At 37.4% G+C, this 288,358-nt stretch overlaps 1 protein-coding gene across 1 annotated transcript; it reads left to right on the top strand.

Annotated features, from left to right (window-relative positions):
• Positions 1 to 46,595: 46,595 nt before the first annotated feature.
• On the top strand, positions 46,596 to 270,597 carry FBN2 (fibrillin 2). Its single transcript, XM_057541239.1, has 65 exons — positions 46,596 to 47,565; positions 48,399 to 48,481; positions 54,010 to 54,108; positions 57,037 to 57,132; positions 65,322 to 65,417; positions 110,295 to 110,492; positions 118,964 to 119,089; positions 152,357 to 152,482; positions 163,152 to 163,304; positions 164,799 to 165,032; positions 165,966 to 166,103; positions 169,937 to 170,056; positions 171,366 to 171,491; positions 172,335 to 172,457; positions 174,118 to 174,240; positions 179,503 to 179,655; positions 182,067 to 182,120; positions 183,718 to 183,843; positions 185,802 to 185,927; positions 190,771 to 190,890; positions 196,568 to 196,705; positions 197,299 to 197,349; positions 197,825 to 197,950; positions 200,610 to 200,837; positions 201,669 to 201,794; positions 206,206 to 206,334; positions 207,110 to 207,235; positions 209,311 to 209,436; positions 209,903 to 210,025; positions 210,183 to 210,308; positions 210,635 to 210,760; positions 211,853 to 211,975; positions 214,277 to 214,399; positions 216,069 to 216,194; positions 221,687 to 221,809; positions 222,672 to 222,794; positions 225,147 to 225,308; positions 226,036 to 226,104; positions 226,558 to 226,683; positions 227,874 to 227,999; positions 228,607 to 228,759; positions 232,723 to 232,791; positions 233,691 to 233,816; positions 233,998 to 234,123; positions 235,751 to 235,876; positions 237,706 to 237,822; positions 239,335 to 239,463; positions 239,885 to 240,004; positions 242,773 to 242,898; positions 243,561 to 243,713; positions 244,519 to 244,584; positions 244,899 to 245,024; positions 245,605 to 245,724; positions 246,628 to 246,750; positions 247,184 to 247,315; positions 252,255 to 252,380; positions 253,698 to 253,904; positions 254,855 to 254,980; positions 256,575 to 256,697; positions 258,040 to 258,156; positions 258,777 to 258,905; positions 260,619 to 260,738; positions 265,223 to 265,454; positions 266,680 to 266,851; positions 268,713 to 270,597. The coding sequence occupies exons 1-65, from the start codon at positions 47,312 to 47,314 to the stop codon at positions 269,085 to 269,087; spliced, it is 8,739 nt and encodes a 2,912-aa protein (XP_057397222.1). The 5' UTR covers positions 46,596 to 47,311; the 3' UTR covers positions 269,088 to 270,597.
• Positions 270,598 to 288,358: the final 17,761 nt, after the last annotated feature.

Raw genomic sequence — 288,358 nt, 5'->3', positions numbered from 1 at the left:
GCTGATAACAATATTAATATAGTCAAAGGAATGTAGACATTCAGTATTGATTTAACCAAAAATTATGCTATAATTACACTGGAAGTGATAGATAGTATCTATAACTGAAAAATCAAGAAAATTCCAAATTACTTAAATAAGCAGATCATTTAGAAATACAGCAGAAGAAAGAGCTAATAGCTGATAATCCTCATCCCTGAAAGCAGAAATGGGGGAAAGCTGCTGTCTATTGTCATAAGCTTTACTTTCTTCCTTGGCTTTTGGAAGTGTGTACATGCACTTGCTTTTATAAAATTTATAATTTAATTTAAAAGTTTTTCTATCTAGTGCAACTACAGGTATAGTGAGGATTTATTTTTCCATATCCTATCCGTTGAAATACCAGACATTCCTTGGTATGTCAAAAAGGAAGGAATGCAAATACTTCAGAAAATAGGAAGACCATAGTGGATTTACCATGTGTGAACTAATTCACTCTCTACATTCCCTGAGAGGGCCCAGAACTCACTTTTTTCACCAAGAAGATATACATTAGTGACAATAGCACCAGAATTTTGGAAAGGTATTTTCATAATAGTTCTCTTGGGGATGCTACTGGGAGAAATGCCCAATGAATCAGTTTCCTTGGTTTTAGTAAGATGTCCATTAAGTGGCATTTAATCCTCAGAGAGAAAAAAGGTATAGTTACTATAGCAGTCAGAACATTCCAACCTAGGTAGTTTTGGCAATGATAAATCAACCATGGGGTTTCTGGAGTTGAAATAGAAGGACAACCCACTAAAGTCTTACTTGAATTATATAATTGAAAAACCTTTGGGGTCTGGTAAAAAAGACTACCAATATAGAGATTAAATTCTTGACCACTCTCCTAATTCCTAGAACAAGGTAATTTAACAGGCCCAAGCCTCTATTAATAAAGAAGGGCCTAGTGATCTTGAAGGATAATAAAATTGTAAGTAACATATTTCAGAGAAGAGATACATTGCATAGAGATAAGAGCTTGTATTTGGGCGTCAGTCTACCTGAATTCAAATTCTGGCTCCACCATTTACTAACTGCATGACTTTTGGCATTTACCAAGTTAACTGTGTCATAGGGAAGGAAAAAATTCACATATTTAGAGAAATATAAGATACTGTCTGAGAGCCAACACTAATTCCTGAGAACCTAGGATTCTAGTGCTATCCACCACTACCCATAGAATAAAAACTAATGGGCATTTGTCCACATCAAGGTAAACCAGGTCTTGGCCTCCTAAACAACACTGCTTCTGACCAAGGCATTTACTTTACATTAAACAAGATCACTGGATACATTGGTTTTATCATGTGCCCAACATCTAGAGTCAAAAAGAGGTGGAATAGGCTAGTGTAGACTGATTTAAGTCATCATGTAGGAGAAATACCTTGAAAATTCATGGTGTGGTTCTGTAGATGCGGTAACTATTCTGAACCAGCAAGCAGTAAGTGATCCTGCTTTCCCCAAAGCCAAGTTGTATCAGTCCAGGAACCAAGGGCTGGAAAGATGGTGCTACTCACAATTACCTACTAATTACAATTCACAAAATTTTTCCTTCCATTCCATCATCTCCAGGCTCTGCTACTGGTGTGGAGATAACAGAAAATAGAGGAATGCTTTCAGCATTTAATGGAGGTGAGACTTCAACTGGGCCATTTCATACTCCTTATGTCATTATGAAGGCAGGCAAAAAGAGAGAGAGAGAGAATTTTAGCCTGGTTTGATTGATTCTAATTCTCAAGGAAAAATAGGATTGCTGTTATACAATGTAAGCAGGGAGGTGAATAAACAGAACACCTTCTCATATTACGAAGTCCAGGGCTTGACGTTAATCAAAGACTCTGGCAATCTATTCAGGCAGAACCACCAAAAGCTTAGATCCCTCAGGAATGAAGGTTTGAGTGACCCCACTGGGTAAAGAATCCCAGCCAGCTGAGGTGCTAGCAGAGTACAAAGCAAACAGAAAGGCTTGGTGGAGGAAGAAAGTTATAAATACCAGCTACTGCCTCAAGGCCAGTTGCAGAAACAAAGACAAACGCCTCTACCTATTTTTTTTCTTCCCTGTAGAGTCATGGCTTTATCTACACATTTTAATAAAGTTTCCTTTTCTTGAGGTTTGTTGGGAGTAATTAATGATGTAATGCCTGTCACTAGTGGCAGAATTCTGAAGTGGGATTGTACAAAACTAGAGAAAATAGACATCACCCAGAGATTCTGGATTTGGAGCCTGAGTCACTTTGGGCTTCCTCCCATTGCAGAAGGAAGAAACACATTTTAAGTTGTATGTGGAATAGTTACATTATGTTGGGTGAAGGTATTTTGTAATGTAAATATGTGCGGAAGAACAAATGGAGGTAGCCAAAAGAATAAACTGTAATGAATATTTGTCATTTGTTGGCTACACAAACCCCTGCCAGTTAGGAGGGATGCTCATTGCATAAGCCCTGGAGAGAGACATGGCCCACCTCCTGATACACAGGAAGCCAAGTATGCCCTCGTCTTGCCTCAGTAGCAACCATAGGTACATGTGCCTAGTCTCAGGTGCTGAGCTCTTTTCCCCAGCTTTTGTACCTCCAGTGAGTGACGCAGAGATGAACTTTATGGTGCAGTGTCAGTGGCAGGGATGGGTAGTGGTAATGGCCTTACTGTCAGTACACTGTCAACAGTGGACACAGGGCCGGTGGCAGTGCCCTAACCAGAGCATTTCAGAGGCGAGACCCTGCCTGTGTTCCCACTTCCTGGCCTCTCCTTGTCTCCTACCTTATATCCTTCTAATAAATTCCTTCTCCTTAAATTAGACGGAATTATTTTCCATTACCTGCAATCACGAGCCAAGTGAGACAAAATTGCTTCACTACTTTAGAAGAGACAGCCGCTTCATCAGCGCTAGCCCGTCTGAAAGCAGGAAGGGAAGAATATATGGCTTTGTTAAAAGAGACCCTTTCTGCCTGCAGCCAGGAACCAAATACGTCAGAAAGTCAGATAATATTGAGCCAAAATCTCTGCCTCAAGCTAATATAAATGAGAGAAAAGAGAAAGGAGGCAACATCGCAGGATTTACAACTGAGACCTGGAAAAGCCTGACCCCATGCCTGTCCAAGCACCAACTCTAGTGCACTCTCTGTTTGACAAACGTGTCAACTACCCATGCACAAGCTTTGTATATAATTTCAGGGATTCATGGGTCCCAAAGGACCTTCCCTGTCTTAGATGCCCCAAAACAAATAGAGTCATTCAACAGATAGTAAGTAATTAAGTGCAGGGATGCTGCCACTAATGGAATCCCCAAATTAGGTACGACTAATTAAACTACTGATTAATTTTTGAAAACAGCACAGAATTGAGAATTACATTTAGCAAGACAATGGAGGAAAAGAAGTCTACAAAGTGAACTTTTGTAAGTCAAGGCACAAACTCAAAAAATGTGTAAACTGTCCACATAAATAACTTTTCTTTACAATTTAACGACTATACATAAAACAGAGTTTTGCTACAGAGTGTAATACTTGTATTAACTCCTCTTTACGTAGACAATTTTGAAATATCTTCTTTCCTTTTACAATATCCAAATGAAGTTTTTGTCTTTTCCTCTTCCAGCTTTTTTGTTCCAAATGGACTAGTGCCCAACATTGCTGAAGGGAGAATTTCTCCTCTGGAGTCAGTGGCTTCACAGAGGCCAATAATTCAACGTTCCTCTGTTAGTCTAAGTCTAGCAACGGAAATAAAGCTTTGGGCCTGGCCAGCTATTCCCTCAGCTAGATTCAGCTGAATTCATTTGAATGTACAGCAAGACAGCGTGGTGCCCAAATGCGATCTCTATTTCAGACATACCTTGTGAGCCCCAGCCTTCCCCTGCACTCCCTCTCTCAATTCTATCAGCCACGTCCCCCAAAACAAATAAATGGAATTGACTTAGATACCTACCTCTCCCCTCCTCACCAGTCCTCTCAAAGCTGTCCACTTCTCTCCATTCCCTTGAGCAGACCCTCATGATATCACACATGAATTGCAAGCAGTAGCCCCTCAAGCCCTCTGGAACATCAACCCCCCTCTGCTCCGCCCTCAACAGTATACCTGTTGACTCTACAGCACACAGAAATGACTTTCTTAAAACAGATCATTCTTCTGCTTAAAATTATTCAATGGCTACCCACTGCCTTAGGAAGAAGTCCATGTACCTTAGCATATCCTCAAGGCCATACAGAACGTAGTCCTCTACTGCCAATGGAGTGTCATTTTTGACACTTGTTGCCTTGCAGTTCCACCTGCATTTCCCCAAACTATCCTGCTTCCTTGTGCCTGAGGCTTTGCCTGGGGGAGAGGAGGGACTGTGCTTTGAATGTCTTTTTCTCCATACAATTATTCCCCTAGCTAAATTTGCTCCTCCTTCTAACTGCAGCTCAGATATCACCTCCGCCAGAAGCCTCGATCACTCAAACCTTAGCACTGTGTCCGAAGCTCTGAAAAGACTATTGTCCAGTTGTAATTGCCTGTTTGTCAGTATCCCCAAGGCAGTAGACTGTATGCCCTTCAATGTCAGCCTATCTAGTACCCAGTAAGCAATAAAAAACCTCTGAATGAATGAATGATTCGTAAGTTTGGGTGCTTTTCTATTATTATTTTCCACTCCATAGGTAGACACATTTTGTAGGCAATAAGATATTCTTCAGTTTTGTTTTCTAGAGTCTCATTCCTGGCCCCAAGACCTTCAAGTTCTACTACTATACTAAAGCAATACTTTTTATTTATTTATTTATTTATTTATTTATTTATTTATTTATTTATTTATTATGTTAAGCCAGAAGTAGCCTAGCAGGCTGATGAGGATAAAACATTTTGGAATATGGAAGATAGGTTTACTACATTTTGAAATTGCACTTTGTCATTTGATATTAAATAAATAAGAATCTACCACCTTTGAAAAGAATGGAGCTTCCTTGACCCTTCTGCCACACCCAGGGGTTATAAACAGTAAACTTTATATACAAACATTCAGCCTAATTTTTCTCAGGAAAATCCCTTGTTTTCTTTTGGTTTTCTGGAAACCTGAAATTCACATTTGCCAGCCCCTGGTTGACCACACATTTCATCTTTTCATTCTAATGCTTTTTTTGTTGTTTAAAATTGAGGCCTGACCGCGACAGTGAGAGGCCCGCGCACCACGATGAAGACTGGCCCCTGCTTGCCACAACTAGAGAAAGCCCGCACACAGCAACGAAGACCCAACACAGCCAAAAATAAATAAATAAATAAAAAATTTTAAAATAAATAAAAAATAAAATAAAATAAAATTGAGGCCTGAAATCATACACTATTTCAGAAGAGAAATGCACATTTGTACTGAAAATGCAAAGACCTCCAAAGTTGTCTTCTCTGAGAATTCTTCTGCACTTCAAGTAGAAATGAAAGTTTTAGTGGATATTGTATGTTTTCTCTGAAGCCTAAGTAGGAAAATTACTGTGCAAGTGACAAACGTGAAACATTTGTGAATATGTCACCAAATTCCATTTTACAAGATAGCTACTTTCACTGGCAACCCCAATAACATATCTTAGAATCAAGTATATCATCAATATATCTAATTTGGGAAAATATTTATAGAATTGTCAATTCTTCAGTATGCTTTAGCTTAAAAGATATGGAAGAGAAAGGATACAAATGGTGTTGGGTTAATTCATTCTTAAAATAGATGTGGTGGAAGTTATAGATGAGATAAGACTGTTGAAATTCTGGAATCATTTCATTTATTAAAAAGATGAGATATGAAGGTTTTGAAGTTCCCTTTTAGGATTGTTATAAAAACACTATAGCAACAGAAATTCTACTAGTATGTATATTTTTAAAATAACAATTTTCTCTCTTCTGCATTTTGTGAACTGTGAGGAAATACGTGAAAACTTTGTCTGGAAGACTGTGTATCTGTATGACCCTTCCAAGTCTGACATTTTAATTTTGTAAAATTTTTAGCAACTAAGATATGTTCTTAGGAAAAGTATAGGGTATTAATTTTTCCATTTTAATACAAAATATTGATGGAAGTTATGAAATTATGAATGAAAGCATTTGAACCACAATATTGGGAAGGCTTTTTTATGGTCAAATCTCATAGCTGGAACTTTGCATTAAAAAAAAGAAAAAAAAAAGTTGTTTAAAGGTTCCATTTGTCTTTCTAAGTCCAGTAGTTGCATAACTTTCCATGAGTGTTAATATGAGTTAAGAGCAGATCCTGAAAAGAAGTTTCCTAAAGTATTTTTATTATTTATATTTCGTTTGAGACTAGAGGGAAAGTAATATTCCCTGTGAGCCAATGAGCAATGGTTAAAGTGTTTAATGGGATATGGGAAATCCATCAGTCGTTAATACGGGGGAGTCCTAAATTCTAATTTTTGCCTTATCTCTTTGTTATGATCCTATTATTCAAACCTGGGAAGAGGGGTTTGATTGAAAGAAGCCTTTATGAAATTGTCAAGCAGTAGTAAGCTGGATGTGAGGATATGCTATAATTTCCCTCGTGCCCTGCATTATAATTCATTATTAAAATACCAGATTGGTATCAAATGTGAGAGTGCAGTTGCATTTGATGTTTATGCATTTTGATACCATTAGTGCATTAAAAGACACTGTGGTTTGCCCCATCTGAGGGAAGTTAACAATTCACACAGAAGTTTCATATTACGCATCTTCAGTTGATCACTCTTAGGGGACTCAGTAAGTGCTGGAGTTTTTATAGAAGATCTGAGCTGCCTGGAGTTGAACATAAAGGGACTTTTCAAAGACTACTACCATATTTGGTCCTTTTTAAAAGAAAAGACAATGATAATCACTCAGATTTCATTGTTCTGTCCAGCCTAACTGGAAAAAAAAAATAGTTGATTCTCTATTTCAGGTATTGTCTCAACAAAGGAGTGAGGGTTGTTAATCTTGTGTGAAGTAATATTGTATGACAGTTTCACATTCCCACACAGAGTGACAAAACTGTCATGCCAATGATAAGACACTGAGTCTTCACAGTGTTTGTTCTACAACATTGTAAAACTGGTGTTTTAACCGTAGAAAAATTTCAATACCAGAAAAACAAATCCTTTTACCTTTCCTTTGAGTATCCGATAAGTTATGCCATTTCTTTCACTCTTGTGTAGCACTAAAGAAAAACACACAGGATCTATGATTTTTCATGTTGTATTGGTACACGCTACTCACTCTGATATCTAAGGAAGGCTTCTACTACATTTTACTTTCAGTACTGCAGCCCCTGGGCATTAGCCACAATCTCACCATTTTCCCTGATTACTCAGAACTGGAATATCAATGAAAAAGAATATTTATTCAAAGTCCACCATTGTAAATCCATCGTAATATCTGGAGCAAACATCATTTTATTGACTACATAAGTCCAGACTGATGTAATGAGCTGTGAAACCCATGGCAGGCAACATGGTACAGCAGAAGGAGCAAAACCTCACGGTACTTTGGCTTCAATTCTATTCAAGATCATTCTTTTTTTTTTTTAAGATTTTTTTATGTGGACCATTTTTAAAGTCTTTATTGAGTTTGTTACAATATTGCTTCTGTTTTATGTTTTGGTTTTTTAGCCATGAGGCATGTGGGATCTTAGCTCCCTGACCAGGGATCGAACCCGTACCTCCTGCATTGGAAGGTGAAGTCTTAAACACTGGACTGCCAAGCAAGTCCCCAAGATCATTATTTCTTAGCTGTGTGAAAAAGGAAAGTTATTGCCGATTGGTAGTCATTTTACCCATCCATTGTATTTCCAGTTTCCCAAAGCTAAGGGTAAAGTTTCAACCATTTATCACTATCCTCAAGCTCATCATTCTTCCCCCACTTTTTGACTCTCAACACATTACAAAGTCCTTAATAACTGAAAAAAAAAAAATAGATGCACTAGGAATGACCTTAAAACATTTTTAGTGAGCCTCCAATTGTGCCTGTATCTTTTCTGTATGCATCTCATAGTAGGGTATATGTGTACATGGAGGTAAGTGGCAGAGTACTGGGTTCAGAGCTTCCTGGAATATTAGTTTTTACTGAAATGTTTAGAGAAAAAAAGATCTGAATTATTGAACTTGTAAAAGTTGCACAAACACATGTAAGTAATATCAGCAAAGTGTGGCTTTTCCATGGTGGCCAATCTTATATTTCTTTCTGGGAACGTGAAGAGTAGAAAGTTTTCATTAGTAGCATTTAATTAAATAATCTGGTTTATAATATTTAATAAAATTTAAATTATTGTAATTGATACAATTTTTTACGTTTAAAACCATGTGAGAAATGTAATTTAATTTTTCTATAATATATATCCTCTGAGATAAACATATCATCCCAACTAGTCCTCAACCATCATAATTGGGTTTTTGATAAAAATAGGAATGGGAAGATCTCTGGGCTGCCAAGTTCGGATAGTGGCTGAAGTACAGTATACATCTTTATCATCAGGGGTAAACTCAAAATAGTTAATGACCAATAGAGCACAGGCACCAAAAATCAAAATGGATACTGGCCACTACAAAGTTCGGGTGTGTACTAGTGGAATGTCATCCCTGGTTTTCATATCAAAAACAGTCAACATGGTCATGCTAGTTCCAAGAATGCCAGACCCACAGAGACCTCTAGCTGAAGTGGGTCAATCATGGAACCATAGAAGTAATAGGTAGTAAGATTTTACTACATCTGTATAATCAAAAATATTCTAGAGACCTACTTGAGCTATCCACACTACAGAGTCATGGCCTTTGAGTCCATTTTCCAAACTTAGAGGCCCTTGAATAAGGTCAAAATCACACATGTTAAGGAAGGATTTACTGTAACACCATACATAGGTTCTCTAGTCCTTCCTCCAGGTCTTCCCCAAAGAAACTTAAGATACTCTGCACTGTGAAAAAGCAAGGAAGGGAATCACCAAAACCTTTTAGGTAGTATTGGATACTGAGCTAAACTTAGTTCCAGAAACCCATTAAATCATCATGGTCTGACAGTCAGAGTAAGGCTAATAGGGTAAGTGCCAAAATGGAGTACTTGCCCAAGGCCAGTGGAACAACAAACCCATCCAATGATTATTTTCTTAGCTTATTGGTGTATATTTGAATGGACATCCTTGGCCACTGGCAGAATCCCTATACTAGCTCACTGACCCACAGGGTAAAAGTTTATAGTAGGAAGAGACAAATGCAAGACATCAGTGTTCCTCAATCCAGGGTCTAATATACTAATTTCCATAATACATGCAAATTTCAGGCATTTAACCCAATAGCAGTGGATTTCTTGCTCATTTGACAGTCAAGCATGGGTGTTCTTGGATGGTGGCATTCATTCACATAGTGACTCAGAGATTCAGCACTTTTGCCTTTTAAATCTCTGCCATTCCCTACAACATTGTTATGATCTCTGCATCTACATGATAGCAGAGAAGATGTAAGACTGCAAAAGAAGCACAAGATTTCTTAAATACCTTCCCCTGAAAATGGTATTGATAGCTTACATTTCATTAGCTAGATCACAGTCACATGATCACACCTAACTAACGACAAAGGAAGCTGCTAGACATAACCTGGAAATAATTCCAGGAAGAATAAAAGAATAATTATTTCGGTGAATAGCAAGTAGTCTGCCATATGGGAGAATTTCAGAGATTTCTATCATGTCAAACATTTCAAAGATGAACTTCTTCCTAAACCCGTATCAATAGATTTCTTGGCAATTCCTTTTGATTGGATGACTGAGGATGAAATCTGGTTTGGTTTTCAGCTAGTTCTCCAAGCTTTTCTCCAACAGCTAATATAATCTTCAATTGAATTATGGTCCTACTTACTTGTGGCCCTGGAAGACAGTGGAGAAAGACAATCCTTCCAATGGGCAGTCTTTTGAATTGCACCTCTTCTTATCTCTTTTTTTTTTTTAAAGAAAGATAACATAAGAAGAGTTTCTACACTGATGCATAGACACTGGCCAATAGTTTGCCTGAATGGAGCTCTCAGAATAGACCAGGGCTAATAATATTTATGTCCCATGTGACTGTTCACCAGAAGGTCACCACTGTTTAAAAGGTGGTTAGAAAAACAACAACGCATACAAAGGGTTGCGAAGGGAAGACATAAATAGCTGGTAAAGCCTTATGACTAGCTGCAGAAACAAGGATGATCGATAATCCAGAGATTCCAGACTTGAACCTGAATGCACTAAATGGTTATCATTTGGTTAGTCTGCTCTACAGTGCTGAGAGCGTTTTCTGTTGGAAATAGATTCATTATGTCAGCTGAAGGGATTTTTAAATATTTACATGCGGAGGAAAATATGTCCGTGTGTGTGTGTCTGTGTACACGTACTGGTAGGGTATTGATAAAATCTGGTGGGCATCTGTTGTTTTTCCCATATCAAGCACTTTCCTCATTTTTATAGTTAAAAAACCTACTTTGGGAAACTGTCTCCCATTCAAAGTAGTCACTGAAGTATAGGAATAAACCAGTCCATGGCAATTAGATATCTCTCCTTGGAATTTGAATCTGATGCAGAGATAGACAAGAATTAAGCAGACAAGAACAGCCGGACAAATAAAAAGATGGTCCTGGATTGCTGGCTACTGGGACGCCCAGCAGCGCTCACCGTTACCCTCTCAGACTGGTTGTTTAGAACATTCTTTGATGAAATAACTGAAACAATTTTTGTTTCCAATAAATTATCTGTTTTTGCTTCAGTGGTTAGAATTGAATTATTTTCTTGCAATCAGATATAACAGGCATAATCTTGTCAACCTATAGAAGTAGATTGCAATTTTTTTTAATTAGTTGTGCTCTCACAAATGAGGTCTTATGTGAAATCCAAATGCACCTAGTCCTCCTGTAATGGCCTTAACTTATTCCTAAAAATAATGCTACTAAGTGAAAAGTTGTTAAATATAAAAACATGCAATGTCCATACCAATCTAATATATCCAACATTTTTCTCAGACAGATAATATATCAATTGAATAATAAAAACATGTTTATAAAAATAATGAATTTAACAGTGAATAAATACTGTTTGTACATATAAAGTAATGTAATGAGTTTTATTATATTCTCCAAGGAGGAAGACTGATGATGGCTGAGGAAGAGGGGTGAAATATCATCCTTCAAAAGGTAGAGGAAAGTCACTTGTTTGAATATTGGGCAAGCATTTAGTATTAGCATCATATGAACTTGACAATTCTCTTTCCTGCGAGACTTTAACCCTAAAATAACTACCTTATATGAAAGGCTTTGACGTAAATGGAAAAGACGGGAATCTTTGGGTACAAAAATATGCACTTCCAAACATGAGGAAATCATATACATGCACAAGAATGAAGAGTAGCAGAAGAGGACACATCTGAATTCCTCTTACTTGGCATCCATAGGCAAAGCACAACATTAAGGTTCATCCAAATGTAGCATGCATTTCAAATTCGTTCCAAGTAATATTCTTTAACTAGAAACTGTTGTATAAAATAAATGTGTAAGTGTGCCTTTGTTTGAAATAATAATGCTGAAATATAACTTTGCATAGTATGTTTATTTAGTGGATTTTAGGGGAAAAAGTCATTATACTGGAAAAAAAAGGAGTCATTATCTAAAAAGTGGTATAAGTTTTCAAGAGCTGTTAAGGGAAAAAGTGATATGTGAAGTTAAACTGCATACAGAACCAATAAAAGCTGAATTGGGAAGGTGGTAGTGAGCTATGACCCTTTCTCTCTCTCCTCTCAGTTGCCACATCCAGGCAACCACTTCCAAAGTTTTGACCAACTTACCTTCTCAGTCATATAATCTGTAAATTCTTTCCCAATTCCCATCATCCACCATCTGAACTACCCTATTTGCTGATTCATGAATATGCTATGAATGTTCAGGCCTTCAAGCAATTGTTTATGTTCCTCCCTTTCAGTAAACACCTTCACTTTCTTCTCAAAGTTTAAAAAAATCCTACTTCTTTTTGAATTCCCGGCATATATGTCACTGTCCCTAAGCCCCACCTAAAGCAAAAAGAAATGCTTTATTATGTATATTCTCATAGCATATGATTATACTTCCATTCCAGTATTTATCAAATTTCATTATAATTAGTTGTTTATGTGGCTAATTCCTTTCTAAGTTCTTCAGAGCAAGGAATTCTGCCTAATTTGTTTTTGTTTGCCCTGTATCTAGCACAGTGTCTTGTTCATCAGAAGATGATCAATAAAGACATGTTGAATCCTTGGTAAGTAGAACAAAGGGAGAGAGTTTTAAGAAATATTTGGTGGTTATACCCATTCAAAAAATAGGCAGAAGAACTAAATAGACATTTTGCCAAAGAAGATATACAGATGACCAAAAAGCACATGAAAAGATGCTTAACATTACTAATTATTAGAGAAATGCAAATCAAAACTACAATGAGGTACAGACTCACACCAGTCAGAATGCCATCATGAAAAAGTCTACAAATAACAAATGTTGGAGAGGATGTGGAGAAAAGGGAACTCTCCCATACTGTTGGTGGGAATGTAAATTGGTGTAGCCACTATGGAGAACAGTATGGAGGTTCTTCAAAAAACTCAAAATAGAATTGCCATATGATCCAACAGTCCCACTCCTGGGCATATATCCAGAGAAAACTCTAACTTGAAAAGATACATGCACCCCAATGTTCATAGTGGCACCATTTACAAGAGTCTAGACATGGAACAACCTAAATGCCCATCTAGGACATGTCTAGATGAATGGATAAAAAAGATGTGGTACAGATATACACTGGAATACTACTCAGCCATAAAAAAGAATGAAATAATGCCATTTGCAGCAACATGGATGGACCTAGAGATTATCATACTAAGTGAAGTAAGTCAGAAAGAGAAAGACAAATACCATATGATCTCACTTATATGTGGAATCTAAAATATGCCACAAATGAACTTATCTGTGAAACAGAAACAGACTCACAGACATAGAGAACAGACTTATGGTTGGCAAGGGGGGGTGTGGGAGGAATGGACTGGGAGTTTGGGGTTAGCACATGCAAACCAGTACATATAGAATGCATAAACAACACGGTCCTACTGTATAGCACAGGGAACTATATTCAATATCCTAAACCATAATGGAAAAGAATATAAAAAAGAATGTGTATATATATGTATAACTAAATCACTTTGCTGTACAGCAGAAATTAACACAACATTGTAAATCAACTCTACTTCAATAAAATAAATTTTTTCTAAGAAAAGAAATATTGGTGGCTATAGTGAAAGATGAATAGAATTGAAGGTCCAAGTAGTGCTAAAGTTCATGGTTTGAGAATGCTCTCTACTCAAAGTTGTAACAGTTAAGATTACCTATAAAAGAGAAAAATTTGAAAGATAGCCATTTTCAAAAAAGTATAATAGAACCAAAATAAAACAAAACAAAACTTGATGTGGTAAGTGTAGCTGAAGACATAGACCTCCTGGGCTTCGAGTGATCAACAAGTACTGACGACCAACAAGTACTGACGACCAATTCAGATCATGCAGAGTAGCTCCCCTTCACACGAGGAGAGGACCGGGGCCTAAAACACGCATTTAGTGATGGTGTAAATATAAACTGGTACAGTAACTCTAAAAATAGTAAAATGCTCCTACCTTGTAATCCAGCAGTTTCATTTCTGTGTTTGTAACCTAGAAAACCTTGCACACATGCAGAGACTTTTCCAAGGCAGTTAAATGTACATGTTCGGGATCAAGACTTTTGGGCTCAAATTCCGCCTCTGTTGCCTTTAGTTATGTACCATGGACAATTACTTAACCTTTCTGTACCCGGATTTTCTCATCTCAGAAATAGAAATAATAAAAAATACCCACCTCTTGGGGATTGTTGTGAGGATAAAAATGTGTTAAACACTTGTATAACTCTTAGAATAATGCCTAGCACATAGTAAGGACACAAATCTTAGCCGTAATCTTAAGTATGGCAGTTTTAGTTCTGTTTAAAAAAAAAGACAACAGGCCCCAAATGCAGTCACTTATGCTAAGCTCCACATCACCAAACCAAGACTTAGTTATAGTTTCAGCTCTCTCAGAAACGGAATCTTAAACCAGTCCATCAGGAACACCTGATCAGCCCTAGGTAGGTAATCTGCCTGATAGGCCCCTGCCATCCCCTAAGGAAAGTAACTATGCAATTAACCAGCCTGCTTTTTTTTGCTTCATATAACTTCCAAGTTCCTGCTCCCTTCTGCCTATAAAAGTCTTTCAGTTTGTACATCTCTTCAGAGCGCCTATTTATATCTGTTAGATTGGATGCTGCTAGACTCAAACTGATTTTTGCTCAAATAAACTCTTAAAAAGTTTTGGGTACCTCAGTTTCTCTTTTAACGGTTTGGGTGTCAGAAGAGGGAACCGAAGGAGACCCCGCCCCCAGGAGCACCGAGCAAACAGAGGTACCTGTTGAGCCCCTTGAACTCGCTGCTTTCTCGCAGACTCCGGAGGTCATGTGGAAGTCCTTCTCGGATTCTAGCTTCGCAGCCTTGTGTTATTTTATGAGCTTTCAGACTTCGAGTATTTCTTTTTCCAGACTAGGTCCAGAAACCAGCTTGAGTCCGACTGGGTCTGACTTAGAAAGCAGACTGGGTCTGGGGATGGACTGGGTCTTGCTTGGAAATCGGACCAGGTGTGGGAACAGATTGGGCCCGACTTAAGCTGAACTGGGTCCAGCTGTTAGGCCTCAGGTGAATAAACTTTTGTTTTTAAGCTGAATAAGCAGGTTAACCTTACCAAAGATAATCTTGAATTACAGTGGCCACAGTGGAGAACTTTTTCTCGAAGGTACCACACAAATGGATAAGGTTATCTAGGTTAAAAGTTCTCCACTGTGGCCACTATAATTCGACACTCACCATAAAGTGTGGAGGGAAAATTATTCTTCCTCCTCTTCAGTTTCTGGTGACCAGGATGAGGCCCACTGCGATACTCTGCTCACTCCAGAGCCGGCAGATGGGATCCTGGGAAAACTGGTGGAGGCTGGAAAAAGGTGAGAATTCTTATCAAAGACAGCTCTCCCAGATCTCTGTCTGTGGTGCCCGGTCAAAAGAGGAAGGTAAAATTTCACATTGTCCCTTCCTTTCAAATTTGCAGGCAAAAAAAAATTTGTAAGAATTAGATCTTTGAATTGTGAATTTGCTATTGGTACCCGTTTATTGTCGATCTCCGTGTTGTCTAATCTCCAAATATTTGGGGGCCTTCCAGCTAATTTTTTCATACTGAATTTAATATAATTCTATTGCAATCTGAAAAACAGCTCGGAATAATTTCTATTCTTTTAAATTTGTTAAGGTATGTTTTATGACCCAGAATATGGTCTATCTTGATGAGTGTTCTATGCAAGATTGAGAAAAGTGTGTATTTTGTTGTTGGGTGATGTGTTCTATAAATGTCAGTCAGATCCAGTCAATAAATGACACTTTTTAGTTCAACTGCATCCTTCCTGATTTTTTAGTTGCTGGAAAGAAAAAGTGTGTGGAAATCTCCAACTACAATGTGGATTTATCTGTATCTCCTTGCAGTTCTGTCAGTCTTGCCTGTTTTGATTCTCTGGGGCCCTTGTAACATGACAGTAAGATGTGGGAAATTGAAGTGTTCTATAATCTTATGATAATATCTCATTCCTTGAATGGGTATAAGTCCTTGGGTTGTGATCTTCAAAAATTTTTCATAGCCTTTTTTTTTCTTTTTCCCATGAGATAAAACAGGAGAAGTAGAGGGAGCTGGTTTGGCTAACTGCCCTTCCCCAGGTCAGTTAAGATCTGATAAAGTCCTTTCCTGTGGATAGTAGGCCTTTGCTACAGAGAACACTGTGGGCATATTTCCAAATGGCTACTTTTCTTCTCCTCCTGCCAGAAACATGAGAGGATTTTTCTGAGCTCTTCACCTTGAGAACAGGGTAGGGTCCCTGGAGGTAATAACCACAAAAGTATTGGGTCCCCCCCCAAGACTGGGTCCTCCTGAGTTTCTCTCTCTCAAGCTAGTTCATACTTGGCCTCCACCAATTCATCAAAATGTTCCATGCAAGTCTGAGGAAAATGTGAATTGTGCTGTTGTTGGGTGATGTATCTATAAAGGTCAGTTAGATTAAGATGCATTACCACTTGAGTGTTCCTACCAGTTTATGGCTCCAGTGGCGTCTGCTCCAGATAATAAGCTGATTGTTACTGTGAATTTCTGTATTCACCTTGACTCTCCAGATTTCCCAGTGGCAGTGTGTCCTGTGACCCCAATTTTCCGATGGATCTAAGTCATTGGTTTTCACTTTGTTCAGCATTTTTCTTCTTTGAGAATAGGAGTACCAGCTTCCAAGCTCTTTATATGTCAGAGCTGAAATGCATTGCCTCTATGTATTTTTTAAAACCAAGTCAATTACTTTGAGGTGAACTCACCTGTGACTCAGTCAGATTATTGAGGATTGTCTTCTATTTTCTCTGGGTACAATGGACTTGTGCAAATGATGGGGTAGACCTGAGGCCTTGAGTCCCTCAGTCAGAAGGACCTGGTGGAGTTGTTGGTTTTTTAAGCTGGGTGGTTAAGAAAAATTGGTGAAAATGAAAATATGGGATGATGTTTTAGGGATGAGAGCCCTCACAGGTGGGTCCAAGGAGATACTTCACATAAGGTCTGATGAGATCTGAAGAAAATTCGTACATTAGTGAACGCATGATTGTTATCACCCAGAGGCTATGATCTCCCAAGAAATATACTTTGTTGCCCTTGAGGAGATGAACAAGTGATCAAAACTACCCAGTTGCAGCTGCCTCTTCGTGTTCTAAGGACTTCCCTAAAGGAAACCTACACTTTGTGAAACAGATTTAATGGGCTTCCTAGTCTCCTGAGTAGCTCTCCTTAATGTCCTGTCCTATCCTGCTTCTCCTTGACCCTCATAATGCGAAAATGGGAAGTAAGGGACCCCCGGGCACACTAAGAAGATTTCCCTGTGAACTTTCTGGTTTGGAAAATGAACCACCTGGAAAGAAACATAAAGAGGAGCTAGACTAGGTTGGGAACCTACCCTGCATATTTCCCACACTTTTGATCAGCACCCAAAGTGTGCTGTTTATGCCTCCCCACCTCTCACAGTTCCTCCCCCAAATTCTGAGTTTATAGATAATCAGAGATGGTGGCTTTTTTAAACTCACACCTGCTCACAGAAGGAGAGACTAAATAAGGGGAGGTGTCAGAAAGAAACACTCTCCCAGGACTCATGTGAGGCATCTGCAAAACAAGAACCAGATGCGTGAGTGTCAGTTATTCTCACGACAAAATAGCAAATAATACCACACTGGATCTCCTGAACCTCAACAGTTGTTGATTATACTGACAGGAGGAAAGAGAAGGGAAGACAAGCACTGCAAAGTTTTACACCATCACTCAAAAATTAGAATACCCAGGTACATATTACAGTATGTTTTATGCAATAAAAAAAAAGTACAGAATAACACATTTTCTTGAGTCTAAGATGTAACAACCAATTTAAAAACAACCTTTATGGGAAAAAAACCAAACTCTAGAGCCCCTACCCTATTAACCACACATATCTACTGTGGAATGCCTCCTGGCACTAAAAATGTTAAAATGTTTAAATCTAAGCATCTTATGTTTGTGGAAACACAATATTTTATGGACTCTACTAAGTTACATCATTCTGAAATAAAACATAACAATGAGGGTCTCAACTTCCTTTGATGTAAATGGATCAGCTTAATGAAATTGAAAAATATTTATACAAACGAAATTTTGACTTATCCATTACCCTAACATTAATAATTCATTAAAAAGTTCTCTGAAAGTAAGTTACAACATTGCACATGAAAAGAGTATAGATGCTTCTAGAGATGAACTTACGAACACTAACAGGTATTAAGGCAGTAAGTATAGGAGATACCAAAAAAACACAATTAATAACATCATCTGGTAAATCAGTCTCGGGAACAATGCACTCTGGACATACTTGAAAAATTAGTCCTTAGACAAAGACATACAAAATCTTCACGGTTCATGGGGAAAAGGGTAAGGACGTTTATAAATTGAACATGTTCACCTAGGTTGATTTATTGTTTTGTAAAGCATTTGACACATGTACAACAGGAGAATGAATTCTTAAGTATTTAGACTAGTTTTTCACACACAATCAAATAAATTGGCAAAAATAAGGAGACATCTGTATTGATGATGAAAAAGCAATGGCAGGAAGGAACACAGGAGCAGTGGAGAAGCTGTTGCCATAGCATGTGCAAAGACTCACTGTGTTTCATCGACAAGCACTGGGTTGTTAAGAAAATGTAACATCATTGGAAATAGTTGTAAATAATAAGGGTAGACTGTCAATATACTCAGATACAGTATCTGTGTAACAGAATTTTCAGAGTGTAGTATCATGATGACATAGGTAGTAAAATCAGACTCAATGACAAAGTCTTTACGAAGCGTCCTCCTTTGCTGTCCACCCCAGTATACAGTGAAATGGCTCCCTCCTTTAAAGCGCATCGTGGGTTTGCAAGGGCGCCGTTTTTCTGCAGTAGGGTGGTAGGTGGCTAGGTTCTTAGTGCAGCTAGGAAGGAAAGCCACACAGCCTTCCCAGCAATGAGACACCTTTCCTTGGACTTTAGTCCATGCAGTTTCAGCAGGGCTACCCCTCCCCTGTCTGTTTCTGGCTGGCGTTGTGGCATCTGAGCACCACAGGCCTCCAGGCCTGCTCAACTCTCCTGTCTCCACATGGTGAACACGAAACTCAGGAAGGAAAAATCAAAAGAAAGGAACTGGTTTGCTTCTGGAAAGGGGCATATTATCAATACTTCCCCTGGCTTCTCCTGTCAGAAGCAGGCACTAGTTTGAATCAAGAACCTCTCAATCGATTTATTCATTCATGCATTTGTTTATTTCAGGCCCAAAAATTGGGTGCCTATTTTGAGCAATGCACTATTTTAGGTACTGAGAGGCATCTGTGAAAGCACCCTAATCACAAGCTCAAGAACCTCTACAGCCCATGAGCCCCAACTTAATGCTTTGACTTAATTTTACCAGTAATAGGAAAAGAGTTCCAGAATTTCTTATTATATTTTCTTTAAGTCAAAATTGAGAACAATTCACTGTTATTTCTTAAGAAAAACACTGCTGGCTAAATATCTCTCAAATATGAGTAACCAAATTCAGCTGAACTTTGTTAGCTAAACCTCATGTGGGACCTGACTTAACCTCATAAAACCCTTCATCAAACACACACACCTAATTCCATGAAGCACTGGTAAGTAAGGTTGATTTTTACTCACATTTTCATGGGGAGATAGGGTAGTGGTTTAAATCCCACACCATATAGCAAGGCTTTCTAAACATCCTCTTCAAAGATCAGTTCTGAATGCCTTCCATTTCCCCTTCAGATTCTATCTCCACCTTTCTCCACCCTGTTCTGTGCCTTAGAAGGTGGACCTGTGTTGACTACATCATTGGGCTTCCTTGCCCTGCGGCCAATGGGGAGTTCCAGCAAGAAGTAAGAACCGAGTAAGAGACTGAGATCCCCCAGTCTGGATGTTGTCTTTATCCCACATCCTAAGATGGAAGGTTTTACACCTTGATAGGCAGCCATTTTATCATGGGGCTCACAGCCTCCAGGTTCTGATAATTGGTACTTCCCTTCGGATCTGGGAATAATAATGTCTTTTTTTTTTTTAATTAATGCAGGGATTCTCCACTGTCCCTTATGGTTTTCCTACATACTGCATACATCTCAATCAATAGTCCCTTAAGGGCTTCCCTGGTGGCGCAGTGGTTGAGAATCTGCCTGCCAATGCAGGGGACACGGGTTCGAGCCCTGGTCTGGGAAGATCCCACATGCTGCGGAGCAGCTGGGCCCATGAGCCACAATTACTGAGCCTGCGCGTCTGGAGCCTGTGCTCCGCAACAAGAGAGGCCGCGATAGTGAGAGGCCCGCACACCGCGATGAAGAGTGGCCCCTGCTTGTCGCAACTAGAGAAAGCCCTCGCACAGAAACGAAGACCGAACACAGCCATAAATAAATAAATTAAATTAAAAAAAAAGTCCCTTAATTAAACTCGCTTCAAATTACCCTAATTTGAATGTGCCATCCGTTTTCTGCCAGTACCACCGGCCAATCCAATATCCCCATTTCCCCCAAAGCTCTACTGTCTAAGGTACATGTCACGTGTCTGTATCTTTCTCAGCCTCTCTCATTCCTCCCTGATACATCTTCCTCCAGACAGTGCTCCACATGCTGAGCCCGTTCTGCACTCATACACAAAATGCTCATCTAGAAGTTTTAGCAAAATGAAATCTGGTTATTAGCTTAAACAACAACCATTTTCTCTACCTCAAAACCTGTTCTGGGAAGATCCACTGTATTTTACTACAGTTTCCTGCTGGTTAGAAGGACTGCAATATTTCCTTGTGGCACCTAGAGTCACCCACTCATGGTCCATTCACCCACCAATCCCCCCCGTTCTTTTATGGGGTAGAGTGTAGGACTATTTCTGAATCTCTCTTTACTCTGCTGGGTTCACCAAGGCATTTAGAAATATAAAACCGGGGCAAGTACTACACCTGCAACGCAGATACATTCAATAGCATCCATATTCAAGGAGGAGGAGGAAAGCAGAGTTTTGAGTCAGGTTCCCTTCTCCATTTCTCCTACATGAAGCCTCCCCTATGTTTCCAACTCACATCTATAGGCAGCATCAAGGGAACCCCTTCCAACTCCTGTAAATGTAGAAGACTTGTGCACTCTGCCATAAAATGTATTACACTCTCTCTCTAACTTTTTGAAATGTTAGAACATTTCAAACTCCCAAATTCCAGAGAAGACTTCAGTTTGATTGTGAACATGTCCTATTCATATGAGGCTCTTCTAGATATATCAGTTTATGCTTCAAGGGCTCAACAATAGCAAATCAGGGGTGTGATCTCTGGCATGGGCCATGGACTGGCTGCGAGGAGCCAACCAGGCCAAGTTTTGGGCCAGCATCTTGCTCCTCATGAGGTTCAGATGCTGAGTCATACACCTAGGGACTCCGGCTTCCCTGAGTCAGCCAAGCAGCTACTGACAAAATTGTGTTGGCTGGCAAGGTCTATCTGGGGTTTAAAAGCAGGGTTTAGACACCAGTGGCCCCCGCACTAACCTGCTCTAGCTGATGAGTTTTGGAACTGTGTTGCCCACCATGTTTTTACAAGGCTTGTTGTCAGTGTCTCTCAAATTTAAACGTAAGTGCCGAGCAACTTTGTTTCCTGTTGACGAGCTCTCACAGACTAAGCAACAGAATCAAGTCTCTCTCCCAGGCCTTGCTGAATTATCTTTAGACATTATGGTACAAGCACAGTCCCTAATGTGGGTCCTAAAACAGGACCCTGTAAAGTTCCATTCAGTTCTCCTCTTACAAGACTTGCTATCTACATGTCCCTGAAATGTTTTAACCTTGACTCAGAGTCATCTGCCCTCCCTGGCTCTACACTCCTTGAAAACTCTTCTAGTAACTAATTGCAAGAGGCTTCTATTCTTCTATTCATGGTTCCATAGCTAGCCTGATGGTTTTCCCCATAGCAGAGTATTTTAACAGAGGCTGCCTGGTCTCAGTTGCCTTTAGATATTTGTTGATTAATGAATGATTATTAGGAAATCGCCATATCTTTTCACCAGAGAACTATTGGAATATAAGTCTTCAAGGTTAAATTCAGAGACTCAGGTGCTATTCTGGCCACCTACTAGCCAAGTGATTTCTAACCAGTCTTTCTGAGCCTCGGTTTACTCTTCAGAAAATTAGAGCACTGGACTAAATCACGGAAGATAAACAGTTTTCCTCCCGTGTGCCAACTTCTGTTTGAATAGTAATGGCTCACCATAGTGCTGTATTGAAAAAGATTCAATAGTCAAGTTCAGGCTCTGTGGGAAAGAAGGTTATGAGAGGTGAAGGGTCAGGACTCATACTATGTATTTGCCTCTCCTGGACTGGATGATTTCTAATTCCCCTATTCAAAGCAAAATCATGACAGACATTAAAGATTTCTTCAGTGCCTGACCAGGAGCCACTGGTCCATCTGTAGATGGGCCTATTAGCTAATAAGCCATTTTGGATGCATTGGCCTGGAGAATATAGAAATGCCAGTCAAGGATTCCAGGTAATGCAGTGAGTGCTATCTTAGTCACTGTGTAATTCCTTCTGGGAGGTCTATATCCCTGTTAATATCGTGAAGTATAATCATATCAATTCTCCAAAGGTAAACATGTCCACATGACAACTATATTATTTGTCATGTTAGAAATGGATATGAATTTTCTCAATAAACTGTTTCCCTCAATCACTCTTTAAAAATACAAATTATACTTTTATATGCTGAAATATGGGGGCTGATATCTGCAAAAGAATTCTGTGTAGGTTTTAAATAAAATTAATTTCCAAAATATACAAACAGCTTATACAGCTCAATATCAAAAAAACAAACAACCAAATAAAACATGGGCAGAAGACCTAAATAGATATTTCTCCAAAGAAGATATACAGGTAACCAGCAGGCACATGAAAAGATGCTCAACATCACTATTTATTAGAGAAATGCAAATCAAAACCACAATGAGGTATCATTGCACACCGGTCAGAATGGCCATCATCAAAAGGTCTATAAATAATAAATGTTGGAGAGGATGTGGAGAAAAGGGAACCCTCCTACACTGTTGGTGGGAATGTAAATTGATGTTGCCACTATGGAGAACAGTATGGAGGTTTCTTAAAAAGACTAAAAATAGAGCTACCATATGATCCTGCAATCCCACTCCTGGGCATATATCCAGAGAAAACTCTAACTCGAAAAGATACATGCACCCCAGTGTTCATAGCAGCACTATTTACAATAGCCAAGACATGGAAGCAACCTAAGTGTCCATGGACAGATGAATGGATAAAGAAGATATATATGTAGAGGAATATTACTCAGTCATAAAAAAGAATGAAATAATGACATTTGCAGTGACATGAATGGACCTAGAGATTATCATACTAAGTGAAGTAAGTCAAAGACAAATATCATATGATGTCACTTATGTATAGAATCTAAAAACAATGATATAAATGAACTTATTTAGAAAACAGAAATAAACTCACAGACATAGAAAACCAACTTATGGTTACCAAAGGGGAAAGGGGGTGAAGGAGGGGTAAATTAGGAGTTTGGGATTAATAGATACATACTACAGTATATAAAATAAGTAAACAACAAGGACCTACTGTATAGCACAGGGAACTATTTTCAATATCTTGTAATAACCATTAATGGAAAAGAATCTGAAAAAGAATATATATATATGTATAACTGAATCACTAAAAAAAATACAAATTCCACTTTTATACTTTGAAATATGAGGACTGATATCCACAAAAGAATTGTATGTAGGTTTTAAACACACTTGTTCTTTTATGTTTACAGTAAAATGTTAAGCCCAAAGTGACTACTTCTTAATTTTGGTCTTTTTATTTTTTCTGTTAGTAAAGCATATGTACAATATGCGAAATATTTTACCCTAGGCTGTAAAGGGGAAGGGTGTAACTAACATTTCCTTTTCAGTCTGAAAATTTACAGGAATGCGCTAGCACATCTGTATGGAATTAGCAGAGCTGATTCTATAGATTCATGTGACCCACCAGTTCTAGTTTCCGTGCTTCTGAGATCAGCCTTTTTTTTTTTTTCTCCCTTTTAATAAAAATATGACTTGTCTATATTATGGGTAACATAATTAAACTAGGATAATACAAAGTTGCTTAAATATAAACTCCAAACCATCAAGTTGCTTCATATGTTTGCACTCACTTGTAAAATATGGTCTCCTGAGATATCTTTCATTGGGCTAAACACCAAAACAAGCAAATGGAAAAACTGAAAAATAAAAAGACAGCATTATGGGATTTCAAGGTTGACAAATTAAGCGTTCCTATGTAATAAAATGATTTCATCTTGGAATCTTCTTTTGCTATTTAATTTATGGACTCTGTGTGATCCAAGATTACATTTCACAAAAGTGTAAATACATTTAAGACAGAGTACACGTGCTTCATTAATCATGCTATCAGACATTCAGTCCTAAACCGTAGGCATTCTTTATGTGGCTCCACTGGGAAGTCACTCATGGTGTTAATATTTTTGACTCCTAAGGGCTTGTTTACTTCAATTTTTTACTTTTTTTTAAAATTAGAGTTCCAATTTATTAGAGAAGCTTATTTGTCTATATAAGCCATTGAAAAGACATACAACTTAGAAACAGTGACAGAATATAGTGCATAATATCAGAAGCCTTGAGAAAGATGCTCGATTGTTTTTTAATACCAAGCCATAGGCCCAAAATGACAGGAGAGCTCTCTTTCACCGACTAAAAACATACGATTATATAAGCACACATATAAGAAGCAAACTACAAGCCAGTACAAACTAATTACAGTTCTGTGGAAGGGTTTCATGTCTAAGTCTTTAGAGTAGTCAAAAATATTTTCTAGAGGAATTAGTAAAGGTAGTGTAGAGCGGATACATTTTAAAATGCAGTTTGTTAGAGATGAAAGAAAAGTTATATTCTATGTAAAGTGACACATGCAGAAGTTTGGAGACAACACCATAAGTGTAAAGATCCATGTTAGTAATCACTGATGATGATAATAACTATGATTGCACAATAACATGTAGGACTAGAGAGAAACCTCACTTATTTCACAGAAGTAGAAAATCCAGGCCAAGGGTATTACCAAGTATGAGATAGGGTAGTTGATATCTTGGAATACACTAAGAAGTTAGGATTTTATTTTAGAAGCTGTAAAGAGGGGGGATATTGTGTCTGAGCTGGGAGTGAGGAAGATGACTTGTTCAGTCTGGTTCTGTATAAAAATGTGTCTACATAAAGAGGGATTTACTATGGCATGATGGTTGCTAAGAAGGCTAAGTAGTATCTAGTTTGGGGGGAAAGTGAGTTTGAAACAAGGTCATAAAAATGGAGTGTTAAGAAACTGGAAACTCTGCAAAGCAAAATTCAGGCTGGAGAGAGAAAAAGTAGAGAAACACTAAGATGGCAACCCTAGGAAAACCCATAATGGTCTGCTGTTATGTCAATTCCAAGGTCATCTTAAAAAAATCATTACATGAAAGAAGGTAAAAATATTTCAATACCACTTTTGAATGAAAAAAATAAATCTAGTGTAACACCAAAGGTAGCCAAGTCTATGTTGTTCTTTTGAAACACTAAGAGAATTAAACTTTAAAAAGTCTTCAGTAAAACTTTAAAAATATCATCTTAGTGATAAAGTCACTAAAAAGATATTAATACAAATATAAGGAAAATTATAGGAAAAAATTTTACTTGCTTTATATATTGAGAAAGGGATTTAAAGTGAACTTTTGAGAAGTATCTTAAGAATGAACATCCTGGGCTTCCCTGGTGGCGCAGTGGTTGAGAATCTGCCTGCTAATGCAGGAGACACGGGTTCGAGCCCTGGTCTGGGAAGATCCCACATGCCACGGAGCAGCTGGGCCCGTGAGCCACAATTGCTGAGCCTGCGCGTCTGGAGCCTGTGCCCCGCGACGGGAGGGGCCGCGATAGAGAAAGGCCCGCGCACCGCGATGAAGAGCGGTCCCCGCACCGCGATGAAGAGTGGCCCCCGCTTGCCGCAACTGGAGAAAGCCCTCGCACGAACCGAAGACCCAACACAGCCAAAAATAAAATAAATAAATAAATAAAATCAAGTAAAAACTTAAAAAAAAAAAAAAAAGAATGAACATCCTTTAACATAGTAGCTTAAATTACTCTTCATATGATCAGGGAGCCATTCTGTATTTGAACAGGAAAATCTTATTTATAAAGGGTTTCCTCATCCAAGAACCTTAAATGTGCTATTTCAATTGGCTTCAAAAATTCACTCCATGAATTGCCTAATATAGTTTAAAGATGGGAAATTTGAAACTGCCAGACTCTACTTTCATAAGAAACTTTCACTATTCCAGAGGGATGAAGGGAAGGAGGACAGAAGTAAAAGAAAATGGGAGTGTGTAAAAGAAATTCAGACAAATCCATAATTAATTCAAAAATTTTAAAAATTAAACATGTAAGTCTATTAGCAACTTAATATCACTTGCATCTATTTTCACTTTTCCTAGGGAAATACTCTTAATTGAATTAAGAAATTCCTTTGGTTGATGGGGCGGGAAAAGCAAAAACTTGCTTATTCACTGTTCTTTTTAAGTGGATAATAGAGTTTTTATTGACTATATTTACATGGTTTCAGAAAAAATTAAATCAATTTCCTGCATACTGTGCCAATATAATAGCCAAAAACGATTTTGGAAAAGGCATACAAAAGTAAAAGTAATATAAAAGTGAGTGCAGTAATTTAAAGTTTTTGTTTAGATAAATGGTTTGGTTTCTTAAATAAATTAGATGACTTAGAAAGTGGAAAATGAGCATTTTCAAGATGAATATTTCAGTAATATAAGTTAAAGCCAATATATGCCAATATTAACGTATCCCTAAGAATCTTATCCTTGTTTCTACACCAGGAAGAGTCTCAAACAGAGATTTCATGTGTTCCCTTTTAAAGTTTTAAAAATAAAAATTCAATGGGTAAATATTTAGAGAGTAATAACAATGACTAGATTTAATGAAAGGATTTAAATTCTGGTTGGAAGGTTATTGCATATTAGGAAGTCTCTTCGTATAATATTTATCAAACTGATAAAATTTAAAATATTATGTCTTTTGATTCACTGATTGCAGCTTATTTTAAAAGTACTCAATAAAAAATAGAAATCTTTCTTTAACATAATAAAGAACATCAGCCAATTTTAATATTTTATTTAATGGTGAAAAAATAGAAGTAATCTTATTAAACTTAATTTTGTATTAGTATCACTAAATAAATAGCAAAACTTTGATAGCTGATATATATCATTCTTGTGATTAATACCATTTTAATAATGTATGAAAGAAAAAATTTGTAATTTATTTTTTAGAAATAAAAGCACAGTATTACTTTTTTGGCAATATCAACAGAAACTAAATGTAAATTTTATTCTACAATGCCAGGATTTTTTGTCAATAATTAGGATTTATAAAATTACTTATATGTAATTTAGAATGATTTCATTTAATATACACAAATTGATAATATACATATCAAAAAGAAAATATTTTTAGAAGTTGTTTTCACAATAACACCAAAATAAAAACTAAAGTAGTGCCCCTTATCCACAGGGGATACATTCCAAGACACCCTGTAGATGCCTGAAACCTCAGATAGCGTCAATCCTATACATACTATTGTTTTTTCCTATACATACATACCAATGATAAAGTTTAGGCACAGTAAGATACTAACAACAATAATAAAATAGAACAATTATAACAATACACTAATAAAAGTTATGTGCTCTCTCTCAAAATATCTTACTGTACTGTAACTCACCCTTCTTCTTGCGATGATGTGAGATGATAAAATGCCTACGTGATGAGATGAAGTGAAGTGAATGACGTAAGCATCGTGACAGCGTTAGGCTTGTACTTACCTTCTGTTGTCAAGGAAGGAAGATCATCTGCTTCCAGCGATTTCTTTTTCCTTCTTCAGAATTGCATGGATAGAAAACTCTTTCTTACCAGAGATCTTAGCAACCTCAGCATACGAAGCTTTTTCTTTTCTTATTAAGTCGAGAACTTTCACCTTTTCACTTCAAGGAAGCACTTTACGATTTTTCCTTGGCATAGTGGAATTGCCGGCATCACTACTCTTGCACTTTGGGGCCGTTATTAAGTGAAATAAGGGTTACTTGAACACAAGCACGGCAATACTAAGTAGATCTGATGACCGCGTGGGCAGTTAAGTGACCAATGGGTGGGATACGCTGGCGGAAGGGATAGTTCTCATCCGGGGCGGAACAGAGCAGGATGGCGTGAGATTTCATCACGCCGCTCAGAACAGCACGAAATATAAAACTTATAAATCGTTTGTTTCCGGAATTTTCCATTTACTATTTTCGACCGAGGTTGCCTGCAGGTAAATGAAACTGAATCCACGGATAAGGAGGACTACTGTACATGGCAAAAAATCTTGCAAGAAAGTACATGTGAAAGATATTATAAACCTTTTATGAGCAATAAAGAATAACAACGAGTAAAGACATATCCCTCATTCTTGAATGAGAAGAATAAATTTTATAAAGATGTCCCTTCTTCTAAAATTATTTACTGGATTAATACAATTTCTATAGAAGTCAATGCAGTTCTCAAGTTCATCTAGAATGATAATTAGATAGAGCGAATGCAAACGGATGTTTACTCTGTGGAGTCACCCAGCATTCATTTCCTCCTTATCGTGTTCTTGTGTTCACTTCTTGCACAAATGGCCTATGTCCTCAAGGGAAGCTCACCTCACTCAAGCCAGTGATGGCCCAAGATTGGCTTAAACCAATCAGCTACTCCCACTTGCTCACCAGACACAGTGTATCAAGAAAGGTCCTATGACCTAGTTTAGAAGGATGCATATTTTACTGGAAGCGTCAGAGAAAAAAACTGCTTCTCTTAATTAGAAGTTACTTGAGACACTCTCACTTCACTCCCTGTTAGGCAGAGGCCATCCCCTAGAACTGCCTGACACCAACTTGACTTTCAAAAAGTTAACTTGCTAATTAGAACACTGCAGCCCTCCTAGTGAAACTGCACGGGGGGGAGAAAAAGTGACACACAGAGGAGGGCAAAACCAAGAAAAATAATAAAGAAGTGAAAAATCTTTGTAAGCAATGCCTTTCAGCGCTCCATGGTGGATGTCTGTCATTTGTGACTGCCCAATATATTTTGAACTCCTTCTCTAGATTTTAATAGTTTCCTACATTGTGAGTCTTGCCTTGCCAATGGAGAAACCACCATCTGTCTCAATTTCCTTTGCCTCAGTCATTAAGAACCATGACTTCACCTCTGTAACCAAACATACCCAAAGGAGGACTGAAGAGGAAAAGAACTGCATGAGGAAATGGGCGGAGGGTGGAGGCATCTCTCAGTGGCTGGCAGCAGAAGTAGTGTGTTCGGTGGCCAAGGTGATCAGGGCAGGAGAACAGCAGAAGAAGCATGGTTCCGAAGGGGACAGTGGTGGTGGCAGTAGCAGAAAAACAAAACACAAACAAACACAGCTCTAGAGAATGATTCTGGGCATTCTTCCTGGAGCCTCAGCCTCTTCCTCCAGTTCTTCCAATGATTTTGTATGCTTTCTCATATTCTTTAATAAGCATCTTATTGATAAAACAAGCACAGTGAATTCTGTTGTCTACCGCTAAGAGCCATTACCAACACACAGCCTTACTTCTGTGTACTCTTATTTTTTAATCTGCTTTGGGTTGGAATTTCTACTAGTCACAACTTAATTCATTCCAAGGTAGCAATGACAACTTGGAAAAACGAAGATTAAGGAAAACTAGAATTAGTTCTGGGATATTAAACATATTCTTAGTATATGAAGATAACACCTAGGGAGGGAATGTATTCAGAGAAAGTCAATTGCCAGGTCTGTTTAGAGGCCTGGTACCGGGACTGAAATTAGTAACTGGTAAGGTGGGAGGACATGGAGAATGCAGTGTTATAGGATAAAAGTAAGGAGCAGTTTTCAAGAAAGAGGGAGTGATCAATTATTTCAAAGGCTGGGATTGAGTAAAGTAAAATTATTAAATGAGTAGGAGTAAAATGAACACAGAATCATACCCACTGGATTTGGTAACTTAGTATTCATTTGGCAACACTGAAAAGGAGTAGTTTCTATACAATGGTACCAAAAAAAAAAAAAAACCCTTAATTGGCCTGGGTTTAGGAACTAACAGGGTGCCCCTGATGTAGCTGTAGCTTCAGCAAAGCTCAAGTCCCATCCCCTCCTCCTGACTTACCACAGTTCCCTCTGCTGAGGAACAAGTGGATTAGGAAGCAGCACTGCAGCTGTGACTTCTAAGGAAAGACACTTGTGGAACCAAATTAAAATTACCCTAACCAACAGCAACGTAAAATCCCCGGAGAAACTCTGTGCTGACTTGTTTCGATATGCAAAGGAAAACGACCTCAAAATTAAGAGACCAGATGGGATGCCTACCAACACTCAGGATAACTACAAGAAAAATTCCTTGTGGTGAAACGTTCTAAGGGTTGGGATTCTTTTCCAGATCACAGTTCTCAAGTGACTCACTGACTTGAACAGTCCTTCAGAGACCTCCATCTGTATTGAGTCAAGAGTAGAGATTGAGGTCACCGTTGCAGATGCTTAAATCAACTATTTTAATAAATTGGTTATCAGTTGCTAAATAAATACGTAGAGATGAGGAAGCAGGGACAGCAGTGAAGAATAGGAAAGAAATATAATATCTAGAATGAGGCGCAGAGACAAAGCAGCCTTTTTTTTTAAGATGAGGGATAACTTAAGAATGGTGGAATGCTGGTGCTGAACAGAGGGACAAGCTAGAAGAGTGAAGTTTTTTGTGGGCCTGGAGGAGAAAAGTTCCAAAGCATTAAGTGGAGGAGTTGGCCTCTGAGTGAAAAATGGACACTTTTTCCAGTAGAGGTAGAAGTGAGGCAAAGAAGTTCAGATGCAGTTAGCTGAGGAGATTTGGTAGTGAGAAAATGAAGGGGTTCTCATCTTATTTGTTTTATCACCTCAGTGAAGCATAAGTGAGATCATCAGCTGATAGAGGGAGAAATGTGGAGAGGTGCAGAAGGTTTAAGAGAGTGGAGAAAGCATTAAATATTTGTATTGAAAGTAGGAAAATGAACTTACATAGATATAAAACATTTTCATCATTGCAGATAGTTCTCTTGTATTACACTATTTCAGAGAAGTATTCCATTCTTTGGAAGCCGATACAAGATGTAGAGTTTAATCAAGATTAAGTTTTTGCTAGGTTAGAGGCAAAGGAGTTGAGGGTATTTGCGTGGAAGATCCATGGAATGTAAACTGGCTAAGGAAAGAAGTGAAATAAAAGAGAGTACAGAGAAAAGTAAAAAGGGGGGATAACGGATCAGTAATTTCAATGATGTTGAACTGATGCATTGGGGCATTACAGTAAGCGAACTGGCATAGCAAGTGAAGATAAGAGAATAATAGCAAGTTTAAAACAGTTATTTCAACGATGGTATAGTTACTGGTAATATTGTTTAATGTGTGACCATGGGACTGAGTACCTGAGGTTGGATGTAATGTTCATTGAAAATAAGGAAGTCCAGAACCTGGGAGACTAGAGTATTGAATATGTTATTGACATGGATGTTGTTCCATGAGAATTATGACAGTAGTAGAACAGGACAAGAAGAGATTAATCTAGGAGTTCAAGACTTCAGTAAACGACAAGGAATGATGAAGAATTGGAAGAGGACAATGAGGAGGAGCAGGGGAAGATAAGGTCCCATGGTAAGAGCATCAAAGGAACTGGGGACTCTGAAAATAGAAGGAGAGATGTTTTGATAGCAGCAGCGAGGAACAAGGAGGGCATTTACTTGCATACTGCCCCTTTTTTTCACGAGGTTTGAAAAAAAATTATCTTCCTCTAAAGAAGGTTGCAAGGGAACTGGTGTCAGTGAGAGCCCCCAGGCTTCTGATAAAGCTAAAGGAATTAAAACAGTGTAGTATTGTTATAAAAGTAGACAGGGTAATGAGACAGAATACATAAAAGGAAGTAGGCCCTAATACATATAAAAATATATTATAAAACACCACAAATCATTAAGAAGGGGTGTTGTATTTAATAATTAGTGCTGGGCATTCAGCTCACCAAATATCAGAAAATATAAGAAAATCAAAACAATAATCAAATTTCTTTTTTTTTTTTTTTCAAATTTCTATTTAGGGAAGTGCTTTCTAAGTTTTGAAGACTGTGTGGCAGAAAAAAATTTTAATTGACAGATTTTAAAACTTTTGTAAATAAAAAAGAAAACACAATTATAAAGTAAAAGATAACAGTCAAACAGGGAAAATGTTTTCAACAAATACTGAACAAGGAAAGGGATTATCATTATTGCATAGACACCTTCTTTACAGGAAGATCAAAAATAAGAATTTGCTCTCATCCCTCCCTTGACCTGACTGAAAAAAAATGCAAAAAGGAATAAACTCACAACAGTGAAAAGAACAGGAAGAGAAGCTTACCCATGGAGGAGAGCTTTTGATAAATTTAAATAGAGAATCTCCAGAAGGTACAATGTTTGACTACTAGGTATTTCAGAAAAGGGGAACAGAAAAGATGGAGGAAGTAAATAAGCAAATAACTGAAGAATACCATCATTCTCGAGGTCAAAGGGGTCCATGATATACTCACCATAATGAATGAAAAAAAGACCCCTCCTGTAAAGTTTTTGAACCTCAAATAAGAATAAAGATTACCACATTTTCTAGAAAGAAAGGAACAACAAAAATCCAATTCACTTGCAAAGGCAGGAGAATCGGACTGACATTAATCCTTTTCAGCACCCTGACTGACAGAAAACAATGGAGCAGTAAAAATGAGGGGAAGACTTACGGGCCAACAAACAAATGAGACATCTTGCCAAGAAATAATACCAACAAATTATAGGTCAGAATAAATATGTTTTCAGGACTTCAGGACAACTTGTTATTTAAATCTGTGTGTGGTTGTTTTCTTTTGGCTGAATATTATTCAACCTACGTCACTTGGGGGGAGTATTCCCTATTGTGTGCAATATTGGTGGGGCACAGTTCTATGCCTTCAACTGCAAAAGACAAATAGGTATGTCTTCCCCCAGAGGCCATGTGGGCCAGTGCTTAAACTGAGCCACTGGACACTCATTTCCAGAACTCTGAATCAGAAGTGAATGATGTAAAGATGAAGGGGATGATATAAATCCTTAAGGGTAGCTGCAATAATATCTAGTGGTGACCGTAGGCCTATTCCTGCTAAAATATAGTGGTTATACTTCCTTCTTGAGTCTGCTTGTATCTTGAGCCTCACTGAATAATTCTTATCAAATTTGTGAGCTATCCAAGTTCCTTCTAAAAGATTCCTTCCTGCTTAGGATGACTAAGAATTTTAGCTTATTTTCTATTTTACCAGTTTCCAGGTAACAGATCATCAGGAATCAGTAGGGAAATTTGGCCCAGCGGGAGCTGAAGGCAAATAGCTAATCATCATATTGCTCATTTGTTATCTACTACCACTTGAGGTCAAGGCTTTGGTGAAACTCATTACCAGTGCAAATGAACAGTATAAAGAGCATGAGGAATTCAAAGATTACTAAATGGTGTGGCTACTTCTGAAGGCCTCAAATGTATTAAAGGAGGGAATATGTACATCAAATCCCTAAGTTCTCAGTCAAAACCAAAAGTGAAAGCTAAGAAGTGTCTATAATTTTGCTAAAATAATCTTATTTCTTAAAGCCAAAGAACTATCAAACCCAAAGACCAAACTTGAGATCTGACCATGAAGATTGCTGATACACAATGTCAATTAAATTCATCACCTAGTTATGTCTTGATAAAGATACATGTTCTATAGACATTGAATTCAGTCTTCAATTTTGAGGGGATAGGTATGGTTCTAATTGCTTGCTGTGCTGGTAAACAAAGATATGGACTCTCAACAGTGGTCCTCGCTAAATAAAATTGAAATGCCAGAAATTCCTTGGTATAACAGAAAGGAAAGAATTCAGACTTCAAGATACAGGAGAGCTAATGTGTATTTATCAAGTGTGTCCTGCCCACCCCACACTATGTCCCCTGAAAGATCCCAGAAAGTACTCCCTTTACCAAAGGCATGTGTCCTGTTAGGTGAGAAGAACGCCACCACCTAAGGAATGAAGAAATGGTAAATATTTGAGTCAGTACTCAAAAATCATCTTTATTGCTATATGCTAAATGTCTCAGAGTCAGGGTTTCACCAGAGAAACATAATCAGTAGGATAGAGATATATTGTAAGGAACTGGCTTAGGTGATTGTAGGGGCTGGCTAGTTACATCTGAAACTCTCAGGGAAATCTGTTAGGAAGGGTAAACTGGAAACTCTTGGGCAGAAGTTGAAGATGCAACCCACAGATGGAATTTCTTCCTCCTTAGAGAAACCTCAATTCTGCTCCTCAGGCCTTTAAATTGATTGGATCAGGCCAATCCAGATTATCAAGGATAATCTTTAAACTGATTATAGATGTTAATTAAGTCTACAAAATATCAATATAATACCTTCACAGCAACATATGGATTAGTGTTTGATTGAATAACTGAGTACTATAGCCTAGCCAAATTGACACATAAAACTGGAAAATTATATTACTATGAGAAATTAATGAAGAACCAAATAAATAGATGTTCCATGCCCATGGAGTGTTTGTTAGACTCAGTAAAAACTCAATATTGATGAAATTCCATTCTCCAAACTTGATCTACAAATTCAGTGCAATCTCAATCAAAATCTAAGCAGACTTTTCTGTAGAACTTGACAAACTGATTTAGCTTGGGTTAGGTAATGATTTCTTAGCTAGTTGTCACTCTCCATGAAATAAAAAAGAAAAGATAGACATATTTCATCAAAATATAAGTATTCTGCTCATCGAAAGACACCATTAATAAAACATACCTGAGCCTCAGTCTGGGAGAAAGTATTTGCAATACCTATATCTGATAAAGCACTTGTATCTAGAATATATAAACAATTCCTACAACTCAATAATAAAAAGAAAAACAAAGAATAAAAAATCAGCAAAAACTTGAACAGGCATTTCATGGAGGAAGAAATAAAAATGGTTAATAAGCACATGAAAAAGTGCTTAACATCAATCATTAGTCACCTGGGAAATGCAAATTAAGATCACAGTGGTATATACCGCAAAATCATTAAAACGGCAAAGGTGATAAAACCAGTAACACCAAATGCTGTTGAGCATATGGAGTAGTCAAAACTTTCATATATTGCTGGAGGCAGTGTAGAATGGTATAACCAGTTTAGAAATTGTTCTAGTAGTTTCTCATAAAGTTAAAAGTACACCTACTCTAAGACCCAGAAACTCCATGTTAGTCCTTTACTCAAGAGAAATGAAAACATGTAGACATAGGAAGATGTGTACGATAATGTCTGTAGCAGGTTTTTTTGTAGTAACTCCAAACTGGAAACAACCTAAGTGCCCATCGTCAGCAGAATGGATAAACAAATCGGAATATAAACAGACAATGGAGTACTCTTCACTAATAAAAGGGAACAAACCACTGAAACATGTTACAACACGGAAAATCTTCAAAAATTTTATGCTGAGTTGAAAGAAGCCAGATATAAATGAGTACCTACTGTATGATTCAATATATATGAAGTTCTACAGTAGGCAGACTAACCTATGGTGAAACAAAACCCATACAGTAATTGCCTCTGGGATGGAGGAGTGAGGTGGGGATTAACTGCAAAATTGCAAAAGGAATCTTTCTTGGGTGATAAAAATGTTCTATATTTTAATAGAGGGGGTCACAGGGTATGTGCACAGGGTATTGTCACAACTCATCAGACTTTACACTTAAAATGTGTGCATTTCACAGTATGTAAGAAAAAGAAAAAAGTGCCTCTGTAGAGTAAGGTTTGTGTAAAGCCACAGTGGAGCTGAGTTCAGTTGTTTCTTATCACAATATTTTTGCATGATTTGATTTGTGACCATTTGTTTACATTACTTTGATTAAAATTTATTTAAAGTACTCATACAGATTTTCAAGTTAAGATGGTAGAATGAAAATGTCTAAAACTCTCCTTTTCCCTAAAACTAGTGATATAATAACAAATTAGGAGCAAACCAGCCAAAATACCTCCATATCAATCAAAAGAAAGGACTGAGCTTCATGCCATACAATCCAGAATGAGCGACCCAAAATGTTGGGGGAGGAGGGAGAGAAAGAGAGAGAGAAAAGAAAGAGGTTTACTTCAATCCTTTTGGTTCATTGTAGTAAAACAAATTACTGTAACTAGCCTGAAACAACCAACACACGCACTAATACACACAGTAGGCAAGAAATGTTAATGAAAAGCTGCTTTTTAAAAAATTATACTAAAACCCTCATACGTAGAGAAAGGTGAACCAACACACAAAACTTGTACCTGCACAAGTTAAAATATGGGAAGATTTAAGTGTCCTCGTGGGGGTAGGAAACTAAGAAGAAATGCATCAACTGCCTCTAGCTGTGAGTCTTGGAAATGTTGCCTTTTAGCTGGGTACATTACTGCCTTGAATAAAATGAGTGGTCTGGAAATAAGAAAATAGGGAAGGACGGATACTGAGTAGGCTACTACTAACCTATGCCACAGACAACAATCTTATCTAGACAAAAGCAAAATTGAAGAAATAGAAAAAATTTCCCTAGAAAGGTTTTGTGTTGAGGAAGAACGTAATGAAAATATGAAACTTGATAGAAGCAGAGAACCTTAGAGATGACAAACAAAAGCTGAAGGAAAATGAAAACTGCAGACCTAAGAAATAAATACCGAAGCAAAACCAAACTAAACAGAAAAAAAAAATGACTAAATTTAACAAATTAGACTTGGCCTATAACCAAATTACTAACAAAGAAAAAAGGTTTGAGATAACCACGATGAACATAGAGGAAAAGAAGGAGATTAAAGTAAGTGGACAGCAAGGCAGAGGACCTGAATAGACATTTTTTTCCAAAAAAGACATGCAGATGGCCAACAGATACATGGAAAGATGCTCAATATCACTAATCATCAGGGAAATACAAATCAAAACCACAGTGAGATGCCTCCTCACACCTATCAGAATGGCTAACACCAAAAAGACATCAAACAACAAGTGTTGGCAAGGATATGGAAAAAAGGGAACCCTTGTACACTGTTGGTGGGATTGTAAACTATTAAAGGGAACCCTTGTTCACTGTTGGTGGGACTGTAAACTAGTGCAGCCACTATGGAAAGCAGTACAGAAGTTCCTCAAAAAATTAAAAATTGAACTGTCATATGATCCAGCAATTTCACTTCCAGGTATTGACCCAAAGAAAACAAAAATACTAATTCAAAAAGATATGTGCATCCCAATGTTCATTGCAGCATTTTTTTTAGAATAGCCAAGATATGGAAGCAACCTAAGTGTACATCAATGGAAGAATGGATAAAGAAGATGTGGTATACATACATACACACATACATACATACATAATGGAATATTACTCAGCCATTAAAAAATGAATTCTTGCCATTTGTGACAACATGGATGGACCTAAAGGGTATTATGCTAAGTGAAATAAGTGAGACACAGAAAGACAAACACCATATGATTTCACTTATAGTGGAATCTAAAAAGCAAAACAAACAAAACAAAACAAAAACAGACTCATAGATACATAGAACAAATGGGTGGTTGCCAGGGGGGTCGGGGGTGGGAGGGTGGGCAGTATAGGTGAAGGGGATTAAGAGCTGCAAACCTCCAGTTATAAAATAAATAAGCCAAGGGGATGTAATATACAGCATAAGGGATATGGTCAATAAAGAAAAATCAGGCTGAATGTGAGGTGGAAGTGGGAGGGGAGGATCAGGCTGGCCACATACTGATCCAAAACCAGATTAAATGCCATTAAAAAATGCATCAATAATCTACAAAGAGCTAATGAAAGGGTTACGTGACACCAAAATGTTATGCTTTATGCCAAGCTGAGTAATTATCCAAATATAAAGTCAATAGGTAGACATTCTCAGACAGTAGGCAGATAGCTTTAAAACCAAGCAAACAAATCATGAAATATATATTTGTGAATCTTGAAAAAAAAATGACAACATCAAAATATTCTACCCAAGTAAGAAATGATAGGAGAAATCATAGCAAATATGTGATTAATTTAAATATATAACAATGACTAGGGAGTTCCCTGGCAGTCCAGTGGTTAGGACTCAGTGCTTTCACTGCCATGGCCCAGGTTCGATCCCTGATCGGGGAACTAAGATCCCATAAGCCACGTTATGCAGGCAAAAAAAAAAAAAAAGGACTATTATAGGACGCATGATTGGGGAGAGAAAGGTTAAATTGGCATAAGTTGTGAAAATAATAAAACTGGGGGAAAGAAAATGTAACCATTTCTCATCCTTCTTGGTCATAAATCAATAAACATAGCAAAGTGAACAAATTGACAAGTAGTGGTGTAAGTATATTATTTATATGTTATAAAGGGAATCACCAGAACTAAAATAACAGTACAATTGACAAAAGCAGAAAGTGAGAAAGAGAAAAGAGTTAGGAGAAAGTGCAGTGTGCTAATTATCTAAAATTTCACAGGGAACATCAACAAATGCTGTCTAAAGTTGCTATATCAAGAGGTAGTGGTTAGATAAAATATATAAACTTACAAATGTTTCACTGGCAGTATCTAAAAAGAGGATATAATCCTTCCAAATTATGACAAGGAAAGTACACACTGCATACATTTAACCCAAGTAACAGAAAGAAAGTCCATGCACAAGAAGGCAAAAGACAAAGGAAGCATTTGAAACAAAAATAAAACATAAAATTAGATGAAAAAATTAAAACAAAATATATTTGTTTTGACATCGAATGTAAAAGGGATATATTCACACAAAGATGATCAGATTTGATTTTTAAAAATACCAAACAATCTGTTGAATACACAAGAAGCATCCAGAGCTAAAAGATTCAGATTATATGGGAAAACAAGACACGATAGGCAAATATGTAGTAACAAAAAAAATCTTCATTGAAAATATCAGTATCACCAAGACTAAATCCAAAACAAATGTTAAATAAGGTAGAGGTCCATTTTATAGGTATGAGGTATACAGTTTACAATGAGAATAGAGTTGCCATAAATGTGTACATTTATAATAAGAGATGAAGACACAAACTGCAGGAAAACAAGAAGTGGATAGAAACACAGTATTAGCAGCAGATTTTAACTTGCTTCTGTAGGCTTATGACAGGCTTATGTACACATCAAAATAAGCATACAGAGAATTTTAGTAGTATAATTATACTCCAACTAACAGATATGCCTCAAACTCTACAACATGTAAGATATATACCTTCTTTTCATGGAAAATTTAACATTTCTTTCCATGGAAAATTTACAAAACCAGTGCTACATAAAAAACACAGATCATTTCCAAATATAAACACAAATACATGAAGAAGAGACCATAATCCATGAATACACTACAATAAAACTAGAAATTAATAATCATAAATAGAAAAAATCAAGACACAGAAAAGTATGTGCCTTTCTCTTAAATACTTCAAATTCAGAATGAAAAATGAAGAAAATTTATAAAATACAGATAATGAATACATCCTATATCAAAAAATTTAGGGATTATCTGAAGTTGAGCACTCATAGTTTTACACATTTAAGCAATTAAAAAAGAATCTAAACAAATAAATTAAGCATTGGACTAATAAATCTGAACAAAAACTACAAAATTAAATCATGCATTTTTTTCAAGGAAAACATAAGGAATAAGATAGTAATGATTAAAGCAGAAATTTCTTATTTAAGAAACAGAAAATCAGGAAAACTGATAAAACCTAGAGTGTAAATAAAATTTTGGTTATTAGGGGAAGGGAGAAAACAGAGAGAAAAGGGCAGTTGAAAAAAGCTCTTAGGAACAAGTATGTAGCATTAAAAAAAATCTTTTCATTATGAAGACCTTCAAATATACACAAAATTAGAGACAGAAACAGAATAAACACCCATGTATCCAATAACCACACCATCTTGATTACTGTAGCTTTTATAGTAAGTCTTGAAGTTGGGTAGTGTCAATCCTCTGACTATTCTTCAATATTGTGTGGGATATTATGGGTATTTTGCTTCTTCATATAATCTTTAGAATCAGTTTGTCAATATCTACAAAATAACTTGCTGGTATTTTAATTGGCATTGTGTTGAACCTGTAAGTCAAGTCGAGAAGAACTGACATCTTAACAATATTGAGTCTTTTTATCCATGAACAAGGAATACCTCTCCACTTATTTAAATCTTCTTTTCTTTCTTCAGAGTTGTGTAGTTTCCCTCATATAGATCTTGTACATATTTTGTTAGATGTATATCTAATTTTTTTACCAATAATTTATTGATATACAGGAAAGCAACCAACTTGTCTATATTGACCTTGTATCCTGCAAACTTACTATAACTATGTAGTAGTTCCAGGAGTTTTTTGTTGATTCTTTGGAATTTTCTAGATAGACAATTATGTCATCTGCAAATAAGGACAGTTTTATTTCTTCCTTCCCAATTTGTATAACTTTTATTTCCTTCTCTTCTCTTATTCCAGTACAATATTGAACAGGAGTGGTGAGAGGGGACATCCCCTCTCTGCTGGAGACAAGTCCTTTTTGTTTCCTTCATCTGACATCTTGATTTCCCTTTCTTTCCTGAAAAATATTGTCACTGGGGATAGAACTCTGAATTGACAATTCTTTTCTTTCAGCACTCGAGAAATGTGTGCCACTTCCTTCTGGCCTCCATGGTTTCTGATGAGAAATTTGCTGTCATTTGAATTGTTTTCCCCTACCAGTAAGGCGTCATTTCTCTTGCTGCTTTCTTTGTCTTTGATTTTCATGAGTCTGACTATGAGAAATCTTGATGTGGATTCCTTTGTGTTTATACTGTTCGAGATTTATTCAGCTTCTTGAATCTGTATGTTTATATCTTTTGCTAAGGTTGGCAAATATTCAGCCATTATTTCTTCAAGTAGTTTCTTAGCAGCTCTACACTCCTCTTCCAGATTCTGATGACAAAATGTTAAATATTTTTGTTATAATCTTACAGGTCCCCGAAACTCTGGTTGTTTGCTTTTTCAATCTAGTTTCTCTTTTTGTTCAGTTTGGGTAATTTCTATTATTCCACCTTCAAGTTCATTGATTCTTTCCTCTGTCCTCTCCATTTTGCTGTTAAACCCATTTATTAAGCTTTTAAATTTTAATTATTGAATTTTTCACTTATAAAATTTCCATTTAGTTCTTCATTATATCTTCTATTTCTTTGTTGAGGCTTTCTTTTTTTTTTTTCTTTTTCTTTTGTTTCAAGCATGTTCACAAATGCTCTTTGAAACATTTTTATCATGTCTGCTTTAAAGCCATGGTTGGAAAATTCTAACATGTGCGTCATCTCAGCATTGGTGAGTATTACTTTTCTTTTCTCATTTACATTGAGATTTTCCTGGTTCTTGGTATGAGGAGTAATTTTCAATTGAATCCTGGACATTTTGGGTGTTATGATACTTTGGATCTTATTTAAGTCATCTGTTTTATCAGCCTTTTCTGATACTGCACGGGGTTGGGGGTGAAGAGAGAAGGGTGCTGCCTCATTACTGTTAGATGGCAGGAGAAGTCCATGTTCTGCCTCTGTTGACGCAATTGAGGTGTGAGGAGCACTTTGTTATTGCTGGGCAGGGGTGGGAGTACTAGCTCCCCACTAAATTTCTGCTATACCACCCTGGCTGGGAGGGAGAGACATGCTTTATTATTGCACCCCACGTGGCTCTCCTTGGCTTCCCATGGGGATGGGCAATGATAAAGAGTCCTGACTCTCTACTAGGACTCCTCTGATACCATCCCAGCAGACAGGGGCACTTCATTACTGTTAGGTGGGAGTGGAAGTCCAGGTTCTCCACTGGCACCGTGGGGGCAGCAGGGGGATGGAGTGGCCCATTATTTGGCCTTCTCTGACACTACTCTGGGGAAGGACACCTTGTTACAGCCTGGCAAGGATGAACGTTTAAAGTCTTCACTTGGCCTTTGCTGGTTGGGGGTGACCATATTTTTTTTTTCTGTGATGTTTGGCTGGTTATAGAGCAGTTATCATCTACAAGTTTTCTGTCTGGCTAGTATGCCCCTTTCCTGTCCTTTGGGTAGAGAATTCAGGGTTTTCTTGGAGGCTTTTTTTTGGTCTGTGCCAGTTGGCATTTCCAGGTTGTCACCTACTCCAGCACCCAGTCCACAATGTATGAAGCAAAAAAACAAAAACAAAAAACAAAAAAACCCAAGGAATTCACTTCCATGTTGTGACTCAGGTCCCTGGCCAGTCTTCCATCTTCTCTCCACTGATCAGCGTCTTCTTACTCTTTTTTTCTATACATAATGTCCAGGATGTTCAGCTAAGTATACTTAGTAAGAGGAATAGAGGAAAGTACATCTACTCCATCTTTTTAGAACCCTGCCGGTGTTTTTCCTGTGGTATTTTATGTCAAATCCCAGGCATCATATCATTTCACCCATAAAGAATTTAGTCAGTATTAGAAAATATTATTAAAAAATATAGCCACGATACCATTTTCACACTCCCTAAAATTGAAAATAAATCTTTACTAGCTAATAATCAGCTTTCACCCCCAACCCCGCATACTGCCTCAAAATTTTGTTTTACACCTGTGTTCAAATAACAATCTCAGATAAGGTACAAACATTGCATGTGATTGTTGGATCAAAAGAGCTCCCCTCCCTTTTCTATACTCACGTCATTTATTTGAAAAACTTTGGTCCTGTGGTACTTCCCACATTCTAGATCTGGTTGACTGTATTCTTGAGGTATCATTTAATGTGTTTTACTACCCTCCATAGTTCCTAGAAACTGAAAATTTATATTATTAAATATAAAGTTATGATTACATTTAGGTTCAAATTTTTTTTGACAAAGATATTTCACAGGCAGTTCTGTGTGCCTCTAGTTGTACCACTTAAGCAGACACATAATGTCTGATTATCCTATTTTTCAGAAGTTAGCAATAATCACTAGGTTCTGGGGGTTACAGCTTGAATCATTCATTAAATAGTTCCCCACTGACTGTTCACCTAATGCAAGGGTTCTCAAATAAATTGCTATTTTGGACCAGATAATACTTTGTTATGGGGGACTGTCCTATGCATTGTAGGATATTTAGTAGGATCCCTGGTACCCTCAACACTCTTGCCCCATACACACCATCTTATTGTGACAATAAAAAATGTCTCTAGATGTTGCCAAATGTCCTCCAGAGAGAAGATGGCCCCCAATCGAGAATCCTTGACTTTACAGTTTTAACAACCATTAATAACTCTTGCCTGGATCCATTATTTCATTAGAGTTTGCAAAGTTGTGATTTTTTAAAATTCTATCATTCCTGTGTTTACAACTGTAATTTTTTAAAGAAATACTTTCTCTGAGTCTACCCAGCAAAGGCAAAATAAGTGTTTGATTATTTTATTTATCAATGTTTCTAGAATAAGCTGTGCCCTAACAATCTCCAAAGTGACCAATTAATTTTTGTTTAAAGTATCATACGTAATTCTTGAATATTTACACATTTCATATATTTCAGTCCTTTGCAGTCATTTTTCTTTGTGATGTTCGGGTTTTCCCATCTTTCGTCAGTGGAATCTTTTTCAAGTTAGGTCCTGTTTCCTTTTGACATGACCCTAAATTGTTTGATAATTTCCTTGCTTTCAAATATGACAAAATAGATAATCCAGACTCATTTTACATAGTTCCTGCCCAAGACCTGAAATCAGCCACCTACCTAAAGGAGCCCTCATTCCTTTTACTGGGAAATGGTATTTAGGGACCACAATCTGAGCACAATGGGTGTTTATTGCTATTGGGTTGTCACTACTTTCAGGTCTTTTCAACGCGTAGGACCAGGAAATACATATTTTTTAATGATAAATGTAAGTTCTGATTACATCTTGGCATTTTAATTCAATTTAACTTGCAGTGTTTTTACTTTCATTTTATATTTAATCTCTTTTCTCTTATGCTGAAATCATGATTTCTAATATCTATCTCCCTCTTTCTCTCTCCCCCTTCCCAATCTCTCTCTCTCACATTACCACCATGGAATGCAATTTCAGACTTCTTTGTTGTTCATTTCATCCTTAGGTTACATCCTACTAAAGATGTACAGTCCAAATATTGTGTTTAAATGTCACTTTAAATAATAATTCTCTCCATTTATGCCACTAATGTGATAAACAGGTTCATTTGTTTTAGTTTCTTTTCAATTTTTAGGCATAGCTCTTTTAAATTTAATTTTGTTTTTAACTATATAAGATATACTCATGGCTCCAAAGTTAGAACTATAAAACAAGGCATATTTGGAAAGGTAGAGGTTCCATGATTATCTATTCCTTCACATCCTCTTCCTTCTCTAAGATAACTATTTTTATTAGATATGGTTTATACTTCTATTTTTTAAAAGTGCACACACACACACACACATGCATGTGCACATTTGCCCCCTCAAAGGTAGCATACCGTATACAATATCCTGCACCTTACATTAAAATTTTTATTGTTGTAAAATATACACAACATGAAGCTTATCATTTTAGCCATATTTAAGTATACAATTCAGTGGCATTAAGTACATTCAAAATATTGTGCAATCATTATCACATTAATTTTCAGAACATTTTCATCATCTTAAATGGAAACTCTATACCATTTGAGGGATTCCTCATTCCCTTCTCCCACCTTAGCCCTTGGTAACCTTTATTCTTCTTTCTGTCTCAGTAGATTTACCTAGTCTATCTGCAGTTTGTTTTTTTTGTTTGTTTTTCTTTTTCATTGAATTGTATATTCTAGAGATCACTCATAGGAGTATAGAGAGATCCTCATTCATTTTTTACAGCTGTATAGTATTCTACCAAATGGATTAAACCATATTCAACCAGTTTCTTGTGGATGGGAACTTTGTATTTCTAATCTTTTGCCATTGTAAACAGTGCTGCAATGAACAGACTACAGCATTCATCATTTCACTTTTTGCCTGTTTTATCTTTTAAATACATTTCTAAATGTGGAATTGGTGAGTCTAAGGATAAATGCCTATGTAATTTTAGAGCATTTGGATTTGATACGATAGACAGAAATGAACCACAAAACTATTTAAGTATTCAATAAAAACCCATTTAATGGGGCTAAATGTTTAAAAAGTATAATTAAAACACTGCTTTAACCCAGGGGATACTTTATTTAGCTCTTTTAATTAAAATGATTTTGAAGGACAAGGCATGACAAATACCTCTCTTGCTGTCTTTAGTTTCTTTGGATTTGAACAGATTGGTGTCCCACATGAAATTATGTTGCTCCTACTTTTCCTTATGAGAATACTGTAAGAAGGAATACTACCTTAAAAGTCTTTGCCTAACTACATTGGGGAAAAAAGGAGGGAGCTATGCCAATTCTCAGAGAATTTTGGCTGCCAAATAGCACATCTGGGCAATTTGGGTCAGGAAAAAATCTTTAGGTATATAAATCTTTAAAGTAAGTTTCTCTAGGCCTGAATAATCCAGACATTGGTCTCTCATACTATATCCTAAACCATGACTGGATGTCCAGTCCCAGTTTTCAGGGGTGTTAGATTTTTTATTATGAAATGCTGAGAGACAACTAGGGCTTCACAGAAATCTCATGAAATCAGGGCCACAAAGGAAGACCCCAAAGTCGGGTGAGCACAGAGGCTACTCTACGGATCCAGAGGGCAAGTGGCCAGCCAGTGGATGCACCAATTGCTAGCGTTTAACCATTAATCAGAAGTCTAAGACAGGAACCAGGGATATGCCCCAAGATCCATTTACCCACCATGCGCGTCCCCCACAAACACACTTCTGGGGATCTAACTCTTCTCTGGCTGCGAACTCATGCAGAGTCCTGGCAGGGCTCACCCCGAAGCACATCCCCTGTACGGACTCCCCAGGACCGCGCCGCCTGCAAGCTGCCAAGGCTCCCCGCGGCTACGTGAGCTCGGTCTTCGAGGTGGAGGGCGCATTTCAATCCGGAAACGCCCAGCCCCTCTGCGGGTTCCGCAGACTGACGCCGCTCCCGATGGGGAGGTGGGGGTAGGAGGGCGATGGGGAGGGCCCGGCCTCCTCGGATGGAGGTTGCAGCCAACTCCCGCGGGAGTCTCTAGTGCTGCTTGACTGAGAATCTCCCAACCCCGGGTCTGGGTCTGGGTCCCTGCAGGAGGACCCGTTCTCATCCTCAACCTTGTGGCCTCTGCCCGGTGGGGAAGTTCAGCTGCGGGTCTAGCCAAGCCAGGCGCGTTTAGCGACCCTCGTCCCTGGTCCGTGGCCCAGCGAGGGCAGAGGGGGAGGGGAAGGGGCTGCAGCCTCCTTTCCCAAATCCGGTCCCTAACTGCCCCCTCCCCCGTCGTCTGCTCGCTTTGTACAGACAGTCAAAACAGAGCTAGCGGCCAACTGAGGGGGACGGGAAGCAAAGTCGACTAGCGCCTCGCCCCCTCCTCCAGGCCCCCCCGCCCTCCCTCCCCTTTCCCACTTCTCTCCTCGCCCTAACCTCTCCCCCATCCCCCGCTCATTTCCTCTCGTACCCAAGCTCGCCAATCCCTCTTTCCAAACCCCTTTTCCAAACCCTGGCCTTCCTCTCTGCATCGCCCCCCTTCTCCCCAATCTGAGTCCTTTCCCCTCCCTTCACCCTACCCCTTTCCTTCCTCTTCCCCTCCCCCAGCCCCTGGCTCCCCTTGTTCCTCCCCACGCCATCGCCCCCTTACTCTGTCTCCGCCCACTCTGCGCCGGCCCCTCGGTCAGGGCTGCGCCCCACGTGTGGACGGCTGCGCTCCAGCCCCCACTGACAGCCGCCGCCCGCCGGCCCGCCCAGCGCCCCGCCGGGCCTCAAAACCCCCGCGCCGCGCCCTCGCCCGCCGCATCTTCCCCGGCGTCCAGCCTCCCGCCCTCCCTCTCACCGGCGGCTCGCCCCGGTCCCGCGCACCTCCGCCCGGCTCTTCGGCCGCCGCCGGCGCGTCGCTGCCCAGTAGAACTCCGGGCGCCGGGAGAAGACCCTCCTTTTCTTTGGGGGGCGACTTTTGTTTGCTTTCCGGCTTCTTTCTGGTGACTTTTGCAGCTTTCCAAGATCTGTGACCGGAGCGCACGGGAATCCGCCGAGTCGCTGCGTGCAGGCCCTTTTTTTTCTTTTGAGGTCCGCTTTCTTTGTAACTTTACGCCGCGGCTGCTCGGGTTACTTTTGTAATTTCCCGCCCCCGCCTGCTGGCGGTCCTGGAGTCGCTCGGGGCAGCGGCCCGGGGGATGCAACGTGGACCGCGCGGGGCTGCCGGCCGCTCCGCCGCCGCGCCTCGCCGCCCGCTGCGCTAGAGCTCGCGCCCCGCCGGCAGTCAGGGGGCCGGCGCTCGGTCCGGGGCTCCCACTAGAGCAGGGAGCCCGAGCTCAAGGGAGTCTCCGGAGCCGACGAAGGGCTTGTTAGACCTGACTTTTTTCGGGCCGCGTAGATTTTGTCTTTGAGCGCTTCCTCTCCGCGGACCACGGTCCGCGCGCTCTCAGCGCGCGCGATGGGGAGACGGCGGCGGCTGTGTCTCCAGCCCTACTTCGTGTGGCTGGGCTGCGTGGCGCTCTGGGCGCAGGGCACGGCCGGCCAGCCCCAGCCCCCGCCGCCCAAGCCGCCCCGGCCCCAGTCGCCGCCGCAACAGGTCAGGCCCGCAGCGGCGGGCTCTGAAGGCGGGTTCGCAGTGCCCGAGTACCGGGAGGAGGGCGTCGCGGCGGCCAGCCGCGTCCGCAGGCGAGGACAGCAGGACGTGCTCCGAGGGTAGGTGGGCAGGCGGCACGGGGGGAAACCTCGGCTTGGCAGCTTTCCATCCCACCCCCTCCCAAAACCCAGCTCTGGCGGCTAGAGCCGGGGCCCCTTCCACCAGTAGACCCCGAAGACTCCCAGAAGCGCCTCCCCCTTTTCCTCCGCAGTTCGGCCGGCAAAAAAAAAAACCCCCAAAAAACAAAAAAAAAAACCCTCCCTCGGGGGGTTGGGCAGCGGGTGGGTCGGAGGCCCCCGGGTGCGGATCGCGGAGCGCCTGCCGAGCCCGCCGTGCGGGAACAAGTTCCTGGCGGAAGGCGCGCTTGAGGCCGCCCCGCGCCGCGCTGGGGCTGGTCGAGCCTGCCTGCTCCCCACCGTCGGGGGCGCAACTCCCGAGCCTTTTGTTTGAGGACGTGTGCGGGGCTTACAGCTCACTCTAATCATCAAGCCGAGCGCTCCACCTTCCGACTCGCCATCCTTGACATGTCGGGGCCAAAGTAACAGTTGATCAAGGAGGGATGGATTTGGGGACGAGGGCAAGGATTTTTGAAACGGAGTGTTCCCTTTGTTCTCTGCATCCGGAGGCTAGAATAGTAGCAAATTATACGTTTCCCTGTTTCTTTTCGCTCTTTAAAAAGGTAGCAACGAAGGGCGGATGAAAGGCAATATTTAGACATTTCTGACCCTCCTCATTCCAGTGTCTAGCTCGTTTACTTCCACGTCTGAGCCCCAAGCCCCAAGAATTTGACGTGTAGTTTTTGTCTGTTGGTTGTCCCATAAATGTTAAGAAAACTGCTAATGTATTACCGCACCCCTCTCTAAGTGTGCGTTACTTCACTTGTCTATCGTAGGCCCAACGTATGCGGATCCAGGTTCCACTCCTACTGCTGCCCGGGATGGAAGACGCTCCCTGGAGGAAACCAATGCATTGTCCGTGAGTGCTTGGCTGGGATCGCAGTTTGGGGCAGCGCGCTCGGCCCCATCTCAGGGCCGACCTCTTGCAGTCGTTCGGGCACACATTTGCGTTTAGAATCCGGTGGCCACATAGCAGTAATAATTAGGACACGCGGCCCCATTTGAATGGTGGGGAAGAAGCAGCCAGTTTGCCTCGGTTTAGACTTCACTTGTAGACTCTGTTGAAGGGCAATAATAATAAAGGTTTCAAAGATACTTGGAAGTTTTATCTTTCTATGTCTATTAATACAACCTGAAGGGGGAGTACAGCAATTCCCCAGATAACCCACACCACTTTTTCCTGAAGGAGAGCAGATAAGACCACAATGTGATTATCTAAATTATCTGCCTTTTGACTCTGCAGGAGGTTTACGCCTTCTGAAGATCAAGCTTTCTTAGGCCTCCGTACAAAACCGCTTTATTATCTCTGGCTTCATCTCAACAGTCACCTAACGTAGATATGAAAGGAGCACTCTCAGAGATTTAGAGTTGATCCAGGTTAACAAAAATTGTAAAAGAGAGAACTCTTCCAAATGGCTTGACTTTTTTTTTTTTTAATTTTTGGAAGACATTTAGGAAATTTAGGATTTCCAGACCCCAGATCTCATAGTGTACAGTAGATTTCCAAAGTGTGAGTCTTAGAACTTCAAAAGTTTTGCATATCTGACCTTAAAAGTTTTGATTATTTTATTCAGTTTCCAAAGTGTATACCCAGCTCTCCAAGTTTTAATTGGAGAAGTCATTAGTTATCATTATCAGCCTCACAGTGGTGGACTATGGGGTGTCTTACTTCACATGCCTGTGAATTTGTGAGTTGAAGTGTGATTGGCCTTTTCTTGTGTATTTATATAGCACAGCCACATTTGCCTTGTTGGGAGGACAGCCAGGTGTCATAGCACATTTATTTAGAGACAATCTTGACTTTAGATTGACCTCGATATTCTCCAGGGAAAAGATAATTATGCCACAGGAAGAGAGAAAAAGGGCAAGCCACACTAGCCAAGGGATAATAAGGATGTAGTGGCATCTCTGACTCTATATTTATTGGTTTTGTGGGTTTGAGATAGACACTTGATGTTATTTCTGTGCAGTTTTTAAAAAGGCATGATATCTCAAGTGTTGTGAATACTAGCTTCTTGTTTTTTCTACCCTAAAAATCCCACAATATCCAGTAATGAGGCAAAAACAGGAAGCAACAACTGTGTTCTTTAGGGTGATTCATAAATATTTTAAATAAACCTTCTGATTATAAGCCTTTACTTTTATTAAAAAGAATGGAAGGGTATTGGATTCTTTTCCCTCCAGCACATAAGTCATATACGTGAGGCATTTGTAGAGGGTGCATTTACTTTTTCAGACCAGTAGGGTGTTACTGTGCCCGCTTTAAACTTACATGGTTCCTAGAATTCTGAAACAGCTAAGTCACTCACCACACACCTGCCATACTAGCCAGGAGTGACTTAGGCACTGCGGAAAGTCTGACTCACTAAATGTAATGAATGTGACTGCCATTATTGAGTTGGAGAGTAGCCGAGGAGAAGGGATTGGTTTATGGTACATGTTGAAAATCTGTAAAGTCAGATTTTATTGGATCAGTGTGGAATGGGAATTCCAGAGAACAGAGCCTTCCAGAATATTTGCAGTAGGAAAAAAAATGTATATGTATATATACGGCCCTCTGAGTGTCAGCTTTAAATATATTTTTGGTCTTTGAGTTACATTGTGCCCTTTACATGTTTAGAAAATCAGCTTTGGAAATCTCAAAGTAACAGTGAATATTGTAGCCCGCATTTCTGATACTCCAAGTATTTGGGTGCTTATGAAATACACTGGAATGTACATGTATCATAAATCTATAAAAAGCATAAACTTTGAAATGATCTTTATATCTCCAAGAAACATTTACAGTACTTGTGTCAAGAGATATCTACAAAAATATTTATTAGCACATTTAAAAGGTAATTCAAATACCCAAGACTATAAAATAGTGCACAAAAGAGAGGGAGACTGTAATGCGTTTATATTCCCTTGCATGGGTCTCATCTAAATTTTACCTTAATATTTTGCATTAAATCCACTTGTTCAATTAGTTTGACATTTAAAACTGTAGTATATGGAGGTAATAACTAAATTGAAACCATCATAAAGTCAAAATTAAGAATTTTCATTCCATGAAATTCTGCCATTTGCAGCAATGTGGATGGACCTAGAGAAAATTATGCTTAGTGAAATAAGTCAGACAGAGAAAGACAAAAAATGTATGATATCACTTATATGTGGAATCTAAAAAATAATACAAATGAATGTATGTGCAAAACAGAAACAGACTCATAGATACAGAAAACTAGTGGTTACAAAGGGGAGAAGTGGGGAAGGGACAAATTAGGGGTATGGGATTAACAGATACAAACTACTATGTGTAAAATAGATAAGCAACAAGGATATATTGTATAGCACAGGGAATTTTAACCATTATATTGTAATAACATAATGGAGTATAATCTGCAAAAATGCTGAATCACTGTGCTATACACCTGAAACTAATATTGTAAATCAACTAGACTTCAATAAAAAAAGAATTTTCATTCCATGACTTTCTTATGATAACAAATTATTTATTATATTTATTGAATTTCCATCATTTAGCAAAAGAAAAGCTCTGAGGAAACTTACAAAAAGAGAATAAGTGAAATACAAATAGAAAAGGAGGACCAAAGATTAATTTCCTTATACATTTATACATCAACATTTTTTCTTTATAGAAAGATATTAAAATGATCAACTCCTAGAATTTTAATCTGGTTGGCCTTGACCGGGCTTCATGAGAAGATATTAAAATAAAAATATATTTCTCAAACTACTGGAAACTTAATGCATTTCGATTTGAGTCTGCGTCTTGTTGTTATTGTTCTTAATTGTGGCCTGCAAAAACCACTGAAGTACTTCCAAACTTCCAAATATTTGTTTCCAAAAGGATGAAATTGACTTTCTCACTTTCCATTTGTTTTTTTTAAATCTTGTTAGAACATGAAGCAATGGAAAAGTTTGCTTATTAATTTTTTTGTTGTGAAATTATACTATGAAGAGCATTTTGATCAGTGGAATAACAGTGGGAAGGGGTTGGCCCAGAATCGTAGCATTTGAGACCCAAAGAGACATCAGAACATTCCAGTATAATCATTTTGTTTTATTTTACCAATGAGAAAACTAAACCCAGAGAAGCTGTGGGTTTTTTTCCGAGCTTGCAGTGGGTCAATGGCAGAGCGGGAACTCAACCTCAGACCTCTTGCATACCATTCATTTACCCTCCACTGTGCCATGCATCTTCTCCCAGCATCACTGAAATCCCAACACCCAGGTCCTCTCTCCTTTCCCCTCTGGTATTTCTGGGTCTCATCGTTTTTGTAATTGTGGGAGGGACAGATATTTAGATGAGATGTACTATAGTTTGAGATGAGTGTGAAGAGAAAGAGCCTAAGCATTCTTGCTTCTCATGGGTTCATGGATATACAGGGTACACCTGTGGCCATGACAGGGATCTGTCTGAGGATGAGTAGTCTCCAGCCCATCAGACCTTCTTTGGGTTTAGGACCTGGGAAGGGGCACTTTGTATATAATGTAAGCCTAGACTAAATGTCTACCTGCTGAGGGTAAGGGGGCTTTGAGATAAAACAATGTTTTAGTAAACATTTGTCATTGGAAAGTTATTGGTGATCGGAAAATCTAGCACATTTTAAGAATTGATAGTCAACTCCATGGCAGAAGCCATGTTCTTGCCTAAAATTTTTTTTTATATTCACACTATAATTTATGACATTTTCGTTTATACGGAGTGCTAATAGAGATGCTGGCCATATTATGTGGGTGTCAAAAGGCAATCCGGAGAAGAAAAACATTTATTGAGTTAGTTCATTTCTATAGAACACACCCTTTACATTACGTATTGAGGGGCTCAGATCTCTTTGAAAGTTGTGAGACCCCCCTCCCTAGCGAAAGATACATACACACATTTACATACATATTTACAGCTAGTTTCAGGGCATTCCCAGACTCTCCTCTTCCTGTCTTCATGCATCCTCTCATGGAGCATTAAAGCACTTGCCTGTGTGCACACAGAGAATTCACTTGTGGGTATAGAGATAAATCTCTCAGCTCCTAAATGAACTGACTCTAAATATGGGAGAGACTTCCCATTTGAAGGCACTGGGCTACCGATTTTGAGGATCTGTGGTATGTGCTGTGTCAGTGAGCCTAACATTCTTTGCTCTGATGACCCTCATACCTTGGAGGTCATAGCTGCAGGAGGCTTTGACTCTCCCTCCATCAAAATGTCGCAGCAGCTTTTCTGAGCAGCAGGAATAGGCTAGGTTGTGGAGGTAAAATGGGAGAAGAAAGGCTTGAGGAAGGAGAGAGAGAATTATTAAGGGGAACAAAGATTGATGATGGGGCAGGTCAGATACCAGCCGGGAAGGAATGTGCATGGAACCCCTGGGGCTTGGCCAAGTCGTTAGAGCGTGGAGTCTCCAGCTCAGCCAATTTCACATTCTCTGTCTCCTGTGAAGGTCCTTTACAGAGTTGGCTGTGTTTTCTGAAGGTATGCAGGACCTCTAGGTTTCCTCAACCCTCCCAGCTTCCTAGGACCAAGACTGTCTTCTCACGGTGAATTCTGAGTATAAACTCTTTCCTTTGAATGGAAAAGATGACCTGTATTGATAGGAGTTGAATGATTAGGATTATGGAACTTGAAGTAGCTTCATTTGTGTGCACATTATCATAAGGATACTTAAGAGACTTATTCACTTGTCTACAATGGGTAATTTTGTTGTATATCTGAAATTAGGCATTATAGAACACATTTAAAAACTTTTTTTAACATCTTTATTAGAGTATAATAGCTTTACAATGTTGTGTTAGTTTCTGCTGTATAACAAAGTGAATCAGCTATACGTATACATATATCCCCATATCCCCTCCCTCTTGCATCTCCCTCCCACCCTCCCTATCCCACCTCTCTAGGTGGTCACAAAGCACGGAGCTGATCTCCCTGTGCTATGCGGCTGCTTCCCACTAGCTATCTAGTAGCTATACATTTGGTAGTGTATATATGTCCATGCCACCCTCTCACTTCATCCCAGCTTAACCTTCCCCCTCCTCGTGTCCTCAAGTTCATTCTCTACGTCTGCATCTTATTCCTGTCCTGTCCCTAGGTTCGTTAGAACCTTTTTTTTTTTTTTTAGATTCCATATGTACGTGTTAGCATACGGTATTTGTCTTTCTCTTTCTGACTTACTTCACTCTGTATGACAGACTCTAGGTCCATCCACCTCACTACAAATAACTCAATTTCATTTCTTTTTATGGCTGAGTAATATTCCATTGTATATAATATATCACATATTTTATATCTTAGTTTTTCAGGTTTATTGTTTTTAACTATAGTTTTCTTATTTTGTAAACTATGGTTTATTACCTAATTGTTTGTTCGCTTCCCTGTTGTGCTTTCTGCAGCAATTTGTAGAAATAGTTGTGGAGATGGATTTTGTTCCCGTCCTAACATGTGTACTTGTTCCAGCGGCCAAATATCACCAACCTGTGGATCAAAATCAAGTACGTTTTTAATATGTGACCTTATTTACTGCATTATCTGTAAGCTTTTGAGTAAATACTAAATGTCCTTTTCAATGAGGATATAGACCCATGATAATTTTCCTCACTAACTAGGTCAGTACTAATCTTTGGAGTAAAAATCTTTGGTGGCTTAGTTGTTGCCACCAACAACTAAGGGGTAATGGGGGGGTGATTTTCATTAAGAAAAATGATTTCATTACTGGTCCAGAGCTATGTGTCTATTCAGTAAAAGAGCTTGGATTTAGTGGAGAAGTAATTCTTTGCGAGTAATAGCTATAACTTACTGGGTTTTTACCGTGTTGCAGGTACTGTTTTAAGTGTTTAACTATATCATTTTATTTAATTCCCACATGAATATTATGATATACTATTATCACCCTATTGACAGAGAAGGAGAATGAGGCACATAAGTTTAACTCGCCCAAAGTAACATAGATTTGAAGCCAGGGATTCTGATGCCTAAGCCTGTAGTCTCAAACGCTCAGCTCTGTTTATTGCCTTTGCTTAACTCCTGTGGCTCATATCCTGTTTCGTGGGTTAACTAAAGGGGAAGGATAAGAGGATTGAGATGACAACAAATATTTATTGTGTACTGACCAGATGTTTTACATATATTAGCTATTTTGCTTTACACATACTGACTCCCAACAGCTCTGTAAGATCACAATAACAGTGGGCTAAGATTGTGTTTTTCATGACCTAAGTAGAAATTGTTGGGTCTTTAAGGTCCAAGATTAATCTTTTAGGCCAGTGTTTAAGGTAATATTTTATAGCAAGGTGGAAGCAGATATTATTTATTTAATTGCTCAATAATTAAATAAATCTTTGTCTGCCTCAAACTAGTGTGAAGTTGTTATATTTTTAACACTTCTCTCTACAAATTTTCCCTAAGAAAAGGTAATAGATAATCTATCTGATTGAGGAATATAAGATTCAAGATTCATATAACAAATGTCATTGTCTGATGATGAAACTTCTGATTAATGCTCTAGTTTTCGTTCTCTGTGAAAAGAATCTGTCATTTTCCCGACCTTTGAAAACCTGTTATTTAGAATTCATCGAGACTTTCTTGACCACCCTGATGAGCAAATTTCTTCCACTACTTTCCTGAACCTTCCTTGTCTGACCGCCTGGACGATACCATTCCCCATATCTTCATTATCCTGTTCTCTTAGTTTTCTCAAATACACCCTCAGCAAAAAACCCAAACCTGGAGAAATTTTTTACAGTTCAGTTTCTTAATTCCTCTACCTGGACAGCTGAACAATCACTGGCTGACCCTCAGTTTATGGTACGTAATTTAATAGGGGATCCCTGAGTTCATTTGGCCTTGAGTAATACGGGCTGCCTTTCCATCAGGAACTTTTCTCTCCTTTCCAGTCCTCACGATGCTCCAGCTCCACAAAGCATTTAGCACCATTAATCACGATCTTCTTGAAATGCTCTCTTTTCCCTTCACTTGTAAAATGATAATGGCTCACAATGCTCCTTTTCTTGATTATTATTTCTTAGTCTCCTTTCTGTATCTTCTTTATTAGCCTTACAGTCACAGTTAGGTATTCCCAAGAGTTCTGTCCTCCCTGGGTGAACTTGTTTACATATATGTCTTCAGTTACTACCAATGTGTTGCTAACTCATAATGATTATCTCTAGAGTAGATCCCTCCACTGAGCTTCATATTCGCATGTTCCATTTCCTGTTGGACATCTCCGCGTGAATGGATAGTAGGCATCTGACACTGTGGCATGAAACTCTTGATTCATCGTTGACCGCAGTCTACTTCTTCCACAGTTTCCTTGGCCCCAGCAAATGGCAATGAGCTCAGTGCCCTGCTGTCATAATGGACTTGGCATCCACTGTCATGGAGCTTACATCTCTGTAGGAAGACAGACAAAACACAAGTACACAAACACCACAAAGTCATTATAGATAGTGGTAAGTTCTCGGAAGGAGACGTCGCTGTGAAGGAGAACAGCCTGGAGCCAAGGAGGAACCTAGAAACAGGAGCCAGACAAGACCACTCTGATGAGATGTGACATTGAAGCTGAGTTCTGAAGGACGAGAATGAGCCAGGCATGAGAACAGCCAAGGAGGGACCCTCACAGGGAGAGGAAGTAGCAAAGCAAAAGACCTTTCCTCCACTTGAGAAACTGTGAAAGGTTCATGTGATTACAAAGAGGAAGATTGGGAAGAGAAGATCTTAGAGAAGCAGGCACATCCAGGGAGATAATACACGGCCTCCTTGGTCATGGAAGGGTTGCATTATATCCCAAATGCAACAGGGAGTCATTGAAAGGGTTTCAATAAGAAAATGAAGCAATGCCATTTATATTATTAAAAGATTACTGTAGCTGCTCTGCAGAGAAAGAATTTGAAGAGGGTGAGAGTAGAAGGTAGGGAACCTATCAGGAGGTTACTGCAACAGTCCGGGTGAGAGATGAGGGTAGCTGAACCACACAGTATCAATGGCGACAGAAGGGAGAAGATGGATTTGAGATATATCTTCCAGTGGAACCTGCAGACCTTGTTAAAACACTTGATGTGAGAGAAAGAGAAGCAGTTGCTTAAGCACTGGGTGATGGCAGTGCCAGGCCTCAGCCACTGCATTCTGAATGGATACATGAGTGCTTCCTGCATCCTAGAACTGACACTTCTAGTCACCTTATATTTCCTTCTTTTAACATTGAAAGTGTAATAGATTTTAAATATATACTAAATAACATATGTTGTAACAGATATGCTCGTGTGCATACTTCCTACAAATAAATAAAGGTATGCTTGGGTCATAACATTTACTTCCGTAGAATACATTTGTCATTAATTGGGTATTTAGTATAGTTTTATAACTCTCACAGATACTATAATTCTGGTGATTGATAATTTTATGTTTTTTGTTGTTCTTTGCAGTTCAGCAGTGCAGCGTTAGGTGCATGAACGGTGGGACCTGTGCAGATGACCATTGCCAGTGCCAGAAAGGATATATTGGAACTTATTGTGGACAACGTAAGCAACATTGGGATAGACTCGATTTATTAGAAATAATTTGATTGAGTGGGCATTTGATACTGAGTCATAACTTAAGGTCTTGTAAAGGATCTTAAAATCCTTTAAAAATGTTTTGATGTAGAAAAGACATACCTTATAGCTGAATACCTAATTTTTTCCAGTTCTTTAAAAATTTTTGTTTTAGAGTATTGATGTTGTTGAATATTACTAGTGCTTTATCAAATTTGACATATATCACAAGTAAATATTTACTTGATTTTCTTTTATCTAGTTCCATAAAGCATGGATACCTTTCTGACAAAAATGGTGACGTTCACTGTGATCTCTCTCTCTTTTTAGGATATCCCAAATTTAACCCTAGCAGAGCCAATCTTATAAATTGTCCTTTGCTCAAATATATTTTATTATTTAATACCACAGTACAGGGCTGTGAAGTGATTTTTTAAAAATCATGTCATTGTGAAAGAGGGAGCTTTAATCCAGCAAAGCTCTTCACTCACTGGAGAATATCCTATTATAATCAAAAACAACATTTTAGCAAGAAGGTAAGGATGATAACTCTTGTATTTTGACTTATCACTGGGGAATACTTTAGGTTAGTGTTTCCCAAATTGTCGGACTCTTACAGGAATCCCCATATTTTTAAGTGTGGATGAGTAGAAGGACATGATATTAACAAAAGTTGAATCATAAATAGTAAGAAAGTCCCTTTTCACTCCGTTTGCATTTCATCAGGTGCAGAGTCTAGGTTTGCTGCTAATCATCAAGACCTCCCTAAGAATTGTTCATTAACCATTTTAACATAGCAAGACCATGTCTTAGATGTGCAAGAATATCTAGCTTGTTTTAAACTAACCTTATTCTGTTTTTGTTGCAGTTTAAAAAACTTCTAAAATTATTGTAAAATATATATAATATAAAATTTACCATTTTAACTATTAAGTGTATGTTCAGTGGCGTTAAGTACATTCACATTGTTGTGCAACTATCGCCACCATCCATCCACAGAACATTTTTTGTGTTGCAAGACTGAAACTCTGTACCTATTAAATGCTATCTCCCCATTTCCCCTCACCCCACCTCCTGGCAAGCGCCATTCTACTTTCTGTCTCGGTGAATTTGACAACTCTAGGTACCACATATAAGTGGAATCATATAGTATTTGTCCTTTTGTGGCTGGCTTCTTTCACTTAGCATAATGTGTTTGTGGTTCATCTATGTTGTAGCTTGTGTCAGAATTTTCTTCCTTTTTAAGGCTGAATAATATTCCATTTTGTGTATATATCATATTTTGCTTTTATCTATTTGTCCATTGATGGGCACTTGAGATACTTCCACCTTTGGTTACGAATAACACTGTGGTGAACCTGGGTGGATAAACATCCATTCAAGTCCGTGCTTCAGGTCTTTTGGATATATACCCACAAGTGGAATCGAGGGATCATATGGTAATTCTGTTTTACGTTTTTTGAAGAGCTGCCCTTCATACTGATTTCAATAGTGGCTACACTGTTTTATATTTTACTACAGGTGGGAACCAGCAGTGCACAAGGGTTCCAATTTCTTCACATCCTCACCAACAGTTGTTATTTCTGTTTTCTTGATGGTAGCAATCCTAATGGATACAAAGTGGTATCTCCTTGTGAATGTTGATGTTATTTTTGAGGTTGCCTTCAGGTTTGGGTAATTTTAGCTTTCCATTTATAAGCACTATAAAGTTTTCTTTTAAAATAATTTAAAATAAACAGGTGACTTGATTTAAAGAAAAATATTCTCTTAAGGTCAGGGGTCGACAAACATTTTCTGTAAAGGCCAGATAGTAAATATTTTACACTTTGTGATCCGTGTCACTATTCAACTCTGCCATTGTAGTGCAAAAGCAACCATATGCAAATAAAAAAGCTTCGCTGTGTTTCAGCAAAACTTTCTGGACACTGAAATTTGAATTTCATATAATTTCCACGTGTCACAAAAATATTATTCTTCTTTTGATTTTTCAACCACATAAAATTGTAAAAACCCTTCTTAACTCATGGACAGCACAGAAACTGGCAGTGAGCCAGATCTGTCCTGTGGCCCATAGTTTGCAGACCCCTTGGGTAGGTGGTTCTCAGGTATGGGAAAAGCTGTTAAGCTAGCCTGAGATTGAGTCTGGGAAATGGAATCTTAAGGAATTTGAGAGAAAACACCATGCACTGAGGCCAGTTTTTTGCAAGAATAGAAGATGCCAATGTAATAACTTTTTTTAGGCTAGGGTTGACCAGATGAGAGCAGGAAACAGCTGGACGACAGTGGATCAGAGATTGTAACAAAATTTCTTTTTTCATAAATGATTTTTTTTCTCTATTTTTTCATACATTCAAGCATTTTGCAAATTTTATACAATGGACTCCAGATTATAACTATTTTAAAAAGTCTATTATGAACACCATATTTATTTATTTATTTATTTATTTTGATTGGAGTACAGTTGCTTTATAACGTTGCGTTAGCCTCCACTGCACACCAAAATGAATCAGTCATACACAGACAGATATCCCCTCCCTTTTGGACTTCCCTCCCATTTAGGTTACCACAGTGCATTAGGTAGAGTTCCCTGTGCTATACAGCATGTTCCCATCATTTGTCTATTTTATTTATAACAGAGCAGATTTATACCTTTTTTTACACCTACAAAAGCATTAGGAGATCTGATTGTATCCCTATTTTATAGAATTCAATAGCCAGAGAAGAGACACTGTTATGCTTCTTGAAACTCAACCTTTTACTCCTTAGGGAGAAAAATCGTAATTCCTTTAGAATTGCAGGGGTAGAGCCTCACCTCAACTGGTCTTTCAGAGTATTTCGTCAAACCTATCCTAAAACTAGCCACTTTTACCTGAATTCAGCTGCTGTACCTGTCTGGGGTATGTGTGTGTATGTATGTATGTATGTATTTTCCTGAACGTTCTACAGAAAGAGCTCTTGTAGGTATGTCTCTTCCCTGCTCTTCACACAGAAATGGGAAATGAGGTGACGGAAAGTAGTTTCCCATCCTGTAGGAGGTGCTTTTATGTTCTTCTGCTCCTGTGGCAAGCCATATTGATGTCACCACACTTTTCATTCAGGGGAAAGCGAAAACGCACTGGGCCAGAAGACCATCATACATCTGAAAATTTGTTCTCTAGATATCTCATAGGACAGAACTATCCTTGCCTAACATTTACTCACGGGTAATAGAACATTTGGTTCAAGAAAGTTATATAACTTAAAAAATTCATTAGTCCCAGCAAATAAGAAGGTGATGGTATGATAACTAGTACATGTCAGCTCAAGAAATGGTTTAAGGAAGATGCTTTCTAAGTTGTCTTTCATAGAGAGAGTTTTACTGGGAGTAAAGAGGCGGGTGTAACAGTATCAGCTTGTGAACCCAGAAAAGTCCTGGAAATGTTTTTTAAAATGAGGATTATAAAAACATTAAAATTGCTTAGCTGCTTTCCCAGAAATGTAGAAAATGTTCTTTAGAAAGCACTCTTTCATTTCCTTCAGCAATGTTTATTGAATAACTGCTGTATGCCCCACATTGTGCAAGGTGCTGGGAGTACATCAGTGACCAGCAAGATGATGCCCAACTTCTTAGAGCTTATCTTCTGGTAGGGAAGACAGGTAACAAGTAGGTGAAAAGTGAAATGCCTAATACAAATTTAGGGAATGAGAAGTTCTAGAACAATAAATGAGAGTAAGGGGGAGAGAGTCTGGGTCAGAATAAGCAGTTCTCTGCTATTTTTTAACTGGGGAATCTCTGAGAAGGTGACTTTGAACACAGACCTGAGTCTGTGCTTTTAGGTCTATGGGAAAAGTGTTCTAGACAGAGGGAAAAGCAAATACGAAGGACCTGTGGTGGGAACAGATTACATACATTTTGGAAACAAGAGGAAGACTTATGTGGCTGAAGTGAGGGAAAGAAATAATGGCAGGGGATGAGTTCAGAGACAAAGGTGTAGGGCCTCATAAACCAAGGAAAGAAATTTGGACTATCCCCTAAATATTATGGGAACCCATTGGTGCAGTTTGAGCAGTGGAGTGATACAATCCGATTAACATTAAAAAAAAAAATCACTCTGGCTGCTGTGTTGAAACTGGATTGTAGAAACGGCAAGAGAGAAAATGAAAGGGCCAGTTAGGAGGCTAGTGCAGTGGTGCTGGTGAATGATGCTGTAGTAACTTGAGGATGTGATAAGTGTTTGGATTAAGCTTGCATTGGAGGTAGAATCTATAGAAGGAAGTGTGTACTGACGGAATGGGTGTGGTGAATGAGACTGAAAGAAAAAGCAAAGATCCATAATGACAACTAGAAGGTTTGGGTTGAGCTCTGGGCTGAATGGTGATGCCATTTCCTGATATTCCAAAGACTGAGTGGGGAGTGGTTTGGACTGGGGTCAGGTGGGGCTAAGAGCATGGGATATCAAGAGTTCTCTTTTGGATTTGATAGTTAAAGAAGTTTGTTAGACTTCCAAGTGAAAAGATCTATGAACTCACCTCTTAGAGGAGAGAGGTCAGAGATAGAGATATGACTTCGGGAGCGTATAGATTGAATTTTTATATGGTTAATCTTTTAATTGTAGGCCTAGACAAAGATCACTAGCAAGTTGGTGCAGGTAGAGAAGAGAAGTGGGCTGAAGCCAGAGCCTTGATTGCTGCCCAACATTTTGAGGTGGAGAAGAGAAAGGAGAAGCCAGCAAAGAGTGAGAAAGAGTAGACAGTGAGACAGGAGGAAAACTGGGAGAGCATGGTAACCTGGAAGACAAAGGAAGAAGGTAGCGCCAGTAGTAGAGATTTATATTATCTCATGTAGAAAAATAGGCATTTGTTTCTTTCCTCTTTGTAACATTTTAACCTGGTTTAGCATCTGTTTTTATCCCATACGTTTGTGTAGAAGTAACCACCATAATTTCAGATTTGACTTATGTCCAAGTGTTTGTACCTATGTTGAGTGGTGCAGGAGTCTGTCTAGTAATAACAGACACTTGTCATATTACCTGGCACAGAGTAGTTGCTCAGTAAATATTTACTGAATAAAAATATTCAGGCTTTGGCAGTCATGATCAGGGTTCTATATCACAGGCTGACCAACTTGAAACAGGGTTTGCTTCTCCCTTCTCCCCAGATCATGGCAGGCAGTTAAGAAACCAGCTCATATTTCTTTACGTAGTCTTCTTCTCCCTTGCCTTTTGCTTTGTCCCACACTAGGTGTAAGCATTTTTTTTTTTCTTCCTGGGTGGTCAGCATTCTTTCCATGGTGGAAATTTAGGCTTATACAAGTTTCTTTCCAACTCCAGTTGAAAGGTAAATTTGTTGCCATTACGTCTTGTTACTTTATAAAATAACTTTTATCCTAATTTATTCAAAAGAAGGAAATTACCTCTTTTTTTCCCTTTTGGTCCACTGTTATATCTGCATTGCCTGCTTCTCTTCTTTGGCTATTGCTCTTCAGGGTAAACTTTGGTTGCTGTAGAACAAGTCTTATTTTCCATACAGATCCTTTGCAGTATAAAAAAGAAGGGGAATTAAGATTGTAGAACACTTGAATGTGTAGCCACTGTGAACTTTGTTTTTTACACCATTTTATTTAATCCTCAAACTCCTCTGGGGTAGGGACTGTTAACTCTACTTTATAGGCAGGCAAGCTGAGACTCGAAAGGATGACGTGATTGGGATGTGCTGAGCACAGCAGAACTCCTCGTCTGTTCCCTGCGTTGTTCCGCCTCCCAAAAAGGTGGGAAGAATCCTGCGAGATTTTGACATATTTTGGGAGTTTTTGAGAATCTGCAGTACGTCAAATACTACAGTAAATGAGGGGGATACAAAGGCAAACTCCCTATGGTCCCTCTCCTGGAAGAGCTCTCTCTCAGGTGTGAGTAGGAATAGAAGCAAATGGCTGTATCTGCCGATCTCATCCTTCTTGTTCAGAGGAACCCGTGGTACTTCCTTAAATTATTGAAGACACCGAAGATCTTTTGTTTAAATGGGTTACACCTGCTGATATTTACTGTATTAAAAATTAAAATTGAGAAATTTAAAAAATTATTTCATTTGAAGTAACAAAAAGCCATGTTGCATGTTAATATAATTTTTTAGAATAATAACTACGTTTTCCACACCAAAAAAAAATTTAGTGAGAAGAGAGGCATTGTTAGTCTAACCTGTGTCAGTTAGCCTGGATTTCATGTGTACTGGGCGAGCTCTCTCCCCGAGATGCTCCAGGCTAATCCAGCCCTCTTCTCCTCCCTGGCATTTGGAAGCTCTGTCTTGGAAAACCCTGAGAGAAGCCCTCCCTCCGCCTCCGCAGGGATAGATCCTGAGTGTCAGTCATGGATGCATTTTCCCATTCACATCATAAGGGTTAGCATATGTATAATGAGAGAACATGCCTGGGGCAGTGACTTTCATTTACATTTCTTACACCTTGATAGTATTTAACGAAAATTCCTTTCATATTAATTAATTACATTAGGTGAGTGTTACCCATTTGCAGTATACCTTTAGCAATCAAAATATTCAAATCCCTACGGTTGTTTCTGTGAAATTATACCCTACCGAGAGTTCTCTAGACAGATTTCTGTTCCTTCCACATTCCTTTCCACCTCCATCTTTCTCATGCTTCTCATGACCTTTATTTCGCATCTTTTATCCTGTGTATTTATCCATCTAACTTACTGCCCAACTGTTTTTCCAAGGCAGTGATGAATTGGACTTTCTAGTAAAACTCAGCTTGGGACAAGTGAAGAAGCGGAAAGGTGTGGTTCTTAGGGAGACGCTCTTGTGTAGACATACAAAGAATTCTGCTTTGGAGCGAAGCCTGATGCAGACAAAGAATTTTAAGACCATTGGCACGCTGATGCTTTAAGATGAAGGTGTCTTGTTTCAAAGTATGCTTTGATATTGCTACTATGAGCAGAAGAGAAACCGTTCTGTGTGCTCTGGATGATGGTAGGTAATCCAGCTGCATGTTCCTGGTAAGGAAATAGCAACCCTCTTGCATCTTTAGATATCGCTTTATTTATTGAGCTTCCCATTTCCGATATGGCCCTCACTTGAAGCGCACGTAAATGTGCTCTGCCTCGTCACTGCCCTTTCGTGTCTTAAGTCCTGTTTTGGAGGCACAGGTCATAGAATGTAATCCTCTTCTACTTCTGTGAGGACAGAGTGTTAATCTGTTCAACAGGTGGGTAGGTTACGACATAGCTTGTGGTATCGGTATTTTCTCTTGCAGGAGATGAGATTCTTGAATTCAGCTGTCCTCATTATGTTTCACAGGAATACTTATTTTTCAAGTAATCTGAAGGGTGATTTTTTTAGGACACTTTCTTGTCTTGGGTCCTGGCTGCTGAGTTGCTCTCCTTGGGAGGTGCAGTGGGGAGAGAGGGTGGGGAGAGAGTTCAGATTCCTTTCTGACTCACTGGCTCCCTCTGGGCCACCTGACTTCCGAATTCTGGTCTCCCTGTCGCAAGTCTAGAGGAGGGAAAGGGTGTGCTGCAGGTGTTTGTCATCATTACTTACAAATTTTGAACTGTGGGTTAATTTCATAAGAAGGAACCTTTTGTGTTGACACAGTGAGGCTTTCCCCTTTCTTTCTTTCTATAAATTGACACATTAGTTACTTCTCTTGCTATTTTATTGTTGAATTGATGGTATTTTCCCCCATTTTTCATGTTAGCTTTGCCTTTTACTTATTTATTCTGCCTTCTTTTTTGGCTTCCTTTTCTTTGTTTTTTTCTTTTTTATTGCCATATCCTCTTTATTTTGTCATATCGCATTTTCCTCTCCTTTTTTTCCTCCCTCTCTCTGCTTTCTAAAGTCTACAATCCTTTTCCTTCATATTTTAATCACCTTTTACCTATGAAAATAGATTATAGTGTTAATAGAACTGAAGTAGAGGATCGAATCATTATATTCTGACTGTATGGGCATTAGAGCCAGCCAATCCTTGTGATTCTGATTTTAAAAAAAAACTTACCAAATGCTTGCTTAACAACGTGATTTACATGAATTGTGTAGGTTTTGGTCTCAATATACACTGAAATATATTTACTTAAATGCATAATGTGACGTGTTTTAGAGGTAAGATCCATTATTGCTGCATTTCTACACTACTACATTGTACTTGGACATTTACTGTACAGTGAGCTTCTTGTGTTTGTTTGCAGCCGTCTGCGAAAATGGATGTCAGAATGGTGGACGTTGTATTGGACCCAACCGCTGTGCTTGTGTTTATGGATTCACTGGTCCACAGTGTGAAAGAGGTAAGAAGAGAAAAGAGAACCTCCCTTTGGAGAAGTTTATCTTGTTGTAAATGTGTAATTTTTTATTACCTGATGAAAAAATCTTCTAACGAAATAATATTTTCATTCTTCTTTGATTATGTCTATAACTTGCATGGTCAGATTTTGAGATATAGCTAATAGCAGCTGAAGTGTCTCAGTTTTTTCCACCAGAGTGAACTCAGTTCAGGAGGCCAACTCTGGGACTCCGGCTCTAGAGTAATTCTGAGTGAGTGACTGATGGTAGATCCTAATAATTTGGAGTTAATTCAAATTAGGAGTCACTGTTGGCAGTGCGGCCTCTGTTAAAAAAAAAAATGTAGCATGTTCTTGGCTGCAAGACCAACAAAAATCTGAAACAAATTGCCCTAACCAACAAGGAAATATATTACATTGTATACAAAAATTCCAGAGTCACTGGGCTTCAGGTAGGACATGATCAAGGCTTTCATTCTGTTGTTCTACTTGTCTTGGCCTTGCGTTCCTTTGTCAGTTTTGCCCTACCCTCCAGTTCTTTATGGTTGTAAAATGACTGCCAGCAGTAACTAAGGGAACATGCTTTCTTGTTCACATCTAGAGAGAGAAAACCTCTCCTTTAACCATGGGCCAATACTAGCCTTCAGAGATACTCCATACGCTGATTGGATTAAGCTTGAGTTTTTGAACCAGTCCCTGGTAAGAGGAATGGTACTAATATGTTCCATGTAGACTTACCAGGACCTGTCTATGGAGCAGGAGATGATGAAAGCCTCTCAAAGTCATCTATCTGAAAAGGAGAGTTTGGTATCAACCCAGTAGAAGTTGTGTTGGGCAGGAGGAAAGGTGTAGAGGAATGGGTGCTGGGTAGGCATCCAGCATTGTCCATCTTATGCATGTAAACGGTCGGTCAAGCCAATATGAAACCAATTTACCATAATTTAAATAGCAGTTAAACGCGTGACCTGTAGACTACTGAAAATCCCCAGTGTTGATGCAATAAGTGAACTATTAATAATGTTCTGATAGCAAAAGGGCATATCAAAGAAGGTAAATTGTATAAAATGTGATAACTGTTTAGCACTGAACCATAAAAGTAAAATAAGCTTAAACTAAAATCAATATTACATAATCATTCATAATTACATACATACTCAATTGATTTTCCCAGGGCTTTCATAGTATCTAAAGTTGTATAGTGCTTTCTTTGTTGTGAAACTTTGAGTATATGAAGCTATGTCATTGAAATGTTACAGATAAGTAGTGGTGATGGTTTATATATGTATAGAGGCTTTGAATTGCAAAGAAACCTTGTGTTTTTAAAATTATATCCATTACACTGACAAAAACTTAATCCTGGTATTCAGGTTGAAGCTTGAGAAGAAGCTGAGAAATTAGAATTATATGGTGAAGTTTGAAAAGTAAGATGTATGCAGCCTTTTAACATACACTTGTATGTATATGTACATTAAGATATTTACATTATTCCTAAGGTAATAGAGATTTCTTGGGACCGAAGTACATTCCACAAATGACAGAGTTTATAGTTACACTTAGGACAAATTTAAACGTCTTCACCAGATGCTTTTATTTTAGGAAGAAAAATTAATTGTGAAATGTTAGCATAAAATGATAAGTTGTTGAGAATGGAATAAAACAAATTTCTGAGATGATAAGTTTATTTAAACACCATAGAATGGAAAATAGTTAAATTTATAATTTCAAACATAGTTATAATTAGTGGAGATGATGTTCATTTTTCTGGAGGTCATGTAAACTTTGTAGCACTTTTATCTTGAGCAGATTTCAAATTCAATTCCTAATTGGCAAAGGAATTGTGTAGTTTCGAGAAAGAGGCTTCCAGGCATTACATTGTTATTCTGCAACAGTTATTCATTCATTGGGTTTGTTAGTGCTTACTAAATTTATGGAAATTCAATAAAGACTTAACATATATTTTACATGTACAGTAGCATGTTTTCAGAAGAATTACAAAATTTATTAGTTAATGCATTGGCCTGAAGGATTTTCTTTTTTAAACATGGGTTTGTTTCTTAAAAATCTTTTTAAGTACTAACCTTCAGATGAAAGTTCTAAAACTTTGTTTCTTCCAAAGAAGAAATTAGCAATTTCCACTCTTAGATTGCAACTCTGAACTTGAATGCTTTTGAAAGATATTTTCAATTGAATTTTTAATGTGTAATAGCTAATCCCACTGAAAGTGGAGTTCATAATTTTTCTCAAGAAACATTGCCTGCTTAGCTACAAAAAGAATAGTTTATTTATTTTGAGGTTAGTGAATAGGTCCATGTGCCCAGTTTACATTTACGGTTTATATTGTCTTTTTCAATGATTGAATTTTCAAAATATATGTTCTTTCTTCTCCTAGAAAAAAGTCTTTTGTAAAATTAGGGATAGTTTTCATTCTTAGTGTAGAACACATATAATTTCCCTTTAAATTGGTCTCTTGGGATCAGTAGTGTGATAAACATGGCAGCTTTTTCTGCTATCTGGGCTTCTGGCAGACTGGTTTCCGGACTGGAGACAAGAGACTGAATGGTAACCAACGGCTGGCATGATTGTGGTATTTAACTTGAGTCTTGGTGCTGGGTAAGCTGAGCCTTTTTGGAGTTCTTTCCTCATTCTTGCTGATATGTACAATGACCTTTTATACTTAGAATTGAAGAAAGAGTTCTTGTGGTCCCATGCTGATTGTAAAATGCAGACAGCTTAGCTATGTCCAAGGCACATGACAATATTCAATTTTTTTTGCTTCTCTCTCCATAAAGACGACATTTGAAATAAGATAAATATTGCACTTAATATAAACCTGAAAATACATAGACGTGCATTCATCATTATATATCAAGACTTGGTGTTTTTTCTCTAACACTTAAAATATATCTTATTATTTATCAGTAGAAACTTGGAGGGGGCAGGCAGGCAAGAAATGAAATTACCTGAGGGATTTCTGGACTAAGTACAGTGATTACTTATTATAAACTCCAGTGGCCTGGAGACTTCCCTGGTGGTCCAGTGGTTAAGAATCCGCTTTCCAATGCGGGGGATGCGGGTTCGATCCCTGGTCGGGGAACTAAGATCCCGCATGCTGCGGAGCAAGTAAGCGCATGCGCTCTAGAGCCCTCGCACCACAACGAAAGATACCACATGTCACAACTAAGACCCGATGCGGCCAAATAAATAAATAAATATTTTTTAAAAAATAAACATGGCCTGCCCCAGGTCCCTGTTTCAACTTCTATACCTTAAATGGTTGTTGAAATCGTATTTTGTAATGGAATTTTCCTTGATGCTTATATAAAGACCATCTGTTAGAAATATATCCTAGACCCTTTAAAATTATGCATAAATTACTACTACAAATTGTTAAACAATTGTTTTTTAACAGTTTGTAGTAATAAACATGTAAACATGACTTCCTTTTAAAAAGTGTGTAAATTTGGTAAAATTTCAAATACCCTTATGCTTAGTGACATTTCCTTTAAAATGTACATCTTTCAGTAAATGGTACCTTAAAAAGGAGGATTGGAAATTTACTTTTTAACCTACTGATATTTTAAAGAAAAGTCCCTTTTGTTAATCTGAATCTGCATCAGAAAAAAAAGTGAGATCAAGTTGCAAATGTTAAAGTTTATAAAATCTAAACTATCACGCCTTTATGTGAAATGTAAAATGGACGGATTTCCCTTCAGGATAACTTTCATAAAATCATCCAGTTAACGCATGAACTCGGTGTCTAAAAACATGTTGAGGAGGAGTAACTCCGCTTCTGCTCGAATACTTCCAGTCACAGGGTGTGCGCTCGCTCCCTCCATCGTGAGACTGAATTCCGTTGTCAGAGTCCTGGCTGTTTCAACTCTGCGTTATTATGCTCCTGCCCAAGCGGGCATTTAACAGATGTACAGTGCCTCTCTTACTGTCTAATTCAGGGGGGGAGCGTGATGATGGTGACTTCTCTAAAGGCATCCGTTACAACTTACTGCTCAGGATTGTGTGATGGCACCTTAAAGTCTTGAATTATTCTGTACATTTCTGTTCATCCACTCACATTTCAGTCGGTGAAGTAACTGTGACTGTTATTAAACCTACTCAGACCTTATCCAGATTCTCCAAGAACGAGAGTGGAGATTGGCAAATTAGGGTTTTCCAGAATTCTGGGGATTATGTAGACCAGACCAAACTTTGTGCAGAAATAATTTATACATTTATTAATCAACATTAATTCCATGCTCTTGGAATTTCTTATAAAGTATGCAGGGTGGGTTTGTTCAGCCTATGGACATTCAAGTAGCATAGTAAATTAATAATGTGACCAGGAATACAGGGGAGTGTGGTGAGAGAACAGACTGGAATTCTGCAGAATTCTGTATGCAGTGGATTTGATACTTCCAAGAAACGAATAGGCAATACTTATAGAAAAAATTCCTCCCATTGTAATGTTCTGATCTAAAGGTAACGCGTGTTTGTTATGAGGTAATTTAGAAATAAGACAAGGAAAAACAAGAAATGCGATTATTTATGATTTTTCTCCAGTCAGAATTAATTACTTTTAAGATTTGGGTTATACTTTGAGTCCTTTGTTCTACCACACATATATTGCTTACAAAGAATGGGCTGTTTCCATTCTTACTGGAATCGACTGTAAGAATATTTCACGTTCTGTAACATGAAATGTACTTATATCCTGCTTCTTCTTTTAGGTTATGAACAACATTGTGTTAGATTATGGACTGTAATAGTTACACTGCATGTTGTAATAATGAGGGCTAGGTATCTACATTCTAAACAACCGTATGATATTTGTAAAGTTATTTTCTCTGTCTCACAGATGAGGAAGTTTTGCCCACTTCAAACTTATGGTAGCATTGGGAGTATTAGAACAGGAGGAGGATCTCCAACACTCTGATTTCAGACCTTAAATTCAATTATGGTGATATAGCTGTCTGCTGTAATTACATTTTTTATTAATTAACATTTAACATTTAAGGTCATTTTCAGGTTCTCTTGTGGTTTTATTGGTTTGTTTCTTAGCAAAGCTGTGATAAAAATCTATGTAGATAAATCTGTATCTTTGATTTTATTCTTAGAATATATCCTAGAAATGTAATTACTGAGTCATTGAATATGTGAAAATTTAAAGCTTTTCATATGTTCTGTTTATTTCCCTCCAAAAAGGCTTTTTTTGATTTATTCCTTTGGTATTATGTTTAAAAAGTCTTCCCCATTTCCAAATATTATAAATATCTATAGCTTTTTCCTAGGAATTTCCTAAAATTCCTATTGGAATTTTATTCTTTTACCTTTTTAACCACAAGTTAGAACATACAGGATGGTAACTAAAATAAATTTATTTATAAACATTTATTTATTTATTTATCACATATCTATTGAGTACTTATTTAGTATTAGGCCAAGTATGTGGAGTTCAGCTTACAAACAATATATACTCCCTGTTAAATGAGAAGCAAATTATCTGTTTAAAGACTAGAACTAGTCATCTGCTTAAACACTAAAATAAAATACAACATAGTAAATACTATAACAGGAGTAATAACAAATTTATGTGAGAGCTCAGACATGGTTCCTGATTAAGGGAGAATTGCAGAAGTTTTCCTGCAATTAATCTGAATGAAAAAAACTAACTCATTATAATGGGAAAAACAGTATTGGACTAATTCCTGTGTTGATATTACACGATATAGCATGATGGAATCTTGTACTGAATAACATTATTTAAACTCCACAGTTAATTACCAGTTACCCCAGTTACTGAGCTGATGTTGGTTTATAGAAATAAGAGGTCTCCCTTTTTCTTGCACTCAGAAGATTTAGTGAGAATGAAATTACAAGGAACAGAGAGAAAACATTACCAGCCGCAGATGTCAAACTCACACGCTCCTGCACGCTCACACACACACACAGTTCTGCACTCCTGAGGTCGTTAAGAACGTTTTATAACCTTGCACTCTCTAAGCTAAACTTAGCCTTAAATGGGCATCAGAGAAATACCAGAAGATCTGTGGGAACTGAACTTTTTGGCAGTAGCTCAGATGACATCCTTATCTTGAATGCCATTAAGAACACAAGAGAAGGAAAATGAGAGCGAAAAAAAGCAGGCAGTGCAAAGTGGAAGGGAAAGAAAAGAAGAACGGAACGGAGAATGATAGCAAAGGGAGATGGAAAGCTAAAACTCAGAGTGGAGATGCTGGGCTGTATAAAGGTTAGCTCTAAGTTTTGGAGAAAATCAGTTCATTGATTAATCTGATCTGGGAGAGGCCAAGCTTCCGTTTCTCACTCTTCGATTTAAGCCTGTGCTCTTTTGATCTATGCAGTAAGATTGAATGTGTTGGCAGCCTGTTAGACCCTGATGCTTTATTTCTAAAACTCCTTTGAGTTAAACCAGTGAGTATTTTCATTTATTCCAGCTCTAAGTGTCCTTATTTATGTATATCTTTGTTTGCTTTTGGTTTGTCTACCTAGAGGCAGAGGAACCTGCAATACAAAATAAAAATATTCAAATTTTTATATTTGTGTAGCTCCATAAATATTTTCCTATTTCAGCATCAGGTCCGAAGACATTAGAGCTTTAGCTGGTATGGAAACTAGGTGAAGCTACCACACACACACGAATTAAATATAATGAAAGGTTATTACATAGGATTTAGCCAAAAGCAATAAATAACAAAATGTTCATGGGTGGGGAGAGGGGTTTATGTTATATCATTGTATATTTCAAAAAAAAAAAAATTCCCAAATACTAAAAATTCTTAAATAACACCTGTCTCCATGGGTTTCAGATAAAGGATTGTGGACCTGCAATTACCTTACAGAGTTGTTGGGAAGATTAAAAGCAATACTGTGTTAATACGCTCCTAACACATAATAGGCAGAGCACCTGGCACATGGTAGGCATCTACTGAGTGATATTTGCTGTGTTTTAGGAACACAGGGTACAGCCAGAATCAAACCTTAATATTAAGACCTGTGTGACCTTGGAAATGTGATTGCCTTCTCTGATATGTGTTTCTGAATATATAATAGGTGTCTACTGTGTCAACCTTGAATTATTTTTGAGACTTAATGATACAATACTTGGCACCCAATAAATGATCATTATTGATGCTAATCTCTTTTAACTGAACTCCCCAGTTATCAAAAAGATAACAGCGGAATATTCAAAAATGGAATTTCAGATATGGAATAAAGGGATTTTGTCAACCGTTTAAATCATACACATAAAGTTTAATGCTGCTTTTATTGAGAGTGTAAGGACTCAGAATAAATAGCATGTTTTAAGAGTGGCTCGCATTCTTGGTATGAGAATTAAAAGAAAGATAAAGTGCCTAGACAGTGTCTGGCACAAAGTAAGTGCTCAATAAATAATAAGCTATAATTATGAAAAATAAAGCCAAGATATGATATGCTCTCCTACACAAAATTGTGTTTATGGATGAGGAAGATTGTCTTAGGTCAGAGTGCATCCGTTGTGAACAATGTAATTTTTGTGTGGATTTTTTGTGATAATACAGGTCAAATGAAAAATACTATATATCATCATCACTGCCTTGCCTGTTATGCAGTTGAATTTTTAGACCCTGCTCATCTTTTTTTTGACATGTTTCTACTGTAAGTACCAGTGTTGCTATTAGTAGTTACTCACTATTTAACTGGTCTCTTTAGTCTCCCCCTTCTCTATGCACAAAGTCTTGTTCCAAGCATTTCACAGTGTAACTAATATATAGTAGTTTATTTCACTCAAGGTACTTGTAATCAATGGGCTAGTATATTGCTAAATCTAATACGAGTAGGTCAGAGGGGTCTTCAGACTGTCCAGAGAACAGTTTCTCTGTGAAGCTTTCCTCGACCACCACCTGCCTCCCTGCCTTACCTTCCCTTTGGTGCAAAAATTAGGCATGCTCTTCTTTTTTACTATACCTGCCATATATCCCATTCCTTTAGACTAGCTCTCTTCATCATTGCATTGTGACTGCTTACTTTTTTGGCTGTGAGCCTTTTAAGAGCAGATTTTTTTTTAAATTTAATTTAATTTATTTTTATTTTTGGCTGTGTTGGGTCTTCGTTTCTGTGCGAGGGCTTTCTCCAGTTGTGGCGAGCGGGGGCCACTCTTCATCGCGGTGCGTGGGCCTTTCTCTATCGCGGCCTCTCCCGTTGCGGAGCACAGGCTCCAGTCGCGCAGGCTCAGTAATTGCGGCTCACGGGCCCAGCTGCTTCGCGGCATGTGGGATCTTCCCGGACCAGGGCTCGAACCCGTGTCCCCTGCATTGGCAGGCAGACTCTCAACCACTGCGCCACCAGGGAAGCCCAAGAGCAGATATTTGTATCTTAAGTTGCCTTGTGTTCCCTCTGCTCCACACACTGCAGTATATAAAAGGCAGGCCGTATGTGTGACAACATAAACATAGCGGTTCCAAGTAGAAGAAACAGAACGAAAAAAGTACAGACGCAGTAGAGGTCCTTGAGGGTTCATGGATGCTTATTCATCAGTGTGGCTCTAAGATACAGTGAAAGGGAAGAGTAGAAGATGAGGCTGGAAAAATAAACTTGGACCTTAATACCCAAAGTCTGGAATGCCAAAGTCAAGAGGCTGCCCTCTATGCAGGAGGCTCTGGGGAGAGGGATTATGAAGGACTTCTAATCTTGAAAGGAGTTCCCTATAAAGGTCAATCTGGAGTGGTAAACAAAAAGAAATGGAGGGTGGAGAGGCTGAAGGCAAAGACATCATTCAGGAGAATTCATTGCATGTCAGGTAGATAATAGCAATGAATCTATTATGTTTGTATGTTTACTGTTTACAGTCAGATTATGATTTATCTATGCATAAATTAAAGTAGTATTAATTTGAAATGGAAAATTATGTAATACTGGGGATTATGATCCATTTTTTAGAGAAATTAATACTTATAGCAACCCAAAGATACCATTTTTTAACATCATATTACAAATGAGAAAACTGAGGCACAAAAAGGTAAAACAATTTGCTGAAATTCACTCAGCTAATCAATGGAGAAAGTAGGATTGGAACACAGTGGTATAACCTCAAAACTCACACACTTAACTACAACTTTATTTCAAGTGAAACACAAAATTGCAAAAGTAATGTATTTCTACAATTTAGAAATATATTGTAGCAATTGTTAAGTATGAGAATGATAAATAGGTACACACTTCCAATAGAATGAAAGAGATGGCTTGCTATTTTTATGTTCTTTTGTTATCTGGCCTAGGGAAATCTTTTTGGTATATAAATTTCTGATTATACCTCTGAATGCTTATACCCAGAGTTTCTTTATGTGTATGATCTGGTAAAATATTTATTCAAAACTCATAATACTTAAAACAAATTTGAGACTTCTATTTCCAGCCAAGATGGACTAACAGGAACCAGATTAACCCTCCTGCCTGAGAAGAACTGAAAAACAGAATAAATATATGAAACAATGGGTTTCAAGATATTGGACCTCAAGTAACAACAGAAAGTGATCCTTGAAAGGACTCTGCTCGATTTTCCCAGGTTGCTGCTTGAGAGTTTTTCCAGGCTGTGCTGTGGGCAGAGAGAACCCAGGCATAGCCTGACAGATTCTTTAAGCTGTATGCAAAGTGTCTTCTTAGTTCACAATGGAATTAAATAAGAAAGCAGTAACAGAAAGATCTCTGGAAAATACCCAAACATTCAGAAACTGTGTAACTCATTTCTGGTATCCATGGATCAAAGAAGAAATCAAAAGGGAAATTAGAAAGCATTTTGAACTGAATGAATGAAAACAATATATCAGAATTTGTGAGATGCCATTGAAGGAATACTTAGAGGGACTTTTATAACGCTAAAGGTCTGTATTAGAAGAAGAGAGGTCTCAAATCAGGGACCTCAGCTTCTTCATTAAAAAATTAAAAGAACAAATTAAACCAAAATAAGCAGAAAAAAAGTAAGTTCAGCGTAAAAATAAATGAAGTAGGAAACAGAAAAAGTGAGAAAATCATTGAAACCAAAATCATTGAAACCAAAAGCCAGTTCACTGAAAAGATTAATAAAATTGATAAGCCACTATCCACACTGACAGGGAAAAAGCAAAGACACAGATTATCAATATCAAGAATGAGAGAGGTAACATCACTCCAGATTTTACTGATAAGTGAATAATGAGGCAATACCATGAACAGCTTTAAGCTAATAAAAATGAAGTGGATAATTTCTTGAAAGATGGAAATCAACAAAGTTCACTCAAGAAGAGATAACATAGATATCCCTATATCAATTAGAGAAATTGAACCTGTAGTTAAAAACCTTCTTATAAACAAAAATCCTGACTCAGATAGCTTCTGTAAATTCTGCTGAACATTTAAGAAGGAAATAATGCCAATCCTATAAAAATCTTTCTAGAAAAGAAACAGGAGTTAAAGCTTCCCAACTCATTCTATGAGGCCAGATTACTTTGAAACCAAAACCGGCGAAAGGCATTTCAAGAAAAGAAAAGACCTTGCAAATATTTTTCATGATACAAAATTTCTGAATTTCAGCAAAGTGCACCAACAATATATTGAAAGAGTATATATAATAACCAATTGTTTTATTCCAGAATAAAGAATCAGTGTAAGTCACCGTATTAACAAATTTTAAAAAATCATGATTATCTAAATAGAGGCAGACAAACATTTGACAAAATCCAGAATCCATTCCTGAAACAAACTGTCAACAAACTAGAGAGTAAGAGATCTCCCTCAATGTGATACAGGGGCATTTCCAAAAAAGCTGTAGCTAACGTTATACTTAATGATGCATAATTATTTTCTATTTCCTTGATTATTCTTTTTTTCCTATAATGGAGTATTCTTGTTTTCTTAATCTGCTCTGTGCCTTAAAAAAAATTATAGTATGTTAGAAAGTTCCTGTCCCGTTTCTTTTTGTCTTATGCTTGCTTAAAATGGGCAGCTCTGTCCAGAATTTCTATTTCCACTAACTTGGTAAAAGTGAATTTTCCTTTTCTCCCTTCCAAATTTATCTAAGAGTTTTCTTCCTGTCCTTGCTCCTGTTCGAGAGCCAGGGATTCAAGTACTTGGTTTTCTGAGCCCAGAAGAGGAGAGGAAGATCTCAGCCGGGGTTTGGGCAGCTTTGATGAAAGGATCTGTGCTCTGCACTTTCTGAGGATATTCTTTGTATGACTTGTGCTAGGATCACTCTGTATGGTCATGGGAATATTCTCTTTTCAAAGAGGATGTCCCTGAAATTTGAGTGATTCCTCCCATTTCAGCTACAGTCCCTGGTGCACCTTTGATTTCAGAGAATCATGCTTGGTGCTGATTTCACCCATTTGCCCCATCATTCTCCAGCAGTAGTTCCTCCTCCCCATTGTCATCATAAGGGGCTTCAGTCCAGCCTCCTGCTCCCTGAGAATCTTTTTTCCTTATTGTCCATGGGTCTCCTCTTCTCCTGTTGAGTACTCGGGGTAATTGACCCTGTGTGGCGAGGATCATCCTGTCTTCACCGTCTGGTTTCCTCCCATCTGGTAGAAATCACAACGGCTGGTTCCTCTCTGTTTTTCTGCTTTCTGATGAGCTATTATGTTGGTTGGTAGGGACTTTTACTCCTCCAAACTTTCCCTAATTTCTCCATAAGCTGAACCCACACTAGCTCTCCAGGGAGAATTAGTGAGACTCCATAGGATATTGATGAATCATTCTCATTCCCTGTATTATTTGGAGGAGCAGTCTCCTATTTCATTCCTTGGCTGCCATTTTCAAATATTATAGCAGGAGTTTGTGCCTATTTCCTACTTTAGGTGCTGAGAGTGAAATTTTTTGTTAGATTTTACCTGTTTTGTTGCTGTTTATATTAGCAGTGGGAAAGGGAGATTCTATGATATGGTTTCAATCTCCTGTGTTTGCCAGGAAGTTGATACAACATTTACAAGTTTTTGATCTGAAATCAATCTAAAGTCACACAGAAAGCCAGGTTATAGGGGTTTCTGATAGAAGGTGATATGATTTGTGATACTGCAGTTGACATTTACAAGTAAGATTGTGGTGGCTTATTAAGTACACATTATTGTACTAAGAAACACTGGTTCTATGGGTGCCTCATCTTCTGTGGATTAAAGACTGTGTTTCCCATGACCATACTTAATGTCATGGTTTAATGCATGCAAAATTCTTCCATATGGACAAAGCTGAATGTGAATGTCTTCATCTGACTTAGAAATAGCATACAAGGCACATTCCAAATTTTGAACATGACTGCTTTCATCTTAAGAAAAACGAATTAAGTTCTGATTGTCACAGAGAGATTTTAATTAGAATTTGACAGATTAACTGTGCTCTTAAGCAAGTCAATTCATGAGTAATTTCTTGTTTGAAATGTGAAGACACTGGGCTAGATCACTGTTTACCTATCTTTGTTGGTAATAAGAATCACCTGGAGTTTTTTGGTCCAAAATATTGATTCCTATGCCTATACCTTGGAGACTCAAATTTAGTGCTCCAAATTCAATGAATTTCAACCATCGTGGCATATTAACATTTCCAGGGAGCATTTAAAATCCTGACACCCAGGCTTCATCCAGATCAATTACATAAGAATCTTGGACAATGGGACCCACACCCAAGCATCAGCATTTATTTCTTAAAGCTCCCAAAGTAATTCCACTGTAAGGCGAAGTTTGTGGAACACTGGTCTAGCATGAGGTAGTTACAAAATACCCCAGAATATTCTTATGACAAGTCTGAGAAATCATTTATTAAAATATAGTCAAGATTTTATCAACAACTCAGTTTTTGCATTTAGAGCCCCAAATGAAGCCACTCTGAATAAAACTTACTATCGGGTTATTTTGAACAGATTTATAATGTTTTAACATTATTAGAATAGGCTTTCCCTCTCTCTGATGTGGCAAAATTGGATTTGAAAAGAGTCAACTTTGTCTTAAAGTTTTCTCCATTTCACAAAGTTTTAAATCTCAGTGACCTCAGTAGGATGTTAACATTCTCTGCAGGGGGCAAGATTGAGTCAACAATGTTTATAATGGCTTCAATTATAATGTTTATAATCTTGGCTTGGTTACTGTGTGGTAAACTAAGAAATAAACCCAATATACCTTAAAAATCGTAAGTAGAAAATGGAAAACATTATCTAGGTCTTTTTTAAGGAAAATCTCACTTGTTTGAAGCAACCTTATGACATCATATCTTGCTTAAACTCTGTAGCTTATTCAATGATAACATTATAGTTTTGTAGATCATAGTGAGATTATAGTAGTGTAGGTTATACTGAGATGTACAAAGAGACACATCACATACTTTTTGTATTATACGTTATACTACTTCCTCTTTTTAAAATAATTACTGGCATTTATAAGTATTTATTTCTCACTACACAACTATGTACTTCCTGTTGCTTATGACTGCAAAACTAAAAAAGTATAGTTTATTGTCCCTGTATTTGAGTGGGAGCCAAGGAACTTGATCTCTTACTTGTAATTGTTTTAAGAATGATTCGTGAAGGAGGTGGTATCTGAAATGCTGTTTGATAAACAGACAGTTTGGAGGGCTTGACTAGGGCCGGGGAATACCAGGCAGCATTTTTCAGGCACAGGGCACTTCAGGAAAAAACCTAGAGCCGGAACCAGACAAGATGAAAGAGCAGCTGAGCAGATAATGGCCAAGGAGCTGAGGGGGTGAGGAGAGGACTTTGGGGAATCCCAGTTAAATCCACAACTCTGCGGCAAGATGTTTGAAGGGTTTTTGCTTATCTGTTAGGTATGATCACGAGTGTAGGACTTTGCAAACATCCTGGCCAAATCCTCCAGTAATTTCAAGGTCCTTGTGGGGCCATGCAGGAGCCATTTTGGTTATCCTCAGATTGGTGTGGATTTGTGAGGTGACCTCTTCCTGGAGTCCCAAAAGAAGGCAGATGTATTGTGCCCTCTGCATTCCCCTTACTGTACCTAACACACTGTCCCTGCCCTGGACTTCTCATGATGTGCTTCTCCAGCCTGCCTCTGACGGTACTCCTCAGCCCAGAGGGGTCGGCCTTTCCTTTTGCTTTTCCTTCCTAACAGGACTTTCTTAGGTCTTATCCTCTTCCTTAGATGCTAGCTGCATGGCCAGTTTGGCGCTGATGAATGCTGGAAAGGTAGAGATTGGTCTAGGAGTAAGGAGCTCTGCATTATGGGTTAGTCCACAAGGTATACTCTGATATATAAAGAACTTGGTACATTGCTTGGTACAAATGCCTAAAAATATTTTCTATTATTTAATTACTAGAATTATGAAACATATACATCCAATCATTCAATTAAAAGCTTTTAGGAGATTCTGTGTTACTTACTGTAAATATCACATTACAAAGGATCTTGAAATATAGCTCTAACCCTGTTTGCTAGCCCAAAGACATAATAATGAACTAGAAAACATATCTCTTTCTCTGAACACTGTACTGAAAGAAATTTGCAGTAATAAATGCAGAATTCTAGATTACTGTGCTTTGAATTACCCTGTCTGGGGACTGCAGTGACCTTGTTCTGTACAGAGTGGCTCTGGATGTTACAGACTATCTTATTGCCTGTTAGGATGACACTAAAGCAAAAGCTTGAACACAGTAGTTACTTAACTAGTAAGCATAGTAGTTCCTGACTCAGGGCATTTATGAGAAGTTTGGAGTGAACTGTCTGACCCTCTGCTTTATTCCTCATTCATTTTGGATTAGATTTATGGTGATTGCCAAACCAAATCTAGGAAATTCCACTCACAGTTCCAAGGAAATCTGGCCCACAAATCTCTGAGAATCTGGAATTTCTTGAGTGTGTTCATCCATAACACGTGCACAGATGTCATATGTTAAGTTTTTGTGTATGGTGTTTGGTGTTCTAGGTGTTGACGTCAGGCTGCCCTAGAAATCCTGCCCATCAGGCTGATAATCAGTGTAAGATAAAGCAAGGAATCTCCTTCCCTTCCTTACTTCCATTTGTTGAAGACATTTAGGAAAGGGTATCCCCAAATATCTTAAAATAATTGCTTAATTTGTTCTTTTTTCTCCTTTATTTTATGGAATATCTTTTTATTTACTTATATCTTCTTTAATTCTAACAATGCTTTGTATTTTTGAAGTATGATTTTTATACTTATTGTGTCAAATTTTGTTAAATTTATTCCTAAGTATTTTATTTTTTGAGGCTATTGTAAATGGATTTGTTTTAATTTCACTTTTTAATTTTTCATTGCTAGTGTATAGAAATACAGTTGATTTTTGTGTAATGATCTTGTATTCTGCAACCTTGAGGAACATATTAATTTTTTAGTGGATAATTTAGAATTTTATATATACATGAGATCTTGTCATCTACAAATAGAGATAGTTTTATATCTTTCTTTCTAATATGCATGCCTTTTATTTCCTTTTCTTGCCTAATTGCCCTGACAAGAACCTCCACTACAGTGCTGAATAGAATTGGCAAGAGCAGACACCCTCGTCCTATTCCTGATGTTAAGGAAAAAGAAAGCAACCAGTCTTTCACCCTTAAGTATGATGTAGCTGTGGGTTTTTTGTAGATGGCCTGCAACAGGTTACCTTTTGTCATAAAAGGTTGAGGAAGTTCCCTTGCATTCCTGCCTTTTGAAGTGTCTTATGAGAGTCAAGCAAACAAAGACACACTTATTCAAGAAGACCTATTAAATCTAGGTAAAAACAACAAGGGTCTGTGTACTTGAGCCATGACTTGCTTCCTCCTTCCCCACCCCTCAGTGCAGTGTAATGGAAGCTCCAATCCAAGCAGGTATGGCCCATGAAATGGGGCTCCCTCTTCCTCTCAGTTCTCAGTCAAGAACTATTATATCTACACAGAAGGGGCAGCTGCCAGTATTTACAATGTATATGGTAATGTGTATACACTGTATAGAGTATATAGTAAATAAGGCGGGAGGATAAGAAAGGGGGGATTATCTCTCAACTCTGAACTCTAGCCATGAAGTTCTACGGTGGGAAATCCAGGCAGAGAGAGCATCAAGTACAAAGACACAAGATGAAAAGGAAGGGCATGTTTGGGAAGAGAAAATTGGTCCACCATGGCTAGAGTGGGGTGTAATTTGGGGATGGGAGGTTGAGAAATTTATCAGTTATGAAGGAAAAAGGTAATAATGATAACAATAACAGCTAACATTTTTGAGCACTCAGTAATTTTCAGGAACTGGGTAAACACTTGACATGCATCATGTCATTGAAACCTCACAACTCCTCTAATGAGTAGTATCCTCACTTACAGCCTAAGGTTCAGAAACATTAATGGTGTGCAGTCATACAAAAAGGGCCTTCTGTGGCAGTTTAAGAAATGTGGACTTTATCATATACTAACAGGAAGCCAGCAAAAATATTTTGTTAGGTTGGTACTTTAGAAAATTTTAACTTGGATGTGGAAGAAAATAAACTCTGAAGGCAAATGACACTGAAAGAAGGATGGCTGCTGAAATGGTCTAGGAGAGAGAAAGGGGCCTGAGCTAAGGCATCAGAGTTGTACTGAAGGGGAGGCTATGCATTCCAGTGACATTTCCAAAGCAGAATGGACAAGACTTAGTGACAGATCTGGGGCTGGAGTGAGAAGTGTCAAGAATTACCGTAAGGGTTTTAGCTTAGATGACTGTGAATGCTGATGACCTTATCTGATGTGATGATCACAGAGAGAAAACCAGAGTTCTAGGAAACGACAGCACGTTCAGGGTAAGACATGTCATACCTAAGACACCCATGGGATAGTCAGACAACTTTGTCCAGTAAACATTAGCAAAAATGGTCTGATTTCAGAAGAATAGGTGAAAAGTAAAGCCTAAGGATGGAGTAACATTGCTGAAAGGAAGGAACTAGCCCAAGAAAAGAATCAGAGAGGGAATAACAATATTTAATGGATAAAGATGCTTTCTTTAAAAAGTGGCCAGAAAGGAAGAAAGTTGATGAATGAGAAAATAAAATATTAAAAAGACAAATTTCTCTACATAGAATGCACAAGAAGAGAATGGCAGCATGAAGAGCTCTGTTAATCTGGTCCCCAACATTATTTTTTAACAACCGTAACTGTTAAAAAATGTTTTCAAAAACAGCCGTTTTAAGTCTCTGAGTATTTCTGAGTTTGACAAAATGAAATGGGGGGAAAACGTTGACTGTCATTTAGGCATGAATCTCAATACCTTTAACTGGTATTAGGAGAGGAGAAACTTCATTCAAATTCAAATTCTTCAGAGAATTTGTAGGTCATAGATCAAAATTAAAAGTGCATGGTGTTTATTAGAAGAGATTGTGACAAGGAGAGAATGGCTCAAAAGAGTATTTCTAAAAACTTGGCATCAATGCCCTCAATAGAATTTAATTAGTATCATTTAATTAGAATCAGGTTGAGGAAAAAAATGCTCATCATTCAGAGATTGGTTTTTTAACTTTTAAAACTGGTGGCAAAATTTCTTTATTCATCAAGGTGGGCTTTTTCTTGATTTGTTATTGTTGCTGCATTTTCCCCACCATGTTTGTTTAACATTAGAAAATTACCCCCTTTGGATATTGGAACCATTTTGGAAGAAATAATTTTGGCTCTATTAAAGAGGAAGAAGATTGTCTATGACATAAATGCCAGTATTGTGCCAAAATCATTAGGCTTGTGGCTTGTACTTGGCTGTGGTAGCATTGTGACATGGTAGCTCTAGCAGTCTTCACTTGCTCCAGTTCCTGTGTGGACAGAATGGGATTATTCCCTAAGGTCTGTTACCACCCGATCTTGCAAGGAAGCATGCCAGCAGTGCTTTTACCAATAACCTGCTTTTGTTCTCGGTAAATTGTAGAATGTCAAGGTCTCCCTGCCTGGAGCATAGTTTTCAGTGTCCTGAGAACATTTGATTGCATTGCAGAAAAATCAAGTGTCTTCTTAAGCAAATTCCAAGTATGTTTTAGAAAGTGACCTTTTTAAAGGTTATTCAAACTTGTAAAAGTCAGTTTTAAAACTAGGGCACCCATTTATGATAAAAACCCTCCAGAAAGTAGGCATAGAAGGAACTTTCCTCAACATAATAAAGACCATATATGACAAACCCACAGCAAACATTGTTCTCAGTGGTGAAAAACTGAAACCATTTCCACTAAGATCAGGAACAAGACAAGGTTGCCCACTCTCACCACTATTATTCAACATAGTTTTGGAAGTTTCAGCCACAGCAATCAGAGAAGAAAAAGAAATAAAAGGAATCCAAATTGGAAAAGAAGAAGTAAAGCTGTCACTGTTTGCAGATGACATGATACTATACATAGAGAATCCTAAAGATGCTACCAGAAAACTACTAGAGCTAATCAATGAATTTGGTAAAGTAGCAGGATGCAAAATTAATGCACAGAAATCTCTTGCATTCCTTTACACTAATGATGAAAAATCTGAAAGTGAAATTAAGGAAACACTCCATTTACCATTGCAAGGAAAAGAATCAAATACCTAGGAATCAACCTACCTAAGGAGACAAAAGACCTGTATGCAGAAAACTACAGGACACTGATGAAAGAAATTAGAGATGATACAAACAGATGGAGAGATATACCATGTTTTTGGATTGGAAGAATCAACATTGTGAAAATGACAGTACTACCCAAAGCAATCTACAGATTCAGTGCAATCCCTATCAAACTACCACTGGCATTTTTCACAGAACTAGAACAAAATATTTCACAATTTGTATGGAAACACAAAAGACCCCGAATAGCCAAAGCAATCCCGAAAAGGAAAAACGAAGCTGGAGGAATCAGGCTCCCTGACTTCAGACTATTCTACAAAGCTACAGTAATCAAGATGTATGGTACTGGCACAAAAACAGAAATATAGATCAATGGAACAAGATAGGAAGCCCAGAGAGAAAACCACACACATATGGTTACCTTATCTTTGATAAAGGAGGCAAGAGTATACAATGGAGAAAAGACAGCCTCTTCAATAAATGGTGCCGGGAAAACTGGACAGCAACATGTAAAAGAATGAAATTAGAACACTCCCTAACACCATACACAAAAATAAGCTCAAAATGGATTACAGACCTAAATGTAAGGCCAGACACTATCAAACTCTTAGAGGAAAAAATAGGCAGAACACTCTATGACATAAATCACAGCAAGATCCTTTTTGACCCACCTCCTAGAGAAATGGAAATAAAAACAAAAATAAACAAGTGGGACCTAATGAAACTTAAAAGCTTTTGCACAGCAAAGGAAACCATAAACAAGATGAAAGGACAGCCCTCAGAATGGGAGAAAATATTTGCAAATGAAGCAGCTGATGAAGGATGAATTTCCAAAATATACAAGCAGCTCATGCAGCTCAATATCAAAAAACAAACAACCCAATCTAAAAATGGGCAGAAGACCTAAATAGACATTTCCCCAAAGAAGATATACAGATTGCCAACAAACACATGAAAGGATGCTCAACATCACTAATCATTAGAGAAGTGCAAATCAAAACTACAATGAGATATCACCTCACACCGGTGAGAATGGCCATCATCAAATTATCTACAAACAATAAATGCTGGAGAGGGTGTGGAGGAAAGGGAACCCTCTTGCACTGTTGGTGGGAATGTAAATTGATACAGCCACTATGGAGAACAGTATGGAAGTTCCTTAAAAAACTAAAAATAGAACTACCATACGACCCAGCAATCCCACTACTGGGCATATACCCTGAGAAAACCATAATTCAAAAAGAGTCATGTACCACAATGTTCACTGCAGCACTATTTACAATAGCCAGGACATAGAAGCAACCTAAGTGTCCATGGACAGATGAATGGATAAAGAAGATGTGGCACATATATACAATGGAATATTACTCAGACATAAAAAGAAACAAAATTGAGTTATTTGTAGTGAGGTGGATGGACCTAGAGACTGTCATATAGAGTGAAGTAAGTCAGAAAGAGAAAAACAAATACTGTATGCTAACATATATATGGAATCTAAAAAAAAAAAAAAAAGGTTCTGAAGAACCTAGGGGCAGGACAGGAATAAAGACACAAACATAGAGAATGGACTTGAGGACACGGGGAGGGGGAAGGGTAAGCTGGGACGAAGTGAGAGTGGCATGGACATGTATACACTACCAAATGTAAAACAGCTACTGGGAAGCAGCCTCATAGCACAGGGAGGTCAGCTCGGTGCTTTGTGACCACCTAGGGGGGTGGGATAGGGAGGGTGGGAGGGAGACGCAAGAGGGAGGAGATATGGGGATATATGTATATGTATAGCTGACTCACTTTGTTATAAAGCAGAAACTAACACACCATTGTAAAGCAATTACACTCCAATAAAGATGTTAAAAAAAACTAGTACAGACTCTATGTATCCTTTCAAAAAAAAAGGCCTTTCCTTTTTTTGTGAAGATAATTTTCTCCTTTTCTTAACTCAAAATTTATAACAGGAGTTTATCTCTGTCTATCTCATGTTACCATTTTCTTTGGATGTAGGGTGTTATCCTCATTAGTTAAACATTTGAAGAAATTACATATGGTGAAGGTTTTTCTGAGTATTGGATCAAATCTATTTCCTAATCAATATGGAAATAGATCAGCAAAAACTCAGGAGCACTCTGTACTTGGAAGGAAAAAGTGCATTCCAAGATTTCTGCATTAGTGGTTAAGGAATTGATGAGTAACCTGTTTGTTTTTCATAGAAGCCAGTAATCAGTGAAGTAGAAAACTTGGTATTTATTTTTCATATGCTTGTTACTGTTAATGTAAACTTGCATATCTGGATATAGATGGGTGAACTTAAAAATGATGCATGACCCCTGGCTACATAAACCCATGTGATTTTTTTTTTAACATCTTTATTGGAGTACAATTGCTTTACAAGGGTGTGTTAGTTTCTGCTTTATAACAAAGTGAATCAGCTATACATATACGTATATCCCCATATCTCCTCCCTCTTGCGTCTCCCTCCCACCCTTCCTATCCCACCCTTCTAGATGGTCACAAAGCACCGAGCTGATCTCCTTGTGCTCTGCGGCTGCTTCCCACTAGCTGTCTATTTTACATTTGGTAGTGTATATTTAAGCCTGGACGAAGTGAGAGAGTGGCAAGGACATGTATACACAACCCATGTGATTGCACTGCATTATTCTCTGTACTTCATGTCTCCATGTGGGCACTAGCATTGATATCTCCACTTCACAGTACATACAATATCTGCAAGTATGAAGGAGTAAACTCTGGTTTTCCAGTTTCTGTTTAAGAGAATAAGTTGTGGAATTTTAAGGAAAAGGTTGGAGATTTTTATTTTTCTCTTATTTTGTTTCTTTTTGCATTTGCTGAGGTTTCCATGATTCATCCCAACCTTGTTGGTTTTGTCTTCAGTAGAAATGCCAGTGAAAGTTCTCCTGACCAATACTTATTTCTTTTTCACAAGCCTTTCTCAACATCAATACAGCTAACATATGTTGAAATAAAGTTGATATGAAATTGGTCAGCTTTCCTTTTTAATACTTGATCTGGGTATGGCTCTAATCTCAAATTGTCAACATTATAAAATTACTTTTTTAATATGATTTATTTTTTCTGTTTATAGAAATAATGCATGTTTATCATACAATGCTTGGGCAATGCTGACCATTAACAGAAAATTATTGAAGTCATGTCTAAATAATGTTATGATAAATAGCTATTTTTTTAATGAGCACCTACTATGTAGAAAGACTCTTCCCATGAATTTTTTCAATAAATTAGTGTCAGGAAGCTAGTAAATGATGGCACTGAGATTGAACCTAGGTCTTTCTGACTCTAATGTGTATTCTCTCTGCTATACTGCTAGTCTGTATACTATATCATTCTCCTGGTCATGCATTATAACTAATAACACACACACACTTATTGTTTTTTATGCTGCTGTATTGCTTTGGACATAGTACCTACCCTCGTAGAACCTTTGTTTCCTCAAGTGTCTATTGAGTATAGGAGTAAATTTGCTACTATTTTTATTGTTATTAAGAATTGTAATTATTTTCCTTTTAAAAATGAATTCATCTGTTATTTATCAATCATGATTACAAGGCATAGATACAAACACATTTACTAGAAAGCCAGAGTTTTTAACTTCATTATGGTATTAGAGAGATGCATCGCCTGAGTGAATTAAACCTTTTTTATGTAGTATAAAAAGAAAAAAAAATGTTTTAAATGGAAGAATATGAAAACAAGAGTATAAAAGCATTTAAAATCCAAATCAGGGGAAAATATAGCTAAATGTATGAGAACAAATATTCCAAATAAAATTTGATCAAGTGTTTCATGGGCTATGTTGGTCAAATACTTATTAATGAGTACAAATCCAGCTAAATTGCCACAGATGTAATTGCCATTATTGACTCTGATCTAGCATGATTGTATAGAAATGTTCATTTTTACCATATTTAGTCTAAACTTGCTTCCTGTCTGTGGCATCTTGCCTTGTCTGAAGCTAGACCTTGAAATGTTACTGAGTTAAGACCTCCAGGCATGTTAAAATCTCCCACAAAATTTATGATAGATTGCAGCTTACCGACAATCCATGCTTGATAGTCACTGGCAAAAGTATGGCAGCTGACAGAGACCGTTAGTACAGCAACCGTTTTTACCTTACATTCTGGCAGTTGAATGAGAAGATTTAGGGCTTCAGTGGATGCCAGCCTAAAATTCATTTTTGTAATAGATTCTTGAGTCTGAGTTTATTGAAGCATGAACTCCTAAGGTTTTATCCTGGCAACAAAAGATATGTGGAAAATGAAATGGTCATAAATATGACTGAAACATTTATTAAATTTCTAGCAGGAGAGTAAGGACTCCAGCTTAGTATATGTGTTCTTTACAACTTCAATAAAATGTCATCTTTATAACTTTTATGACTTTTTAATATGTTGGTTAAGTTTAAGTCTACTCTCTGTTTACATGAACTGCATCTGAGTTTAACTGGAATTACTTTTTATTTATTTTTTTGATAAATCAAGAAGTCTTCTCTGATGTTGTCTAAATTGGAGCAGTGGTGTCCCAAAGGTAAAATAGCTTGTATGTAATAGGATAGGCAAATTCAGAACTTTCATATGTGTTGTGAGAAGTTCTTGTGCATTTTAACCCTTTGTTGTCATTGGAATTTCTTGCCCAAGCATGTTAACTGTGTATCAAAATTTGTAAAGTACCTAACATATTATTTTAAATAAAATAAAGTGAAACATTCATTCATTTAGCAAATATTTACTAAGAAGATATCATCTACTAGTCACTGTGCTAGGTACTAGGGAAACCACTGTAACCAAGACATTTAAAATCCCTTTTGTATGGTGCTTACAGTCTGTTTGGGAAAATTTAAAACAAAAAAAAATACACTTAAAAATATATTGTGATAAATGCTCTGAAGGAAACAAAATGTTTCCTGAGATAATGGATTAAAGCAATTTCAATGATTGTGTAAGAAATTCCATTCTTTAGAGATGCCATTTAATCTGAGACCTTGGATTAGTCAGGATGGCCTAGGTTATGCTACTGTAACAACATTAAAGTCTCTGTGGTTTGTTTACTTAGTAAACAAAGGTTAATTTCTTTTCACCCTATGTAACCAAGTGTCCAGTGTGAGGTATCAGGGGAACTTTGTTCATCATAGTTACTCAGGGATTCAGAGTGAAGGAGACTCTATCTCAACACATGTCTCCATGGTCACCTAAGCAAAGAAGGAAGATATGATGACTTGAAGACTGGCCCTTAAAGGCTTTTGCCTGAAAGTGACATCTGTTATATGATTGGCCAGAAAAGGTCACATGACATGGCAACACCTAATTTTTTAAAATACAGGTATATACAGTTTTCTATGTGCCTGAAAAGAGAAAAATTGGATTTTGATGAGTGGTACTAATGACTTGCACAGGCCTTAAGGATGAAAAGGAACTAGCTATTTTAAGAACTGAAGGAATAAAGTTCTTGGAAAAGGAGATTGCATAGGAAAAAGCCATGAAATAAGAAAGAGGTGAGTGTTTTGAAGATAAAAGAACAACGGAAGTGGAGTGTTGTGAACAATAATTTTTTATATGATTAAATATTGTTTAGGAGAGTGATTGTTTTGAATAATTATCTGTCTTCCATTAAAAATACTAATGTGGTAATAGTGACCAATTATTTTTCCACTTAGGAAATATTTTTCCTAATTGTTTATCATTTACTTTAACTTTTTCATTCATTGTCAGCAGGGTTATCTTGAGATTGTGAAAGTTTTTCCTTTCGTACTCCATTTATGATAGGTGTACAGTTGTGTGGAATAGAAAGTCATGATATTCTTATTTTTCTTAAGAAGACTTGCATTTGATGTTATGTCTTCTGGGTTTATAAGAACAACTGTGTTTTTCTCTTCTATGACTTGCCTTGTCTCTAATAGCCCTCAGAAGAGAAGTCTAAGTATTAAAATTGTAGGGTAAGAGAATATAGGACGGATAACATAACATTCTAACCCTAAAGTTATTTTTATATATGGGCATTAGTGAGATATGTCTGATCTCTTGCAGTTAAATAAACTCTGAGAAATGCCTCTAAATAAATTCTGTACTTAAATGATAAGTTTGATTTAGTCCTGGAAATTGGACATAATTCTGTCTAATCACTCAGGAATGCTCTGTTCTTAATTAAGTGATCTTTTTAAGTGTAATACTATGGAAAAATTTTAAAGTCTGGAATATAACAAAAGACATTTCGAGAAATCTTCCATGTGCATACCACCAAATGAAAAGAAAACTAACTTTAAAAAAATTGCTTCAAATCACTTCTTGCTCTTTCTCCCTCTCTTTTATAAAAGAAATACATCTTTACAGGTAAACTGAAATCCCCTTTGTTCTTTTTTTTCCTCTCTCCTGCTTTTCCAGAGGTAATCACGGTCATAATTTATAGTGTATTTACTCCATTCACTTTATACATTTACTACATTTAGTGTTTCCACAAATTTTATATATATATATATATATATATATATATATATATCTCATTGTTTTACATTTTTAATGAACATAAATGCTATCAGACTCCACGTATCCTTTAACTTATTTTCATTGAACATTGTTGTTGAGATCCTCCCATGTTAATACATACAGAACTAGTTTATTCATTTAAACTATTCTGCAGTATTCCATTTGTGTAACTGTAAAGCAGTTTACTTATTCATTCTTTCACTGATACACATTTAGATTCTTTCTCATTTTTCCCAGTTAAAAAGTGCTACTATGAACTTCTTTTAAAGTGTTTCCTTGTGCATGTATGTAAGAGTTTCTCTTGACTAAACAAGACTGGATGTATGCATCTTCAACTTGTTACGCATTGTTAAACTGCTCTCCACAACAGTTCACTTGACCATGAACATGGTCCTTTCTTAGCCAGAGTTGTCTTATCCAGTACTTTGTGTTGTCGAGTTAAGAAGTTGGGCTGTGTGGACTGCCACTCACTAGCTTATTGACCCAACCTCTCTGTACCTCACTTTGCTCTTCTGGAAAATGAGGGTAATAATAGCCATGCCTTGTAAAGTTTTCATGAGGACTAAACAACACAAAATATGCAAGATGCTTGGAACAGTGCTTGCCACAGTTTTTGGCCTGTCTGACGTGTGTCCAATTATACCTCATTTTAATTTTGTTTCTCTCAGGATGTTTGCATATCTTTTCATTATTTATCAACCATTTGTATTCTCTTCTGTGAGTTGTTTATTAATATTTTTCTCTATCTTTCTAGAGGTGTTCATCTTTACTTTTTTTTTTAAAAACACCCCAACTCCCCATGGGTTTTGACAAAGTGTTTTTGTTTTTTGTTTTTTAATTAATTAACTTATTTATTTTTGGCTGTGTTGGGTCTTCGTTTCTCTGCGAGGGCTTTCTCTAGTTGCGGCAAGCGGGGGCCACTCTTCATCGCGGTGCGCGGGCCTCTCACTGTAGTGGCCTCTCTTGTTGCGGAGCACAGGCTCCAGACGCGCAGGCTCAGTAGTTGTGGCTCACGGGCCTAGTTGCTCCGCGGCATGTGGGATCTTCCCAGACCAGGGCTCGAACCCGTGTCCCCTGCATTAGCAGGCAGATTCTTAACCACTGTGCCATCAGGGAAGCCCCCATCTTTACTTTTTGATTTGCATGCATTCTTCATATATTCTGGATATTAATTCTTTGTTTATGGCATATAGATATATATATGTATATGTACATGTACATATGTCATACCTACATAAACCATAAACAGAATTAATGTCTATATATGTGTGTGTGTATATATATATATATTTATATTTATTCATTTTTATATTTATATGGCTCAGCTATCTGCTCTTAGACTGTTGTTTGCTTTTGAATTTTTGGTTATGGTGATTTTTCTTATATAGAAGATTTTAGTTTTAACTAATTCTCTTTTACTAATTTCTTTTATGATTTCTACTTAAAAGTATCTAATATGTAGGTATACTAAAATATTTAATATTCTGTATCTGCTTAATGCTCAAGTAATAGTAACTTTAAAGGACCTAGGATACATACATAAAGAGAGAGAATATGAACAAGCATGAATGTGCTCAAGTATAGATAATATAATGGCATGAAAAAAGCTGTAATTCTATGAAAATACAAAAATAAAAATTGAACGAAGTTTTACATTAAACAATTAGTTTTTCTCACACCCCTCCGCCTTGCCCATTCCATATGCAGTTCAGTTTCTGGGAGTATATTAGACAGCCCAGTCACTCACAGGCTTCCATCACATATATGGTGGAAATGTTACCTCATAGCAGTCAAGTCATACACAGCAGAAGGATTGAAATGCTGTGAAGTAGCCTCTACTGGCAACCAGATTCATCTACTCTATAAAAAGAGTTATATTATTGAAGAAAATTACTATACACTTAAAAATTTTTCCAGCTATTATCAGTTAAAATAAAATGTTTTAAGAACCATCGATTCATACAAAATATTAATATCTCCTGAGGTCTTTTCCCCCAGGCAACTTATTTTCCAATGCTTGGGAAACTTTTATGGGTTCAAAGTCATTATACTTTATATATCCCACAGACTTACCTGTCTTGGGTTGTTCATTAAAATTTTAACATAGAATTAGTAAAAATTCAGAACTTGGAAACAGGCAGACTTTAAGTCTGCTGCCCCGAAGGTAACAGATTGCTTGGGGACTGTAAGTCTCTTCCAAGATAAGTTAGAGAGTTAGCCGGTCCCAGGTAGTTTTTCCAAAAGGCTGGATCTCGTTTTCAGCTGGTATTCCTTCTCTCCATAACTTGTTGGATGTCACCTTTCACAAAGTGCTTTTTATTCTTGTCAACCCTAAATCAGTGCAGCCTGTCTAATTTCTTGTTCATGTCTTTTAAAAACCTCTTAGCTGTTTCCACACCTTAGCAAGTTATTATAAATTAGACAAGAGCAGATTTTCACATTATAATGATTATGAAGAATCTTTACTAAAACAAGCATGTGTACCTCTTAAGGGTTAAGCATCATTTAAATATCTTAATTATTAATATTTGCAGGTGACATGGGAACGATTAAAACTTTGGAGCTCCAGGGCATATTATTAATATAGCAATGTTCTAAAATTCTAATCAGAACAGGGACGTCCCTGCAAAGAATGATAGCTGCCCATGAACTTCACATCCTACCTACAAGAGTACAGATGGAAAAAATTATGTGGAGTCTTAAATTTTAGTTAACATTTTTAACTTTATTTAATATTTTCCACGATGAATAGCGTGCTACCTGAAACAGTTAGAGGTCTTAATTGCAAAACACAAAAACCAAATTTGGCTCATTTAATTAAAAATAATAACAAATCGTATGTAATGGAAAGGGTAGATATAGAATCTATGGGCAGTCTAGAGAAGGAAACTTGGAGACTAGGTAAGAGCCAAGGGAAGCCGACAGCAGAAAAATCAGCTGAGGTCTTGGCTGGTTAGTACCTAGTTAGTCCTTTGATGCCTCCCCTGTCCTCCTGCTGTTGAGACAGATTTCTGAATATGTACCTTTGCATCATTTCTCCCACCAAAACTCACACAATAGAGCTTTCTCCTAAACGGGAAATAGGTTTGGAGGCAGAACAAGCCAAATATGTTCACATTTTCTCTACATAGCTCATCATATCTTTTGACCGTGATTTTCATGAACTCTATAAATCCATCTCAACTATTCAAACTTATGAGGAATTAAAATAGAGCCTTTTTGTTAAACAGTTTAGTTGCCCTCAAAATGTATGATTAATTAAGGAAACCCTATGGGGTTTATTACTTCCTGTCTATATTATGACAAACATTCTGTAATGACCCAGGAATTAGAACAACTTGCTTACTGAGTAGAAATCTGATAAGCACAATGCTTATATTATATACCAAAAAAGATAATATGAAATGTGTGAGTACTCGAGGAAGATGTTTTTTTCTAGTAGGAAATTTCAAGTTTGATTTCCTTTACTAATTAGCGACAGAAGATATAAATAGATAATATAAAATAAGAATCATAATCTAATTTTTGAAGTCAATCAGAGACACATACTTAACCTAGCAAACATCTGGTTGGAAATTTTAAAATTTACTTAAGCGTCAGGATGTGTTTCCGTATCTGGAATGTTAGCAAAGTTTGGAAACATGTGGACATTTAGCTGGGATTTTCTTTGATCTTCATCATTAGGCAGTCAGAGCCTCTCCCATAAGCTCAGATGCTGACAATCTCATTGTATTCTGTGCCATGATTCCTCCCTACTGAGGGCCTGCTCTCAGTGGCACGAGGCACAGTCTCCTGGCAAGGAGATAGAGGCTGCAGGTAGAAATGGATAATCTGAAAACCAGATAATGTCATGGCTAATCACAAATTGATGATGGTGCTTTTGTTGCCAGGCTGGAGCAGTACTGCTGGAATAATGGCTAGGAGTCAGGAATCAAAAGGGGTGCTTTCTTTTACAGACCACATTAATGGATAAACGTTGTGCTGTTATATTTGTCCATTGTACTTTCTGGCGAGGTAAAAAGGGAGATTATTTTTCACTGAGTAAAATTATGTGGGTCTGGTATTTCTCTTTGCAAAATAATTTATTTCTGGCTGCACAGTATTAATTTTCAGGCTGTGAAACCTGGCTTTGATTCCAAACAGATCTTTGGGAAAGAGGGAACTTTAATAGAGAAAATAACTCCGTGAGGAAGTATATTATTTCTTGGAAGGATCCTGCTATCCATACAAGTGGTTTCTTCCAGCTTTCACATCCAGGAAAATTGTATCCATATATAATTATGAGGAACAAAGGTGGATGTAGGCTTTTCTGCTTCCCTCATCCTTCACCTTGCAATGTCACTGTATTGGCCGTAATGAAATAAAGCATAGAAAAGTGTGCTGTAAACTAGAGAGTGCTCTAAAATTGTTTATTAATAGCCACAATAGCCGCAGTCATGAGAACAGCCACCAGCAGCTGTGCATTTATTAAAAGCCAGGCACTGTGTTAAGTACTGGAAGTTTTTATCTCATGACAGGCTCACATCCACATCATAAGCTCTAAGTAAAGTTCTCGTTACACTCATTTTTACAAATAAGGAAACTGAGTTAAAGTAACTTACTCAAGGCTATAGGTGAGTAGTTTGTGAAGCATAGGTGAATGGTTGTGAATCCAGAGCTGTCTGACTGCAATCCTGTGCTCTTAATTAGTGTGTTAAGTGCTTCTATATGCATATAATGACAGTTCACCTTTGAAGGTTTCAAGGTAGAAGATAAACTGCTTGAAAATCTCAATACTGTGTGGAGTAAGTGTACACACTTTATCTCATTATCATTAGTCGCTTTAAAAAGAAATGTGAGAAAGCTAATTGTGTGACTCTTTATCACATCTTTTTTTTTTTCCTGATTCAGCCACTTACTATCTTTGTGACCTTGGGCCAGTTACCTAACCTCACTGTACCTCGGTTTGCTCATTCCTAAAATGGGCATAATAAGAGTACCTAAGTCATGGTGTTGTTTTGATGGTCAGAAAAGTAAAAAGTATATAATGTATTTATAGTAGTGATATAGTACTTTATACCTCTGTTCATATCACTATTTATATGTGTATTTCCTCACATTGCCGACAACATCCTACACAGGAATGTGGGACTGTGTGCTTTCCACTGATTATGGGACATCAGATTTTAGGCTCTAGAGGAATAGATATGATCTTTGATGTATAGAACAATAATGCAAGGAAACACAGAACCTCTGAACTATGATCACTTATAAATATTTCAGTATTATTAGCAGTTTAGGCAATAGTTTGGCAACTGCTAAGAAAGTTTGAATGCTACAATCATGTCATAAGTTTCTAAAGTTCGCCATGATATTTATGGTAGTAGTGATGTCATCTGGAGGAAAGCCAATTACACAAAAGATACCGTTTTATTAAATCTATTCCAGGCAGTCATGTTTAAGAATACGACAAGGGACTCATCTTTTGATAAAGTTAGATAAGTGTTTGCCAAAGTGCATTTATTTCATCCCACTCTAGTTTATTTTTGGCTGTGTTGGGTCTTCGTTGCTACGCGCGGGCTTTCTCTAGTTACAGTGAGCCGGGGGGCTACTCTTCGTTGCGGTGCGTGGGCTTCTCATTGCGGTGGCTTCTCTTGTTGCCGAGCACGGGCTCTAGGCACACGGGCTTCAGTAGTTGTGTCTCACGGGCTCTAGAGAGCAGGCTCAATAGTTGTGGCGAACGGGCTTAGTTGCTCTGCGGCATGTGGGATCCTCCCGGACCAGGGCTCGATCCCGTGTCCCCTGCATTGGCAGGCAGTTTCTTAACCACTGCACCCCCAGGAAGCCCCCTACTCTAGTCTTGAGGAACGCTATTGAATGAAAATATTTATTAGCAAATAAATTTTGAACACTGCCTGTTACACCCTCCTCTTGGCAGTTAATAATGCACATAAGTACACTGAGGGCTCCTGAAAATCATGTAGTTTCACACTCACCTGCACATACACACATTTTTCCTTTTTTTAAATCAAATATATTTGATCACAGAATTCTTTTTTGACAAAATACTCCGAATGTTCTGTGGAACTGGTGTTCCATTGACCACATCTTGGGAATTATTGAGTTAGACCATATTTCTGGATCTCAACTCGGTGTATTTTGTCATGAAAAGCCCTTGACACCCCAGATTCCATCAGCTGTAAGCCTCTAATTTGATGTTGAATACTGCAGGAGAATGAATTAGGAGGCTCAAGCTGTTACATCAAATCCTTTTGACTTGGGGCTAGTTGCCAAAACTTTCTGGACTTTATTTCCTCATCTCTTCATCACATGATCAGATAATCTCTAAGGGTGTTCTATCTTTAAAAGTTGTTATTGAAAATAATTAAAATTTAAATAATGCTATACAGTTCTCAAAATACTTTTCTATGCCTCCTCTAGAATGGCCTGGAAACCTTTTGGGAAGCTGGCAGCAAAGCCCAGCACCTACCTAATAGTGCAGATTATTTTGGAAGTTTGCAGAGCAGTGTTTCGCCTTCTATAGATACTGTGTGTGGCTTCTTGGGCATTTGGCCAGCAATGTCTACAGTCCCAGCACCGCAGCCTGTCTCAGCATTGAAGGGATACTTCTTTGTAGCCCACCTCCTCAGAGAACAGAAGCGAAGCTGCTGGTATGACTTGAAGTTGGTTGGGTCGTCATGCCAGAGAGTGCCTGCTGAAAGAGAATTTCCATAGCTGAGAAGTACTTGCTCACTGAGAGTAGTGGAAAGGCTAAATCCAGTTGGACACGCAGCCATCTGAGACACGGTGGCTCTCTTTGGGGGCGTATCGAAGTGTCCAGGGAAGTATTTGGTAAGCTGGACTTCATTTATTAGCTAAATAAAAGGGTGACAGTCTTAAAACCAGGGAAAAAAATAAATGTCTACAGTAAAGAGCATTTAATGCAGAGTGAGAACCACTGAACAAACACAGGACACTGCCCCCCACCGATGATGCCACTGAGAGGTAGCAGATCGTGGTGCTTAAGGACACGGGTTTGGGGGTCAGATACATTTGTCATTTAAATTCTGGCTTTGTTATGCACTGTCTTGTGACTCTGGGCAATTTTATTTAATTTTTATTTTATTTTATTTAACCTATCTGAGCCTACTGTCATCATCTGTATAGAAAAGCTATTTATGCCAACCAAATAAGGTTATGGTACAGATAACTTTAAATGATGGGCATAATGTACTGCACAAACTTCATGGTAGGCACTGAAAAAAGATAGGAATGATTTATAGCTTCAAACATAACCTCTTAAAGAACTCTTGCCTCAACACCAAAGGCTGTCTCATTCTCTGTTTCCTCATGGTGTTGGGAGACAGCTACTTCAGTGTGCATCAGTAGAACTTTCTGGGATGATGGAAATGTTCTTTGTGCTGCCAGTATGGTAGCCACTAACCGCATGTGGCTTTTAAGCGCTTGACATGTGGCTAGTGTGACTGAGGAACTGAATGTTTGCTTTATTTAATTTAAATATAAAGTTTAAATTTAGAGAGCCACATGTGGCTAGTGGCTACTGTTTTGGACAGCACGGTTACAGATTATAACAAACCACATTGGTATGAAATTTACAACTGCTAAAGTTTCTTTCTCTAAAGTACTTTTTCATGTCACAGATTCTACAGTTTAAAAAGTTGGTTGTGATCCCTTTAAGAAAAAAAAAACACAAGGTATTCTTTTCTGGTGAATGTCATCAGCCACATTACTTAAAATCCTCCTATGCAAGGAGCTGATTCAGACTTTCACACTGTGGAAGAGAAAATATTCAGTGTAACCCCCCGAGGATGTATTGAACTTCACTGAAATGATGGCCAAGTATTTGATTACCTTAATCAATGTCCCATAATAATAAAAAAAAATCACGTTCTTTGTTTATATGGTACAAAATTGTAAATTCATCTATGGAGGCAAGCTTTTTGATTGTATCCCTATTTATTTTTTGTCTATTCTGTCAAATTTGAAAAGATTCCTCTTATAACTTTATGCTTGTTTTACTGAAACTTTGCTATTGATATTTTATTATAGTTTTAGTGTATAAATCTTATATCCTCTTAATGAATTGTAATTTTCAACCTTAAGTAAATATTCTTTTTTGGACTCAGGTATTGCTTTTTGTGCTTGAATTCCATTCTATCTGATACTGATTATTACTACTTCAGCTTTATATCATTTATGTTTTCCCTGATTTTTCTTTGTCCTGTTTTCTACTCTTTTTATCATTTCATTTTGATGGTTTCCTTATAGACAGAATAGAGCTAAATTTTGTTATTTTAATAAGATCTCAAATGATTTTTTGTTTGATTAAAAACTAAGCATGTTTGTGTTTATTGAGATTTCAGTATATTTGGTTTAGTCCCATCATTTTACTTTATGTATAAAAGTCATTATATTTTGTAGTTTTCCTTTTTTCCCTTTTGCTATCATTTTTGGCTTAATCACTTACATTTCACTCCTCTGCTTCCACTGCCCTTCTTCCTTAATTAAGAAATTCTGTATTCTTTAAACTAGTGACTACTGTTGTATTGAAACATCTGTTCCTCTCTTACAACTGTTCTGTGGTATAGAAATTAAAAAATACCTATTCTTCTCATTCCTAGACATTTTACTTGTTCACATCTCCCAGTCCCAAGTTGAGATCTTAGGAATAATTTATTTCCAAGTCCTCATTATGGCAAGTACCTCTCCTGTTCCCCAATTCCAGACATTATTATTTTAGGCTACTGTCTTACCATATAGCTCTTTTGTTTCAAGAATCCTTTCTCAAAAATTATAAATTAATAACCTGTAAATGTTGTTTCCCTGTATTTTAACTCTGTATACTACAAATGGGAAGACTAATGCAAGGCTAGTCTATCTTCTTTGTAGATAGCCTATTCTTTCTTTCTAGAGATGGAAAGATTTTTTTTTCCCTTTTAGTCTTAAGGTTCAGATACTCAGAGATTTCGTGAGGCTTTTTTTAATATATCTTTTTTTCCCATTATTCTTGTCTAGGACTCTATGAGCAATTTATTTTTATTTTTAGTTTTTAAATTTTTATTGGAGTATAGTTGCTTTACAATGTTGTGTTAGTTTCTGCTGTACGACAAAGTGAATCAGCTGTACGTATACATATATTCCCTCTTATTTGGATTTCCTTCCCATTTAGGTCACCACAGATCATTGAATAGAGTTCCCTGTGCTATACAGTAGGTTCTCATTAGTTATCTATTTTATATATAGTAGTGTGTATATGTCAATCCAATCTCCCAATTCATCCCACCCCCACTTCCCCCTGGTATCCATATGTCCGTTCTCTATGTCTGTGTCTCTATTTCTGCTTTGCAAATAAGTTCATTTGTATCCTTTTTCTAGATTCCACATATAAGTGATATTATACGATATTTGTTTTTCTCTTTCTGACTTACTTCACCCTGTGACCGAAAGATGTAAAGCTACTTTTCACTTAAGCTTAGGAATTCTTTTTTTCCTATTATCTCTTTATTTTCTATTGGTTTTTTTAAAAATCTTATTTTGGAATTCATATTATTTACATTCTTGTCTTCAGTCTCTGTCCTCCAAGTCTCATCTTTTACTTATGATATTAATTTCTTAGAAATTTTGCTCTGTGCTGTAAGCTATTTCTTCTGTCTGATCTTCTAGACAACCAATTTAGCTCGAGACAGTGACTGTTTGTTTTTCCGTTCTTCGGTTGAGTCTGAATATTGAAAGGGTTTACTTTCTTGAACCAAAAAAAGACTTTAGTCTTTTAATATGTGTTTGTCTATTCATGAAGCAAATTCCCTTAATACCTATACCAGTCAAGCTACCTGGGTTTCTCCAGCGGTTACAAACTTGCAGTCTGTGTAAGATATGGTCCTTTTTATTTTACTGAGCTGCTACTGTAGTACTGTAACCTTCCTGCTGAGAGGTCACAGGGGCATCTTTTGCTCTTGAGCCTCTCCTGGTCCTCATGTACGAGGAACAGGTATAGGCTCCAACCACAGAGCCAGGAATGATTCACTTTACCAGTGTAGACCACCACCCATGCTGGACCACCCCTGCCAGCAGGGTCTGGGGACTCTCTGCTGTTCTTCATGTGGCCGGTCCCAGAGGAAGGGCCTCCCCCTTTGCAAGTCAAATGGATCTAATGATAGATGCTACCTGTGTCCTTTTAGAGGGCCTTATGACCTATGGTCTTTTTTGCTCTTCAGCATTTCCCTAAAACTCCCAAATAGTTAAAACCCCATTAAATGGATCACATGGCATTTGCTCTCTTCTCAGGAGAAATCCCAGCCCCGCCCTGGCTGGTTAGATGTTATACTGGAAGTTCTGTGTCAGGGCAGAATCATAGAGAAGGGCTTTGGTTTTCCAGTCATATAGTGCGACATGTTTCCTGGGAAAGCTGTGATTTATGAGGTTTGGTTGACTTAGTGCATGTATATAGCTGCCTACGTGGCTCAGGAGGAGTTGATTTAGGCAGAAATTTCAGAAAGAAAACAGTACATTGCATCCATATTATTACATAAAGACTCTGTCATCAAACTGTGCCTAATATTTTATTCACTGCTGCTTTAATCCAGTCTTGTGACCTCATTGTATTTGGTGCAAGGGATGTATAAGATCTGTTCAAACATTGGTTTCCATTGATTCTGTTTCTGACTTTATTGATAATGGATAAATGTTTTGTGAGCCCATATTACTTTTCCCTGAAATTATTCAGGCTTACTTAATTATACCATAGGTTTTTCTTAGCTACCATAAAATTTGGTACTTTGTTGATTTGACTTGCGTATTATCCATCTTCTGTGTTAATCATTTATGTCTGTGGTTCCCTTATTAACTCATGACAACATACTTTTGTCTTTTTAACTTTCTTTTTCAGAAGTGACAATATCTTTCTGCTTAAATAATCTTACTAGTTTATAATCTTAAGCAATTTTTGTCATCCTTAAAATAAGTTAATTGGCTTTGCTCTTGGGAGACTGCACTTTAAGTTCATAGGCCATGAGTTTTAGGACCACATCTTTGATGGCCCTCATCCTTATGAAACGTGACATCAAAGATAGCAATTTTGTTTGCATCATTGGCCAGTACCTAATTATCTTTCCTGCCTCTTCATTCTTCAAGTGCTCTTTGATGTCAGCAGTAGCCTTGTGCTTTGAAAGACTGTAGAGGGTGGTGAAAGGGGTCCTTATTTGCTGAGTCCACATTCCGCTGAAATATTAAATAACGGTATTATGTTAGAAACAAAATGCAGTGCAACTGTGGTAATTAAAATAGTTACTCATCTATTTGCAGAAACGAAGTCTTTAATGATTCTCTCAGTGTAAGAGAGAGAATTTCTCCCTAACGTAATCTGGCTAGATGGAGACTCATCTTTGGGAGAAATCAGAAACAAAGCAAGACCAGGCTTGCTCATTGGGAATTAGGAGATTGTACATTGGATGGGAGGAGGCATTTGTGGAGCGGTGACAATATTCATTTAAATGCTAAAGGACTTTGGTCTGTTAGGAGAAGGCAAAGCTACCAAAAGCTGAGACTGTGGATGTTCGCTCTCGGGGTCTCATGAATGCATCGTGCATGGTGCAGTGCTTTGGTATGAAGTGGATGGCCAAGTCCAATGTCAGCTTCACTTTTTTTTTTTAATTAATTTTAACTGGAGTATCGTTGCTTTACAATGTTGTGTTAGTTTCTACTGTATAACAAAATGAATCAGCTATACGTATACATATATCCCCTCTTTTTTTGGATTTCCTTCCCATTTAGGTCACCACAGTGCATTAAGTAGAGTTCCCTGTGCTATACAGTAGGTTCTCATTAGTTGTCTATTTTATACATAGTATCAGTAATGTATATGTGTCAATCCCAATCACCCAGTTCTTCCCATTCCCCTCTCCTTTCCCCCTTAGTATCCATACATTTATTTTTACCAGCTCTTTGATTCTCCACATTTAACTTAGTGTCTGATTTTTAGTTTTTTCATGTGTAAAAATGACAAAAATACTTTTTTAGCACATCAAAATAAAGTGAGATAGTTTATAGAAAGGGTCATTATAAAGTGCCTGCCACGGAGTTAATTTTCTTCTCTTGATTGTCAATAAGTAGGGACAATGAGTTGCCCTGTCATAATTCAGGGAAAACAATGAGATACCATTTTTCACTCATTAAATTAATAAAAATTAAACTGTTTGCTTCTACTCAGTGTTGGAAGGAGTGTGAGGAAATAATAGAGTGTAAATTAGTACCACCTATTCAGAGAGCAATTCCGTAATATTTTTCAAACTGGCTACTTGACCCAGCAATTCCAGACCTCGGAACTGACCTTACAGAAAAACTGCCAGGCTGTGTCGTGAAGAAGACCCATGCAGCACTGTGTGTACTTGTGGTCAGTTGTAAACAGCATAAATATCCATCCCAAAGCAGGTGAGCGGTGTGGAAGGGGGATGTTTCAGTGCCCTCAGTGGTGACTCTGTATATGAAAAAGACTCAAAGTTTATTTGTTTTGGTGTTAAAAATTCAGGTTTGCTTTATTTAAGTATACTTTCAAAACCCTGGTCATTCCGGGAGCTTTTTAAAAATATTTTTTAATTGTGTAAAATACATGTAATGCGAAACTTACCATCTTAACCATTTTTTTTTTTTAAAGAATTTCACTTTTTAAAATTTATTTATTTTTGGCTGTGTTGGGTCTTTGTTTCTGTGCGAGGGCTTTCTCTAGTGCGGCAAGCGGGGGCCACTCTTCATCGCGGTGCGCGGGCCTCTCACTATCGCGGCCTCTGTTGTTGCGGAGCACAGGCTCCAGAGGCGCAGGCTCAGTAGTTGTGGCTCACGGGCCCAGCTGCTCCGCGGCATGTGGGGTCTTCCCAGACCAGGGCTCGAACCCGTGTCCCCTGCATTGGCAGGCAGATTCTCAACCACTGCGCCACCAGGGAAGCCCTTAACCATTTTTAAGCGTACAGGTCAGTGACATTAAATACATTCACATTGTTGTGCTACCATCACCACCATTCATCCACAGAACTTTTTTGTCTTACAAAGCTGAAACTTTGAACCCATTAAACACTTAACTCCCCATCTACCCTCCAGCCTCTGACAAGCACCATTCTACTTTCTGTCTCTATGAATGTGACTACTCTAGACATTTCATATAAGTGGAATCATTCAGTGTTTTTCCTTTTGTCGCTGGTTTACTTTACTCAGAATAATGTCCTTAAGGTTCACCCATGTCGTAGCATGTGTCAGAATTTCCTTCCTTTTTAAGACTGAATAGTATTCCATTGTATGTATTTCATTTATTCATCAATCAGTCAATGGACACATGGGTTGTGTCCACCTCTTGACATTGTGAATAATGGTGCTGTGTACATGGTTGTCCATATATCTCTTCAGATCCCTGCTTTCAGTTCTTTAGGGTATATTCCTTGAGCTTTTAAGTTTGGCGTATAAATATCACTCATCTACTAATAAGTCTAGCAGATTTTAGTAGTCACTTTAAGAGGTCTTTAAATAGTATTTGGTTCCATTTTCATATGTAGTTAATGAAACACCTCCCTACCTTTTAAACTGCTTTAATATATTAAGTACACCTAATATCTCCCTTAAGTACTTCAGTTGTGCAACTTAAAAACCTTTGTAAGTACTCAAGTTACTCTCATAAACCTAATTAAAATCTAAATGTCTAAGTACTCAAACTTACAAATTTATAAAAATCTGAAGTTCACTTAAATCATCCCGTTGTGTGGATAAGCATAGTCACATTTTAACATAAAAACCACAACTCTAAATAAATTACATAATTATTTATTTTAAACTGTGGTTACAAGGCAATCTAATGGAATGGGCAAGATGCTATTAAACATTATAGGTACATAATTTTTGCACAAGTTCCTAAAAGCAAAAATATTAAGTTAATGGCTTTGATTCTCTTAAACATTTCTGTACTTAATTCTAAAATTTCCTGAGGGTGACAGATGTTTTTCCATCATGGAAGACAATCGCTATCTTATTTCACTTTACTTAACTCTGAATATTTAGACCCGGCATGAATTCTGGACCAGCAGACATTTAGGCAAATTTTATTGAGACTAAGGAAACTATAATTAGAGTGGTTGCCTTCTCTGCATGCTCCAGTTATATCTGTGATCAGATATTTCGGCTGGCAGACTGACTAGATAGATTCTCAATTAGAACCATAATGGGATGCACTAAACCTTATTTGTAATTGCTATGTCAAAAACTCCATTACTCACAGGCGGCTGTCATATGGCCAGGATCATTAGACTTAGATTATACACATTCCATAGTTCTTCATTGTACTCACTCATGTCTGCAGCTCCCACACAAGACGATCACTTGATTGCATGTTGCATTTCTTTGGTTCCTGAGAATGGAAAGAATGGAAATGCCTTCTTGCTTAAGTCCAAAGACCGTGCAGCTTGATGGGAAATCTCACATATTTTCATACGCCTTCTGGGATCAGGCAATTATTTGTGTACTAAAGTGGGGATGAATGGAATTTTGGATATCTTTATGGCATTATTTGACTGCACAACTCCAGGGGATGTCATTTACATTACAGTAGTTGTGGGTAGCTTTCCTAAATTATGCAGTGTACATCTGTGCAGCTGTGAACCTTAACTGCATTCTGCAGACAGTTAAATAAATACTACTACAGCCACATGGACACCTGATGTAGCAATATCACTGTGACTAATTTCCCGCCTCATGTGGGGCTTCTTGGGGACACCTAGTCTATCGATCTTACTGCTTTCTCCCACTTCTTAATCTGTAAGTCCATTCCTTTTTTCACTTCCCAGCTCATCCAGCTTAGATTCCATAGTCTATAATTTCAAAATGTGTCTAACAACACCTTACACCCCCTTGCCATTCTGAATTTTTTTCTTCTCTGACAGGCAAAACCCTAATCCTAGATGAACCCTTATCTCTGAGTGAGCTTCTCAGCTGCCTAGAGCTGTTGGAAAAAGTCACAAAACAGACAGATGGGTCCCATTATAAGTTCATCTTACTCTTCCACCATAGAGAGGTGCTGTTGTCACCTGAGAATCTGCTGGATTCTCAGGTCAGCTCCCTCTCTTGGTATCTGCAGTGTCCATCTCAGTTAGCCTCCAAGATCTGACACCCCAGCCAACCTCTGCCAAAGACCTACTGTCCTACCTCCTGTTTTACAAAGAAAAGAGAAGGTATCCGAGAGGACATTGCTCATTTTCCTCTACTATATAAACATGCCTACATCTCTGTGCAGCCTGCCATTCCTCCCTCGGGTTACAAGAACAGTGCTTTTCTTCTCCTGTCTAAGGATAACTCCACACAAATTCTGGTTTCACTCTCAGCCTGACTCCTTAGCGGTCTTATACTAGAAATTATTATTCTCTATGGTAATCAGAAACCCTCCCTTTCAACTAGGTCATTCCCATTGACTTTTAGTAATCATCGTCTCTTCCACAAAACAAAACAAAAAGAATAAATAAGCAAAAAATAAAAATAAAAAATTTCTCCCTCAATCCCAAATCCCCAGCAGACCTGTTTTTGTCTTTACCTTCTGGAAACCTCTGCAAAGGTTGTCTGGTTGTCCATATGACAATAATGCTCATCTTTGGTTAGCTATCACTGTTTAGCATCTCTAGTTATATTAAGAGGACTTGTGAAATATAGCAAAATTCCCAACTATATTCAATTGTATTTATTTAAAGTAAAATGGTAACATAGGCTATAATAATAAAGATAGAAACTAGAAAATATTAGCACGGATGTGGAGGAATTGGAACTCTCACTCATTACTGGTAGGAATATAAAACCATGAAGTCATTTTGGAAAACAGTTTGACAGTTTCTTTAAAAGTTAAACATGTGCTCACTATACGGCCCAGCAAAAGGCCACTGGTTGGTTGTCAGATGTGGTATATCCATATAGTGGAATATTATTCAGCAGTAGAAAGGATTGAACTACTGACCCATGCCATAGCATGGATGATCCTCGAGAACGTTATGCTAACCAAAAGAAGCCAGACAAAAAAGATCACATATCATATGATTCCATTTCTATGAAATTGTCCAGAAAAGGCAGATTTATAGTGACAGAAAGATTAGTAGTTGATGGGGGCTGGGAATGAGCACAAGGAATCTTTTTGGGGTGATGCAAATGTCCTAAAGTTGGATTGGGGTGATGGTTGCACAATTCAATAAAATTTATGAAGAATCATTGAATTGTACATTTAAGACAGATGAATATATGATGTATAAGTTATACCTTAATGAATTTAAGTTTTTGATGAGTTTGCTAATTGTACCAATTGCTTAATGTGAATAAAAGTGAAATTATATAAAGCCAATTAATATACTGTATTGCAGTTAGATATTTGAAAATCAAAATAGCAATATTTGTGTTTCACAGGATAATTTTTAACAAAATTTTCTTGGTCATATAGTAATGAGGAAAATATCTGTTTCCAACCCACTGGTTCCAGCATACCAAGTGTTAAGCAGTTCACTCCTTTTATCGTTTGTTAACGCCCTGCAAGTATGTCCTTACCTATGAATGGTTAGCATGGTATACAATAATATTTTACCCGAAGTGAAAACTTGATGAGTGTATGGCCAATCATAACATTTAATTAAGGTCTCTTAGTACTCTTTGACCATAATTAAAATGCTAGTAACATCTGGGACAGAATGTTTTTTAATCTGATCAGGAAATTTAAATCTCTTTTCAGTATCTAATATTTGTTCACATTTTACATGTGAGTAATTCTGGAATAAATAGGTTACATTGTAAGTTTAAATTTTAAGGTAATCACTTGCCAACCAGAAAGCAAAGTGTAACCATGTAAGAAAATAGATTCAGAAGCATAGTCTTTTTTTTTTTTTTTAACATCTTTATTGGAGTATAATTGCTTTACAATGGTGTGTTACTTTCTGCTGTATAACAAAGTGAATCAGCTATACATATACATATATCCCCATATCTCCTCCCTCTTGCGTCTCCCTCCCTCCCACCCTCCCTATCCCACCCCTCTAGGTGGTCACAAAGCACCGAGCTGATCTCCCTGTGCTATGCGGTTGCTTCCCACTAGCTAGCTATTTTACGTTTGGTAGTGTATATATGTCCATGCCACTCTCTCACTTTGTCACAGCTTACCCTTCCCCCTCCCCATATCCTCAAGTCCATTCTCTAGTAGGTCTGTGTCTTTATTCCCATCTTACCACTAAGTTCATCATCGGATGAATGGATAAAGAAGATGTGGCACATATATACAATGGAATATTACTCAGCCATAAAAAGAAACGAAATTGAGTTATTTGTAGTGAGGTGGATGGAGTTAGAGTCTGTCATACAGAGCGAAGTAAGTCAGAAAGAGAAAAACAAATACAGTATGCTAACACATATATATGGAATCTAAGGAAAAAACAAACAAACAAACAAAAAACAGAAGCACGGTCTTAACAAAGGGAAATATAGGCAGAAGAAATAAGGAATGGTAAACTCTGTTCCTGGGAAGGGGAGTCTGGGGTTGGCTTAATTAGGGCCTTTAGCATGAAAGGTCGTTTGCAGGGACAAACAGCTATCCTTGTCCAGATAGTCCTCTTCTCCAAGAAGATCAGACTAAGAGGACATAATTTTAAGAAGGTGCTGTAGTTAGAAGGAAGGCATTTCCTGACAAACTGGTTTACTTAAGAATGAGATTATGAGAGAGGCTATGCAGGCTTCTCTCTGGGAATCCTAAAAAGGTACAGAATGTGAACGTAGGTATATATGCATGAATCTATCAAAAAAAACCAGAAAAAGAGACTTGGTGAAAAGTAGGCTTTTCCCTACTTGTTCAGAACGTGATACAATTTATCGTAAGTCTAATATTTATTTAAAATGGCAAAATAACATGTTGCCTGAAGGACAATAGAGTAGGTCTAAAAAATTTATGACCTGGCAATTTGTGGTATGGGAAGCATGCTTCTTTACAAGGTTGACATATCTACATGTATAATACAAAGATTGTCTTCTTCAAAAACGTGATTTGCAGCCAGCACATCTGTTGTTCTTGTGTAATGGATTAAAATGAGCTATTTTTGTTGAAGTTCAGCTGCAGAGTAACAATGTTAAACCAGCTTGCTAAAAAAGTTACCTATTTTAGATTTTTTCCCTTTATATTGAACTTTTAAAACATTCTTCTATCTGGCAAAGCCTCATTCTTCATTAAAGAACAGAAATTTTATGTGGCTCTAAGGTGTATTTTTGTCATACAGTAGTATTGAGATGATATCTAAGTTGTTCTTGCTTAGCATTTTGAATGTTAAATTATATCCAAGTTTGATATTTCCCAGTAACAGTTTTTCATAAAAATCTTACCAACATTATTGACTGTTCTTCCATTGACTGTAACATTGTTTTGTTCTTACAAAAATCTGAAATAAACTTGTTCTGGCTTTCCCCTTCAAATGGAATTATGTCATTCGCATTAAGGCTTATCAGGAAATCCTGGCTATCTTCTTACATTCCCAAGAGTTAATAAACTGTACGCGTACAAATCTCTGTAAACGGGGGGAAAAGTTTTTCACATATTTCTGTTGTAATTTTATAACACATGTTAATCATTTAATTGGTCAGTCTTCAGGAAACTGACCTTTCTCTGGTTTTCTGTGTCTTTCAAAACACAAGCAACAAATTAAAAAGCCATTAATAATTCAATCCTGCTTAAAATAATATACATATACTGATCATCTTAAAGAGTCATTTAAGTAAATTATAGCAGGAAGAGAGATATAATAGAAATGCCCAGCTTTCAAGTTGCCTGTAGTCTGGATCAGTCCTTCTTAAACTTTAAGGTGTGTATGGATCTCCTAAATACCTTGTTAAATGCGTATTCTAAGTCAGTGTGTCTGGTATGAGGCCTGAGTCTGCATTTCTAACCAGCTCCCGAGTGATGCATATGGTGGTGGTCCATGAACCACTTTGTGACCCAAGGGTCATAATAGCTGTCCTTAACGTTCATAGAAGAGTCTGCCTGTAGATCATAAGTGACACACATTTGCTAACGTTTTTATCATCATCATAACCGAGCTGGACAATTGTACAATCATCTTCTAGAGAATAGAGATCATATAATATTAACTTGGAAAGAATCCATGACCATGGGCCTTATTAGTACTGTCTTCCAAGCTGAGCTACACATAGAACTAAACAGACTGACAAGGAAACAGAAATCAGTTGTTAGAACTAAATGATTATAGACAATCTGGACTGCCCAAATATATATGTGATATGGAAGGGTATATCTTCATTGGTTCTGTTCTGATTTTCTGAACTCTTGACCACCTAGTCAAAGAAGAAATTTTGCTAGGTAAAGAGGAGTCATTAAAGCAGGTGCCCTCAGGGCACAGGTGGCGCACACCAGTGAGTGGAGAGGGCTGGGTGGCTGAGGCGGTGGTGTCATAGAGGGGACACACTTCACTCCACCACTGCCATGCAACATGTCAGGCCTAGCATGGCCAGAACTTCCAACTTTTTTAAGAAAAGCCAGAAATATAAATTTCATGTGAAATTTCCCCGTTTAAAAATGTTGGCTACTCATTTAAATTCTTTTAAAACATTAGGTGGCCAAGAAAACACATCTGTGTCCCAGACACAGCCCTGGAGCCATCTATTTACAATGTCTAGGGTAGAATACATTGAATTCTTGTAATGCACTTCTCAGGATTGAAAAATTATGAATTTTCAAAATCAAACACATTGGCCTTTTGTCGCTCGATGTTTTGATCGGAAGAGTCTCTGTTTTATGTATTTGGGGGTCCCGGTGTAAGATTGGTGTGTGATCATAAAACCTGTCTTTCTGTCTTCTTTCACATTCCAGATTACAGGACAGGCCCATGTTTCACTCAGGTCAACAACCAGATGTGCCAAGGGCAGCTGACAGGCATCGTCTGCACAAAGACTCTGTGCTGTGCCACGATTGGACGGGCCTGGGGCCACCCCTGCGAGATGTGTCCCGCCCAGCCTCAGCCCTGCCGGCGGGGCTTCATCCCCAACATCCGCACTGGAGCTTGCCAAGGTGAGTTCGCCTTCAGCCTGTGTGCACAGAGTCACCCATGTGTCTGGGCTCCTTTCAGTGCGCTGGGAGGATCTGGCACTGTGGGTGGGAACCTTTAACCCAATACTGTTTCCAAGAGGAGCCCCATCAACAAGCCTGACTAGAGATGGCTTACCTTCTAGCCACCTAATAAATAATTACTTTTCAATTGACAGAAAAAGGAGAAGAGTTATATGAAAAGTATGAAAAACTGGGGAACATTTTTAAAATATTCAGTACAGTCAGAGGATGAGCCATTCCATGTCTCCATCCAGACGGTGCTACACACTCCCTGCTACAGCCCCTCAAACTATGCATATGTAAATACCCAGGTGACACATTTTTTCTGTCTTTCCAATGTCATTCAGAATATGAGAACCTGAACCCAGGTGACAGGGAGAAGTGAGCCGTCCGGTACTGTTATTAACGGTGTCTTCAGAGACAAAGTATTAACTCCATCCATGACTGTAGTTATTTCTGAGCTTATAACCAGTTGGTTACAATCTTGTCTCCAGGCAATCTTCCTAACCACGTATCAGGGCTAGATTGGGGCCCTGAGGATGCTACAACCGTCAACTTTAACCCAAATAGCTGGAAATTGTTAAATACTTACTGGATAATTACTTTTCAGCCACCATGATTCTTAGCCTTTTTTGGCAACTTCTCTGATACCATATGGATTAAACACGGTTTTAGAGCTTGGAACAGAGTGCCGTAATGAGCTTTCAAATGGTAGTAGGATCACAGGAAACTGGAAAGTACTTTTGTATTATTCACAGAAATGATGTTACTCATACTTAAGACATGAGAGTTACGTTTATTTGTTCTAATTAAATCGTGTACAAGGTTAGATGTGAAATCTTTCAAATTGATGTTGGTAACCAGTGTCAGAGGTAGAGAGGTCACCTATCCAGCCCATGTAAATGGTATATTGCAGAAAGCCAGGCCAGTGCCCTAAAACCCAAATGAGAATTGTAGTGTGGGGAGCCTGTACATAACCTCAATCCATTGAATAATAAAATCTGAGTGCTCTGTGTAATTTGGTAAGTGTATCTCTGATAGTGGCCTCCAAAGATTTGTGTTAGTTTTGTAGTTTTATAAAAGGTAGTTTAAAAAATGATCTGTATCTAAACTCTTTTCAAATCAAAACTACAGGGATACCCAAGAGATGACCATATAACCCAACAGATTCACAACTTTATGTTTACTTGCATGTAAAAGCTTTGTCAGCTGTGGACTTAGAATGGTTTTGTGAGTATTTTGTCTCTTGGATTAATACCAACCACAACAAATATGAAGTTTGGTTTAAATGTCATTTTTAATCTGTTGTTTACTATGGATAATAACATTCTAAATCGATGATATGACTATCGGTATGATTCTATAGAGTTCCTGATAAAGCAACAGTTTTTTCTATAAAAGATGCACTACACTATATAATATATAGTATTTACCATACTACATAGAATTCCTAGATTAGATATAGATTATTGTATAATTTATGTAATTTAATGGATTACTATTAAAGATAAAATGCTGTATAGATCTACTAGATTAATACTGACTAGATTTACCAGAGTAATAATTTTTGTTTATTCTCTAGCACTTATCACCTTCTAACTCACTTGCTTATGGTCTTTATTGCTTTTACTCTCCCCCAGATAGAATGTAAGCTCCATTTGGGCAGAAATCTGTTTTATTCATTAATGTCTCTGAGGCATTCTAACATGCAGTAGATACTCAGTAAATATCTTTTGAATTAATAAATGGAACTGATATTAAAATACTTCCAAAAACCAATGTTTCGTAGAAGTAGTCCAGGTTGAGAAAAGCCCTTAACTTCAACCAAAACATCGCACATTATTGACTCTCCTCATCTTCTATATTTGTACTTAGGCTTCTTTACCTTGATATTTTGTCAGAGAGGCCTAGTTTTTCTGAACACAATTACGAAAAGTGTGTGATCTGATCTTAAACTTCCTGAGTGTCCTTCAGGATTGAGTAATGTCTGAAGGCTTATTTGTTTGAATTTGTTTATGTAGTAGAGATAAGTTTTGGGCTCCATTTGCCCAAGAGTATAATGGATTAATACAGCTACAGGAGCAAAATGAAATTTGCCACATTGTTAAAAGGTCTGGAAAAGTTGAGAAAGTTCTGCTTTATTTCAAAACCATGGCATCGTCAGAAAGTTCTCAATTAAACACTAATCCTCAGTTCAGGCTATTTTAAGGCTCCATCTTACTGTGATTTCATTTTTTCCTTTAAATTCCTAGACTGTTTCCCAAATACTCTGCCAAATTAATTTGAAAGATAATAGGACGTAAAAAAATAAGATAATAAAACATGATACACACATGTCATACTCTTTTTTATAATAGTGATCTTTTTTATAGGGTAACTGAAAATTTTTGTGGAGTTAAAAATAAATTTCAGCTGTGTAGATGATAACCAGTTTAATATTGGTTTTAAAACATGGTTTATATTAGCCAAGGGAGGACATTTCTGAAGTTCTAAACATAAAATTATCCTGTAGCTGATGCAATTAGTGAATTACTTTATCTACGGCTTAGGAGGGGATGAAATAAGATCTTGTAATAAACCAAATAAATGTGAAAAATGAGGGCCAAGAGAAAATTAAGATGATACTTTAAAAAAACTAAGCTGTGAGGAAACTAGTAAAATTTTTAACTTCTCACTGTTGCTGTCATGACTTTCTGGACTCAAATAAGCAGTGTCAGAAGAGTATACCTTTCTACGGTGCTATGAGGTCAATCATAATGATTCTTGACTTCTTTCATATATAGAGCATTTCAGTTCTAGGCTTTATGCCTAAGACTAATCTACATTTAGTCTTGTACATTCTTCATTTTATTAAACATTGAAGGACCAAAGTTGGCTCACATAAGCCTTAAAATTTAAGCTAGCATAAAAATGAGTGAATTAAAGGTAATAAAAGTGGCATTAAGCTCTTTTCCAAGAATATCTACAAACTTTAAATAAATATGTCATAAAATGTCACGTGCATATGTTGTATTTTTTTTTACAAATAGGTTCTTCTTCTTAAATCTTTACTATCTTACAAATTCACTCTAATTAGAAGGGTATTTTATTTAAGAATAGTACTTGACTTTGGGTCTTTTAGATTTTCAAATTTAAAATTTTTTAAAATATATTAAAATTTGTATAATTATTAATTTATGTTGCTTGATTTTTAGAAATTAGGCTTTTAAACTACTCCAGACATTTCAAAACTGGAAGTACGGCAGAAGAAATTTGCTTATTTAAATCCATCTTTTGCTTTATTATAGACAATAGTAATAGACTGATGCTGGGCCTCTGCTCTATTCCAAGCAGTGTGAGAGGCATGGAAATTCTGACATACGTGACAGAGTCAGGACCTAGCTAGGACACAAGACAGGGACTTAAATAAAGAAAGAGCAGTATAGACCCTGAGTCAGTCCCTGCAAAACAGGTATTCGTGCCTGTTCTTTTCAAATGGGATTAGTATTCAGAAATATTTAATCCTTCACTCAGACTGCACATGAATCATGCAGAGAAGTTGAATCCTATCTGAAACCAGGCAGGCATGGCTAGTTCCTCAGGTGTATCCTGAGAGGAAGATGCTCTCAGTAGAATGTTATTTCCAGGCCTTCTGTATAGCACAAAATGAAAAGGAGATTTGGTTCATCTGATCAGTATAAATTATTAAACACAAATTTATCTTGGCTGTCTGCATTGACCAAGTTAACCAGATCGTTGCAAAGTTTAACTGTAGTTCACACTATGTGAACACAAGCCGTTCCTAAACAATCCAAAAAATTTACCTAAAACATAGTTGATTATAGAAACTCGTATTGAAAATAGCAGGATATTGCCCTTCTTCTAACTCAACGAAAACTAACAAGAAAAGGAATAACAGAGAACAAGCCCTTCTAAAATAAAACTCTGCAACCCCCAGTTCAGAGCAGTGATGGACACATGGCAGTTGTTGGGAAGTCACGGGGACAGGGAGAACCTTCTATGCGTTTGCTATGAGCATTAACATCCTGAAAGGCTGTTGAGTGGTTGTGGATGGTCTCTTGGAGAGGAGGAGTATATCCCCATAAGAGAGGGATTCTACTGCAGGCCCTCGGAGTAACTGAAGGGATATGGAAAGAGAGTCTTTGGTGGCAAGCCATTTCTAATATCCTCTAGTCAGCCTTCCAACCCAGAGATGCTCCTTTAGGTAAAGGAGGGGAAAGGAAAAGAGGATGTGGGAGCCACTAGTGAGCAGCTTGCAGAGTCTGTATCCAAAAGGGCAGAAGGTGGAAGCTACACCACTAACTGAAAGTTTAAAATTAATACCCAGGAGGAAAAGAAAGTGGAGAGAGAGAGCTTGGTAAGAAGCTGCAGGAGTCCCTATAGAAGTTCTCAAATCAACCTATTTCTTCTTGGCTTTCTCCACTTTTGCTTCAGCAGGAAATGCCCCATTTAAAGATGAGTACTAAAGAGAAAAGGCTTACATATAAAAGCTGAAAAAAAGAGAGAAGTAACATAAGGAAAAGGCAGAGGAACATGCTTCATGGAAGAATTACCTAAATAAACACAAAGTTCATATACTCTTTTATCTCAAGGAAGTGAAAAATAATATGGTTCTTCTCTTAACAGGTGCTCAAAGAAGCATTGTAAGAGTTCAGAAAAGACAATCAGAGATAGTGCATTGGTAGCACTCAAGAAACTGAAGAAGGATTTGAAACTTTACCTAATGAAAGGCAAATGTTACACATATACATACAAACACACATAAAACTGAAAAAATTCAATGACAAAGGTTAACCTTGAGGAAATCACAAATCAAAATGCCTGAGGGCAATAAATAATGATTGTAAAGAAGCAGAAAGGTAGTGAAGTCAGCAGAAAGGTTGTAAAGAAAGCTGAAGAAAGGAACTGAAAAAAAGCATAAAGATAATATAGAAAAATTTTCTAAAAGAGATAAAACCTTCAGTTTGCAGATTGGAAGGCACAAAAGTTCAATAAGAAAGAGAAGATAAGGAAAATTTTGTGGGCATAATAAGACAGAATAAGCAAATATTTTTGTTAAAGGGAATATCCTAACTGGTCTCAAACTTCTGTAGAGCAACTCATAGACCAGAAAACAGTGTGGCAGTGTCTACAGACTTCTGTCTTTGATTTACACATATGTAAGTAAAAGTACTTTAGTTGCTCTGTAAAGAGTCAACTCTAGGGGGGCCAGAGTGGAAGCAAAAAAAACCAGTTAGAAGTTTCCTGCAGCAGTACAGGTGATATATCATGGAGGTTGAGACCAGAATAGAGGCAGAGGGCCAAGATTTGGGATATATCTGGGAAGTAAGCACTTGTTACTGATGGAATGAAGTGAGACAAGTGAGAGGATGCCGAGTTATCTCTTAGGTTTCTGACTTTGACATCGGGATAAACAATGATGGCATTTGTTGAGATAAGGAAGATTGAGACAGAACCATGCTCTGTTTTTTTTTAGTTCGGAGTCCTACAGGTAGTAAGTTACCAATATTTGCTTGTTGGGATGATCATTTATTCAACATCGGAATTTTGTGAATACATGAATAGATATTCTGGCCAAATCGAACCACATTGAACAGTTGCCGAGACACCCTGTATGTCTTAGGCTCCAGTCAGAGACAGACCTGTTCTTCAATTGTTGTACTTAAAGATTGGCATTTGTTTTTGTAGAAGTACTATGTATGAATATCTGTGGAGTGTAGAATAAGAACTTACATTTTAAAAATGGATCTAATTTGGGGACAGGCCAAGTTAAAAAATCATGCACTATTAATACAGTAATAGGAATCGGTCCTTAGTTCCCACAGATATAAATTAAATGAACCATTTTTATATGCCTGTAGCACTGGCACATATTTTTTCACATTTTAATGTCAACTAAAAATAATATACCATCTAATACTAATTTATATAATAAAATCAGTTTAATCTCTTAGGGCGAGTTTATTTGAAGAAGTTGGAGAATAAATGAGTTCATAAACTAGAATTACTATTGCTTTGTTACATTATTTATAACCTTAGTAGACATAGACTGAAGGGATTATGTAAGGTTTAAGTTTCAAAAGATTCAATTTTATTCTGTAAAATCCTTACATGTGATTTGAAGTTATCCAGCATTTAAAGAAATAGTAAGTTTGTGCCTGAATTGAAGGGAGGAACAGAAACCCATCTGTATAACTTGGACAGTGGAAAACTAATCAGACGTTAGTAGTTCCTTATGCTAGCACTTGGAAGATGCAGAAACTTGCATAATTTGGAGGTCTGAGGCTTGCTTCTTTTGTTTTTATAGGGAGCACTTGTGTGCTTCTTTCTAGGTTCATGTTGATTACTTCTATAAGATTTCTTTAAAATTTTCTTTTTTATTTTAGTGATTAACTTGATCTACCCAAAAGAAATTAATTCTGTATAGCTGCTCACTCTAGGATATTTCAAAAATAAAAGTTTTATTTATTTTTTTCTAGGAAAGTACTTTTTAGGCAATTACAAAATAAACCCTGTAAAGTTAGATTGCTTTTTCCTTTGAAAAAATTACTGAATCTACTAAATATGTAGTCAAAGCTTTTATGAATAGTATTAAGGGATTTATAGGTTTGGCCTTATTTTTAAGCTTATACCGAGATATTCTTTCTCTGATTTATCTGCCAGGAAAAGAGGTTTCTAGGGATGTTTTATACCACACTGTAATGAGGGTGGAAATGTAGTACATTTTTAAAATAATACAGTTTGAAATAATACAGTTTGAAATGTAAATTAAACTGTTCAGGATATAAACCTCCTGTCATATATTTCATTCTAGTTGCTTTTTGTTTGGATCAGCTATCCTTTAATAAGACAATGATATCTACTTTAATTTCAGGATAAAAATACTTTGGACTATTGTAATTAGTTTTATAGACGGATAGTTAAAGTGAGGAAGAAATAATAAGGATGCTAAGCTCTTTTGTAGACTTAAATTCCCTAATTTATACACTAAGATACACCAAACTTGTGGGCTTACCAAAAAAATAATAGGATAAATATATACTGACATAGAAATATATCCACAAAATATTTTAATGGAAAAAAAACAAGATGCAGAACAACACATACAGTGTGATCTTATTCTTGTGAAATAAATGGACCACCACTCTGAATGTGTGTATGAATAAGTCTAAAAGACTTATTACTACATACCTACTACATAGACTACTAACATATCAATGGCTATCTTTAATTTTCTATTTTTCTGCATCTTTAATGTTTATTACAATGAGTATATGTTATTATGTAATTAAAGATGTAATATTAATAAATCTGTTATGTTGGCCTGTCAATTTGACTAGGTAATGTAAATTTGCATAAGCTTATATATTATATTTCCTTTTATATACAGTGTTCATCATAACAATATACTGAATTACCTTTTACACAAAGAGAAATTAAGGCAAATTTACATAGATATAAAATGAAAGATTAAGAAACTCTAAATAAAAGAATTTTTCCCAATCTCCTATAGTATATTGGCTCTAGTTTTTTTGTACAGGCCCTTTATCAGGTTGAGGACATTCCCTTGTATTTCTGGTTTACCAAGATTTTTAAAACAATGAATGAGTGTTGAACTTTGTCATTGCTTTTTTCACATCTATGATATACTCATATGTTTTCTTTTCCTTAATCTGTTAATATGATGAATTGATTTATGCTTGAATGTTGATACAACCTAGTTCCTGGGATAAACTCCACTTAGTCATGATGTATTAACTTTTTTATATATTGCTAAAGTTGACTTGCTAATAATTTTTGTGTGCCTATTCCAAAAAGATATTCTTCTCTTGTTTTCCTTCTTATGATGTCTTTGTCTGGCTTTGGTTTCAGGGTGATGCCACCTCAATAAAATGGGTTGGGCAGTGTCTTCTCTTTTCTGTATGAATTTGTGTACAACTGGTATTGTTTCTTTCTTAAATGTTTGAAAGAATTTAACAGCAAAGCCACCTAGACCTGAAGTTTTCTTTGGGCAAAGATTTTAAACTATGAATTAAATTACTTTAATAGATGTAGGTCTAGTCATATTATCTGTTTGTTCACCTGAGGTGGTGAGAAGTTGGAGGATGCTGAGTGCCCACCACCGGGAGAGTAAACACACTAAGTGTTCTGCAGCAAATCAGAGCAAGGGATTGGTTGCCCACATAAAAATATGGATGGATTGTAGAAACAAAACTCTAAAAGAAAAAAGCAAGAAACAAAATGAGATCTTTAACATATACCATTTACATAAGTTAAAATGCATACATACAAAGGGATCCTGACTTCTCACACCTCATTCTCTTGAGAACAAGTGAATACCTTCTGTGCGTTGAAGAAATGTGTATGTACAAATAGACATAGATATTCTGAAAATCAATGATATCTATATTGAAAATACTTTCTTCTTACAGATGTTGATGAATGCCAGGCTATTCCTGGGATATGCCAGGGAGGAAACTGCATCAATACAGTGGGCTCTTTTGAATGCAAATGTCCTGCTGGTCACAAGCAGAGTGAAACTACTCAGAAATGTGAAGGTAAGGGTCTCTATTTTGAGGGACATGTCTAATTGTTGACTCTGAATCCAAGAAAAACATGACTTCATTTTGAGTTTTGGAGGATTTAATCACAATTGTAATTATTTATTTTAATATGAAAGTGAAGGAATAACCTTAGAGTAGTTCTGTATTAGTTTGTGTAATTAATGGGGTTGATTTGGAAAAAGAGCCAATGATCATTTTACATTTGTTATCTCAGTTTCTATGTTGTAGTGAGAATGGGAGTAATCCAGCCATTTATATTTGTCCCTTAATGAAATAGTTTTCTATTTCACTTATGAAATTATATCAAACATTAAAATTGGGTACAGACTAGTTCCTAGGAACGAAGAGAGTGTTTGATTATAGGTGAGAAGGCACAGCCACCGATTGATGAGAGTGTTTGTGACATTTCCATTAATCATCCAACAATGTATTACTTCTTAGTTGAAATGGAATGAGCCTTTTCTACAGCACGTTTCATCAAAACAACATATAGAATCAAGACACAGTTTGGCGAAAGTCAGTGCAACTCTATTCGCACTTGTCTATGTTCTTTAGGAAAGGGGGCTATTGATGTAATGTAGGCACCACTCGGAGCCCTGAATCCAGTCGTCTCTTTCCTTGTTTCCTGCCCAGGCAGCCAAATCCATTTAACCAAAGCCCAGAAAAAATTATGTGATTTAATGTTTGGGATTGGTGGGGAATAGTAGGCTTGGAAGAAGTGGTGATTAGAATTTGAAAGCTAAAGGTTTAATGAAGCCTTTACTTTGTGTCTAAGTCATGTTTATTTGAATAGGTCTTAAAAGTGAGTATTATCAATTTTCTTTGGGTTATAGTGTTTCTTTATGTAAAAGATCAAGTGGCATTTCCTTACATAAAATTATTTAGTGTAATTGGTGGCATAATATATCTGGAAAGGCTATAAACTGTTGCTACACTCAGTTACAGGTTTTGAATTATAGTCAGTTTACATATAGTTTATGTAGTATCAATGCAAAAGTGTTGCCATAAGTTTAAAGTTACTGTTTGTTCTAAATAAAAATATGATGATAGCAGTTACTTTTGACCAACTGTCAAAGGTAAGATTTTAATTTTTTATGTGGATTACAATGAATGTAAAATATAGAAGTACTAAAAGATTTAGTTTCAAATGATGCCCTCCCTATTTCTATTATAGCACATTTTATATTTCTGTTCATATGGCAATGAAATTCTCCAAAGAAATCTTTTTTAGTCTGTAAGTTACTAGATCTGTTCAGAAATAAGAAAGGTAACTCCAGAGCTTTGAATATGTCATTAGGAGAGTGGTGGTAGCATTAACAAGAAACTGCAAAGTCAGCTTAATAACTTTGAAAAATTGTGTTATTGAGTTTTTTGTATGTGTATTTGTTTATTGACCATCTCACTTCAACACTTGAGTAAGATCATTGAGGACAAAAACTCTGTCTTGGTTCATGCTATATCAAAGAGCCTGGAACAGTTCTGATACATTGTAAGCTATATTGATTAATTGGGAACAGGCTAGATAATAAGTTAAGTTCTTTTACTTGGGTTGAATGTCCAAAAGAAAAGAAAATATGGGGCCAGAGTTGAAATTGTATTTGGAAAGAGGCCAGTGATCTTCATGATGGGGATTTTTCCTTCATCTGACTTTTTTTTTCACTTTCTTAATAATCTTATTTTACTTTGGTTGCAATTCAAAGACCAAGAGCACGAACATTAAGTGCAGTTTAGCATTTTTAGATTTTTGTGTCATTGTCCCTCTTTGGTCACCTGCAGGAAATGCTTTTGAGGTCAGGGACCTTCACTCTCTATTTAAAAGAAAGAACTGTCTTCTGCTTGTTCATTGGGATATCTTCTTAACTAAAATCTTATCCTAAAAGGCTTGTTCTACTGGAAGTTTGAACACATATAGTTTATACTAAATTGAAAAAACGAAATAGTGAGGGAGCATTCATCTCCTAATTTAAAGTTTGAAAACTGTGACTCTATATCTATCATTGAGGCCTGTTTTGTTTCACATCATTAGTCGGGTGGATTCTCTTGTGGGATTATTTTTTTTTCTCATGTTCAGTTATAGGCTACTGTCCGAGCAGTTAATCTGAGTCCAAAGCAGAAAGGAATATATGTTTCTCTCTCTCTGTTTGTCTGTAAAAGAATCAGTTATTTTCCCCCATCACTAAGTTAGTATCCCAGATTCAATAAAACCTCTCATGTCTACTAGTCATGTCTTATTTCTCCTGGGCCAGATTGGCTACAAAATCTTTTCCTAATTCTGTCATACAGTGGGCAAAATTATTCTTTGGTAGAATAAACTATTTATTCACATCCAGAAAGAAAGTCGTTTCAGTTATTTACTCTTTTCAAAGATTCATTCATCTAAATTTCTGTTTAAATGAAGAAGAAAAGCAGAACATATCAATATAATATGAAATGGTGTATCAGAAGACTGTCCACATTTTTCTTTTTTATAATAAAATATGTTATTTTGAATTTCAGTCCACTTGGATAAAGCACAAGTAGGTACCAGATGTCCTTGCATGATCCCTCCTTCCAGACTATACCTTCTCTGACATTCCTTGAGCTAGTTATTCTTTCCTGGCTTAAATGGAAGGCAGGAAAATAGCATCATTGTATTGGAAAGTTTCCCTTCAGTGGCTCTTTACATGTCAAATAGTTGTTTGCAATTTATTCTGAAGAGTCTTCAGCTTTGCTCCATTACCACAGTATTTAGTTGTTTGGGATTTGTGACAACAAATGTATTTATTTATGCTCATGAAACTCATGAAAGTTGGCACAGTATCGTTAACTGCTGTTCCAACTCTGATAAACCGTGGAAAATAAACGTCTGTGCTAAACTGAAAGGTACTTACTTTTACTCATATTACCAAAAGTGTATTAACTTTAAAATAAATAATAAATAAATTCACTGACTATTTCCCCCAAAGAAAACTACATATTAAAAATTGAGATTCAAGTAAGGGGACTGTAAACATTGGAAAACGTTTTAGGTCATTAATTTAAAAAACACAGAACTATCTTTTAAATCTTCTTAAGAAATTTGTAACACTGTAGTTAAAACATAAATCCCCTCTCCCTTAAATAAGAAAGCCCACACTGCTAAACTCAAATCTACTTTCTGCTCTCATAACAAATAAGGTATTCCTCTATCACAACACTTTTTATTGTGCATTATTAGTAATTTTTTGTCTGAGTCTGCCTGCCGGTAATTTGCACCAAAATAAGATATTAATAAAAGCTAATATTTATGGAGCACTTAATTTATTCTCGACTATACTTAAACCACTTTACATGGGTTTTCTTATTAAATCATAATACAGTGCTGTGAGGTTGGTTACTGTTATTAACCCACTTTACAGAAGAAGAGACTGAGGCACAGAGAGTCTGAGTGACTTTTGCAAGGTTTAATGCCTAGGAAACCATGGAGCCAGGGTTCCAACCTGCTGGATTCATTCCATAGCTTTCACTCTCAGCAAGCTCTGTTGAGCAAGCAAAGGTGGGTGACCGGGCAGCACACACTCCAACCCATGGACTGTATTTACAGGGGGAAACTCATGGAGACAGCAGTAGCAAAGGGGTACCTGTTTGCTCATTGCATTCTGTGGTCGTGCCCTGCAATCCAGCAAGGCCAGAGTTAGACCCATTTCGGTGATCCTGGTACTGGCTGTGGAGATTTTGCTATATTTTCTATTTATTAAAATGAAAGTTTATTATGTACCACTGTGCTAAAATAATCCATTCTTTATGACTTTAGAATTGAAATTGCAGGGGAAGGAGAACAACAGTAGGGAAAAGTGGAACCGAACTAATTCTGTCTTTATTCACAGAAGGGAGTCAATAGCAGAGGTCTAGAGAAATTAATTGTAAAAGAGGAAGAGGTCAGGGTGTTAATTACAATGAAGCTGATTATAATTTGCTTTTGGCAAAAATATAAGTATTATTTTAAAGGGTGTATGTGGTAGTTGTATTGTGAAGAAAGATGTTCTTAAATCATCTTTAAACAAAACGCTGCAAAAATCCTGGTCATCGGGCTTCCCTGGTGGCGCAGTGGTTGAGAATCTGCCCGCTAATGCAGGGGACACGGGTTCGAGCCCTGGCCTGGGAAGATCCCACATGCCGCGGAGCGGCTGGGCCCGTGAGCCACAACTGCTGAGCCTGCGCGTCTGGAGCCTGTGCTCCGCAACGAGAGAGGCCCGCGCATCGCGATGAAGAGTGGCCCCCGCTTGCCACAACTGGAGAAAGCCCTCGCACAGAAACGAAGACCCAACACAGCCAAAATCAATCAATCAATCAATCAATCAAAAACATACGCATCTGATTCAAGATCCTCATTAAAAAAAAAAAAAAAAAAAAAAAAAATCCTGGTCATCAACTGCAAATGAGCTTCATGGCCCAGTGAAATCACAGCTGATGCAGGAGTCAAAACACAGGCTGCTCCTTTGCAAATAGGTAGGTTAGGACTTTTAAAGTAGGAAACAGGTCAATCTAGCTCTACTTTATGGTGATTGCATTTGTCTATTTCAGGATTTCTTCTCTCTCTACACACACATACACACACATCTACCTACATATCTATGCTCCCTCTCTCTCTCAGCTGCACAGAATTTTATTCATCACAGTATTTGTTTCATGGCATAATCTCATTATTATTCCACCCAAACCCTGCTTTCTTTTTTTCTTTGATTCCCTATCTTAAAGTGTGGAGCAATTTCAGAGGCTTCCACTTGGCCTTGCTCACTATAATAGCTCTTGCCCTACAGGCCAAGCGCTCTCTGTGCCAGCGGTGCCAACTAATAGGTGTGTTCTGACTAATTAGACATCTGAGGTCGTGGGAAGTGAATACTGGCTGGGTCCGTGCACCTAGTGGACCCACTGTGACCTGAATCTGGTCCAGAGCTTCATTCATTGCCTGGCTCTTCTGTATCCTCATACTAACGTGGGACCATGATGCCACTTCCAGGTGTCAGTGTCATTTCAGACCCGTGTCCAAGGGTCCTCTCAATGTTTGGGTGTCATAGCCTGCTTTTTTTAGTTGCTTTAAATAATGTAATAAGCACCCATGAAACTACCAAAAAGAAAAGCCAGGGCCAGGATAATAACCCGTATCGATCATGGTGCTCCCTCAACCACACTATGTATCCGGATTCTACATTTTTCTGGCTTTTTTTAGATGGTTGTATTACACCTATAGATATTTCACTTATTATTGTTAATTATTATTTCAGTTTTTTAAATTTTACAAAAAAATTTTGATCTGTGTGGAGCTTTTATTATAATGAAATGGTTCATCTATATAGTTGCATGTTGTTCTATTCTTGTATCTATTCTTTAGAATAGGATATAATATTCCATTATGTGGCTTTATCTTAGTGTGTTTATCCACTTTCTCACTGATGGGCATCGTTTTTTGGTTCTTCCTGTTGTGAGTAGTGGTCAGCATACTTGCAGACACACATACGCTGATTTTCCGGAGGGATATCTACCTCTCTTTTTGATCCCTTCATTTCCCAAAGGGTGACTCATTCACATTTCCACTAGGATTGATGTCTGTGTAGGCAGCTTAGGTCACAAGGCTTAGCGTGCTGAGCCTTGTTTCCACCTACTGTTGTTTGATGCCTGATTGGGGAACAAAGAGCCTGACACTCTGCAGTTAGGGTGCCTCCCCCCTCATCCCAGGCCTGTGTGCTGCCTTTCAGAGAAGCATCTGCTGAGCGATCAGTGAGCCCACTCTGGCTTACAGGACTAGACTCCCATCTTCTAGATTACTCTTTAGGTCTTTTCCTCGAGGCTTTGGTCTCATGATACAGATTAAGAAATCATACAGGAGAAGCAAAGATACTGCAAACGTTTCCATATCTTTTTTGTTTGTTTTTGTTTTGCACATGTTACAGTTTATTTATATTTTCCCAAAGCATTAAGCATTACCTACTCTTTTTTTTTTAATTGAGGTATATACTTGGTTTAGAATATTAAATTAGTTTCAGGTATACAGCATAGTGATTCAATATTTTTATAGGTTATACTCCACTTAAAGTTATTGCAAAATAATGGCTACATTTCCCTGTGCTCTACGATATATCCTTGTTGCTTATCTATTTTATACATAGTAGTTTGTGTACCATACACCTATCTTGCCCCTCCTGCCTTCCCTCTCTCCACTGATATTCACTGGTTTGTTTTCTATATCTGTGAGCCTGCTTCTGTTTTGTATATACATTCATTTGTTTTCTTTTTTAGATTCCACATATAAGTGATAACATACAATATTTGTCTTTCTCTGACTAATTTCAGAAAGCATAATTCTCTCTAGTTCCATCCATGTTGTTGCGAATGGTAAATTTTCATTTTTTATGGCTGAGTAATATTCCATTGTATCTTCTTTATCCATCATATGTGGATGGACACTTGGGTTGTTTCCGTATCCTGGCTATTGAAGCATCACCTCATCTTAAGCATAGCATTTTCCTGGCAACAGCCTTCAATATTCAGTCTCATTTTTAAGGCATATTAATAGAAGGGATTGAGCCTATAACAACCCAAACTCCTCCTTGAGGACAGGATTAAATTCTGGGCAAGGCCAGCACAATGGCAAAGATTGTTAAAGCTCATCTTCCTGTTAACCTGGTCTTAGTCCCCAGCCTCCTTCATCCCAGTTCCCCATACCCTCTCCCCTGGAAACAAAATTATTAATTTTATAACACAGGGACAATAATGGAAACCTTATTTAAATGGAACTACTAGCTTTGAGAATCAAAGCCTGGCTCAACTTGCCATTGCTTCCTGTGTGTGCTAAGCAAAAATGACATCCAGCAGGGTCACTGTGTTTCCATCTCTCTCTCTCTCTCTCTTTCTCCCTGCCCCCCCATAGAAGGTAGACAGTGACTTGTAATCAAATGAATTGATAGTAAAAGTTCTTTGCACTAAGGAATCTGCTTTTCATGATGCATTTATCTTGGGAGGCAGAGCCTTGAGTGGCCTAGAAACTTTGCATATATATTAAGAGTTAAAATCTAAAATGGAAATCTGAAGCATTTATGCTTTCATAAACCCTTTGGGAAGGGCATATGGACCAGGTTAGCAGTGGGGTTTTCAATTTTGACTTTTAGAAGCCCCCCATGTGTCTCATGAATGGAAATGTCACATCCAAGAAAGTGAGGCCAGCAGGCAAGAATGATAGAAGTCCAGAGGAGCAGCCAAACAGCAGCCTGGGGCTGACATTTGAGGCAAAATCAGCACGTATCACTTTCTAGGGTATTTATCAGAAGTTGCCAGTCTAAACTCTTTCAGCTTCTTCCCACAAATGACTTCCGCTATTAAAATGCATGCATTAAGTAACTTGGGCGCTACTTTGGCAATCTTAGTCAACTCACAGCAATATTTCATACTGAGTTACTGAAGTGACATCTCTCCCTTAATTTAAACCTAAATGAAATGGTTTTCATGGAAAGTTGCACACACAGTTTTCTATGAAAGCCTGAAGGAGAAAGAGTGCTTTATTTACGGCATTATGGGTAGCATCATCATTACAAACATGAAGTCTGTGAAAAATACATATTCCAAAAGAAAATTATTCAACAAAAAGATATTCTTTAGCTTGTGATCTAGATTTTGAATCAAAATTAGAAATATTCAGGTCACATTTTAACTTTTTTTTTAATGTGATTTTTTTTAACATCTTTATTGGAGTATAATTGCTTTACAATTTAACTTTCTTTTACAAGAAATTTATTTTTTAAAGTTTTCATTCCAAGAACAAGAGGAAAATTGTAGAGAGAAATGACAATTTTAAGTTTCAAGTACAATTCAGGAAATAAATGTGGAGAGAGAAGAGAGCATAGGAGCAAATAGTACAAGATTTGGGGCCCAAATGTCAGGGTCTGTGCTCCAGCAGCATGTGGGGACTGTGTGATCTCAAGCAAATTAATGCCTTTATCTTTACAGTAGAGATAATAATGGTCTTTTCTATATAAGGTTTTTATGAGTATTATATAAGATAAAGAAAGCATTTGGCCTTTTTTAGGTCTTTGTTAAAGAAGGCAGGGATATATAGCACAGACAATTTAATTATAAAAGATTCAATAAACCATGTGATTTGAGATCTTAAAAAAATAATTGTAAAAGAGTTCTAATATAACATTTCAGTTATTACTTGTAGTAGTTTCCTATAAATAAACTCTTTTAATCTTAAACAAAACAAAACAAAATTGACCTACTAGAGCATATATTTGCCTACTCTGACCAAAGTATTAACAAACAATGGAATGGACCCAAATCCATCATCATTATGTGAAGGAACATGGAACTGGGGATTTAAGATTATCCATTAATTCCTGATGTCTCACCCTGTTTTTACTCCTCTAGCCCCAGTTTCACCCAAATTACAGAAATGGATATTTGAGACCCAGAGGACTTTTATTTATTAAGCATAACACAATGGTCAGGAAATTGTATTTTAGTGGATTCAGGGAAATTTTCCCAAATGATGGAACCAGTGTTTCCCCAGTGCCATTGTATATTTAAATCCCTTTTTAAAAAAAATATGAAAAAAAAGCATGGTAAAGTAATTTACATGATTCTTGCAGTTCACTTTCTGCTGAAGATCACTGGAAAAATTGAGAGCCTGCAAAAAACCGTTCTCAGAGACACAAAAGTAGGTGTGTGTTAGTGATAGAAAAATCTATTCTACCCTGGAATGAAAGGATCAGGTGAACATTTTGAACTTTGACATTAGAAAAAAAAAGATATAAACTCAAATATACTCCCTCATTTTACTAAATCATTGCTGTTTTATAGTAGAAATGTAAAGGCAATAATGCAGGCCAAAATAAACAAAATAAAATGCTGGTTGTACAATATTCTCGATATGTATCTTTAGCTTCTACTGAAAGAGAGAGAGAGAGAGAAAGAAAAGCTGTCTCACAAATTACCATGGCTCAGTGCCTGAAGGAAATTAGTCTACTCTAAAGAAATGTCCTGTGTAGTCAGGTAAAAATGTAACAAAATTTGAAATATAATACCTTGATCCATGACTGCATTTTTTACAAGTGTTGCAGTTACTGACCTTGTGTATACTACATTCACCACCTAGGCATGGAAAAATGTATGAAGGACTGGTGAAAATTTTTACGGGCTGCTAATTAATTTTAGAGCTTCCATTTTAGTCAAGATATAAATAAACAAAGCTGTGATAATGCTTAAGCTGTGTTTCCTTCATAGTCCCAAATTAGGAATCTCTCTTTTTCTTAAATGTAATCCTTTCATATTTCAGTGTAAAGTGTTTCTCATCTATACTCTGCGTTTGCTAGATTTTAGTACAATTAATTATATTTAAAGATAATATGAATGATTTTGAAAATTTTAACTATAGTCTCCTGCTGTATTGCTCAAAAGGTCAAGTAAATTGTTTCTTCAAGTACCTGTTGTTTTACTTACTTCCATAAGACAACTATTTTAAGCAGCTCTTATTTCAAGGACACAAAATTTAAAATAAACAAACAAATGAATAAATTTAGTTATAGTATGTGCAAGTTTCTTTCAGCGTCATCATATGGATATTAGATGAGTTACTGTGTTTTCTGTGTAAGCTTTGGTTTTCCTAATGGACGGTGGTTTCATAGTTCACATGTTAACGTGTCTTTTTCAGTTTAACTATGAAAGCTATCTGAGGTATATTTTTGTCCCAGTCCAGCAGCAGTGCACACAGGACAAATGCAGGGCAAAGTTGCGGGTTTGTACGATCTAGCGTGGCTGAATTCTGTTGATTGGCAGAAGACAGTTTGGGCAATGTTTACTAACAGCTGTACACCATCATACTAAATTTAGTACGGCTTGATTTAACTAGCTGTAGCTGATGCTAATCTGAAGCATAAACATATTTTTCAGCTTTAGGTTTCAACTTCCAAATTCTTGGAAATGCTACCAGGAGTATGTGACTATAAATCAAAATTTCCCTTCTCCCATTTGTGATAGAATATCATAATAGTTCATATCACATAGAAGTAAACAGCTTTTCATTTTGTTCTTATATGTATTAGGGACTATGGTGAAGACTTTCTTATCCAGCAAAATCAGTACTATTTGCTAGTTAATAAAAAATGAAAAGAGAAGATAATAAAAGTGATACATCCTTTAACATTTCAGTTTAACTTAAAACTTTGTGTTGACCTTCGTTTTCCAATCTTCTGTTACAGGGAGTGGGCCTTCTTTTTGAGAGTGGTTTCCCAAATGACCTCAGGAACTTTAATTGTCTCATAAACCTCACCCAAATGCTTATGATTTCCAGTTTCATTTCTTTAAATTAAAGCAAACTCAAGGCACTCTTGAGTGCAGAATCCTTCTAGATCACGGGTCGACAAACTTTTTCTGTAAAGGGCCAGATAATAAATAGTTTTGGAGATGGAAGTCACTTTTTGTTGCAGATATGCAACTCTACCACCCTAATGCAAAAGCGGCCATAGACATTAAATACATAAATGAATGAGTGTGGCTGTGTTTTAATAAAACTTTCATTACAAAGACAGGCAATAGGCTGCAGTTTGCCAACCCCTGTTCTTGATTATCATGGTTATCACTATTCTTGCCCTATTTCAAATTGTCTTCCCTTTACCTAATTTTATAGCTATTTTCTTAGTGACTGGTTAGATGATTTTAGGTGGGTCATGGACAAACAAGTTTTATTTTAATAGTTATAATCTATTAAAATGTCTTAAGGAAAAAAAACATAACTAATGCATCAAAACTATGTGTTTATGAATGTTATTCCTGAAAGTATTATTCATTATAACAAAGTTCAAATTAAAATTTTTTTGTAGAGACTTTATTTTTTAGAGTGGATTTAGGATCATAGCAAAATTGAGAAGAAGGTATAGAGATTTCTCCTATAGTCCTTGACTCAGAACTGGAGAGCCTCCCCTGTTATCAACATTCCCCACCAGAGTGGTACCTTTGTTACATTGATGAACCTATATGGATGCATCATAATCACTGAAAGCCTGTAGTTTACCTTAGGGTTCACTCTTGGTATTGCACATTGGATTTGGACAAATGAAAACTGACATGTATCCATCATTACAGTATCATAAAGACTATTTTCAGTGCCCTAAAAATCCTCTCATTTAAATTTTTTAAATGAGTATGCATATAGAAATATATTAAGTAAAAAGTAATATAAGTGATTCAAGAATATAGCAGTTGGTATGGAGATGTGATTTTTAATGACTAGAATCTTAGAAATGACATTGTAAGATTTATTATTATTATCATCATTATATTTATTATTATTATTATCACAAAGCTGTTTTACTTCCGAAAATGTGTTCTCCAAACTGAAACTCAGGGTCACCATTATGTTTGCCAGAGAGTTCCAAGGGGAAAGGAATGGGCTGCTAATAAGATTATAATAAATTTAGTTGTATTATCTTTCTTTCTAGGTCTATCTTTCTTATCTCCAATTGTCATCTCCTCTTCTTCCCATCCTTTCTTATAGTATTGCTCTTTTTCTATTCTTCTCTGCTGTCACCTAGACTGTAATTAGAAACCTGGTCATTCCTGAGATTAGAAGAAAATTTCTGTCGACATCATTAACATCATGCCAGGTCATTCTACTCTTAAGCATCTACCTGTATGTGGTCTATGAATCAATGCAGCACTCAAAAAGAAGGGATGTGTATGCTACTGCAGTTAGTATTTTATTTTATTTTATTTTATTTTATTTATTTATTTATTTTTAAAAGTACTGTTCAAACTACTCTTTTTTTTTTTTAATTTAAATTATTTATTTATTTATGTATGGCTGTGTTGGTCTTCATTTCTGTGTGAGGGCTTTCTCTAGTTGTGGCAAGTGGGGGCCACTCTTCATCGTGGTGCGCGGGCCTCTCGCTATGGCGGCCTCTCTTGTTGCGGAGCACAGGCTCCAGACGCGCAGGCTCAGTAATTGTGGCTCACGGGCCTAGTTGCTCCGCGGCATGTGGGGTCTTCCCAGACCAGGGCTCGAACCCGTGTCCCCTGCATTGGCAGGCAGACTCTCAACCACTGTGCCACCAGGGAAGCCCAGTATTTTATTTTTAAAATAAAAATTTTCAAACAAAAATATGAGCAAACTTTTTCTAAAACTACTGCTATATGCTTATACATAAATAGGTTCTGTTTTAACATGAAGGCATATAAGAAAATGCTTTCAATAATGTTGGGAAAAAATATCAAAGGTTGCTCTCTTGTTTTGTTGGGTTCTAAGCACAACAGATTGGAAGCCATTGAAGATATTTTGTAATAAAAAACATCTGAAGTTTGCTAAAAATTTCTCATCTAATACTTTAGTAAATCCATATTGTAAATGTTTAGTTGTTGGCTTAGAAAATTAATTCTTCTTAACAAGCTCATAGAATACAGCTAATCACAAATTAAATTATCATAACTTTTCCTCCCACATGGAATATTTTTCCCTTAATTTACCATATGATAGAAAAAATATTTTTTATAGTTAACTAACAAAAACCAGGAAGTATAGCATTCTGGCATTTGTTTGAAACTTGATTTTACATTTAAAAATATTCCCTATAGCTTCAAGATGGAAGATTGTTTATGTTGATGGGCTTTTTTCCAAAAAGTATAATGTTGCATTTTATATAAATCCTGTGTACTAGTGTGGACACACTATTTGTAATGGCTAGTTAATCGAGTATTAATATTTCTATCTGGAATCAAGAAAGTATGTGGATCTCATGGTAAAATATATTCTAGGACATGCTCCTTTTTAAGAAGTTAATTAAAATTTGATTGTGTTTTTCTTTTAGGAATATTGCTATGTTATATGTAACTACTGTCTTTATCATTTGCATAACTTGTGAACAATGGAGTGAGATGAGGGAGAAAAGAAAGGGGAAGATTGTTCTGCCTTCAGTGCTTCATCCCTCACCTCCGGGCTGTGTAAAAAGAGAGGATCCTTAAAGAGGTTGAAGAGTAGTGAGGATCTTTTTTGGAAAGTGTTGCCCATGAACTAGAGTGTAGGAGGGGGAACAAAAGAAGTGGAGCCCAACTCAGAACTGAAGAGTCTCTGCTCTGCATTTCCAGAGTTTGAAAGGCAAAAGATGCATGAGTTTCCCACCTCCCAAGTGAGGACCCCACAGAAAGGAGATGGGTTGGGTGTTCTTGAAAAGAGCTCCTGCCACATGGATTCCTGTAGGGTGGGTGATCCTAGCCTGGGGATAAACTGTCAGAAAACTGGGGCTGATGAGAGAGTTACAAGTGGTCAGATAGAGGAGGTATCCCTGGGATCAGCGGTGAGAGGTGAGAGACCTCAGCATTGAGAGGTTTCCCAAAATATCAGGAAAAGTATTAGGCTTTGGAGCCACCATGCCCAGAGGGCACTGATGCCAGAATCATTCATTCAGAAAAATATTTATTGAGTTCCTAGCACACTACTAGACCCTGGAGAAAGAGTAGTCAACAAACAGATAAAAATCCTTTCTCTCATGCAGGTTACATTATAAAAACAAGGGACAAACAGTCAACAAGTAAAAATCTACACCATGTCTGTCAGATGTGAAAAAGCCATCAGAAAAGCAAAGCTGGGTGAGAATGAGGGTGTGAAGGAGGTGAGGGGAAAACCATGGCTGTGTGGGGAGGCGGATGCCGGACAGGGACCAGCAAGTGCAGTGGCTCTGAAGCAGGGGCATGCCTGAGGGATGGAGAGAATGTTAAAGAGGCCAGTGTGACTGGAGCACAGGGGTAAGGAGGGCCGTAACTAGGAAGTGACAGGTTTAGAGATGCAGTCTGGTGCCAGATTGTGTGGGGCTTTGCAGGCCCAGGTAAGTACTTTGGACTTTAGTTTGAGTTCTCAAAACGAGAGCCGGTGGAGAGTTTTGAGCAGAGGAGTGAAATATTCTGATCTCCATTTAAAAAGATTTGCTCTGGCTGCTGGGTGGTAAAAAGATAAGGGAACATGTGGATGCAGGGAGAGCAATTAAAAAGCTATTGCAGTAGTGTGAGATTCGATGATAGCTTAGACCAGGAGTTTATTGGTAAACGTGATGAGAAATGGTTGAATTTCATGTATTTTGAAGGTTGAACCAACAGAATTTGTTGAGGGTCTCTTGTGAGCTGGGGAAACAAAAGAATTGAGTAGTTCCAAGGTTTTCGGAACGGAGGTCACACAGTTCCCATTAACTGAGATGGAGAACATCTGTGGGTGATACATAGTTGGGTGGGTGGGTAGATACCATGACCTCAGCTTTAGATGGTTAATTTGAGACACCTGTTAGACATTCAGGTAGCCATTTGTAGTTGCATATATGGGTTAAGGTCCAGGGCAAGGTCGAGGCTCACGATATAAATTTGGGAGTCTTCAGCTTGTAGCTGATGTTTAAAGCCACGAGAATAGATAGATCATAAAGGGAGCATTTTGATAGAGAAGAATCCAAGGGCTGAGCCCTAGAACATTTCAACACTTAGAGGTCCAGGAGATGAGAAACAACCAGCAAAGGAGACTGAGAAGGAAAAATCTGTGAGATAACATCTCCACCAACCAAGTAAAATCTTTGTTACCAGTACTTGTCCTCTCTCCTCCCCACTACAGCATTGAAAGAACTCATAATAGCTGCTGTCTTGGGAGGGAGGAATAGGAAAATAGAAGGAAAAAAGACGACCACATCTCCTCCACTGCTGAAGGCTTCTAAGCCTCCTCAGGCTCAAACTGGGGAGGAGGAAAAGCTTTAACTGGATGAGGAATTAGAACTATGTGGTTTGTTGCATTTGAGCAGACATTTTGTTCATCTGAAAAGGGTAGGAAAACCTAAGGGAGCTGCCTGAAATTTCCTAGGGTCAAGAAAGAACTGGTCAAAAGAAAATGTGCAAGATGGCAGTGGGAGAAATAAAAAGTTGCTTTCTCTTGCACCCTTATGGTTTCACATACTCATTACCACATATTTTCTCAGTTTATTTGAAAACATTTAACTTCATGACTTATAGTTGTAAGTCTACAGGCAAAAGTTTAACTTTTGCATAAATCATCAGACAGATCCTGTGAGTAATTTAAAGAAAAGTGAATTCCAAACGTGAAGGTCTTTCAGAATCTCAGTGAAGACCCCTGAGGTGCTTCAGTGTCCTTGAGAATTGTCCAGATTACTTCCTGGGGATAAGCAACAATTCTGTCTTGTACCGTAAATGTGTCTGTGCTCTGTCAGCCCAGAGTGTGACCCCAGTGAGGTCCAATCAGTCTTGGTGAGTTTTCCCAGTCAGCCATTTTGAATTTGCCACTTTGCACACAGAATGCTAGTGGATGAGTTGTTGGATTTATGCAACTCCATCACCTCCTTGAGCAAATCAAATTGTGTGCTTTACAGGCTGAGTGAGCCTTAGGAGTGACCCCTGCCTGCTTACACCTACACAATCCAATCTGTGCAGATACACAGATATGTCTGTGCAGTTCAGTGTATGTACAGTTACATATTGAATTTAAACTGGATATATATGAATGAAATCTGTCAGGTGAATAAGGAAATCAGCCAAACCCAGGAAAATACAACTGTAACAATTCAAAGATTAACTTTTTTAATAAGAATTGCATATCGTATGTGTCTTAGTAACTGGGCATACCATTTTTGTTGAATTTATTTCCTTTTATGACGATAAGTATGAAAAGCACAGAGGCTAATGAATATTTATATAATAATTCTATTGGAAGGTAGGACACATTTTCACTGAATGCCATTTATTTAGAAAATACAAAATAAGTGCCTTGATGCATCATCAAATTATTGATGAAAGATCAAGATTTCTTAAATTAAGGTTCCTACTACATTATGCCAAAATACATTTAAAAATCCCGAGGGTTTTATGATTATGTCTTAATATACTGATGTTTAAAAGGAAAAATGGGAACAGAAAATATTAAATGCTTGCATCTTTGCCAAGTCCAAATGGTTATAGTAAATTTAACTTCGGAATTTCCTGACTCTTATGTTGTTAAAATTGTAGGTTTTACTCAACATTAAAAGAGCCTTTCAATTTAATTTTTCTATATTAAAATTTTTTAAGGTAATTATGGAGGGCAGAGAAAATTGGAAGAAAGAAAGATTTTAGAAGACATGGTTTAAACAGTTCATCTCTCAATTGTTAGAAATATTCTTTTACAGAAGCTCAATGTCATCCTTTTAAGCCTTCAATATTTTGCAGCCTGTAAATAATTTGGTCTTATTTGTCTTGGACTAACAAAAGGTAACAAAATATTGCCACCCTGAATAAATAAAAAAAAAAAACAGAAAAGAAAATAGAAAGAAAAGGAAAAACCACTGCTGGTAAATAGCTACACTTCCCAAGAGATATCATTTGGGGATGCAGACCAAAAATTTAAACTCATATTGATTGACTATGTTATCAGAAATTTTCATGTATTTTGAAATACAAATAGCTCTCCAATTGTTGTTGCAGTCTTAAAAACACTATGATGGAATTGCCTCTTGCTGCCATTACTTCATGCCTGAGTTACTCCAAATTAGTATTTAGAAAGATGCACTCTTGGTTTCAGGCCAAAAAGGAACCATGCATTACATTGCTACAGTCGTAGAAGAAAATGCTATTATTTTGCCTAAGCGGACAAAAAAACTCTTAATTTAAAAGGTTCCTTTACTGCCTGTTAATGTTATCACACAGAGTATTTTAAATATACTTCCCTAGATCAATAACTAGAGGAAAAGGGACAAAGAAGGTATATATAATCATACTATAGTAAAACCCTGAAATAACACAAAAAATTGATATTACGTAGTAGATAACAAGCTTTAATCCTCCATACATTAGATGTACAGTGGATCATGGTGTTTTCCACGATCCTAAAAAAATATCCTTTCCTTTCCATCTTTCCCTTGAGCCACTGCCCTCTCTTTTCCTTCCTTTCACATCACACTTAGGGATTATCTACATTCTTTCTTTCTTCTGACTTACTCTAGAACCCATTGTAACCTAGAGAATATCCCTACCAGTCAAGTGAAACTAATTTCAACCAGCTCACTAGGTGGACTTTTCCCATTTCTTATGTTACCTGCCATTCCTGCCCGCCGCCCCCGCCAAAAAAAAAAACCCACCAACAACATCTATACGCAGTTGGCTCCCAGAAATGGAACCCAGATCTCTCCTGAGATTCCCACCTTTGTATGCAGCTGCGTACCAGACATGTATGCTTTGATGCCCCCCAGTTATCTCAAACTCTGTGTGTACCTTACCAGCATTTCTCAAGTCCCTTGTCTCAGTGATTGGCCCAACTATCCACTTTTTAGCCCAAGGCATAAATCTGGATAGCACTCTTAATACCTCCCTTTCCTGATACAACCATTTTATCACCAAGAATTTGGATGGATTCCACATCTTAAATATATTTTGAATCCATCCACTTCACTCTGCCTTTATCACCACGGTCTGTTTTCTGGATTACTGAGACAGCTTTCTTTGAGATCTCCCTATCTCCTACTTGTTCTTCTCAATCTTTTTTCCACATTGCAGCCACGATGATTTTTCTAGAACACAGATTTGGTCATATCCCTCCTGAGTCTCCTGTTCTCGAGACAGAGTTTCTGCATGTCATCCTCTGCTTACATCTCTAGGCTTGTTTCTTTCTATGTAGTCTGTGATTCAGACACATTAACATTTACTTGTTCTTCAAGTCGTGCTCTTTGTTGCCTTGTCTTTGTGCCCTCTTCTCTCTGCTTGGATAACAATACTCTGTTTCATTTTCATAGCCTGTTTTAGATCTATTTGCCTGTTATGTTTCAGTTTAACTGTCACTTTCCTGTGTAAGTCTCTCCTGACCCCTTTCTCCTCTGCATTCCCTTGTCACCCTGCACTATTCCTGCTTTAATATTTATCACACCATATTGTCATCAGGGATAATTCTGATCTCCTGCCCATCACAGCCAGCTTCTGGGGAAGGAGTCCAGCAAACCCCTGGTCTCAGCTATAATTACAGCTTAGCAATTCTATTTCTGGTCCAAGGAAATTTTCATCTTGTATTTTGAAACCAGCTGGCTCTTTTTGTTTTGTCTTTTTTGTATGTTATCTGTCATTGTTCCGTGTTTGGAGCAGAAGGGGAGTACCAAAAAATCCTGACTAGAAGTTAAAGTCTGCATGATTATTAAGCTGTCCAGGTGATTCTTATGCACATTAAAGTTTTGTAACATCTGTGCTCTATTTTATTCTATTGAGAAGACTGAAGTTATTTGACATGAACTTATTCAACCTCAGATTCCCTCTATTACTACATCCTCATTTTCCATTTTCCCTGCCTTTGATGAAGTGTCTTCCCATCTTTCCAGAGTAGAATGTTCTAGCTCCATGCTTAATTCCATCACCTTTCTAGACTCCTTCTAACTCTTGCTATTAATAAATTCATTTTCTAGCTTGCATCTCTTCTCTTTCCTGACTCTTACTCTTTACCTACAATCAAAGCCATCCTAAACCACATTAACACAAAAGCTCTCTCCTCCATCTCTTTGGTCACCTCTCACTATACCATTTTTTTCTGACTTTCTTCACTACAGTCGCCTAAAAGCTTAGTTTGTACCAGCAATCTTAAGTTCCTTAGCACCTGTTTCTTATCCTTTCGTAAAATTACCTTTATTCTCTTGAATCCCTCATAGCATTCGCTATTCTTGATTACGCTGTTTCTTCTTCACTATCATTCCTTGGTGTATTAGATTCTTATCGCTGCTGTAACATATTGCTATAAACTTAGTGGCTTAAAACAACACGGATTTATTATCTTACAGTTCTGGGGATCAGAAGTTTAAAATGGATCTCAGTGGACTGAAATCAAGGTGTTGACAGGACTGCGTTTCTTCTGGAGTCCCTAGAGGGGAATCCATTTTCTTGACTTTTCCAGCTTCTGGAAGCTGACCTCATACCTTGGCTAGTGGCCTCCATTCTCTTCAAATCTAGCAGTGTGGCATCTTCAAAGCTCTCACTGAATCTGACACTTCTGCCTCCTTCTTCTGTTCAAAAGGACCCTTGATTATGTTGCAGCCAGGACAAGATAATCCACAGTCCTCTCCCCATTGCAAGACCAATCAATTAATAATCTTAATCCCCCTTTGTCATGTAAACTAACATATTCACAGGTCTCCAGGTTTGGGGCTCTGATGTCATTGGTGGGCTATTATTCTACCTACCACACTTGACTTGATTAAAATTTAAATAGCCTTTCAATAATTCTGGTGACCTCTTTTTCGTTTTTCTTTATTCTCGCTTGATTTTCTTCCTTCAAGTGAATATATCTCCTTTGTAACTATCTTTAACACCCTCTCTTATGTTCTCTTCTCTTTCCTTTATATTCTCATCTTACTGATTTTATTCACATTGATGGTTTCAACTGTCTTTATCCATAGATAGATGCCAATAACTTTGTAAAGATTTAGCCTGAATTTTCAGCTGTTTTCTACATATTATTAGCTTGAAATGTTAATGCTGAAACCATCAACTTTACCAAAAATATAGTTTCTTTACTTCACTAACTTTAATATTAGCTCAGTAATGAAGCCTTATTGTTCCTTTCCCGTACTCTCGCTTTGACTTTCAGGACCTATATTCATTTCATTTATTCTTTTTTTTTTTTTAAACATCTTTATTAGAGTATAATTGCTTTACAATGGTGTGTTAGTTTCTGCTTTATAACAAAGTGAATCAGCTATACATATACATACATCCCCATATCTCCTCCCTCTTACGTCTCCCTCCCACCTTCCCTATCCCACCCCTCTAGGTGGTCACAAAGCACCGAGCTGATCTCCCTGTGCTATGTGGCTGCTTCCCACTAGCTATCTATTTTACATTTGGTAGTATATATAAGTACATGCCACTCTCTCACTTCGTATCAGCTTACACTTCCCCCTCCCGTGCCCTCAAGTCTGTCTGTACATTTGCGTCTTTATTCCTATCCTGCCCCTAGGTTCATCAGAACCATTTTTATTTTCTTTTTTAGATTCCATATATCTGTGTTAGCATACGGTGTTTGTTTTTCTCTTTCTGACTTACTTCACTCCGTATGACAGACTCTAGGTCCATCCACCTCACTCCAAATAACTCAATTTCGTTTCTTTTTATGGCTGAGTTACATTCCATTGTGTATATGTGCCACATCTTCTTTATCCATTCATCTGTCCATGGACACTTAGGTTGCTTCCATGTCCTGGCTATTGTAAATAGAGCTGCAGTGAACATTGTGGTACATAACTCTTTTTGAATTATGGTTTGCTCAGGGTATATGGCCAGCAGTGGAATTGCTGGGTCGTATGGTAGTTCTATTTTTAGTTTTTTAAGGAACCTCCATACTGTTCTCCATAGTAGCTGTATCAATTTACATTCCCACCAACAGTGCAAGAGGGTTCCCTTTTCTCCACACCCCCTCCAGCATTTACTGTTTGTAGATTTTTTGATGATGGCTATTCTGACTGGTGTGAGGTGATACCTCATTGTAGTTTTGATGTGCATTTCTCTAATGATTAATGATGTTGAGCATCCTTTCATGTGTTTGTTGGCAATCTGTATATCTTCTTTGGAGAAATGTCTATTTAGGTCTTCTGCCCATTTTTGGATTGGGTTGTTTGTTTTTTTGATATTGAGCTGCATGAGCGGCTTGTATATTTTGGAGATTAATCCTTTGTCAGTTGCTTCGCTTGCAGATATTTTCTCCCAGTCTGAGGGTTGTCTTTTCATCTTGTTTATGGTTTTCTTTGCTGTGCAAAAGCTTTTAAGTTTCATTAGGTCCCATTTGTTTATTTGTGTTTTTATTTCCATTTCTGTAGGAGGTGGGTCAAAAAGGATCTTACTGTGATTTATATCTGCCTATGTTTTCCTCTAAGAGTTTTATAGTGTCTGGCCTTACATTTAGGTCTTTAATTCATTTTGAGTTTATTTTTGTGTATGGCATTAGGGAGTGTTCTAATTTCATTCTTTCACATGTAGCCGTCCAGTTTTTCAAGCACCACTTACTGAAGAGGCTGTCTTTCCTCCATTGTATATTCTTGCCTCCTTTATCAAAAATAAGGTGACCATATGTGCATGGGTTTATCTCTGGGCTTTCTATCCTGTTCTGTTGATCTATATTTCTGTTTTTGTGACAGTACCATACTGTTTTGCTTACTGTAGCTTTGTAGTATTGTCTAAAGTCAGGGAACCTGCTTCCTCCAGCTCCAACTTTCTCAAGATTGCTTTGGCTATTCGGGGTCTTTTGTGTTTCCATTCAAATTGTGAAATTTTTTGTTCTAGTTCTGTGAAAAATACAGTTGGTAGTTTGATAGAGATTACATTGAATCTGTAGATTACTTTGGGTAGTATAGTCATTTTCACAATGTTGATTCTTCCAATCCAAGAACATGGTATATCTCTCCATCTGTTTGTATCATCTTTAATTTATTTCGTCAGTGTCTTATAGTTTTCTGCATACAGGTCTTTTGTCTCCTTAGGTCTTTTTATTCCTAGGTATTTTATTCTTTTTGTTGCAGTGGTAAATGGGAGTGTTTCCTTAATATCTCTTTCAGATATTTCATCATTAGTGTATAGGAATTCAAGATATTTCTGTGCATTAATTTTGTATCCTGCTACTTTACCAAATTCATTGATTAGCTCTAGTAGTTTTCTGGTAGCATCTTTAGGATTCTCTATATATAGTATCATGTCATCAGCAAACAGTGACAGCTTTAACTCTTCTTTTCCAATTTGGACTCCTTTTATTTCTTTTTCTTCTCTGATTGCTGTGGCTAAAACTTCCAAAACTGTTGAATAATAGTGGTGAGAGTGGACAGTCTTGTCTTGGTCCTGATCTTAATTGAAATGGTTTCAGTTTTCCACCTTTGAGAACAGTGTTAGCTGTGGGTTTGTCATATATGGCTTTTATTATGTTGAGGTAAGTTCCATCTGTGCCTACTTTGTAGAGGTTTTTTTTTATCATAAATGGGTGTTGAATTTTGTCAAAAGCTTTTTCTGCATCTATTGAGGTTATCATATGGTTTTTCTCCTTCAATTTGTTAATATGGTGTATCACATTGATTGATTTGCATATATTGAAGAATCCTTGCATTCCTGGGATAAACCCCCTTGATCATGGTGTATGATCCTTTTAATGTGCTGTTGGATTCTGTTTGCTAGTATTTTGTTGAGGATTTTTACATCTATGTTCATCAGTGATATTGGCCTGTACTTTTCTTTCTTTGTGACATCTTTGTCTGGTTTTGGTATCAGGGTGATGGTGGCCTCTGGTAGAATGGTAGAATGAGTTTGGGAGTGTTCCTCCCTCTCCTATATTTTGGAAGAGTTTGAGAAGGATAGTTGTTAGCTCTTCTCTAAACGTTTGATAGAATTCGCCTGTGAACCATCTGGCCCCGGGCTTTTGTCTTTTAGAAGATTTTTAATAGCAGTCTCAATTTCAGTGCTTGTGATTGGTCTGTGTATATTTTCTATTTCTTCCTGGTTCAGTCTCGGAAGGTTGTGCTTTTCTGAGAATTTGTCCATTTCTTCCAGGTTGTCCATTTTATTGGCATATAGTTGCTTGTAGTAATCTCTCATGATCCTTTGTATTTCTGCAGTGTCAGTTGTTACTTCTCCTTTTTCATTTCTAATTCTATTAATTTGAGTCTTCTCACTGTTTTTCTTGATGAGTCTGGCTAATGGTTTATCAATTTTGTTTATCCTCTCAAAGAACCAGCCTTTAGTTTATTGATCTTTGCTATTGTTTCCTTCATTTCTTTTTCATTTATTTCTGATCTGATCATTATGATTTCTTTCCTTCTGCTAACTTTGGGGTATTTTTGTTTTTCTTTCTCTAATTGCCTTAGGTGTAAGGTTAGGTTGTTTATTTGAGAATTTTCTTGTTTCTTGAGGTAGGATTGTATTGCTAAAAAGTTTCCTCTTAGAACTGCTTTTGCTGCATCCCATATGTTTTGCATCGTCATGTTTTCATTGTCATTTGTTTCTAGGTAGTTTTTTGATTTCCTTTTTGATTTCTTCAGTGATCTCTTGGTAGTGTATTGTTTAGCTTCCATGTGTTTGTATTTTTAACAGTTTTTTTCCTGTAATTGATATCTATTCTTATAGCGTTGTGGTCAGACAAGATACTTGATATGATTTCAATTTTCCTAAATTTACCAAGGCTTGATTTGTGACCCAGGATATGGTCTATCCTGGAGAATGTTTCATGAGCACTTGAGAAGAAAGTGTATTCTGTTGTTTTTGGATGGAATGTCCTATAAATATCAATTAAGTCCATTTTGTTTAATGTGTCATTTAAAACTTGTGTTTGCTTATTTATTTTCATTTTGGATGATCAGTCCACTGGTGAAAGTGGGGTGTTAAAGTCCCCTACTATGACTGTGTTACTGTCAATTTCCCCTTTTATGGCTGTTGGCATTTGCCTTATGTATTGAGGTGCTCCTATGTTGGGTGCATAAATATTTACAATTGCTATATCTTCTTCTTGGATTGATCCCTTGATCATTTTGTAGTGTCCTTCTTTGTCTCTTGTAATAGTCTTTATTTTAAAGTCTATTTTGTCTGATATGAGAACTGCTACTGCAGCTTTCTTTTGATTTCCATTTGCATGGAATACTTTTTTCCATCCCCTCACTTTCAGTGTGTATGTGTCCCTAGGTCTGAAGTGGGTCTCTTGTAGACAGCATATATATGGGTCTTGTTTTTGTATCCATTCAGCCAGTCTATGTCTTTTGGTTGGAGCATTTAATCCTTTTACATTTAAGGTAATTATCTATATGTATGTTCCTATGACCATTTTCTTAATTGTTTTGGGTTTGTTTTTGTAGGTCTTTTCCTTCTCTTGTGTTTCCTGCCTGGAGAAATTCCTTTAGCATTTGTTGTGAAGCTGGTTTGGTGGTGCTGAATTCTGTTAGCTTTTTCTTGTCTGTTACGGTTTTAATTTCTCCATTGATTCTGAGTGAGATCCTTGCCAGGTAGAGTAATCTTGTTTGTAGGTTTTTCCCTTTCATCACTTTAAATATGTCCTCCCACTCCCTTCTGGCTTGCAGAGTTTCTGCTGAAAGATCAGCTGTTAACCTTATGGGGATTCCCTTGTATGTTATTTGTTATTTTTCCCTTGCTGCTTTTAATATTTTTTCTTTGTATTTAATTTTTGATAGCTTGATTAATATGTGTCTTGGCGTGTTTCTCCTTGGTTTTATCCTGTATCGGACTCTCTGTGCTTCCTGGACTTGATTGACTATTTCCTTTCCCATATTAGGGAAGTTTTCAAATCTAATCTCTTCAAATATTTTCTCAGTCCCTTTCTTTTTCTCTTCTTCTGGGACCCCTATAATTTGAATGTTGTTGCGTTTAATGTTGTCCCAGAGGTCTCTGAGACTGTCCTCATTTCTTTTCATTCTTTTTTCTTTATTCTGCTCTGCAGTATTTAATTTTCACTCTTTTATCTTCCGGGTCACTTTTCCATTCTTCTGCCTCAGTCATTCTGCTATTGATTCCTTCTAGAGAATTTTTAATTTCATTTTTTGTTTTGTTCATCATTGTTTGTTTGCTCTTTAGTTCTTCTAGGTCCTTGTTAAACGTTTCTTGTATTTTCTCCATTCTATTTCCAAGATTTTGGATCATCTTTACTATCATTACTCTAAATTCTTTTTCAGGTAGCTGCCTATTTCCTCTTCATTTATTTGGTCTTGTGGGTTTTTACCTTGCTCCTTCATCTGCTGTGTGTTTCTCTGTCTTCTCATTTTCCTTAACTTACTGTGTTTGGGGTCTCCTTTTTGCAGGCTGCAGGTTCGGAGTTCCCGTTGTTTTTGGTGTCTGCCCTGGGTGGCTAAGGTTGGTTCAGTCGGTTGTGTAGGATTCCTGGTGGAGGGGACTAGTGCCTGTGTTCTGGTGGATGAGGCTGGATCTTGTCTTTCTGGTGGGTAGGACCACGTCCGGTGGTGTGTTTTGGGGTGTCTGTGAACTTAGTATGATTTTAGGCAGCCTCTCTTCTAATGGGTGGGGTTGTGTTCCTGTCTTACTAGTTGTTTGGCATAGGGTGTCCAGTACTGTAGCTTGCTGGTCGTTGAGTGGAGCTGGGTCTTTGTGTTGAGATGGAGATCTCTGGGAGAGCTTTCGCCGTTTGATATTACGTGGAGCCGGGAGGTCTCTGGTGGACCAAAGTCCTGAACTCAGCTCTCCCACCTCAGAGGCACAGGCCTGACACCCCGCCGGAGCACCAAGACCTTGTCAGCCACACGGCTTTTGGGAAGTCTGAGGTCTTCTGCCAGCGTTCCATAGGTGTTCTGTAGAAGTTGTTCCACATTTAGATGTATTTCTGATGTATTTGTGGGGAAGAAGGTGATCTCCACCTCTTACTCCTCTGCCATCTTGAAGGTCTCCCTTTCATTTATTCTTTCTTCTCCTAGTCCCACCATCATTAACTGGAACTTAGACCATATCTGTCTCTGACCCCATTTTTATCCTAGCACTGTTCTTCTTTATCAACACTGGCACAAAGCATTGCCAAAAGTAATCATTCTTGTTTTTTTGGCTGTGCTGGGTCTTCGTTGTGGCATGTGGGCTCTTCATTGCGGCACACAGGCTTCTCTAGTTGTGGCATGTGGGCTCCAGAGTGCTTGGGCTCAGTAGTTACGGTGCCCTGGCTCTGTAGTTGTGGCACACGGGCTCTCTAGTTGTGGTGCACAGGCTCAGTAGCTGCAGTGTGCAGGCTTAGTTGCACCACAGCATGTGGGGTCTTAGTTCCCCAATCAGGAATCGAACCCACGTCTCCTGCATTGGAAGGCAGATTATTAACCACTGGACCACCAAGTAAGTCCCCCAGAAGTAATATTCTTATTCCCTTTCTCCTGCTTAGTGATTTGGTTGCTCCTTGTTGCTCCAGAGCAAGGAAAGATTCCTGAGAATGTCATTCTAACCTTCTAGTTGTATCTTCTACTCCTTATAAATACCTGCAGTTCATGGGAAACTCTTCATTCCTCATCCATAGTTTTTGGCTTATAGTTTTTCCCATCTTCTCTGCCTGTTTAAATTCTGCCCCATTCTTTAGGGTCTTTTATCAACTACTATGTTCTCCAAGAACTTTTCCTGTTTAGCATAATTAAATTGAAGTAGCATATTGTTAATCTTATATGGTGGAATCAATCATATCATGCCTTGTTTTAAATTTACCTACTTAATAAATTATAAATTCATGATGGTTAGAGATTATGTATGGCTGATACATGTTATATGACAAATCAAAGGCCTTTAATCAGCAATTACTTAATGAGTTCATGAATGAATGGTAGATGCTGAATTAAAATCTATTTATTTGATTTAAAGAGAGAAAATTGAGAGTTATAAAGAATGAATAGCATTTTCATTAATATTTCTTATGAACGTAGATGCAAATATCTTCAAGAAAACATGAGCACACTAAATCCAGCCACATATAAAAATGATTATACATCATTATCAATTAGGATTTATCCCAGGAACGCAAGTTGGTACAGCATCTGAAAATCAAGTAATGTAATATATTATATAAGTAGAATAAAGGACAAAAGCCATATGATCATCTCAATATATGCAGGAAAAGTATTTGAAAAATATCTGACACCCTTTCATGATAAAAATGATCAATAAATTAGGAATAGAAGGGTACATTCTCAATTTGATAAAGGACATATATAAAAAACTATGGCTAACATCATACTAACTGGCAAAAGAATCAATGCTTCCCTGAAGATCAGGAATAAAATAGATGTTCACTCTCACAACTTCTATTCAACATTGTGGTGGAGGTTCTAGCCAGGGCAGTTAGGAAAGAAAAGGAGATAGAAAGTATCCTGGTTGGAAAGGGAGAAAAACTATTTGCAGATGGCACGCATTCAATGGATAAGGGATCAACTAAAATGAGTAAGGTATCCACTAAAGTGGAGAAGATATCCTCTAAAAAGCTATATTTAGACCCAATAAACAGTTCAGCAAGGTTGCTGCTATAGAATATCAACATATAAAAATGAATTGTATTTCCATACATTAGCAGTGAACATTCTGAAAATGAAACTAAGAAAAGAATTCCACATCCAATAGGACCAAAAGAATAAATGCTTATGAACAAATTTAAGAAAGGAAGTGAAAGACTTTTACACTTAAAAACTACAAAACCTTGTTGAAAGAAGTTAAAGAAGATCTAAATGAAAGGAAAGATATCCCATGTTGGTAGATTGGAAGACTAAATATTAAGATGGCAGTATTCCTCCAGTTGATCTATAGATGCAACACAGTCCCCGTCAAAATCCCAACTGGCTTTTTTGCAGAAATTGATAATCTGATCCTAAGGTTCATATGGAAATTTATATGCAAATCATGTATCAGATATGGGACATATATAAAGAACTCTTACAACTCAATTTTAAAAAGACAAATAACAATTAAAAACTGGCAAAGTAATTGAATAGATATTTCTCCAAAGAAGACATATAAAAGCAATCAATAAGCACGTTAAAGTGTGCTCAACATTATCAGTCATTAGGGAAATGCAAACCAAGTGTATAATGTGATACCACTTCACATCCTTAAAATAGAAAAGGTAATAATGAGTGTTGGCAAGGATGTGGAGAAATTGGAATCCTCATACATTGCAAGTGAGCATGTTAAATATTACAGCTGCTTTGGAAAACAATTTGGCAGTTCCTTAATAAGTTAAACATAGAGTTATCATATGACTCAGCCATTTTACTTCTAGGTGTACATACCAAGTGAGATGAAATCATATGTCCAGAGAAATGTAGTACTCAAATGTTCATAGCAGCTTTACTCGTAATAGCCAAAAAATGAAAAGAACTCAAATATCTATCAACTGATGAATGGATAAATAAAATGTGGTATATCCATACAATAGAATATTATTCAGCAATTAAAGGAATGAAGTTTTGACATTTGCAGCAACATGGTTGAACTTTGAAAACATCATGCTAAGTGAAAGAAGCCAGTCATGAAAGACCATATATTTTATGGTTCCTTTATATGAAATGTCCAGAATAGGCAAATATATAGATACAGCTTAGCTATTATAAGTCATAGATCTATTAGTTATGGATTAGCTATTGCCTAGGGCTTAGAGGGAGGTAGGGAGAGTTACTGCTAATGGGGTGGAATTACTTCGGCAGGAATGAAATTGCTCTGAAATTAAATTGTAGTGACAGTTGTACAACCCTGTAAATACCAAAAATTGTTGAATTTTGTACTTTAGGTGAATGACTGTATTACTGTGCAATTATTATATTTTGATAAAGCTCTTTATAAAGATACAGTGAAATTCTGAGTACAATTGATACACATTATCCTTTCAATATCTGAAAAGGGTAAAGCAAACATTACTTTTCCATTACAACTTATTTTATCATTTTGAAAATGCCTGTTGTCCCTATAAAAGCTTGAAATAGCAACTTATTGTATTTAAAATTTAGCCATAAGTTTTCCTAGTTTCAAATAGTATTTTAATAAAAATTCAGTGTACATAGAAGAGAAATAATATTTACTTTTTTTCTATACCAAAAGAAAAGTTATATGGAATATGCCAAATACATGTGGTTCCTTGGCATGGGATGGAAAGAAAATATTCTATGAGCACTTTTTTAAAACAAAATTTCTTATTTTATTTGTTCTAAGTTCTCTGTAACATAATTGTTACATGGACTGCTTTTATGTATGACATGTAAATATTGGAATTGACAGAATCTCTAGGGCAATGTTCTTAGAATTCAGTGATATCTGAGATCACACTTAGCACTACTTACCAAATTATTCATTATATTCTGCTTAGAGTAAGAGTTACAGTGAATGTTGTAAATGTTGGTTGACAAATATGAGGTTATGTGGTTTGGCAGTCAGAAATCTGTCAGATGGTTTTGCTTAGATCTACTTTTCTTTAAAAAAAAAAAACCAAAAAAAAACCTGTATTCCACTTCTTCAAATTACCAAACACTTTCCAGTCCTTCTCTTTCTTTACCCTCCCATGGCACACTTCAAGCTCCCTCTTTTTTGACAGAGTTCTTCCTTAGCATCCCGTCATCATACTCTTGCTTTTACCTTCCCTGATTCTTCCTCCCAGTCTCCTGTACTGGCTTCTCTTCCTTTGACTTTCCCTTGGATGGTGGTGGTTCTCAGAGTTCCCTCCTTAAATTCAATTCTTTTCATTTATGTGTCTTCTTTGGAGATCTCATTTATTGCTACAACTTCAAAAGCAATCTGCAGAGTGGGTGATAAACCACAAATATACATCTTTACCCCTTACTTTTTTTTACTGAGTTTCAAATTTTTAGCTGAAGAGTTGGAATTTCTGCCTAGTTCTCTTCAACATGTCTTGTTCAAAATGTCCCAAACTCAACCAAACCTCAAAATGTGTTCTTCCCTCTGTATCCCATTTCCTGTTAATAGCACTGCCATTAGCTCCCTTCTCAATCAAGCCAGAAGTCTGAGATATTTATCTAGTGGCAAAGTCCTGTTGAATTCTCCCTCTAGAATCTCTTGAATATGAGTTCTCTCCCTCATAAAGCTTACTTCAGGATCTCATCATTTATCACTGGACTATTTATTGTCTATCTACATTAAACACAAGGATTGTCTTTCTGAAATATTGATTTGCTTATGAAATGTTCTTGTTTAATTTAAACCTCTTCATAGACACCTTAAATCATTTCAGAAAAAAAGCCAAAGTTCTTGGGAAAGCTCTCATATGGATTCAGGATTCAGCATATGGCTGACTAGCTAAGCTTATCTTCATCAGTTTCCCAACCATGCTGGTACACTTTCCATTGTTCAACTATGCTGTATTTTCAGATGTATTCACCCATGCTGTTTTTGGCTTTTATTTTTGTTTTCGTTGTTTTTTATTAGTCTAAAGCTAACTGTATTCCACTTGCAGCAGTAATTAGTTCAGGACTCCAGGCCTAAGTCAATGAGCACATTTTCCTGACTAGAGGAATCATTCAAAAGAGTTAGCATGTGACTCAGTTCAGGATATTAGGAGAAAAGGGAAGATTGGCTGGGTGCTCCTGGGAAAAAGTTCTCCTCCTCTTAGAAGAGAACCGCTGGAAGAGACACCCTCTCTTCCACTAGATATCCCAGTCAAAGATCTAGCCTAGGACTGCTATAACCATTTTGCTTCCGTCAGGGAAGTCAGCCTTAAGGATGACATCAAAACACAGAGGAGAGATAGGTGAGCAGATCTCAGAGAAGCCGAGCAAGAGACATTGCCTTAAAACAACCCTAAAATCCTTGCCACTTCTGGACTGCCAGATATGCAAGCTGTTAAATTTCTGGTTTATGTCAGTTTGGATCAGTTTTTCTATTGCAGACCAAAGCCTCCAAACTAATAAGTAAACTTTTTTTTTTTAAAAAGTTCAAGGGGAGATGGACAGAAGCATATTAGGTATGCAGAACATGAATGAAATGAATTCCAATTAAGACTGCTTTTTACTGTGAATAGACTTGTCCCCATTAGGCTTACTTGTTTGTACCTACATAGGCAATGTATGCTTTGTATTTGTGAAGATACTACTTCGAAATCTGATTGTGACATATGATCTTGAAAAACGATTATTACAAAAGAGCTAAATGCATGCATCCTTCTTAACATAAATGTCAATGCTAAATTTAAATTGATGAATAAATATTGGGCACATCAAAAGGCAGGGTTTTTTGATCGGTAAAAAAACAAAACACCAAATTTTTTAATTATTAAAATTTGAGGGGGAGCCTAGCCCAAAAATAAATGAAAAATATTCCTATTTTTCATATAGAATTCTTAAATACTTTACTGAGAGCCTTTTACATATAATTATTTTGAAGCTAACCTTTCAAGGTTCTTACTTAATTCTAAGGAGAATTGTGAAACATGGAGTTTTTGTAAAATAAAATACTTAACACAAAACCCACAAACTTAATATCATTCCATGTGTTCTTCTATGTTCCAGGGTTATTTTTCTCCACTTAAAAAAGAAAAATGTCAAACATCTTTCAATTTCTACTCTTTTTGTTGTCAGGAGGCTATTTGGAAGTAGAGCACAAAGAAGTTCTTTATTATGAAAGGAAATGGCTGAAAATAAGAGTAAATGCTTAAATGAAGGACTAAATGAAGATTCCTAATTTTTAAGAATTCGGATCAATCCTGGGCTCCATAAGTGCCTTGATTGTTGGCATAACTTTAGATGTAAGAGGATCAGAAGGAAAGTTTTGGTCCTTCACTTTTGTAGTGCTTGCTGCTTTACTGTGTGCTATTCTCTTTTTCTTTTGGTCTTCCTTATCTAGAAGTGATTATCAGTTTATTTGGTAATTAGAGTATAGCTGTTCTAGTTTCCTTTCTCTTCTGAATCCACATTCGGTTTTATTAAGATGCCCTGCACTAAGATAGCAACACAGGATGCAGCAGACCCTAATTTTGCACATATGGTTTCATTTTGTTGGATTAAATCTGATGGTAACTCTTTCACCACATTATATGTTTGCTTCTCATGTAACCAATTCATGTTAGAATTCTGAGCTCTCTAGGGGAATTGGTAGATTATGATTTGTACCACTGTGCCTTCAGTGGCTAACTGTTAAGCCTCTAATGAAGATATTATTTCAGAAAAGTCTGAATCTGGTAACTTTTTTATTAAGAACATTCCAAGAAGACGCAAGCATATAGTTATTTCATGATACAGCTTGTAGGCAAGAATGACTTGGCAGTAAACGGCGGGAAAAAAGAATGAATAGAGCAATAGAGGAATTTAAGAAAGGCATTGTCAACCATTCTTTAATTGTGGGGTTTAAAATTTATTTCCTTGTATTTACAATTAGAATATAATTTTTCCTTTGCTTTTTTAAATTTATTTAATTTATTTTTATTTTTGGCTGTATTGGGTCTTCATTGCTGCACGCAGGCTTTCTCTAGTTGGGGCAATTGGGGGCTACTCTTCGTTGCTGTGCACGGGCTTCTCATTGCAGTGGCTTCTCTTGTTGCAGAGCACGGGCTCTGGGCACGCGGGCTTCAGTAGTTGTGGCACGTGGGCTCAGTAGTTGTGGCTCGCAGGCTCTAGAGCACAGGCTCAGTAGTTGTGGCACACGGGCTTAGTTGCTCCGCAGCATGCGGGATCTTCCCAGACCAGGGCTCGAACCCATGTCCCCTGCATTGGCAGGCGGATTCTTAACCACTGCACCACCAGGGAAGTCCCCTCCTTTGCTTTTTATTGATACACTTAAACATATATGTGTGTGTGTATATAGATATGCATCTAAAAAAACTAAAACAAAACTAAAAGCTCAGGTTTACTTTTCAGTAATCATCTATGCTTATGGCTTTTATAATCGTTCCCTGTATTCACTGATCTTTGCTAGTTCTGTTCCTTAAAAAGGACAGCTAACTCCCAGGCATCTGTGGCTGGATTCTCCTCGCAATGGCTCATTTCCTTTTAAATGTATTAACAAGTAGCTTCCAGTGTACCTAATTGTAGCTTTGTTGACTTTCCACCTCTCTCTGCTTATTGAACTAAAAGAAAAGTACATTAAAGCTTATATAAATGGCCAGGTTTTCTGGTTTGGGGACAGTTTAAAAGAAAGCAGACCTTTCATTAATGTGAAAGGGAGTAGACTAGTCCTAACATTGAGTAAACTGAATGGATATGTGCAGGGAGGCACAATAGGAAAACTGGACACTTCCCAAAGCCACCCAAGTTTGCCCTTTGCCATTTTACTGTATTATTTTAGGTTTGAACTTAATTCCCAGAATGTCAAATATACCGATATTCACATGTAAGTACAAAAACATATCCTGAAGCCAAATAGAGAAAAAAAAAGTGCTTGCCACCCTCCATTGGTTCAAATAATTAATGTGAAAATTAGCTATAAAATTTTAAATGTAGTTATTTCATATTTTAAAATATAATCCATGCGCATGTTTTTTTTAAAGTCTCTAGTAGGATAATTCCCTAATTGATGTAGAATGGAAACTAAAACATTTACATCTTTACTTATTTCCAATTTAAATTGCATTTGGGGGGAAAAAAAGGATATAGAGTTTTGCTTTAGTTGGCCCTGTTTTACTGCCATGGGAGTTTACTTTCATCTCAGTTCCCATAGATATGTGTGAGAAATTCTTTAGGGCCTGAAACAAGAGTGTCTTCAGGGTTATATGATCTGACCTAATCAACCATGAGTGCTCTCTTACTCTTTTTAAAAAATCCCTTTTAAAAGCTCTTTAATGAAGGCCTTTCTCAGTCATCTTCTCCTTCTTCCCCTGATTAGACGTTGATGAGTGCAGCATCATTCCTGGGATATGTGAGACTGGCGAATGTTCCAACACCGTGGGAAGCTATTTTTGCGTTTGTCCACGTGGATATGTAACCTCAACAGATGGCTCTCGGTGCATCGGTAAGCCTCGTAGTTTTGAAGGCACAATACACTGCTTCTTTCTAATGACAGAACAGCCCAAACAGGTACGGAGATGGCAACGATTATAAAACGACAGGGAAAATGGCTGAAAGAGTTGTTTAAAATAAACGGTACCACTATTGAGGGATTGATCGACCAGGTGCTCTTTGCAAAAACTTCAGTTTCAGAAACCATCTGGGTTTGCTTTATGTTGTCAAAGCTATTTTTGAAATGAAGAAAGATTTCCTCAAGACATTGCTCTTGCCAAGTGTTACAGACACAAAGGCATGAGAAAGATTTTTAAAAATCTAGTTTGGGAGACAAAATGTAGTAATTAAGAGTTCTTTCATTGCTATGAATCATGAATGTAGTCAGAGTCTTATTTACTTAGCATGTGTTTATTCTAGTGAAAATAGTTATTACAAAAAAGAAATCGATACCTTAATTTTGTTTTAAGCATATTTTAATTAAAGGCATATATATTTTCATGTTCTCTTTTGTTTAGAAAGATAAAACAGTCATGTGTAGGTCATCTATTTTTGAACAAGCCTTAGACTTTAAGAGCACTAAAGGTTCATATAGTACAGGAATTAGGGAAATTAAACCAGCACCCAAAGACGGGAGTTGCTTGGTTCGCTGGAGGACTGGGCAATGACCGTCTCCCATCCCCACTGGGAGGGTGTGTGAGCAACTAACTTCCAGGGACTTTGTAAATCCAAAGGATGTCCAAGTGAACTGGGTTGATGAGAAGAAATAACAGAGGGTTCAGGATGTAAGCTAGAAGTCCTAGGCCACCAGTAAAAAGGCTTGAATTCACTGGATAAAATGTGTTGATATGCCAAACATTATGCTATGGCCGTGCAACAGCAAACATGAGAAATGGAGATCCTGCCTTCAGAATACTATGGTGTCATCATAAATAGTAATAGAAAAGTAGCAATAGCAGTCAAAGAAGAAGCTTGTGGTAGTGGTAGTAAAATTGACAGCTGCCATTTATGAAATACCACGTTTAAGGCACTGGACATCTGTATCACCTCATTATCACATAGTGGTGGGGCCTTGAAGTACCTGTCTGTACTTCAGTTTCTTCTAGTAAATGTTCAATAAAATATTTCTTATTACTTCTATTATTATCATTAGGGGAAGGAGGAGGTATAGGAGAATGAGGATGTACTCCTTAAAATAGCCCTGTGTGATAGGCATAATTATTCTGATTTATATGAAGGAATTGAGGTTTAGAGAGGTAAAGTGACTTACATGATGTTTCAGGGCTGACAAATGGAGCCATGATTTGAATCCAGGTCTCTCTGCACCTGTGTTACTATGGTTCTGTACTGTCTCCTTATCTGCCTTAAGGTGACAGAGACCCTGTGCCTAGATATCAAGGTCTCCAGCATGAGTGGTTTCTCTACCACCACACTGACAGTCTGCTTTGAAAAGTACAATGTCCATTTGGAGCCTCCCTTTCCCGTTGGAGAATTATGAGATTTGAATGATGATTATTTGTTCTTCACGAATGAATCAGAGTTCTATTTTACACTAGGTAAAACATTATAGAGACGTTAAGTCTATAAAACTGAGCAAATTAACTGTTTTTATGGTCAGTGTTACCGGTTGGCTCACTGCGTAGTAGGTCTGATTCATTTAACATAGTTTAACAGAATTGAAAATTAGTAGAACTACCTATACTTGGCTTAATTTTCTTAAACTGTATAGGAAAAGAATGTGCATACACATACACACATATATGCAGTCATCAGCTTGAAATAGGCATGAACTCAACTCCGTTGGAAAAATGTCAGTTTGGGAGTCATCGTTGAACATCACTGGCTGGATGCCATAGACCCTGACTTCAGGAAACTTATATTCTAGAAATGGCTAGAAGAAATGTGGCTGGAGACATAAGTGAGGTTATCACCATGAAGTCTGAAAATGCCAAATAAGATGTATGTATTTTATTTGGTAGACAATGTGGAGTAATTGAAGGCCTTTGGGAATGAATTGTACAACTAGACCAACTAGTAAGAAGGCAGAATTTGCCTTAACAAATGTTAGTGTTTTCTATCAGATTTCTAAGTTGTTTCTTTCTCTCTCATTTCTTAAGTTTCTAAGTCTTTCTTTAGTCAACACATGGTCATTTTTCTGCATTGAAAAGGAAGCATATTCTTCATCATATTCAGATAATCATGATCAAGATCCCCAGTGATTTTCTGAGGTTGTTTTCTTCAATGTCAGATATTTGGTTTACCATTAAATCATGGTAAACTCTATCTCCTGCTTCTTTATATAAAGTTCTCAGCCTTTACTGGACTTTCAAAGCCCTTTAGAAACTGACCCAGCCTGTATTCAGGACTCATCTCTAACCACTTATACCTCACACGCACATTTCTCTTATTGCAGTACCTGAGCACACTGCCCACAGCACTTCCTCTGCCTGAAGCATCTTGATTTCCCCCTTCTATGTTTGTTAAAACCCAGCTCATCCTTTAAGTCCCCACTTAGATATCACATTTCTTTATAGCCATCCCTGCTTAACCCACATTTTCTTCTCGGGCAAAATCAATCCGCCCTTCCCATAATATTTTTTATTTCCTTCATTTCTGGGTTTATCACAGTGTCACAGGTATTTGTGCTTTACTCATTGGCCAGACTCTGAGCGCCATTAGGTCCTGCCTTATGCAGCTTTCTGTCCCCTGTGCCTTATGTAGTCCCTTCCTTAGAAGTCTGGGCTCAGTAAACCTTTTCTGAATGAATAGGCAAACCAGCAAATGAATGAATGAGATGACATTGAATGTAAGAATTTAATGTTGGTTAATAAGTGCTTTGCATCGTTTGGCATCCTGCTGGACATGATGTGATGGCCCTGAGTTACAGTTCCCAGTGCTCAGAAGGTGAGAAAGCCTGCTTGAGCTCCAGAGACCTGAGGCACAGTGAGTTCTTTGCTAACCATGAGTCCCCATTCATTTCAGTATCAATATCCTGACCCAGGAATAGAGGAAAGCCCCTAAGGAGGGGAGAATGATGTTCCAAAATTGCAAAACCAATGTTAAAATTAAGTAATAAGCAGCTTAAAAATGTTTTGAATAACTATGTTTCATTTGGAATAAGTATGTGTTTTCCACATATGAAAAAAATAAATCTAGCATTTTAATATGTAAGAGATCTTTGGTTTTGATTTTTTAAAATCTGAGTCTGTATTTTCTTAGATGGAATTTATTTATGATTGAATTATATATGTCATAAATATTTCCATGCTGTTTATTTTGTAACCACATGTATGCTAACAATAACGAGTTGGATGAACTCAAAGCTTTTTCTTAAGTAAGAAACTGCATGTTATCTGCACCTTTATTTTAAGAGTGGCACATGCTGAATGCTGCCCTAATTCCTTATTCTAGTTAATCAAAACATCTTGAATCTATACAACATTATAAAGCATCCATAAACTGCCTTTTTCTTTTATGTGTAGGAAATAGCTTTATATGTAAGGCAGGAGAGTTTAGCGGGGCATTTTAATTATAAATGAGGATAGTTTTCCCATTTCATTTTATGCTAAATATAAAAATCAAATTCTTAATTTGATTTTATCTCCTGTTTTCCATCCAGTTTTTAAAAATATACTGGAAACAGCTCTCCTTTTTAACAAAGAGTACTAACATATGTCATTTCGAAAAAGAGTCAACCCATACCTAATATTTTTTTTCTTAGAAGCATTTTTAATAGCACAACTTATTGACTCTTATATCATTTAGTAATTCAGTGTCATTATAATATTCATGGCATTATTAATACCTAATTTCCACGTTGCAGTATAGGCAAGAAGAGTGACCGCCAGTCAGCGAGTCAGTAATGATTGACAAGCAGCCGTGAGCAAATTCTGTATGCAGGTTAATGTGCCAGCTGCTGTTGTGCACACAGAACTAGCAGGGACCCTATTTGGGGGAGTGGAAAGTGCCAGTCAGCAGCAAGTGAAGTTCAGAAAATGAAAGCAAGCGTTTAGAAGTCCTTAAGGTAATATGATGTTGCCACAATATCCTAGTGCGTTTCCTTGAGCTTTATAAAAGTTTCAGTGCACAGTATTGCCGTGGAGTATTCTTGAGAAAACAAAACCTGAAAACATAATGTGAAAAGTAGTAACGGTAAGAGAAAGTTTGAGGCAGTGGGTAGTTAATTGCTAAATAATTTCTTAGCCAATAAATGCTGTAAGTGCAAAAGAAAGCCCTGATTATTATAATTAAAATTCGCAAGGAAGTGAGCACTGATAGAGACTTTGAAAGATGGATGGGAGCTAAACAAAGGAATAAGACTGCCCTGAGCGAAGAGAAAGGTGTCAGCAGCACTACAGACGCTGAAAGTGAGGGGGCTTGGGAGACGGTGAGGAGAGCTTGTCTGGGAAAGAGAGCTGAGTAAGAAAGTAGTTGGAGACAAAACAGGAAAGATGGGTTAAGATGAAGATTCTGTTGTTGAGGCTCGTTAACTGCCATGCTAGGAAGTTGCAGGTTGATCCTGAGGACGGTGGAGGCCATCAAGAATTTTGAGTAGCACAGAGACAAAAGACAATGAGGGAAGACTGTTTAAGCGAAATGAGGAAGATCTTCAGACAGTGATACAGAGAGATGGTCAGGATATGCTGTCCTTGGGCAGCACTCTGTGTGATGATGGGTGTTGATTACATGTGTGTGCGTGCATTTGCAACAAATGCTTGAAGGATAAACCAAAACTCCTAAAAATGTTTAACTAGTGGAGGAAGGAGAGACAGGGATGAAACAGTATACCGTATAGTGTTCGAGTTTTAACCACAAAATCATATAAAAGGCGACTGGTGGAACAGGGGTAGTCGTTTTAATTAAAAAAGAATGTCCTAGAAAGAGAAGGTTAGACAATGAGGAAGACAAACTTCACTATTTTAAAGGAAGAAGTAAACCTAGGAGCCACAGTCGTTCTCTTCCTTTCATTTTTCCTAGTTCTAGTTAGTCTTGTATGATAGAAACACAAAAGCAACATGAAAGTATTTTAGGAATAGCAAGAATCTGCAGAATTAATCAAGTGGAACTCAGGTTGGCGCCCAGACTCTCAGCGAGGCAAGTGCAGGCCTCCAGTATCAGGGGCTGATGTCTGAGACAATGGTTTCTATTTACTGAACACCTACTGTCGCTAGTCTTCTGACCTGAGCTAACCTCATCAGGGTTTTCTGGCTGACCCCTTCATTTTTAATGAGCAAAACTCATTCAACAGGAGACGTATTTTTATCAAGGTAAGCCCCACCCCCATCTTTTACCAAGTTTTCGTCACATTGTATAATTAACTCTTAGTTCACTTAAATCAAGTTTAGACTAAATGTCAAGCCATGAAACAAACTCTGAGAAGAGTACCATTATTTTGTTTCAAGATAGATTTATATTTTAATCAGAGGAGACGGATTGCTTCCTCTTCCTCAGTGTGGCTTTAAATAAGACTTGATGTAAATCATCTTCTGGGAGTGTAGCGAGGGCGATAGGAGATTATTAGAGGACTAGACATGTTTTTGTTACTTATGACATGTCAATTCTACAGTTACCAACTATATACCAAGCATTAGAAGGATTTGTCCTAATGGTGTAATAAATATGCTTCTTCTGCCTTTGCCCCTAATAATTCCCTATTTCAAGGGATGATGTGCCTAGACGACTCTCAGTTCTGTAGGGTGCCCCTTTTTATTCTTCCATATGACACATTTCCAACACAGTACTTTCTAAGCACCATGCAATTCAGATATGCAAGGGAAAGAACCTAACTCTCAGCCACTGTCTTCCTTTTGAAATGTATTTTTGGAGAGACCTTAATTGTGAGACACCACGCTACATGTGTCTGTATCTCATCCTGATATGTTTTTGATGCAAAGGATTGGAAGTAGATTATTTACCTCCCCAATGTTATTAGAAGAGACTAATTATAGAATTTATGGAAAAAAGTTATGATTTACTTTCCAATCTTCTCTTTCTGCCCCTCCACCCTGTCAACAATGACATGGTTTCCTCCAACACATCTTATAAGACTGAGTAGAGGTTTCCAGACTTGTGTAGGACAGAAGTTAATTATGTTTATTGAATTTGAAGACCCCCTCTTTAATATCAAAAATGTTTTCAGATCCACACATGATGATAACCCAAAATCTTTGAGAAAATACATAATGGAAAAAAAAACAAACTACTGGATGTTTAGTAATAATTTTAAATGAATTTGTATTTTATTAGTCACAATGGAATCTCCATCAGTGGGAACCATAGTAGTGCCTATATATTATGAGGCATTTTCACTTGCATTGCGGTGTTCAGTGTAAGTATAAATTTGTGGAGTCCTCACAATAACATTGCAGACTCCCAAAATCTGAGACTGGTACAGATTCCTGATGAGCCCCTACTCATTTTTTTTACATATTACCTTATTTTCAGTATGGTATTGTATTTGACACATGAGTTGTTTAGAAGTGTAAGGAGTTTTCCTGGTTTGCAAGTCTTCCATGTTGGCTTGAAAAAGTTTTGTGTTTTCTCCAGTTGTTGGATAGATATGAGATCAAACTTGTTAACTGTACTGTTCAAATTTTCTCTAGAGCTGCTAGATTTTATCTACTGTGTCTGTCAGTTACTGAAAGAGTTGTATAAATGTTTCACCTTGGTAGTAGATTTCTCAGTTTCTCCATGTGGCCCTTTAAGCTTTTGTTTTATGTATTTTGATGCTATGTTATAAGGTGATGAATGTTTAAAAGTATTATATTTTCCTGGTGAATTGAACCATTTTTTGATGTATATTGATTCTCTAAAGTTTTTTTCTTTTCTTCTTGGTCTGTTTCTAAATATTTTCTCTTGGTCCATTTTCTTTCATATTATTTGGCATCACATTTTGTGAGTTGGAGAAGAAGGTTTAAATATATGCCATTTGGATATGTTTCCTCTCAATCTTTCTGCTTCCTTTTGTCTTAAATGTACTTCTTTAAACAGCCTAAATCTAAATTTTGGGGGGCATAGTCTTAAAATCTTTGTCTTTTAAATTGAGATTTAAATTCATTTGTGTTTATTACAGTCACTGATATATTTGTTTTTATTTCTATTTTCTTTTTTCTTCCCATTCATCTTGCTTTTTTGTTACTTTTTCTTGCTTTCTTTTGGATTTATTCAGGCTTCCTGCCTTCCATTCTTCCACACCCCATTCTTTTTCCTCTATTGTTTAGAAATACATAGTTTATTTCTCTGGTTTTAGTGGTTATCCTAGCTGTTTGAAGATGCGTATGTAACTTAAAGCCTAGAATTAATCTGTATTTTTACCCACATCTAAATAATAAAAGAATATTAGAATGGTTACACTTTGATCTCCCCCTTCCAATTTAAAAAATTCTAGTCAATTGTCACTCCCTGTTTGCAACAAATTAATCATTATTATTATTGTTTGATATTTCAGTACTTGTCCATGTATCTAACAATATTTTCCCTCTTTATTCCTTCATACATTTCAAACCTTCCATTGGAATTATTTTCCTTTTTACCTAAAACACCTCTTCTAAAATTTCCTTTAGCAAGAACCTTTTGGTAGAATATTGTCTCTGTGTTTTCCTGAAAATGAACTTAATTTCCCTTTGGTTTCTTGGGGTACAGAATTTTAGGTTGACAGTTATTTTCTCGCAGCATACAGAAGATACGATTCCATTGTGTTCTAGCATCCAGTGGTGCTATTAAGAAGTTGGTGATTGATTTAAATATCATTCCTTAGCCGGTCATCTGTCTTTTCTTTCTAGCTGTTTTTAAGATCTTCACCTTTTCTTTGTTGTTCTTCAGTTTCACAGTGATATGGATAGCTGTGGATTTCTTTTTATTTTTCCTGCTTTGGATTTATTGGACTTCCTAGATCAGAGGTTGTCTTGCAACATCATTAGAAAGTTGTAAACTAGTATCTGTTGACTATTGCCTCCCCACAACTGTCTGCTTATGACACTTTCTAGTACTCTTATTAGATGCAAATTACCTTTTCACCCTCACCTGCATACTTCTTAACCTCTTCCCAACATTTTCCATCTCTTTGACTCTCTGAACAACACTAAAATAATATATTCAGCTATATCTTCCTGCTCAGTAATTCTCTTTTCATCTATGTGCAATACACTGCTTAATATAGTCACTAAGCATTTTATTTCAGTTATGATCATTTCATTTATAGAAGTTTCACTGAAGTCTTTTACATCTTTTCTTTCATTGTTTATGGGCTTGTTTTTACTGTTCTCATTTTTACATTTTTAATTGCCTTAAACAGATTAAAGATTATTTCATTATTAATTAATATTTAATGAATCATCATTAATTAAAAATAATGATTTTCAGAATTGGTTTGACCATTCCAGTATCTGAAACCTGCTGTTTATTCAGCTAGTTTTTGTTCATTGAGCCTTGTTTCTCTGTGCGTTATTTATTTACTTACTTATTTACTGTTAGCTACTCCTTTTTTCCTAGAACTTTATCTATGGGAATTCTTTAAGACCTATGTCAGTATTAAGTTCTCAATTGTATTGGTTTTTGCGAGTTACTTGGCATATCCCTACCTGGAGACCTCTTTATGTTATATTCTTCCTTTGAAGTTTTTCAGAACACAAACTTAATGTTTTGACATCAAAGCTGTCTGTGTGAGAAAGAGCTTTTGGTTTCAGATTTTTAGGAAGAATCTTTTTTTTCCTCCACCCAGCACTGAGGTATAAACAGGCAAGTCTCTTAGCTGCCTTCCTCTACATTAGCCACATAGCAAGGATATAGCTGTTTGGGACTCCTATTTTATGAGGGAGTTTCCTATTACATTTTGCATTAACGAGGTGAATCTGGGCTTTTATATCTTAGGCTCTAGCCCCTTGTGAAATTATCAGAGTTGAAAATCAAAATCTCCAGAGTTTTGCAGAAGCCCTAAAGGGAAAGCTAGGTGTGCACTTACCTCCTAAGATTCCTGTTTTCACTTCATTTTGAGACTCTGTTTTTTTCCTTCTTTGATGTCAGCAAGATGATGTATTTTTTAAAATAATTTCTCGTATTTTATCCAGGGTGTTTCAATTGGGAGAGACACTCAGGGTAGCTAATTCACCATTCTGCTGGAAACAGAACATATATTGTTTTATTTAATTCTCCCATCAACCCTGTTCCATAAAGAAGAAAAGATATGTTACAGAATCAGCAGTAATAATATTTTGATGTAAACCTAGGTATCCTGACTCAAAGCCATGACTCTTCTTTTTTTTTTTTTTCCAAATCTTATGGTACAGCCGCCTCCTTACAGAGCCTTGAAGAGATCAATACATTCAATCTACCATGTAGCCCTTAATGTGTTTTGTAACAGTGATTACTGTAAAGAGCTTAGGACTTTCTTATCTTAATTTACATCCTATTCTTGAGGAGTGTAGCAATCAAGTAAATCTAGGAATATGATACTTTGGGTTCCTGGAATGAATATCCTAAAAACTATTTTCCTGGATCATTCTTGGGAGTAGAAACCTCCCTGTGAAATTATTCCCAGTGACAGCCTATCCAAGCCCAGCTTGTAACGTTTATGAAATGTCTGCAGTGCCTTTAAGTATGCACACATACATCACATTTAGTACTTTGCTCTTGGGCATACTGGGTTTCTTTTGGGAAATGGAAGGCATTCTGATTCTTACATGGAGTACCTTCAAACCAATTCTTTAATTTAACAGTAGCGTAGAAGCAACATGAGGTATACTTTGGACCATTCGAGGAAATAATATATTTATTTTAAACTCAATATCTAGTGTAAAAAAATTTAGGCCTTCCCTATTAATAGCATTATTTGTAATTAATGGTTTCATCTTCGTCAGTGACACGCAGCTCCTGTTTGTTGTGGTACATCTTTCTTCTTGTCACAGACAAAACTTCTTGGAAGCATCTTGATAAAAGTTCAATAATATATAGTGAAACTAGACTTACATTTTTTTGACTCTCTGAATAAAATCCGAAAGTCCTTCCCTCATGGTCTGTGCTGTACATGCTCTTGCCTTCTGTACGCCTCTGGGCTCAGGGACTTCCACCCCCCTTCTGCCTGCTCTTCTCCAGTCACATTGGTTCCTCGTTTTTCACATATGTCAAGCACATCTCCTTCTTTCTCTTTGAACTGCCCTTCTTTCAGGTAACTGTGTGGCTCACGCTCTCATCTTATTAAAGTCTCTTCTCGGATGTCACTGTCTCAAAGGAGCTGTTCTGCTCAACCTTTCTAAAATAGCACCTGCATCAGGTGGATGTTACTGGGGAACAAATAACCACAAAAGTCTCAGTAGCGAACAGCAGTACATGTCTGCAGGTTGGCTGGGTGACTAATTGACCAGTCTAGGCTGAGACTGGGTTGTCGCTTTCCTTCAAGCTCTGGGTCTGTCTGGGTGTGGCTTCTCACTGCAGTGTTGGCTCATATCTGCTTCACGTCTTTCATTTTTGTGTGCCTGGGATATGGCATGGCATAGGTGCTCGGTGAATATTTGCTTGGTAAATAAGTAAAGGAATGAATAAATGTGATAGAAATTCAACGAATGAGTAGGTATAATAGAAATGAAGTAAAATAATTCCCTTCGCTTAGCATCTCCTAACACGTGAAATGATTGATGTGAACTCAAGGTAATTCTGTCATGTCTTCTATTTAATTTTCATATGTTCAGATCAGAGAACAGGCACATGTTTCTCCGGCCTGGTGAATGGTCGCTGTGCACAAGAGCTTCCGGGCAGAATGACAAAAATGCAATGCTGCTGTGAGCCCGGCCGCTGCTGGGGTGTTGGAACCATTCCTGAAGCCTGTCCCATCAGAGGCTCTGGTGAGCTGCCGGCTGCTAGTTCCTCAGGACAGACAGTGTTAGGAAAACTAGTAACAGTGATGTACTTTAGTGTTTCCCTTAAAGACAAGTCATGTTTGCATTCCTATTAGTGTCTTCAATATGACTTGGGTGTTTTTTGTGAGGGTTAGGGTGGCATTGGTTATTGGGATCAGTTTTTATTATATCCATTTTGTTAATATTAGAAAAAAATCCTAAAAACTGATCATTACTTGACTTTAAGCAAGAACTTTTAATAATTGTCTGGAATGTCAGTATTTCAGTTCAGTTTTAAAACCTCCTAATCTTCTATTTGAAGCTTGAATAACAAATTTTGGCCTTCATCTATACTTTATTTCAGGAATCTCCTTAGCTTATAGTGTCCCAATCCTTAAAGATATGTCCTCTCTTTTCTAATGACCTTGAAAATTAAGAATACAAGGGTAGGAAGATAACTCTCATTCACTTTGCTATATTAACTGCTGTATAACTGAAGCTATACTGGGAAATTAAGATGAATGAGAAGTAGTTCCTCTTGTTAATATAATGTGCATAGTAAAGTACAATTAGTGTTTATCACATAAAGGTATGTTGATAATATGTTATTATATATCTTCATGTTATATTATAAATACTATGAAAAATAAAAGCACTTTTTGAAATATGCTTATTAAGATATGTATCTATATGTACTATTATGGAGAAAAAAATTAAAGCACATTCTTCCTAAATCTCTAAGCCATGAAATTCCAAAATCGAATAGTAAAAATTTTTAAAAAGCAGAGTTAATGCATAGTATATAATTTTGGAAACTCATCGTTCCACTAGTAGTATATAATAGTAATATCAATACTCAAACAATTGCTTGAGCTAAATAGTTTTCACTTCTTCTTATATAGTGCCCTAATTCTGAGAACAGTTAAGGAAATAAGGCAATCACTATATTCTTGCTTCTTTTCCCTCAGCTTTGATACTTGGACAAATAATGAGCAGGTTTAAAAGTTACTAAATACTGTCTTCTGTTAAAAATCCACATTAGAAAAAAATTATTCTGAAGCCATATTAATCCCTTAAAGAGAAGAGAAGAGATAGGAAAAATGTGTAGGTACAATACTGATGGAGATTTAAGTAAAACCAAATATACAGAATGAATTACTTAAAGGTTTAATTTTCATCCATTCAAGTAAATTTCCTGCATTTACAGTTATATCTGGAATTTTATGAGTTGCACTTAGGGACATAAAATCAAAATGTATATATAGATAATTCTTTGGTTATGCAACTCAGTTAAAATATGGTATACATATTTTAATTTTTTCTGAAACATCTGTATCTTTTTCTGCCACTGCGAGCATTGAAAATGTTTATTAAGATAATAACTTACTTGTTCATATCATCAAGTGAGGATAACCTAAAATGATTATTACAGTACACAAATTGCCTTTATTACGCAGAAATCCGTTCATTTGTGTTTAACTGAACTTTCTTCTCTTTTAGAGGAATATCGCAGACTTTGCATGGATGGACTTCCAATAGGAGGGATTCCAGGGAGTGCTGGTTCCAGACCTGGAGGCACTGGGGGGAGTGGCTTTGCTCCAAGTGGCAATGGCAATGGCTATGGCCCAGGAGGGACAGGCTTCATTCCCATTCCTGGAGGCAATGGCTTTTCTCCTGGCGTTGGGGGAGCCGGTGTAGGGGCCGGGGGACAGGGGCCCATCATCACTGGACTAAGTGAGTGTTCACTTTGTGCGTAGACTCTTTGGTTTTCCGCCTTAAATAATTTTATAATATCTAACTTTTTTTCCAAAGTATGTTTGTGTGTGTGTCTGCGTGTGTGTGCAGAAACTTATTTCAAGGTCTAAAACATAATATAGTAAAACAGAATCTTAGGAAAGTATTATTTTTATGCTCCATAAACTTTCTACATTGGAGAAAAGAATGAGTGACCCAGGTTCTCTTTGAAAATAGAGATGAGAGCGTGGTAATATTCCAAGTCCAGATGACGCCATTAAAGATCACGTTTTTTGGTTCCATTGTGTTTCATTTGGCTGCTTGCAGCTGCCCTGATCATACACCCTTTGAATTGTTTTCCAGAACCATTTCTCAACTGAGATAAACTGAATAAGTCTTGCTCTGTGCCTATACAAATATGATAATGAAATATCTTTCTTTTCTTCGCCCTCTTTTGTTGAATAACTTGAGAAATTGAGAACTGCCAGAATTGGCATTGGTGTGCTTGACATTTAAGTTCATTCTTTTTAAAATAACTGCTCTTGCTAATAATATTGAATGATGTCCTACAGTGTTATGTTTATTCTTTTTGGCATATTGCCTATTTACTATATCTGAATATTCAACTACAAAAAAAAAAAGAGAAATGGAAAGCATTCAAATGTACGGTAGAACATTCCTGAAATTTTAAAAAGACACCATTATGGGCAAAGTTTCCAGATGTATAACTTAACAAATGCAAGTTACAACCATGCGTCTCAAGAATAGTTTTTAGATTCTCAACATTAAAGTTTTAATAAAATATAGAATAATGTGGGCTTTTGATATGTACACCTAAATAATATACTATTAAATATCCTCTTAAAAATCGACTTTAAGAAAAGTAATCCATGTTGGAATGATGTATATCATTTGTGCTCTAATTTTCCATAGCTATCCTGAACCAGACAATAGATATATGTAAGCACCATGCTAATCTCTGTTTAAATGGACGCTGCATACCTACTGTTTCTAGCTACCGATGTGAATGCAACATGGGTTACAAGCAGGATGCAAATGGGGATTGCATAGGTAAGCTCATGATTCTTTAATTCTTGGTTTTCTAATAGCTTTTAGACTACAGGAACAAGTTGGGCTGAATATGATTTTTAAAAAGTCTTTTGAAGTAAAGCTAATTTCCAAACGGTCTCTCTTGTGTGCATGCCCTTCCGTGTGCTACCTTAACCTACTGCTGAGCTGGACCACTTCAAGACTCCCCTTCCCTTTCTGGTTCTAAATGTTGTGATTTCTGTCTCTGCTTCCCCCTTTCCTTCCTTCTTAGCCGAGCAACACTGGATATACGGTGGCATCATTAACATGCAAGAGAAGGTGGAGATTGGGAGGAAGTGGTTGATGAGTCTCTTTTGAGCATGTTGAGTTTCAGGTGTCTCTGGTACTTAATTATAGAGGTCTCAAGCTAAGAGGAGTTTCAGGACTAGAGTTAGAGATTTAGTAGTCAGTAACATACAGGTGGTTATTAGAACCATGAGGGTGAATATTGTCAGCCAGGCTGAACAACAGGAAGAGTAAAAAGATAACAGGAGTAGTGCAGCTGGAACCCTGTGTACCAGCAACATTAGTAATAATGTTGGAGAGGTGGCAAAATGATCTTGAAAATACATGTCACTGAAGCCTTGAAACGGTATGCTTTCAAGAGAAAAGGAGTGTCACGTGTTAAGTGCAGCAAAAAAATCAAATACAGTGAGGACAAAAACACTACTGTATTTGGCAATGAAGAGAGTTTTGATGATCTTTTAAGGGTAGTTTTAGGACCATGGGGATTGAACCGTTTTGAGGTTATTCTTTTCTTTATTCATCTTATTAGCAAATAATCATGTATGTGTTTTGTAATTAGCATAACCCTAAATACCAGATTTGGGTTCAGGTCTTCTGTTATAAAATATAGATGAGAGACCAGGAACAGAGACAGGTAGTATCACAATTTCCCCAAGTAAAATTAAAAACATCTAAGTGCACTATGACTATGAAAAAATGTAAGCCAAATATGATGCTTTGGAAAAACCGATCATTCTAAACTGTATACAGAGATACAAGATCAGAATGATTAAATAAAGCTTAGCCCAGGGTCCCTATATACAGGTGCACAGGTTTTGCACCGCCCAACTGTAGAGGGTACCATTCACATAATCTAAGTAAATAGCACACCCCAGGGTTGTGCAGGGTATAACCATATGCATCAGTCCTGCCTTAGCACATACTACTTGGTGCTTGTTTAAGTGATAGACCACGTGGTTATTTTTGGAACACCAGGGCATACTGATATATTTATTCTACTTATATGACTTAAGAATGATGTTACTGCCAGAAAATATGATTATAAGTATACAACATACAAAACATCCCCTCTTGCACATACATAAGCAGTTACAATCTATCAAACTGAAATTTGATTGACTATTTTTGTTTTGCTATTAATATTTGCTGTTCATGTATCACTGCATGATTCATCAACCAACAAATAAAAATAGGCCATAAGTTTAATATTTTCTGTAAAAATTAACCAAAGACCTCCATTTAGTTCATGTTAGCACCCAGGTGAGTTTTTAACTCAAATCATTCTATTTTGGAATAGTAAGAAATAATTTGTTTCTGTTGAGCAAAGGTAATCTTACAGCCCTTGAAAATTAAAAGTGTTTTCTAAGTTGGAATAGAAAGTACTTTTCAAGGGTAGACATTTCTTACCCCAGTAGTATCTGAGAATTTAACCATTTTGATAATCAGTGTTTCTCAATTACTTCATTTATTTTAGGAGTTTAAAATCCTTATGAATTTTGCTTAAAAATATTCAGTCCTCGGTGAAAACAGAGGAAGGAATCAAAGTGTACAGACTGTAATATTTAAATTCTGTTCCTCTATACAAGGCAAAACAAAGGTGATCATTTGGAGGTAATAGGCATTGAGACTCAGAGTAAAGGAAAAGCATGAAATATACATTTCAGAATGTGGCAGTGGTCTTTTGTGATGAGCCTAAAACTTAAAATCTTAAAATAATCCTGGGAAACAAAACAAACAAAAAAACAAATGGGATTTTAAAATCATATGGAATTGTGAAGTCACTAATAGTTTTTGGTGACTTTTCACTTCCGAAGAAGAAATAAATAAGTGAACTGCTGTATCTTCTCTGTGTGCTGGAACCTTGGTGAGGTCCCTAAGGGGCTAAGGAAACAGCAATGAATCAGGGCTGTAAATGGCAAAATAACTGGCAGAACTGTCATAGCAACGAGGGACCTTGGGAACAGGTTCTCAAGGGGAGGAAAAGGTCCTGAAAAGTGACCCTGCTTCCCAGAAGGTTTACCTAAAAAGAGGGGGTTGGGTGCATGCTCTCTCATGTTCTTCACTAGAACAGAGCTTTACAATGATGCTTCTAGAAAGATACATCTGTGGCACCTTTCTAATCGTTGCATTTCGATGTTGGGTACACAGAGAATTTAAGGGATCTTCAGCATTGCCTACTGAAGGTAATGTTGCCAGTTGGACAGACCATTAGTTATGCTTGATATGCTTGCTAACGCTCTAAGCTCTGTCTTTTCTCATATTGCTTCATTCCTTCGGCTCAGTGAATTGATTTTATCAACCAAAAGTGTAAACGTGAGTCTTAGTGGGCTGAAGGTGTCTTTGGATGAATTGAAAGAGTATTTAATCCTGTTTTTCTTTGTTGTTTTTATTTGCTATGAGATTTTTTTTTTCCTCCTTTACCAGAGAGGGTTTAATTGCATTCAGTCTGAGTGTATATATCAGTGAAGCTGGTGAGTTTGGTAGAGTACAGTTCCTCTTTTAAGAACATCTGTGAAAGGAATAATCTGTCTATTAAAATGGTAAACCTGTGAATTGACTTTATTGTTGTGTTCTCCAATTTAGATGAAATTGTATATGTTAATGGCTTCTCATGTATATGAAATGGCAAGTCACTATGCCTAACCAGTCAGCCAGGTTTTTAATTCTCCAGCATTCAAAATAATAATTAGTGGGCATTGCTGAAAGAAGATGAATTAAACTTTTTCTAACACTGACAAACTTGATTTCTCTGGGATTTGACTAATCTCCACTGTCTAGTCAGTTGTTTGGTTGTGCAGTCCTTGAATTCTGTGATGGGTTTGCATTTAATCAAGGCTTAGAGAACCTGAAGGAAAGCAGTGATGTTTCTCACACTTGGGACCAGAACTAGTTATTTGCATAAAACTTGGTTTCATACAAAAAAATCCCTGTGCCAATTTTAAGATCCTAAAGAAACCAGAAGCTACTGAATGCAATAGACTTTGTTTTACTTAATTTCCATTTTTTACCCCATCCTGTGTTTTTTACTTCAAAATATTATCCAAGCCTTGATGCATAGTTACATATATATAGTTGAGTTCACAAAAAATAATTAACAAAAAATTCCATAATTTGTCTCTTTTTTAAAACTAGTAGAAGTGTCAACATGTAATATAAATATATATCTTTAAAAATCTTTAATTATCTTCTAACTCTGTACTAAGCTTTAAAGAGGCTATTAACTTGCCCAGATTACTTAGATAATAAGCATTTTCTAGCATATTAGAACTCGTGGCTGTGTCTTTCCCAAGTCTGTGGTTTTAATCATTGTGCATTACTCAAATTGAAAAGTTGTTATTTCTTGATTAAAGCAAATTCCCTTGTACTCTCCAATAGGTGTTATTTTTGTAAATCTCCAGACTGGCCTCTGTAGTTGAAGAAAGGAATTTTTATTCATTTATAAATACTCTGATATTTAGACTATTACCACTGACTGGCCTTCTCTCAAATTTGGGAGGCCTAAATGTACTTTAAACAAACATTTCTAGAAATAGAGTGAAGTCTATAATGGTTTCTTTTGCTACTCACAGATGTTGATGAATGCACATCGAATCCCTGCACTAATGGAGATTGTGTTAACACACCTGGATCCTATTATTGTAAATGTCATGCTGGATTCCAGAGGACTCCCACCAAGCAAGCATGCATTGGTAAGGCAGTTTGCTTTCACATATGATGATGTTCCATGAAATATAGTGACCCAGGCTGTTGAGGTTAAAAGTGAATTTATTAAAATAAGACATGGAATGAAATAAGTGCTGTTACATTATTACAGATTTACTTTATGCTACCCTCAGTGCTCTCTTCGAACATAAACACTTTTTGCATGTGTAACACAGGCAACGTGATATCTGGCTTCACAAAAAAAATTTGGTTTCTCCTCCTTCCCTAGATCACAGCTTCCTTTCTCCAAGTAACATCAGTAGCATTACTGCTCTCTGATTAACGGAGCTTAAGATTTATCGTCGTTTTCAACTACTGTTTCTTTGAACCTCACACATAGTTGGACACCAAATCTAACCTACTCTTTATTCACAGTTTCCTTGCTATGCCCACCATCCTCGTCCAAACCTCTCCCTCACTGCTGATTCATCCCAGAATTCTTTTAGCAGATGACTCTGCTTGTCTTCTTTTTCATTTCCTATTCATCCCCTGGCAGTTACTTGAATCACTTTATTCCAACAATTTCTGTCATGTAGCTCTTAATCCAGATATTCTGTAGTTACTTCACTCTTACTCAACTCCTTGCTGACTTTTTTTTAAATTAATTTTTATTGGAATATAGTTGATTTACAATGCTATGTTAGTTTCTGCTGTACAGCAAAGTGAATCAGTTATATATATACATATATCCACTCTTTTTTTAGATTCTTTTCCCATATAGGTCATTACACAGTATTGAGTAGAGTTCCCTGTGCTGTACAGTAGGTTCTTACTACTTACCTATTTTATATATAGTAGTGTGTATATGTCAATCCCAACCTCCCAATTTATCCCTCCCCCTGTTTTCCCACTTGGTAACCATAAGTTTGTTTTCTACATCTGTGACTCTGTTTCTGTTCTGTAAATAAGTTCATTTGTGCCGTATTTTTTTTTGATTCCACATATAAGCGATATCACTTGCTCTGACTTTTAGGTCTTCAACCACTACGTCAGAAGCAACTGCACCGATAATTCCAGCTGCACTGTCCACCCTCTCCTACGTTCACTGCACATCCATTTCATTTTTCTCTTTCTTTCCCTCTTCAGCTATTATAAGTGAGGGCTGTAAAATTGCATAAACCTATCTATCCAAGAAAAAAAGCTGGTGAGAAATGAAAATTTTGCTGAAGAAGCAACATGATCTTGAATATTACATGTAAAAATAAACTAGATATTTAAAATTACATTTATTGTTTTATTGTCTTTATCTATAATTATTTTAAAAGGCTAATATTTGGCTATTGTTAATTTTCCCAGACATTGATGAATGCATCCAGAATGGGGTTCTTTGTAAGAATGGTCGATGTGTGAACACAGATGGAAGTTTCCAGTGCATTTGCAATGCTGGCTTTGAACTAACTACAGATGGAAAAAACTGTGTTGGTATGGAAATTGCCTGCTCCCTTGCAAAATATTTTTTAAAGGATATACATTTTTATTTGGAACCATATATACTATTTTCATGAAAGCTCACACAACACGTATGTGAGAGTTGTTCAGATGACTTAGGTAAAATATAAATACATTTAACATAAGACTATTAAAGTGAAGAGACAGGTTTTTTGGAAATGTCATAACAAGTGAATAATTTACTGCTTCTGGAAATTTTCTGTGTGGCATATGTTTAATTGTAAGTAGCAGTTGTCCTTTGTAATTATTAGCACCTACTGTATTTTGGATGTCGGGGTTATAACACTGACAAAATAGAAAAGGCCCACCTCCAATCTGGGGAAGCATAAAAATGTGACATATGTGATAATCAAATCTCTAAATTTTGGTCCTGGTGATGTCTAACAGTGTAGTAAATATCAATAAATATCAATACTCCACAGTTCTGTTTGCACAGCAACACATATTTCACCAGCTAACGAAAGTCCAGATCATTTCACTTGCAGTGAGGTTGTCATTGCTTTATTCTCTCATACAATATAAACATCCCCTGAAATCATATTAACTTTTTTGGTAATCAAAATAAAACCCTACTCATGTGGTTTTAATAGAAACTAAGCACAAAGTTTCCTTAATTTTTTTTCTTTATGTCCCTTACACTAAAGGTCCTTCACGTTTTCTACACTATTTGCCCTCAGTCAGTTGGCATTCATAAGAAAAAAAACCCATGACCACATGGCTCATTTATGCAGTAGAATATGACTGGTGATTGTTTGTAGAAAGAGGGGGAACTGGTTTCCTCAAGGCCAGTGGTGTAAGTCACTTTCTCCTCTGCAGATCATGATGAATGTACAACTACCAACATGTGTTTGAATGGGATGTGCATTAATGAAGATGGCAGCTTCAAGTGCATCTGCAAACCAGGATTTGTCTTGGCTCCAAATGGGCGTTACTGCACTGGTATGTATGGCTTTGAGATAGGAAAGTAACCATGATTGAAACCATCTTTTTTATTTGAATCAATCATGCAAGAATTACTTCAGTTTCTTCATGTGGATTTTGTATTATTCACATCTCTTGCTAATTCAGTACGGCAGGTGTCTGAAGTTTCCTAGAAAAACATACATTGTGGTTTATGGAACACTAATATCTTTACAAAAAATAATAATGGCATAGGAAGAATTAAGGGAATGACAGATTGGTTCTAGCAAGTCTAGAGAAGACAATATAGAAATAATTTCTCTCTACTCTTTGCCTCAATAAAAAAGAGGAAGAAAAAAATCTTGTGTTCTCAGAACTAGATTTTCCACTGTCATTCATTACTGATTTTGCATTATATCTTTTCCATAAGCTAATCCATGGATCATTTGTTATTATATGATTACCTAAAAATCTTATATTGATTTCATGAAGAAGTAATTTGAATATTCCTAGCAATTGTTTTGTTTATAAAACCCTTTTGAAGGCCAAGCTCTAGCGATAACTTTAGGAAGCAAAATATATGACTCTTGGAAATAAATAAGACTGTATTATGTTTATACTCACAATTGGAATTTAGTAAGATGGAACAAACTTTGCAGTTTTACTTAAAAACAAGTTATTTACAGTTTTCTTCTTTTAGACAAAATTAACTCCATGAATGCTTTCTGCCTTCAATTATACAAACTTATCTGAATACCAAATAATACTCATAACCAATCCCTGTAATTTCAGAGAAATTCTGGGGACAGTAGAGGGTGAAAAATCAAGACTGATTCTTGTATTTCTGAATAAAAGTAGTTTCCTGACTATTCAGGAAAGGGGAGTTCAGTATTAAATAGAAATATTGTAACTTTGCTGATTGAACTCATGCATGGGATGTCATCTCAAGGTTAGCTGACTTGGATTAATCACAGGATATGAGATTAGCATTCTGTTCCAGTGTGTAGCATGACATTACAGCATGTAATATTTTAGCATTTCTTAAGAAACTTAAGTACACATATAAAGATCACCTAAATCTCACCAGTTCCTGCTTTATTGAACTTTTTATTAATTTTTTAATTACAAATGCTGTAATCCATAAATTTTGAAATGCTCATGATTTGGCAGCCCCGTGTTTGGAAGGCTGTTTCCCTTTGGGGGGAAACCATTTAATGGTGGGTTACAGTTCATAAATTCAAGCAATTGAATTGAAAATTACAAGGGAGACCCCAAATTATTTTGTTATTATGAACTAATTGAATTAAAATTAAAACAGCATCTTAGTTAGAATTTTATGTGTGTGTAACTAAAAGTTAAATACAAACACTGACCTTAGTTTTAAGAATTTGTTTTACTTAACTAATTTGAGTTAAATATCATTTAATATTAAGCTGAATTGCCAAACAAATAATGAAAAATGAATTTGTGAGACTCTTCTAAGTGGTAAAATGAGGCAACTTTCCCTCAGTCTTTCTGAAAAATATGTTTGAAAGAATTGCATTTGTATATAAGATTTGTTGTCACATCTGTGTGTTCTTCCACAAATTATAAAATTGAAAACAAAATGTTGATAACGTAGAGTGGTGGCAACAGGTGAACTCTGTAGTAAAGTTAAATTTACCCAGTGATGGCCTGGCTTGTGTTTCCTTCTGGGCAGATATTGATGAGTGCCAGACCCCAGGAATCTGCATGAATGGGCATTGCATCAACAATGAAGGGTCCTTCCGCTGTGACTGTCCCCCAGGCCTGGCTGTGGGTGTGGACGGACGCGTGTGTGTCGGTAAGTGAAACATTCTGTAATGGCCCCACTGACCAAATGATCTTTGAAAAAGGGATAAAGATATATCTATACAACGGAATCATATTCAGCCATAAAAAGGAATGAAGTAGTGATACATACGAAAGCATGGATGAACTTGAAAACATTACGCTAAGCGAAAGAAGCCACACACAAAAGACCACATAGTGTACGACTCCAAATGAAATGTTTGTGAAGGTCAAATCTGTGGAGACAGAGCAGATTAGTGGTTGCTTAGAGCAGAGAGGGTGAGGGTGGTGGGAGAAGGGGGTGATCACCAAAGGCATTTTTGAGGTGGTGAAATGTTCTGAAATCAACTAGGATGATGATTGTCCAACTCTGTGAATATGCTAAAAACTATTGAATTGTACACTTTAAATGAGTGAATTCTTTGTATGTGAATTATATATCAATAAAGTGGTTTAAAAAAAATTAACAAAGAGCCCGGCTAGCTCCCTTCAGAAGCCTCTGATGAGATGCAAGTCAGAAATGCTGGAGAAGGAAAAAAAAAATTGTCCTTTACCAGCATTCTGCATAGTGTTAGATAACCACATCTCTAAACACAATGAATTTATATTTTATAATTAATAACTAATAAGACTTGAAATGGGTACTGTAGTTCTATCTAAATAAACTCTTGTTTTTATCCCAACAAAATTTATTTATTTAATTTTGCCATCTGAGTTTTAAAAATTTTTTTAAATTTTATTTTTATACAATTTTAAAGGTTACTTTCCAATTACAGTTATTACAAAATATTGGCTATATTCCCCATGTTGTACAATATATCCTTGAGCCTATCTTATACCCAATAGTTTGTAGCTCCCACTCCTCTACCCCTATATTGCCCGTTCCCCACCCCACCGGTAACCACTAGTTTGTTCTCTATATCTGTGAGTCTGCTTCTTTTCCCAAACAAAATTTTAAATGTAAATAATTTATACAATAGAACTTCGACATATATCAAAAGCTAGAAATGTTTCTAAATAGTTATTCTTCATCACTGTGTAGCTAATGATAGAAACCTGGGAAGAGTATGAGAGAGAATGTATATTTTTTTTGAAACCATTCAGAATTCCTCTTGGATACTTTCGAGTTACCAGGCATCAGCTTTAAAGAGGCAGGCAAAATGAAAATGTCATTGGCATTTCGAAACCCAACCAACGTGTCCTAATGATAGCAAGAGCAGAGTGGGTGTGCTGTAAAAATACATTGAATGGCGTATTCTTTCCAAAGCACTTTCATGAAACTTCTAGGGTGAATTAGCCATTGTGCAGCATCTATTTTCAGGTCATATAGTAAAAGGCAGACATACTTACTGGTTTAAAAGTATATTTGAGAGAAATGAAATTCTTTCTCAGACATAGTTGGTTTTACTTTATTCTTACCTATGGGAATCAAAACATTTGGATTCTGAAGGTTAAAAAAAAAAAGAAGCAACAGCAGATGGAAATAATCTGAACACTTAAAGTTTCATCCACTCTATCCAATCTAGGATTTATTTCAGCTTACAAGATTGTCAGCACTTCGTTCAGGGCTATTTCAAATACGGTAACTAGAAGAATGTAGCTCCTTGCTGCTTAGAGAGCTAAAATATTTTCAGTTGCTTTTTTCCTTTATCTAAATGATTTTGCTGAAACCTGTGGTGAGTACAAAACCAGTTTTGGAGGGAGAAATGATTTTTCTTTTAAGCAACCGACATATGAGTAGTTGTTAGGAATTCAGTGTTCAAACACAAATATTCCTTCCCTTGTCCACATACAGAAAAGGCATTAGAAATTTTTGGGAAACCCTCTCCAGTTTTTCACAATTGTGGGTATTAAACTTTTTAAAATAAAAACACTATTTGTTCTGTGTGCAAAATTATATATTACTGTTCCCTTAACATGCTAGATATGTTTTCTTCATGTCTTCTGCCTTTTGAAATGCTTTTAGACGCATTGATTGTTGAGGTTAGAAATGAATCATTACTATGAATTACTATTAGAGTTAGCACTTTAATTTTAGATTTTGTTTGTTCATTTTTGTTTCCCTAGGTAGTGAGATGTGGGTTTTTATTTTCAGAAAATTAAACTACTATTGTAACTAATATGTTGAACAAGCATGACTCACAGGCAGGATATGAACAAAAGGCAACTGTATTTTGTTTTTTTCAATCCTTTAAAAATATATTTTTAATTATTCAATGGGAGCAGTTTATCCAATAAGTAAAGAAGAAAACTCAGGCACCTCCTTACTTTACAATTTTTAGATAGCAAAAATTTATATGACTACTTTAGGTAATGAAAATAATCTGAATTGAGCAATTAGAATGTCCAGCATCATATAATAATTAATATTCGAACTTGATTTGAAGTTATGACTTCCCTCCCAAGCTCAGACCTTCATGAGGAAGACATTTCTGACTCCACCAGGCTCAAAGTGCAGGAGGAAATGTGAGAAGGCAGAAGCAGTGACAGTGTCCTAGGGTGGCTTCAAGACTTCTGGGCTTCACACGAGTTTAAAGTCAACTTCCTCCTCGTGGGTGATTTCATGATTATGTCAGGGACGTTGGCCTGCCCTTCCAGAGATGCAGACACTGCATTTTTCTCCTGGTGGCCACTCCTGGCCAGCCTCTTGTCTTTCTGCAGTCCACTTCAGACAGAGATCTAATGGTGTCTCATCACCCCTCCATGTAGTCCTTTTAGGAACCTCTCTTAGTGTGGCCCATGTCTCATCCATAGGACACGCCACCCTTTGCCCTCTGAACCGAGTGAATAGAGGTTCTACAGTGGGAATAGCCACTCTCCTCTGTGTGCTAGGTGTCCCTGACAGAGTTGGGTACAAAGCTCTTCAAGTTGCTCCCTGTGAAGCTCTCCTCTCTTGACCAGGGGTGAGGATGGAAGCATGCCCAACTTGTAATCTGGCTCTTCCAAAAAAATCCTCCTCAAAAACTCTTCTCTTAATTGCTATTCTCTAAATTGTATGCTCGGTATTGGGAGGGGTTTAAGGACCTGGCAACCAATTTTCCATCTCTACTTCCTTCAGGATGGAGTCTCAAAATTCACCTTGTTATATGATATTTAGCACCATGGGATTTCAGCTTAAATTTCCTTTTTAACATCCTGTTACATTAGTATTTCAATATCTTCATGAACACTGTTTGACAGTTCTGTCAGGTAAAAGGTTAATTTTTTTCTTTACCCTAGTTCTGCTATTTACTAGCTATGAGGCCTTAGGCAAGATGCATTACCTCTCTGTGTGTCCTTTGCTCACTAGTTGTTTTTGAAGATTAAATAAGTTAACATTAGATGTATTTGTGTAAAGCTTGGATGATGTCTGGCACATAAAACATGCCCAATAAGTTAACTATTACAATTATTACTGTTTTGTTAAATCGGAATAGTGATGTTACATCAAAAATAGTCTTAGAGTTGCTGCTTTAAGCTATAAAGAAAAGTTGATACTAAAGAATGAAAAATATAGTTAGCATCTTGTGTCCATACCTATTTTACCTTTGGTAAAGATAAAGTATAATTACCTGAAAAAATCCTTTAGCAATTCCAATTTTTAAGAAAGAAAAGACATGGAGAAATTTGATAACATATGGAACAGGTATAGCTTAGGATTAAGTCCAATCACTGACCAAAACATTCACGTGAGCATGTTCTGATGGTGCTGCTGGTATCAGTGCCTCTAATCCTGTCCACTGGGAACAGTGGCTTGGTTACATTGAAGAGAATAATGTGAACTAAGGTTCCAGTGTGGGGTCTTTGAAAAGGAAAAAGTCAACTGTCTTCATTAAAAATAGAAGTGAGTACCATAGGCTTTTTATCAACTTGCTTCTAAAAATTGCTCCTGGCTTATGTTCTCAACATGAAAACAGAAATAACTTTGACCATTCTATGATGCCTTTTGAGATAAGTGGTACCATCCTAAGAACTCACCAAAATCTTATTGAAAATCATGAACTGTGTGGTATTTGTGCATATTTGTCATTGTGTTGAGTCCTGTTCTTATGTGTAACTCAGAGCTGACTGCCAAACTAGGCCACAGCAGAAGCAGAAAGGGACAGCACGTCCCCTTCCCAGGGTTGGTGTGGTAAAATCTTATGACCTTCTTCTATTTGCGCATACACAGATCTCATTGTTTAATGCAGCCACACATCTCATTGTTTTAACGGGAAGCATCACCACATCGTAAGACATAGGTGACACACTTTGTGTAACAGGCAGATAAAGTTGTTTCCAACAAGTTATGAGTAATTATAGATATTTATAATAATGGTTATCTCTTTGATGGAATTACCATATCAATAGACTGCTTAAAAGCTCTACTGCTTCTCTGGCCTGTATGATGGTCTGAGTTTTTTTATAGTTCACCATTTACCATCTCATAAAGTTGTATTATATTTTATGAGAATGTAGAATGAGAGAACTAAGCAGGATACGCTTCTTTGGGGTGTAACAGGACATAGTAGAAAGAGGAAAAGTTTTGGAGGTCACACAAGCCTGAGTCTGAATCCCAGCTCAGACAGTGGATAGTCTACAGCTTTGAGGTACTTGTGTAACCCCTCTGAACCTCAACTTCCTCATCTATAAAAAGTGCATAATGATCACTATCCTATGGAGTTGTTGACCTGCATGTTCAACAAGATAATGTCTGTCAAGCAGCAAGCACAATGCCACAGATACATAGTGATAGTTATTGAATATTATTTGTATAACTGGATTTATTGAGAGTCTGCAATGATTAAAACATAGTCACAACAGTAAACTGGGGGTTGAAGAGAAAGGTCACCTAACTCAGAAATTTAAGTAAGAAAGTTCATGACCAAGCAGTATCATCTCAAGGTAGTTTAACTGCACTGCACTTCATTGTTCATAAGAATTTCTAAAATAGAAATAATATTAAATGTAGTCAGTGATTAGAGCTCTAAGTCTTGTTTATAACTGTGAAAATATGCCTGGCTCAATGAAAGGCCCGTGAGGAAAAGTGGGATAATTGATGCTTGTGTAGCACATAAAACTTCTTGGAGAAAAAAAAAAGAATTATTGATAATGCATTTATTCTTTTCCTCTCTCAACAAACATTTGTTGATTTCCTAACACTGTGAGATGCTAAAGATACAAAGAAAAAGAAAAGTGGCAGATGCCTTCTAGAAGCTTCCCATATAGTGACCACTTAAGTTACAAGGAGCCTTCAGTTTTGAAATCTCTTTGTCTCTATCACTGTCTCCAATCATTGTTCTTCTGTCTCCTTTAGATACTCACATGCGCAGTACATGCTATGGTGGAATCAAGAAGGGAGTGTGTGTCCGTCCTTTCCCTGGCGCAGTGACCAAGTCTGAATGCTGCTGTGCCAATCCAGACTATGGTTTTGGAGAGCCCTGCCAGCCATGCCCTGCTAAAAATTCAGGTAGTCACCTTCGCCAGTTTCACACCTGATAAAGAATCTAGAAATGTCACATTAGATATTTGGCCGAAGAGTACCTCGGCTCTGAAGTGTTTTGTCTTTATTTTTAATGGAAGAAAAGAAATCCAAACCTGTGTTGATATGTGAAGCATATAATAAAGAGATCTGTCTTGTTTTTACTTATGATCTGTAGGCAGAGAGAACACGTGGTGAATCTTATGATTATTTATTTATTTTTTGATCCAATTATGACTGTTACAACGGATTCTTTACGTGAATATGTTAGCCTCAAAATCTTCCATCCCTTCTGTCATTCTGAAGATAAATAGCGTAAAATTCACGTATCACTTTCAAGGTTACAATAAGTTCATGAGAACCTGGTTTTATTGATTTATTTTTAATCTTTACACAGAATGGTCTTAGGCTGCAGTCTATCAGAAGTTGCAGTCTATCAGGAATCTATCAGTAGTTCCAGAAAGTCATAAATTTATTTCTGAATGTTGTCATAAATTATAGGCACATTAAACAGTTTAATTCTTTGACTATTCTATGACTTGTTCATATTTTTATGAAAACTGTATTGAATAGATGTAAGTACAGTAGGGAATCAAATAAACAATCTCTTTTCCTTTAAAGTTGGGAATAGTTGAAAATATAGGTAGGCAAACATATAAATTACAGTTTAGTATGATTGCTGCCTTAAAAGGGACATAAAGAACTGGGAGAGCACAAAGGAACGAGCAGTTAGTTGCCTGGGGAGGCTGGGAAAGACTGCACAGAGGGGTGGAGGCTTACTTTGGTCTTGAAAAAAGGAATAAGAACTTCCCAGGTAGAAGGTGGAAGAAATGAATTCCAGCAAAGGAAATGACTTGTAATTCTGTTAAAAATCCTAAATGGACTGTTCAAACCTTAGCAAAATGGTGAGAGTCCCTCTGGAAGAATTACTGAGTATGACATTTTTTAAAAAGAGGAGTTAATGAAGGAAGTCTTCCCCTAAAATGTCAAGTGAATTATGCATATTATGAAAGAAGTGCAAAAATTGATAACAAGACTACGTAAAAAGATCAGTGACTAATAAAATGAGTTGTGAATATAAGTGGAAATATAGGGCACAGTAAAGATAGCATTGAGGTCAATGAGAACAAATTAAACTAAGTAATTAATATTGTTGATAAATATTGGAAAAAATATGAAGTTAGCTCCCTACATTAAATGGTACAAAATAATTTTTTTGTAGAAGATACAAACTTTTTGTTGTCTTGTAATGATAAAGGACTCTCAAAACAAACCCCAAAGAATAAAATACACATATAAATTAGAAAAATATTTTATTTAATTTATAAAGAATTTACATTAATCAATAAGGAAAGTTGAAATCCTCTATAGAAAAAAGTACAGTGTACACAGACAGAACTTCACAAAGCAGAAAGGCAAATGGTAGAGTGCCATATACAAAGATGTCCAATCTGTCTAAAATTAAAAGTTTAGAAAGGTGTCATTTTTGTTTATTAGATTGGTAAAATACAAATGATTGATTTTCCCCAGTGTTGGGGAGGATATACAGAAATGGGTACTCTCTTCCATTGGTGCTAGAAGGGTAACCTGGGATATTTAGGGAGAGGGGGACTATCAGAAACCTTAAAAGAGACATAAACTTCGAGCAGTTTTACTTCCAAGAGATTAACCTAGTGATAGAATTGAACTTTGTATTTTTTTATTATAATTGCAGAAAGTTGAACAAACCTAATTTCATTAATAAGAGATTGATTGACTGAGTGTGGTAGATCCACATAACTGAGAAAAGATGTTAAATCATCTATTATGAATAGGCTATTACATGAAGTGTCTATTGTAGAGTACAGAGGGTCCAAGCCTCCTCGCCACTTACAACCTCTATGACCTGAGCATGTTACTTCCCATCTCTATCCAAGCTCTCTTGGGAGTAAAAGAGGAAAAATAACAGTATCTAGTTTGTGGTATTGGGAGGATTAAATAAATTATTAGATGCAAAATGCTAGAACAATACCAGGCACATCGTGTAGTAAATGCTATTTATTACATAAGTGTTTTCTATTATTTTATTATTGAGAGGAGAAAAAAAGCTAAAAGGCAATCTCTGTTGTACAATTTAGATTTTTTTAAAGTTTACATATGTAGAAAATATTTGTAATGTTTATCAATATTTTAATGAAATTCAGGGTGATAATCACAGTTATTTTTATTTACTTTTCTATGCTTACCTGTGATTTTGGAATTCTTAAAATAATTATGTGCTAGAAAATGGCCCTTTTTTTCATTTTAAGTTATTGCAGGTAATTCTTCTTAATGATAGTTTTGGAGTTATGTAAGTGACTTGTGTATGGAACAGATATAGTTTAGAGTTTTTGATTTCTCTATTTGTTTTTATCTTACAGCTGAATTCCATGGTCTTTGTAGTAGTGGAGTAGGTATCACTGTGGATGGAAGAGGTAGCTCTATTCAATTTTCAATCTTATAATAATTATATAGTTTTATAGCTTTATTATTATAATATTATAGATAAGATGTATTTAATATTATAAAAATATATCAGTATAAAGTAATAAAATAAATTATCTCCTAGAACAATGGTTATAAGCTAGATGATATCAATCAGTATGTAGATGTGCATTTTTCATAGTAGATAAATATTTATCTGTTAAATATGTGTTGTTTAAAATGTCACTAACAAACTACAACCATGATTTTATGGATACCGTCACTTAAGAAGAAGCTAGAGCTTGTAAAAAAAAAAAAAGAAAAACAAGACAATTTAAAGAAAAATGTTAAATAATGGTGCTGACATGGTTTAAACAAAAACAATCTGTAAGAGATATTTGATATGGATCTTTAAGAGATATTTGAGATATACTGCCCTAAAAATAAATTGACTATTTATGGCTAAGAATACTAAAATGTTTCTGTCCAACCAAAGAAGTACAAGGTTTCATTAAAGTTTTCTTTTTTTTTAAATTTAGCACTATGATTAACAAAATTCCAATATAGAACTTGAATATTAAGTACATATGTGTTTATAAAGTTATTTTATATGTTAATAGTGTCCTTTGTTTTTTTAAAATAAAATTGTAGGGTGTTATTAATCTTTAGTTTACATATATATTCTAATACTTTCATGTTTGAGGAGACTTTAGACAAATTATAGCTTAATTGACAGTAAATATCACATTTTTTGCAAAGAACATCAGAAACCAGAGTAAAGGAGCAAACTTTTACAATGATGTTTCTCCCAAAAATTAAATTAAAAGACTGACATTTCTGGAGTATTTAAGGCTTCCCAAATTCTAGAACACAGTAGTTAGGATTACAATTTGAGCATAGTTACCAAAATTTTATTTTATGCTGACTCTGTTTTTTTATTCCCTGTCAATATGGCCTCCCCAACAGAGCCAGCTGCCCGTTGCAACTAGATGGTTGCTCATACAAGCACATCATTCCTCAAGTCCCATGGCCCACGGGTGACAGAGAGTAGTCATGTTCATGGCTTGTTGTAAAACATTGTGTTCTCAAGCATCCACATTTGAACTGTCCTCTCCATTAATTTCAACTTATCAACAATGAGAAACATTTAATAAGTATCATATTACTTAGTTGACTGTAAAAAATGATAATAAAATAGAAATATTCCAGGCCTTCAGGACCATAAAATTATACAGACACCCTAATAAATCTTTGCCTTTTAATTAGATGGTTATAATACCTATCAAGTTGAGTTTCCCTTTGGGTTTTGAGCCAACAGTCTATAAATTTCTTTATTAATTTTATCATAAATGCCAGCCCATTACATGGCTTAATTCTTTGAATTTCTGCCAGTTCCCTTCATTTTTCTTTTGACTTACCAGGAAGTGTCCCATATCTCTCAATTTTATTCTCACTCCTTATTTTCATTTCCTTTCCCTTTCTGAACGGCAGACAAATTGGGGGTTTGCAGGGTTAAACACTACGTATTTTGAGTGATCTTTACTAGACATACATGTATCAACAGACAGTAAGTGGCTGTGAGCATTAAACTTTGAACATTTAATGCAGATATCAATGAGTGTGCTCTGGATCCTGATATATGTGCCAATGGAATTTGTGAAAATTTACGTGGTAGTTACCGTTGTAATTGCAACAGTGGCTATGAGCCAGATGCCTCCGGAAGAAACTGTATTGGTAAGTTATTTGTTTTATTATACAAGAGCCTTTTGTATCATTTAATCCCATGGATTATAGGAGAAATCAAACTACAAAAAAATGAGTAAAACTAGAGATCTTACAGTTTTTCTTGTTTCCTTTTTAGTGCAGAGATATAAAACTATGGGAATCAAACAAATGCTATTACATAATAACACAATTTAGTATTTAAATTATTTTATTATTTTTAGTAATTAAATTACTAAATTTTATTATTTTTAGTAATTAAATTATTTTTTCCCAAGTGAATGGACACAGAGTCAGTTATTGGCCTGTTATATCTGCATATATCTTAATCCTATAATTTTTCACTAGGAAGTGAGATTCAAAAATTAATGAGGCAGTGTGGATAATAATAAGTTAAGAAAATTAAATATTACAGGTTGACTTAGAAAGAAACAGTTGCTGCAACATATCCAAACATGATAACTGAGATGGGTGTTTCCTTTTGTAATTTATAAGGGAATGTTTGAAAAAACTCAAGTATGTAGTTCATATATTCAAGAATTTGTGAAGAATCTAGATTTTCCCGTGGAGCACTTGAGTTCACTTTTATAAAACGAATGTTATTCCATCCATTATTATATATAATAATTTTTACATCTAACCACTGATGACTCTTACATCCAAGTCTTGATGATTATGATTAGAAAGAAATACATTTTTCTATGTTTATGGCTCTGGGTTTTATTACTGATTTATGTTATTATATATCCATTTCACCTTGGGTTGAAGATATACATACAGATGGATATATAAAGCTATATTAAATATCATGTACTTACAACAGATTTTGATATCTGTTGGGAAGGGCACCAGCCAGAGATTGTTGAACATTTATAAAAATATGCAAACCAGCTAGCTTTTATTCCCCAGAAGCAAAGTTGCTTCCAGCATAGTGTCCAAGTACAGTTGAGCACATGAATACCCTACTGGAAACAGGGAGATTCAGTGAGCATTCACACATTGAACACGGTTCATGGCACTACTCAACTCTTTAAAGTAGGTACGTGCATAATTTTGATAAAATTAAAACTAGATTTTAAAAATAAAAATGAAGCCAAATTCCAGTTTTAGTTTGCTGGGGCTGCCCTAACAAAGTACACAAAACGGGGTTGCTTAAAACAACGGAAATTGATTGTTACAGTTTGGGAAGTGAGAAGTCCAAAATCAAGGTGTCAACAGGACTATGCTCTCTCTAATGGCTTTAGGGGAGACTCTTTCCTTTCCTCTTCTAGTCTCTGGTATTTGCTGGCAATCTTTAGCATTCCTAGGCTTTTAGATGTGTCACTCTAGCCACACATCCATCTTTCCCCTGTGTGTCTTCACATCAGCTTCCCTCTGTATGTGTCTGTCCCTATGTCAAAATTTGCCCTTTTTCATATGGACTCCAGGCGTTGGTGTCCATACCTATATTGGAATACAACCTACCTGAAGGATCTTATTTTAACTTGATTACTCTATAACAATCCTATTTCTAAATAAGGTCACATTCTGAGGTACTGTGGGTTAGGGATTCAAAATATTTTTTGAGAGACCCATTTCAACCCATAGCATGGACTAATGGATAAATTTATTGTGATTCAGCCACTTGATAAAATGTACAATCATGAGGGAGATTATGGTGATGCTTAAAATACAATACCGCTGCGGGACAGTAAGTAAATGAAGAACAAAGTAGTAATGTGCCTTTTCCAAAGCATTACACACCTCCCAGGAACTTCAAAACATCTTAAAAGTAGCCACAAGAATAAGAATGTTCCATATGAGTAAAACCAAATATATTTTGCTTAGGATCAGGAATGTGCTTTGGATACGAAGAGACTGAGTCAAGGTATTGGGTGAGGAAAAAAACAAACAATAAAAATAAAACATTTTGGTCACTGTGCTGTTTGTTTCACTGTGTGTGTCTCCTGTCTTCTAACGGTTGCTTCCAGACATTGATGAGTGCCTGGTAAACAGACTGCTTTGTGACAATGGCCTATGCCGAAACACACCTGGGAGCTACAGCTGCACCTGCCCACCTGGCTATGTGTTCAGGACTGAGACAGAGACGTGTGAAGGTAAGAGCCATCTTCCTTCGTTGTGAACAGTAAGCACCTCAATATGCGTGAACCACAAGTATGTTATGAAGCAATAGAGCAGAAAGAATGTTGTTTGAATATGTTTTAAATTTTATAATCTCTTTCAGCTAACCTGCCAGTTTTAGAAATAGCATGCACCTAACCCAGTTTATAAAACCATCAGTTTTGTCCCATTCAGATGAAATATCAACAAACATTTTGAATTTAATGGGGAAAAAAAAGTGAAAGGAGCCAATTTGTTTTACTTGCTAATAAAATGTCAGATTTTTGTTTGTTTTTCCCTTTTTAAAACCACTATGACACATTAGCCTGGGGGAACCTGCACTGTAATGGCAAAGTCAGCTCTTTGGCATTTTATTTATGAAATGATCGATAGACCTCAGAGGTTGGCCCAGAAAATATTTGGGGCTTGAGTCAAAATTGTCACCTTAATTAAATTTATAGTCCAAGAAAATTGTCCTTTGCATTTGACAATTTTGAAGTTATAATTTGGGCTTAAAGGTCGTGAATCACTGTTTAAAAACGTCTTCCTTTTCTTTTGAGCTCATTTTTCTTCAGTGGAAGTTACATGAATGAGTTAAATGCTTAGGAAAGGCCTCATTTTCAGTAGATACCAGCTGAGCAATGAGTGCCTTCAATTATGTTTTTGTTTCTTGATCAAAGTACTGCGTATTTCAGAATACTCTGTTGTATGACTACTAGTCATTGTTCCTTTTAAGTCTCACTGTGTGGGCCTACAGAAGCGTCCCATGACATTCTCAAATCCAATAACTACTTCCGAATAGTAACTTTTTCAAAAAAAATTTCATCTTTAGTTATTTGGAGTAGCCCTTTTCTATCTGTTAAAGTATTTGTTTCCTAGTGACTTCATAGCCAAGAAAACTGCAATAGTAATATTATGCAAAAAGATGTTAACATTCTCTTCATCTTATTGTTTAACTTCAAAGCATTCTTATGAACGGAAACAAGTTAGGACTCAAACAGGATGCCAGAACACAGACGACTTAGCTGAAGTCAATGAAATGCAATTACAAAGTGCAATTCTCAGTTTGGATTGAATTTGAGGGACCACTGAAAAGCAGTAATTAACCTGAAGAAAGAAAAAAGGGGAAGAAAAAAGAAAACCTCGGCATAAAATGCAGTTTTTCTGAACTTAGTTGTGATAACTGTTGAGTTCCCCTCCTATCCACCACCTGTGGCAGGAGCTGCTCAAAGAAGAGCGCACTTTCCATTCCCAACTAAAGTACTTGAAGATTCATCCTGTCCATAGATGAGCAGAGATGACAGGGGGCACACTTAAGAATTTTGAATATTTTCACATAATATGTGTTTAAATTAGCCTAAGCTTCTTTTTTTTTTTTTAATTTTTGTTTATTATTTATTTATTATGTTTATTTTTGGCTGTGTTGGGTCTTCGTTTCTGTGTGAGGGCTTTCTCCAGTTGCGGCGAGCGGGGGCCACTCTTCATCGCGGTGCGCGGGCCTCTCACTATCGCGGCCTCTCTTGTTGCGGAGCAGAGGCTCCAGACGCTCAGGCTCAGTAGTTGTGGCTCACGGGCCCAGTTGCTCCGCGGCATGTGGGATCTTCCCAGACCAGGGCTCGAACCCGTGTCCCCTGCATTGGCAGGCAGATTCTCAACCACTGCACCACCAGGGAAGCCCGCCTAAGCTTCTTAAATGTATTCAACCAGAGTCTTTATTTTCTAGCACTCACTCCCCTCAACACCTCTTATCCTTCAAAATTGCCATGAGAAACTTTGTAAAAGAAAAAAAATTCTAGCCATATTTACTCCATGAGTGTTTTGGAGGGTGGGAGAAGGGATTTCAAGAATTGTGTTTCCTTCCGTTTTGTTTTTATTCCCGACTTTCTACACTTCCTTCTCACTGCCCTTTATCAGTTTTACCTATTGTCTCTTGGAAGATAAGCTTCTGTTAAATATCAGGAAGCTCTGAAAGCAAGAATAGCTAAGGATATCATCTTGATTTAACTGGGAAGCTGATGATTATTAGGACTGGTTTCCCTGTCCATAGCGACAGTACCCTTTGGTGCTATTGTGAGGGAGACACATAACGGGGAACTAAATGGTTGGTGTCTGATTCAGTTTGGTCAGTTTGGTTTGCATACCAAATCATCAATATTTATAGCATATTTCTTCCATTTTAACAAGTAAGATGAAGTTGAAGGGTACTGAGAGGTGAAATACCAAAGGGTAAATAAAAGGGATTCGTCTACTTACGTGAAAAAGTGAAGAGTAGGAGCTAATGGTGTTTGATAGTATGACATTGGATGATTACATAAATATTAAGGCATATTAATACCAAATCAGGCAACAGTGATGGTTAGAAAACATGGTCTTTGCTTATTTTGTCCAAAGGATAATTGTTCCTGATAAACCTGAGCCTTTTCTTTAATACGAAATATGTTTTATTACCTGTCGTTTATAAGAAAGAAGTTCATATTATGTAAATAAGAGAGAAATGATAGAGAAATATTTTGGTTCCAGCCTTATGACATTTGTGGAAATAAAAATGATTTGTTGTGAGAAATCCAACCAAATAACTGTTATTTCTACACTTTCTTCCCACTATTAAGTTATTTGCATTTTATTAAGTGTTTTGCAAAAAAGAAATAGACCTGCAGGCCACGGATATCTTTTTCCCTTGGGTGTCCTCCTATTTCCAGTCTTGCATTCACACAATAAATTTGTCTGCCTGAAGCAGTTCTCTGCATGCTATTCTTTCTAAACTAATTTCCAAAGACTAGGCAGGGAATTATCAGCCAATTCATTGCCGATTCTAGCTTTCTCTCTATATATTTGCTATATTCACTAATTTTGCTTGTCATTCATGTTTTCAACAGGCTATTTTAAATATGTAATAAATAGCAGTGATCAAGTTTCTCTGATATTTCAAACTGAAGTTACTAAAATTTATCTTACTTTTTTTGTTTGAGCTCTGAGAGTCTGTGAAAGTTAAAATTTTTATAGCAAGCACTGTGGTTTAGATTGTGTTTCCAGTGACATAACTAGTTAAATGTAAACCAGATGTGCTTTGAAGTTTATTTCCAGGAATGTACAGTGAACTGTTTCAGTTCCTGGTTCCACGACATTTATAACATAAAAACACATTGTATTTAAAGAAAAATTAAACAGTTTATATTTGTAGCTGTCATGGCATGTGTTTATAGTTTTTGAGTTCATAATTGCTTAATATAAAATAGGGATTTTGAAAGTATATGATACTGACATTTTTCTTTTGGGGAGCTTCTTACAAATAAAATTAGTAGGTAATATATCATCTGTCTTCAGATTAGGTATCTGCTGCTTTTTTGGCTGATTTCTTTTTTATATTGTGTTTTTATTGAAAGAATTTTAGTACTCTGGAATAGATGTTTTCATTCCAAATCTGTGCTATATTTATAAAACCTGCTCTTGTATTTTTCTTTAAAGAGGCTTTCTTGCTACAAATGACCTGAAAGAAAGATGCATTTATATTTCTTCACACAATTTCTACTTGAAGAATTCATTTAATACCTGTGTACTTCTTTAGTAGTTTTGAAATAGCAAAGAAGGAACATAACTGTTTTCCACATGGATTTTAAAATTTGCATTTCAAGTCCACAGACTTGAAAATCAGTGAGCCCTGCCTTTTCAGAACCAGTTTAGTTTATATTTGACTTGAGATGTTCAAGAGTAAACATTACAATCTTCTAGATATTTATTTGCATGTTTTCCTTGGTATATATAGTATTCATGTTTAATTCAAAGAGGTGTTTAGAAAAAAAAATAAGTATTATGGTGAACTCGGAAACTGTAGTGTTCAACAAAAAAAATCTTGAGGTACGTTGACCTGTTTCAGATAGTTAATCAAATACAGAAAGAAATCCATGTCTCTCTTCCTTAAATTGAGTGGTTTAATTTATATTGAAGGTCAGTCTTTGATATTGTTTCTAAACACTTTAGCTAAATCTTGTATTTATTTTTAATGAACTCATGTTAAACTATTTAACTTTATTGGCTTGACATTTTGTTTAGTCACCACTTGAGAACATAGGCATACTCTAATTCTGACTGTCATACTTCTGACCGTCAACAGGAATTGTTTAGATTATGGTATATGATTTGATTTAGGACTCAGATCAAATTAATGATGGTAAAGGTCTATTTAAAACAATTAAAAGATTTTTTTCTCTTTTTAGTTTTAGCACAATCAGTTGTGCTTTAAAAATGTCTCACACCAAACATGGAAATGTGAACGGGAAGGTGGATATGGGCTAGAGGAGAATGCTGTACCCAGTATTAAAGTTTCATCCCTTATTTCCTGATTTGTATCCAGAAATTTGGAATTAAAGCCAGCATTGTGATATGTTGTCTCTCCTACAGGCTTTTTAAATTCTTCCAAAACCTCTCGGAGCCACAAATGACAGAAACAGTCACTTTTGTGCACAGCACACATTGCGCCCAGGAATATGTTGCTTTCCATGGAATCAGAATTCAAATTTCCCACAGGAAAATTACATCTCATTGTAGGAGAAAATGAATCCCATTTATGTAAAGTTGTAGTGAAACAGTGAAGATTTAGATGCTAAACCCTTTCAAAATAGGCTGATTCCTGTAGTCCTACTGAGTCCGCAGCCGTGCACATGTGTATTCACACTGTAAAATGCACTTCTCCCTTCCCCATTCACTTTATGCCTCATAGAACCATATTAAAATTACAAGAGCCAAGTTTACCAGACATTCTGGCATAGCGTGGCTTGTTGGAATAATATTTTCCAGAAACACATGGCAGCTCTAACAGAATCTTTTCCTTCTGGATTGTAGATATAAATGAATGTGAAAGCAGCCCATGTGTCAATGGGGCCTGCAGGAACAACCTTGGATCTTTCAATTGTGAATGTTCTCCTGGCAGCAAACTCAGCTCTACAGGATTGATCTGTATTGGTAAGATTCATACGTGGTGCTGATGTTTCAGTTTCACTACAGAGATAAGCAGAGACCTCAGGACTTCTGTGGATAAAAACAGAACACGATCACAGGAAGCTAATAATTAGGAGTTACTTCAGTTGTTTTCTCTTGTTATCAAGATAGGAGTACAACATGATAGCATAAACTGGACAGGCTCTTAAATTTTGTTACATTCTGGGAAGCGTTCCTTTCTTATAAGTATATATATTATGCTATACGTTATAAGCATTTCCATACCACACACATATTTATATTCATTCCCCAGGAATGCCTTAGGCATCAATACAATCAAATCCTTACTGCATACTTTTTATAAACAACCTTCAATGGTAAACAGAAATGTGATCGCATTTGGACTCAGTTAACAAGACGAGAATTTGAAGAGTTTAAACTTTAAACAAATAGAAAGAATTTATTGTTTTTTTTCATTTCTCCCATCAATCATAAATTTATGAGCTCCAAGGAAGAGAAGATAACTGTTTTCTTGCTTTGGGAAATCTCTAAGAGAGAAAGATTCCAAAACTTCCAAGACATCTTTCAATGTATCTCAAAACATATAAGGTCAGTTTTTGATAAAGACGATAGGAGATATATAAAATGAAATAGTCTGATCTATCACTATAAGCAACCGTTCAGCATATGTAAGGAAAAAAACGACCCCAGTCATTCTTTCCTGCTTCTAGTGTCTATGGCTACACTGGCTAGGTATACATACTTCATATTATTACCTAGTATCCACCTTTAAAGGGAACTAAATATATATTTCCAAGTAGTTAGGGAGATGTTTCAGTTTTACATGGTGCCAAATAAATTGGCTGGTTTTGTCTGTTATCTATTCAGTATCAATTTTCAACTTAGTATTTTCCAGAGACAATAGTATTTTCAGTATTATGTCTGATGCTAGCAATATTTAGCTGGATGCTTAGGGTACCTGTTTGTCACAGGAGGAGAACTGACCAAGTCCAAAGTTTCAATGAAAACCTTCCCTTTGGAAATGCCAACTCTTCATCTCCCAGTGAGGTACAGCTGGTGAAATTTGAGCCTTGCTCAGCTCTCCATACTAGGAAATAGACTGCCATCTGCCTAGGGCATTACTTTTTTTCTCACAGAATTCCTGGTTCGGGGGGGAGGACATGTGGGTTGGATCTGGTAAGGCAGAAATATTTTTGCTAAGCCACAGTTTCCAACTGAGATAGACTCGTTTTATGATGCAAAGGAAATGAACTCAGCATTAGTCAATTAATGTCTCAGAAAACTAACTCTGTATGCCACTTGGGCATCAAAGATATCTTAGTTTTTGCTTTGTCATAAACATGTCTATGATTTTGGCCTTTACCCTTATAGTTATTAATGAAAAGGAACAAAGACTTTTTATTTCCAAGTCATTATGTTGGACACCTAAACACCACCATATTTTTCTCAGCCAATGTGTTACGTGTTTTCATTCATTGTGATCAAATTTGAATATCCCAGCCTAAAGCTGCTCAGAAAGAAATTTACTTAATATTTTTAAATTTTAGACATCATTTTTTCTTCTTTTTTTATTAAAAACAGAATTCTAGTTTTAAAAAGGGAGTTAATAGTAAAATATACTTAGGAAATATTATAAATGTACTTTTTAATAGGACTGTCAAACGGCTTTAATCAGTAATTAGCCTGCAAGCTGTTCTTGGTAGGGGCCAAATCTCTAAATTTAGCACTGGATAAAAATTCCCTGATGTAAATTAAAAATTTAAAATTGTCAGAATGTACATGAATTAGTTAGATACAAAGAATATTTAGGGATTAAGAAGATATTATGCAAACTTCCTAAGTATAAACCAATCTTGAACTGTTCTATAAACTGCTTGAAGAGACTGCTGTATGCTGGTTGAAATGATTAAATATAATAGAACAATAAATTTGGTTAATCTTTCCTGCCTTACACTGCTCACATCTGATAGCTCTGCATAACCTAGTCCAATTTCCCTCATCTTTGGCTTGGATCTGCGTTCTGTCCTTAAATTACGTGGACACGACAGGGGCAATGCTCCTCATCTTAGCCTATTAGCAGTGTTTAGCACAGTTCATCACTCATCCCTTCTCAAGAAGTTTTTCATTTATGGCCTCCTCTTTTTTTCCTTTCACTTTTCTGGCCCGTTTTCTCAGTTTCCTTTGTTAAATCTTTCATATTCTCCTGTTTTCCAATTTGAAATGTCTCACAGGTCAGTCCTTGGACCTCTTTGCTTCTCTGTCTTACACTCATGCTTAGATGGCCTCTACATTGACTCACATTTCTCTCTCCATCCTTAATCTGTCTGCTAATTTCAGACTGGTATGTCTAATTATCTGCACAGTGTCTCCATTTGGGTGTCTAGTTGACATTTCAGACTTAGCATATCTAAAACCAAATTTCTATCTTTCAGCTTAAATCTGTGTCTTCTAGAATCATTTCTGTCTTGTCAAATGGTAACTCCATTCTTATAATTGCCAGCCTCTAAAATCCTGGAGTCATCCTTGATGCTTTTCTCTCAAACTGCACATTTAATCCATCAGTAAATCCTATTGATTGTACTTAAAGTTTATCCATATTTCAACCACTTCTCACCACCAAGATCAACAACCCCCAATCCAAGCCACCATTATTTTTCTTCTTGATTTTTACTGTAGCCTCTAGCTTATCTGCTTTCCCTGCCTTATTTTTTTCAGAGATCTTAACCAACCTCTGACTATATAAGTACATCTATATTGTGACTCTGTGTGTGTGTATATGTGTGTGTGTGTGTGTGTGTAGGAATATAGGTACACACACAAGAAAAAACAATCAGGAGATAGAGATGGATTGTATATGTGTGTGTGTGTATGGATTTGGGGACTTTTTAGTGTTGGTACAATACCAGCCTACAGAAGCAGAGTAAAGCCTCTGAAATCATACAATGCAGGTTTGAATCTTGATGCTGACACTCTCCTAGCTGGGTGACCTTACTTGGGTAAATTAGTTGACCCCCGTGTTTTCTCATCTGCAAGTTGTCCATACCTTATAGGGTTGTTTTAATGGGTAAATAAACTAATACATGGAAAGCCTTTAACAGTGCTTGTTGCTACCTCAATAAATATTAGCAAATATTATTACAATATATCTTACTTAAAATGACTACAGCCAAGGTGATAATCAGTAATTAACCCAGTCCTTAAAAGACCATTTAAATACACAGTAGCCTTACACAAGCATCTCTGTTTCCTCTGTGCTATGGAATGTACAGGTTTAAGCCTATAAAAAACCTGTAATTTGAGACCTGATACAAATGCATATGAGCAAATCTTTTTCATTTGCACACAGTTTTTATCCAAACTGAATCTCAAAACAGAAAAAAGCAAACAGACCGCCTATTTCTTCCCCACATCCTTGCCCCATAACTTTTTGTATTCAGTCAAGGACAGAGTTGTTTGTTTTGTTTTATCCTCTGTCCCAGAGGGCTTGGGTTGTAGGTAATGTCCTCTTACCCACTACCTTGTTCCATAGGGAATCAGAGTACAACGTCTCCCTTCATGGGCCTGCCAGTTTCATTGCAATTGCCTTTCTGTGTTTCTGGTTGTATTTTCTTTTTATTGTTGATTTTAGCAGTATAACTTTATTTGCCTTTATTATTAGATGAGTTTTAAAGTAAATACTGTAGTTTACATTTAGGTCTATGATGCATTTTGAGTTAATTTTTGTGAAGGGTGTAATGTCTATGTTCATATTAATTTATTATGACCTTAGGTTTGGTAATGACTTGGATACAACACCAAGAGCATGAGTCATGAAAGAAGTAATTAATAAATCAGGCTTCATTAAAATTAAAAACTTCTGCTCTGCAAAAGATATGGTCAAGAGAAGGAGAAGCCACGCCACAAACTGGGAGAAAATATTTGCAAAAGACATATCTGATAAAAAGACTGTTATCTGAAATATAAAGAGCTCTTAAGACTCAACAATAAGAAAACTAACAACCTAATTAGAAAATAAGCTAAAGATCTTAACAGATAATTCACCAAAGGAGATATACAGATGGCGAATAAGCATATGAAAAAATGCCCACATAATATTTCATTAGGGAAATGCAAATTAAAACAATGAGACACCACTACACACCTACTAGAATGGTGAAAATCCAAAACACTGAGAACACCAAATGCTGACAAGGATGTAGAACAACAATAACTTATTCATTGTTGGTGGGAATGCAAAATGGTACAGCCACATTGGAGACAGTTTGGATGTTTCTGATAAAACTAAACATACTCTTACCGTACACCCCAGCAATTGCACTCATTAGTATTTATTCAAATGACCTGAAATTTATGTCCACCCAAAAACCTGTACACAATATTTATAGCAGTATAGAGTCATTGACTGTAAAAAATGTACCACTCTGATGTGGGATATTGATAGTGGGGAAGGCTGCATGTGTGAGGGGGCAGGGAGTATATGGGAACTCTGTACTTTATGCTCAATTTTGCTGTGAACCTAAAATTGCTCTAAAATATGAAGTCTATTTTAAAAAATGAAAAGAAAAATAAAGTAAATACTGTAGGAATAGGCTTTTTCTTTATTGTTTTCCAAGACTGTGACCACACTACGCTATTAAGCTTTGTTAAATTGTTTTACACATCACCTGCAGAGGGATCACCTCAGGAGCTTGTCAAATGCAGACTCCTGGGCCACACACCTGGAAACTTATGAGTCTGCATTTTAACAAGAAGCTTGGTAATGTTATGCACAGTAAACTGAGAGCCACAGTACTGCAAGGAAAACTTCACATATGATTTATTTTACCCAATTAATATTTGCCATGTCAACTTTGGATTCCTTCTCTCTGCTTCAAAATTGGTTTTTTAATGGGCATTTAAGGAAGAACTTAAATCTGATGTAGAAACATAGTCTAAAAAGTTAGGAGTAGTTGCCTCTGGATGGTTGGATTACAGGTGATTTTTATATTTTCTCTGCTATTTCTTCAAGTAGTTTATCATAAACATGTGTTACGTTTTGAACTAGAGATAAGGCTATACGTATGTATCATAGAAAGATGCCTGAAAGAAAATACATCACATATTAGCCCTGGTGTGTCTTAATGGTGGTTTTATAAGTGATGTTTATTTTTTTATCTTTAAGATTTCTTTTTTTCAAATTATTCATCAAATAATTATCTTTGTTTGGAGAAATACTGGCTTCTCTCCAACAGAACGGAAATTGTGTGTGGTTTATTTGGTGGGGAATTAGGAGAGAAGGAGATTACTTGGAGAATGTTATTTGATAAAATCTTAAATATCAAAGTATCTGCCATAAAGAATAAGTCTTATGAATATTTTTCATACAAGTAACGATCTTATAAGAGTAACACCCTGTATTTGCAAATCCCAGTACGAAATCGTGGGTAGTAGCGGCTGCTCCTAGACTACCCATAGATATAATTGTATTAATTATCATATCGTGTGAAATATATACAGTACCATATTTAATTTTCATGTATGTAATATGATGTATTTAAATGCATGTACACGTGTCTATAAAAAAGTTTTTAAAATAATGGTGTTGTTTTTTAATACTATTGAATAATGCCTTTGGTGTATAGAACTGAGTCCTATTTTCTTCAGAGATGAGAGCTCCCCACTATTTCCTATTCCTTTTCAGACAGCCTGAAAGGGACGTGTTGGCTCAACATCCAGGACAACCGCTGTGAGGTGAACATCAACGGGGCCACTCTGAAATCCGAATGCTGCGCCACCCTCGGGGCCGCCTGGGGGAGCCCCTGTGAGCGGTGTGAGCTAGGTAGGAGCCTGGCCAGTGGGCTTCCGGGCTTCTCATCGGAAAGCTTCTTCCTCAATAGGCATCTCTTTCTCTGTATATTTCCATCATGAAGAAGACCATAAGATCAATACCCTCCCCAGCATGTTGTCTTTTCTGGTAAAATGTATTCACTTCTTGAAATATGTATTTGGTTTATCCTTTTACTATAAGCAGACCTTCTGAATAGTTTGGATAAGGAAGGGAATCAACTAGAATTTAGCTACTGGGTGACTATCAGTATCCTCCAATATTCTTATTTGCATGTGTCCCGGTAGAGCATGATGTCTCTTTTCTCTAAATCTTTTGTTTACTTGTGATTTGGTTGACAGTGTGAAAGCAAAAGGAAATTGTAGGAAAAATTATGAGAATCTCAATATGGGTCAACACCGATGGAGTTACCACACCATGTCATGTGCTCCACTGAATTGAACAGAGGGCAGCTGGAGTCCTTTGCCTCTAAAGCCCAGATTGTGGTTTTTATTTAGTTCAATTTAGATTCCATTATTACTGTTTCTTGAGCTTAAGACAGTTGTGTTTTTTGTAATGAAGTAAAAATGTGTCCTTTGTTCTCACAGATACAGCTTGCCCAAGAGGGTTTGCCAGGATTAAAGGTGTTACTTGTGAAGGTGGGTGCGTTCTTGAATGACATTGTAAGTCTTTAGAGCAGTATTTAAAATTAACATTCACTCTCACACTTTGGAGATATTTATCACTTTCAAAAACCTTGGAATTTCAATAAAAATACTAGATGTAGTCAACAAATGTTTCAGAATAATATTCTTAGGAAACAGCTTAGAATTTCCCATTTCTCTTCTTTATGCCGTTGGGTGAATTTTTGTGAGGACATCACTAGCCTTTAAGGCACAAAACAGCTGGCAAAGGTGTATGTCTGGGATGTGTTTTATGGACGGACAAGGCTGTGGTAGTTTTCACAGCTGGTACCCAGGAAACCCGGTGGCTTCGTTGTGGAATATTTCTGCTTAACTCAAGTAATGATCCACATTGTATTGCAGAATGAATATGCTATACAGGAAGTAAGACTACACCTGCTCTTTCTACTTGTAACATCTTTCTCTCTCTGCTTGCTTCATTTCCCTGCAGACGTTAATGAGTGTGAGGTGTTTCCTGGCGTTTGCCCAAATGGACGCTGTGTCAACAGCAAAGGATCTTTTCATTGTGAGTGCCCTGAAGGCCTTACGTTGGATGGAACTGGCCGTGTGTGTTTGGGTAAGTCCATGCTCTCTTGTGTTTTATGCATGAAACCAAGCGTGAATTTTCTTATTCTTTTGGATAATGGCCTGACCAAAACTCCTCGGTCTATAGCTGGAAAACTTGCTTTAAGTGCGATATTTGGGGGAAACTCACCAGAGGATATTTTTAAAGTGAATGAATTTAAATGAAATGGTTTCTGTATAATACAGAAAGTTAGTACTACTCACAAATTTATCTCAAAAATGCATCTTCCCCAACTGAAACTCTGTACCTATTAAACACTAACATCCCATTTATCCCTCTCCCAGCCTCTGGCATCCCTGCTTCTACTTTCTGTCTCTATGACTTTGACTACTCTAAGTGCCTCATAGGAAAGGAATCATATGATATTTGTCCTCCTGTGACTGGCTTGTTTCACTTGGTGTGGTGTCTTAAAGGTTCATCCATGTTGTAGCATGTATCAGTATTTCTCTCCTTTCTCAGGCTGAGTGGTGTTCCATTGTATGTATGTACCACATTTTATTTGTCTACTCATCTGTCGATGGACGCTTGGGTGGCTTCCACCTTTCGGCTGTTGTGAATAATGCTTCTATGAGCGTGGGCGTACAAATATATTTTCAAGTCCCTACTTTCACACACACACAAAAATTATAAGTTCTTTAATCAGATATTTTAGGCTGTTTAGTCTTTCACACTGAGTCAATGGAAGAAGAGAACTATGTATATTTTGAACATAGAAGAAAAATTGGAGACTCGTGTTTGAAGTTAACATGTACCAGCCCATTGCAGCTATGCTCCGTGACAAGACAGTGGGGAAAGTCATGGCAAAGTTATGTGGCTTCTGTGTGGGAAAATTGACTGATCCTACCCCTTCCTTTACCATCTTCAGAATTTAAATTTTCTTAATGCTTTATTTTCTAAAGATTTTAAATAAGGAAGCTCTTTCTGTCAGCATTGTATTATAGAAATGCCTAAATGACTTTATTTTTTATCAGTGTTATTCTTGACTAAACTTAAGTTTCATGATTGAAAAAGAAACTTCTATTAATCCTATGTTGTCTCTGAACAATTTTTTATTTACTTAAGGGATTTTTTTCCCAATATCTTATGAAACAGTAAGTTTTTAGTTTGTAAAATAACTTTACATAGGCTTGTATTTGAAATTTAAGCTTGTAGACAAAGTGTGAGCAATGGTAGTATTATATTCCAAGATCTTCAAGGTATTTAAATAGGTATTCTAAAATTATATATTAACTAAGTATTCAAAAAATTATATATTAAAAATTATTCCAAAACTATATAATAAATATTTTTTAATTATTATATTCAAAGATCTTTAAGGTATTTTAAAAACAGGGATTTTTAAAATTAGTAGTAAGAAAAAAAGTCTGCAACAGCGTACAGTTTAGTTATTATAATTAACACAAATTTCATTTTAAACTTATTTTTGACAGCATATTTAAATTTGGATACAAAGTATGACTGTAAAATCATATGAAAAAAAATCATATGGAATTGTTTAGAAATTAATAATATCCAAAGTCCAATTATAAAGAAAACTTCTTTTTGGAGTTTTATTCTTAAATTATCTCCAAAGTTTAGAAAAAAGTAAAGTATCTTTTGAAGATGACAAAGTAATGTATCAGTATGGTCAAATAACTAATAAAATCAAATTGCCTTCAGTAACTAAATGATGCTATATATAAATTTATATCATTGATTTAAAATTATCACTCAGCAAAATAAATTCTCAGTAATATCACTCAAAATCATGCCTTTGTAATATTCTAAGAGGATATGTCAGATTCTTCATCCTTGTACTTTTGTTAAATGCTTTTTTTTTTTAACATCTTTATTGTTAAATGTTTTTTGTCACTACTTAAATTTTGCTACAATAATTTACCGTGGCTGTGAATGTGAGAAAGTTTCAAGAGATTGGCATATGAAAATGGAAAATATTCTGAGAACAAAAGAGATAAACTGCTCTGATAGGAGTTGATCTAAATCAGGAGTTGCAAACTCAGATGCTTGCAGGGGCCAAGCAGTTAACATAAATGCGTGAGGTGGTAATAAGGAGTAATGGAGACTGCAACAAACTGTAAAGCACATGTACTATCCAAACGTTTCCAAAATTAATATTTTAATTTAATGTGTGTAAGCCAGTCAAAACATTCACAGGCCGTATGTTGACAATGTTTTGATTCCTGATGTAAATATTGATATGAAACTCAGTAGTAAAGGCACAGGATTACTCTACCAGGCTCTCATAACTTTTTACATACGTAATTCAAATGCTTTTTTTTCCCCACTAATCCCAGAATTACTCATATTTTAGTGGCCCTAAAATATGCTAAAGTTAATTTATTCTTTCTGATGTCAGTGCTACAAAAAAAGGATCATAGCCGATGATAAGAAGGAATCTTATCCCAAGGGAACCTTTTCTTCCTGAAGGTGTCAGGTGAGAATTAGGTAATACTGAAGGAGAACCCACCTGTGCTCTCTTTAAATGACTGTCATTATGGTATCCATTTCAGGAGGTCAGGGACTCTGTCTCCTGCCCATTAGTGTGTCTCCAGGGCCTGGCCTCATCCCAGGGCCTAAGCAGATGCTTGGTATGTGAATGTTCAGTGCATCTTACAGCTTAATCTCAAACTGCGGTTCCCTCTCCCTGTAGACATCCGCATGGAGCAGTGTTACTTGAAGTGGGACGAAGATGAATGCATCCATCCTGTTCCTGGGAAGTTCCGCATGGATGCCTGCTGCTGTGCAGTCGGGGCAGCGTGGGGCACTGAGTGTGAGGAGTGCCCCAAACCTGGCACCAAGGAGTACGAGACCCTGTGCCCCCGGGGGCCTGGCTTTGCTAACAGAGGGGACGTTCTTACTGGGAGGCCATTTTACAAAGGTAACCGTCAGCAGCGCATTTGGTCCCTCTGCACCAAAGCTTCACCTTCCGCATTCTCTGAAGATTGATTTTGCCTTAAACATGTGATTTCCCACTTTATTTTCTTTGTTAAACAAAACATGCGACCAGCCTTATGGCCCAGGAGTATAAATCACCTATACTAGTTGGTATTGAAGTGAAGATACTAAAAAAGACAGCTAATCTCACTTTTCTTACATCCTTCTACTGTACTGCTGCTTTCCTCAGCACAGCCTGACGAGATGCAGCCCTGATGTTGCAAAAAGTTCTCTATCTCCCCTAAACTTTACAAAACAAATGGTCAGAAATAAAGGGATCAGAGCTGTTCAGTAAAAATACAGAATCTTTTGCACAATTGACACTTCCTGTGTGGCATCAATGTAATCATTGAAAAATTTGATATCCCCCATTTTTACTTGAGTACATTCTTTTCCATCATGTTAGATTTTTAACTTAAAATGATGGACCTACCCTTTTATTTTTTAACATCTTTATTGGAGTATAATTGCTTGACAATGGTGTGTTAGTTTCTGCTGTATAACAAAGTGAATCAGATATACATATACATATATCCCCATATCCCCTCCCTCTTGAGCCTCCCTCCCACCCTCCCTATCCCACCCCTCTAGGTGGTCACAAAACACCGAGCTGATCTCCCTGTGCTATGCAGCTGCTTCCCACTAGCTATCTGTTTTACATTTGGTAGTGTATATATGTCCATGCCACTCTCTCACTTCATCCCAGCTTAAGGGTAAGCTGGACCTACTCTTTTATATCAACGAGCTCTACATTCCAGCTCTGTTCTGCCTGTAGATATCAATGAATGCAAAGCATTCCCTGGGATGTGCACGTATGGAAAGTGCAGGAATACAATTGGAAGTTTCAAGTGCCGTTGCAATAGTGGCTTTGCTCTAGACTTGGAGGAAAGAAACTGCACAGGTGAGACTATTCTTCTGTTGTACTGGGTAAGCCTTGGCTCTCTTTCTTTTGCTATTTGGAAGTACTGCCTTTAAAAGCCCATCTTCTCACTAGGAACATGTACATTGTTCTTTTTATTTCCTTTTCCCTGTGCCTAAACCACTTCTCCAGCAAACTTGTTGTGAGAGAGCTGCAAAAGAGCATGAAAATAATATCTGTGCTACCTACAAGAACAATGTAACAATAGGATTTTCAGAATATATGAGTACTAAAGAATATAGCCATTAAATCAACACTTGTATAAACTTGATATTCTGTTACAAATTTTAAGGTTTGTAATAGAGAAGTTGTAACATATTTTCCTCATCTTTGGACAGTTTTCTTAATAATTATGCTTCAGGCACAATCCATATCCATACCCTTATCCATAGCCACTCTCTTTAGGAAAATATACAAAATTCCAAGTTTTTCTATTAGATAATATAACAAATTATTCCAAACACTTGAAGTATGTCTCCAAGGTCTTATTTTCAGAACTCTCATTTTTCATATTCTCTTTGGAATTTTCCCTTTTCTCCTGCCCCCACTACATGTTCATGATCTCCATTGAAGTGTCTCTCTTGACTTCTTCCTAGCTTCCTACTCCATACGATCCTACTGATTCACTCTTGGCCCTACCCAGCCTAGACTATCCCCTAAGCATTTCAGAACTATCCATCTGGTCTTTTGGAGTTCTGCCATGTTGTCTTTCTGCCATGCCTTTCATGCCGATCCCCGACTCCTAACACCCTCACTACTGTTTTCTCCACTCGGGGCTGCTGAACTCGGCGGGGAGAGCCTGAGAAAAGCTGACCGAGGTCCCTGCATTCACCCTCAACCAGGCCTTTGAAGCTGCTGACCGATACTTGTATTCACCTCTTTACGTCCCTTAATAAATTTCTCTTCGCAGCACTTCTAAACCTCTTCTGACTTACACACCCTCTCGTATCGCTATTCATTCCTTTCCTTCTTTATTGAAGTCAAACCTGATTGCCAGGACCCTTCTCACACACCTTCTTCTCTGGTATAAAATGTCCTTTTCCAGCCCTACTCTCTCCTCCACTTCCAGAGAAAGAAATGTGATGTTCTTCTGCAATTTTCCAGCGAAACTCTCTGCTTTCACTCTCCTTCCCTCTTCCTGCTCCAGGCCCTTCTTAGCAGAGCTCACTCCTCTCTCTCTGGCATCTCCCCCTCTTTACTGGTTTCTTTCCCTAGACCTGTAGACAAGTGCAGAGCGTCTCCTCAGCCCTCCTTTTCCCTCAAGCTACCATGCACTTTTCCTACTTTCACCTCTCATTCCTCTCTTTTAAGTAACCATTTGCTTTGTAGCCCCTGAATGCTGACCTCCCTCCTTCAGGCACATATATATACTCTTGCAAAACACCTTTGCCAAGTTCAAAAAAGTCTTTCTCTCAGTGCATATTCTCCTTGACCTCTGGCCAACCCCCTCCTTGATTTTCTTCTCTCTTAGCTTCCATGGTGTTTCCCGTCTCAGTTGTCCTATCATGACTACGATGTTCCGTCTCTAATCTTCCCAGATTCTCCTTGCCTTTGGCATTTTCCATCCCTTGGGCATTTTCCAAAGTCCTCTGCTCTCTCAACATTCTGCCTCTCAGAATTGCATCCACCAGCACGCCTTTTTGGATGGCCTCTGTTGAGCTGACTCCTAGGTGCCATCTCTAGCTCCCTAGTCCTCCTGAGTTCCACTCCTGCATTTCTAACTTCCATCTGGACAGTTTCTCTTTGTTTTCGTCTCCCTTTGTCCCATCCCCCTTCCTCTGCCTAGGGACTTCCTTGGATATATTACTAGCATCATTTCACTCAGGATTGAAGCCTCAGACTTAATTTTGACACCTCCCTCTCCCAATAGACAAGTGAAAAAGTGATGTATATTCTTCCATCAAAATGGCTATTTCAAGTACTTGTACTATTTCTCCTACACTATTGCTGATGCAGGTTCAGCGCCTCAGGAAACAGATTGAGCAGAGATTAGCAGGCACCAAGGTTATTAGGGATTGGTCTTGGGAGGGAGGGGAAGGAAACAGAAGTGGGCTGTGATGCAGTCCCAGTGTGGTCCTCAGCCCACCCGCCCCGGGAGCTCTGCATCTGGGAAGCACATCACAGTTGTCTTGAGTTAGGGCACAGGGGCTAGGTGTTTATGTACCTGCATGATGAATCTTTGCATACATCTGCCCCGAGAAGGGGTGTGACTGTGAGGAAGGTCCGCTTAGCTGAGGCGCTTCCTGAAGATAGTTCTCACCTCAGGACTTTCTGCCAGCCGCAGTCCTGACAGCTGAGGGCAAGGACGCGTGAGTCCTTCCTTCCTGAAGGGGGACCTGGGCAGCACATTGCAGTCTCTGCTACACTGCCGATTCCTCCAGCGTCTCCCACCCCAGTAATTTTCCAGTCAGATCCTTCATTTTCACAACCACTAGGTTTTTCATCCTAAAGCAGGGCTTGGATTGTATAACTTCCCGCAAAACAACTTCTCTATTGACTTAGATGATCCTAGACCTAGATAAAGAAGCTTTTCCAGTTCTGACTGCCCTGTTTTTGGTGTGAAATTAGCCAAGTCACTTAATGGCTCTGAAACTCACCTCGTTTATACTGTATAAGACAGAAGTTTGTTGACACCACTGCGGTGTTGTGGGATGCAATGTGAAAGGACAGTGGGACACGGTTGGCTGCCCTTCTTCACAGCATGTAAGGCCCATCTTCTGCTCCCCACGCTGGCGCCCTCAGTAACCGTACCCATCTCACCTGTACTTGCACCCATTATCAGCCTCTCTATAACTTGCTGTTCTCTGAAATGCATTAGTTTTCTTCACCTATGCATTTTATCTCTTGCCCTTCTATTTATTCTACATCTTTAAAGTTAGAATTTCTGTGCAACCTTCCAGGATCAGTTCAAAAGCCACTTCCTCCAAAATGCTAATTCTTAACAGCGAATAGCTTTCATATATACTGCCCTTTATGAGACAAGAACTGTTCTCAGCACTTAGGAAACATTGGTTCACTTACTCCTATGAGGCAGGTGCTACTACACGCCCCATTTTACAGATAAAGAAACTAAGGCACAGAGAAATTAAGTGACTTTCCCAAGCCCCTATACCCAGAAGATGACAGAAGTGGGATTTGTGCCCAGTCATCTGGTTCCAGAGTTCATAATCTACACTATGCAGCTCCCACCACATCACATCAGCCAAAATCTGTCCCTCCTCTGCCATTGAGCTTATTCTGTGTTCTTCCTTTGGCTCTCATCACCAGTTCCTAGATACTGATAGATAAAAATTAAGAGAATTAGTATGCATATTGTTACCTGCTTAATTGAATCAATCAATTTTGTTAAGACTTTTGTTTCAAAGAAAGTACCTCCATTTTTTCAGTATGTCCTGCAATTGGGAAAAATCAATAGAAAAAAACCAAAAGCTGGGAGAAAGCAGGGGCTGAGACTACCCCCCCCCACTGCCCCCCGCAAGAGAACGTGTGCAAATTAGCCATTTATAAATCCTGTGATAGAAAAACTTAAAAATTTAAATTCACGAGAATAAACAGATGCTGGCAAAAACATTTTTCCCAGTCTGACAAAAATATTTAAGCAAGTCATGTTTTCTTAATCTTATTTTACAGACATGCAGCTCTATTGAAAATCTTGATTTCAGGAATGGGAGATTTCTCAGAGAATCCTGTTTCTGAGAATATAAGTGCTGCTATTAAAGATTCTTATTTACTGTAGTATGTAAAAATTGACAAACGCAAAAGCCCATCATGATCGTTTGTTTTTAATTTTAAAATTAAATCAGTAGGCTCTTCCGTCTGAATATGACGCAGAAGCACAGTTGGGGCATATTCCACGGCCCTGCCATATGGGTGCGTTCTCCGGCTCAGGGTTCAGTGGTCGCGTCTGCCTCTGTGGCCGTCTCTGTGGCCGGCTAGCCACCCCTGCTCAGAGGCAGCAGCCCTCACATGCCCGCACCGGGGGCGGACGTGGGCTAGTGCAGCAGAACCAGCTTGGGCTTTGCGTCGTGCGTGGGACTCCCTCCATATGGCCACTGCTTCCTCGTTTGCCACCTGCCTTGATCGGCTCATATCAAAGTTGCTTGGTTCATCCTTCTGTTATCATTTCTAAGCCACAAAGAGAAATCCACAATTCCAGAATTCTTAAAGGCAAAAAGGGCTCACCTGCCTGTTGGCTGTGACAGTTTTGGCAGTTGGGGAAAGGAATGTGCCCGCAGTCCTGTCCCCCTCGAGGTGACCTCCTGAAAACGCATCCTTCTACGGCTTGCCCCTGCTTCCTCCGGCACCTTTGCTCGGAAGGCCAAATCTCTCTGTTCGTTAACACCTTCTCATCTCACTCTGGTTTTCTGAATTTCTTTTAAACCCTGTGAACTAGACATTGACGAGTGCAGGATTTCTCCTGACCTCTGTGGGAGTGGGATCTGTGTCAACACGCCGGGCAGCTTTGAGTGTGAGTGCTTCGAAGGCTACGAGAGCGGGTTCATGATGATGAAGAACTGCATGGGTAAGCCTCTGGGGTCTGCACACCGGGCTAGCACAGACTCCTTAGCGCGACCTTGGCCTGTCTCAGAGCTGTGAACAGCGTGCTTGGCAAGGAGCTGTGGCGAGAGAGAGAACAGATCTAAGTGTCAGACAGGAAATCTGCTTCTCGATGGCTCTTGGGGAGCCCCAGCCCCTTGGTGCCTTAACGGCAGTGAGATATTGAGACTGGGTTCTGCTTATTTATAGAGTCTGAAGTCACCGCAGACTAACTGCTGAGGAGGGAGTCACTGAAAATGTATGGTATTGGGTGGTGACCCCCCAAATTTATATTGTCATGCGAATCCCATGTTCTTTTCCTTACTTGTGTGTTATTACAAACACTCTTGGCATTGCCCACCTTTTAGCCCATGGTTTCATTTTTAGCAACTTATAGGACTCACCTCATGGGATACAGAAAGTGATCAGTCCAAGAGTTTTCTTTCACTTTGATTAGAGATAGAGACATATGGTGTCTGGAGTTCAGAGTGATATAAAGCGAATATTGTTTATTTTTACCTCTCATGAGTCTGCTCATTTCATACAAGTAAAAGCCTTGATAGCTCACTATCTTTTCAGAGTAGAACTTTAACCTTTTATCTAGTGATCATAAAGTGAGGAGAGCTTAGCCCATCTCTTATTAACCCATCTCTCACATTTGAGTCGCAATGACCTCAGATAATGAATCTTTCTCCCATGCTGTGTGCGTGAACGTTTTTTCCTCAGAGTTCTTTAATGGCTCTCACGTTTTTACCTTTCAGACATTGACGAATGTGAACGTAACCCTCTCCTTTGTAGGGGTGGCACCTGTGTGAACACTGAGGGCAGCTTTCAGTGTGACTGTCCACTGGGACACGAGCTGTCACCATCACGTGAGGACTGTGTCGGTGAGTTTGTCTCCTCAGCACATAAACCCTCTCAGTTCAACTGGTAAAGATCATAAAGATCAGAGGTCATTCTCATGAACTGGTTGTTTTTGGCCTGTGAAACCTAACAGATTAAAATTTGGGAATTCAGAGTCCATACGTTTGGATTCAGGCTGTGTCTTTAGAAAATGCTTACCCTGGTTCCCCTCTTTTTCGTTACAAGCGCACTGGAAAGGACCCTGTGGGAGGGACCCTGTGTCAGGCCTTGTAGTTCCCTCCTCCGGGTCGGCTGGGATGGGACATACGCTCCCCTTGGAAGGGCCGCTCCCTGATGGTTTGCCTGTGTGCAAACATGTGCACAAGAATCCACTTGGTGCCCCGTGTCAGTCATCACAGGGTCTGCTCACCTGTGTGGGAGCTCACGCGCTCCCTCCAACCCCCTCCTCACAGAAGCACTGAGGCCTCTTTACTGGCCCTGAGCTCAGATGGGGGGCGGAGGATGTAGGTGCGACCACGGCTGGTCTTGAAGTGTTCCATAGGCTTTAAAGCTTTGATTTAGCCAGGAAATGTTTTCCTCACAGTAAATCTTTCTTGAAAGTGTAAGCAAATAAAACAGTTTAAAATAGACAGATCCCACACCCCCAAATAAAAACATAACTTGAGCACACCTCCCGACTACTCATGTATTTATTTATAACCCATATTTATATTGCTATGCTAATGATTAGGTGAATCTTAAATCATAGACCAGACATTTTATTTATTTTTTTAATTTTTAATTTTTTTATTGAATGAAAGATTCTTTAAATTCTGTCGTGCTTTACAATTCTCAGAAGTTTTGCATTCATGCTTTTGTATAATCCCATAATAACCTTTTTTTTTTTAACCCCTACCGCTATCTTGCCCCTCCGCCGTTTCCTCTCCCCACTGGTAACCACTAGTTTGTTCTTTGTATCTGTGAGTCTGCTTCTTTTTTCAAACAGACATTTTTAAAAGGTGAATTTAAAGGTTTTAAATATTTTTAATTCCACTTTAATAGTTCAAAAAGCTTTTTCACACAGATAATTACAGAATATTTATTCATGGTTGTGATACCAGTGATCCAGAGATCTGTTTCTAAGTTCAGTTTATTTTGCTAATTAATTTTCATGAGTTTTAGCTGAAAAAAAAGTTCCTCTCAATGATATAATGTACATTATAAAATATGTATTTTTGCATGTTCAATAAAATAAATATTTCATGATTATAAACATAAATTTGCCACATCGTCTTCTTAGTGATTTTGAGAATTTGGGGTGAATTTCTTGTTATATCTGATTTTTACCTTAGATTGTGTTTGACAGGTAACTTGTGTGAGGAAGTGTCATTCTACCATTTTCTTGCTCTTCTCTTTTTGCATTATTAGTACTAGTTTCTTCCACAGATCTTTGCAGGCGTTTTTTTTAAGGCATCTGCCCATCTTATAAGGGTTAGTTTCCTAAAAAACAGGCAATATAATCTGTAATCCACCTATCCAGGCCCTCTAAACACAATGCCATGAAAACTTAAAAACTGAGGGCCCTATTTTCAGCCCCTCTGTTTTGTGGAACCAGCTGTCTTCCCTCAGGAACCTTCATGTTATTTAGACAACACGTAACCATCCAGTTAAGACCAGCTGAGGGTGCCAGTGTAAATTCATAGATTAAGTATTAACAAGCTTTATTTCTTGCATGTGCTAGGTGGATGTGGTCTAATGTGGTACTCACTAGCCACACGTGGCTATTTAAATTTTATCAAAATTAAATAACGTTAAAAATTCAGTTCCTTAGTCAGAGTATCCATGTTTCAAGCACTCAGTAACAGCTACATATTGGACAGCACAGATATGTAACAGTTCCATCAATGTAAAAAGTTCCACTGGAGAGCACTTTTGTATAGATAGAACTAAGAGAAATATAGATTCTGGCGTTTTCCTTGAATTGCTGCAAGAGACCATCTTACTTCCCCCTGAAGTAAATAAAGCCCTTTGGAGACCATTGCTCTGATGCTGCATGTTCTTGATAGTTTAAGTGGTGTTATGATTTCATAAAACATTAACTCTGTGTATCTTTTTGTAGATATTAATGAATGCTCCCTGAGTGACAATCTCTGTAGAAATGGAAAATGTGTAAACATGATTGGAACTTATCAGTGCTCCTGCAATCCTGGGTACCAGGCCACGCCAGACCGGCAGGGCTGTACAGGTAAGGGTAGGCCAAACAGGTCTGGAAGTTGTATTTCTCAAGTCAGTCGAGGAATGCTTCTGGTACGGAATATATAATGACGCTGATGGGAGTCTTTTGTCCTAAAAACAAATCTAAGAATGGGGGCAGATGCCATGGTTTGGTGGTTTCGCAGAGGAACCTCTGGTTTTATAATAAGAAACATCCTATATTTCTCTCTCTATATATATTTCATCCTATATGGTATATCTGAGTTCTTTAATCTTAGGTTACTGGAGCTGAATGTCAAATGAAATGCTGTTTAAAAGGTAGTGAGAGGAACTAAGAAAGGCTAATGTCACAGTGATCAATCAACATGAATAGTGGGGAGAAAAATCCAAAGCCACTGAAGCATTGTCTGCTTAAGAAGAAGTAGAAAAACTCTCTCTCTCTTTTTTTTTTTAAGGAAGTATCCCTGACAAGTAACGTTGTGGCAATGTTTTTACAGATATTGATGAATGTATGATAATGAACGGAGGCTGTGACACCCAATGCACTAATGCAGAAGGAAGCTATGAATGTAGCTGCAGTGAAGGTTATGCCCTGATGCCAGATGGGAGGTCGTGCGCAGGTACGGGAAGGAAAATACACAGACTTTGTACATCTGGTTAATCTTACCTTACAAATCTGGCTCCACATATTTTGTGTGGAACTGGATGAAAAAAAAATGCATGAGCTTAATAAAAGTCATCCTTGTTTTTCATTTGGTTTTGATTTTGTATCATCAGATATTGATGAATGTGAAAATAATCCTGATATCTGTGATGGTGGGCAGTGTACCAACATTCCTGGAGAGTATCGCTGTCTGTGTTATGATGGCTTCATGGCTTCAATGGACATGAAAACATGCATTGGTGGGTAGCATAAGAACAGGATAAATATTTATGTACAGTGTGCACACACACACACACACACGCACATAAGAAGAAAAGGCTTTTTTGGTTATTTTTAAAATTCAAACCATTGTATTAGAAGATGTGAAAGCCAAAAAGGAAGAATTATTTGAAAAAAAAAAATCCTTAAAGACAATATATTTATCTGTAATACTGTGTCCTGCAAATACATTATATTTTAAACGTTATTTGTGTATCTCATTAGTATGCTATTCAGTTTAAGAGGTAGCTTTTGAATTACTAGAATAAACAAGTATTAACCAAGGTGTTGAAAATCAATTTCCTAGACGTGAATGAATGTGACTTAAATTCAAACATCTGCATGTTTGGGGAATGTGAGAACACCAAGGGATCCTTCATTTGCCACTGTCAGCTGGGGTATTCAGTAAAGAAGGGGACCACAGGATGCACAGGTAGGTCTCAAGCTTGTATCCTCTGTGTTTCAGCTTCTTATATTTCAGAGGTTAACCTTCAACATCATTTGTTCCCTGGAATTTCTTGTACTTTCACCCACACCAGGTTGTGACAGTTATGTGATGAGTAACTGGCCCAGAGCACGTGTGATGCGTTTGTCTCTTCTCTGTGGTAGATGAGCACGCTCTCAGCTACCAAGCCGCAGACCTGGCTGCGTGCTTGGACACGGAGTGGGAGAATGGGTGTGGAATCTGGCCCCCATGGTTCTGATGTTCTCCTGGTAGCTCTTGGGGCAGCGTTCACTTTCTCCTGCCCAAACAGGAGATATACGTAAGAAAGAAGCACCAAAAGACCTGGAGGAATCGCAGGTGTTTGCTGAGTTTTGCAGTTCTTTAAAACTAACAAAAATTAATCTAAACTTATATTTAGACTCTTTTCCTTCCTTTCTTTCCCCCATCTTTTTCTCTCCTCTTCTCTCCTCTCTTTCCATTTGCTTTTGCCTTCTCTTCTCCCAGCCCAAATTTCCTCTCTTCCCTTTTTTTCTTTGTTCACCCCATTCATTTTCTCTCTTATTCCTGTTCTCTGCTAAATAGTTTTAGTCTTTTGAAGGGCGGATGGGGGTTGAACTCCCAAGGTCAGTGCTTTGGGCCAAATGTCCATTATTGCTCAAGGCTCTCACGTGGTATTTCGCTCAAGCCAGGTGGTGGGTGACTTAGACTGCAGCCTAGGCCTTAAGCTGACACCTCCAGGAAAGGGCAAGTAATGAAAGAAGAACTCTGCGTGTTCATCTGCATGTGTACCACATACACAGACACTGTATACATAATACTGAGAAAAGCATCCGGTCATTTTCCAGATAACATTTCCAGGGATTATTTCTATATATTCTGGCTGGCAGTTTCTTTCAGGGAAGGCCTTGTTTGATTTGGATCATGAACTTCCAAATCCTGTTGGAGTCTAAACATATTAAAAGTAAAAGTGACGTTAATGTTTTCTCTGTGTTTACTTTAAAATTTTGCCTATACAGAAATCTCTTGGAAGTAGAATTAACTAGGTTGTATCTTATCTTCATATTAACTGCGGTTTCTCAGATGTGGATGAGTGTGAAATTGGTGCCCACAACTGTGACATGCATGCCTCATGTCTAAACGTCCCAGGAAGCTTCAAATGTAGCTGCAGAGAAGGCTGGGTTGGAAATGGCATCAAATGTATTGGTGAGTATTTTGCAAATGTAAATAACCTTTGTTAAGACGCAAAATCCCTAGAGGCTCTTCTTTGCACAGTTGTTAACCTACATACTTGAGTAGGAACATGCCTCTTATTTTCATTTATTCTCTTGAAAATTAAAGGCTGTCTTTCGTTGCAAGATAATTCTTGCCTAAGAGTTTCCTTTAACCTTGGTATAAATGATCAAATTACAACAGTATGCCTTGGCATCTGCTTTTTAATGTGGTGTTGTTCAGTAAAAATTATTTGATGTGCAGCCAGAAATCCAAGCAGCTGTAGGATGAAACATGACTAATATATTTTTCCAGTTTTTTCATAGAGTAACAGTGAGATTTAAAACCCAGTGAAATAAATGAAGGGAATGAAAAGATTTTTTTCAGATAACCTAGGTCTATAGTAAGTGGTCAATACCAGCTTCTTAATAGAAAATAGAATTCTTCTTCCAGAGAAATCTAAATGTTTTGGATTCCAAGAAGCCAGATTAGAAGGAGAATGTGAAGGCAGTTGCCGTTCTCCAAGTTATATAGTTCTTGACCAGAGTCTAATAATAAGTCCTTTATAGCTGTGAGGCAAGGAACTGGATTTTACCCTTGATGTCATTCATAGTGCTGCTTGGTACGTTCAGTGTTTTACGTGCCTCAACAATAAGGCATGATGCAGCTCGTAAAAATTATCCAGGTCTATTTAAAATACAAATTCAAGCTAGCAAAACCGACCTCCCCATGATTACTCATTAAAACCTGATAAGCCTGCAGCAAGAATTAAAGGATAATTTTAAGATCTCTTATTAATAATATTAGTTAATTTGAATGTACTTTCTTACCTACTCAATTGTTTTATACTTGTCAAATGTTTATGAGCTGACTCCAGAATTTGAGTTAACATAGTTTTTAAATAACTTTGCTAAGGAAGGTTCTCTCATGGTGTCACTAAGTCCACTAGCTACCCGCTTGAGTCCAGCCGTTCCTCTATCATTAATCTCACAACTTTTCAGCTATATCCCCATTCCCATTTTTCTAGTCTCATTTGTTTACTGTTTTTCTCTCCTCTAGCCTCCCTTTTTTTTGCTTCTTGTCCATCTATCACTCTGGCCAGCTATCGAAAAATAGCCTGCCGCTAATACAAAAGATTTAACCGTGTCCAGGCACCTCTCCTCCAAAATGTCATCCAAATCCATCCACTCCTTTCCATCTCCATCCCCCTGCTCTTGTCGCAGCTGTTCTCTCTCTCAGTCTGCCCCCCACCCCAACCCTTTCTCTCTGTTAGCTGCTACAAGAACCCCCTCGTATGTTTTCTCACTCCCTCTCTGGTCCTCCCGCAATCCATTCTCCACATTGCAGCCAGGTAGATTTTTTTAAACCATGGATCTGATTTCTTCACAATTGTCATTTTAATCCATTGAATTTAGGATCAAATTCAGCTTCCTTCACATGGTTTACAAGACCCTATGGCATCTTCCCGCTATCTCTCCAGCTTCACTTTCTATCGTCCTTGGTCTCCTACATTGTGCTTTATCACTCTGACCTCCTTTAATTTTTGTCACATCAAAGCTCTTTTCCTTCTCAGTGTTTTTATACGTGCTTTTCCCTCTGCAAGGAAGACCCATCCCTACTTCTGTTCGCAGGTCAACTCTTGCTCATCCTTCAGGTGCGAAGTTAACTAAAAATTACTTCCTCAGTGGAGCTTTCCTAATTCCTGCAATCCGAATTAGACACCCTTCTTATTTCCTCATACCCTGTAACTTTTCTTCATGGTACATGTATAACAGGATTTAATTTAATTTAATTTTCTGTGTTTAACATCTGTCTTTTCCACTAGACTAGGGGCTCCATGAGGTCAAGAATCATTATCTTGGTTTCCTCATCTATAAAATGAACTTGAAAATTCTATGGTAATTGTCCTGCTCTGAAATTCAGTAGTATCTTGAAAATTGACCCCTTTTCTAGTGATAAGGTAGCCAATGATAAAATTCACCCTCAGTAGAAATCAGAAGGAAATCTAGGCCTGGTTGTCTTTTAAACATTATAATTCTAGTTGATTAGACAGCTCACAAAATGCTTGAACTAATTATTTTGGCCCATGTTTGTAGCATGAACATTTTGGATCATAGGTCTGAGGTCTTAGAAAATTATATAGAACTGCAACTTGACCAGTAAACTAAAATACATTCCATTTGGCCAGTTTTTGGCCAGTTTACATTTAAATTAAGACAAATGAAAATCTTCCTGGGTGTTTAAATATTCCATTTTCATTTCTGAACTTTATTGCTATGTTCCCATGACATGCAGATCTGGACGAATGTTCTAATGGAACCCACCAGTGCAGCATAAACGCTCAGTGTGTCAATACCCCAGGCTCCTACCGCTGTGCCTGCTCCGAAGGGTTCACTGGAGATGGATTTACCTGCTCAGGTGGGTGAGGTCCTGATTTTCATGCAACGCTCTGTATGTTTTCATCATCAGAAGAAAACTGTAGGTAAAGGAGGCTGAAATCACTACCTCTGTTTTTACGCTTGACTTAAGGTGAATATGTATCTTTTGCTTACATTAAACACAAAAACCTGGAAATTTTTAAAAATAATGGCATTTATTACTATCATGTACTCTTAGTGACTGTCATTTCCTTTTATTCATTAATTAACGTAATGGTCAAAACTACAGGCTCTGATGTAGACCATCTGGATCCAGATCTTGCCTGTGCTGCTTACCGGCCATATAGCCTTAAGTAAATGACTTAACCTGTGTGTCCTTAGTTTCGCCATTTTGAAATGGACATGGTGGTAATAATAATAATAAATACTATTTCCCTTTTTCTTTTATATCATTGAATGAATGATATGTTGGGAAAACAGCTTCTTAAAATAAAATCTATGACCTACCCAATCACTGCTATTTATTGTGTTTATCAAAATCTCAGTTTATCACATGGTATTGAAAAGATTAAATGGAATAGTCCAAGTAAAGAGCTTAGAAACATGCATCATCAGAGCTTAATAAATGTGAGTAAATTCACTCTGCATTCCTTGAGGATAAAACATCCACTCATTATATTCATGTAAAAGACTAGATCATCGTGCTGGACTTAAAGAATGATACTTTTAAGCTTGAGAGATAGGTGTTTCTCAGTTGAATTTCAGTGCACACTTTAAACCCCAAATTAAAAGAGAGTTTTTTTCTAATTATTGACATCAAAAACACAGACTTACAGTTTTCTAATGCTTCTTTAAGAAAACATGTTTATTCAGTTGTAAAGCTTCCTTACTTTTAAACCTCGGGTACTGCCATCTTTCTTAGCATGTCTCTGCACCGTGGTGTGAGGGCAGGGGCATGGCCTTGGTATCAGACACAGCTGGACCTAGACCCTGGCTCAGCTGCAGATTAGATCACTGTGACTCCCAGGCATCAGTCGCCTCCTCTGAGCCTCGGGTTCTTCCTCTTCTAAACCTCACAGGGTTGGTGAACTCAGTGAAAACATGAATGTCAGGCAGCTAGCACACTCCCTGGCAAATGTTAGGCCCTCAATAAACATTGGTTTCTGCCCTTCCCCCCTTTTTCCGTTTGATAGAATCAAAGAAATTGTCTTTAAGTTCTATGAATAATACTCATTTGTGTAATTAAAATAAGAATATTTTAATGAGATTGTAATGGCATGAAAGAAACTTTCCTCACTCCCCTAGAGTGTCCCTTACTTGCTTAAAAATACTTGAACTAGTGAAAAAGTTGTTCATTTTAATACTGTAATGTTTTCAAATGAATTAACACCATTTTAAGATTAATTCCAATGTTCTTGGTTATATCTAAATGATGTTGGTGTAACACAGATGCATCAAATTAGCATTAAAGAGAACTGAGACAGATGTGAGAGACACCTCGTTCCTGTTTATCATAATGGAATTGAATGTTAGGGCATAAACAGCTCTACTGTCAAGTTGTATACCCTTATTTAGGTGTATATGGATAATTGTTGTTTGATGTTAATGAGCACTAACTCAAGCCAGTGAGACTGGTTTAGTTATAGAGCGAAGAAAAAAATGTCATGAGATTTGGAACTTAATAGAGATGTAATTTGCTCCTTCAACAGATGTTGATGAGTGTGCAGAAAACATAAATCTCTGTGAGAATGGACAATGCCTCAACGTCCCGGGTGCATATCGCTGCGAGTGTGAGATGGGCTTCACTCCAGCCTCAGACAGCAGATCCTGCCAAGGTGGGTCACCAGGATTCCAACTCATTTCCAAGTTGGATCAACTACAGCAAATGAAACCACAAAAAGGGCTGAACAGGCTCCACCTGGAAGCAGAATACACAGCACATGCTGCACACATAAAAGTCATTTGTTTAAGCATGGATTATTTTGCCGAATGAATAATGATGAAGGTGGCTTTCATCTCTTACGAAGTTTTCCTGGCCAAGAGCCAAGAGTTGGAACTTCGGCTTATTCGTTTTTTTTTTTTTAACTATTTCTTTTTTTATCACTAAATGAATGAAATGTGGATAAACTGTTCAGCTTTTAAAATATATTGTGTACCTCAATCACTGCTATTTAATGTGTTTATCAAAATCTAAGTAGCTCATTTTTGGCATTACCTTTATGCTTTAGTCAACTGTGTGTATGTCTGGGACTGGAAGTCCTCTTCAGGGACTCATCAAGAGCTGCACCTTTTGCTTAATAGTCATGTCTCCTGCCTCTAAGTTATGACATCACCCCCTTTCCTAGAAATGGGACTTCGTGACTAGTGTGATATCTTTCCAAGAAAAAGAATTTGGATTTTCTTTTACATTAGAGACTCAATTCACATTACATAGAGTTTGGGCCATCATTGTGTTCATAAGAGTACATGAAAATGTAAATAAAGGAAGAGGATTGAAAACAATTCATATGCCATAAGGTTTTAACAAAATTAGTGATTCATAGAAAACGTTAAAAAAAAAACTCAGGCTAACTGCTAGCAAAGATTATAAAATGAAACCAGATTACAGGCCTTCCCTACATGAGTATCTAATCAAATGAACAGAAATAGTAAATGCCAGCGCGCGCGTGCACACACACACACACACACACACTTCACCAGCATCAACCAAACAAAACTTATACAATCTGGGGTAGCTTGGAGTAGAGCCTGACTCTGCCCCACCACCAGAAGTGTCACTGAAGAAAGAAAGTATGCCTAAAAGATCATGGAAATTTCCATAAATATCTACCATTAAAGATCATGGAAATTTCCATAAATATCTACCAATTTGGAGAGAATCAGAACGAGAGGATGAATAGGAGTCTCCGGGAAGATGATATTAGAAACTGAAAGTATTCATGCTTCTACTTTGACCTGCTAGGTTGGGCAGAATCTAAACCATTTTATACAAGGCAGCTGTAGAATGAGCTTTATTTTTTTCCTAGTCCTGGTTCCTTCTAAGCATTGAAGTCAATTAGTAGAAACTGTGAGTCAATGTGTTTATGGAATTACATGATTTATTACCCACGTCAGCTGGACAAGAATTGGTGGGAAAAGGGATAAGTTAGCAGTAGCCAGACACTTTTGCCAACATAAAATTTCAAAATTAATCCTTTATACATAAGACAGCATTTCCCTTTCATAATTCTGTTCCATTATTTGTGGCCTAGGGGTCTTCCAAAACTTCTCCCAGAACCTCCCTCAAGGTGATGCCAAATAGTTTCTGTTTACTGTACTTCCTTCTCATGTTGGCTTTCCCAAAATATGTTGTTTCCAGGGAGAGAAATCCCAGTTGCCAGGGCACCTGAGAGTGGCACACATGTAGCTCACCCTGTGCTCCATTTAACCAGAGGCCAAATTTTGAGATCCCCAAAATGTAATTCCATGGTTCTGCCTGTTTCTCCTTGGTTTTGTCTTCTCTCTTTCTATGAGATCTGGCACATCTAGACAGTTTATCCTGAATTTATTACTTTAATTCCTTGATATTTTCCCATCTTATTATAAATTGATGCCCCTTTGAATTGATCCTCTAATCAACATTTTCCACTCAGCATCTACCTCTAATCATAAATTCTCAGAATTTCTATAGAGTTTAAAAAACTGCTGGAGTTGGCCATTTCCCAGTATTCGTCACCAAAATGGGAAAGTACAGAACCTGCAAGAACCTCCTCAGGGACAGGTTAGGACTCCATCAGATGGAGTAAACCCAGACACAGAGCACTAAATAGTATGATTTCCGAAGAGAGAGCAGGGGCCAGGTTCACCAACAAAGAGCCCACAGAGCCCAGTGGAGGTCCTCCCATCCGTATTTCTCCTCTTCCCCCACCTTATGAAACTCTGGGCCACAGAATAGAAGCTATAATGAAACCCATACCCCAAGCTGTCTTCCAAAGAAAGCCCAAATCAAAAGAGAAGGGAGCATGTCGAGAAGCTCCATCTAAACTGTATCAGAGTACAGTTGACACTTGAATAACATGGGGGCTAGGGACCCCTACCCTCAGCACGGGGGGAAATCTGTGTATAACTTGTAGTCGGCCCTCAGTGTTCACAGTTCTCTGCATTCGCGGTTCCATGTCCACACATTTAACCAACTGCAGATAGTGTAGTTGTACTACATACACTGTAGTATTTACTACTGAAAAAAATCCATGTATAAGTGGACCTGCACAGTTCAAATGTATGTTGTTCAAGCATCAACTGTATATAAAACTCTTGAAAGAGCTGACCAAGTAATGTGTAAACAAACTGAAACAACGGCAACTGTGCAGGTGTTCTATGGAAGCAACAACAACAAAAAAGCATACAAAAAGCAGATAAATAATCAATCCAGAGTAGAGGAAAACTACCCAAGGAACAAGAGCAAATTTCGCATAGGTATATTGTACCACAGACAACCTTAATAAAAACATATGATTGAACAAGTTCAAAGTGATTATAAAAACAGAAAAAAAGACAAAAAGAGATATTGCAGAGTTAAAGGAAACAAAAAATGTGGACCAATGCAGCAAAATAAGAGAACAATTAAATAGACACAGCAAAAAACAGAGGAGATGAAAATGTAATTACTACCATAGAGAATGGACGTGAGATAATCACAGTGAAAAAAAGGGGGGGAGGATAAATTAACACTATTAGAGAAAAGACAAAGACCATAAACTTAAGTATAATGGGTGTTTCTGAAGTGAAGAGTCCCTAAAAATTGAATAGAAAAAAAGTATTAAACAACCAAACATTTTCCTGAAATAGAAGAAGGAACTGAATATACAGGAAGAAGTAAATCATTTTTATTTAGCCTTATTGAATTTGTCAACTTAACTAACAGAGATTCTTCAAACTGCAGATAGAAAAGGCAAGTCATGAGCAAAACAAACATTCAGTACCAACACACATTAGAATGCTGCCCTCACAGTTATAAGGACACATGTGACAAGAATGTTATACCTCAGAGTTAGTTAGTTATAAAGACAATAGACAGGGCTTCCCTGGTGGCGCAGTGGTTAAGAATCCTCCTGCCAGTGCAGGGGACATGGGTTCGAGCCCTGGTCCGGGAAGATCCCACATGCCAAGGAGCAACTCAGCCAGTTGCGCCAGCAACTGAGCCTGTACTCTAGAGCCCACGCGCCACAACTACTGAAGCCTGCGCGCCACAACTACTGAAGCCCTCGTGCCACAACTACTGAAGCCCTCGTGCCTAGAGCCCGTGCTCTGCAACAAGAGAGGCCACCGCAATGAGACTGCAACAAAGAGTAACCCCTGCTCACCGCAACTAGAGAAAGCCTGCACGCAGCAACGAAGACCCAATGCAGTCAAAAATAAATAAATAAAATAAATAAATTTATAAAAAAAAAAAAGACAATAGACATATCCTGACAAGTGAAATAATTCAGAAAGAAACTACCTGTGGGCTCTCCCTTCTTGTCTTGGGCAAAAAAAAAACCAAAAACAAAAACAAAAGAAACACACAACTTATCAGCAATGAAAAACAGCCAATCAAGAAATAAATGGAGAAGTGACAATAAAAACATTATTGATTCCTTTAAAGAATTAGTACTAAATACTGTAGAGATTATGGTAAATGCCATGAACATTTAAAAAGTGAAAATAATATGAATAACAAAACTGAGTTGGAAGCATATATGGATGTTAATTGTTAATCATCATTGTATAGAATCCATTAATACTGTCTTAAAATTGTTTGAATTTTAACATAAAGCCAAAAGATGATACAGTTTTAGTGTTTTCATCAATTCTTAACATTAGAAAGCATTTTAGAAGATACTGAGATAATGAAAAATTGATCTGATGCATGGAAATTGTTTCAGCTTTACTCTCTGTGAATATGCATTGAGAAATATCAATATTTGGAATGGTGTTCATACAATTACAATGATAATTCTGGATAGAAGCATTTTTGAGTGATTTTTGTTCTTGCTATCTTATTTTCTGTGTTTCTTATCTTTTCTGTTTCCTATCACCACTTTTCTGTATTGTTCAAATTTCTGAATATGCATCAATTTTATAAAAACAAGACAGTATTCTCTTAAAATACCTTGTTCCATGCGACTTTTATGTTATTTAAATGGAAGTTATTTCTAATAAAGTTCACTTAAAAGTAAAATGCATACGCAGAAGGCTGATAATACAATTCCATTTCAATTTATAGATTAACACAACTCAATTATAAACTAACTTAATGAGTCTTTACTGATTTATATAAAAAGAATAACTTTGTTTATTGCCCCAACACAAGTAAAGACAACTTTACACATCAGTTGAACTTCTAGACACAATTTGAACCATACTTTAAATATAAGATAGTTGAAATGCTTTATTTTGACAATCATGAATGACCAACAGACCCGTTTATACTTAAGATATAACTGTCTCAAGACAGCATTTTAGAATGACTTGTCTAGTCTAGCCTAAAATGGCCTGCCTGGTCTGCATTCTCAGAATATGAGGTAATTTGTGTACAAAAATGTCCATCATCTTCCTATGAGTAGAAATACAGATTACTTCTACAGCTGTACAGGCACACTATGCCTTCATTTTCATATGAATGAGGGAGGAGTAATAACTTCTTGTTTATTTTGAGTTAAAGCTTCTTGGAAGACTTTCATAAACTGAATTTATGATTTCAGTCCAATATAGATATCTTAATGAGATTTGGAGGAATGTGGGGCAATGGATGATCTTATTACACACTACTGGGAAAAAACTTCTTTCCCAGTTTATAACTGATTTTATTATAACAGATCAGATTACATAATATAATTAAAAAAGAAGTTTAAAAAAATTAAACTTAAATAATTTAAAAGATATTTAATATTTAAAATATTTATGTTGTATATTTTGTATGTTATAGATGTTTATAAAACATCTGCTGTTTTCACTTAATTCTTAGAATCTTTGAATTTGTTTTTATCTTTAATTTTTTACAATCTTATTCCTTTAACACGTTCATATTTAATTTCTAAAAAGTTTTTATGCCCTAGGCCGATTTTTTTCTTAACTACTTTACAGCCCAAGACAGTAAAATACTGTCAATAAAATAAGATAATATTCTTTCATATTTCTGCCCCATATGAACATTAGTTGCTTGCCATTTACGTGACATCCCTGGTCAAAGAAAAAGAAAATCTTTTCCTGCATAAAAACATCTGAGGAGATAGAAAAATTTATTAATGTCATACAGTAAATCTAAATGTCTTTGTAATCAAGAGATTACTATTTTTTTTTTCTCCAGATATCGATGAATGCTCCTTCCAAAATATTTGTGTCTTTGGAACATGTAATAATTTGCCTGGAATGTTTCATTGTATCTGTGATGATGGTTACGAATTGGACAGAACCGGAGGGAACTGTACAGGTATGGCCAGTTAAGGGCTTAATTGTGTTCTTATTAGTTGAAATGAACATTTTGTGCTAGATATAGAGGTTCCTCAAATTTCTGCTTAGCCTGCTATGCCTTGGGCTATGCATGTTTTTGAAAAAGAAAATTACATTCTGATACATTTACTGTTTTATTATTTTTTTATTAATTTTTATTGGAGTATGGTTGCTTACAATGTTGTGTTAGCCTCCACTACACAACAAAATGAATCAGCCATACACAGACAGATATTCCCTCCCTTTTGGACTTCCCTCCCGTTTAGGTTACCACAGTGCATTAGGTAGAGTTCCCTGTGCTATACAGTATGTTCCCAACAGTTGTCTATTTTATACATAGTGTCAATAATGTATATGTGTCAATCCCAGTCTCCCAATTCCTCACACCCCACCCCTTTCCCCCTTGGCTGATACATTTATTTTTAACTATGGAATTGATCCACTGTAATATGAACAACTTAATATTAAATATCCAACACGAAATTAGTAAAGTATTTCTTTGTATATATTTATGATGTCCACATATATGTACAAATATATAATACATATGTTTAAGTTTAATTAAGCAAACAGTGATAAAATGTTTTTCTTCAGAATTGCAATGTTTCATTATAATTTATTTATTAAGGGTATTAAATGATATCATCATGAATACTGTGTGACTGATCTATGGAAACTGCTTTAGGTGTATACAAGTATTTCATTTTTATTTCATTGTTCTGAGTCCCTCCTAAAGATTTTTAGTCTACTGACTTGCAAAATTTCCACCAAATTCTTTGGAACAGCAGTATGCACAAGGAAAGTAAAGATGTTAATGTGGGCATTTTAAATGTTTTTCCTAGATATTGATGAATGTGCAGATCCAATAAACTGTGTGAACGGCCTATGTGTCAACACTCCTGGTCGCTATGAGTGTAACTGTCCACCCGATTTCCAGCTGAACCCCACCGGTGTGGGTTGTGTTGGTAAGCAAAAGCTATATGAAACAAATGAATAGAAGTACATAGAGTTAAATACTCATACTCTCTTGTGATGACCACTTAACTACAATTAACTTGAGAACAAAATAGTAGTCCTTTACCTTAAGAAACTCTAGATTACCAAAATATATGGTCACTTTTATCCTGCTTATCTTCCAAGTCATATTTTGAAACAGGAATTTTTGAGACATCTGCTCCCACCACCTCCTCTCACAGACTTGGGAACCAGGGCCCTAGAGGTGCAGTCATTTGTTCAAGGTCTCAGAGCTTGCAAACGGCAGAGCTGAAGCAGTGTCCCGAGTGGCCTGGCTCCCTGTCTAGTACATTGGCCAGGACAGATGTGTTTGAAATGTGGAATCAGTTTTACAAAATGAATATGTTTCAGGTTTATGCATGACAGCTGACAGGCAAGCAGTTAATGGCATTTATAGGACCGTTTCAGGTATATGTTTTTTCAAAACCAAGAAAATATGGAATAAAATTTGAGTTAGCTATGATTAAATTCCCATTAAAATTTCCAGTAAGGTTGTTTGTGCCTTTTTCTTCTGTAAATTATTTTCAAAATGACTTACAAATATAAAAAATTTAAAAGGCTCACTGGATGCCTATGGCAGATAACAAGGACTATTTTTCCTGATACCAAGGGCTAAGAATATGCAAACTCTGTGGGCTTTAGATATCAAATAAAGTAACTTACAGTCCCATACGGAAACATAAGGAAAAATATTCAGTGCCTCATTATCTTCAGTGGCAAGAATTTAGAAGCCATATTTGGAGAGTGGATAGATTGAAAAAGAATTGCAGTTGAATACTGTGGAGTTGACGGATTGGATGTTATAAAGATGGAATGAGGTATACGACAAAATACCATTTATAGAAACGTAAAATGTGCACACGAAAACAAAAACACTAATTTTGCAGGAGCACAGACCAAAAAAATAATATTAAACACATTCATATGGTTGGGTAGGGGATGAGGAATGAGAATGGAGAGCAGGGATAAAAGAGAGAGAATGCGAGGGAAGGAGGAAGGAAGGATGAATGAATACAGGCCTAGTAAGAGCAGAACCATGAGTTAACACCTCTGTCTGCACCTGAGATTCAGCAACAAAAACAAAACCAAAAAAAAAAAAAAGAGAAAAGTAAAATAATAAAAAGCTGCCCAAGTGATTATAATGTGCAGCTGGAGATGAAAACTACTTGACAGACTGAAATAAGGACTTTGGATTTTACTCTGATTGAGGTGGGACATCACTGGGAGTGGCCCGACCTAAGGTAGTGCTTCTGAAGGATGACTCCCGCTATGGTGGGAAAAATAGACTATAGTTGGGTCCAGAGATGAGTTAGGAAACAATTGCAATAGTCCAGGTGAGGGATGATGGTGGCTTGAACTCGGGTTGTAGTGATTTGGAAGCAGTAGTAAGTCATCAGATTCCAGATATATTTTGAAAATAGTGTTGACAGACCTTATTACTGGATGGAATAAGGCATGATAGTAAGGATTCAAAGTTTGACTGCAAGGTATAGGGCCTGAGCAATTAAAAAATTGGAGTTTCTGTTTACTGAAAATGCAGAAGCCTGGGAGAGGATTGGAGCAGGTTTTGTATGTGCGGGAAAGCGTATCAAGTGTTTGATTTTAGACGTGTTAACTCTAAACTACCTTAGACATCTAAGAGGAGAAATCAAATACTAGGCACATGGCAGAAAGATCTGAGTTCAGGGGAGAGGTGAAAGGTGGAACCACAAATTTGATAGGATTTAAAGTCATGGAACTAATGAGGTGATCTAGATGGTAATTATAGATAGAGACAAGACAAAGTCTGAGATTCATGGATCTCTTAAGTAGCCTCCCTAAAGTTGTTACAGACTGGCTTTCCCAAAACCTGCAAAACTCAATGTGCAAGTTGAAACTAAACTGTGGGAGAATGGAGATTATGGGGAGGAGAGGAAGGAGATGGCGTTATCAATATTTCAGTGATAGGATACGTTGCTTTAAATTAACTTATATTGGATTTCACTCCCTTTATTGATAAACTCATACTATAGATTGATTATAGGAAACATTTTTTGCAATCATATTATTAAAGGTCCAGAATGTCCCAGATGAGTAATTGCTTACTGTCTTGTTTAGTCCATGATCTATAGGGATGTCTAGACGTAGAAAAGTGTGATTTATTTAATTCCTGCAACTCAGTCTTGAAAAAGTTTAAAGCAAGAGATTATTCTGTTCTGGGGATTAATGTACAGAGTTTGAATTTCATCATTTGAGTGACCATTCTCCAAAAAGGCATTCTTACTCTGATAAGGACAATTTTAAGCTCTTGTGTTGCCCTGCAGACAATCGCGTGGGCAACTGTTACCTGAAGTTCGGTCCTCGGGGCGACGGGAGTCTCTCCTGCAACACTGAGATCGGGGTGGGTGTCAGCCGCTCGTCCTGCTGCTGCTCTCTGGGGAAGGCCTGGGGGAACCCCTGCGAGACCTGCCCCCCCGTCAACAGCAGTGAGTATGGGACGGAAGAAGAGGAGGGAAACGCTGGTAGCTGAGGACTAGCTGCCCTTTTTTTCTGCTGCTAGGGGGTGAGGGAGGTAGTGAGGGTCAGAACTTTGAATCTGGACTACTTTCCACGACTGTGCTGAAACCAGCCAAGAGTGTGTCATATAAAAGGAATCTGAATTCCTCTCTTCTCACTGTTTTTCTTGATAATGCTAAAAAGAAAAAACAGTTTTGAACCACAATCCAATATGAATGATGATAATATCAATTCTCCCTGGTGTCACAGATAAAGGCCATTCCTGGTTCTTTTCCACAGTTGTTTTAGTTCAGGGTCATAGATGAGTTGTATTCCTCAAGTCCAGTCATATGATGTCTTAAATTGAAATGTATGTCCTCATATGAACATAGGTGAAACTTTTGAATTGTTGAGTCTTTTAGTTTTTATTTACTAGCCAAAAAGGTTGTGATATAAATTGTCTGAAAATAATTTTTTTCTTTAATGAAAAGCAAATGGATTTTGTTATTCTACTTTGTATATAATTTATGAAGTAATGATCTTACTTCAAGTAAAATGTAATGTACTTTTAAAGATAATGTATTTGAAAAGGCGCTAAGTAAAATGTAGATACACCCCTTAGGATGTGTGCTTTGAGCCTGGCAGTTGTTAAGTGCTAATTCACTGTCAGCCTCTTGCACACAGGTATCAAATTTCTTTTTTTCCATTGTTTTGCAGCTGAATATTACACTTTGTGTCCTGGAGGTGAAGGCTTCAGACCTAACCCCATCACAATCATCTTAGAAGGTGAGCATACCTCTAATTGTCAACCAGATTTAAACAAGGTAAAGAACTTACTTTAGAGAAAATCTGGTAGAAAAGTTGGTGTGGAACAGTCCCAACAAGATTATTTTGCAAAATTACAGATGGACAATTACCAGTCTGCTGAATAACCATTTGTAAATCAGAAAGATTTGACCCATTGCAGTGACCTGATGTGTGATTGTTCTGCAGAGAAACTCTTTTTATAATTATCCCCAACTTGAATCACCCTCAGCTTGCTGTAATTACTCTTCTCAGATTATAGCAAAGTTCCATGACAAAGTCAAGAAAGTTCATGGTCAGAATAAACCTCCCATCTAAGCGTGCATTCACTTGGATGTGTGGAAGTCTGCAGGTCTTACAGTATCACATGTTTGAAAGCTTTCATAGTAACTCTTGCCTTTCATGATGGTATCTGAGCTGTCTCCCCTTTTGCAGATATTGATGAATGCCAGGAGTTACCAGGTCTCTGCCAGGGTGGAAACTGTATCAACACTTTCGGGAGCTTCCAGTGTGAGTGCCCTCAAGGCTACTACCTCAGTGAGGAAACCCGCATCTGTGAAGGTGAGATAAATTTATACCTGAAAATTATTAGTGCTACTTAAAACAAAATTACTGGTCAGGCCTGGAGCAAAGGGTCCATCTTTGAATTTTATCAAAGGATATGTTGAGACTGGTTCATAGCTTTTTTCTTTTCCTATCAATGCTGCTAAGTTGTATGATGATAGATAAATTAATTTACATATTATTTGCCACAATTTACCATCATTTTTCTCTGAGTAAATGGGCTGGTAATAAGTGGGGGAAGCTGGAATAGTATGAAAACATTCAGTATCAAAATAAGTTATTAGTTCAAATACCAATAAATTATATTTTATATAGCAAAATAGGTAAGTTGAAATGCAACCATTAGGCTAATATTTTCAGTAACTTTTAAATGTTGGACAACATAGTATGAAGCAGTTCAGAGGTTATGCAGATGCCTTTCTTGGTTCCATCCCCAACTTCTCACGTGGTGGTGTAATCATCCTTTTAGAGGCCTGTCTCCCCACTAGACTGGGAGCTTCTTGAAGCAAGGTCCACATCTATTTCATCTTTATAGCTGCAAGTTCTAGCTTACAGTAGAATTTCAGTATTTATTTATGGAATGAATGAATGCATGCTTCTAAAAAATGAACATTAAACATGTAATGTAATTGTTTCCATTATAACCTTTCTTTTGGAACATGTTAGATAAATGCATTTGGAAGAAATATGATTTAATAAGGAGAATACCCAGCAGCTGTGCTACTTCTAGAATCTCTGAATGGGTGCTAATTTGAAAGGAGCTATAAAGAAAAAGGCTTTCCTAACTGCATTCAGTTTAAAGTTGACACTAAAATTTGGTTTTCAATGACATAAGAGTAAAGTAGCTTTAAAGCAATTCCATTTGAAGAATATGAAATTTCAATTAAAAAGTATAGGTGCCATTTAAGTTATTTTTTGCCACTTTGGAATACTTTATTTTGATCATCTTTATTTTTTAATGCTAGGTTTTTATTCTTCAGAAGAACGACATATTTTATATCTTGTAAATGCATATTTGGGGGCATTTCCTATGTAATTGCTTTAAATTCTAAATTTTATAAAAGTAAGATAAATTCTATAAAAATATGAAATTGGGGAATCAGCCATATGCTTTGTTCAGTAGTTTAAGTGATATAAATTCATGGGGAAAATATCTACTAATTAATGGATATTCTTGCATCCTCTAGATATTGATGAGTGTTTTGCACATCCTGGTGTGTGTGGACCTGGGACTTGCTACAACACCCTGGGAAATTACACCTGCATTTGCCCACCTGAATACATGCAGGTCAATGGAGGCCACAACTGTATGGGTAGGTAAAGGTCTCTGAGATTGATTAGGTTACAGTTGCTGGCTTCCTGGCCAACAGTTATCTCTCAGATACTTACATCTCAGAATTATTATTCAGAAAGTTTGGAAGTTAAATCTTTATGAATAGTGAAGTATTTCAAAGTCATAAACTTCTGGGTCTGTATCATATTTTTGAACTTTGGCTACGTAGTTGCATGTTACAAAGCATGTCAGGTAGAAAATTTCATCAAATATTGTAAATATATATTCTTAAGTAATTTTTATTTTCCATTCATGTAAAGTGAACATTAATTTATGAATAAGAGAACATTTAAAATTTAACATGTAATGCTTTTTAAATTAAATAAATGCATTTGAATAGAGAAGTATCTATTAACTTTGTCCCCCCCCCAAGAAAATTGTAAATGAAACCCCTTATTTAAAAACAGGAAAGATGCTTATCTAAAAATGATTTGTGTTCAGCTTAAGGAATTATTTAAAGATACCTCCAAACGACCGTGAAAATTTTCAGAGTTAATCGAGGAAGTTTGGTGTGTCCAGGTGTGTGGGGTTTGCTATTAGCTGCTTGCTGATAGGATCGGTTGGCTTACTTGTTTTTCTCTATGTAGACATGAGAAAAAGCTTCTGCTACCGAAGCTATAATGGAACCACTTGTGAGAATGAGTTGCCTTTTAATGTGACAAAGAGGATGTGCTGCTGCACGTACAATGTGGGCAAAGCCTGGAACAAACCTTGTGAACCATGCCCAACGCCAGGAACGGGTAAGCACACAGCTCCTGCTTCTGCTGCAGGCCGAGTCAGTGACACAGGTATACATGTAACAGTAGAGGAAAAGCAAAAAGTACTAAAAGTACGGAAAGCAGACACACTCCGTTCTGAAAATACCCAAGAGGTCATATGGCTCGGTTTCTCAAGCAGCCCTCTTTGGGATTCAAACACTAATTCCTGAGATGTCTGTTGAGTAGGAGTCTGGATCCTGAAGATAAGCCCCATTGCTGAAATTAAAATTTATAATGCTAGTCCATTTAAACTCATTATCTTAAACCATGCTGCTTAATTATTCTTTTATTCATAAAACAAGTATTTATTGAGAAACTATTGTGTGTCATCGTGCTATATTTAGGTGTCATTTTGATTTAAAAATTTGTGGTCATTTAAAGTCCAGCAAGCTCAGTAAGTATCTTTTTAGTTCAACCTTGGAAAATATGCAAAAAATGGATTTGATGAGCAAACTTAACATAAAAGCAATGTAGTGTCAAAGTTTTCCTTATGCATCATTTCCCTCAAACTTACCTGAAATTTTTAGGCAGAAAAGAGAGCTGGTCTTTACACAGTAAAATTTTTCTCCAAGCACAGATTCTTTTGAAAGAAAAACTGAACGGTAATACAGACAAGAGCAAAAAAATCGTCTTAGAATTGTTGCCCCCTCAGGTTCTTTTATGACCTGAGAAGGGATCACTCTTAATAGTTGTAGATACTAAGAGTTGAACCAATAGGACAAATAAGAAACAATGGTTATGCATTTGTTACCAAATACAGTATTACTTAGGGTATATTTATTAAAATGTTTCATTTAACATGAAATTAAGGAGAGACATGGTGAAAAGTGACATATGGGGCCTTTCTCAGTGGCTCAAATTCAGTGGGCAAATGGATTTTCTCTTTTTTTTTTAATTGAAGTATAATTAATATACAATATTATTTTCAGGATTACAACATAGTGATTTGACATTTATATACATTATGGATTGATCTCCACAATAAGTCTAGTAACCATATGTCCCCATGCAAAGTTATTGCAATTTTATTGACCATTCCTTATGGATACATTACTTTCCCGTGACTTATTTATTTTATAGCTGGAAATCTGTACCTCTTAATCCCTCACGTCTATTTTGCCCAACCCCCAACTCCCTTCCCCTCTGGTGACCACCAGTTTTTCTTTATAACTACGATTCTGTTTCTGTTTTGTTTTGTTCATTTGTTTTGTTTTTTAGAGTCCACATATAAGTGAAGTCATACATTGCTTGTCTTTCTTGGTCTCACTTATTTCACGTAGCAAAATGCCCTCTAGATTCATCTATGTTGTTGAAAGTGGCAAGATTTCATTCATTATTATGGCTGAGTAATATTCCATTGTGTACATATATGTGTGTGTATATATACATACAATATATCACATCTTGTTTATCACTTCATCCATCAGTGGACACTTAGGTTGCTTCCATATCTTGGCTATTGTAAGTAATACTGTAGAGAACATAAAAATGTATATATCTTTTTGAGTTACTGTTTTGTTTTATTCACATAAATACTCAGAGGTGGAATTGCTGAATTGTATGGCAGTTTTATTTTTAATTTTTTAAGAAACCTCATACTGTTTTCCATAGTGGCTGCACCAATTTACATTCCCACCAACGGTACACAAGGATTCCCTTTTCTCCTCATCCTCACCAACACTTGTTATGTGTGGTCTTTTTGATAATAGCCATTCTGACAGGTGTGAGGTGATATCTCACTGTGGTTTTGACTTGCCTTCCCCTGATGATCACTGACATAGAACATCTTTTCTTGTGTCTGTTGGCCATCTGTATGTCTTCCTTGGAAAAATGTCTATTCAAGTCCTCTGCCCATTTTTAACTAGATTGTTTGTATTTTTTATATTGAGTTGTGACCACTCTTTGTATATTTCAATATTAACCCCTTATTGGATATATTATTTGCAAATATCTTCTCCCATTCAGTAGATTGCCTTTTCATTTTGTAGATGATTTCCTTCACTGTGCAAAAGGTTTTTCGTTTGATGTAGTCCCATTTGTTTATTTTTGCTTTTCTTTCCCTTGCCTGAGGGCTTTTCTTTCCCTTGCCTGAGGAGACAGATTCAAAAAAATTATTGCTAAGACCAGTGTCAAAGAGCATACTGCTTATGTTTTCTACTGGGAGTTTATGGTTTCCAGTCTTACATTTAAGTCTCTAATGTATTCTGAGTTTATTTTTTTATATGGTCTAAGAAAGTGTCCAGTTTCAATCTTTTGCAAGTGTCTATATAGTTTTCCCAGCACCATTTATTGAAGAGACTGTGTTTTCCCCACTGTATAATCTGGGCTTCTGTGTCATAAATTAAGTGATCACATAAGTGTGGGTTTACTTCTGGACTCTCTATTCTGTTCCATTGATTTATGTGTTTGTTTTTGTACCAGCACCATACTGTTTTGATGACTGTAGCTTTGTAGTATAGTTTGAAATCAGGGATCTTGATACCTCCAGCTTTGTCCTTCTTTCTTAATACATTATTGACTGGGGGATTTTTGCAGAAACGAATGCCTGTGGCCGTAATACATCTCCAGTCAAAAATGTGTTAAGATTGCTTTGGCACAAGTGGATTTTCTTAGCTCTATCTTGCCCTAGTTTTGTTCCAAAAAAACAAATAGGAACATTTTTATAATTCTGTAATTTGAAAACTTCACCAGTTAGAAATTGAAAATCATTGGTTTGGGGAATTAAATATTACTTTTTTAGGTGAGAGGAAGTAAAGGGCTTAGGTTTGATAGACTGGTCTGTATTTAAATCACAGCTCTGCCATGATTATTTATCCTTTCTGAAACTGATTCCTCATATGCTAAATAAGGATAATAAATCAGTGATGACAGTGACTAATTGATTTGGTTATAAGGACGATCATTTATTTATTTATTTTTGGTTGCGCTGGGTCTTAGTTGCAGCAGGCAGGCTCCTTAGTTGTGGCATGCCAACTGTTAGTTGCCGCATGCATGTGGGATCTAGCTCCCTGACCAGGGATCAAACCCGGGCCCCCCGAACTGGGAGCATGGAGTCTTAACCACTGCACCACCAGGGAAGTCCCTATAGTGATGATTACATGAGATGATATATACAAATTACAATTCGCATATTGCCACGCAGTTAGAAGCCATTAAATTGAGCACCTGTGATGTGCCTCTCTATATGTTCTGGATGCTTGGTGAATATTGGTGGATGAAGTAGACAAAGTCCCTCCCCAGATAGCACTTGGAGTATAGTCTGCAGTATGTGTTTACTTGATACTGTTTTCAAGAGTTTTATTCATGTGTGTAGCAGTGGGCATTAGAAGAAATATGCTTCTTAAAAATTAGACTATTAGTTTAGTGAATTATGTGGAGTGACTCTCATAGTCTCTATTTTATTCCACGATGCATTGTTTTCGATGCCTCAGATTTCACATTCCAACAAATAGACATTTATGTTAAAAAAAGACAAAATTCATGTCTCATTCATTACTCACTGTTAACATGTTTCACCACTACAAAATTATTTTTGCATGCCTATGCCTTTGTGCAATTCTAATCCCTTTTTAAATTTGTACACTAACCTGGTTTTTCAATCTACCTAAATCGGATCATTTTTAAAGCCCTCCATATCCAAATAAAAAGAATTTAAATGCCTAAAGTAGATATTTTGAATCTTATAATGATTTACTTCTAATATCAGAGCAGTAAAAAGTTAATGATGATAATAATAAGAATAGCAATAATAATAATGATAAAGTATGCCTAGATTCACTCCTTGCAGAAGCTGGCATTGTTATCAAATAAATATAATTGAAATTAAAATGTCTCATTGTGAATAATATAAAATATATCTGTCAGTAAAAATAATACTATGTAAAATGTTATTTTGAAGGAGTTTGAGAATTTTAAGAGTGCATTTGCTTTGTTTATATTTTAAAGCTGACTTTAAAACCATATGTGGAAATATTCCTGGATTCACCTTTGACATTCACACTGGAAAAGCTGTTGGTGAGTTTTTTCTAAATTATGTTTATTTTAATACATACACGTAGCATTTTGTAAAAATTTGTTCAGTGTTTTTAAAGTCTAAAGTACCATAAAAGATAATAATCTGTATTTGGGTCTAATATAGTTAGACAAGAAAGAAATAACATGTTTACAGCCTCTAACTAAGTGTTAACAGTGGGATTAGTCCATCAACATAGTCTGGTGATTGAGTTATGATAGTTTTGTGACTATCTCAAGATTTCGTACATATCAAGCTGAAACTTTAGTTTTCCTCTTCATGAATATTGTATTACATGACTCTAAATAATCCACTTTATTTTAACCTTTACCATCTGTTTTCATAAGTATACGTTTAAGGTTTGGGTGTATTTTTACAGTATTCCTTTCTCCCAATCTACTTATGAATTTGCAGAATTATTAATTATATAAATCACTTCCTCCTGAATGTACTTCCTGTTGCACAATCTACTTTTCTTCTGCAAAGATTAAATAAACAATATAATTTTAAGTGTCCATTATCAGTGCATGTATAACAAAGGACATAAAATTAAAAAAACATAGCTGGCTTTATCAGATAACTGATAGCAATTTGGGGAGCCTGACATGTAACTTAAGAGGAAGCTTGATTCCCTAGGAAGTTCATTTGCTATATTGACACTAATATCACTTGGTATATTTGATCAGCTACTTCATTTTTTTTCATCACTGTTCAAAGGATATAATATCTTATGGTCTATATGCTTTCATAAACCACAAAATCTTTCATACTGGTATAGAATTGATTTTTGTGACACTGAGTGTGTGTTTTCACTCCAGTGTACACATAGTATTATTCAAGGTTTTATGGTGAATACATTAAGGAGAACCCTGTATATTTGATCACATCTGTTCAATTGCAGACATTGATGAATGTAAAGAGATTCCAGGCATTTGTGCAAATGGTGTGTGTATTAACCAGATTGGCAGTTTCCGCTGTGAATGCCCTACGGGATTCAGCTACAATGACCTGCTCCTGGTCTGTGAAGGTAATCTGAATGATGTGTGACCTTATCCAAAAACGTTTGGCAGACATAACTGGTTTTTAGACAGTTTTCTGATTTTTACTGTTTCTTCTACAACATTTGGGAGTTGATCACCAAATTGGTTAAGTGAATATAATACTGATGCAATAACGAAGTTTTAAAAATGGAATTGTTGCTCTTTCAGATATTGATGAGTGCAGCAACGGTGATAACCTCTGCCAGCGAAATGCCGACTGCATCAACAGTCCCGGCAGCTACCGCTGCGAGTGCGCTGCAGGTTTCAAACTTTCACCCAACGGAGCCTGTGTAGGTAAGAAAGAGAATGACTCGTTCTTTGACACTGAGCACAATGTTCTTTACACTTCCTGCACTAAAAACTGTCCATGCTTTCCTATCAAAAAAGGTATTTTCTCTGTCTGGTTTTGGTATCAGGGTGATGGTGGCCTCATAGAATGAATTTGGGAGTGTTTCTCCCTCTGCTGTATTTTGGAAGAGTTTGAGAAGAATAGGTGTTAGCTCTTCTCTAAATGTTTGATAGAACTCGCCTGTGACGCCATCTGGTCCTGGGCTTTTGTTTGTTGGAAGATTTTTAATCACAGTTTCAATTTCAGTGCTTGTGATTCGTCTGTTCATATGTTCTATTTCTTCCTGGTTCAATCTTGGAAGGTTGTACCTTTCTAAGAATTTGTCCATTTCTTCCAGGTTGTCCATTTTATTGGCATAGAGTTGCTTGTAGTATGGGAACATCGTCTCATGATCCTTTGTATTTCTGCTGTGTCAGTTGTAACTTCTCCTTTTTCATTTCTAATTTTATTGATTTGAGTCCTCTCCCTTTTTTTCTCAATGAGTCTGGCTAAAGGTTTATCAATTTTATCTTCTCAAAGAACCAGCTTTTAGTTTCATTAATCTTTGCTATTGTTTTCTTCATTTCTATTTCATTTATTTCTGCTTTGATCTTTATTATTTCTTTCCTTCTACTAACTTTGGGTTTTGTTTGTCCTTCTTTTTCTAGTTGCTTTAGGTGTAAGGTTAGGTTGTTTATTTGAGATTTTTCTTGTTTCTTGAGGTAAGATTGTATTGCTATAAACTTCCCTCTTAGAACGGCTTTTGCTGCCTCCCATAGGTTTTGGGTAGTCGTGTTTTCATTGTCATTTGTTTCTAGGTATTTTTTGATTTCCTCTTTGAGTTTTTCAGTGATCTCTTGGTTATTTTTATTAGGACATGTATGTGGAATCTAGAAAATGGTATCAATGAACCTATTTGCAAAGTAGAAATAGAGACACAGACATAGAGACCAAATGTATGGATACCAAGGGGGGAAGGGAGGGTAGGATGGATTGGGAGATTGGGATTGACATATATACACTACTATGTACAAAATAGATAAGTAATGAGAACAGACTGTATAGCACAGGGAACTCTACTCAATGCTCTGTGGTGATCTAAATGGGAAGGAAATCCAAGGAAGAGGGGATATATGTATACGTGTGGCTGATTCACTTTGCTGTACAGCAGAAACTAACACAACACTGTAAAACAATTATACTCCAATTAAAAAAAGGGAAAAAAGATAATTTTGAAAAGATTTTCTAAGTAAATCTATTCATTCATATTGAACCTATTTTACCATATCTTTTAGATTCTTTTGTTAGGAAGAGAAGAGGTCTCTCAATGGATTTTCCTGGAATTGGACCTAAAATAAAATAATGTCCTTGAGATACCAATCAGCATGTAAAAATTGCATGATTTAAAATTTTTTGAAAAGGTTTGGATACTTTTAAACCCTTGCTTATTTTGATTCAGCTGTTGTTATGGTTCACTTTCAGACTGTCTATAATAATTAATAGCAGATTATAGAAACAACGCCTGTGGAAAAAAATGAAGGAATCTTAATAAAGATCAGATATGTATAACATGTGTTTTATTTTTTGTGCTAGATCGCAACGAATGTTTAGAAATTCCTAATGTTTGCAGTCATGGCCTGTGTGTGGATTTACAAGGAAGTTACCAGTGTATCTGCCACAACGGCTTTAAGGCTTCTCAGGACCAGACAATGTGCATGGGTAAGAAGGAGGACATTAGTTTCAGGGGGTGACGTGGAGCTGAGACTCCAGAAGAGATTACAGTTCGGTCACTCGCCACAAGTAACTACCAAGTCTCTGTCAGAAACAGTCTTACAAAAAATGAGTTCTGTGAAACTGTTTATGGTTTTATTCAATGTAAAATTTGCAAGCAGGACACACCACAATATGTTCTTTGGTTCAGTGTTTACAGCCTTTTTCCCCAGGTGACTTTCACATGCTTATTAACCTGAGCTCTGGGACACTCAGGGTTACGTTGAGATCACCACGGTACCAGCTGCCCATTTACCCCCCTCTCAAGAAAGCTTTTTGGCTTCCCTCTCAAGAAAGCCTTTTGGAATGCAAGAATACAAGGGAGTAGTAGCAGAGTGACAGTTTTGAAATGAATATATAAACACACACATACGTACATATGCTTCTTTCACCCGAATCATTGAATACATGAGATTTATCTGCTTGTTTTGCTTTTCAACTCTTAAAACCAATTTTTAGAAGCAAAGATAGCAGAACTTTGAAAAGCCCCAGTAGCTAATGTACAGTTAGTTAAGTAATAATTGTGTTCAGTAAGTACTTGCTGAGCTGATGATTAATAAGATTTCAAAAGCAGATGGGCTGGACACCTTGGAACTCAGCTTAAACTCCTTAAATCTGATGTCAGCCACTGGCTCATCTCCACTGAAGCACTTTGCGCTTGCAGGAGGAAAATTAAATTTAAAAGTTGGCTATTTATAATTATCATGTTCTCAGTTTAGAAAAAGTTAAAGTTGTGCATCTACTCTTTTGGTATTTAAGATACTATCTTTGTGAATCGTAAGGTCAGATTTCAGTACAGCAGAACGGCAGAACTAGTTTCCTTTATGGCATATCCATACATGAGGACCACCTGGAGAACGTCTCCATTCTTCCAGTGCCTCCTAAGAGCTCCCCTGCAGACATTTCCCATCGTCCTAGGAAAAATTCTCTAGGGAATGCTTGTGCAAAGGACACACGGAGGATGCAGCCCTATTTGCATGAACTTTCTGAGATTGCTTGCTTATATATGCTTCTCCTGGCTGTTCTCTCTGAGAGGGAGGATATGATTTGCTAAAAAACACCCTGAGATTTATGGTTCAGAAATTCATATGGTGAAAATCTGTCCTTGGTCCTAACAATTCATCCATGATGAAAGTCAGCTAGACTCCTTGGTAATACCTCTCTTAAACAAAGCTTCCTTCCTAAGGAACAGTAATACCCTCTTTTTTTTTTTTCAGCATCCTGGAATTCATAGTCTAGTGTCTCCTCTGTTATATACCATGACCTTTCTAAATATTAATTCCATTTTTTCAAAGGCTAATAATAATTGAACTCTAATAGACTTTTTCAATTTAGATTCCACTGATTCATAAAATTTAGGAAATTAAAGTTTACCTTTGTTGTGCTGATCAAATTAAGATATGAAAATTTCTGGGGGAGCATTTATAATGCTTAATAGAACAAATTGTTCTAGTGTTTCAAAAGATTGATTTCCTTACAATTGACAAGCGAACCTATTCATTAAAACCTCTCACTAAGGAGATAGTTGCTTGCTTATTAGTCCAGTTCTTTTCTGCGTCGTATATGTTCCTGTAAGTCATTAAGTGGCACTTTTTCCTATAATTTTCTACTTCTGAGTTAGCTCTACCTCATACTTACTTTCCTTAAATAAATGTGGGTTCTTAGTATTGAATGAGGAAAATCTAAGTAAGCCAGTAGTTTAGAAAAATCTAAATGTTTAATAGGCTACGTTTTTCTAGTAAAAAATTGAATTCCTTTGAGCCAATGTTTCTTTGTAGATGTTGATGAATGTGAGCGGCATCCATGTGGAAATGGAACTTGTAAAAACACCGTTGGATCCTATAACTGTCTCTGCTACCCAGGCTTTGAACTCACTCATAATAATGATTGCCTGGGTAAGTACTCAGTCCTTTATTGCTTCTCTTTCATTTCTACACAATATCCTGAAACACAGAATAAAGCCAAAGAATAAATATTTTTATTATTCAAATTGAGCATGTGTGCCAAAAGATATGTAATATCATTAACTAATTTCTGGTTAACTAAAGTCACACTCTTGGCTTAAATAAACACAAGACAATCTGCTGGGTTGAATACTATGTCAATCAACCAGTCAATTCAAGGGAAAAGGCCATGCAGATGATAGTAAATATATTGGGACTGATTTATGGTTTGGGGTTATTTTTACCCCTTAGATGGGATCAAAGTTAGACCTGTTATGGTTTCAGTGTTATTACAAGTATTTCATAAAATCTATTCTTGATTTACATTCAAACACTGACAATCTACAACTGAAAAACACGTTGTGTTTTGAAATTTTATTTTCCGTCAGCTTTTGAAGCAAGGGATGCCTTTTCCCACAGAAAGAGTGTGGTGTCTAGGTTTCCAAATCAGCCCTCAGAAACCTATTTAATCTCTGTGAACAACTGTAAACTTTCAGTGGAAAATAAAACTGTCTTCTCTACATGGCACAGAATTTTAGCCTTTGCCTCTAACAGACAGTGACTGAAATAAAAATTGAAAGTGACTGGAGGAGGAGGAGGGGGTCCTGTAGTTGGTGGAGAAGATAGTAAAAGATACGACAACAAACACTGACAATATTTCATTTACCATGTGCCAGACACTATACTGGTGCTTTACTACATAACATCTCTTAATTCACATTATCCTGTAAGGTATGTGAAAGTAACTCAGGCCTTCTACCTTAATGGAACCATCACAGCTCAAACCCACCTCCTAATTTAATCCAATATATATTCCTCTCAGCTTTCTTTATTTTATAAAATTCTGGTGAAAAAATTTAGAGCTAACTAGACATTTTATTGAACCACCTTCTTGTCTGTAGTTTCTCAGACCCTTTGTACAGCCAGGGAGAATGAAAGATACAAATATGGCTCTGATCAAAGTATAATCTGCAAACAAACTAAAAAATTACTCAAACGGGATCAACCCTAAGTTTAACTGAAAACCTACCACTTAAGAACTTTTTTTTCAAATTGACAGAAAAACGTGTCAGCAATTCTAGAGTGTTTTTCATAGAATTGATTTTTCTGTATTTTTGATATGCTTCGTTATTTGTCCTTTGAATATAGTCAGCTTACCTCCAGGTAAAGTTACCTGCAAACTGGGCGGTCCAGTTAAATCCGTGTATACTCTTACCTCCAGGATGAGAACTATTTTTCAATTGGAAAGCATGGAAAGCTTCACCTTAAGCCTACAGGAGAGATCTGTGTGACCTTATTAGTCACCTGATCCTTATGATATGAGCCATTTTTCTCTGTGTTGATGAGGAATTGTAATGTAGGGTTTTGTAAATATCTACCAATGAATATGTTTTTAAGTTGCAACTTGTGACAGAATATGTGTTAAGAGCTCTCTCTGAAAAGCTAACTCCTGTTTGCTTACAGACGTAGATGAGTGCAGTTCCTTTTTTGGTCAGGTGTGCAGAAATGGACGGTGTTTTAATGAAATTGGCTCCTTCAAGTGTTTATGTAATGAAGGCTATGAACTTACTCCAGATGGCAAGAACTGTATAGGTAAGTATGTACATAATAAACAGTCTTTATGTTGTTTTGTTTTGTAAAATAATGATGTGATTTCCCCCCCCCACCCACCAACTTCGGGACACATTTGCATTTCATTTGGCCATCTGATTACATGACCAAGATAAATTTCATGGGAAATTTTGGTAAACGGTTTACTCAAACAGTTGGGAATGACTCGTACGCAGTGTTTTTATTGGGATAGAGCTTCAGGCTATCCATGTCTCAATAAACGTAGACAAAGGAAAATTAGCCTCTTGCCAAATGAGTAATACACAATATGTCAAAAGTCTCTGAGGGCATATTTGCCCATAGTGACGTGGCAGATCAGAGGGCCTGAGTTGAGTTCATGTTAATATCCTTTGGCAACAATCGTCTCGTCTTTAAATCATTTTTTTCTTGTTTCTCTTTAAAGATACTAATGAGTGTGTTGCCCTTCCTGGCTCTTGCTCTCCTGGCACCTGTCAGAATTTGGAGGGATCCTTCAGATGCATCTGTCCCCCAGGGTATGAAGTAAAAAGCGAGAATTGCATCGGTAAGGCTAACGTTTATTTTGAGTCCGTGAGCTGTTTAGTATAATAAGACCTGGTATAGACTCTGTGGAAATATATTAACTCCAAACCACTGTAAGCATGCTGACCCAAGGAATTAAACATATAGCTGCCTACATCTGTTTTATTGAACCATCGGAAATGATTTGAAGGTGGAGTGGTGGGAATAAAGAATTTAAGGATGTGGGATTTTTCATTAACAGAAATCTTATACTAGTCAAAGAATTTTCAGTGCATTCTAAGCTTTTTTCCAAATGTCAACAGAGACTTTCTACTGAATTTAAAGAGTGTCTACAAAAATTGTAATCTTTGGCAACCAGTTTTAAAACAGCTATTAAAGGTGTCTGGAGTCCTAGAAATGTGAAGCAGAAAGTCTTGACAATGCTGTTGAAACATTTTTTCCCCTGGGAAGGCCACATGTCAAAACAGAAAATATTAATCCATTTGTCAGAACAGATGTTTTTCTGTGGAAACTCTCCCAGTGTACAAGAACACTGTAACCACATGAAAAGTGGGTCCCAGAATTGCCTGGTGGACATGATGAAGACCGACCTTTTTACAGTTACTTTATTTCACTTTTGTACAAATTAGTTTTAACAGTTTTGTTGAAATTCAGAAGCACCAGCATCTTAGTGTGGTTCTTCTAACGTGAAATGATTGTTAAGAGTTTTTTTGCCTTTGAGTTACCCAGTTTCTTAAAAAAATTCTAAGTAGCTCTACTGTTCACACTCAAGGGACTTATATAGATGGAACTGAAGGAAACAGTTCACTTAGTTAAATTTAATTTCTTTTCAGACCATATAATTACAAATAATAGGTATCCCTAGTCATTCCAACTTGGTGTTTATATCTTGTCCCTTTTTTGTCTGATTTGTATAGTTCCTTGTAAGATTGTCTAGTGTTTTTAATACTTAAAAATAATCGATAATAATACTAGAAGCATCTTAGCAAAAACTTTCTTGAAAAGTTTAAGATCCTTTCTTTCATTTTCTTTGTTTATATTTAATCTCAATTCTTCAACATCCCTGTGATTCATCTCTTTATGGAGCAAAGATAGCAGCAGTGTGTCAGCCATAAGGAGGAAATAGAAATGCATATGCCTCTTTGTATCAGAAAGACTTAGCTACCTTTTTTCTTAGTGAAAAAAATCTGTGATTCACTTACATTTTTTTAAACCTCAGGAGTATTTCTTTATCCACTGATAAACAACATCACTGTTTCACATGTCTTAAGAATGGGTTTTTAACTAACTTACTTCACTGTAGGACTATTTCCTTCATCCTATCAATAGAATCTCTTCTACCAATTTTCCTAGATGAAATGCTTCCTAACGTGACTATATGTACACTCACACACACACACACATAAATCCATCCTGACATTCAGTGGACATTACAGTGGACACAGCATCTTTTAGGTGCTGGAAATACAAAAAGGAAGTGTTTTCCTACAGGTAACTTACTGCCTAAGAGAAAAGACATATTTCGTAAGAAACCCCACTTTGTAAAGATATCCTTACAATTCAGCGTGACAGACACTGTACTGGGGTCTGTTCAGGTTGTGGGATCACAGTAGGAGGCTGTGAATAATGATGGAGGTGGTGAGAGGATGGCATGTCAGGAAGCCTGTCACAAAGGATTGGTGACATTTGAGGTGTCTCTGAAATGTTGGATAGAAATTTACTAATCAAAGAAGGAAATGGAACAGAGAGGCATTTTGAAAAGAGAGGCAGCACAGACGTGGTAAGGGGCATCGACTGGCCAGCTCAGAAGATTGCACTCAGTCCTGCAGGCAGTATGGGGCACTGCAGGTTGCTTTAGAAACGATGTGGTACGACTCACTCATTAAAATTCTGCAAATATAAATTGAGAATGTAGAATGTGCCAGACACTGTGCTGGACTAAGCTGAGGGTGCAGCAGTGATCCAGACAGACAGACACATCACGTCCTCATGGAGCTGATGTTCTAATGTGCCTGAAATTGTGTCATGTTCATTCATTGCGTTGAAATAACCCATTAAGTAAGCACTTCCAATGAAAAAAGGCCAAACATCACTGGTAAGGAATCCTTGTATATTTTAAGGAACCATTCTGGGGTCAGGTGGAAATGATAAAATTCTCAACACATGTCTGAGTTCCCCTAGTTCCACAGGCACAGCTTTTCAAGTAGGTGTGTGTTTTAGAAAACCAGCCCTGGTGGCAGTGTGAAGAGGAGAGAAGGAGATGCAGCAGTCCAGCTGGGAGATCTGCGATAATCCAGGCGGCAAATGATGTTGAGTTTGAATGTAGAGAGGAGGTAGGAATTACAGGCCACATGCTGCTTGCATGTGAAAGTTGAAAGGTCAGGGAGAGGAATAAATGTGATTCCAGGTCCCCAGTGTGGATTGCTGAGAGGGGCATCATAGAAGGGGACCATTGCTGAGGATGCGATGCCTTTGAGACATTGAAGTGGTCCTGTCAGGTAGGCAGGTGGATGTAAAAACACCCCCAGGGGTCAAGTCTGGAGAGCTGGAGACCGACTTGGGAGTCTGGGGCATATGGTTGATTGAAACTGGATGTAATCTTTGACTTTTGAAGCAGTAACACTTTATTTTTTAAAGATAAGTTAAACGTATACATAATGCAATGTATTGTTTCATATTAAATATCCAATGGCTAGTGAACTGTTAAGAGTGTGGACAAATTATTTATTTTCAGATATTGAACAGTGTTTTGATTTGATTAAATCAATAAATTATCCTGCTCTTCTGCAGATATAAATGAATGTGATGAAGATCCCAACATCTGTCTTTTTGGTTCCTGCACCAATACTCCTGGGGGCTTCCAGTGCATCTGTCCCCCTGGTTTTGTGTTGTCTGATAATGGACGGAGATGCTTCGGTAAGTTTTGAAACGGCTTCTCTGTCATAATTGGCCCTTAGACTTCAGAGCTAGACAGTAAGCCATGATGCAGTGTTTGTCACTAAAAATATATGTCTCTGGCAAATACATCATCTGTAAGCTCAAAATGCAGGTCTCAGATGTATATGCACTGGACAATTTTTAAGGTACTTTGAATTATTGGCTCTGTTTCTACATTTTAAAAAAACTTCATACTAAAAGAAAAATTGTTATCATATTTCATCATTTTCATTCTGTGGTTGGCATAGATTTTTTTGTACATTGGTGAGGAGTTGCTTCTGATATGATGTAACTTACTGAAAATTACCTAGATTGATTTTGTTAGGCTATAATGTAACAGTGGGGAAAAAAAAGACATGGAAATCATTTTAATATTGAGCATGATTTCTCCAATTTCCTAAGCACATTATTAAAATATTGTAAATATTTTAAATAATTAAATACAATTTTACAGTCAGTTTAAACTGGCAAGTGATATCAGCAATTGAGGATTTCCAGACCTATCTTTTAACTGCTCATCTAATCTGCATCACATGTTCAGCCCATGAGAAATGGTCTGTCGGAAACAGAGTTATGTACAAATTATTCCATCTTTTAAAATGACCAGTAAGGAGGTCTGTGATGTTTGCTTTCTTGATTAGATACTCGCCAGAGCTTCTGTTTCACAAACTTTGAAAATGGAAAGTGTTCCGTACCCAAAGCTTTCAATACCACAAAGGCAAAATGCTGCTGTAGTAAGATGCCAGGAGAGGGCTGGGGGGACCCCTGTGAGCTGTGCCCCAAAGATGATGAAGGTAAGAGCAACAACTACATAAAGTGCCACTTTGCACTAGTTTGGGACTGTCTGGCAGAACCCAGTTGGACTATGTAATTTATGAATATTTTGAGGATGAAACTATCCCCTCACTTATAAACTTTAATGGTTCAGTGAGCAGCCTAGTCTCAGGAACTTCTTTCAACTTTTGTATTCAACATGTGTACATGCAGGGAGTTACCACGTTATTTCATTTCTCCCCCCAAGGCTAGTGTTACTTGTTTTGAAAGGAATGAATTTGAGAGGTGCAGGGCAAGAGATCCAAGGAGGGGATGAAAATTATATTCCAGATTGCTGCGGGAGTCCCACATGGGTATTGTATCACGCGCTGTGGCTTCCAGGCTCTTATGTGAAGTTCTGAGAAGCTGAGTCAGCACAATAGCCATTTGCAGGAATAGACCAAGAGCGTCACAGATCCAGTTAGCACGGCTGAACAGTACGATTGTTCCAGCAGGCTTGGAACTGGCCTGGTCTGTAGGCCAGAGGTAGCTTCTGTGTGTAATGGGCAGAGAGGCTCTTTGGCTGACCAACATTAAACGAGCAAGCAGACAAAATCAGACACCCTCCATAGGTGGCACTCTGGGAGGAGCTGGACAAGCTCAGGTGACCTTCTCTAAATATGCTCAGCGTTGCTTTTGCAATAAATTATAAAAATAAAAAGACTCTTACTAAAAACAGCCTTGTAGAGGAGAAGTAAGCCTAATTTCACGTATTATCCATAATCAGTTAAGTTCTCTGATAGTTGAGAGTCTTTGATAATGGGTAATTTGTGTTTTTCTCTGTAGTGGCGTTCCAGGATTTGTGTCCCTATGGCCATGGAACTGTTCCTAGTCTTCATGATACCCGTGAAGGTGTGGTTTGATGTATTTTATTTTCATAGTCTTACATAAGTATATTTTTGTACATTTATTTTATAATCATGCTGATTTTACTGTATAACATAGTATATTGCATTTAATGCACAAATACAATATTTATTATATATTTATCATATGCACTATATTTATCATAAGACTATGTTGTAACATGTGAAATACATTATATATTTCTCTGATAAAAGAAATGTTTATATGTTTTAAAATTTTTAAGGCTCTTTTGAATAGATATATACAGTTTGGGCATATCTTTTTATGTAAGAAAGTTCATGGGTGATTCTGTATTTTAGATGTCAATGAATGTCTTGAGAGCCCTGGCATTTGTTCAAATGGTCAGTGTATCAACACAGATGGGTCTTTTCGCTGTGAATGTCCAATGGGTTACAACCTTGATTACACTGGAGTACGCTGTGTGGGTAAGTGCTGACTCCACATTTCACACTTTGTAAGTTCTGTTTTCTTTCTTATATTCAGCAAAAGGTCTCTCAGGCACCCTGGGTGACAGTGGGATTTACGAAGCCAGGACAAGTAGCCAGTAACTGCTCTTTCTTCTCCCATTCTACATTTTCCAGTAGACCTGGTTTATGTGAAGATGGGGAGAGTTGCCCAACCTCTGCCTTCAACCAAATATACAAACTCTGATGTGTCCAGAGATTTACAATTGCCAAAACCACTAACTGGGAAAGAGATCCATTTTACTTTATGACTTTCCACTTCTGCTCTGGTAGCAGAACACCACATCCCTCCCTGCGTTTGTGTTTTTTTTAGGGCAAGCCATGGCTGTCTGAGGGCTCAGATCATTGCACACTTGATCTCTCGGGATTCTCTGCCCTGCATAAAGGCCAGCCAGCCAAGGCCAAGGGGGGTTGCAAGAGTCATGTGTGCCCTGAACAGATCTGGGACATGTGTGAGGGCCAGATGGATATTCATGGGCATACTCCTATAAAACTAAACCTTCTCCAGATTTTGTGGCACTTTCTTATTCTTCTTTTTCAGATACCGATGAATGTTCAATTGGCAATCCCTGTGGAAATGGGACGTGCACCAATGTTATAGGGAGTTTTGAATGCAACTGCAATGAAGGCTTTGAGCCAGGGCCCATGATGAATTGTGAAGGCAAGTGATACTTTTCTTTAGTATTATTTCTTCTTGATATAGAAAGGGTTTTTCATGTCTCAGCTTTTATTTATACTATTCTGACGTTCTATTGATGATTATATTCATCACAAACATATTTTCCTTTATCTCAGTGAGCATAGTTACAAAAGCTACTTTAAAGCCCTTGTCTGATAATTCCAGTATCTTGGTCCTCTCAGAGTTGGCGTCTGTTGCTTATCTTTTCCCTTGAGATTGGGTCACATTTTCCTGGTTCCTCAGTATGTTGGTTAATTTTGGATTATGCCCTGGATATTGTGAATGATGTCTTCTGAAATCAGTTATATTATTTTGAAGAATATTGATGCATTTGTCTTAGCAGGCAGTTAACTTGGATAAACATAAAAGCGGACCGTCAGGCCTATGGAAGACAGTGGTTCAGATTTGCTCTTTAAACCCTAGTGGCTAGCTTCTTTGATTTTGGCCTACACATGCATGGTTAAGTCAGCAACTTGGGCTGGGTTGAGGCAAAAAAATGAAAAAGGTATTTCTCCACCTCTGGTCCTGTCATTTCCGGGATTCCTCCTCGTTCTTCAGCGGCCTTGGTTGCCCCAAGGCTCCCTCCCCTGAATCCTCCTGGACAGAAGCTCAGAAAGGTTCTACTGAAGATTTAGCTGCGAGGTGCTGCTGTCAGGACTGGTGCTATCCACAGGAAAAAGAAACTTGAGGACCTATTCTTTGCCTGTTGTTTGCTGACTTTCAGCTCACCACTAAAAACCACTTGAGGTGTTGTTTTTGTATTTTTTTCAGAGTTTATAGTTGTTATTCGTTGGAGGATGAGTTAGGTGCAAATACATCAGTGTTTATTTGAGCAAGTAATTAGAACTCTAGACTGAGCACATGCCTGCCTGTTTTCTTGATCAGATATCAATGAGTGTGCCCAGAACCCACTGCTGTGTGCTTTCCGCTGCATGAACACCTTTGGGTCCTACGAATGCACATGCCCGATTGGCTATGCCCTCAGGGAAGACCAGAAGATGTGCAAAGGTAAGGCCACAGACAGGGGAGTAGTTAGCACTTTATTTGCCACGCTGGAAATATATTTTAATGAGTTTATAGCTCTCAGCTATCTTCTTCTAGAGCTTTACAGAAATGTATCTGACAACATTGCTGGTAGATTTCCATAACTAGATAACAAGATACTTGATGGTCTGTCCAATCAAGTCAAAAATAAGATGTCACACTCTTGAGCTCTTATTAAAGCAAAGCTAGCCCTTTCCTGAACTTCTTATCTTTAGGACCAATGCTGAAATTTTATAAATCTAGAATACAGCCAACAGTTGAAAAAGACTGGGCTCCTCCTTTCTCTGTTACATAATAAGAGCCAGAAGACCAAAAAGGTGACTTAAAAATTCTAAACAATAGCCTGTTCCTGAAAATTTCTTACTTCTATGTTTTTCCTGTTAAAAATATTTTGTAGACCTGGATGAATGTGCTGAAGGGCTACATGACTGTGAATCTAGGGGCATGATGTGTAAGAATCTGATTGGCACCTTCATGTGCATCTGCCCGCCTGGGATGACCCGAAGGCCTGACGGAGAAGGCTGTGTAGGTAAGGCTTTATGGGATGGTGTCTTCTTATTTAATACTCCTCCTCCAAGACAGATTTACAGTGCTATTCCCAAATCATCCTAACTGCAAGCCATCTATTTTCCAGCTGTTTCAAGGCTGTGCTATATAGCTAGATTTCTTCGATCTCAGGGTCCATGCTAATACAGTAGGTTCTGGATAATACAGTGGAGATTATGCCTGTCCTAGAATATATGCCCTCTTGTTTATCATAATTCTCTGTCTTGTAAATCTAAAACATTAAATTTAGAAGTGTGGAAAAACTCCTTGAAACAGTGCTACTTACTTATGTAGCAAAATTAAAAGTATGAGTTAATATTCTCGCTTTTGTATCACTCCATGAATGAGGAGAGTAATGAGGCAGGTAATCTCCAGAACTCTGTTACAGGCTGGGTATCTCTGTGACTTAGCCACATTTTTTAATGTTTTTGGACCTCAGTTAATTCATCTATAACGGGAGGAGGTAGGGCTGGGGCTCTAAGATGACCTCAGGAATTTGAAATGTTATGATTTTATGATGTGTACTGAAGTATCACGCCGTGTAAGCTGGTCATGACCACCCCATCCAGTATCTCAGCACTTATTCCCTAAAGTGTTGTCACCTGGGGCACTGCAGCCCACGACACAGTCTTCCTCCTTCTTGAGAATAAGTGGCTCCCCTTCTTTAATTAAGAATCTGCTGTGCTCCCTTTTTAACCTCCAGTACCTGGAAAAATGTGGATATTTTTGGAGGAACATTTGAAGGTTACTAATAATTTCTTATTGGGGAAAAAGTAACATAATAATAGTATTTCTTAAAATAAATCTATTAGTGATTGCCTGGTGATAAGAGTCAGAATGGAGAGTGGCTGCAAACGGTCACTGGGGATCCTTTTGGGAAATGGAAACGTTTTAAAACTGGATTGTGGCGATGATTGTAAGACTCCGTAATTTGCTAAAAATCATTGAACTGTACACTTAAAAATGGAAATTTTATAGCCAGTAAGTAATACCTCGATAAAGTTGTTTTTAAAAATGAATCTACCATAGGAAAAGAAACATAAGGATGTCCACTAAATTTTGATTGTAGTAACAACCAAAAAAAAAAAAAAGAGTAGGAAACAACCTAAATGCCCATCACAGGACGACAGCTAAATAAATGTGGCATGGCAATGCTATGAAACCTTACAGAGCAGTTAAAAGGAATAAAATAGATATGTGTATGTACTGAAGTAGAAATAACTCTAAATATTTGGTTACAGAATAATATGTACAATGTGTCATATTTTAAAGAAAATTGTAAATCATACAATATGTTTTCTGTAGGTACATATGCAAGCCAGTAAATACACAGGAAAAGATTTACTTATTTATTTATTTTTAACCATTAATTCTTTATTTTTGTGTTTAAATTGCAACATCATATTGGAATACAAAAGCTTTTCCCCAAGGCCAGCATGCTTTCTTCCACAACAAATTACACTCCAGGTTCTCACTATTGATAACATATATTTAGTTACAAGATGTGCATGCAAAAGCAAAATATGATTTGTGTGACTTAAGGCATTGTGAATACTTAATAAATTTGGTGTAATGAATATTATTAGGAGAGAGAAATGATTTGAAAGTAATAAAATTGATGATATAACACAAATCAAGAGGAATATAAGGTAATTATATCATTTTACTGTATTCAGCAACCAGAAAAATCTGAATTTTAGCTATCAAACTGGAAAAATATGGTGTATTATTTTCTCTGCAAATACCCAAATAGATTAAAAATTAAAAGAATCTATTAAGTTCATTATACAATATGCAAACTGTAAAATATTATTAATCTTTTCTATCATTACTAGGTTTCTGTGGCAACTTGGAAAATCTCATGCTCAAGAGAAATTTCCCAACATTTGTTTGCATTGTTAGGAAAATTTTTAAAAAAGAAAGAAAATAAATCTAAGATTTGTAGCAATCAGGTCTTTTTAGATATGTTTCAGTTATACATTTTGAATTACAAAAAATATACCATTAAAGCAGACAAGATCCAGATGGATGCTAAAATTTGTGGGCAAAAATTTAAGAGAAAAAGGATATAAACGCCAATTCGTAAAAAAAGAATTAAATCCAGGGACACTATTGATATTAGAGGTTACTGGTCTGAAGTGAATTCAACTTTATGTGTCAATTTTAACTTTTTACTAAAGAGTGAATTCCTGAATTACATGTGTAATATTAAATTAATTTTTAAATGTCTGCAACAACCCATCAGATTATAATTGGATTTCATAGTTTCTTTTAATCTAATAGATATTTCATTCAAAATCCACTACTTAATAAAGTTAAAATAGATCACCTTAGAGGTTTGGTTATTCAGTGGTTCTTTCAAAAACACTGTTTTTCTAAGATCTGAAAACACTGTTCTTACAAGATCTGAAAACCAAGTTAAACCTAGACTCCTAAGTCATGTTTATAGAGTAATATATGTTTCTCAAAGTGTATGAAAGGGTAGAAATAACATGTATGAAAGACACTGTTACAATTCTGACTTCTCCTTACGCATGAGATCCATTGTTTGTTTTTTTGTTTTTGTTTTTGTTTTTTTTTGGTTGCGTTGGGTCTTTGTTGCTGCATGCGGGCTTTTTCTAGTTGCGACCAGTGGGAGCTACTCTTCGTTGCAGTGCATGGGCTTCTCATTGTGGTGGCTTCTCTGTTGCAGAGCATGGGTTCTAGGCACGCAGGCTTCAGTAGTTGCAGCACGTGGGCTCAGTAGTTGCGGCGTGCGGGCTTCAGTAGTTGTGGCGCACAGACTTAGTTGCTCTACGGCATGTGGGATCTTCCCAGACCAGGGATCGAACCCATGTTCCCTGTATTGACAGGCGGATTCTTAACCACTGCATCACCAAGGAAGTCCCCATTGTAATTTCTTTTTGTTAAGTTCTCTCAGGGATTCTCAGTGCCAAAGGTGGGAAAGCAAAAGTAATCCAAGACTTTAAGATACATCAAGTTATCTTTCAAGTATAAAAGCTGTACTATATATCATCAAACATGGCGGAACTCACTCAGTATATCCAACAAAAGCCCTTCTTGAAAAAAGTAATTCAAATCAGACAACTAAAATAAATCAAAATAAAGGTATCAACATTAGGGACAGGATTAGATCAAGAAGGTAGACCTTGAACCCTCAGATTCTAGAAATAAGAAACACTATACAATTTTTTAAATCCATAACTCAGTTTAATACTTTTGCATATACTTTAAAATTTATGCAATAAGTTTCCTAAAAGAAAAAAAAATATCTTTAACAAGAAATATCACAGTGAGTTTCAGAACAATAAGAGCAAGTGAAAATCCTTAAAGCTCCCAAGAGAGCAAAACCAGATTTCCTACAAATGAACCTTAATACTGGGTAAAAGAAAACAATGGAGCATCAGTATTTTCAAAACATTCTAAGGAAAAATAATTTTGAACTAAAATTTTATATTCAATCTAGTGATAAAGCAAACAAAAATATGACATTGTCAGAAATGTGTTCTAGAATATTTATCACCCACGTACCCTCTCTGAAATGATTACCAAACTATATTCCAATATATTTTTTAAAGTTAATTCAAGAGGAAGTAGTAGTATACGTGAAGCAATGGTAAGCCAAGAAACCAGTAACCCTTATTATGTGGTTTAAATAGATGCTGGTGGTCCATAAAAACAAAAACATAACAAACCAAAATTTCTTTACCACATCAACATGGCAGGTGACACAGGGAGAGAAGAGAAAGAACTCATACCAAGGTACTCATTATGGTCAGAAGCTTTTGAAACAGATACCTCTTGATATTAATAGAAAAATATTCATTAAAGTGTATGTTGAAGTTGTTTCATGGTTACCACTGGAAGAATAGAAGATTACAACTTCCAGACATGAGTTAGGGATGAGAGGAGGGCAGAGAAAACTAGACTGATCGAAGAAATATTGAGAGAAGGGGGCAATAGCATGGTAAATATGAAATAATATAAAATGGCAGGCAAGAGTCCAAACATATCAGTTTGGAAATAGTTCAAATTTCTGTTAAAAAGCAAATGTACTTTTAAAAATTCTTTTACAATGCAGCTTGGTGCTTTTTACAAGAAACGTACCAAATCAAAATGTGAGCTAGACTGAAAATAAAGGGGTAGGACAAGATATTCAAGGCAAATGCTAATAAAAAGCAAGCACATGCAAAGTAAATATTAACAGATTGAAGACTGAAAAGTATAGACATGAAAGGAGCAATTAATCAGAAGGATTTAATTGTCATGAGTTCTCATGCTTCTGACAACAATTGATTTGAAAAATACCTCAAACAAAATTTACAAAATATCAAATAAACACGATAAGTAAGTATATAGGGATTTTAATAAAACAATTTTACTCTAATATATTTATTTATTTATCACCAACCAAAAGAGCAGTACGACCTAAATTCCTTCTTCCATTAGCTGCCCTTAACACACTGCTCTGCTCCTGTGATTTTACTCAAAGTCAGTCTAGGAACTTGTCCTTTATCCGTGGCCTAAGTGCCCTTTTACCCTACTCTCCACCTCTCCCTAACACCTACCCCCCTCCCCTGCCCTGAGCCTCTCTCTTATATCACATAAATTGGCATCCTCTTCCCCAAAGTTCTTTCTCTCCTTGTCAGTAATCCCTTTTGGAGGCCAATTTTCTAATTCTCCATCACATATCACCTCTCCCCCGAAAAGAGGAAGAGGAAAAGAAAGAAAGGGAAAAAAACACTTTGTTAACAAAGAACCCATCTTGGAAGGATGAGGTAAATTTAAAAATAAGTTAGTATTCTATCATATTAGTATTTTGGTGAGGAAGTTTTAAACATGATATAACCCATTAGAAGATAAATTTGTAAATTACAATTTTTATAGTCTACTCATGATTCACATTATTTGTTTTTCTAAAGATGAAAATGAATGCAGGACCAAGCCAGGAATCTGTGAAAACGGGCGTTGCGTTAACACTATTGGGAGCTATAGGTGCGAGTGTAATGAAGGCTTTCAGTCAAGCTCTTCAGGCACTGAATGCCTTGGTAAGTTGATAAACGAGTATATTTTACTTGGTAAATAAAACATCTGTATTGTGACATCATTGCAGAAGAGTTCTACATATGTATCCTTGTCTGCTAAACAGATTCCCCAATCTGAGTAATCCACGTACCTCTTCCTTAAAGGTAGACATCTATTAAAATGACGTATTTGTATATGTATGCGTTGTACCTACATCTGTGCTTAATGTAAATAACCATCTTAAATGGTCTTTCCAAAATTAAGATCAATTAAGCTCTATGGAAAATGTGACTTTAGTAAAACTTACATCAGGGGATGATTTAATTCCAAAAGAAAATATTTGCTATGTAAGGTAAGCTTTGCTGTATTAATGACATTAAAGAAAATGCCACATTTCAAAAATGCAATGAAAGTTGATTTTTATTTTATGGTACAGGAAAATGTTTTACAAAATATTTTCTTGTGGAAAATATAAGTCTCAGACATTTTAATGATAACATGCATACATCATAAACCATTTTAGTTAATTATGAGCAGGTGTAAAAGTATGGAGTAGTAAAATTTAAGGCAAACAGAGAAATAGCACTCATCACTGGATTTGGTGCAAAAATAGAACATTTCAACTACATCAGATTGTTCTCAAAATGCTGTCGTCTGCTTCAAATCCTAGGAAATTATTAGTCAAGAAATTGGCTATTGTTGTCTTAAATCTAGACCTTTTTGGAAATAGAAAAGATAACCTACAGAAAAAGTGTTCTTTTCTGTTCATATTATTAACAGTTCATTAGGATGGTTCTTAAAATCACATAAAAGATCTCTTTGCCTACTTATATCAGTGAAATCCCTTTATTTATAATTAAAAAACTGCTTAATCCAGTGTTTGAACAGTCTTTTAGATGTCTAAAATACAGGAGATTAGATTGAATATGTACCAAAATTATAACATAGTCTAGAATTTGCTTTTCAAAAACAAATCCTGTTGCTCATTTGCTTATTTAAAGAGAAGTAATTTTCTTTGATTTTCCTTTTACCTGGATTCTACAGGAATGGTAGTTTACTATCACTTAGCTGCAGATGAAAAAAAAAGAAAAATCCCAAATCTATTTCTTAAGTATAGTATCACTTATTATTAAATTTAATAAACTGTGTTTAGTGAAAGAACACTCTGTGAAATTAATCTCCAACAAAACTTTCTAATCATTGTCTTAAACATTGTCTTAAAAGAATATTTAGCTTTTAAGAAAGTATTTCTAAGGAGAACATTGATTGTCCTATTTAATTTGAAGACCAAGGTGTCAGTTCCTTGACATTGATGCCTATTAACTACATTGTCATTTCAGACAATCGACAGGGACTCTGCTTTGCAGAGGTATTGCAGACCATGTGTCAGATGGCATCCAGCAGCCGTAACCTTGTCACAAAGTCAGAATGCTGCTGCGATGGGGGGCGAGGCTGGGGTCACCAGTGTGAGCTCTGCCCACTTCCTGGAACTGCCCAGTACAAAAAAATATGTCCTCATGGCCCAGGATATACCACTGATGGAAGAGGTAAGGAGTTGAGGAAATTCATGCATATTATTAACACAGTGAACATTAATTCAGATTAATTTGAAGGAGGTAAAATAATAGCTAAAATATGTGTGAGTATGTTGTGGTTGTATATGCTTTTCGCTAATGCTTCAGAGACTTTAAAAGGTATAATCTTCATATCAAATCTAAAAGGCAGAATCTATTATTATTCCTATTTTAACAGATAGAAACTGAAGCACAAAGCTTAAACGATGAATCATTTTCCCAAGGTCACAGCCTTTTTAAGGGGTGGACCACGGAATGGAACATATCTGTCTAACCCCAAAAGCCATGTTTAACCCCTGAACTATACTTGCTTCATTTAAATAAAGTTTGCTTGTTTGTTTGTGTGTAACGCATTTGTTTGAGTGTACGCAGGAACTCATTCTGTTTGCAACATATTTACAAACCAGCAAGTCTCATAAATGACTAGTAGTTTCCATTTTTTGTGGTACAATCAGTATACTAATGTCTTAAAAATATCATTTTCCTCTGTTACTATACAGATTCTCAACTCTGTGCTTGATTACTTTGCTAATGAAACCCTTTCTTCAGTCTAATGCAAGTGTGAATTTAAAGCCAATCCATGGTATACTATCACAAATTCCAAATTAGTTGAACTTCAGAGGGGTAGCTTTCTAGATTCCCAAAAAATAATTCATACTTAGATTGCAGAACGAGTAGACTTCAGTGGGGCTTTCAACATAGCCTTCCATTTGTTTACCTCTTCCTATCACTTCAGATTCTTTTTTTTCTCTCCCTTCCATGTTGCCACTGGACTGAATGATGAAAAGGTACACCAGCACAATTACGAATGTTGGTTCTTAGTGATCTGTCAATTCCTTAATTTCTCTTAGTTTCTAACCAGTTTTATTCTTGCGTCTGTATTAACTTACATTTGTTTTTGCCTTGGGGTTTTTGGCGCACAGATATTGATGAATGCAAAGTTATGCCAAATCTCTGCACCAATGGTCAGTGCATCAATACCATGGGCTCCTTCCGATGCTTCTGCAAGGTTGGCTACACCACAGACATCAGCGGAACCTCGTGTGTAGGTAAGGCGAGGCAAGGTGTCTCTGCACCTGGGTGGTTGTTTCCTACATGTCATTTACTGTCAGCAGAGTATCTTTATTATGGAGCTTTGGAGTGTACATTTTGTTAAAAAGATGCCATTCCTTTCAGTAATGTGGTTCTTAATATCATAGGAGTTGTCCAAGGCCTTGTCTAGTAATGTGAGACACAGAACTGTTCAATTCATCAAAAAAATCTGTGCAATTAGGGAAACATAGAAATTATTAAAAATATATTTTCAACATTTTATGTTTAATTTAAAATGTATAAAGGCACATTTGTTTGTCATTCTTTTAATGAAAGAATAGGACTTTTGATCGTGAAATTGTGTGTTTGCATATGGAGAGAGTGCTTTTTGCTTGTTTCTCATTGTGGTTTTTTTGCATAAAATATACCAATTAAGCATCATCTAAAATTTCCATTTGCAAAGCAGTCTCAGTACAGAGACCTTCTACATTTTTACAATCTCTTTTTCTAATTTATTTTATTGTCTCATCGACACCATTCTATGACAATTGGAGGGGGTTGGTAGCTTGCCTTTCTGAGTCTTTCCAAAGCATTTAGTTTTCATTAAAGAAAAAAAATTTTCTCCTTCATATTTCATCAACTTACATCAACTTGTTTTAATAACAAGCACACCTGGCACGAAAAGGTTAAGAAAAACCAAACTAAATCTTAGTAAACATTCAACCCACTTGTTTGGGCAAGAGAGTGATAGAGACTAGGCTATCAATCATGAGCTTTTAGCATTCTGTGGGCATCAATCAATGTGTTTTATGGGGGAAATGGAGATGATTTGCTATCAGAGTCCTAGCAGAAAGAAGGTGGCATATTCAAATGAGGACAGTTTACGGAGACTTGTTTTTGACAAAGAGACAGTACATAAAGGTGTGGGCAGAGTGGGCAGAAACTACAAGGGATAATGCTGAGTGCTGGGGCTGTACCACCTCTGGGCCAAAGACAGAGGGAAAGATTGAAACTTAGAAGAGGGAGGAAGTTTTGCCCAGAGACCTGCCTTGAGAGCATCTGATCCCATCTTGCGAGGAGGGAATTGAGGAATTAAGGACCAGCCTGAAGACAGAGGGCAGGAGAGCCTGCTAATGGTGTCTGTGCAGTTCAGCCTCCTGGGCCCGAGAGCAGGGTGGACCAGGGTGAGGACTGCATCTGAAGGCGGAAGTGGAAGACTTCCAGCACAGTCTGTGATGCCGAAAGATTCTTAGGGGAGTGTCAGCTAAGAGAGTTTGAGAATTTCTGCCACATCCACGTGTCAAAGGAAAGAAACTCTAGCCTTTAAGTCTATGATTCTCAAGCTGTAAACCAAAGTACACCAATCTAAAAAAATCTAGTGTATTTTTTTGAACCCAGACAGTTGTTCCCGATATTATAATATTTGCCCAAGACACGCTCGACAGAGTAAACCAGTAAATTACTTTAGAGAAAATTGTTCTGTGCCTCGTTTCTATTTTCCATTTTAAGTTGAAGAGGAAAAGAACAAGATGAAGTGAGAATATGGAGGGAGGAAAGGGACTGGTTTTGCCTTCTAACCAATAATTTAATCCTCACATCACTTTTGCTTAGATCTTGATGAATGTTCGCAGTCCCCAAAACCCTGCAACTTCATCTGCAAGAACACCGAGGGGAGTTACCAGTGCTCCTGTCCTCGGGGCTACGTCTTACAGGAGGACGGAAAGACGTGCAAAGGTGAGTGAAGAATCTGCATTTGTGACCCTCTCTTTTTTCAGATTCAAAGTCAGCTAATCAGGGATGATACTGTGTGTCTCACCTTCACTAAAGTACATCTTCCTAGTGACCATTTTATGATTCATAGAAAATTCTACCAAAGGACACATGCCAGGAGGGAGAGAGAATTAAAAACTGGGTTACAGTCGTTTGCTTCTTACAGCAAACCACACAAACTGAAAAATAAATTAAATAATACAAAAAGCTATGGTGAAGGAAGAGATTGAACAACTAAAATAATATTTATTTTGTTGCTTACCTGAGATTTCATTTCTCTAAACTATCTTTATTACACGTTTACTGCAGAAGATTGAAAATGAATAGGTAAATTTAAATGTTTGCTTACATAGTAGTAATTATCAAACTAAGTTAGATAATTAAAAGAGCTTCAATACTATACTCATATGTTCAATTTTATAGTAAACCTCATCGGTATGAAAATAATGGACTGAGGAAATTCCTGTCTAATTAAATTTTTGAAATACAGTTTATTCTCAAGAAGATGAAGTTTTATTTCCAAGAAATACCAAAAAACAAATAGAATAAAATAATAGGAAGCAATATTATTCTCTTGGCTCTACTTAGTGAACCATTATGAGTCAATTTAATTTTGCACATTGTTTATAGTTATTTTTATTTGAGTGCAACTGTGTGTGTGTTTTAAGCTTTAAAATAATTAGTCTTGTCTGCATCTTACATTGCTCTGTGAATTTATTTAAATGTATTTTCCCATACTAAGTTCCAATCCAACCAAAATCAGATTTTGAGTTTTCTATCAGCATAATTCAAATACTAGTTCCATTTATGACTAGAATCATAGATGCTGTGTTTTTGCTTCTTCTGGTATTTATGACGGTGTTTTCATTTGGATCCTGAGAACCTGACTCAGTGTTTGTGTTAAGACCTTCATCAATTTTCAGATTCTGTTTTATTTTTGTTTAATCCCTTCTTTAAATAGAAGTAAGTGGCCAACCATGTACTAAACTGTGCATTAAATACAAGAATTATAACCTTTGGATATTAGTTTTGAGAACAGTTCACGAACACCACTATGATTCATCCTTTCAGTTTTTTATTTTAAGAAAACTTTGTATGTATGTATCTCCTTAGCCATCCTATCATTGTAGCCCATAATATTTATGCTGCTTAAGTATGCGAAAAGAAACTCCTTGCCATATGCATATGGATATCTACAAAGCTTCCAGCAAAAATCTAGACAAAAATACTCCTGGTGGCTTCATGAGAAAGGAGGCAAAGCCAGATAACTCTGCTCCAATTTTCATAGGCTTCTCTTTCATTGCAGACCTTGATGAATGTCAAACCAAACAGCACAACTGCCAGTTCCTCTGTGTCAACACTCTGGGAGGTTTTACCTGTAAATGTCCACCTGGTTTCACACAGCATCACACTGCTTGTATTGGTAAGACAAAACTACAGAAGGGAAATTTTGCAAACTTTTAGTAGAAGCCTAAAACTGTACTTAAAAAATGGTAGAATAATGGCTCAGTATTTACATTAAAACCAAGCCCTCATAATTAGTGGTCTAAAAATGTTGTTAATAATATATATATTTTTTCACTAGAACAATATCCAAAGGAAAAAATCCTGTATAGTCCAAGCACATGCACACGAGGTGTATTCCAGGCAATGCCTTTATATTGCATTCTAAATATAACCATGTGTGTTCAGATAAAATATGATTAAAGGCTCACTATAATTTAGAACATGCTAATGAACATACTGGGTTTTTTTTTTTAAGGTTAGAAGACACACAGGTTAAGAGACTTTCGGTCTGTACTATCGAAAACCATGTCCTCAATTGACCCAAAATATGCTCTAATTTCAAATCTCTTGAAATATATTTTTGCTGACCATTTTTGCCTTTAACATGACCATGAATAATGGTATACACTTCCCTAAAATTCTGTTTTCACATCATGAAACTTAGGCTTTCATACTTCACTTTTTACTTCATGTAGTAAAATTTGAGTCATATAATAATTGGGAAGCTTGACGCTCTCCCACTTTGTGCTTTGCTAGACAACAATGAATGTGGGTCTCAGCCTTCACTTTGTGGAGCAAAAGGAATCTGTCAAAACACCCCTGGAAGTTTCAGCTGCGAATGCCAAAGAGGGTTCTCACTTGATGCCACGGGACTGAACTGTGAAGGTGAGTTTATTTGCTCAAATATTCTTATCCTAATACAGCAAACTCTTTTCTTTTAACTTCCAAGCCACTGAATGAGCAATTGACATCATCTCAAAAGAAAAAAAAATTAACAAAATAAAACCCAGAAATTGATTTTTTTGTTCATAAATTTTCATATATCATTTTGGGGACAGAGGAAAACCTAAATGTGATGAAACAAAAATTCTGTGAGTACACGTTGGCTTCTAAAGTAACTGTTTACCTAATTACTGATCTAAAAAAGAATTGAACTGAAAAAGAATTCTGTACCTAATTTAGTTTACAGTAGTGTACGATTAGACCAGAAAAAAATTGGATGTGTGTTCCGTGATACTTGAATGTGTAAATGTTACGTGTAAGACAAAGAACGAATTATAGAGAACCGAAAAAATGTACAGAAAGCTCTGGGGAAAACTGATGGCGATTTTATTTGGTCTGAGACTCCTGATTCACTCTCTTTTCTACAAAGGGCATTTCCTATAAAGTCTCTGTCACAATAGGTATTTCCTATTAAGTCCAAGGGAACATTTAAGTGGGAATAAAATAAGAATTTGCCTGTGGTCAATAAAATATTATATTGTTCTTCAGTATTTCCATTGCAAGTGCTAGTGTATGAGACAAATGTACTAGGATTGGTAGCTTTTACAAAATGCTCATGCCAGAGAGTCTGAGAGCATATACATCCCCTTTATATTTTTATATACAATTGTAATTTATGTCTTTATTGATATTAGTCACCCTTTAATTAATTATTCTTAGAAATATATGATTTTGAATTCTAGAAATATATTCAAAATTGTTAATATACTTAAGAATTACTCAAAGTTTTTAATATACTCTAAGAATTATAGGACTTTTGTATGTATCTAATTTTCCGCCAAGAAAAATTCAATTTAAAAATTTTCTATTTTAATATTTTGTATTCGAAGTCATTGAGACTTTGAAAGTATTCTGAACATACAGCTGCTTGCCATGTGTGAGTTTGGCTTGTAACCATCCACATAAGATATCATTTATTAATTATCCATATAAATTTGTTACGCATACATCAGACATGCCAATTTCATTTCACTTTTTATGGGTAGGTTTCAAAGCCTCAGTTGTCATTCCAGGAGAGTATGCATGTCTGAACAAAGAAATTATTCCATATGTGTCATAATACTATATCGTGTCTAAAAATAACATATTTAGAATACTTTAAATTTGCATCTAATTAATCTTGAATGGTAATAAAATTTTTTGTGTGCAAACCATTATACTTTTTAGGTATTTCTGTAGTGCTCGTATCTTCCCAAAAATGAGGATTACATGTCAATCACTTTTGAACCTACTGAAATATATAATGCAAATATATTTATGTCATTTACCAAATAAATCATACCGTATATAGTCAATCCATCCAAAATGCACAACATTTGTGGTTGCTATGGTTGATTTGCTGACATTAAGTTGTTATTTAGAGCACTGACGTGGCATGGCTGGTGGATAGCATAAGAATGACGTGGTTTCTTATCTCAGAACCGTTCTCTGCACCACCACTGATTAATAACCATGTGACTTGGAAAAATCACAGCCCCTCAGTATGTCTTGTTTGTCTGTTCCTGTGATAATAGTTACCCCAGGCTGTGTTTGGAGTTCACTTAAGAATAGTAGAAGAAAGGTTACATAAAGATCTTGCCGGGATTGTTTTTGCAGATGTTGATGAATGTGATGGAAACCATAGGTGCCAGCATGGCTGCCAGAACATCCTGGGAGGCTACAGGTGTGGCTGCCCTCAGGGGTATATTCAGCATTACCAGTGGAATCAGTGTGTCGGTGAGCGCTCGCTTGTTACACAGCATCTGCCTTTCTCACCTTAAAGTATCTTTGAGTGAAACGAACGAACAATACAGACTGGCATTTCAGTGTAGCCTTTAAACCCTAGAGCTTAAAAACCAGTACTTAGGACTGATGCATGGGGATCCATTAAACTGGTCTCTGTACATGTGTGTATTTGAAAATATACCTAATAAAAATGTTAAGTACCTAAACGGTAACTCAACCAGAGCGCTCATAATTTTAATTTTCTGCTAGGTGTAATTCTAAGTTTCTGAAGATGGTGTCAAGAATCATCATTTAGTATCTTTTGATTTGGGGTTGAAGGATTGCCCATCCATCCCCCTCATGTAAATCTAAAGGGATTCAGATCAACTTAATGAGCACCTGTGCTCTCCAGTCACATATTTAATGAAGGGGCTAAAGGATTTTAAGGTAGAAAAAGTACCTAGTTACAGCAAATTCTCTTGAAAACTCCATCCAAAAGTGTTTATAAAATAAAATCTGTAGGCACTCAGCTCCCTTTCTTGCACTTGATAGAGTCACGGAAATTCTCCTTTTAAGGGGAGATTGATCAAAGGGAACATTACTCTCTACTTGAAGAGCTGGCTAACTTAGTTAGCATATGCCTAATTTCTTGGCTCCATTTGAATGCCCTTCATAGAGGCACCATCCAACACAGTGTGGCATTGGATGCTGGCACAGAAGAACAGAGAGGCGAACAGTGGTCCTGCTGAGAAACAGCGGGGTACTTCCTGTTGCTCTGTAGTCATTTAAATTACCCCACGTGTATTTCAAATATTTTACTGTGAGCAACCCACTAAATAAATTAACCTGATTTTATCCTTGGTGATCTTCTCAAAAGAAATTTCTAATGGCAGTTTAGTGAATTATTGAGAAAATCAAGACAAACTTCAAAGGAGGGAAAGCAACTCTGAAAGTCATCGCAGGTCTGCTGTGGCCTTGTGCCAGGGTAAAGACAGATGCTTAGCCACACCACAAATAGACACTCGCGGGGGAAATGCAAAAACCACTAATGATCTAGGAGTTAAGGACAGAGTTTGAAAGGATTATCAAAATGATGAGTTAGGCAGTCAATCAAAATAACTTCCTAAGTTTAGTTTACTTCTTTTCTCTTCATAGAAAAAAAAATGTCACAGAAGTTGTTATGCCCTGATTTACTGATTCATAAACAGAGACGTTTAGAGTGTAGGCACACTCTTCAGAACATAGGGAATGGTACTTTTTTAGATAGCTGTTAAAACAGTATGAAACGATTTTATTGTGTTGTTTATAAAATATGAGGCCCAACCCTCTATTTGGTTAATACCACGGGCTTCGTGGTTAATTCTACAGAACTTAAAGCAAAAGAATGATCCTCTAATATTTCACATGTGTCAGCTTAACTAAAATTCTTGTTTTTAAAGTGATCATAAGTGGAAATGGGAACATGTATGGAGTATCAACTCAATTTCTAAGTTTTTAAGTTTCCTGGAGTTTCTGTCTGTAAGCATTTAGTGCGAAAATAGCCACACAGGTTTTCACTGAATTTGGTCTGACTTAAAGTCAGGGCTATGTGGTGTATCCCAGTTCTTCTTGGTGGGATCCTTGGAATAGGCACTTAAGCAAGGCAGTCACCCCAGAGCAGCTCACGCTGGAGTCCAGCCAGAGGCCAGTGTGCCTTGTAGTCAGGAGAGACCCCCATGGGCAGAGGGATAAGTGGTTTCAAAGATGAGTTCAAAGCTAAAGATACATAAGCAGATATCCCCAACTGCAAGAATTAATTTGTTAGCTTGCTCTGCTAAAATGAGCCTCTGTAAGCAGCAGGCCCCTGGTAAGTAAGATGAAGCAGGGGTTTAATTTGAAAGATTCGAGATTCTTCTGTGCAGGGTTGAGCAGTCCAGCTGGTCTCTAATAAAATTGCTGACTTTCTTGCCTTGAACCCACAGAACACAGTTGGAATTTTAACTCAAATATATGGCAGTAAGAGAATTAAACAACCCATTGGGAACTAATAAAAGCAACAAGTTAGCAAAATAACAAGCATTATAACAAAATGCAAATCGAAAGGCCACAAATCATTTTTATCTGTCACTATGGGTATGAATACCTTCAGTTATTCATATGATTGAGGGGGGAATATAGTATGAAGTATTTCAGACAGATTTAAGTGGGGTCCCCTTGTAAAAAGACAAAAATGTTAGTGTATCAGATAACTTAAGTAATATTAAATTGTAAACCTACAATGTTGTTAATACTATTACCAATTTAAGAAAAACGACAGTTCTTGTACGTGTTAATATTGAAAAAAGTTTTTAATTCAAATGAATACTTTCAGAAGTTTCCAGCCAGTTACCACAGAACATTTATAACATTCTGGTACGTAGATTGTACAGATTTAGGTAACATTCTCAAATATATGCAAGCAGGACAATTATTCCAAATTGAAAATAAGGGAATATTATTAACATTTGCATATGATTACTTCTTAGTATATGAAGCTTTGGGTTATGTGGTGTCAGCAACTTCTAGTTCCTTGTATGTCCTTTTCAAAATAACTTGAACATGGTTTAGCGAGGCTTGAGTCAGCTCAAAGTAGGTCTCAAACAAGAACATATTTTCAAAGTCAGATTACCTAAGCCTATAGAATTATGCTGTGATGTACGGTTATAGCATATAAATGTGAAGTCTATCCTGGTGCTTCCAAAAATTTTACCTATTTAAAAATGTTCTTGTCAGTGGTATGTTTAAAAGCAATTTATTCAACTAATTGGTTTTGCCTGGTAATTATTCTACCTAACACAGTGTCGAATACTATATTCATAGCAGGGTCATTTTGTTAAATTATAACCTAACTCACATTCTCCATTAGGAGAGAAACACCACATATAAGTGTCAGATTTAATTATAAAAGCAGATGAGCCTTTGAGGCAGAATTCTAAGTCTTTCATATGTAGAAATAAAATAGTTATATTTATGTCATAGGTAGCCTGGTTATTAAGAATTTATTCATATACTTTCTCCCCATGAAATGAAGGCTAAGAATTTGTACATATTAGGTAATCATAGCACATTTCATATCCAGTAATTAGGAATTCTACATTTGGCAGTTTGGTTTAATTCTGAAACTATAATCACGATACAGAAATGTGCCTAATAACATTGGCCCTCTCAATAACCTCTGTGCTGTAGTTAATGAAGTTTAATTTCCTGTGTGAGAGGCCTCTTCACTGAGACTGCATCTGCATCTTCCGTAATCTCACTGAGCTTCTGCAGATAAGCACTTCCCTCTAGCTGCTGTGTCCCAAGGGTACACCTAATTGCAAATGGGCCTGTTTCCCCACATGGGCTAAAACATAGACTTGTCAGGTATTAGGTAAACAGACACACTATGCTCCAGTGCAGTCACGAGAATTTGAAAGAATTCCATGGACCAAATGTGACTGGTGCCCAGGGTGACTTTTGGATTATAATAAAGCCCACAGGGGTCAAGCCACAAAATAGGTATCAACCAGATAGTTAAGAGCAAAATTGTCGTCTCCAAAGTTAAAAGCACAATCAAGCTTTGAATTTGTAAAAATGATAAGAGCAGCTGAAAGTATCAACCTGTAATTATCTTGCTGTCAGGCATTTATGGTATAATGTGAGTCATTAAACTAGTAAAACTTATGTCAGCTGATGGCTTGGTGCAAACCCATGTCAGAAGGCAAAGTCTGCATTTGATGCATTCTCAAGTGTTAAAAGTGTACGAGGTTATTGGTTCAGAAGTTTCAATTAAATAATGTTTATTTCAGTTATTTTCATTTAAGGTATTTAAATTTTTTATCTGTTTTTCTTTCCATATATAGTGAAGGCTTTGGGAATTGCTGGGAGAATGGATAAAAATACAGATATAAATAGAGGCTTTTAAAAAATTGACATATAATTCACATACCATAAAATTCACCTTTTAAAATGTACAGTTCAGTGGTTTTTAGTATATTCTCACAGCAGTGTGCAAACATCAACACCACAATATCTTCATCCCCCAGAAAGAAACCCCATACCCATTAGAAGTCATTCTCCATTTCTCCCTCCCTGCAGCTCCTGGCAACTAGTAATCTGCTTTCTGTCTCTGTGAAATCTGTCTGAAGTATAGGCTTTTGAAGTAACCCTCTGATAAGAGAATAGAAGAGTTCTTCAGTAGTCAAACTGCAAATATCTGTCCCCAGAGGCTGCCAGGGTATTCAGAAAAACCTAGTACAAACAGAATATAAAAGGGCGGGGCAAGGTTTTGTTTAAGTCATAATTTAGGGGGATTTGTTGGGTCTTGTTGTGTCTTTTAAAATTTCATAGGCTTTGCAAATCGACCATCAGGGTAAACATTTTAAAAATACAGTTCTAGAGCTATTTCCCCTGGAAACTCATAGGTACTTTGAAACTCAGGCTCTTCTTTGCCCCACTGCCCCTACCCCTTGTAAGAGTCTCTTGCTTTATGTTCATAGATGAGAATGAGTGCTCCAATCCAAATGCCTGTGGCTCTGCTTCCTGCTACAACACCCTGGGGAGCTACAAGTGCGCCTGCCCCTCTGGGTTCTCCTTCGACCAGTTCTCCAGTGCCTGCCACGACGTGAACGAGTGCTCGTCTTCCAAGAACCCGTGCAATTACGGCTGCTCCAACACGGAAGGGGGCTACCTCTGCGGCTGCCCACCTGGCTACTACCGAGTGGGACAGGGGTAAGGCCCTCCACCTCCCCGCGCACAGGAAGGCGAGCGTGGTCCAGCTCAGGCTGCCCCCCCTGTGTTCAGGCCGCCTGGCCGCCCGGCACTGGGAGGGGGGGGGAGTGAATGGTGATTAAAAGCCCACAAGGGAAAAGCATTGATCAGGGCACTTAGGGAATGGGAGGAGGAAGCACATGGAAGAAGAAGCACATGGGAAGGCATGTGGATTACCTCCTTTGTGGTGAGCGTAAGACTCGAACGTGTATACAGGTATCACTCTCTTGCCTCTTGAAATGGCCTGAGTGGATTCAGTTGGATTCCCTCAAGGCCAGAGACAAGCAGTTGTCTAAAAATGCTGCGGCTCACGTGTTGTCAGAGACACCTGAGTTAAGAAGTACAAATGGAAATGGCTTCACCCCAGATTCTTCTGTGGCAGGTGCTAGCTCCATGCTCCCTGAGGAAGGAGTTGTCCCTCTCTTTACTCATCTGGTTTTTTGTTGCACAGAGAGGATGCGCCTGGTTGGTGTGACGCTGTCTCCACAAGGCTGGGTTCCCTCCAGCTAGTCGCACTTTCCCAAGTGCAGCTGTCTCAAGTCCTATCAGCTGCAGATGAGGTGCTGGCCACCTGCATCCTTCCTTCAAGGAAGCCAGTGCTCAACAGCACAGAAGATAAGAGTTTAGGAGTCAGTCAGGGTCACCCTTCTCAGAAGGAGCAGTGTGTGAGTCAGACACTGAGGGTCGTGAACTAGTATGTCCACTGTGGGTACATAATAATGCTTGAAACAAAAGTCTTGGTGTAGACAAGGGTCATTTAGAGCCAGCTCGCTGACTCTTTCACTAACCAGAATTGGAGTTCAGAAATCTCAGTTGGTAAAGCAGAGAGCTTTGTTGTGAGCAGCAAACATAGGCTTCAGGCTTTTGAATCAAAAGAACTTCTGGCACTCTCTTTGGAAATTCATACTTTGCTTTTATCTTCTTGATTTAACTACACATAGTGCTTCAGTCTAATTAGGATTGAAAATTGGGGAAACTTGGGGCTCACTCTTAGAAGAAATTTGCTGTTCAAAATAAAGGAGAATCTCAGGTATTAAGTGTTGAAAACTATTAGGTTTTTATATTTATGATCTTAGGGTTTGCTTTGTGGGTTTCTTATTTTGGAAAAATCTCTGCTCTACCTCTGGAAAACAGTAGTCAACATTATAATGAAGTCTAACATCACCTTGCATCCTATTGCAAATAGCCACTGTGTCTCAGGAATGGGATTTAACAAAGGGCAGTACCTGTCGGTGGATGCAGAAGTGGATGAAGAGAACGCTCTGTCCCCGGAAGCATGCTATGAGTGCAAAATCAACGGCTACTCTAAGAAAGACAGCAGACAGAAGAGAAGTCTTTATGAACCCAAACCCACTGCTGTGAGTAACCTCACTTTGTTTTGTCACCAGATTTTATCCATATGGAGTCACGTATATTTTGCAGTAAACTTTTATGTCGGTTTCAGCCTCAGTGAAGCTAAAACTGTCATGAAATTTATTGGCTAAATTCACGGACACACTATGGCAGAGACAAGTAAATTAAAATTAGAGGCATTTTTAGCTCAAAACACAAGGACTGGGAGACTTTAAGATTCACAGTTTCAGATCATATGTTTTCATTCTTTGATTTGTGCCAGAAGGCAATAATATGTCCTTCTAGGAAATAACTATTTTGAAATGATTCAAAAACCAAAATTATTTTGAATCTGTCCAGTTCTGTTGTATACATATGTAGTGCACTGGGCTGATTTTAATTTTCAGTAGGTAAGCCAACTAGGTCTTATATTGTAATATTTACAAGACAGGTGTTCCTCCCATAAAGAGTTTATCTCCACATAACTTATATTTTGTAAGGAGCTGAAGATCTGAATTGCCTGCTGCTGCTATGTCTTTGCTGTTCATAGTATTTAGCAGAGTGGTTAAAGGGGCGGGCCACAGACTTCATGATTTTGAATATGTTCCCTGATCCTCCCTACTTACTACCCATGTTACATGGGCCATTTTACTTAACCTCTCTCTACCTCAATTTCTTCACCTGTGAAATGGGAATAAAAATAATTATCTCTGAAGGCTGACAAGAAGATTGAGTGATTACTGTGAAGCTCCTGGAATGGTGCCTGGCATAAGCATCGTACGTGTTCTCTGAATAGTACCCGGTATCTGGAGATGTTTTCCCCCAGACATCAGGGAGAGTACCATCCTTGTCAGTTAGTGTTACTGCAGAATTCCCCATCAAAAAACCTAGTCTTCAACTCACTGGCTGTGTGAATTGGGCAATTTGTTTCAGTTTTCTGGGCCTCAGAAACTTATTTGTAAGAGTAGATAGACTTCGCTAGCCAAAAAGTCTCTGGTTCTATTTTATAAAAATAAATAGGCCAGCATTACATTTACCTTGCTTAGACTGGGGTGTCTAACTGATATTTAAATATGCCAACTGAGATATTCATCAAGTATCCCAAACTACAAATCCAGAAATTCTGCTCATAAAGCCTTCCCATCGTAGTTCTGGGGACAGGATTTTGTCTGCACACTGATGGGGGCACTTCTGCGCCACTTTTCTCAAGTTCTTGGCAGGCGCCCACTCAAAGCATTGATTTTTTTTTTTTTTTTTTTGCCTGTCTTACTGAAATAGCATTCCTAAACCTCCCATTACCACTGACTGAGGGAGACTTGGTTCATCTGGGCCGTGCCCTATTGGCTTTTTACCAAAGCTGGTTCAAACCTGAGCCCTGACGACTCCGCAGGTCCCTCCCTCTGCACTAACAGCTCCCAGCAAAGACACTCACTCATGGTTTGTGACCATATAATCAACCTGGGCCTTCAGAGTGAAGAGCCCTCTGGGGACAGTCCCTGCTGTTGGATAACAGCTGCACTTCTCGTTTTAACTCCAGCAAAAAAAAAAAAAAAAAAATTTACAGTCATTTCCTAAATTGTCTCTTGTTTATTATTAATAAGCATGATATTCCATAAACGCAACAAAAAAAACTTGAAATGTGAGTGCTCCCCGTAGGCCCAGACCTGTAACTTTACCTGGATAAGGCTGAGTGAGAAGTCGTAAAGGTTTACAGGGCATACTCTGTGGAATTGACCTTTTCTCCCAGCCGACAGTAAGTTACAAGCAGAGTGAGGAGGGGGCAGAGATACATCGTCCTTGTGGCTGCACCCCGACAGCAGGCTCCTTTTGAGTCATCTACCTGTGCTGTCGAAGCTCTTCCCACATCGTTTCCTGCTCTTTCTCCAGGTTGAACAGATCAGCCTGGAGAGCGTCGACATGGACAGTCCCATGAAAATGAAGTTCAACCTTTCCGGCCTTGGCTCTAAGGAGCACATCCTAGAACTCATGCCCGCCATTGAGCCACTCAACAACCACATCCGCTATGTCATCTCCCAAGGGAATGACGATGGCATCTTCCGCATCCACCAAAGGAATGGGCTCAGCTACTTGCACACAGCCAAGAGGAAGCTCGTGCCTGGCACACACACACTGGAAATCACTAGCATCCCTCTCTACAAGAAAAAGGAGCTTAAGAAACTGGAAGACAGCAATGAGGACAACTACCTCCTAGGGGAGCTCGGGGAGGCTCTCAGAATGAGGCTGCAGATTCAACTCTATTAACCCCTTGCAGACTTGGTTCCAGGCTCAAATCCCTGCACAGCCAGCCTTCAGAAGCCTCTGAGAAATCAATGACTAATTTTAAAGAGGAAAAAAAAAGACTTCTATTTCTTTCCTCCCTGTCTCAGACTTTAGAATGTTGACCCTCACAGGGAGTGATAATTAGACTCTGGTGTGGCCAAAGATTTGAGTACAGAGGCAACCGTGGTTACTGTATTTTCTATATAACTTCACTTTAAAATATATTAAAAAAAAAAAAAACCTAAATATTCAAGAGATCAGCATATGGCACTAAATGCACAAAAATAATGTGAGCTTTTTTTTTTCCTGTTAGCAGTCTGTAACACTTTGGGTATTTTGCTATAGTTGCTAATTAAAAAAATATAGATGTTTATTTATTTTTAATGCAGTAATATATGGAGAAATGAACAAACTATGTAAACAAAAAGGGAAACTCACTTGTTTTTCTTTAGATTTATAAATTTGAGCTATTTCTTTTAGAGGTGCTTTTTAAAAAATTCAGTAGACTCAAGAGGTGTTTCCGCTGGTTTTCTGCCAGTCATCCAACTGGTACACATCTGATTATTTTAAAGGAAGCCTCACAGAGCTGAACAGGCAGTGTAATCAATGTGTCATTAGATCCTTTATAAAGGAGACCAAAGCCAGAGCAGCTCATTGTGATGATATTTCACATCACCAGACACACCAGGCAACAGAAGATGAAGCACAACCACTGTAGCAAAATACCTTGACTGCTTGTGAGACCAGTAGCGTTGCAGGCCAAACCGTACTGTATTTCCTTCTCATAACCTCAAGGAAGCACATGTGCTACCCACAACACCTCATTCTTACCCAGGGCATGCTGCATACTTGTGGTATTGTAGGCAGCTGAAGAACTGCTGTTCCTTCGGAAAGGAACACCTGGCGTTCTGTAGTGTTTGGTGCTGTCTTAGATTAATGGTGCATTTATTATGTTCAAGCTATTTCAGGATTGCCATATGTGCAAACAAATCATGCAGTACAGCCAAGGAATATATGTTGTTTTTTTTTAAATCCATTTTTTTTAGAATTTTCATTAATACTGTAGTTATACACCATATGTCTCGTTTTATCATAGCCTATTGTGTATGAAAGATGTTTGTACAATGAATTGATGTTTAGTTTGCTTTAGTCATTTAAAAAGATATTGTACCAGGATGTGCTAATAAGAGTACGTCCCCGCGTTCTTCTCAACCCAAGAACCTGTCCCTGGACCAGTGACCAAACCTCATATGTGAAATGGCCAAAGCACATGCAGGCTCTGGGTTGTTCCTCTCACACCTGTGCTGACCAAAGATTAGTCACCAGTTAGATCCAGTTTGGGACTTTGTTTTGTTTTCTAATAACTAAAAAAACAAACAGTGTAAATTTGTAATCAAGTGTTTATGAGGAAAAACTTATGGCTTTTGGTTTTGTTTGTTTTCGTAGGCCTGTGTATCAAATATGACACTTTTCTTGCAATAAAGCTTATTTTGGGGTAGCTTTCCGACTGAGAGTTTTATGGGACTACAACCCCTGTTTTGTCTGTGGGAGGGGCTGGGGTCTTTGCTTACAGGGACCTGTATGAAAGTACCAGAAGGAAAGCCAGGCACATTTACAAGAAAACAAGCAACTGCTGTCAAGTCTGTGACACAAAGTAAGCAGCAGTGTTCAACTGACAATTACAATGTAAGGTCATATTCAAATTGAAGGACATAGTCAAGGCTGTTGGTTGTTCACTTCTGCGTAGACTCTAAGCCTCCAAGGACCCATCTTCCTAGAGACCTCAGAATCTCTTCACTTCGTCCTCACCTGTGGTTTGAGTGCCATTGTGTTAAAGCACCCTAAAACACCTGTGAGGAAGTGAAACATTCTCTTAAAGAGTCTTCCTTCTTAGGGTTTTCCTGAACTTGAGTTTTTAGGCAAAAGTATGCAGCAGGCATACCCCAGGCCAAATGGCACCTTTACCAAAAATAACAGGAAGAGAGCTTCCTGTCTCTTGCAGTGTTGTACACTGTCCTCACAGGACAAGTATATAGATAGGAGAAGTCGTTTAACAGGGACTCTCTTCTGATACACAGCTGAAATGAGAACAGACACTCTCTGAAGTTAATTCTATACAAAGTTTGAGAATGTGTGTGCTGAAATTTTGCATCCAAGGAATAAGAAAACAAGGAAATATTATGACTGATCTTAATGCTCTTCTTAGCCAACCAGAAATTAGCTGCATGGAATAAGGGAAGTATTTGCCTTGAGGCATCCTTTAAAACTTAACATGCGTCTTCAGTTTCATCTGGCATCTGTTACTGGTACAGCGTGAGTGCTGTAATATGAAATTACCTGGAACCAAATTTGACTCTGACTTTGAATGTTGAGCAACAGCACTCTTAGTTTAGCTTTAACCTGCTCTGGAGGAAGTTCGAGAATCCACACCATTAGGTGCTTTACAGAGAAGAGAAAAAAAAAAAAATCATTAGGTGCTTTACACAGAAGAATGTACTAGAAGGAAATGACTACTTCGAGATGCTCCTTCCAGGAAGAACCTTTTTGGGCACGTCTGATAGCTTTATTGCAACTCTGTTATTGTGAGCACTGACGCAGCCGTGATTAGTTTGTGCCTCTCTGGTAACTAAATGCTAATGATATATCCTGTACCATTTTGTCTTTCTCATTAACTGTCCCCTCAGAAATTACCTTGGCTAAGTTACAGAAAACTTCACACAAGACTAAATTAATAATGTAAGCCCAGACATATAAACCAAATCCAGCAGGTACATGTAATAGTAAAATAATAAGCAATAATTTGGTCTTCAGCTGACATGAATTCCTTTTCCACTAGCATTTAGATTTGGAGCTTTTAAAAATTTAGGCCCGTTTAGTACTTTTTATTTTGTTCCTTATTTGTGGTAGGTGAAGGTTGGTTACATTTGCACATGAACATTGAAAATAATTTAAGGTAATATATAAGGATTTTACTCTAAATTCTAACATCTGCCCTTTTTCATTATCTAGGAATATCAAACAGGATAATTCATAGATCTGTCCCTTCTAAGGTTTTGTTTTGCCTTCTTGGTTCAAGAATAAATGCTTATGGTAGAGGGTGGGGAACACAACTAAAATTTACAGAGCATCAGTTTGAGACCTACAGACCTTTTGGTTCATATCCTTGATGCTTCAAGGGAAATGAGTCAATTCATATGTTAAATTGAACCATGAGGAATTCCCAACATTTGGCCATGTTTGACTTACAAAATGGTAATTTCACATGGTTCGATAGATAAGTAGTTCAGAAATATTCATGTTTCTCAAGAAGAGGCGGAAATCTGAATATTTCCCTTCTCTTTGAAAGAATCAATTCTGTTCACTTTTTTCCATGCTGCTTGTGGCTCATTTGAACTTCTAATTTACAATAGTCCACAAGAGAATGAATGTACATAATTTATTCAAACAGCCACTTTCTTTCATGCTCCAAAGACTTTGGAAAGAGTCTAAATCACACATCTTTGGGGCCTTGAGGGGATTACTGGAACAAATCCATTGGGAAAGGTTAAATATAGCCCATGTTTTTTAAAAAAATAAAGGGGAAACTTTAGGAATCGTTACTTCTAAAGAGACGGGAAAGATGGTGATTCATTAACACCCCACAGGAAGTGAAGGTGACAGCTGTTTTGCAATCTCAGCCAAGCCTGCCTTTGATATCTAGCTTATGGTTCTATTTTATTTTATTTTTTTTTAGCATGATAGCTTTCTCAAATAAATACAAAGCCACGGTTTTCTTGCTTAATAAGAAGTACGTGTTTCTGACCTTAGTTCTCTTTGAAAATCCATTTGATGTACAGAGCGAGAGTCCTGAAACACAATGAGCAGCTCACTAAATTCAGCATTTCAGCCACTGAGACAGTATCACTTCGCAGGTAAAAGAAAGAGATCTTCAGATCAGGCCGGCCTGAGTTTAGCAAGTGGGGGATAGGACAAGCTCACCGACTCCCTTGGATATGCTGCCCCCTCTGAGAGCCTATCCGCCCCACTTTTGGACGGACGGGTGGGTAGAAGCCTCCTGGGTGTCCTGGTGTGATGTGCAAGGCACTTTTATTCATGTCCAATTAGTTGTAAACGAAAGAGGAGTTAAAAGGATGGACTCAATCCAACAAGCTACAGGATGTCCCTGAGCCTTGGTTTCTTTCCTAGGATGATGCTTCCCTTCAGTGTGGCTAAGAAAATACAGTGAGACAGTCCAGGCAGCGCAGTCAGCGGAGGGCTGAGCACACAGCAAGCACGCAGTAACTGTCAGCTGCTCTTCTTCCTCTTCCTCCTCCCACCGTTCCTACAGCCACAGTATGGGGTAGAATGTACCCCCATATTCACACAAAACTCCTTCCCAAGTGTGGCCCTGAAATTACGACCTTCCCACTGAACTGTACGGGATAACTAGCATCCAGGACGTGTCTCCTAAGTGGTCTGTACCTCTAGGGAGAAGGCCTGGCGTGGTCATGAGAGTTTACAGTCTCCACTGTGCTCTTCACTTACTGGAGTCACCAGCTACAGCCCTGGAAGTTCAGGCCACCAACACAACCAGAGCCCTCCTATCTACAGATGCCTAGGAAACCAAACGTGAAGGAGAACACAGACATCTAATAATCGTTTTTAGAGTGATGTAGTGCCATGGAAAGTCAGAGCTACAGAGGCCTTTGGAAACCTACTCATATGTACATGTGAGGAAACTGAGGCCCAGATTCATAACCGAGCTAATTGTACTGCTAGTTTCCACCCAGGTGAGACCAGAACCCTGGCTGCACGGTTGTAGTCTGGTACTATTCATACTTCCACTACATGGTCAGCCTACTTGGATCTCTTTTAAACCCTCAGGATATAGGCCAGTTCCCATGGTTTTGGCTCACATTGAATCCAAAAATGTTTTCCAAGCACGATTCAAGCACTGCTTTTTGTTTTGTCTACCCCACCCTCTGTGTAACTGCACCCAACCTCCTGTAGACCAGAGGTTTGTATATACACTAGAATGCCAAGATACTGGCTGCCACAGAGTAGACCCCACCTAAATCACGTGCTGCCTTAAAAGCACGCTAGAGCTCTGACTTTCAAAGGGTTAAATGTTTTATTTAAACCAGACCTTCAAAACATTAAAAAAAAAAAAAAAACACATACACTTTTGTTTCAGTAAGAACACTTAAGGAAAGCACACTAGTTGCTTGTGTTGCTTAATTGTCATTTTTTTCCTTTTCCTGTGAGCCTAAGAAAGATATTACTAGATTAAGCTGGCTTACTTTTGAAAGAGCCAAGAACCAACAGCTCATATTAGTCACCCCCGTTAGGGCTGTAGATGAAATGTCAGGATGTAGTGTAGACATTTTCCAAAGGAAAACAGGAAAACGCTTTACACGATTTTGAGAGCAAACCATAGGGAAAGTTAGCACTACAAGCCTTCTCCAGACAACTACTGCTACATGTGTGAGTTCCATTAAGGAAATAGCAGTGAAGGCTGTGAATGGCCAATTCCTGAGAAACATGTCAAAAAAGCAGCCCCTTGGCCTGCTCAAGCTGCCTAGGTTTCTGCTCCTGGGTTTACCGCCTTCCTTCCACACCCCAGCACTCCTGTACTGAGGGAACCCATTCATGCAGGGATGAACTTAGAGCCTCGGGCCTGTGCATTCATGAATGTAAGGCCTGAGACAGAGTCCAAGACCCGTGGTCATGTATCAGCACCTAGGAACTCAACGTGAGATGAATCTGTACCTTAGTCGTTCTGGTAATTCACAGAGCCAAGGCCAGGAAATAGTCAATGAGTAAATGAAAGGAGGGAGAGGATTCTAAGACTCTCCATAGGATCTACCGCCTTGGGTAGTAGTGGATGGCCACAGGACACCACGGACCACCTGGGGAGCTGGGCCTCGTCCAAGGCATGGGTGGTTTCACAGTAATGATTTCACTGGACATCATCTGGACAGATTTCTGGGGGTCACTCTGGAGGTACCTTCCCTTCTCTCTGGAGGACTTTCTTGATTTATGCTGCTTTTCTGCACCTTCCTAGGGAGCCCCATAGATCTTACCCAAGATGATAGTAGATTGAAAGCTCTTTGGGAAGGCTGACTATAATTGGGATTTGTCACATGAGGGGACACCCCCGTCCAAACCTGAACTGAAGCTGCTGTTGCTTCTGTAGTGTCGTGGGTGGGAGAAGAGGCCCAATAACTTTTTTTCTTAAGACACAGATTACACACTTCTTGTTTTTGAAACAAACTGATTGTGTGAATATTTGTTGGGTAGTTATTACCCAGTCCTAAAAAGATTTTTCCCTCCAAAAGCCTACAGTCAATTCAGGGAAACAAGATAACCACATAAGATTATGAAGTGGTATGTGGTTAAGGGCCCAGACAAATGCCCCAGACTTTCTTTTTTAAAAAGTCTTTATTGAATTTGTTACAATATTGCTTCTGTTTTATGTGTTGGTTTTTTGGCCGTGAGGCATGTGGGTGGGATCTTAGCTCCCAGACCAGGGATTGAACCCACACCCCCCTGCACCGGAAGGTGAAGTCTCAACCACTGGACCGCCTGGAAAGTCCCCCAGATTTTGTCTTGAAAAAGCAAGTGGCCATTGAAATGTAGAGCTACTGGAGATGGTCTTTTGGAGATGGTGAGAATTGAGCTGGACCTTGTAGAATGAGGCAGATTTGGATACAAGGTAGAAAGTTGGAAGGATTTCCTCGAGGATAGAATAAGATGAACAAACCTTGGAAGTGATAGTGTGGATGGCCTATTGGAACACAAAGAAAAGATAGGCCAGTGGGTCTTGAATTATGGTACCATAAAGAACAAAAGAGAAGATTATTAGGTAGTATGGGGCTTAGACATGAGGAACCCTGAAGGACTTGCTGAGCCATTTGGACTTTATCCTTTAGTCAATAGCTAGTGATGGTCATTGGTGTATGGATGAGAGTTGATGGAGAAGAGAGAACCTAGGACCAAGCCCTGGGAAATAGAATATGAGGATCTGTCAGAGCATTTGGGAGAAAGAGAAAGTGGAGAAGTGATAAAGACCAGAAGAGAGGAGTATCAAGGATGCCTAGATAGGAAGGTACTTAAGAAAAGTATCGTGAAAATGTTTTGCTAACAAAATCAAATCTTCTATGCGGCTGCTTCCCGCTAGCTATCCATTTTACATTTGGTAGTATTTATAAGTCCATGCCACTCTCTCCCGTTGTCCCAGGGATAGGAAGGGTGGGAGGGAGACGCAAGAGGGAGGAGATATGGGGATATATGTATACGTATAGCTGATTCACTTTGTTATAAAGCAGAAACTAACACACCCTTGTAAAGCAGTTATACTCCAATAAAGATGTAAAAAAAAAAAAATCAAACCTTCTCCTTTCCCACCCATATCTACTCACCACACCCTCCGATCTTCATCTCTTCCTTCACTTTAGTCACTTTGTTGCAAACGATGACAAAACAAATGGTTGACATGACCCTTGTCCACCTGTGTATCTGAGAGGTAGCATGGCAGAGTGGGAAAACGGTAGGCTTTGAGGCAAAGAAAGAACTGCGTTTGTATCCTGGCTGCCACTCATTCACTGGGTGGTATTAGTCAAGTTATGTTAAGTTTTCTAAGTTTCCGTTTGTGGCACATCTGCATTTTTTGCCTTTCCAGCATCCTTTCCCGGTGCTTTGTGACAACATACCAATTTTACTTTGGGTAACTACCCAGCCACCATCGCATACAGTCATATTAGGACTTCAAGGATCTCCACTTGCCCCCATTAGATTCTCTCTCCACGAAACTTGAGACTTGACCAGAATAATGCAAGAGCAGATAATAGCTCTTGGATTCATCCAAACAGTACCCCAAGGACAGTGTGGGTCAGTTCCAGCAATCTAGATCCCAGGAACTATTCCCTTCTATCTTCTTTCTAAGCCTGATTCTTCAGTTTTCCCAAAATTCTCTGAGCTCTCCTTTCAATCAGTTACTTTAGTTGTTAGAACAAGTTGTTGCTTTCATCTTAAGAATGCTAATATCTACCCTACTCCTAGGATTATTATGAGGATTAGAGCTGTGGGACTCTCCAAGCATAGGACATAGAATACAGCTGCTTTAATGATGTCAAGAAGAAGGAACCGAGTTTTTCTCCGTCCCACCTCTGGTGTCCTCTATTACCATGAATATCTAAGCCAACTTGGGTCTGCCGTTCACAAGAGCTATGCCACTTTCATTCACTATTTCTTGCATACTCCCCATCTCTCTGGTTTAGGCAGGATGGAGTTGGGTTGGGCACACTGGACTCCATCCCAGGAGAGGGAAACTACAGCCAGGCCTCTTTGTTTCTGAAGCGTTCGTTGGCGTCTGCTCTGCCCAGGAGGTAAATTTTTACATTTCACAAAGGACCAAGGAAAACTGCAGTAAGAACCATTCATGATCCCCGAGGATTATGCCCAACAGCCCCAAGCAGCCTGGATATAGCCCAGCTAAGTAAAAGAGATAAATTAAATGCTGTCAGCCACTTTAATTGTTTCTTTCCATGCTGTCATCCTTTGCTTTTCCTGCAATATTCTGCTAAACTGTTTCATGGGCTGATTGAGTACATGCACATGAAGTGTTGTGTCGAATAAATAATTACACAAGATGTTTTTGAAGGAATAAATGCATTTGGCCTAACAAAACTAATTCACATCTTAAAAAGCCAGCTTCTCCAAATGCCAGTTATGTCAGCTAACTATTTCTCCAGCAACCTCGCGATTTAATTCTTCACCCTTGTCTCCTTGGTCCTGCTACACACAAATGGTTTTCAGAATAGGAAAAAAAAAAAAGCTTTCCGGTGTCTGTTCTAAATTTGTTTCTATCTACTTTATGTCTCTACCTCTTCCTCATATTTGTTTTACAGCAAAAACAAAATAGAGGAATGATATCAACCAGGCCCCAAAGGTTTATATATCTGTAAGTTCCCTTTTGCTGTTGATAGTAAAAGCAATTCTGTTTTATAGCATAGATCTTGTCCGCAAACTATAAACATCCACTTCCCTCACTTCTTCAAGTCTCTTTTGAGGGCTGATGAAGGAAGGGAAAGCCAGTGACACGTGACTGTCTCTCCAGGGTGCTCTTAATAGCAGCCATTTCTGCCGCAAAGAATCTAATTGCCTGATTGCTTGATCCTCTTCAAAAGACGAAACTGAAATCATGTTGGAATCAGAAAAAGCCAAGATGAGGAGTTGTGTTGCTGAGCCCCTGGCCCTGACTCCATCCAATAGCTGTCCCCTGACAAATCCTCAAACAAATCATGCCTCCTATGTAACATACAAGCCTGAATATGAGGCAATCCCAAGTGTAAGCAAACTCCCATGTTCCCAACTGAGACTATTAAAAAGGGAGAGAGAGAGTGAGTGCAGGGCCAAATTGAATCTATAAATGTTAGGAACTGTATAAAATAATGTTTACTTTCTGTTTTCCAGTTTAGTTACTCACCTATTTAAAGATGGTATAATATCTAAAATAATATATTGATTTAACATATTTTATTTCTCTACACTCACATTTTATAAACTATTTTTATTTACATTCCTTGCATGCATATTTGCCCTATGTATGTGCTGCACTTTTTGAGTCATTTAACACAGATTTCCAAAGTATGCTATCTCCAATGTCACCTAAACTGTTTTTTTGTTTGTTTTGGGGCTTTGTTTGGTTTTTTTTAATTTTAATTTTATTGGAGTATAGTTGATTTACAGTGTTGTGTTAGTTTCAAGTGTACAGCAAAGTGATTCAGTTATACATATAATCATTCTTTTTTAGATTCTTTTCTCGTATAGGTCACCTAAACTGTTTTGAGATATGGCACTTTTCCAGTGAGGCTGTACTGCAATTTTTTTTCTCAAGCTACAAGTGCTCATTTGCATGGTATTAGGACAATTGATTATTTTCATTTATCCTTTGATGTATATTCATGATCTTAACAGAGAAAGCACTTATCATGTTGCTTTTTAAATGGTTATTAAAAAGCATCTTTAAAAGATAGTAAGAAACTTGCAATTATGATATTGCAGGAATAATTACTTAACCTATTAAATTTATTTTCCTTAAAAAAAAAACACTACACCTCTATCAGGTGACCTTTATAAAAACCAAAGTTATCATTGATTGAAGTCATTTCAGGATAATGTAACTTCTCCAAACCTGTACTTTACTCATAATGAAGTTATTGGATGTACAGCCCATAAAATAAGGAAAATTTATAAAATTAGCACAAGTAAACAACATCCTGCAGTATATGCTTGGCCAAATATAGTAACTATCTATCATAAACTTAACATTTCTATGCATGAATAAGTGAACCAAAACACTGTAATTAAAATTAATGTTCATATACATTAACCAGTCAACAAAGAAACAGTAATTTCATGGTTGGTGCTTATTAATATTATATGCTTCATGGAAAGAGGGTTTTTTGGCTCATTATTTTAACTCAGTCTGAGAATCTTTTATTCTTTAAATAGCTTTTTTAAATTTCTAAATTAAAAAATTATTTTTAAAATTCACTATAGAATATTTAGAAAATATAAGTTATGATAGCACCCCCAAAATGTCCCCACTCTAATCCCCAGAAACTGTGAATATGTTACTTTACATGGCAAAAGGGACTTTGCAGCTGTAATTAAAGCTAAGGACCTTAAGATGGGGAAAATATCCTGAATTATCCAGGTGGGCCCAGTGTAATCACTTGAGTCCTTAAAAGCAGAAAATCTGCTATAAGCTGAATGTTTGTGTTTGCCCCGATCCACCAAATTCATTTGTTGAAATCCTAACCCCCAAGGTGATGGTATTTGGAGGTGGGGATTTCAAGAGGTGATTGAGTCATGAGAGTGAAGCCCTCCTGAATGCGATTAGTGCCGTTATAAAAGAAACCCTAGAGAGCTTTCTTGTTCCTTCCTCCATATGAGGACAAGCAAAAAGACCACCTTTTTGGAGGAGGTCACAGCAGTAATCCAGGGGAGATATGGTGGAGGTGGTGGGAAGGAGATATGTCTGAGGTAGAGCCCACACAGTTTATTGATGAGATAAGCACGGAATATTAAAGGAAAAATAAAGGAGTAAAGGATCATGTTGGAATAAGGAGCATCCCTGAATGATGACTGAGCCTGACAAAGACTGCCACTGTTGTCCTCTGTGCCAGGACAGGCTGGCCCCATGGGAACAGCCTTTGCTGTCATTGAACCAATGACATCATGAAAATACCAGACAATTTCAATGTGTCCCTTTTTAGTTGCCCAGGTAGGAGCCCCACAAAAGATAGAGTTTGTTGGAATTAATTTCTTTAAACCACCATGCATTTCTTCCAAGCTAGAGACTTAAATTGTCTTTTCCTCCAGGTTGATATGAGTCCCGTTGGGACATGTTTGCCCATCAGGAAGCTGTTGCCCCAGAGTATGGCTTGGTTTGGCATCAAAATTATCTGATAAATGGACAGAAAAAATATTTTCTCCTAATTGCCATCTCCAATGAAGATGCATAATATTTAGAAGTCATGTGGGCTTTATCGAGCAAAGAAGATGTAACCCAAACATAAGATTTCCCCAATGGTCACTTTGCTTACAGAGTCCTCCTCTGCTCTGCACATCCATTCCACGTGCAGAACGTGAGCCAGGCTCTTAGAAACAAAGTGCCACAACTTATCTGGTTCCCCATATCCTCCTATAAATATGTACAAGGAGAAAAAAAACATTCAAGAAATTTGGATCAGTAAAACATCACCACCATGTGGTTATCCTTTCACAGAAGGAAAGGAAAAGGGCTAATAGAAAGATCTGGCAGTACACAGAATAAGATAAGTTATAGGAAACAGTACTGGTAACTTCAGGAGAAAGAAAGGACATGCATTGGAAAGCAATTAGTAGACATCCTGATAGCCTTCTGTGTCTCTTCTCCAATCCTGGTTCTGGAACCAGCAGCAAAATGAACCTCTCCTCCAACCTGCTCCCAATAAAAAGGCACTTCTTCCAAAAGAGGAGATGAGAAATTCAATCCGGTTCTGATAGTCATGAATCAGACCTGCCACAAGGATGGTTCAAAAACAACAGTATTCAAAAACATTCCCCGTGGGAAATGGTAACTGGAACAACCAAATCCCCAAACTCCACTTCAAACGTAACACTCTCCACACACGTACTTTAAGCATGGACCCAGCACTATGTATGCCAGCTGCACTTAAACTTGAGCAGCCAGGTTAATAACCCAAACAATCCCCCACTAAAAGCGTACTGACAAGAATGGTGGTGAAAACGTATAGAAAACAACAGCAGGAGCACTCAAGTCAGAAAGACAAGAGTCTAAAAATAAAACCACACCTATCAAAATGAAGGATGAGACACAGATAAGAAAATAACAAGAAACAGATGACAATGATATTTTCCATTGAAGTGTTGCTTTTTTCTTTCTTTCTTTTTTTTTTTTTTTTTTGAGTTTTGGTGTTCCGAAAAGATTTTTTCATGGGGGCTCTGAACACTTCTCTGGGCATTCTACCTGTGCAAAAAAGAGTAGAAATCATTTGTCAAACTCTGAAAGAAACATTTGGTTGGTATGTTATAAAAGACTTAGCAGTCTGACTGCATCCTGAGCTCATCGATGAAGGACTCCCCCAAAGGCATGGGAAGGCACTCTGGGGGACAGCCAGAGGGAGGCCCTTCTGTCAAGGCTTGATTAGAGATCAGCTTTGGAAATTATAATCCTTAAATAAGGTAGTGGAACACCTGTTGCAAGACTCCTGGATGGTTTTATGGTTTTCTTTCTTCTGCCAGAGTCAACCGTTAAAAAATTGTGCACAAAGATATTAACTCCTTAGCAACTCTAGGCAGAAGTCACTGTAAGACTGAAATAAAATATAGCTCCCCTTTAGCCCATCACAGGTCTAGAAGAATATTCTCTCCTGATTGGCAGAGGAAGGTAAAATTTATTTTATGTGCCTGTCTTAGTCTGTTGGGGTAGCTACAACAAAAATACCATAAAATGGATGGACCTAGAGATTGTTATACTGAGTAAAGTAAGTCAGACAGAGAAAGACAAATATCATATGATTATCACTTATATGTGGAATCTGAAAAACAAAAAAGGGTACAAATGAACTTACTTACAAAACAGAAGTTGAGCCACAGATGCAGAAAACAAACTTGTGGCTACCAGAGGGGGAGAGGGGGAAGGATAAATTGGGAGATTGGGATTGATATATACACACTACTATATATAAAATAGATAACTAATAAGAACCTACTGTACAGCACAGGGAACTCTACTCAATACTCTGTAATGACCTAGATGGGAAAAGAATCTAAAAGAGTGGATATATGTATATGTATAACTGATTGATTTTGCTGTATGCCTGAAAGTAACACAACATTGTAAATCAACTATACTCCAATAAAAAAATATACCATAGACTGGGTGACCTATCAACAGCAGAAATTTATTTCTCACAGTTCTGAAGGCTGAGAAGGTCAAAATCAAGGCAGCAGCAGAAGATCCACTTTCTAGTTCATAGATGGCTATCTTGCTGCTGTGTCCTCACATGGTGGAAGAGGCAAGGGAGCTCTCTGAGGTCTTTTTTATAAGGGCACTAATCACTTCCCAAAGGCCCCACTTCCAAATGCCATCAGATGGAGGGATTAGATGGACACAAATATTCAGTCTATAGTAATGCCTTTGAGGAAGGGGTAATATTTCATCATCATTTCTCAGTATAAAAGCTGCTTTTGAAATTATTTATTTTACAGGGTTTATTTAAATTTGGTGGTGGGGGGGATTGATTTGGATTTGTGGTTTTCATGTGGGTAAATTCTGGGTGTTCTAGAAAAAAAAAAATGAGTTCTAAATGTTCTTCATCCCTGCGTGAAGAAGTTGCTATCAAGTGGATGTGAAAAGACCTTTCTTGTTTCATATCTGGGCTAACTCCAGTCAGTGTAAGAAAGAACAAAGACAATGGGCTTCAGAAATAGACAAGGGTTTGAGGTCCTGCTCTGATGTGTACTATCTCCATGACTCTGGCAAATCACCTCACTTCAGTGACTAAGTAGGGATTACTATTGACCTACCCAAAACTGCTGCAGGGGTTAACTGAAGTAAGGCATTTAGATCTCTGAGCACAAAGTCAGGCACAGAGAAGGTGCTCAGCACCTGTCTACCTCCATTCCCTGCTAGACGCTGGTTTTCCTGCAGGTAAGACTCTCCCATATTCAGATCAAGACCCTCAAATGATTGATTGTCTCTCCTTCTTCTCTCCATATGGAGAAAGTTTAGGTTAGAAGAGGTGGAACAAATTCTTTTGGTGTGACCTCCAGCTATCTTTAGTGTTATGCGTCAAACTTAATTTATTCAGTGATTTGGCTGATTTTTTTCTACACCTCCATCATCAGATAGCTGCCAAACAGCACTTAATCCCTGTCAACCCAGAAATGTCAGATCTTTTTTACTAGTCACACCAGCCCCTCCCTCCCTAAACCTTCTAGAAAAAGTAAAGTTCTCAGGAACACACCCAGAATATACCTTGATCAAAGGAAAGCAAAATATAAGTCTTGGGAACCTGCGGGCTTTACCCTGATCCAGGATTGGTGTGGGCTTTCTTCTCCAAAAGTTCATTTTGGGTAACTTTTCAGAATTGTGAGTTATTTTTCTCCCTGTCACTCTTAATACAGTGGGGGGGGGGGGGGAAAGTCACATGCAATAAAAAGCCCAAGTACAATACCTGAGCAGCATAATCAGCTTAGAAAGTGAGGTGTCACTGAATGAAGCCAGTCATATTAACATACGAGCTGGAGTCAGAAAACACTCTTGGTTAAAAACAAAAAACAAAAAACAAAGAGTGGGGGAGACCTTGGCTAAGGGAGGTTAACTTTTAAAAGCACATTTTATAAAGACATCATGGCTGACTCATTAATACTGAGAACCATGATGATGTTTCTTGTGGGGAATAGAAGTGCTTGCTATGGGACTCCAGCAATTAACGGTGCGACAATGTGAGGTTCAAATAGTTACAATTTCCTAGCGTTTCTTGCATTACCTAACAGTGCCCACAAGTTGGCCCTTGCCATGACATGCTTGCATCCCCATCTGTATATCACATTCTTTGTGGTATGTGGGATGCCGCCCTCAGTGCAAACCAGGGAGACCACCATACAAGATTCAGAACACCCATTTTTGGTAGCATTAGTCACCCTTCAGCTTTTACCAGGATGTGTTTCCAAGTAAGCGTGCCCAGAGGAAGCCAAGGATGTTCAGGAAATTTTAAGGACTACTCTTTGCTCCTGGGAAAGTTTAATTTGTTGAGTAGTGGGATTGGAACAATGCCACCTACAACAGATGCTTTAGCAAAGAGGGAGAGTAAAACAAATGAGTGCTCTAATGTGTAGCATCTGCAGAGAATCTAGGTGAGAATTACTGGTGTTTAATGACCTAATCCCAGCAAGGTCGGCCAATAGTAGAGTTTAGAAAGAATCAAATCTCAATTCCTTGGCACAAAAGAAGCACAATTAAGATGCAGTGTGGTAACCGGTTTGCCGGGCAGAAATAGAGACGCAGATGTAGAGAACAAACGTATGGACACCAAGCGGGGAAAGTGTTGGGGGGGGGGGTATGAATTGGGAGATTGGGATTGACATGTATACACTGATGTGTATAAAATGGATAACTAATAAGAACCTGCTGTATAAAAAAGTAAATAAAATAAAATTCAAAAAAATAGATGCAGTGTGGTGAGGTCCTGCACGTGTTAATTGTACCTGGGTTGGCATTAATATCTCCAATAAATGTTCATAGGAGATTTTTTTAAATTATCTTTTTAAATAGTATAGGTGATTGGTGTTTAATAAGCTAATTTCACATCTTTCTTTATGGTGTCTATGGAGGACAAGGAGACCCTAAAAATGGTGCCAAATGAGATCCGTTGCTGCAATGAATTTGGTAGGGTCAGAGCAGGTCAGATGGTCAACAGGGCTTCAGAAAGGTACAGTTCTACTCAGAGCAGGAATTTGCATTGCTGCCCACCCTCAAGACCATGTAACACATAGCCCCAGAATGGGGACAAGCCTGGGTCTCTCCTAACAGTCAAGGGGCCATAAATGTATGAAGAGTCAGTGACTTCTTCCTGGGGAAGTAAACCATTCCCTAAGCTAGCCAGCAGCTTGTGAACTCAGTGAGTCAGCCTCACCAAAGGAGCCAAAAGAGCAGGTGTAGCTATATTTGTCCATAACCAGAGCCAGGATAGGAGTATGTGTATGTTATGAGATCAGAGAACCCACCAATGGCCAAGTGTGTCATTGCTAAGGATTAATATAGTTCAGCATAGAAGTATGTGTGTCGGTATGCTGTGGGCCCATGGGTACTGATCTCTACCTCTCTCCCCCTTTCTCTCATACACATACACACACACACACATACACAGAGGTTAGTATGGACCCTTTGCTAAAACAGCCTGGTGAAGAAGAAACTATGCTGAATTGTCAATCACTAAGCATGGATTCTTGTTCTGATTTTCCTACTACTTTGGCTGCTGTGTGACCCAGGCTAGAAACTTTTTGTTGTTTTCCTTACTCATACAGTGATAGTGTTGTATGCAGATCATTCTTGTGGTCCCTCCCAACTTGACCTGAGTTTATGAGTCTATTTCTTGTCCCAGCTCATTTTTTGCCTTCTATTCCTTAACTCAAAAGCTTACAACTTCTTGGAGCTTCCTTCACCAAACCAGGTCTTACTATGATATTCAGAGTGAATAAGGGAGAAAGTTTAAAGAAATACATACAATACATATGGTGCTGTGATTCTTCAAGGGGCCACAGTTCTTTCTCAAGGAACCCCTACTGGTCAGAGATGGAAATTGTAGAGAAGGCACAGGTATGATCCAGGCCAGAGTTCTCTTCCTATCACAGCTCCCTAGAATGAATACTTCACTCCCTCTTCTCCATGGCAATGGGCCACATGCCCCTAGGCCACTGGGCATACATTTAGGCCCATCTGTCCCTTTTAGCACAATTCCTCTCCCAGAAAAGCAGTGTCCTCCCTACTTCCAGGAATCCGGGCCCTGAATGGCTAAGGCATCGGAAACTCCACCCTTTGAAAACCTTCTCCCTTCCCCACCGCAACCCCCATTCTCCAAATCTACCTCTTTCTTCCCAACTGCCACTACCATCAGGTCAAAGTAGGATGCTAGAAAGTCTCTATGTTTCCTTCACTTTCTTCTAAGGGCATTTAATAATTAAGAGTTGCACCATATCCAGCTGGCTACAGGAGAGAGGGAAGCAGTCTTTTTTTTTTCCATTGCTGAGCACTCATCTATTTCTCTGTGACCCTCCTACCACTTCCCCTGATTCCACCCATTTGTATATAGCACTGTCTTCTTTCAGCTAAAAATTCAGCAAGTTTATCTACTTTTTGGGGGGTGGGAGGGTGGGTAGACCAAATCACATTATTTGAAGGAAGGGTACAAAAGAAAGTATCTAAGTAGATGTTTTGATACATCTTATACACAAGATAAAGTTAACCCCGACATGCATGCTCTGGTGACCAGGGAAATCACCCCCATAGCTATGGAAGCCAGCCTAAGACTTAGCTCTGGTTATCGCCATCTCCCCGGTGTGTTTGTCAAAGAGATACTCTGCCATGCCAGAATCGGGGGCCACCACCTTGCACGAGATGGTTATGAGGTCACCCAATTCTTTGATGGGTTGCACCTGCTCATTCAGGTAATGAGTCTTGATGAAGTCAAATAAATGGGGGGATGTTGAATTTTCAGAGCCATTCCATCAACAGAATTTATACTCTTATGCACTGAGCCCTTTAAGGCTGCTGGGAATCTCAGTAATTTGGGAGATCTGACAAAGCTGTGTGTCATAGAGCAATTATGGGTCTGGGCCCACAGGAAAAGACATGCTGACAATGGATGGCAAGTAACTCGCAGACCTATTGCTGCTTCTGCTAATGGCTTTCTTTACTCACCTTGCCAGGAAACCCCAGGGCTTCCAAAAGCCTCAAATGTGCCCATGACACATTATCTGGAAAGGCCATGGAGATGCCAAATTGAATAAAAACGTACGGGTTTTTACAATAAGTGGAACTGAAATATTGTAAGGATGCCAGTCAGCCTCTCAAGGGAGCCCACAGGCATTCTGTGGTTGGACCTTGGTCCCACCATGAGGGCTGGTGACTGATGCTGTCACTTGACTACATGACATTGCCCTCCCTCTGAGACTCATCTGGCCCCTTCTGGTGGCACAAACTTGATTCCCAGTCCAGCCTTCCCACGCAGGCTGAATCTGTTGTACAAATCAACAGGATGCAAGTGACTTGGCAGTTTCCCCCTCCTCTCAGTTTCCTTCTTGGAAGAACAGGAGAGGTCTCTATCTGCTGCAAAACTAAGCATTTTTAATGGAAGTGCAGCTAAAAGACGCATTAAGGGGAAACACAGTATTGGAACTTTACAACACTAACATTCTTTTTGTTCTCCCCTTCATAAAATTACTTCAAAGCCACATTATGTCATAGTGTGGATGAAAAGGGGCTGGGTTAAAAAAAGGGAATTTCATTATTAACATCACCATGGTTAACCCCACTGCCAAGATTAACAAACCAGCCTAACCCTCTGGCAATTCATTGTCATTTAATATATACTTAGAGCCCACCCTGTGTGAAGAAATGGGGAGAACACACACATGGCCCTTCCCAATCAGACTTTACAGCCCAAAAAGGCAAGGCTCACATCTGGCATATCCTTTCCATAAAAATATTAAAATGCCACACAGGCATGAACCAATCATTTTTAAATGGGCCTATAAACCTTAATGTTTGATAGGTGTAAGTTCTCTGTGTCTTTCTATTCCACACTGAAACATTTTATGGTGACTTGGAAAGAAATACCAGTATTCTTCTTTCCCTTTCTCTGACTTCAGTATTCTGCTACTCCCCCAAAGCCTGTTACACAACAGGCACTCTGCAAGGCTCAGGAGCTCAGAGCTGAGAAATGTATGGAACATGCTCTCAGAATTCTCAGACTGGAAGGGAGAGAGGGTGATAAGAGCAGGTGGGGCCAGATAAGGATATAATGGGGGTGCTCATGACCCAGATGATGAAAGGAGCAGCTCAGGAGTTTGGATATAGTAGATAAAGAGGGTACTATTTATGGAGGGTGGGAGGGGAGAGGGAAGATTTGGGCAGTGAACTTTGTGAGCCAAGGAGGAAAATGGTCAAGTTTGTCCTTCAGAAAGATACGCCTGATGGC

This window comes from Balaenoptera acutorostrata, chromosome 2 (genome assembly GCF_949987535.1).
Source record: "Balaenoptera acutorostrata chromosome 2, mBalAcu1.1, whole genome shotgun sequence".
NCBI lineage: Eukaryota > Metazoa > Chordata > Mammalia > Artiodactyla > Balaenopteridae > Balaenoptera > Balaenoptera acutorostrata.
Note: the sequence above shows the minus strand (reverse complement) of the source record. Positions and strands in the feature narration are given on the sequence as shown.

Excerpts from the sequence above, each read along its gene's own strand:
- FBN2 (XM_057541239.1), top strand. The coding sequence starts at position 47,312 with ATGGGGAGACGGCGGCGGCTGTGTCTCCAGCCCTACTTCGTGTGGCTG. Across the intron at positions 54,109-57,036 it reads AACCTGTGGATCAAAATCAA|TTCAGCAGTGCAGCGTTAGG; the intron begins GTACGTTTTTAA and ends TGTTCTTTGCAG. Across the intron at positions 65,418-110,294 it reads TGGTCCACAGTGTGAAAGAG|ATTACAGGACAGGCCCATGT; the intron begins GTAAGAAGAGAA and ends TTCACATTCCAG.